This window comes from Aplidium turbinatum, chromosome 8, assembly GCF_918807975.1.
Source record: "Aplidium turbinatum chromosome 8, kaAplTurb1.1, whole genome shotgun sequence".
Lineage (NCBI taxonomy): Eukaryota > Metazoa > Chordata > Ascidiacea > Aplousobranchia > Polyclinidae > Aplidium > Aplidium turbinatum.
In genome coordinates, this window is record NC_137479.1 from 1,536,501 (window position 1) to 1,824,858 (window position 288,358).

At 37.4% G+C, this 288,358-nt stretch overlaps 1 protein-coding gene and 1 pseudogene across 6 annotated transcripts; one reads left to right on the forward strand and one right to left on the reverse strand.

Annotated features, from left to right (window-relative positions):
• Window positions 1-25,663: 25,663 nt before the first annotated feature.
• LOC145775695 (myoferlin-like) lies at window positions 25,664-239,381 on the reverse strand. Of its 6 annotated transcripts, none has more exons than XM_082587040.1 (47): window positions 238,891-239,381; window positions 231,511-231,685; window positions 229,265-229,409; window positions 225,342-225,457; window positions 225,227-225,264; window positions 225,013-225,095; window positions 218,822-218,918; window positions 208,460-208,588; window positions 202,754-202,842; window positions 202,464-202,564; window positions 195,557-195,679; window positions 194,410-194,587; window positions 186,220-186,344; window positions 185,047-185,153; window positions 183,939-184,131; window positions 173,782-173,849; window positions 160,676-160,763; window positions 155,368-155,508; window positions 155,235-155,303; window positions 155,019-155,135; window positions 154,386-154,554; window positions 154,064-154,200; window positions 153,822-153,995; window positions 123,065-123,185; window positions 121,918-122,049; window positions 111,660-111,838; window positions 107,285-107,434; window positions 107,009-107,185; window positions 106,741-106,827; window positions 102,408-102,573; window positions 93,476-93,594; window positions 91,101-91,130; window positions 87,974-88,078; window positions 87,782-87,907; window positions 87,456-87,545; window positions 75,178-75,335; window positions 61,083-61,253; window positions 52,163-52,319; window positions 51,279-51,407; window positions 46,886-46,974; window positions 43,794-43,940; window positions 43,529-43,719; window positions 43,203-43,387; window positions 42,559-42,668; window positions 42,333-42,480; window positions 28,647-28,718; window positions 25,664-26,283 (listed from the first exon to the last, which is right to left on the reverse strand). In XM_082587040.1, exons 3-47 carry the CDS (start codon window positions 229,404-229,406, stop codon window positions 26,266-26,268), a joined length of 5,541 nt encoding a protein of 1,846 aa, XP_082443166.1. In that variant the 5' UTR covers window positions 229,407-229,409; window positions 231,511-231,685; window positions 238,891-239,381; the 3' UTR covers window positions 25,664-26,265. The 6 variants fall into 6 exon arrangements, 5 of the variants coding, with proteins under 5 accessions (XP_082443166.1, XP_082443168.1, XP_082443165.1 ...); XM_082587042.1 differs by adding an exon at window positions 33,527-33,551 and having other exon boundaries at window positions 25,664-28,718; XM_082587039.1 differs by having other exon boundaries at window positions 25,664-28,718.
• On the forward strand, window positions 89,899-89,996 carry LOC145776465 (U6 spliceosomal RNA; annotated as a pseudogene).
• Window positions 239,382-288,358: the final 48,977 nt, after the last annotated feature.

Below are 288,358 nucleotides of genomic sequence, written 5' to 3' on the forward strand. Positions count from 1 at the left end.
GAAACTAACGTCATTAAAAATTGTCTAAGAAAGTTTTTTTAAGTACTAAAAGTGAAAATTATTGAAAAAAAATTGTCTTTTCAAAAAAATTTTTCTAAGACATTTCATACAGTGAAAAATAATTTTTTTTTGCGAAACTGTCTAATTCTTTTTGTTTGAAACTAACGTCATTAAAAATTGTCTAAGAAAGTTTTTTTACGTACTAAAAGTGAAAATTATTGAAAAAAAATTGTCTTTTCAAAAAAATTTTTCCAAGACATTTCATACAGTGAAAAATAATTTTTTTTTGGGAAACTGTCTAATTCTTTTTGTTTGAAACTAACGTCATTAAAAATTGTCTAAGAAAGTTTTTTTACGTACTAAAAGTGAAAATTATTGAAAAAAAATTGTCTTTTCAAAAAAATTTTTCTAAGACATTTCATACAGTGAAAAATAATTTTTTTTTGGGAAACTGTCTAATTCTTTTTGTTTGAAACTAACGTCATTAAAAATTGTCTAAGAAAGTTTTTTTACGTACTAAAAGTGAAAATTATTGAAAAAAAATTGTCTTTTCAAAAAAAATTTTCTAAGACAGTGAAAAATAATTTTTTTTTGCGAAACTGTCTAATTCGTTTTGTTTGAAACTAACGTCATTAAAAATTGTCTAAGAAAGTTTTTTTACGTACTAAAAGTGAAAATTATTGAAAAAAAATTTTCTTTTCAAAAAAATTTTTCCAAGACATTTCATACAGTGAAAAATAATTTTTTTTTGCGAAACTGTCTAATTCTTTTTGTTTGAAACTAACGTCATTAAAAATTGTCTAAGAAAGTTTTTTTACGTACTAAAAGTGAAAATTATTGAAAAAAAATTGTCTTTTCAAAAAAGTTTTTCTAAGACATTTCATACAGTGAAAAATAATTTTTTTTTCGAAACTGTCTAATTCTTTTTGTTTGAAACTAACGTCATTACAAATTGTCTAAGAAAGTTTTTTTACGTACTAAAAGTGAAAATTATTGAAAAAAAGTTGTCTTTTCAAAAAAATTTTTCTAAGACATTTCATACAGTGAAAAATAATTTTTATTTGCGAAACTGTCTAATTCTTTTTGTTTGAAACTAACGTCATTAAAAATTGTCTAAGAAAGTTTTTTTACGTACTAAAAGTGAAAATTATTGAAAAAAATTGTCTTTTCAAAAAAATTTTTCTAAGACATTTCATACAGTGAAAAATAATTTTTTTTTGCGAAACTGTCTAATTCTTTTTGTTTGAAACTAACGTCATTAAAAATTGTCTAAGAAAGTTTTTTTACGTACTAAAAGTGAAAATTATTGAAAAAAAATTGTCTTTTCAAAAAAATTTTTCCAAGACATTTCATACAGTGAAAAATAATTTTTTTTTGCAAAACTGTCTAATTCTTTTTGTTTGAAACTAACGTCATTAAAAATTGTCTAAGAAAGTTTTTTTAAGTACTAAAAGTGAAAATTATTGAAAAAAAATTGTCTTTTCAAAAAAATTTTTCTAAGACATTTCATACAGTGAAAAATAATTTTTTTTTGCGAAACTGTCTAATTCGTTTTGTTTGAAACTAACGTCATTAAAAATTGTCTAAGAAAGTTTTTTTAAGTACTAAAAGTGAAAATTATTGAAAAAAAATTGTCTTTTCAAAAAAATTTTTCTAAGACATTTCATACAGTGAAAAATAATTTTTTTTTGCGAAACTGTCTAATTCTTTTTGTTTAAAACTAACGTCACTAAAAATTGTCTAAGAAAGTTTTTTTACGTACTAAAAGTGAAAATTATTGAAAAAAAATTGTCTTTTCAAAAAAATTTTTCCAAGACATTTCATACAGTGAAAAATAATTTTTTTTTGCGAAACTGTCTAATTCTTTTTGTTTGAAACTAACGTCATTAAAAATTGTCTAAGAAAGTTTTTTTACGTACTAAAAGTGAAAATTATTGAAAAAAAATTGTCTTTTCAAAAAAATTTTTCTAAGACATTTCATACAGTGAAAAATAATTTTTTTTTGCGAAACTGTCTAATTCGTTTTGTTTGAAACTAACGTCATTAAAAATTGTCTAAGAAAGTTTTTTTACGTACTAAAAGTGAAAATTATTGAAAAAAAATTGTCTTTTCAAAAAAATTTTTCCAAGACATTTCATACAGTGAAAAATAATTTTTTTTTGCGAAACTGTCTAATTCTTTTTGTTTGAAACTAACGTCATTAAAAATTGTCTAAGAAAGTTTTTTTAAGTACTAAAAGTGAAAATTATTGACAAAAAATTGTCTTTTCAAAAAAATTTTTCTAAGACATTTCATACAGTGAAAAATAATTTTTTTTTGCGAAACTGTCTAATTCGTTTTGTTTGAAACTAACGTCATTAAAAATTGCCTAAGAAAGTTTTTTTACGTACTAAAAGTGAAAATTACTGAAAAAAATTTTCTTTTCAAGAAAAATTTTCAAAAATTTTTCCAAGACATTTCATACAGTGAAAAATAATTTTTTTTTGCGAAACTGTCTAATTCGTTTTGTTTGAAACTAACGTCATTAAAAATTGTCTAAGAAAGTTTTTTTACGTACTAAAAGTGAAAATTATTGAAAAAAAATTGTCTTTTCAAAAAAATTTTTCCAAGACATTTCATACAGTGAAAAATAATTTTTTTTTGCAAAACTGTCTAATTCTTTTTGTTTGAAACTAACGTCATTAAAAATTGTCTAAGAAAGTTTTTTTAAGTACTAAAAGTGAAAATTATTGAAAAAAAATTTTCTTTTCAAAAAAATTTTTCTAAGACATTTCATACAGTGAAAAATAATTTTTTTTTGCGAAATTGTCTAATTCTTTTTGTTTGAAACTAACGTCATTAAAAATTGTCTAAGAAAGTTTTTTTACGTACTAAAATTGAAAATTATTGAAAAAAAATTGTCTTTTCAAAAAAATTTTTCTAAGACATTTCATACAGTGAAAAATAATTTTTTTTTGCGAAACTATCCAATTCTTTTTGTTTGAAACTAACGTCATTAAAAATTGTCTAAGAAAGTTTTTTTACGTACTAAAAGTGAAAATTATTGAAAAAAATTTTTTTTTTAAGAAAAATTTTCAAAAATTTTTCTAAGACATTTCATACAGTGAAAAATAATTTTTTTTTGCGAAACTGTCCAATTCTTTTTGTTTGAAACTAACGTCATTACAAATTGTCTAAGAAAGTTTTTTTAAGTACTAAAAGTGAAAATTATTGAAAAAAAATTGTCTTTTCAAAAAAATTTTTCTAAGACATTTCATACAGTGAAAAATAATTTTTTTTTGCGAAACTGTCTAATTCGTTTTGTTTGAAACTAACGTCATTAAAAATTGTCTAAGAAAGTTTTTTTACGTACTAAAAGTGAAAATTATTGAAAAAAAATTGACTTTTCAAAAAAATTTTTCCAAGACATTTCATACAGTGAAAAATAATTTTTTTTTGCGAAACTGTCTAATTCTTTTTGTTTGAAACTAACGTCATTAAAAATTGTCTAAGAAAGTTTTTTTACGTACTAAAAGTGAAAATTATTGAAAAAAAATTATCTTTTCAAAAAAATTTTTCTAAGACATTTCATAGAGTGAAAAATAATTTTTTTTTGCGAAACTGTCTAATTCGTTTTGTTTGAAACTAACGTCATTAAAAATTGTCTAAGAAAGTTTTTTTACGTACTAAAAGTTAAAATTATTGAAAAAAAATTTTCTTTTCAAAAAAATTTTTCCAAGACATTTCATACAGTGAAAAATAATTTTTTTTTGCGAAACTGTCTAATTCTTTTTGTTTGAAACTAACGTCATTAAAAATTGTCTAAGAAAGTTTTTTTACGTACTAAAAGTTAAAATTATTAAAAAAAATTTTCTTTTCAAAAAAAATTTTCAAAAATTTTTCTAAGACATTTCATACAGTGAAAAATAATTTTTTTTTGCGAAACTGTCTAATTCTTTTTGTTTGAAACTAACGTCATTACAAATTGTCTAAGAAAGTTTTTTTACGTACTAAAAGTGAAAATTATTGAAAAAAATTGTCTTTTCAAAAAAAATTTTCAAAACTTTTTCTAAGACATTTCATACAGTGAAAAATAATTTTTTTTTGCGAAAGTGTCTAAATCTTTTTGTTTGAAACTAACGTCATTAAAAATTGTCTAAGAAAGTTTTTTACGTCCTAAAAGTGAAAATTATTGAAAAAAAAATGTCTTTTGAAAAAAATTTTTCTAAGACATTTCATACAGTGAAAAATAATTCTTTTTGCGAAACTCTCCAATTCTTTTTGTTTGAAACTAACGTCATTAAAAATTGTCTAAGAAAGTTTTTTTACGTACTAAAAGTGAAAATTATTGAAAAAAAATTTTCTTTTCAAAAAAATTTTTCTAAGACATTTCATACAGTGAAAAATAATTTTTTTTTGCGAAATTGTCTAATTCTTTTTGTTTGAAACTAACGTCATTAAAAATTGTCTAAGAAAGTTTTTTTACGTACTAAAAGTGAAAATTATTGAAAAAAAATTGTCTTTTCAAAAAAATTTTTCCAAGACATTTCATACAGTGAAAAATAATTTTTTTTTGCAAAACTGTCTAATTCTTTTTGTTTGAAACTAACGTCATTAAAAATTGTCTAAGAAAGTTTTTTTAAGTACTAAAAGTGAAAATTATTGAAAAAAAATTGTCTTTTCAAAAAAATTTTTCTAAGACATTTCATACAGTGAAAAATAATTTTTTTTTGCGAAACTGTCTAATTCTTTTTGTTTGAAACTAACGTCATTAAAAATTGTCTAAGAAAGTTTTTTTAAGTACTAAAAGTGAAAATTATTGAAAAAAAATTGTCTTTTCAAAACAATTTTTCTAAGACATTTCATACAGTGAAAAATAACTTTTTTTTGCGAAACTGTCTAATTCTTTTTGTTTAAAACTAACGTCACTAAAAATTGTCTAAGAAAGTTTTTTTACGTACTAAAAGTGAAAATTATTGAAAAAAAATTGTCTTTTCAAAAAAATTTTTCCAAGACATTTCATACAGTGAAAAATAATTTTTTTTTGCGAAACTGTCTAATTCTTTTTGTTTGAAACTAACGTCATTAAAAATTGTCTAAGAAAGTTTTTTTACGTACTAAAAGTGAAAATTATTGAAAAAAAATTGTCTTTTCAAAAAAATTTTTCTAAGACATTTCATACAGTGAAAAATAATTTTTTTTTGCGAAACTGTCTAATTCGTTTTGTTTGAAACTAACGTCATTAAAAATTGTCTAAGAAAGTTTTTTTACGTACTAAAAGTGAAAATTATTGAAAAAAAATTGTCTTTTCAAAAAAATTTTTCCAAGACATTTCATACAGTGAAAAATAATTTTTTTTTGCGAAACTGTCTAATTCTTTTTGTTTGAAACTAACGTCATTAAAAATTGTCTAAGAAAGTTTTTTTAAGTACTAAAAGTGAAAATTATTGACAAAAAATTGTCTTTTCAAAAAAATTTTTCTAAGACATTTCATACAGTGAAAAATAATTTTTTTTTGCGAAACTGTCTAATTCGTTTTGTTTGAAACTAACGTCATTAAAAATTGTCTAAGAAAGTTTTTTTACGTACTAAAAATGAAAATTATTGAAAAAAAATTTTCTTTTCAAAAAAATTTTTCCAAGACATTTCATACAGTGAAAAATAATTTTTTTTTGCGAAACTGTCTAATTCTTTTTGTTTGAAACTAACGTCATTAAAAATTGTCTAAGAAAGTTTTTTTACGTACTAAAAGTGAAAATTATTGAAAAAAAATTGTCTTTTCAAAAAAATTTTTCTAAGACATTTCATACAGTGAAAAATAATTTTTTTTTCGAAACTGTCTAATTCGTTTTGTTTGAAACTAACGTCATTAAAAATTGTCTAAGAAAGTTTTTTTACGTACTAAAAGTGAAAATTATTGAAAAAAAATTGTCTTTTCAAAAAACTTTTTCTAAGACATTTCATACAGTGAAAAATAATTTTTATTTGCGAAACTGTCTAATTCTTTTTGTTTGAAACTAACGTCATTAAAAATTGTCTAAGAAAGTTTTTTTACGTACTAAAAGTGAAAATTATTGAAAAAAATTGTCTTTTCAAAAAAATTTTTCTAAGACATTTCATACAGTGAAAAATAATTTTTTTTTGCAAAACTGTCTAATTCTTTTTGTTTGAAACTAACGTCATTAAAAATTGTCTAAGAAAGTTTTTTTAAGTACTAAAAGTGAAAATTATTGAAAAAAAATTTTCTTTTCAAAAAAATTTTTCTAAGACATTTCATACAGTGAAAAATAATTTTTTTTTGCGAAATTGTCTAATTCTTTTTGTTTGAAACTAACGTCATTACAAATTGTCTAAGAAAGTTTTTTTACGTACTAAAATTGAAAATTATTGAAAAAAAATTGTCTTTTCAAAAAAATTTTTCTAAGACATTTCATACAGTGAAAAATAATTTTTTTTTGCGAAACTATCCAATTCTTTTTGTTTGAAACTAACGTCATTAAAAATTGTCTAAGAAAGTTTTTTTACGTACTAAAAGTGAAAATCATTGAAAAAAATTTTTTTTTTAAGAAAAATTTTCAAAAATTTTTCTAAGACATTTCATACAGTGAAAAATAATTTTTTTTTGCGAAACTGTCCAATTCTTTTTGTTTGAAACTAACGTCATTACAAATTGTCTAAGAAAGTTTTTTTAAGTACTAAAAGTGAAAATTATTGAAAAAAAATTGTCTTTTCAAAAAAATTTTTCTAAGACATTTCATACAGTGAAAAATAATTTTTTTTTGCGAAACTGTCTAATTCGTTTTGTTTGAAACTAACGTCATTAAAAATTGTCTAAGAAAGTTTTTTTACGTACTAAAAGTGAAAATTATTGAAAAAAAATTTTCTTTTCAAAAAAATTTTTCCAAGACATTTCATACAGTGAAAAATAATTTTTTTTTGCGAAACTGTCTAATTCGTTTTTTTTGAAACTAACGTCATTAAAAATTGTCTAAGAAAGTTTTTTTACGTACTAAAAGTGAAAATTATTGAAAAAAAATTATCTTTTCAAAAAAATTTTTCTAAGACATTTCATAGAGTGAAAAATAATTTTTTTTTGCGAAACTGTCTAATTCGTTTTGTTTGAAACTAACGTCATTAAAAATTGTCTAAGAAAGTTTTTTTACGTACTAAAAGTTAAAATTATTGAAAAAAAATTTTCTTTTCAAAAAAATTTTTCCAAGACATTTCATACAGTGAAAAATAATTTTTTTTTGCGAAACTGTCTAATTCTTTTTGTTTGAAACTAACGTCATTAAAAATTGTCTAAGAAAGTTTTTTTACGTACTAAAAGTTAAAATTATTAAAAAAAATTTTCTTTTCAAAAAAAATTTTCAAAAATTTTTCTAAGACATTTCATACAGTGAAAAATAATTTTTTTTTGCGAAACTGTCTAATTCTTTTTGTTTGAAACTAACGTCATTACAAATTGTCTAAGAAAGTTTTCTTACGTACTAAAAGTGAAAATTATTGAAAAAAATTGTCTTTTCAAAAAAAATTTTCAAAACTTTTTCTAAGACATTTCATACAGTGAAAAATAATTTTTTTTTGCGAAAGTGTCTAAATCTTTTTGTTTGAAACTAACGTCATTAAAAATTGTCTAAGAAAGTTTTTTACGTCCTAAAAGTGAAAATTATTGAAAAAAAAATGTCTTTTGAAAAAAATTTTTCTAAGACATTTCATACAGTGAAAAATAATTCTTTTTGCGAAACTCTCCAATTCTTTTTGTTTGAAACTAACGTCATTAAAAATTGTCTAAGAAAGTTTTTTTACGTACTAAAAGTGAAAATTATTGAAAAAAAATTTTCTTTTCAAAAAAATTTTTCTAAGACATTTCATACAGTGAAAAATAATTTTTTTTTGCGAAATTGTCTAATTCTTTTTGTTTGAAACTAACGTCATTAAAAATTGTCTAAGAAAGTTTTTTTACGTACTAAAATTGAAAATTATTGAAAAAAAATTGTCTTTTCAAAAAACTTTTTCTAAGACATTTCATACAGTGAAAAATAATTTTTTTTTGCGAAACTATCCAATTCTTTTTGTTTGAAACTAACGTCATTAAAAATTGTCTAAGAAAGTTTTTTTACGTACTAAAAGTGAAAATTATTGAAAAAAATTTTTTTTTTAAGAAAAATTTTCAAAAATTTTTCTAAGACATTTCATACAGTGAAAAATAATTTTTTTTTGCGAAACTGTCCAATTCTTTTTGTTTGAAACTAACGTCATTACAAATTGTCTAAGAAAGTTTTTTTAAGTACTAAAAGTGAAAATTATTGAAAAAAAATTGTCTTTTCAAAAAAATTTTTCTAAGACATTTCATACCCTGAAAAATAATTTTTTTTTGCGAAACTGTCTAATTCGTTTTGTTTGAAACTAACGTCATTAAAAATTGTCTAAGAAAGTTTTTTTACGTACTAAAAGTGAAAATTATTGAAAAAAAATTTTCTTTTCAAAAAAATTTTTCCAAGACATTTCATACAGTGAAAAATAATTTTTTTTTGCGAAACTGTCTAATTCGTTTTTTTTGAAACTAACGTCATTAAAAATTGTCTAAGAAAGTTTTTTTACGTATTAAAAGTGAAAATTATTGAAAAAAAATTGTCTTTTCAAAAAAATTTTTCTAAGACATTTCATACAGTGAAAAATAATTTTTTTTTGCGAAACTGTCTAATTCGTTTTGTTTGAAACTAACGTCATTAGAAATTGTCTAAGAAAGTTTTTTTACGTACTAAAAGTGAAAATTATTGAAAAAAAAATTTCTTTTCAAAAAAATTTTTCCAAGACATTTCATACAGTGAAAAATAATTTTTTTTTGCGAAACTGTCTAATTCTTTTTGTTTGAAACTAACGTCATTAAAAATTGTCTAAAAAAGTTTTTTTAAGTACTAAAAGTGAAAATTATTGACAAAAAATTGTCTTTTCAAAAAAATTTTTCTAAGACATTTCATACAGTGAAAAATAATTTTTTTTTGCGAAACTGTCTAATTCGTTTTGTTTGAAACTAACGTCATTAAAAATTGCCTAAGAAAGTTTTTTTACGTACTAAAAGTGAAAATTACTGAAAAAAATTTTCTTTTCAAGAAAAATTTTCAAAAATTTTTCCAAGACATTTCATACAGTGAAAAATAATTTTTTTTTGAGAAACTGTCTAATTCTTTTTGTTTAAAACTAACGTCATTAAAAATTGTCTAAGAAAGTTTTTTTAAGTACTAAAAGTGAAAATTATTGAAAAAAAATTGTTTTTTCTAAAAAAATTTTTCTAAGACATTTCATACAGTGAAAAATAATTTTTTTTTGCGAAACTGTCTAATTCGTTTTGTTTGAAACTAACGTCATTAAAAATTGTCTAAGAAAGTTTTTTTACGTACTAAAAGTTAAAATTATTGAAAAAAAATTTTCTTTTCAAAAAAATTTTTCCAAGACATTTCATACAGTGAAAAATAATTTTTTTTTGCGAAACTGTCTAATTCTTTTTGTTTGAAACTAACGTCATTAAAAATTGTCTAAGAAAGTTTTTTTACGTACTAAAAGTGAAAATTATTGAAAAAAAATTGTCTTTTCAAAAAAATTTTTCTAAGACATTTCATACAGTGAAAAATAATTTTTTTTTCGAAACTGTCTAATTCGTTTTGTTTGAAACTAACGTCATTAAAAATTGTCTAAGAAAGTTTTTTTACGTACTAAAAGTGAAAATTATTGAAAAAAAATTGTCTTTTCAAAAAACTTTTTCTAAGACATTTCATACAGTGAAAAATAATTTTTATTTGCGAAACTGTCTAATTCTTTTTGTTTGAAACTAACGTCATTAAAAATTGTCTAAGAAAGTTTTTTTACGTACTAAAAGTGAAAATTATTGAAAAAAATTGTCTTTTCAAAAAAATTTTTCTAAGACATTTCATACAGTGAAAAATAATTTTTTTTTGCGAAACTGTCTAATTCGTTTTGTTTGAAACTAACGTCATTAAAAATTGTCTAAGAAAGTTTTTTTACGTACTAAATGAGAAAATTATTGAAAAAAAATTGTCTTTTCAAAAAAATTTTTCCAAGACATTTCATACAGTGAAAAATAATTTTTTTTTGCAAAACTGTCTAATTCTTTTTGTTTGAAACTAACGTCATTAAAAATTGTCTAAGAAAGTTTTTTTAAGTACTAAAAGTGAAAATTATTGAAAAAAAATTTTCTTTTCAAAAAAATTTTTCTAAGACATTTCATACAGTGAAAAATAATTTTTTTTTGCGAAATTGTCTAATTCTTTTTGTTTGAAACTAACGTCATTAAAAATTGTCTAAGAAAGTTTTTTTACGTACTAAAATTGAAAATTATTGAAAAAAAATTGTCTTTTCAAAAAAATTTTTCTAAGACATTTCATACAGTGAAAAATAATTTTTTTTTGCGAAACTATCCAATTCTTTTTGTTTGAAACTAACGTCATTAAAAATTGTCTAAGAAAGTTTTTTTACGTACTAAAAGTGAAAATTATTGAAAAAAATTTTTTTTTTAAGAAAAATTTTCAAAAATTTTTCTAAGACATTTCATACAGTGAAAAATAATTTTTTTTTGCGAAACTGTCCAATTCTTTTTGTTTGAAACTAACGTCATTACAAATTGTCTAAGAAAGTTTTTTTAAGTACTAAAAGTGAAAATTATTGAAAAAAAATTGTCTTTTCAAAAAAATTTTTCTAAGACATTTCATACAGTGAAAAATAATTTTTTTTTGCGAAACTGTCTAATTCGTTTTGTTTGAAACTAACGTCATTAAAAATTGTCTAAGAAAGTTTTTTTACGTACTAAAAGTGAAAATTATTGAAAAAAAATTTTCTTTTCAAAAAAATTTTTCCAAGACATTTCATACAGTGAAAAATAATTTTTTTTTGCGAAACTGTCTAATTCGTTTTTTTTGAAACTAACGTCATTAAAAATTGTCTAAGAAAGTTTTTTTACGTACTAAAAGTGAAAATTATTGAAAAAAAATTATCTTTTCAAAAAAATTTTTCTAAGACATTTCATAGAGTGAAAAATAATTTTTTTTTGCGAAACTGTCTAATTCGTTTTGTTTGAAACTAACGTCATTAAAAATTGTCTAAGAAAGTTTTTTTACGTACTAAAAGTGAAAATTATTGAAAAAAAATTGTCTTTTCAAAAAAATTTTTCCAAGACATTTCATACAGTGAAAAATAATTTTTTTTTGCGAAACTGTCTAATTCTTTTTGTTTGAAACTAACGTCATTAAAAATTGTCTAAGAAAGTTTTTTTACGTACTAAAAGTTAAAATTATTAAAAAAAATTTTCTTTTCAAAAAAAATTTTCAAAAATTTTTCTAAGACATTTCATACAGTGAAAAATAATTTTTTTTTGCGAAACTGTCTAATTCTTTTTGTTTGAAACTAACGTCATTACAAATTGTCTAAGAAAGTTTTTTTACGTACTAAAAGTGAAAATTATTGAAAAAAATTGTCTTTTCAAAAAAAATTTTCAAAACTTTTTCTAAGACATTTCATACAGTGAAAAATAATTTTTTTTTGCGAAAGTGTCTAAATCTTTTTGTTTGAAACTAACGTCATTAAAAATTGTCTAAGAAAGTTTTTTACGTCCTAAAAGTGAAAATTATTGAAAAAAAAATGTCTTTTGAAAAAAATTTTTCTAAGACAGTGAAAAATAATTCTTTTTGCGAAACTCTCCAATTCTTTTTGTTTGAAACTAACGTCATTAAAAATTGTCTAAGAAAGTTTTTTTACGTACTAAAAGTGAAAATTATTGAAAAAAAATTTTCTTTTCAAAAAAATTTTTCTAAGACATTTCATACAGTGAAAAATAATTTTTTTTTGCGAAATTGTCTAATTCTTTTTGTTTGAAACTAACGTCATTAAAAATTGTCTAAGAAAGTTTTTTTACGTACTAAAATTGAAAATTATTGAAAAAAAATTGTCTTTTCAAAAAACTTTTTCTAAGACATTTCATACAGTGAAAAATAATTTTTTTTTGCGAAACTATCCAATTCTTTTTGTTTGAAACTAACGTCATTAAAAATTGTCTAAGAAAGTTTTTTTACGTACTAAAAGTGAAAATTATTGAAAAAAATTTTTTTTTTAAGAAAAATTTTCAAAAATTTTTCTAAGACATTTCATACAGTGAAAAATAATTTTTTTTTGCGAAACTGTCCAATTCTTTTTGTTTGAAACTAACGTCATTACAAATTGTCTAAGAAAGTTTTTTTAAGTACTAAAAGTGAAAATTATTGAAAAAAAATTGTCTTTTCAAAAAAATTTTTCTAAGACATTTCATACACTGAAAAATAATTTTTTTTTGCGAAACTGTCTAATTCGTTTTGTTTGAAACTAACGTCATTAAAAATTGTCTAAGAAAGTTTTTTTACGTACTAAAAGTGAAAATTATTGAAAAAAAATTTTCTTTTCAAAAAAATTTTTCCAAGACATTTCATACAGTGAAAAATAATTTTTTTTTGCGAAACTGTCTAATTCGTTTTTTTTGAAACTAACGTCATTAAAAATTGTCTAAGAAAGTTTTTTTACGTACTAAAAGTGAAAATTATTGAAAAAAAATTGTCTTTTCAAAAAAATTTTTCTAAGACATTTCATACAGTGAAAAATAATTTTTTTTTGCGAAACTGTCTAATTCGTTTTGTTTGAAACTAACGTCATTAGAAATTGTCTAAGAAAGTTTTTTTACGTACTAAAAGTGAAAATTATTGAAAAAAAAATTTCTTTTCAAAAAAATTTTTCCAAGACATTTCATACAGTGAAAAATAATTTTTTTTTGCGAAACTGTCTAATTCTTTTTGTTTGAAACTAACGTCATTAAAAATTGCCTAAGAAAGTTTTTTTACGTATTAAAAGTGAAAATTATTGAAAAAAAATTGTCTTTTCAAAAAAATTTTTCTAAGACATTTCATACAGTCAAAAATAATTTTTTTTTGCGAAACTGTCTAATTCTTTTTGTTTGAAACTAACGTCATTGCAAATTGTCTAAGAAAGTTTTTTTACGTACTAAAAGTGAAAATTATTGAAAAAAATTGTCTTTTCAAAAAAAATTTTCAAAAATTTTTCCAAGACATTTCATACAGTGAAAAATAATTTTTTTTTGCGAAACTGTCTAATTCTTTTTGTTTGAAACTAACGTCATTACAAATTGTCTAAGAAAGTTTTTTTACGTACTAAAAGTGAAAATTATTGAAAAAAATTGTCTTTTCAAAAAAAATTTTCAAAAACTTTTCTAAGACATTTCATACAGTGAAAAATAATTTTTTTTTGCGAAACTGTCTAATTCTTTTTGTTTGAAACTAACGTCAATAAAAATTGTCTAAGAAAGTTTTTTTACGTACTAAAAGTGAAAATTATTGAAAAAAAATTGTCTTTTCAAAAATATTTTTCTAAGACATTTCATACAGTGAAAAATAATTTTTTTTTGCGAAACTGTCTAATTCGTTTTGTTTGTAACTAACGTCATTAAAAATTGTCTAAGAAAGTTTTTTTACGTACTAAAAGTGAAAATTATTGAAAAAAAATTGTCTTTTCAAAAAAATTTTTCTAAGACCTTTTATATAGTGAAAAATAATTTTTTTTTGCGAAACTATCCAATTCTTTTTGTTTGAAACTAACGTCATTAAAAATTGTCTAAGAAAGTTTTTTTACGTACTAAAAGTGAAAATTATTGAAAAAAATTTTCTTTTTAAAAAATATTTTCAAAAATTTTTGTAAGACATTTCATACAGTGAAAAATAATTTTTTTTTCGAAACTGTCTAATTCTTTTTATTTGAAACTAACGTCATTAAAAGTTGTCTAAGAAAGTTTTTTTACGTACTAAAAGTGAAAATTATTGAAAAAAAATTGTCTTTTCAAAAAAATTTTCAAAAATTTTTCTAAGACATTTCATACAGTGAAAAATAATTTTTTTTTGCGAAACTGTCTAATTCTTTTTGTTTGAAACTAACGTCATTAAAAATTGTCTAAGAAAGTTTTTTTACGTACTAAAAGTGAAAATTATTGAAAAAAAATTGTCTTTTCAAAAATATTTTTCTAAGACATTTCATACAGTGAAAAATAATTTTTTTTTGCGAAACTGTCTAATTCGTTTTGTTTGTAACTAACGTCATTAAAAATTGTCTAAGAAAGTTTTTTTACGTACTAAAAGTGAAAATTATTGAAAAAAAATTGTCTTTTCAAAAAAATTTTTCTAAGACCTTTTATATAGTGAAAAATAATTTTTTTTTGCGAAACTATCCAATTCTTTTTGTTTGAAACTAACGTCATTAAAAATTGTCTAAGAAAGTTTTTTTACGTACTAAAAGTGAAAATTATTGAAAAAAATTTTCTTTTTAAAAAATATTTTCAAAAATTTTTGTAAGACATTTCATACAGTGAAAAATAATTTTTTTTTCGAAACTGTCTAATTCTTTTTATTTGAAACTAACGTCATTAAAAGTTGTCTAAGAAAGTTTTTTTACGTACTAAAAGTGAAAATTATTGAAAAAAAATTGTCTTTTCAAAAAAATTTTCAAAAATTTTTCTAAGACATTTCATACAGTGAAAAATAATTTTTTTTTGCGAAACTGTCTAATTCTTTTTGTTTGAAACTAACGTCATTAAAAATTGTCTAAGAAAGTTTTTTTACGTACTAAAAGTGAAAATTATTGAAAAAAAATTGTCTTCAAAAAAATTTTTCTAAGACATTTCATACAGTGAAAAATAATTTTTTTTTGCGAAACTGTCTAATTCGTTTTTTTTGAAACTAACGTCATTAAAAATTGTCTAAGAAAGTTTTTTTACGTACTAAAAGTGAAAATTATTGAAAAAAAATTATCTTTTCAAAAAAATTTTTCTAAGACATTTCATACAATGAAAAATAATTTTTTTTTGCGAAACTGTCTAATTCTTTTTGTTTGAAACTAACGTCATTAAAAATTGTCTAAGAAAGTTTTTTTACGTACTAAAAGTGAAAATTATTGAAAAAAAATTGTCTTTTCAAAAAAATTTTTCTAAGACATTTCATACAGTGAAAAATAATTTTTTTTTGCGAAACTGTCTAATTCTTTTTGTTTGAAACTAACGTCATTAAAAATTGTCTAAGAAAGTTTTTTTACGTACTAAAAGTGAAAATTATTGAAAAAAGATTTCTTTATAAGAAAAATTTACAAAAATTTTTCTAAGACATTTCATACAGTGAAAAATAATTTTTTTTTGCGAAACTGTCTAATTCTTTTTGTTTGAAACTAACGTCATTAGAAATTGTCTAAGAAAGTTTTTTTACGTACTAAAAGTGAAAATTATTGAAAAAAGATTTCTTTATAAGAAAAATTTTCAAAAATTTTTCTAAGACATTTCATACAGTGAAAAATAATTTTTTTTCTGCGAAACTGTCTAATTCTTTTTGTTTGAAACTAACGTCATTAAAAATTGTCTAAGAAAGTTTTTTTATGTACTATAAGTGAAAATTATTGAAAAAAAATTTTCTTTTCAAAAAAAATTTTCAAAGACATTTCATACAGTGAAAAATAATTTTTTTTTGCAAAACTGTCTAATTCTTTTTGTTTGAAACTAACGTCATTAAAAATTGTCTAAGAAAGTTTTTTTACGTACTAAAAGTGAAAATTATTGAAAAAAAATTGTCTTTTCAAAAAAATTTTTCTAAGACATTTCATACAGTGAAAAATAACTTTTTTTTGCGAAACTGTCTAATTCTTTTTGTTTGAAACTAACGTCATTAAAAATTGTCTAAGAAAGTTTTTTTACGTACTAAAAGTGAAAATTATTGAAAAAAAATTGTCTTTTCAAAAAAATTTTTCTAAGACATTTCATACAGTGAAAAATAATTTTTTTTTGCGAAACTATCCAATTCTCTTTGTTTGAAACTAACGTCATTAAAAATTGTCTAAGAAAATTTTTTTACGTACTAAAAGCAAAAAATATTGAAAAAAATTTTCTTTTCAAAAAAAATTTTCAAAAATTTTTCTAAGACATTTCATACAGTGAAAAATAATTTTTTTTTGCGAAACTGTCTAATTCTTTTTGTTTGAAACTAACGTCATTAAAAATTGTCTAAGAAAGTTTTTTTACGTACTAAAAGTGAAAATTATTGAAAAAAAATTGTCTTTTCAAAAAAATTTTTCTAAGACATTTCATACAGTGAAAAATAATTTTTTATTGCGAAACTATCCAATTCTTTTTGTTTGAAACTAACGTCATTAAAAATTGTCTAAGAAAGTTTTTTTAAGTACTAAAAGTGAAAATTATTGAAAAAAAACTTCTTTTAAAAAAAATTTTTCAAAGACATTTCATACAGTGAAAAATAATTTTTTTTTGCGAAACTGTCTAATTCTTTTTGTTTGAAACTAACGTCAATAAAAATTGTCTAAGAAAGTTTTTTTACGTACTAAAAGTGAAAATTATTGAAAAAAAATTGTCTTTTCAAAAATATTTTTCTAAGACATTTCATACAGTGAAAAATAATTTTTTTTTGCGAAACTGTCTAATTCGTTTTGTTTGTAACTAACGTCATTAAAAATTGTCTAAGAAAGTTTTTTTACGTACTAAAAGTGAAAATTATTGAAAAAAAATTGTCTTTTCAAAAAAATTTTTCTAAGACCTTTTATATAGTGAAAAATAATTTTTTTTTGCGAAACTATCCAATTCTTTTTGTTTGAAACTAACGTCATTAAAAATTGTCTAAGAAAGTTTTTTTACGTACTAAAAGTGAAAATTATTGAAAAAAATTTTCTTTTTAAAAAATATTTTCAAAAATTTTTGTAAGACATTTCATACAGTGAAAAATAATTTTTTTTTCGAAACTGTCTAATTCTTTTTATTTGAAACTAACGTCATTAAAAGTTGTCTAAGAAAGTTTTTTTACGTACTAAAAGTGAAAATTATTGAAAAAAAATTGTCTTTTCAAAAAAATTTTCAAAAATTTTTCTAAGACATTTCATACAGTGAAAAATAATTTTTTTTTGCGAAACTGTCTAATTCTTTTTGTTTGAAACTAACGTCATTAAAAATTGTCTAAGAAAGTTTTTTTACGTACTAAAAGTGAAAATTATTGAAAAAAAATTGTCTTCAAAAAAATTTTTCTAAGACATTTCATACAGTGAAAAATAATTTTTTTTTGCGAAACTGTCTAATTCGTTTTTTTTGAAACTAACGTCATTAAAAATTGTCTAAGAAAGTTTTTTTACGTACTAAAAGTGAAAATTATTGAAAAAAAATTATCTTTTCAAAAAAATTTTTCTAAGACATTTCATACAATGAAAAATAATTTTTTTTTGCGAAACTGTCTAATTCTTTTTGTTTGAAACTAACGTCATTAAAAATTGTCTAAGAAAGTTTTTTTACGTACTAAAAGTGAAAATTATTGAAAAAAAATTGTCTTTTCAAAAAAATTTTTCTAAGACATTTCATACAGTGAAAAATAATTTTTTTTTGCGAAACTGTCTAATTCTTTTTGTTTGAAACTAACGTCATTAAAAATTGTCTAAGAAAGTTTTTTTACGTACTAAAAGTGAAAATTATTGAAAAAAGATTTCTTTATAAGAAAAATTTACAAAAATTTTTCTAAGACATTTCATACAGTGAAAAATAATTTTTTTTTGCGAAACTGTCTAATTCTTTTTGTTTGAAACTAACGTCATTAGAAATTGTCTAAGAAAGTTTTTTTACGTACTAAAAGTGAAAATTATTGAAAAAAGATTTCTTTATAAGAAAAATTTTCAAAAATTTTTCTAAGACATTTCATACAGTGAAAAATAATTTTTTTTCTGCGAAACTGTCTAATTCTTTTTGTTTGAAACTAACGTCATTAAAAATTGTCTAAGAAAGTTTTTTTATGTACTATAAGTGAAAATTATTGAAAAAAAATTTTCTTTTCAAAAAAAATTTTCAAAGACATTTCATACAGTGAAAAATAATTTTTTTTTGCAAAACTGTCTAATTCTTTTTGTTTGAAACTAACGTCATTAAAAATTGTCTAAGAAAGTTTTTTTACGTACTAAAAGTGAAAATTATTGAAAAAAAATTGTCTTTTCAAAAAAATTTTTCTAAGACATTTCATACAGTGAAAAATAACTTTTTTTTGCGAAACTGTCTAATTCTTTTTGTTTGAAACTAACGTCATTAAAAATTGTCTAAGAAAGTTTTTTTACGTACTAAAAGTGAAAATTATTGAAAAAAAATTGTCTTTTCAAAAAAATTTTTCTAAGACATTTCATACAGTGAAAAATAATTTTTTTTTGCGAAACTATCCAATTCTCTTTGTTTGAAACTAACGTCATTAAAAATTGTCTAAGAAAATTTTTTTACGTACTAAAAGCAAAAAATATTGAAAAAAATTTTCTTTTCAAAAAAAATTTTCAAAAATTTTTCTAAGACATTTCATACAGTGAAAAATAATTTTTTTTTGCGAAACTGTCTAATTCTTTTTGTTTGAAACTAACGTCATTAAAAATTGTCTAAGAAAGTTTTTTTACGTACTAAAAGTGAAAATTATTGAAAAAAAATTGTCTTTTCAAAAAAATTTTTCTAAGACATTTCATACAGTGAAAAATAATTTTTTATTGCGAAACTATCCAATTCTTTTTGTTTGAAACTAACGTCATTAAAAATTGTCTAAGAAAGTTTTTTTAAGTACTAAAAGTGAAAATTATTGAAAAAAAACTTCTTTTAAAAAAAATTTTTCAAAGACATTTCATACAGTGAAAAATAATTTTTTTTTGCGAAACTGTCTAATTCTTTTTGTTTGAAACTAACGTCATTAAAAATTGTCTAAGAAAGTTTTTTTACGTACTAAAAGTGAAAATTATTGAAAAAAAATTTTCTTTTCAAAAAAATTTTTCTAAGACATTTCATACAGTGAAAAATAATTTTTTATTGGGAAACTATCCAATTTATTTTGTTTGAAACTAACGTCATTAAAAATTGTCTAAGAAAGTTTTTTTACGTACTAAAAGTGAAAATTATTGAAAAAAAATTTCTTTTCAAAAAAATTTTTCGAAAATTTTTCTAAGACATTTCATACAGTGAAAAATAATTTTTTTTTGCGAAACTGTCTAATTCTTTTTGTTTGAAACTAACGTCATTAAAAATTGTCTAAGAAAGTTTTTTTACGTACTAAAAGTGAAAATTATTGAAAAAAAATTGTCTTTTCAAAAAATTTTTCTAAGACATTTCATACAGTGAAAAATAATTTTTTTTTGCGAAACTGTCTAATTCTTTTTGTTTGAAACTAACGTCATTAAAAATTGTCTAAGAAAGTTTTTTTACGTACTAAAAGTAAAAATTATTGAAAAAAATTTTCTTTTCAAAAGGAATTTTCAAAAATTTTTCTAAGACATTTCATTCAGTGAAAAATAATTTTTTATTGCGAAACTATCCAATTCTTTTTGTTGAAACTAACGTCATTAAAAATTGTCTAAGAAAGTTTTTTTACGTACTAAAAGTGAAAATTATTGAAAAAAAATTTCTTTTCAAAAAAATTTTTCGAAAATTTTTCTAAGACATTTCATACAGTGAAAAATAATTTTTTTTTGCGAAACTGTCTAATTCTTTTTGTTTGAAACTAACGCCATTAAATATTGTCTAAGAAAGTTTTTTTACGTACTAAAAGTGAAAATTATTGAAAAAAAATTGTCTTTTCAAAAAAAATTTTCAAAGACATTTCATACAGTGAAAAATAATTTTGTTTTGCGAAACTGTCTAATTCTTTTTGTTTGAAACTAACGTCATTAAAAATTGTCTAAGAAAGTTTTTTACGTACTAAAAGTGAACATTATTGAAAAAAATTGTGTTTTTTTTTAAAAATTCTTTTTTTTTGAAACTAACGTCATTAAAAGTTGTCTAAGAAAGTTTTTTTACGAAATAAAAGTGAACATTATTGAAAGAAAAAATGTTTTCAAAAATTTTTTGCTAATTTTTTCTTCAACATTTCATGTTATTTTATACAGTGAAAAATATTTTTTTAGAAACTTTCCAATTTATTTTGTTTCAAACTAACGTCATGAATATTATACGATGAAAAACAGATCACATGCGGTGTAAACTACAGGCATTTGACAAACAATTAGAACACACACAAAAGGAACGATGAGCCACAGGCGAATAACTACCGGTTGAGATACTGAAGATTATTACGTTTGATTTTTAAGGTTTCCATGATCTACTTGTAATCATTCCTGTGTCACTCGTTCAGTTTGTGCTTTTTAGTCTGGAGTGTCGTTAGTATACAGTTACAGTTATAGTGCAAAGTCAAATTTACCTTACAATTTTTATTTTATGTATATTGCAGATATGTAATTCCTGATGAGGACACACGTACGTGTCGAAAACCTTAGACTTTATTTTTAATTATGTTATATTTGTGTATGCAATACGTCATGTTAAACCCGCTGAAGTTACTTTGTTTTATTTCTCTATGGTTCAACAAAGCAAACTCTCTACCAAAGTTTTTTCTACAATAGTTTTGCAATGTCCTGATCAGTATTCAATAACATTAGTCCAAATTCTTGGTGGTCTGCCCCCTATTTCGTTTGGCGTTCATTTTTCTTTCTAGTCGTTGTCTTTGAATACATAGTATTGCAAATCATGTGGCCAAAATATTCCAATTTTCCTGATTTAATTGTTTGTAGAATTTCCATGTTGTATTCTAGATAGTACATCTTTGTTTGTGATTTTATTCTTGCATGAAATTTTAAGCATTCTTCTATAAATCCACATTTCAAATGCCTCAAGTCGACTAACCATTTGTGATGATAGTGTCCATGTTCCTGCATTGTAAAGTAGGCCATATATAGCATTTCATAATTGGTTTTCGAGTGTTGATGTTAATTTTGCGTGTTGTTAATGTCTTTTTCATTTTTTACGAAGTTGTTTCTTGCTATTTTCATTCGCCTCAATATTTCCATATTGCATCTGCCATTTTCAGTTATTGTTTGTCCCGGATAGGTAAAGCTTTAGACTTGTTCGACCAGCATTCCGTCAATAGTAATATTTAAATTTGGTACATTTTATTTTCTTGTAATAATCATCGTTTTCGTCTTGTTTGTGTAGAATTTCATGTTGTTCCTTTCCGGTTGTTCCTGTTCCTTTCCAGTATCCAGTAAGTGCTTCTGCTGATTCCTCCAACAAAATAATATCGTCTGCATACCATAGGTTGGGTATATTCATTTATTTCATGCAGTAAGAATTTTGCGTTATGTTTTGCGATTCCAAGACATGTTTACACCGCTAAAACTGGTTTGACGTAAAAAATTTATCAATTGACAAAAGTTTATTAAAATACTCATATAAGCATTGAAAGCTGCGAAGCAGTTTTTCTCACTGAGATAGCGTGAATGTTAAGCTAAAATCGCACTCGGAACTTTGTTTTCGATTAAAGTCATTGCAAATTGTCGAACGAACTTCAATCTATACTAAAAGCCAAAATATTAACCCTTTGAAGGTTGGGGGGGGAGAGGCTGTCAATTCAACTTTTTGTACCAACAGTTGCATTTCTCTAAATTTTTTTCAAGATATTTCACACGTCCTTTCATACTGTAAAAAGTGTGAAAACTGTGAAATTTTTTTTTCAAAAGTTCTCAAAATTTCTTTCATAAAGTAAAATTATTTTTTGTTGTCTAAAATAAGTTTTACAACCTTAAAGCAACACGAAAAGCAAACATAATTCAAAAAAACAATATTCCAACATCTTTTTCACAATATTTCACATGATTCATTTCATACAGTAAACAAAAATTTTTTTTCAAATCTTTTCTAAGTTTTTTTTCATACAGTATAAGCTTTTTTTTATGTTCAAAGATAATGTTTTACAATTCCACGACTTGTCAACACCCCAAAAGTTGGTTTGAAGTGGAAAAGTTATCAGTTAACAAAAGTTTATTAAAATGCTTGCATTCAGAGCTGCATAGTAGCTTTATTTACTGCGATAGTCTAAAATTTAAGCTAGTCGCACTCTGAACTTTGTTTTCCATTAAAGTCATAACAAATTGTCTAACAAACTTTATTTCATTATAAAAGTTAAGATTATTAAAAAAATCTTTTCTTTCTAAAATTATTTTCAATGTTTTCCAAGAAATTTTATACTGAGAACAATTTTTACAGTAAAATTATATTTTGTTGTCTATAAAAAAGCTTTACAACCATAAACCGATACTATAAGTAAACACAATTGAATGAAAAAATTTTTACAAGTCATTTCATAGAGTGAAAATTTTTTTTATACAGCGAAGTCATTTTTTGTTGTCTGAAATAACGTTTTACAACCTGAAACCAATACTAAAAGTAAACGTTGGTCAAAAAAATGTTTTTCCAAAATCTTTTTCAAGAATTTTTCTAAAATATTCCACAAGTCATTTCATAGAGTAAAATTTTTTCAAAATTTTCTAAGATTTTTTCATACAGTAAATTATTTTGCTCATGTTCATAAAGAATGTTTTACAATTCCAAAACATATTAACACCCCTAAAACTTAGAAAGTAAAAAAGTCATCAATTAACAGAAGTTTATTACCATGCTTATATAAGCACTGAGAGCTGCCAAGCAGCTTTAGCATGTATTTTAAGCTGAAGTTCACTTTGAACTTTGTTTTCGACTCAAGTTATTCCAAATTGTCTAAGTTTTTTTTACCATAAATAAAGTTAAGAATCTTTAAAAAAAAACTTGTCCAAAAATTGATTTCAAATTTTTTCTAAGACATTTCCTACGTCATTGGTACAGTGTGAAAAAAATTAATTTAAATTTTTTGATACAGTGAAATGATTTTTTGTTGTGGAAAATGAAGCTTTTCAACTTTAAAACAATATCAAAGTACAATATCAACTTTAAAACAATATCATTAAAACAACAATTTCAACTTTAAAACATTATATTATTGAAAAAAAGTTTGTTCAAAAATTTGTCTCCAAATATTTTCTAAGACACTTTATATGTCATTTCATACTGTGCACAAAATTGTTCTCAAAAAATCTTTTCAAAAAATTTTTTTCAAAATAATTTCGAAAACTATTTATACACTAAAATAAAGTTTTACAACCTTGAAACAACATTTAAAGTAAACATATTTGAAAAAAATGTTTCCAAAATTTTTTTTCGAACACAATTCATAAGTCATTTCATACAGTAAACAAAAGTTTATTTTACATGAATTTTCAAACATTTTTTTAAGAAAAACACTTTTTGTTGACTAAAATAAAGGTTTACAGCCTTATAACAATACTAAAAGTAAACAGATTTGAATAAAAAAAAATTTAAAACTGTTCATCAAAATTTCAAAAAAGTCACAATCGAAACAGCTTTATAAATACTGTATTCAGAAGTAATCACCTTGCTCACTAACTACCTAACAAGGTAGCCACTTTAACAAGTCGAAATTCTGCCACTGAAATTGACTAGAATGCAACCGCCAACCACTCATAAGCTACGGTTTAAGTGACGTAAAAAATGGCGAAAAGAAGATCATAGAAAGCAAATTAAGTGATGTATTTTTTATCAGCTGGTTGGCTTAGGGGTTAGGGCTAGAAAGTAGTCACTTCATTGACGCGTGTTCGATTCTCACCACTGCTATTGCTCTTTTTCTTCTGTAATTACCAAATAAAGTTCAAAACAAGCATTAACTCTCTGGATGAGTGCTAGAAGGGTCACAATTGGACGGTAGCCTCTTACAGTGCCGGTCTTAGGTTTTTTTGGGCCCTGTGCGGAATATGCTTTTGCGGGCCCCAATGACAATAATCCAATTCAGTGGCGTAGCCAGGTACTTTGAAAGGGGAGGGGCGGCGGGGGGTCTGGGGGGGCTCCCCCAGAAAATTTTGAAAAAATACTTTGAATTTGGGACATTCTGAGAGCATGTTCAACAAAAATTTAGGTATGAATATTACTGTGAAATGGTGCTGTCCGGTGGCATAGTAAAAGGATAAGATCATGCTTTCTTTGGCATTTTTCGGAAATAAAGCTATGTCTCTACAGTATGTTGAGTCTGGATGCAACCTATTTCGTCCCCTGAAATCGTGTAACAAAATTAAATTTTGACTTATTTCGTCCCCTGAAAAGATCGAGAAATTTTGAAATGTTTGCGGCAATTCCGATCAGCGATTTCGGCTATGTCGTTTTTTTTTTCTCGATCTTTTCATGGTACGAAATATTCAGGCGACGAAATAGGTTGAATTCGTTGAGTCTCTATGTTTTCTTGTTGCGAATTCCTTTGCTGAATTCACTTGTTGAATTTTTCCTTTGAAAATGACAAAATTACTGCATTTTCTGAGTAAATTGCGGGCCCCCTAATTTGCGGGCCCTGTGCGATCGCACGGTTTGCACATCCCAAAGACCGGCACTGCCTCTTATAACACGTTCTGATTGGTTGGCGGTTGCATTGTAGTCAATTTCAGTGGCAGAATTTCGACTTGTTAAAGTGGCTACCACCTAATAATCAGTTTGACTTATTTCATTAAAGGAGTTATGATGTGAAATGTGTATATGAAATGATACTGAAAGGGAATTTTCGAAATTTTACTGAAAGCCTACAAATAAATTGTTGAAATGTTTCTGTGGCCGAGAAAGAAAAAAATTTTAAAACGTAATATCATACACACTTTTCTGATCTCGATTTTTACATTGTCTATTTTACCAATATTTCTTAAAGTGTGTTCAAACCGCCATAAAAAATTAAACTAGATGTCAAACTTCGTTTTTCCTATTGCCGATCCGCAAAGCTATTTTTATTTTAAAACCGCTTTGTAATAGAAAAAAAGGTTGAGAACCGCTGGTTTAGGCAGAAAAGATAAAAAATATGCTAGCTTTGTTTTAACCTTACAATCTCGTTACAGCAGTTAGCCTACACCTAAATAAAATGCTTTTTCATTATATCGCGTAGTTTAGCGAAGCGATTTTTTGTTATAAAACATAATAGAGTACATTTTGTACTCTCACTCACATTACTGTGGTAATCAACTACAAAAGTGCACAATGCAACAGCAAGGTGTCAACAAAGTGCCTAATTGGTGTGAGCTAAGAGCATTACGGAATTACAGACAGTTCCACTGTTTCCACCGTAAAAGGTGGTCTCATACGTGATTCTAATACTGGCCAGGGCCAGGGACTAGCCAGGGAAAACGGAGTTAGATGGTAAAGATATGTACTAAGAATGGAAAATAGAAGTTTTTTTGAAAGGCATTGCCTTTGAAGGTAGATGAGAAGAGGAAACGGGGACGTTCAAAAAGAAGATGGATAAAACAGGTGAAGAATGAGTCGGACTGAAGGAAGTAGATGCGATGGACAAGAATAGAATGAAGACAATCTCTGCAAGGAAAGAATCAGCCACCCCCACTAGCGGGACAAAACCAAATTTGGATGATGATAACACTTTCATAGTGTACAATGTTGAAAGTGTACACGTATAATGTGTAGGCCTACACTTTCAACACTGCGTAGGCCTATCACGCAAGCGCACGGAGGACCGCGGGTTGCAGGCGTCTGAATGAAGCCGATAAAACGCTTTTAACTGACTCATCTATATTAAGTGCTTGATTAAACATTAACAAATCTTAAACTGAAATTTTAATCTACGGCTGGAAAAATGTGCGATCAAAATCTTATCTACAAGGAACTGTTCTACTTCTAAAAAAATCGAAAACAAAGGTGTTTTTATCTATAGCACAACAATTTATTAACATACTTGAAACTTATATAACAGTTTGATTAACACAATTATTTCATTTAAAAATCAAAATTAGAGAACAACTTTGCACAAGGTATGGAATAGTATATACTTTAGAGTTTTTACGTTTTTAGCGGCCTGGCTTAAAAACAGACCAACATTTCTAAAAACCAAAAAGTGAAACCTTTTCAATAAATCTAACTTTAACAAAATCTTACAAGTTTAGCCATCATGCTTGAATATACAGTAAAAACATTATGCTCGATGCTTGGATGCAACCATGATAATGCGTTCATGGATGAGTATGAATTTTCTTTGCAAACAAATCAAAAATTATTTCAACGTAATTGTTCGTGAAGATCTCTTTAAACCACAGCAGGAAGGTTGATGATGCTGATGTTAACCCAACAGGCCTTTCCGAAATGATTAAAATTTAAAAATTTTTGCAACATATAGACAAAAGTTGATGATGCTGATGTTAGGAGTCCATCGAGTAGTCTCATCAGGAGTCCATCCAGCGTCCATCAAGTAGTCTCATCAGGAATCCATCCAGCGTCCATCGAGTAGTCTCATCAGGAGTCCATCCAGCGTCCATCGAGTAGTGTTAAATTGTAATGATCTTCTTCAACGCATTAATCATGTTTGATAAGGTGCGATCTTCTTTGTGAACTCCCATAATTTTATATATCTTTAATTTTTAACATTACAAACATTGGTTTTAGCTGGCTCTCACACCGGCGTGACAAGCTATGAATAAATGTTAATAATTAATGTCGGCATATATTTCAGTCCTCAAATTGTCTTGATATTGTCAAAGTATTTAATTTCTTTGTCATCATTTTGTGCGTTTGAAATATCTAGGGTTTAATAAAAGTACGAGATGTCCAACTAGGCTGAGTTTCCTGAAAAGCAAAGTATGCGTAAACAAAAGTGTTGCCAGATATTTTTCAAACTTTTCAGAAGAGTTCATATGTTACAATAGCGATAACGCAAAACTTAGTGGTGAAAACTTTTCTTAAATTAATCTCACGCGATTTTGTTATTCAGTTATCAAACCATTACGTTGCTTGCAAAGTTAACTTGTCCTACAGATAAAACTTATAATCTAAAAAGAATTTACAGGTTTCGGCATGTGAAACATGAAGCTATATGCAGATGTGGGCGTGGGCAACTTCAACTAGCCCAATTTGGCAAGAAAACCGCAAAACTGGCACCCAGACTGCATCACTTCTGGCAATAATAGTTGATTTTGCAATTATGATACAACAATGGTTCTTACTTTTCTCGTCGAGCATTGTGAGAAAATACTGCTTTCATTGATAAAAAAAAATGCAAGTTGAATTTGTATGATTTGTGTGTCTGCGGGCCAAAAATACACGATCTTGATCTTCAATATCACATAATCTCGGTGATCTTGCCCATCTCTAGCGTTATATTCTTGATGAGTAGGCTACTTTAAGTTTAGTTTGGTTAATTTGTTTTCAAATGATTAGTAATATCATCATCATCATCGGCCATGCCTAAATAAGGCGTCGGCTACCATGAGTCTCCGCAACGATCGATTGTCCATAGTTCTAAATAAGTTTTCAAAATTTTGGTTGGTCCATGTTGAAAGATTTTTGAAGATTTCCAAACGTGAATGCCCCCGGTGCCTCTAACCAGGAAGTCGCCCCATCATTGCCAAGTGTTCAATTCCGCGTTTGCGGTAGACAATAGACATGCCCGATAAATGTCATTTGCTTTTTTTTGATAGTTGTGATGAGGACGCCAGGGGTGCACCTAGAGCATCTCTACACTTCCTCGTTAGTGATCTCATCCATCCAGTGCATTGTATAATTTGTTACTAATCATTACTATAATCTGTAGCAGCGGTCGGCAACCTGCGGCTCCGGAGCCGCATGCGGCTCTTTTATCTCTGCGCTCTAGCTCACGTGATACTTTTTTTGTACTAGTTCGTGTCACATTGTGGTGCAATTATAATCAAACTGCAATAATCAATTAACTGCGTGAAATAAATCATTAAAAGAATATGCGTAGCCTATGTTATATCTGATCATGAACCGATTAGTTGTGTTTCCTAGTCATGTTAAGAGTTGACAGCTGTTAGAATGGTAACTACAAATCAGTTCTACAGGGTGCGGCCGAATAACTCAAACAAAAGGCTTTCCTGTAAGCATTAGGTTTTTGCTGTAAGCAGTCAATTTGATGGTGCGGCTCAGAGCAGGTTTTAGTTTGATGGAGACGAGACCAAATCGCTCTTTCAATGCTAAAGGTTGCCGACCCGTGAATCTATAGTAATATAATATAATAAGTAATATAATATACAGTACAGTAATATTTATGATGATGATGATGATTCTATTTGAATAAGACCTTCTGATGATCAGTACAGTAATATATTTTCTTAACCTGTATTTTTTGTGTAAGGTTTGTACGTAAAATTAGAACCTTATGCAAGATGACATAATCATAAATTGCTTTAAATCAATTTTGTGCAACGTTAGACTTCAGGCTGGCTTAAGCGGACAAGCTTAAGGCGACCATTACTTCAAAAATATTTAAAAAAATTTATTTTTTTTCTAAACGTTTAACATATCTCTATCTGGCAACACAACGCTCTCTTTGCTTGTCAAGTAGGCCATCCCGTACTTTTATGAATTCCCTGGCAATATCCTAGAAAATATGAATCGTAATATCCAGGCACATGACAAAATTTCAAAAGATTGAAAATAACTTTCTTAGACAAATATCTTTTTCTTTTGCAAAAAAATGCAAATTAAAATTAAAAATAAAGACGAGATGTTTGTGAAGTCGGCAACAAATCAAAACTTAACTGCAGTGTAACTTTCTAAACTTTTTAAAATTCTGACTACGCCTGTTACGTTGCATAATAAATTCATCCCACCAAGTAACAGTATCATCAGTCAAAGAAATCGTTTGTTGTACAGTAGCTTACAAGCTTTCTCAAACATGTAAAAAAAATACATCATAAAAATGATTTGACTCTCTCGAAAATGCATCAGGAAGTAACCTTGTGGTATGTACAGTCATTCCCATCTGAAATAAGAAATCAAGCAGTTAGAAATCACATGTTAACAAAATCGTTTGATAACAGTTTTTTGTAAAATATGCTACACGTCATACGTTCTATATTTGTCACAAACAATTTGCATAGCCCAAGCAGCGCGCAACATTTTGTGTTTTCAAATGTATGATACTTTAGTTGCGCAAGTTTTACTTGCTGTTGTAGCCGATCATTTATCCTAGAATAATCTTTTTAAACAAGCATCGCGCAACTTCTATTAACAAAACCAGGGTTGCCAGATTAAAAAAAAAAACAATTGTACATAAAAAACAACTGCTAAATTAGGAAAAAAATACCAAATGTTGTTTCAAGAGTCAATCAGCAAAAAAAAAAAAAGTCTTTGTCAGATAATGTTTTTGGATGCTTCTTTTTTTTAATGCAAGCTTAACCTGGGGGTGATTGAGCAAAAGTCTTAGTTGTCATTATAGAACAGCGAGCATTACAGTTTGCTTACCATACCAAGTCTTTTACAATCAACAATTGTTTTTCGGCAGTCGAGTGTAGCAAGAATTAACAGCGATAGGCATGTTGTTTTTTGCCCACAAGGCTGGACTCATCAGTATCGCACCACTAATTCATGCCACAAAATTCTCGATCGCTGCTGCACCGGTGATGAGCATAGTCTTATGGGCAAAACTCATGTCTATCGCTATTAACTCTTACTGCACTCGACTGTGAAAAACAGTTTTTGGTTGGAAAAGTCTTGATGGCTAGCGTGGAAGTTATAGGCTATCGTTATAATACACAGCCACGTGCTCTACGAGATCGCTGTAGAAGTAATGTCCATTAGAGCACCGTGCAGATGTTCTCACCGTTCGGCCAAGCACCGACGACAATGCAGATGCCATCATCCAAATGGCACTACTGCCAGTTTTGCAGGCTACACTATGCTTTCAAAAACTATGCAAAAGCATCATCTCCGTTCTCACTTGAGCCACTTGCTTTTTATACACACAAGGTATAAGTTAAATCCAGGTATCCCTGGTTAAATCTTCGCAACATTTGCCTGTTTTGATGCATAAGCAGTAGATGAACGACAAGTGGCTCCTCGTTCCCCAACCTGTAAGTAACATCTGCTTTAAACCAAATGAGAAACGAAACTTGTCAACCAAGAGACTCAACCCGAACGTCAGCCACAGGGGGCAAAGAACAAGTTCAAACACCCTGCCATCCTGCAGCTCAAAATTGAAGGCCACACTACAAGCAAGATGAAAGTAGTGGAGCAGCTTCCGCATACCAACCAGGCACTTGTCATCCTCCTCTCATAGACCTACTGCACCTCTGTAGATCGGCTAGTTATTTCCAATTACACGCTAGCGAGTCTACCCTAAACAGGAAGCACGGCATTGCCACGTTTGTGTATGAGAGCCGGAAGTGTCGACCAATCTCCAGCTGATGCCAAGATTGAGTGAGTGTGCATATGTATACCAGACTTCAGCTCTGTGCTACCCTTCAAAATTCTCCATCGGCTGATCTATGCTCGCGTCAATCCAATCATCGACCCACTCCTCTCAAAGGAGCAAGCTGGGTTCTGGCGTGGGAAATCCACTGTAGACCAGGTCACACTCTTGACCGAATACATCGAGGAATACTTTGAGGCAAAAAGGAAGACCGGCGCTATCTTTCTAGATCTTACAGCTGCCCACGACCCCGTATGGCACGGCGGCCATGCAAGCTGCTTTGCCTGCTTCCAAACTGACACATGGTCCATATGACCATGGAACTTGTCAGAAATCAAAGCCTCACCCTCACCACCGGTAACTCACGGCAAAACAGACTGAGACGCCTGAAAAATGGTTTCCCAAAGGGATCAGCCTCAGCTCTACTTCTCTTTTACATCTACACCCTCGACCTGCCAAGCACGGTCTCCTCAAAATACGCATACGCGGACAACCTGGCAAGTCTCCATTATTAACTTATATTAACGTCTCTGCGTTGGCTACCTGTATTGTATCTTGTACGGTTCAAAATATGTCTTATCAGTTAATGAAGTTTTCTATGGTTTAGCTCCAAGTTATCATGACACTTTACTTGTACTTAATAAATCTGCTAGAACTTTAAGTCTCAATATCAATTGCTCTTGTGTAACCCTTTATGCAAGACGCAATATGGAAATCGCACCTTCCCAGTTATTACTGCCAACGGCTGGAATTGTTTATCTATTTGCGTAGAAGAAGCTGAAGATTTAAATGAATTCAAAACTTGTTTGAAAACACTCTATTTCACTGAACATTATGACTTAAAAAATACCGTATTAACTTACTTTATCACTATCGTCATGTGCAGCGCCCAGGAGCATAATTAGTACTGTGGAATGTACAAGCTTTATTGAGTTTTATTGTAACGTGAACTGGACTCAACAATAATGATAATGAAGTATAATTTTTGAATTATACTTCCACAATTTGTTTATATGTTTAAATTTGTTTATCTTTATGCAACATTGTTCAATACCATCAACTGGAGTTATGTACTTACGCTTGCTGTGAATCTGCATTTACAATCAACAACATAGAACATTGCAAAATATACTTTAAACCCTTTCTCTAATTTTTCTTATTTAATGATCAGCAACTAGCCTCACACAGTAATTAACAGACCAGGAATAGGCTTTTGGAATCACACATTTTGCAAGATTGCTAAAACAAACACTTCAGCACAAAAAGAGTTCTAAGTCTTCTGCAAATGCTAAAACCTCAATTGCTAAGGTAACAGGGATCAGTAGTCAGTAGATGTAACAGAAAATATATTTCGCACTTGCTAGTGCATCGTCAGTTCTGATCTTGCCAGTTCTGATCAGTTTTGTATTAGCTAGTATATTGTAATGTACAATGATGTCTTTATTTTGTCATTTGTCTACAAGCAAATGCAGGAATGGCCCGTTTCGGCGAGTCCGATTTGGCAAGTTCGCTATTCGGCGACAACCTTTTTCGGTGAGTTTTCCTATTCGGCGATTTTTTGAAAATCCAACGACGGCCAAGATCAAAACTGACGATGCACTAACAAGTGCGAAATATATTTTCTGTTACATCTACTGACTACTGATCCCTGTTACCTTAGCAATTGAAGTTTTAGCTTTCTAGATATGGAACAGGGATCGTTTCAGAACAAGACTAGGTCAGAAAGCGAGGCAGACTCCGACTCAGCTCAGAGCAGTTAGCTATCCTAGAGCAGTTAGAGCAGTTAGCTAGAGCAGTTAGCAGTTAGAGCGGCCTAGAGCAGTTAGCTATCTTCTGCAAATGAGTTGAAAAGAGGATTCATCATATGATGCACACACAATGTTAGTATAGTCTTTGCTACTCAAGGCAACAAACAATGTACCAGCCTCATTTTTTAATCCTAAATCGATTTCGCTATCGCAGCATCCTCAGTATGATCATGTCAAGAGCCATGTCAACACACAATGTTGGATGTAAATATTTGCAGCATTTCTTTGGAAGCATTTAAGTCCTTGTAACATGCTTTTAGAAATATCATTCCTGCTCAAATTATTACAAATAAATCAAGCATATTTTCCCTCATTCTGGTGTGGCCTTAGTTTTGGAAGCAGAGACAACAGTAAAAATTTCTTTGCGCTTCAGCATTACTCACAGGGGTTGAGAAGCAAGTAATAGCACAGGCTACAAAGCTAAATCCTTAAGTTTGTATACTGCAAACCGAAATGCTTTTGCATCATTCGAAATACCTCCCTTTTCAAACGCAAAATGCAAAAAAAAGCCAAAATTCAAACGCAATTTCTTAAGCCAAGGCATATAGAAGCCAATTTCATCAAATTGGGCTTAAAATAACCAATCTGGAAACCCTGGTAGCGCTGGTATTGGTACATACAAAGGTAAAATATCAAACATGATCATAAATTCAACAATAAAAAAGACAGGTGGTAAGGAAAAAAAGAGTATGGTGTACGAAAACAAGAGAATAAAAAGACAGCTTTTTTAAATGTTAGTCCCACTTTTTATTCTTTGTTTCCAAAAAAAACCCCCAAATGATAAAATAAATCTCTCAAACAAAAGATTTTGTGAGACTTTGAGCAAATTATAGTTAAGGTTTAAAATAACACAAATGGAAATTGATCTGCCACATTAAATAATAAGCATTTTCTCACGACAAACTAAAAAATATGACTAAACGTGGAATAATTTGTCTTTCAAGCCATGGTTTGAACAAACATTCGACTATAATATTTTCAGAGGAATATCCCATATGTGAAAATCCAATTGATTTATCTTGAGCAGTTTTATTTATCTCAATGTACTAGTTCAGTAGAACAAACCAACCCCCTTTGAGGTCAGCTAGCCAAAATAGACCCATAGAGAAAAAATTGGCGTTAAATTGCCACAAAACAAATTTCTGTAGGCTGACAAGTTCAAAGTTTTATGTTATCGCGTTCATACTTTTACATGATCAAAACCATCTAAAGTCTTAAATAAAAGAATTGAAAAAAACAGGGTTTCAATATTTAAAACAGAATAAATATTGTATTTTACGTAGTTTCTAAAGCATGCGTTTGCATGCGAAATATAGCTGTTTAAAATAATTAATACAGATCTTTTCGCAGAGCAGAACTTGCAAAGTACTAAATTCTTAAACATTATCTTTCTTAATAGTCAATGGGAACTCCCAAGAATCCTTTCTCAGAAACAGAAATGGATAGCACTGCAAACAAGTTCTATACATAATGTCTAATTTAGGTTTAAATAATAAAAGCATCATGCACAAGTTCCAGCTGATTATGACAGTAAATAATCCGTGCTACAAACTATCGATCATGCGGTTTTACCTTATATTTTTTCTGCAACGATTTTCTGTAAAGAAATACAATTATTGTGGAAAAGATTATAATATAATACTGTAACAATTATAATCTTTTTATTTAATTTGCTTTTAAATACAATTTTTTTTGTATTTTTATCACTTTGGTAACCTTTTTAGTGAAATAATTGCATTCGAATCCCCAAAAATTTATTCCAATTGTAGGCTAACTTTTGCGAAACCTTTGGAAAATAATACAGAAAATACATTTAATTTTGGAAAAAAAACTTATTTTCTGAATTCTACAGAAAAATATAACATTTTAACCCTATCTGTAGCGACACGGGCTTTATGAGGACGCCCCACTCTAGTACTGAAATATTTCACAGAAGGAAATATGCTAGAAATGTGAAATTTCTTGACTTTTTAGTTTTTATTCTTTGCAAATTTTCTAAACCTAAACTGGTCATTTTTCTACCTTCCTGCCCTTCACAACAAGCATTTCGTCTCAGGTGGCTAGACATTTTTGTGCAATGCTAGTTATATACATGTTAATGTTAGTGCAATATAAATGTTAGTGCAATTACTTTAAAATGTAAGATTTAATTTCTATACGCACAATACACATGGCTATTATCTTGCAAAATATGTTGGCTATGGGATTTTCATAGCTCCAGTTATTAGCGATTAATTAGCACGGGGCTAAAATAGCCCGTGACGTGCTTTCCGTGTACGAAAACAGCTCGTATTAAGATGGGTTAAAGAAGATATAAACACATTTATCCTGCAACTTTTAAGCCAAACATTTATAAGGTTTTTGATGAGTAGCGTAGCCAGAAATTTTGAAAGGGGGGGTGTGATGAGACATTTAATAACCAATTGAGGCTTTTATTCACTGAAATATAGAAATACAAAACAATAAGAACTAAAGACAAACTGATAGCATTAGGTAACGTAGTAGGCATACAACACAAACTTCTACTGTAACATATAGTTTCAAACACAAGACTGCGACGCTCTGGCAAAGCAGTTGAAAGGAAAGAATGCTTGTGGTGCCAGAGGCATCGCGCTTCTTAATCAAGCAGCAGATGGCATAACTACCAAACACAAATTGCAGATGTTGTCAAGACGTAAATACCACATTCTTCTCTCCTTCATCTTCGGAACACCATCTTCGAATAATACAATAACAAATTGACAAAACGATATAATAACAAACAGATACATTTCATACATGATAAATAAATGCATTACCTACAAGCACCTCAAACATCGTATATATTGTGACCATATCTTTCAGGTGGTCTAGTTACTCTAGAAGAACGTCTCGGGTGCGTAGAAATGGTTAAGGGAGATTTAGTCATTTCATGATTAGATTCCGAAGAAGTATGAGCATCTGCATCAATATCTGGTGTAAGATTTTGCTGTGTACCTGCGGTTTCTGGTGAAGGGTTTTGTTGTGTACATGGAGGTTCTGATGTACGATTTTGTTGTGTGAGTGAAGTTTGAGAGGGAGATTCAGAAGGAGTAGAAATCATGTTATCATTGTTTGATCCTTTTCTAGGTGTTGGGGCAAGATCGTTGGTTGAGACGGAAGATTCCCGACCATTGGGAAATCGCACATGGGCGAAACTCGGGTTTGCGTCCAATAGCTCGACCTCTTCCACAAGCGGATCGCTTTTATTTCGGACAAAACGTCGGAGTAGGACTGGTCCTGGCTGGATAAGCCAGCTAGGAAGAGATTGACCGAACATACTTCGACGACTAAACCCCAGAAATCGTTCGTGGGGAGTGGTGTTGGTTGCAGTGCATAGGAGAGATCGTACTGCGTGCAGAGCTTCGGGTAGAACTGCCTCCCAGCAGCTCTCAGGCTGGTCATACGTTCTTAACAAGAGTTTGACAGTTCTCCAAACAGTTTGGTTAATTCTTTCACATTGAGAGTTGCCGGTAGGGTGGTATGGTGTACTCCGACTACTCGCAATTCCTCTGTCTGAAAGATATTGCTTGAGATCTTGAGACATGAATGAAGAGCCTCGGTCGCTGTGGATATACAATGGATGACCAAATAAAGAAAAGAGTTGACCAAGGCATCGAATAACAGTGGGCGAAGTCATGTCTTTACATGCAAATGCGAAAGGATAGCGACTATATTCATCAACAACAATCAACATATACTTATTCCTGCCATCGAATGGTCCTTTAAAGTCAATGCTAAGTCTTTCCCATGGTCTCATCGATTTAATCAACAATTCGGCTGGTTTACGATAAAATCGAGGTTTTAATTCAGCGCAGACTTTGCAGTGCAAACAAACATATTTGACATCTTCCATAGAAAAAGGCAGATTTTTAGTGCGAATGAAATGGGACAAACGTGTAATGCCAGGGTGCCCAAGTTTTTCATGGATTTTGGTAAGATCGGGCGAGTTAGAAGATAGGGTACACGCTCTGGATAACGCATCTGGAACTAGATTGCTTTTACCGGGTCGATGCAAGATGTCGTAATCGAAATTTCCCAATTCGGCACGCCAGAGCTGGATTTTGTTGTTTTTAATTTTACCTAGTCGTTTTGGGTCAAACATGAAGGAAACGGCCCTTTGATCTGTCAGAAGTGTAAACTTGCGGCCATGTAATAAATGGCTCCACTTTCTAACCGCATCCATGATAGCCGAAGCTTCTTTTTCTACAGTTGAATAGTTTACTTCGCAACGAGAAAATGTTCTAGAGTGAAAGGCAACAGGTTGCCCTCCCTGATTTAAAGTGGCAGCTAAGGTATGCTCCGAAGCGTCGCACTCCACTACAAATGGAATTCCTTCTTTGACACTGGTGAGGCAAGCAGATGCAAGACCCTCACGTAAAGTTTCGAAGCTTTTAATAGCGTCAGAGGGTAGAGGAAAAGAAGATGATAGATTGGATTGTACTAAAGGTCTAACCTTTTCAGAGAAATCAGGTACCCATTTGGCATAGTAAGAAAACATTCCCAAAACCCGTTGTAATTCTGGTTTAGATTTCGGCAAGGTAAGTTCGAGCAAGGGTTTAAGGCGTTCGGGGTCCGGTTTGATTTTACGGCGTGAAAGTCTATAACCCAGTAAGTCAATCTCATTACGAGCAAAAACACATTTCGATTCATTAAAAGTTAAGCCCTCGGCTTTAGCTGCAGCAAACAAGGCGTTTAATTTCGCGTCATGATCTGCTCGATCATTGCCACACACAGTTATATTATCAAGATAGGCATAGGTGTCAGTCAAATTATGCTTTTCGATCAGTTTGTCAACAATTCGTTGAAAAAACGACACACCGTTAGTAACACCAAATGGTAAACGCGTGAATTGAAATAATTTTCCTTCGGCTTCAAAAGCCGTAAATGGGCGGTCAGCAGGACAAAGCGAAATTTGATAATAAGCGGATTTTAAATCTAAAGTGCTAAACACAGATCCTTCTGCGATTTTCGCAATTTGATCACTTATTTTAGGAAGCGGATAAGCATCAAGTAACGTAAATCTATTTATAGTTTGCGAATAGTCAACAACCATTCTTGGTTTATGTCGTCCATCTCTTGCAACCAGCACTTGCGCTCGCCAAGGTGAATAAGAAGGTTCGATAATTTCCTCGGACAAAAGTTTGCTTACCTCCTCCCGGATGAATTTACGATCTTCTTGATTGAAATTCCGAGACTTAGTAGCGATGGGCTTGGAGTTAGGTTCCAAACTTTGAAATAAACGAGGAGATTCCATGGTTGAGGCAGATACTCCGCAGTAAGAGTCTCCGATCACTAACTTTCTTTGTGATCCATCAAGCTTGAACACAACTTCTTCATGCTGGTTTAGAAAACCTTGGCCTAGTATGATGTCGGCACAAAGTTTTGGTACTACTCCAAAGACGACGTTGGCATACTTTCTCTCTTGAAGTTTGACGTCAGTACACACTTTCCCCAGTACTTGTGCAGTGAGTTGGTCCGAAGCCATTGAAACTTTAGATGGCTTGCCTTGAGGTTGCAGTTTAATAAATTTTGCAGCTTTGGCACTCATGAAGTTGTCGGATGCACCTGTGTCCAGCAAGCAATCGAAATCCACCCCTTTAATTTGTGTACGTAGTGTGGTTTTGTTTAAGCATTCTGGGACTGTACCAAGAACAGAATACAAGTGAGATTTTTCAGCATCATCATGGGCTGTGTTGTCATCGTCAAGTGGGGACTTCTGGCCTGCAAATGGTATTGCAGCTGCTTTCCGAAGGTTGTTTTGGCAAACACGTTGAAAATGACCGATCTTGCCACAAGCATTGCAAAGCTTGTCTTTCGCTGGACAGAAGTATCTGCCACCGGTATGGAGATTACCTCCACAAAAAAAACACTTGCGCTTTGTGCATCGGTTAGAAACTGTAGGTTTCATTGTTGCCGTTTTCACATCGCTGCTGGATTGCTTAGAAATGGATGAAGCACGCTGGGGTGAATTAGTTAAATAAGAATTTGAGTGTTTTTTGGCTTGGTCCAGCATTTGAGCTTTTCTAATGGCAGTTGGTAAATCCAATTTTTGCTCTTCAAGTAATCTCTGTCGAATTGTATTGGAGTTGATGCCATTAATAAAAGCGTCTCTTGTAATTTCGTCTTTTTAGGTCTCGGCGTCTACGTTTTCGAATTCGCATTCTCTTGCTAGTTGACGTAATGCGTGAATGTATTCATCGATGGTCTCTTCAGGATTTTGAACTCTGGTCATTAATAAATGTCTAGCAAACACAACATTTTTCTTTTTATGATAAGCATTGTCGAGTGCTGTCCTTGCTGCGGCGTAGGTCCCTGCATCTGCGATGAAGGCGTAGGTTCTGTGTGAGAGTGAGTTTGCTAGTAACCCCAGCTTGTCGATGTTTTCTTGATTTCCTTCGTTTCTTTCAACCGCAGTTAGAAAAGTTTCAAAAGTTTTTTTCCAGTGATCGTATATTTTCTTTGCTTCGGGCTCCTCTGGAAGGAGTTCCAGTCTGTTGGGTCGCAGCAACTTATCCATTAATACAAGTGAATAAAATTGTGATGAGACATTTAATAACCAATTGAGGCTTTTATTCACTGAAATATAGAAATACAAAACAATAAGACTAAAGACAAACTGATAGCATTAGGTAACGTAGTAGGCATACAACACAAACTTCTACTGTAACATATAGTTTCAAACACAAGACTGCGACGCTCTGGCAAAGCAGTTGAAAGGAAAGAATGCTTGTGGTGCCAGAGGCATCGCGCTTCTTAATCAAGCAGCAGATGGCATAACTACCAAACACAAATTGCAGATGTTGTCAAGACGTAAATACCACAGGGGGTTTTGACAGCCGGCAGGCTTGTCGGATTGGTAGTGTTCGTCTCGCTATCTTGCTTTCTGTTTCCCTCTTTTGCGTTTATTGTCAAGCTATTCAGTAGCTCTTCTTGTCCATCTTTTGTCAGTTGTTCGCATAATATGTCCTGCCCAATTCCATTTTAAACTTTTTATTGTTTGAATGATATCTTTGATTTGTGTTTGTTGTCGTATCCATTTGGCTGGTTTCCTGTCTTTCCATGTAATGCCTGAGAGTATTTTTTCATGTGATCTTTGCGCAGTGCGTAGTTTGAGTGTTAGTGCTTTCGTTAAGTTCCATGTTTCTGCTCCGTATGTCATTGTTGGGAGAATGCATTGATTATATACTTTTCTTTTCATTGAGATCGGTAATTTACTTTTAAATATTGAGCTTGCTCTTCCAAATGGCTGCCAACCAAGTGCAATTCTTCTTTTAATTTCTTCTTCTTTATCAGGTGATGTGGTTACTATTTGGCCAAGGTATGGGTGTTTGTTTACGTTTTGGAGATTGACTCCATCTAATGTAATATTTTAGTGAAGCAAGATCATGATAGCAGTATTCCAGGCTTCCGGAGTCTTTCCCTGCTGAAGGCTTTCAGTGAAGAGGTTTGCTAGCCTTTTCAATATGGTCTCTCCAGCATCTTTTAGAAGATCATTAGTGATGTTGTCTGGTCCTAGAGCTTTTTGTGTTTTTAGAGCATCTTATCCTGTCTAACTCTAACCAATTTAGTTTATTGCTACGGGTGCCAGAAAAGCGACATTCTCCTGTCGTGATATTTACCTTCTTGTTCGAGAGTCGTTCGGTCTGTTCTGTTTTAAAGACTGTTTTTGAAAGGCTACAAAATTGAACGAGTTAAATATGTATTTTTTTTAATCAGAGTTACAAGCTCTTACTCTGGAAATTGAGAATTACTTATCCTGTCTAACTATAACCAATTTAGTTTATTTGACGGTGCCAGAAAAGCGACATTCTCCTGTCGTGATTTTTACCTTCTTGTTCGAGAGTCGTTCGGTCTGTTTTGTTTTGAAAGGCTGTTTCGTCCTTTCCGTCTGTTTTTAAATGGAAATTATTTTGGTTTATTTACAGTACGTTGCGAGTATTTTTCAATTCCTCGCCTCATTTCATAATGTAGTGCCTTTTTATCAGTAATATGGTGGGAGGTATGCAAGAGGAACGGTCACACAGTCATGTCGCTTCAGAAATACGGATGTGGTAGACTAAGTTCCGTGAGAGTGGCATTTGTTAACAGGAAGCGTGGCTTAAATTCCGTGAGAGCAGAATTTAGGTTTTGAATTTGCACAGTTGCAAAGCATTTGCAAATTAAAATTCTCCGAGGTATCGGCCAATGTTCTAATAATTTGAATTTGATGGTTAAAAACATGGTAAATATTACACATTTACCACAGTATGTCTTGAAAATTCAGTACAAGAGTGAGTAATTTTACTGTTTTTTTAACATTGAATTACAGTATATTTATTACTATTGTACTGCGATTTGGCGAAACTAATTATTTTTATTTGACTTAATTCTTGTAGACTGGTAATTTATTAATGACGGCGAAGTAAACGGCCACCATCATCATATAATAGGTCATACTCTTCACCCGTGACATTAAGGATTGCTTTGAAGCAAAAAAGAAGGCCGGCGCTGCCTTTTTAGATCTCACAGCTGTTTACAACTTAGTACAGCACCGCACCTCGGTATAGCACCGCTGCTTCGCCTGTTTCCTGGCCGACATAGGGTCTATATGATCATGTAACTTGTCAGAAACCAAAGCTTCACCCTCACCACCAGTAGCAATTCACGGCGAAGCAAACTGAGACGCATGAAAAATATTTTCTCACAGGGATAGGTCCTGGCTCCACTTCTTTTCAACATCTACACCCACGACCTGCCCATGGTCTCAGCAAGATACACATATGCAGACGACCTGGCAATTCTCCACTTTACAGTGGTAAAATCTAGAAAACACCTTGAACCAGGACATAAAAACCCTCTCAGCTTATCTACAGAAATGGCGACTGAAACACAGCGAAACTGAACTGTGGCAGCAGATTTCCATCTTTTTATTAAAACTTTAAATGCCATACATTCAAAAAGCTGACAGTAAGCAGAATGTCTGGAACAATAGAAAATTTGTCCCTCAAATCAAAATACCTTGGAGTGACATTAGACAGATTGCTCAAGTATCGCAGTTCAGTTCAGTTGTTTTTATTTCTAACCATCATATCAAAACAATACACGTCAACATAGCAAAGGTCGAGAAAAAGGTAGAAGCGACAAAACGCGAACGTTAAAACGTGCTTGTGATCGAAGTAAGTTATTGAGTTGAAAAAAATTTGGCACGGTCGCAACACCTTCAGAAAAATTTAAGATATAAAGGGAAAATAAAAAAAAATGTTACGAAACAAATAAACATATATAGGCTATAACGTTATTAGCCTACATAACTTTAGCTGATATATTGAAGATTTGTATGGACAGTTGCTATGAAGATCGGCCAATGTGCAACAAACTGTCATCGCGCGTTGCGCCACTCAAGCACCTGGCAGATTCCAGCTGGGGAGCGTGGGCTGACACTTTGCAAACATCAACCTTAGTCCTTGTCCACTCCTCAGCAGAGCACTGTGCACCTGTTTGATACCGCAGTGTTCACTACCACAACATCGACACTGCTTTTAACAGCGCCCTGCGAACAGTGACCGGATGTCTGCGTTCCACGCTATTGGACAATCTTTCAATTCCTGCTGTCATCCAAGTTGCTGAGCTTTGTCGCGAAGAAGTCGCTCTGTTTCTCGATCGACGGGTATTGGAGATAAACCTTCTTCTTCACTCCAACCCAGACAGCCACTATATTTGATCCATATCCGGTCAGATCCGTATCCTATCAAGTAGAAATCTGAACAAGATGAAGTGGCTATCTGAGAAGGTCTTTGCTCTTGCAAACAAGCACCTCCGTCGATTGAAATCAAGACACCCATTTGTGCCGACTTTAATCAACTTTAATCAACGCCGCTCAACTTTAATCAACGGTGCGGTTAATTGGGCGGACTACAAATGGGAATCTGAATGAAAGTCAAAAACCACCAGAGTCTGTTCGTTAATCTCCGACACCCGTCCCATCGGCCTGACACTACTAAGACAGGCATGGGTGCGCCTCAACCGTCTTCGCTCTGAAGTCAGGGTTATCTGCTCAATCATGTACCTATATGGAATGGCCTCTTTCTCTTCTTGTGAATATGGTGCTGAGGAACAGACCGCAGACCACATCATGAATGACTGTACCATCTTCAATCCACCTAAAGGAGTGGAAAGTATGCGTGTCTTGGATGATGAAACTAAAGTCAGGCTGCTCTCTGGTAACTTTACCGTGTCGTCCGGGAACATCGTGAATCTGGGGTGATAAAAGGATATAGACCCTCGGTCCCGGATGCTCTCGCGATGATGAAGAAGATCATATGGTAAGCTACTACAACTTTAATAAAATAACTAAATTAAGAATCATAAAAACACTGACCGGAAAGGAATAAACGAAGAGAATGATGAAGATTACGACCAGGATGAAGAAAAGGATACCAAGGATAATCCATTTGTACTTTCTCCAAATAATATAACGGAGTGATTTGAGAGGTGAACTGAACCAGGCAAACGAAGTGGCCGGCCGCCTAAACCCAATGAACAAAAGTATTGTTTATCACTTTAATGCAATTCAACAACAACATTCTTAAGTGCTAATCACTGACTTTGGTTTATCTAGTTTCGGGTTCAGGTTCGGTTCATCTTGACCTTGACCGGCTGGGCGCTCTTCGTGTTCTTCTTCTGTGACGATTTCCAAAGACATTTCGAGTTTTCCCTGAAAATAAAATTGCAATTCACTTTTTGCCGTTGATACAAATTGAAGGTCAAGTTAATTCTCAATTCTCACAACCCACAACAACAAAAATCACATGCTAATGCACATGGAAACACATTACTACAGCAATGTCGGTGAGCACAACTAACAAGATGCTATTGTGTATTGAAATTTTGCATTAAAACAGAAAGACTTACCATTAGCAGCATTGCAAAATAAACAAAATGATTCAGCAAGTTGCAGCAGTTGGTGCTGAATTAACATGTAAGCTTATGAGACAGCAGCACAAAGCCCAAAATATTTGGTCAATACATTAATGAGATTATAAGCAAATACTGGCTCATAGTTTGCTTATGATTTAAAAAAGTAACATCTCTGCCCAAATCATATTGACGAGATTAGTTTATCAAGTTATTAGTGTCAATCAGATTGTGCTATCTACAGCACATGTTGAGTCTTGAGAAGTTGCACGGCTTTGCGGAGAAAGCATTCAAGCCATTTAGTAAACGCTGCATTCAAGGTTTGTGTGATTACTGCTAGTTTTCTTTTTCCGTCTTCTATCTTGTAAAGAGGCCACCATCCTTTCAGAAGTTTCTGGTCGAACATTGATATCATGTCCATATTGCAGTTGCCTTGCAGATCTGGAATGTTACCAAGTGTGCAGGTTCGTCGAAACTTTGAGCACTTTGGCATTCTGTTTAATGGAAGAGATATTTCACCTGTACAACAAGTAAAATTTACTTTAAACTTTCACCAAAAGTCAAGCAACTGTCAAGATTGAATGAATTTCGAATAATATGTAGTATCAGGTGAAACAATATAACTATTTGCTCAGAAATTTGTAGTGTAAGAAAGCTTACTAATGTACTCGTTAGGCTTGAACACGTCGTTGTCCCAGGCTTGCAAATTTAAGACAGGCGGAAACTTGGTCACTGTTTTGTCCAAACTCCACAAGTGTTCTTTCTTAGATACGTAGTGCAAACGTTCTTGAGGCAGGTAATCGAACGGGAAGACAAATCTCCAGTTGAACATTCCCGTTCCATCTAGCGATCTACAAGTTATCTCAAACAGCTTAGTAACTAGAGGTCTAGGTGGTAATTGAATGTGGCGGTGCACGCAAGAAACCTGTAATGAACGTCGGTCTTTTCCTGATCATGTTCCAATCCACTGATCCATCCTTTAAAGTAAATGTCGCTCATTTTATCGCCAAGTATTGAAGTGTCCATCATTGGGATGTCACTACAATTCCATATAATCACCCGAACAAAATGTCTAAAAAATAGAACAAAATAAATCTTTAGATACAAATACAATCATAGAATCATACAAATAGAACCATAGAATCCTTCATCAGACCACACAAAGACTCAGCCAAATTTCAACTTAAACGAGGTGTTAGGCAAGGAGACACCACCTCTCCTAAGCTTTTCACAGCATGCTTACAAGAAACTTTCAAAAATTTAAATTGGGAAGAAAAAGGTATCAAAGTAGATGGCGAATACCTATCCAACCTCAGGTTTGCTGATGACATCATTTTGATATCTTCAATACCCAATGAACTCCAAACAATGTTGACTGAACTCGACGAGACAAGCAAAGAGGTCGGTCTCAAAATGAATTTGACTAAAACACAAGTTATGTTCAATCACTATGTCAAAAGAAACCAAAACATCACATTAGATGGAGCCAATCTCCAAAACGTAAACAAATACACATACCTTGGCCAAATAGTAACCACATCACCTGATGAAGAAGAAGAAATTAAAAGAAGAATTGCACTTGGTTGGCAGCCATTTGGAAGAGCAAGCTCAATATTTAAAAGTAAATTACCGATCTCAATGAAAAGAAAAGTATATAATCAATGCATTCTCCCAACAATGACATACGGAGCAGAAACATGGAACTTAACACTAGAATTACCGGAATTTTTTACACCCTAGAATTACCACGGTGTCCTATAGGACACCTTCAGTAATGCAGCGTTTTTCTGTCTAACTGCTAGTGTTTTGACTATTATTATGCATTATAAATGAAAGAAGTTTCCCAAGAAATACATTTGCATGCAACTTGTATTGTTGAAAACCTATTTCGAATAAAAAAGCTTAAGAAATAAGCACTTTATGGGACGCGATTTAGCAATCTTAGACTAGCCTACAGATGTAAAAGAAACATAAATGAGTACACTTGTGACCAGCCATATATTTAATGCATCACAGCAGGCGCGGATCTAGGAGTTTTTTTTGGGGGGGCCAGAAAATTTGAAAATGAATTAAAAAGTAATAAAAAGATAAAACAGATATGAACAATCAATGGCGTAGCCAGGAATTTGGGGGGTTTTGACGGCGTGTTTGCCAAAGGCGACACCCAGCGGCGGGGGATCTGGGGGGCCACCCCCAGAAAATCTTGAAAAGTTACTTTAAATTTGGTGTATTCTGAGAGTATTTTCAACAAAAATATGGGTATAAATATTCCTGTAAAATGGTGCTATCCGGTGGCATAGCAAAAAGATAAGATCATGTTTTCTTCGGCATTTTTTCGGTAATAAAGCTAAGTCTCTATGTTTTCTTGTTGCTAATTCCTGGCTGAGATGTTTGAATGTTTGGTATTGGCAAAACTCGCTCTTTTAATGCAGTTTCGCTTAAAATTAGGCAAACTTTGTTTTAGAGACATAGAGACTGAAAGCATCATTCTCAATATCGTGACGTCACACGTGCCAAAGGAGGGGGGTTGTAAGTCCGCTGTGGGACTAATATCAGCTGTTTAGAAGCATATCAAGCTATTCAACAATTTCTCACAAAATTTCGGGGGGGGCCGGGCCCCTTGTCCCCCCCATAGATCCGCGCCTGCATCACAGTATCATTTGCAACACCCGCTGAATTTCACAAAAACAAGTTTTGAATCATTTTTCGAACACTTTCCACAGGTAGGATTCTGACACTTGGAACACGTAAATGTCGTTGCATTGTTACAGCCTCTTCTATAGCATTTCCTGCGTTTTCTTGATCCAGATGTCATGACAATAGTCGTGTTGTTTTGTAGTTGGTGGCACAAACATTCAATGAGCTCGAGTATAAAGTCTCTTCGTGATATATGGTGACCAGTCGACTTGATAAAAAGGGTACATGCGTTGATTGCCGCTATATCGAGAATGTTACCCCTTACAGCTAATGACCACTTCCTGGAAACTGATCGCTTACGGTACTGTACAAACGAGTCATTTGATCAAAAACGTCGACGCCGACTTTGTTCTCATTGTAGAAACCGATCACACATGGCTTTTTGGCATCCGCGGTGGTATCCACGTCTGGCGTAGAATGCATGGTGGATAACAGACAGACTGTTTTTTAGCTTTTGGTTGGTACTTTACATAGGTACTATCGTGTGTGAAATGTACAACAAAACCTTGCTGTTGCTGTGTTGCAAATCAAAGACTTGCTGTTGCGTCATAATGAGTGAGTTTCGAATGGTAACTATTGATAGCAAAAGAGATTTAAATTTAAAATAAGGTTATTAAGCCAATACAGTGTAAAATGCTTTCTGGTGTCCTATAGGACACCATGGTAATTCTAGGGTGTAAAATCAACAATGCGATATAATTTCTTGAACAAATATCCTTGGAATTCGGGAAACACGGTAACATTATGTCAACTAAATTTTGTTAAAAGTCAAGGAATTTCAGAACAAAAGCTCTTAAACCTAAGCGGCAATTGCAGATTAAAGAAGACCTGGTGTCCTATAGGACACCTTGGTAATTCTAGTGTTAACGAAAGCACTAACACTCTAACTACGCAATGCGCAAAGATCACATGAAAAAACTCATCAGAAAATACTCTCAGGCATTACATGGAAAGACAGGAAACTTGCCAAATGGATACGACAACAAGCACAAATCAAAGATATCATTCAAACAATAAAAAGTTTAAAGTGGAATTGGGCAGGACATATCATGCGAACAACTGACAACAGATGGACAAGAAGAGCTACTGAATGGATACCGCTTGACAATAAACGCAAAAGAGGGAAACAGAAAACAAGATAGCGAGACGAAATCTACCAATCCGACAAACACTGGACACAAACGTGCAAAGACAGACAAAATTATAAAGATATGGGGAAGGCCTTCATCTTGCAGTGGAACAACAATGGCTGACAGTGATGATGATGAATGAAATCTTTAAGATTGTATATTTTAAGCACATTGAACAGGAATAGCTTACCTGGAGGGTTGCCTTGGTGAAATATTGAAAGGATCTTTAGGGTCACCTTGATCCTTTGGAAACAGATCAATCCACATGTGAAGCCTTCCCTGAAAAGTAAATTAGTTGCTGATTACTTGTTGATTGTTGACTTATAAAGTGTCATTGGACAATTTTCTCTCTATAAACAAAATCTCTATTTTGGGATACGTTTTTCAAAATCGCAAGCGGAGTGTAGCTTATTTTGCTTGATTACTACCGAAAAATGAGACATAGAACACTTATGGGCTCAGCCATCGAATATTCCATCCACAAATTACACTAACCAACAAACAAATTTTGGAAAGAAGTATGAGAGCAATTTGAGATTATAACAAGAATCCTGATTCCGCAACTGCAATCAGTTTTTTGAGATATTTGACAATAAAAGTATTTTTAAAATCTTACCAAAATCTTATAAGTCACAGCGATTACGGAACTAGTCCACAACAGGAGTATTACCCTAACCACCCAAAGCGGAAAACTGAGTAGACTGTGGTGCCTCAAAAACGAAGGTCAGTCTTGACACCCCTCCTTTTCAACGTCTGTATGCACGACCTACTATCTACAACATCTGACAAATACGCATATGCTGATGACTAGGCCATCTTGCACTCTGCAAAAGACTGGAAAGCATTAGTAACGACATTGAGCTAAGACATGACGACTATATCAGGATAGCTCCATCAATGGAAACTGAAGCTCAGTGAAAGTAAAATGATGACAGCTGTAAGATATTTTCTCTTCACTTTCTAAGTTTTGAAGTTCACGTGTTTACGAGTGATAATATATTGATAAATGCCCTCTTTGACGGCATAGCAGCTTTCTCCTGGCGATTCATCAACCGCAAATGATGTACTGGAAAGTTGCTTAGCTTAAAACAATATAGAAAAAACACTTTATTTTGGAAAACATTTTGGTGATTTCATGTGCCCTTGCAAAACACGGTGCCTCCAAGTTTATTGTGACGTAACGATTTATTGAAATCATCGCCCCTTGGGATTGCCTACAGAAACAACATTCCATGATTTCATCGAAAATATTGTGTTCGATTTGTAGCTTCTTTATTATAATTTGGGAATTTCAAAACATGTAAAAATTTATCTTAAATAGGCGCACTTGTGCCTGAAATATTATCAGACAGTTTGTAGCCAACGTTGGGCAAAAGTTCTGTTCATCTGTGAACTTGGGTTGTTTTGTCAGCCAGTTCGGACTTATTTAGTAAGTCGAGATTTGTAGAATTCGGACAAGCAGCTTTAAAGAGATTGCTTCAATGTGAGTACAAATTGTTTGCTTATTTGTAAATTTGGCTGTTGCTTTGTGTTAAAACGTCTGACATTTCAATCATTCTTGTACGCTTGTTCACTTGTACGCTTGTTCACTTAAAGAAGGCTTGCTGACACAGTTTTATTGCGCATTATCTACGTATCGTAACGCGTTATTTTTAGTTGTTATAGCTGAATTGTAACCGCATTGGAATCCTGTGTAAAGAATTTCAGACTGTAGCTGTTGCCGAAATTCACCGGCTTACTTGGCAAAAATTGGTATGGACATTTTAATTATGTGAAATTTATTGCTGATTTAATGTATTGTTATTCACACTATCTGTCCGTAAAGCGCTAAAGGTCGACGCATATTCACGATGGATGTAGCAATGTAAAAACTCACATTAATCATTATTGCCTTCAATGCCTTGTAGTTTTAGGCAAATGCGTGATTTGTGCTTTTATGTTATTTCAGAAAACGACTTCTCTTGTCACTGTTCCTGTTCTGTTCACTCGGAATTGTGGTTTGAGAGATTGTTGACAAAAATATCAAGTATCATTGTAATTTCGCTCCAATTTAATAAACTATTTCCATTTATATTCGACAACAGTCGGATTGCCTTTGCGGTCGAGCCAAGTGATAGAGGATAATATCACATCAGCAGTTTTCCATCTCAACAACAGGGAGGCAAAGCGTGACATAAAAGTGACCATCAACGACATGACTTTGCCGTCTTGCCTAGACCCTACATACCTCGAAGTAAAAATAAAATAGGCTCTCTCCAATTTCATCGATTGGATAACAATATCCAAATCGTATCACTCAACATTGAAGGCTAAATGTGAATAGGAGAAGGGAAGGTAAATTGATGCATTTTTGCCTGTTAACTGAAAATTACGTGACACAAACTATTGATTTTAGGCTGAAATAAAAGTCTGATCTCTTACACACTTTTTAAAAACATTTTCACTTTTCTATTTTTTTACTTTGTTTTTAATTGAAATTTAAAAAAGATCACTCAAATGCGTCAATTTACCTTCCACGGAAGGTCACTTGATACAGTAAAACTAATATAAAAATCCCCTAAGACAGGAAAGCAATAAATGAAAATTTAGTATGTGGTTGGCATGTTTGGGTGCAAAGATGACTTTTAAATAAACAATGCAATAACAAACCTATCTAAAACAATGCAATAACAAACCTATCTAAAACAATGCAATAACAAACCTATCTAAAACAATGCAATAACAAACTTACCTAAAACAATGCAATGACAAAGCTATCTAAAACAATGCAATAACAAACCTATCTAAAACAATGCAATAACAAACCTATCTAAAACAATGCAATAACAAACCTATCTAAAACAATGCAAAATCAAACCTATCTAAAGCAATGCAATAACAAACCTATCTAAAACAATGCAATAAGATACTTATCTCAAACAATGCAATGACAAACCTATCTAAAACAATGCAATAGCAAACCTATCTAAAACAATGCAATAACAAACCTATCTAAAACAATGCAAAAACAAACCTATCTAAAACAATGCAATGACAAAGCTATTTAAAACAATGCAATAACAAAGCTATCTAAAACAATGCAATAACAAACCTATCTAAAACAATGCAATAGCAAACCTATCTAAAACAATGCAATAACAAACCTAACTAAAACAATGCAATAACACACCTATCTAAAACAATGCAATAACAAACCTATCTGAAACAATGCAATAGCAACCCTATTTCGCAAGAAAGTAACATCACGCGTTGCCCTTATTCGTCGACTGGCAGGTACGAGCTGGGGTGCGACAGCAACAACTCTGCGCACCACTACCCTGGCTCTTGTCCATTCCACCGCGGAGTACTGCGCCCCTGTATGGTGTCGTAGTGCTCATACTCACCTGCTCGACAAACCCATCAACGACGCCTTACGTATTGTATCGGGATGCTTGAAACCTACACCTACTGAATTTTTACCAGTTCTTTCAAGCATCGCCCCTGCTGAGCTTCGCCGCAAAGCTGCCACACTCTCCCTGGCTCGCCGGTCACTGGAGCCACACCACGCGCTCCACAGCTACATCACCAGATCGGTAATAAAGAAACGCCTCAAATCGAGAAGCCCTTTTGTCGCTCAAGCACAATCCCTGCTGGAGCACAACACCAGTGCCTCATCCTGGATCGCCAATACCTGGCAAGAGGAGTGGACAGACAACACCTCCAGACTCCACACCTTTGTTGCCGACGCTGGACCCATGCCACCAGGAAAGGAGCTCAGCCGACCTGCCTGGGTACGGTTGAATTGCCTCCGCACGGGTGTTGGATGCTTCGCTTCCTTGATGCACAAATGGGGCCTATCAACATCTGCGGCATGCAACTGTGGTGCAGAGGAACAGACAGCAGATCACATCCTCTACTACTGCCCGACGTTTACTCCCCCAAGGGCAGTTGGCTTGTCAACGCTGGAGGACTTTACAATCAAGTGGCTGCTCGAAGAATGCCCGGACATTTGACCCCAATGAAATTTAGTCCAAAAAACAACCTCTCATACGAAAGAAGAAGAAGCAACCCTATCTAAAACAATGCAATAACAAACCTATCTAAAACAATGCAATAACAAAGCTATCTAAAACAATGCAATAACAAAGCTATTTAAAACGATAAACCATTTAAAATGACAAAGCAGAAAATTGTATATTTTATAAGATCATTGTATATCGTATAAAAGGGAAACGTAGGTTACATAGTTAGGAAGCTGATGCCTCCTGGTTCATGAGTGAAAATTGAAAATCATCTCGAAAACCATGATTTTGGAATACCGTCTGAGCAACGGAGCCTACGTGAGTTCCGCTTCATGTTTTCATCACTAGACAACGAGTCATTTACTGTTGCATATTTTGCAGGAAGTGTCAAAACATATACTCGTGTCGTCATCTAAGATTCTAGTCATACTGATAGAAAAGAAGTCTTAAATGCTCAGCCAATTAAAAGATTAGCCTGTTTATTGCTATAAAATGCAACAAGAAGGTTTGCACAGGTTGATTTTACTTATTGTAAGAAACTTGATGTAAGGTGAATTAAATGTTACTGCTACTTCTGTTTACCTGCTCAATTCCAGGAAGCACGTCGGTAAATAGAGGTCTTGTTTCTACGTGTTCAGGGATGTGTAGAAATGTCCGAAGCACATGGAGAGATAGTCTCTGATCAGCTTCTCCCCAAAACATGGACGGTTTCTAAATGTGTAGCTGACATTGATGAGTTTGATATGTCTAGTCCCATGTAGGCTAATATTTAGACGTTTCCTTTTAGGGTTGTAGTCAAAAGGTGTATTTTTTTCTAAGATATGCCTTGAGGCATTGACATTTATTTGTAATATTACTAGAGTCTTCAAATAAACTTTTGGTATAAGAATGACATGCCCGTTCTATCATTATGCAGATTTTTATCATTAAATGACAAAAAAGCTAAGTAAGTGCAGCGCCTTTTTTGAAGAAACAACGCAGCGCTTCTTACACTTCGTTTGCAAATATCCTATAAACGAACATTGAAGGAAAGGCCACCTTAACGTGCAACAAAGCAACAAACTTTGATCATACTAAGGAATCTATGCTTTTACAGTCTCCAAACTGCAACACACATTTTATAACAGTATTCTCTTGCCTCGCGATATAACAAGGGGAGGTGTAATTATTGTACAGTAGTTAAATCGTTATTGTATTATTGACATTTACAAAACAGTTTTATTTTTTTTGTCAGTCAGTTACAAAACTACAATTAATTGAAATATTCTTCAGCACAAGATGGTTAACCTTATAATATTGCTCAGTTTAGTTACTCTATCAAACAATTGCACAACATCCCTAAAATTTAGTACAACACACTAGTGCATTGTATCGTTTGGAAACCATCAGACCAAGGCATTGTTAATAAAAACGATTTATTACGCTTTTTTTACGTCGGCATCTCAAAACATTAAACACTAATAAACCTTATCAGCCTCGAAATTGTTGAGACGATAAGTTTTCCTGTTGAGCAAAACGCAAGTGTTTCCGTTCCAAACCGGTTCATCCCATCCCTCTCGCCGTGCCTTGTCACAGAGCATGTCTTTTGGAGTCATTTGATCCCGCCATGGTGTTGGACCAGTTCTATGGATGAAAGCATTTAATTCATTAAGGGATTTGAATCCATTGAGCAATTTTTACACTAGATGGAAATTTTGTTAAAAAAGATAAGCTTTTGTGTAAACAGAAGATTAAATCATATCTAGACAAACGCGCGCTCTTTGCCATTTATCATTCTTTGATTAAAAGTCAAATATTGTAGGCTACTGCATCTCTACTTGGTGCCATGACAATAAAAGCAGTTTACAAAAGCTGCAGCAAACGTGCAATAATTTTTTTCGAATTGTATACAATGTTGATTGTAAAACAAGCTTAAAAAGCCACTGGAACAAAACAATCTCTCAACACTACACCACAGAAATATCTATTTTTATGTTCTTGTATGTCATAAAGTTGTTTCCATCAACTTTTCACAATGTCTTTATGTGTCAAAATTTAAACAGCCAAACAACGAGAAGAAACTCATCAATAATCCCAATCTACTGTAGGCATAATGTTTCCCAACAATCAATAAGGTAAATTGGTCCAGTCATCTGGAATAACATCTCATCCTGCATCAGAAGCCAATCACAGAACCAATGCGTGTCTCCAAAAAACTTTAGGAAAAAAATTGAAAACCTTAATCTATCTCCAAGCTAGCTTCCCATCCAATCATTCCAATACACTTACCAAAAAAATCTAATTCAAAAAGTATTCTTCCGCACAAGCATCTCTTGAAAAGAAATTCTTTATCTAAGCATCACAAAATACCACAACACGCTCGGAGCTGACGTCACTTATCCCATCAACCAGTGCTTTCACTCGGCGATTGGCAAATCATCATGTCATCGTTTAGTTAACATATCACTTGCGTACATAAAATAATTTTTCATGGCTTGAGTTTGAAAGCACTAACTGCTCATACAGTAAGCGTAGGCTCCGCCAACTCTGTACTGTTACGACTAAGGGAGACACAATTGACGGACTACCGGTGCTATCCACATTTAAAAAAAACTGGATACAGGCCTACAAACAATTGTTGATATTTTTTATGCTATTTTAAGTAATACTGTCCACTGTACCGTTTTTGTAAGTCGTGCAAGGCCTGATGCATTGCGTTTTGAAATGGCGTTGTCCGTGGTGGGATTTCTTTCTGGGGTTTTCTTTGCCTACCTTGCTCTTGCTCTCCATGATGAGCTAACGCATCAAAGTGTTCCTCTAAGAAAAATCAGCATTTTTGATAATGCACCAAGGCCGATCAACATAGCAACTGTCTATTAATTCTTTTCATTTTGTTTTATTTTTTTTACTCATATAAATTTTGAAAAGTTTACTTGCTCTTTTTTCTCGCTCTTCGTTTTTCTAAAATTTAAAATTCAACTAAAGTACGAGCGACCGTGCCATATTTTAAACTGATTTTCCTGTTGTGATATCAAGTTACAACGTTTGAATTTTGTCACTTCTACCTTTTTCTAGACCTCAGCTATGTTTGACATATATTGTTTTTTGTTGTGATGACCAGCAGTGGCATAAATTCTAGGTGTTCACTGAACATCCGTTAAAACCAAAGCAACATATTTTATTTTAAAAACGCAGACTTTTGTGATCGTTTGAATTACGTTTGTAAAATCAGGTTATTCGTCCTTTTAAAATCCTTATGAATTTGTTCTTTACGATTGACTAACTTCATATGTTCTTTTCAAAAATTTAGAGTGGAATTTCGTTCTCTCGTTTAACTCTTAATGTTCTCATATTTGTTTTTCTATTATAATGGGTAGCAGAAAACGTTTAAAAAATAATGAATAAACAAAAACCTTCAAAATAAAAAAGCAGTGCATGCTTCAACACATGCTTAGATGTTGTAGACAGAAGTTGAACAATCTTTAGTTTTACATCATTGTGTATTTCTGTAGTTCACAGATTATTTCAGTCATTTCGACGGCATGGGTTCGAATCCCACCGCTGCCAAAATTTTGGGACTCATATTGTCAACTTCCTCGTGGTGAGTCCCGGTAACTGTAAAACAGGCTAATGACAGCAAACAGAGACACGTCAGGGTATGTCTGGGGTGGTAAAAGGATAAACCCTCGGCCCCAGAGAACGAAGAAAGAAGCAAGAAGTCCCAACATCCTACAGATCAACGTCGAAGGCCTTAAGACAGCTAAAATCGATGTCGCACAAAAAATAGCTCAACAACGAAAGGTTCTCATCATTATCCTCCAGGAGATCCACTGCCACAGCGCAGACAGACTGACAATTTCAAATTATTCAATAGCGATCAATCCTAAGCAGGACACGCGTCCTAGTCACATTTGTCCACGAGAAGCTGAACCGGAGTCTTTGAATAATCCCCTCCAGACTCAGAGATTGAATGGTAGTGTGGCCGTCTATTGCTACAAAATTGTCAACATCTACTAGCCAGCTTGTTCGCCATTCACTGCAATGGCCCTTCCAGCGTACCCCCACCTCTGCCTCCATGCTGGTTATTTAAATTGCCAACACGTCGACTGGGGCTACATTACCACCAGCCAGACTGGTGCTTGTCTGGCTAATTGGGCATCAAACAACAACTATGTTCCATTGTACAACCCCAAACACGTAGCCAGCTTTACACCTGGGCGATGGGGCACTGGAACAAAACCAGACTTTGCAAGCACTGACAAAAATAGTCAGCTTCCTGACAGACGTGTGCTACAGAAGTTCCCTCGGGCCCAACACTGACCTTCCCTCATTACCGCAATACCGCTCAAGACACCAATTCAAATTGAACCAGTCAAGCGGTGGAACTTCCGTAAAGCCGACTGGATTTGCTTTAGCCTCTTTACCAACAAGTTCACGAACAAGTTACCTCTACCTAACTCTCACAATCAATAGAAAACCTCTGTCTTTCTTCCCAGAACCAAGGTATCTTGGAGTGACACTAGACAGATCGCTCGCGTACCGCCACTATTTGGTTTCACTGCGCAAGAAACTGACATCCACGCTGCGCTACTCAAGTGCCTGACAGGTCCTAGCTGGGGGGCGATGGTTGACACTCTGCGTATAACAGCCTTAGCCCTTGTCCTTTTCAACAGAGTACTGTGCACCTGTTTGGTACCGCAGTACTTACTAGCATAACATCGACACTGCCATCAACAGCGCCCTGCGCACAGTGACCGAATGCTTGCATCTTACACCATTAGACACTCTTCCCATTCTCACTGGCGTTCAACCCGCTGAACTTCGTCGCGAAGAAGCCGCTCTGTCTCTCGGCCGACGGCACTGGAGCCTAATCATCCTCTCCATCACAACATCTCTGCTCTCCTAAACGAGCACCCCGTCGATGTCTCATTAAGATGTCTCGTAAGATGTCTCATCACGAGGTGATCTAGACCAGTGTTTTTCAACCTTTTTTGAGCCACGGAACAGTTTATGCATTAAAATAATCTTGCGGAACACCAAACGAAATTTTATAATGATGCAATAATATAAACAGCACAACAACAATTTATTGGCTGTCAGCTTTCTCAGTGCGATATCTGGGCCTGTTTGGATGAGCACAAAGCTGATATTCGGGCAGGAATTGCAGAAAGACAAACGCGAAGCTCTTCCTCAACAGTTCTCAATTTTTCTCGTTTTTTAACTTTTATAGCAGTCATGCTTGCAAAACTCATCTCACACAGATAAGTTGTTGAAAATGGAAGCAAAGTCAAAATAGCATTGTTTGCCACAATAGGAAACTCCTTGGAAGTCATCACCCAAAAACGTTCCAAAGGTAGATCAGAAAATCTCAATCTTAACGTGCGATCTTGTCTAAGTTGAATAAATTCTTCTTGCTCCTGTACAGTCATGACTTTGTCAAAAGCTGTTGCTGAGCTGTAAGGATCCCTGACCCAGTCAAAGCGTTCGGTAGGAGCAGAAGGGAAATAAAAAGACAGTTTCTCCTCGAGAGTTTTCAAATGTTTTTCTATAGTCTCGCATAGAGCAGCAGTGTTCACATTTCTTTGACATTTTTGGGTGAGTGGAAACATATCAAGGACTGTATTTTTCACATGTCGTTGCCAAAGCTGCACTTTTGAACGAAATCCATGTATTTTATCTGTGCTTGTCAGAAGATTTTCATTTCGGCCTTGCATCCGTGTGTTCAATTCATTTAAATGATGGAATATGTCAGCCATGTATGCTAACTTTGCACACCAATCATCACATGCCAGCAGCTTTGCCCCATCAAAGCCTTCATCCGTTAAAAATATCTTTAGCTCATTTTTCAATTCATAAACACGAGCTAAGACTTTTCCTCTTGATAACCATCTGACTTCCGTGTGAAGCAGTAAAGTTGTATACTCTGCTCCCATTTCTTCGCATCAAGCTGCGAATATGCGACTTTTTAGTGGTCTTGTTTTGACAAAATTAACCATCCTCACCACAGCATCAAGCACAGAAGCTAAATCTGCTGGCAAAGTTTTTGCAACTAAGGCTTCTCGGTGCAAAAAGCAGTGTGTAAGTATGACAGCTGGGTGTTTCTCCTTAACTCTGCTAACAAAGCCTTTGTGACGTCCGACCATGGCTGCTGCTCCATCTGTACAGACACTATTACAGTTCTTCCATTCAAGTCCTCCTTGTTCAAAATAATCTGAGGTAACACGAAATATTTCTTCCCCGGTTGTCTTCTCAGGCAGTCTCTTGCAAAACAAAAAGTTTTCTGTGATAGAATCACCATCCACAAAACGTACGTTTGCCAAGAGTTGAGCATGTCCACTGATGTCTGTCGACTCATCAAGTTGTAATGAAAATTTTCCGCTGATACGTACCTTTTCCAAAACAACTTTTTCGATGTCCACAGACATGTCTTCGATCCGTCTAGCAATTGTGTTGTCCGAGAGCGGGATTTTAGCTACTTGTTTAACTGCATCAGGACCAAGCATCTCATTTACAATCATCTTACAAGCCGGTAGTATTATTTTTTCTGCTGCAGTATGTTGCTGCTTTGACTTAGCTACAAGCTCAGCTACAAGGTAGCTTGATTGTCTAGATTCTAGACAATCACCCCGAAAATGTCCCATTTCCTGCCAATACGATTGTATCGCAGACAATAAAAAGCGGGACATATTAGCCATGTCATCGTACCTCTGACCGTTTTGCGCCCAAAGAAGTAACAAAGCTTTGGAAAATCAACATACCCGACCAGGAGAGCATTCGTTCTCACGGAGCGAATTCCATGCTGCCCTCAAGCACCTAAAACCTGGGAAGGCTCCTGGTCCAGATAGAATATGTTCAGAGCTTATCACGCAAGGATAAGCTCTGGACAATATTACAGGGAATTAGAGAATAGGAAGAGCAGCTTTGAAAATACATTTAGGCAGAAATGTGGCCCCACATCGTATAAAATTCAATCGTTGAAGCATAAAAATCTATAGCAGCATTCAGACTGTTCATAGATGAACCTATGTACATACCATTCGAAGGTACACGGAAATTCTCGGTCAAGGGACATGTCAGTTTTATCACAACAATGGATGAGCTGGAACATTTTTTAGGACTTCAACTTGCAAGGGGAGTAATAGTTGCAAAAAACACTCCAATAAACATTTGTGGAACAAAAAAATGGGGCCTACCAATTTTTCATGATTCAATGGCCAGAATTCGAAAGTTAATACAACATTTGAGATTTGACCACATTGACAATCACCGAGAAAGCATTATACAAGTTTTGCTTGGTTTTGAAGGCTTGAAATTCATTCATAGGTAGTTGCCAAAGCTACACCCCTAATATTGATCCTATATTGATGAGCAATAAACGAGGCTGTCCTTTCATACAATAGAATATGGCTTCGAAACCGGATAAGTTTGGTATTCATTTTTCGGGGTGTTGGTTGATGCCAAATTTTAATATCTATGCAATGGTAAACCATATTTGGGAAAAGATCCCCAAAGCAATCCTGCATACGGCCTTTTTGCTGATGTGTGCCTGCGGCTTATAAAACATTGTTTCATAAAAGATTGTAATATAACCACTGACAAATATTTCACAAGTTTGCACTAGGCAGAGCAGCTGAAATCTGAAAAAATACCATTTTTTGTACCTCAAGAAAAAACGAGGCTCAGCTCGATATACAAGTCCGTTTGATTTGAGCCAAACATCGTAAAAAGTTACCAGAAACAGCAAAGTACTATAATGCCAGCAAAGTAGAAGTTTATATCCTAGTCAAGACCAAATGGCAATGTATCACACGTGTGAAAGTGGTACACAGCGATGGCCACAAGCCACTATGAATTGATCCTTGAAGACCAACTGCACTTCCTCGTAGTAAGGATCGGGAAACGCTGGGGCAAAGCCCTAGTAGGCCAACGGAGCTCTGGCACTAGCAATGGCCTGTGCTAGTCAAATCATGACTCAACATACCTCATGAATATTACAAAGATAAAGTATAACAAGAACAGCATAAATGAAATAATCTTTTTGGAAGGTTCCTCGCTCGGTAGGACTCCAGTTTGTGGGCAGGCTGGACCAGATCGTCACAATGCTGCTGCCCCACAAACAGCACAGCAACAAAAGAAAGAGAAACTAAGAAAAAAACAAAACATTAAAAATCGGAACATGGAACGTCAGAACACTTTACCAAAAACGAAAAAATTATAATATCATATAAGAAAAGGAGAGATTGAAGATTGGCATTCTTGGTTTGGCTGAAATGACTCTCAACTACTGCTGAGAGTCATCATGAACAGAGTTAGAAACAAATTACACCCAGAAATAAACGAAAGCCAATATGGGTTTATGCCTGATAAAGAACAAGGAATGCTTCTTCATTCTGAAAAACCTCGCTCAGAGATCAATCGAAATGCAAAAGATCTGTACTTGTGCTTCATCGACTATAAAAAAGCTTTTGATAAAGTCCAACACAATGAAATGTTATGCATGCTCGACCGAATTAAAATTGACGACAAAGATCTAAGAATTATTGAAAATTTATATTACGAACAATCAGCTGCTGTCAGGATTAATGATGTTGCAGTGACTACACGCCCATTCAGAAAGGAGTAAGACAAGGTTGTGTGCTATCACCCGACCTTTTCTCATTATACATTGAAATAATTTTAAGACATATTGAAGATGAAAGAGGTATTAGTATTGGAAGAAACAACATTAACTACATACGATATGCTGACGACACCGTTTTGATAGCTGACTCGGACGTAAAACTGCAGAACATCCTAGATATTGTGTGTACGAAAAGCAAGATATTTGGCATGGAACTAAATAAAAAGAAAACAAAAACAATGGTCATAACAATAAAAAAAGAAGCCGAAACTTCTATTTGCAATTTATCAGTTAATGGAACAATTCTTAAACAGGTCCAAAAATTCAAATACCTCGGTACTATGCTGAATTGGGATGCAAGAGACAAAGCAGAGCTCAACATAAGAACAACCCAAGCAAAAGCAAACTTCCAACAAATGAAACCCATTCTTTGCAATAAAAATATCTTCTTTAAGACAAGGTCTACAGTTTTAAACTGCTATATTTATGCTGTTTTTCATTACAATTCTGAAACCTGGAGGAATATCTCAACAAAAATGGCTGAAAAGATTAATGCTTTTGAAATGTGGTGCTTCCGTAGAATGCAACGTATTTCATGGCTGGCAAAGAAAACAAATAAAGAAATTCTACACCAAGTGAACCAAACCAGATCTCTGTTAAAAAATATGAAAACCAGACAATATAAATTTCTTGGCCGTGTAATAAGAAAGGAAAGACTGGAGCATCTCTCTTTAACTGGTAATTTTTTTGGAAAGCCGGCACTTGGCAGACAAAGACAAACTCATCTTCGAAACAGTTTAACGACAGAAAAGAAATAATCATCCATGCAATATATAATAGGAATAATTTATTTGGTCAAATTATTCATCCGAGGTCGTCGATGCCTGGTTCAGGCAAGGCAATTGAAGAAGAAAAAGCAATTGCCTGTGCCAGTTTTTTCAATCTCCTTGATTTAGCTTGCATCAACGCTGACATAATTTACCAAAAGCCCAGACAATCATCTTTAACAGATCGGGACCAGATAAAGTGGTTGTCTAGAAGGTGACTAAGTGCAAACTTTCTCGTAGGAAATTTATTCTAAAATCTACCACTAATTGATGCACAAAAAAAGACAAACGTTGGTGATAATGGGTGTCCAGACCACCATCAGATAAACGAAAAACCAGTAGGGAAGCGGCGTCAATCCTGAGTAGAGGCACGCAAAAACAAATCACCTTGTCATTGCGTTATGTGCACGAAAGTGTGTTGTGGAACACGTATCGTTTCTACTGTTACGAATGAGAAGTGCTTGAACCAATAAACCACCCTGCAATCAGACTGGTGATTGAAGATTGTAACATCAGAAATATTTCTTATCCATTTTTGTAGGTTGAAAATTGGTCAACAAGTTCTACAATATTGTCAACATAATAAATGCATAAAGTTGCACTACTGTAGGTTTGAATTAAAAGCCTAAAGCGCACGCAAAACGCTATAACTTATTGCAGCTTGAGCAGTAAATAAAAACAGTGATTTGAGATAGCGATCAAAAGTGACCGGTTGGTTCTGTTGTTCTGTTAGGTCGTGAAAAATCCCAATAGTGCTAGACTTAATGTAGTGAAATGCAACTACCACAGTTCTTCACAAAATCTTACATTAAGTATGTGGAATGTGATTGCTTTATTACAATAATCTACAAGTTATATTATCCAATTGTTTATGCCACATTTAACATATTATTAAGTGATGTTGAAGCATTTGAGTATAATATTTAAGCCGTTGCAGTAACAGCAAGGATATCTGCTCACGTGTAATACGCCTCAGGAAGGCCACACCAAGCCCGATACTTTGTCAAATATCTGTTCTCCAAGTCGATCACGGTTTCACCAATCTTGTCATCAGTACCAATCAAGTCCCAATCGTAAACTTGTACAAACAAATCCTTTTCCATGGGGATTTTGATGTCGATTTCAAACATCCTATAAAGGTTATTTATTTATCGACCAGTTATATACTATTGATATTATCTACAAATCATGGGCAAGAAACAGAATATATATTTTTGTTTTATATTTTATTACACATACAACCAAAACAACAGTATTTCCGAGTATGCCCTGTGCGCTGAGCGCGAAGACGAACTACATTCATCACCTCTCATTTTTTGTAATTTGGTTTTGACTTGAGCTCAACATTTGCAGAAATGTGCACACTCGCCTGTCAAAGACTTCAAATGAAAACGTATGAAGCACTACTTTCGTGTGTTTGCTTTTTATGTTTTGTTTGGTGTCCAAATGATTGGTACAGTTGAGGTCAAACTTCGTGACACTGTTTTTCGATCAATAATCTCCTTTTGTATGGATAACTATAAATGTATCCTTTCTGAATATGTACTACGTAGCCTCAATATGGTCCAATTCTTAGCATTATACTTACAGCACTGGAACTACATTTGAAACAATGGCTCCATTGCAGCAAGAACAATCTAAGGCTCTATCAAAGCGAGTTCTAGAACTGAAACAACATTTTTGGGCTGTTGGAAAACATTGCAAAAAACTACAATGCAGATAATAGGAGACTCTTTGTGAGCATAAGAAGAGCAAAGAAAAGTATAAAAGCTATGGATGGATGGTCATTTATTTTTGTTTTGGATGCAAAACGTACATAAAACAAAAACGTACAGTGCGCATCCAATGAGAGAGTGCGAAAGACTGTAGCCCTAAAAAGGCGTGGGAGTCTGCACTCTCTCATTCAAACAGTTATGCGAAAGCAAGTATTGCGTTTTTAAATAGCAAATTTACACAAAAAAGAAGAAGAAAGGAAGAACAGAAAAAAACAAACAAATACGGACACAAGAAATACAAAAAAATAAAAATATCATTGGACATACAGATAGTCAGGTTCGTTATGTAATTTCGTTCAAATTTTTTGGAGATTAGCAAACCTATACATTTTCGGAAAGCTTAGACCATGAGGAGTCCGAAAAACGTTGATTACATTTGCAGAGATGTTCCCATGGCCGCTATTTTGAATTTTCAAAATGGCCGCCACAGAATATATATTTTGATATATCTCGGCTCCTAATCAACTTAGAAACTTTATCAAACATGCTAATTCTATATCTTAAGGGTCAAGAAATCCATTAGAAGCATACCTAGATACCAAGCGTTAAGTGCTTTGCAATTATCCGCCATATTGGTTTTCAAAATGGCCGCAGAAATTATATTTCGTTACATTACTACTTATATACAGTGTTACGTCGTGTCTGTCCGTAATTAAGTATAAAAAATGAAAATAATGAAATGAAAAAGTATTTATTCATATTTGTTGTCCGCGTACTGGAAAGGCACCACACAATGGAACAATCACTGTAGTGTATCAGAAAGAAAATGTTCCAGGAGAACTAGTCGCACCAAAGCTCGAACTTACTGCAGGTAAGAACTTATCAATCCTTCCATATCATGTGCACATTAAGCCATGTGCCAAGCCAAAACCAGAACTTGACAACAGAGCACGGAGGTTTGAGGCCAACACAACAGGCATTGCTCAGTCAAATGAACTGACCCAATTAGGGTGGGTCACAGCATGTACTTTGTCCAGAGCAAGAGAAAATGATAAACAGAGCAAGATCCCCGGATGGGCAGGATACAAGTCACTCATCTCATCTTGCCAACCACTCACTCACGTTGGTGCACTGCCCCTGCTACCTGAAGTTGCCACGAGTGGCCTACTATGCTGACTGTGATTCTACAAGTAGGCTATCCCAGCAGAAGACGTTAGTCGTTGGTCAGGGGTACTCAACCGTGATAACCTTCGACATGGCCCTCTACGAAAAGGCAGTATAGTTGCTAGACGCAAGGGTCGACCTGAAAAGAGAAATTGTTTCCAGACTGGGTGAGCTGCATGCTGTGATGGCTGCACTAAGAGCTCTCGGAACTTCCATAGAGAACTCTGGGGTTGATGATGCCTGGATCGAAGCCGATGTGTATAGATTTGCGATCACAAGACAAATTCTCAAGTGTGCGCACTACAAGAGAACTCTTCGTGCACACATCCACACTTAAATAGCTTTGTAAAACTGGCCTTGGATCAGTTTTTCACAGAGAAGCCACATCTGAAGATTATCTGCTCAAAATCAGCAGATAACGTCTAGAAGGCATGTACATCGTTATCTGATAACAGAAACATTACTCTGAATCATTACTCTGAATCCATCTCGACTGCTCATGACCATCTGGAACGAATCCTCATAGATGAAGATGTGATGCAGTAATCGAAAGCATGGGAAACGGAAAAGTCCTCTAATGCGATGTTCTTGGAAGTCAATGATGAACTATGTTCACTGTGAGGAAACAATCTTATTATTTGTCGAGGCGTCCCGGAATGCAGATCTCAATCTCCATTTGTAAGTTGGTGAGGAACTGAATAAGCCCTAGATCGGATAAAGTACAAGCGCCTTTGGCCACGGTATATTGCAGATATGCATGACCTGAAAATCAACCACCCAGAGACTTGGTGTGAACTTCAAGAAGGCAATGTGTCTGTTACCCAGGGTGAGATTCCATTTGTGTCCATTGGTGCAGATCGTGCATGAGAGCAGTTCAACAAGATGATGAAAGTCCGCTCTGGACTAATTGGCATTCTAACAACACGAATTAGGGACAGTAGAATATCGGAAAGCGCAACTACATCCGCTTTTGGCTTATCCGCAACACTAGAAGGGTTACGATTTTTTCTGATTTACAGAATAATGTACATTTTATAGGTTATATAGGAAAAATGAAGTTGGTTTTAAAGTAATTTAAGGTTTTTAGTTGAAAACAAGCGAGCAACAAAGCGTGAAAAAAATGTCAAATTGGCAATTGACCCTTCTAATGTTGGCGGAACAACGGAGTTGCGCGTCCCGTAATCTACCGTCCCTAAACACGAATGCCCGGCAACGTTTTCCTGGCTGCACCAAAGATGTCGCGCCTCTGAGAAAAGTTCAAAGAGCAGTTTGGAGACACTTCTTCCAAAAAAAGTCACCCTGAAGTACAACCAGCCATTGTCAGGAAGGAGCATGAAGCTGTTGACAAGATAAAAGCTAGCATACTGAGTCACGGAAATCGATTCGCAGTTGAAGGTGATGAGTTGTATAACATCATCACACACGCATGTATTCCACAAGAAAATGTCAAACAGATCCTGACCGTCGTCGATGAGCAGGGACAACAGCTTTACAAAGAGTATGCTGCAGAACGCATTAATGGCGATGTCAGCTTATGGGCACCAGTTAAGAAGCAGAACAACCCCATGTACAATTGTACATGTCAAAAAACAAGTAGGAAACAGTCAAGGTTCGTGACCAGTCGGTCGATCTGAAAAAAACAAAAGATCCCTACGGGCGCTTCATGGTCCGATCCAGATCAAGCCAGGACATTGACCAGAAGAATGCTATCAGTAACTATGAGTTCACCCTCACACCGAGAGCACTATTCGCTCCAGATGGATCAGTTCTACCATGCACTGATAAATCAAAGCTCATCCATTGCCTGCAGCATCTGGTTGAAACTGATGGAACAGAGCATGATGCGCATAAACCAGCATGGGGTGGACAGAGAGTTGACACTGCTAATGCAGAACTGTTACCATCGGCATCGCACATGAGTCAGAAAATTGCCATTGTCAATGGCATGGTGGTCGTCCAGAAGATAACTAGAGCAAGACGACGAAAAGACAAAGATCCCGTCTAATACCAAATCATGGATGACACCAGAACCAAGCACATATACCACTGAGTAGGTTCCTGTCCCATGACCAAACGAAAGCAGATTTTACATAGTATCTTGCTGAAGAAGTAATCGGATACAACAAGCATTCTCCAAAGCTGGTGATACTTCAGCGTCAGGCCACACCAGAAGCAGTCTTCAAACATCACGTTTGAAGTGAACAATCACGAAGCTGACACCTTGATGATCTGCCTCGCAGCATTACAGCGGAGTCTTGGTGCGCAGTTAATCTTCTTCAGTCTGGACACAGACGTTCTTGTCCTTGCTGTTGCAAACTACGACCAACTCTGCAAACACTCGTCCATTTCCATGCTATCAGGTACACTGGTGATCGCACCAATATGGAGAGCTGTAGGACAAGAGAAGGCAAAAGCATTACCCGTATTCCATACTTTCAGTGGAGCTGATAATGTTGGCAGATTCTCAGGATTGAATAAAACCAAGTGGTTCCAACAGTAGGCTACTTGAAGGCAGGAATGGAAACAATCAGTGCACTAATACACTTACCTGAGGACAGCACACTATCTCCGAATGTTAAAGAAATGCTGGCAGCTTTGTCTGCACGATATGCTGCCTGAAGGGTGTCCACATAAACAACAATCCAGAACTGAGGTGGCACCTGTTTTGCAAGAACTTGGAGGCAAATCAAAACTTTCCTCCAACAATTGATGCATTAGAGGAGCACATTGAACGCGTGCGAGTTCAGAGTCGTGTCTGGTGCCACACTAACTGTCATGTGGCAACAGCTCCTTCATCCACTTCGGCATGGCTACCATCAGCATGGAAGTGGGATTTCACCTATCACCACAAAGATTCTACCTGCACCACAAGCCATTATTCAGCTAGACCGATGCCAATGCAAAACCAACTGCTCAACCCAGAGATGTTCGTGTCGAAGGAACAACTTGACCTGCACCGACTTGTGCCTGTGTGGGATAGACTGCGAAAATGACGTTGACTGTAATGCTGGAAATAAGACTCAGGACAGCAGCTGTTGGAAAATGTTTGTCCAAAATATGACAGTGGCGTGCAGGCTTGCTTCTAATGATTTTCTTAGTCAACATTACTTAGTACTAGCATGTTATTGTTGAATGTAGTTTATATCTCAACTAGTAATTAGTAATGTAACGAAATATAATTTCTGCGGCCATTTTGAAAACCAATATGGCAGATAATGGCAAAGTGGTTAACGCGTGGTATCTAGGTATGCTTCTAATGGATTTCTTGACCCTTGAAACATAGAATTAGCATGTTTGACAAAGTTTCTAAGTTTATTAGGAGCCGAGATATATCAAAATATATATTTTGAGGCGGCCATTTTGAAAGTTCAAAATGGCGGCCAAGCAGACATCTCTGCAAATGTAATCAACGTTTTTCGGATTCCTCATGATCTAAGCTTTCCGAAAATGTATAGGTTTGCTAATCTCCAAAAAATTTAAACGAAACTCTTTTTTTTGACATAGTGAACCTGACTAAGAGTCAGGTAGTGGATGTCGCTTCTAATCTATAGCTCTTGATTATTGAAGAAGTGTTTTTTGCAAGTTTTACTGAACAATAAGCGAATTGGAGCTTGAGCGTCAGGTGTTATACGAATGTATAGTTAGTTGATTCCCGTCAAAAGAAAGTTTTGAAGTTTTCCTGTAGTATGTTATTGTAAAATTTGAACATAAATTTCCTTATATCTAGATTATGTGGAATTTACAGTTAGTATTCCATCATTATGATAGACTGGCAGTAATTTCGTTTCGCAGTAATCTATAAAAAAGTTGACGATTTCTATACCAGACTTGATGACGCTGTCTCAATTCAATATTATTTTAGACACAAGTTTGGTCTACTTCTTGTGGATTTTAGAAAGTCGACTTACGCGAGTTACATTGTGCGTAAGAGCGGCATAAAATCTCGAAAAGAGCCTCATGCGGCTCGCAAACCACAGGTCGGCCAGGCCTAACCTAGTGGATAGAATAATTTACAGACAATAACACTTTGACAATAAAAAACTTTATTCTTCCAATCCTGGTAACTGGGCCTGTGTCAATAATTCAAAGATTTTATAAGTATGTGAAATCTCAGACGCTAACCTTGCAGAGGCTTTTTCAGTCAGATGATAAAGATTCAAACCAACCAAACATCGTCTTGGCAGAAGGAGTAGATCAATGTTGGCCAACCAGTCAGAGACCAAGAGCCTCATTTGTTACTGCGTCAACCTCAAAGAGCCAACCTCACATTATGCACATGGACAGTGTTCACACGGGAATATATCACCCCGCCTGTTCTTCACACATATACCTTTGCTCAGTTAGATTGATTGACTGTAAAAGCCAGACATTGACATTAAAATGACAGAAATTTACAAGCCATTTGTTGTGATGCACTTTGCACGGACTTTGACAATTCTTGTCTTCAAAAATGAAAAAAAATTAAGATTAGATTATAAAGCGCTCACGTCGCCTGGCATACGAAACAGAGTGGCTTGCCACTACGTCCAACACTAAGAAATTTAAACTTTTTCTACTCTATTAAAAGCGTTCTGTGTTCAACCTCTGATTTTCATTTTGAATCAATTAATTTAACTTTGCAACTGTAGTCAATCTTTAAAGCAATTGATTGAGTTTCGCTTTTAACAGCATGATTGTTGCTTACTTCACAATGTAGATACTAACAACCTGTGTTAGCCTGATGCTGCGAGTTCGCTGTGGTAATAGCAAATTGCACTGGCTTTCGGAACACAGTTCCCTAGTCTTGTGCTATGACGAACTTTATTTATTTGCGAGCTTGGAATAAGGTAGTGATAGGAAAAAATGAGAAAAGGAAGGCTAAAGAAAACGTGGGATGACACCGTGAAAGATGACATGAACAAAAGAAACCTGAAAACTGAAGATGCCAACAATAAAAAGAGATGGAGGAGTCGCTGCAGACAAATGGTGGTCGACCCTGATGTTTCGTAATGAAGACAAGGTTCCTTTGAAGTAAAATGGAGTGAGAGACGATAAAGAGAAGTACTTGAAGTATTTCAAACTAAATGCACAAAAGCATTTTAAAGTTCGGTAACAAATATTGAGTCGGCTGCATAAGCGCAAATTTTTGTTCATAATGGGGAATTTGTTGAAAAAAATTCTATGCAATCGCGTTGTTATAGCTTTTGATGCTTTGAATTTACAGAAAGTAATAGGATCTTAAATGAAACTTGCAAAAATCAGTGACGTAACCAACGTCGGCATCGCCAGTTTATACTGCGCGTAGGAGACGCATAAAACCTAACATTTTTAGAGCCGCACCGACTATATACTCAACAAGGAGGTCTAATCTAGGTGGTACTTTTGAATCTGGGCCAGGATGACGGTAGGGGCCAGTAATCGTTCTAAGGGGTCCTGGAACCACCGCGTCATCTTTGGATGTAGTGCGTTTCATCAGACTAGGAAAGCTTCTTTGAGAGCTTAATCCTGGCAGTTTCGTAGAGGCTTTGAACCACTGACGCAGGCCCGGTCGCCGAGTTTGACAAAGCAAAGTTTCCAATTGTTGTTGAAGTGTTGTCCGTAAACTATCCCATCCACTTGATGCTGCTGAATGGAGAGCAGTCCTTCATATGCGTTGCTCAAGTGCCCATGCCAGCTCTGCTTAATCTTAACTCGTGCGCTTAACCACTGAGCTAACGGGGCAGACATTGTTACCGAGTCCAAATTAACTTCTTAGCGGCCATGTCACTGGCATTCATTCTAACCGCGGAGCCCTTTGAGGTTGCAAGCAAAATCAATGTTGTTAATTCGTTTGTTGTTGCAAGTTTGTAGGTTTTTACCATCATCTAGCGAGTAATGAAAAGGAATTATGAATGAAAAGGAATAATAAATGATTAAACAGGTTGTGTGATATCGAACCGCAGTTTAAACAAAATTATAATCTCAATTAGTGTATAATATTTTGACTAATTTTTAAATATCAGCTGAATGTTTTTCGCAAATATTGTCCAATCCATTGGCATTGGACGAAAAGTAGCACCAAATTCAGCATTTCAAAAACCTATTGGCTTACAATCGTAAGACTAAAAAACAAGGATAAGTAAAAATTGTTTTTAAAATGACTTGCAATACATAAAGATTACACATGAATATGATTTTTCCTAAAAGTTGTAGAAAAGTCCGCAACTGTGTTGACACCATTGAAGGGTCTGCAACTGTGTTGACAGCATTGAAGGGTCTGCGACTATGTTGACAGCATTGAAGGGTCTATAACTGTGTTGACAGCATTAAAGAGTCTGCAACTGTTTTGACAACATTGAAGGGTCTGCGACTATGTTGACAGCATTGAAGGGTCTGCCACTGTGTTGATAGCATTGAAGGGTCTGTGACTATGTTGACAGCATTGAAGGGTCTATAACTGTGTTGACAGCATTGAAGGGTCTGCGACTATGTTGACAACATTGAAGGGTCTATGCAGTAGCGTAGCCAGGAATTTTGAAAGGGGGGGGGGGTTTTGACCACCCAGCGGCGGGGGGTCTGGGGGGCCTCCCCCAGAAAATTTTGAAAAATTACTTTGAATTTGGTGCATTCTGAGAGCATTTTCAACAAAAATGTGGGTACGAATATTCCTGTAAAATGGTGCTGTCCGGTAGCATAGCAAAAGGATAAGATCAAGTTTTCTTCGGCATTTTTCGGAAATAAAGCTTAGTCTCTATGTTTTCTTGTTGCTAATTCCTGGCTGAGATGTTTGGTATTGGCAAAACGCGCTCTTTTAATGCAATTTTGTTTAAAATTAGGCAATTTTTTTTTAGACTGAAAGCATTATTCTCTATATCGTGACGTCATACGCGTGCCAAAGGGGGGGGGGGGGTTGTAACCCCCAAAACCCCCCCCTTGGCTACGCCACTGGGTCTATGACTGTGCTGACAGCATTAAAGAGTCTGCAACTGTTTTGACAACATTGAAGGGTCTGCGACTATGTTGACAGCATTGAAGGGTCTGCCACTGTGTTGATAGCATTGAAGGGTCTGTGACTATGTTGACAGCATTGAAGGGTCTATAACTGTGTTGACAGCATTGAAGGGTCTGCGACTATGTTGACAACATTGAAGGGTCTATGCAGTAGCGTAGCCAGGAATTTTGAAAGGGGGGGGGTTTTGACCACCCAGCGGCGGGGGGTCTGGGGGGCCTCCCCCAGAAAATTTTGAAAAATTACTTTGAATTTGGTGCATTCTGAGAGCATTTTCAACAAAAATGTGGGTACGAATATTCCTGTAAAATGGTGCTGTCCGGTAGCATAGCAAAAGGATAAGATCAAGTTTTCTTCGGCATTTTTCGGAAATAAAGCTTAGTCTCTATGTTTTCTTGTTGCTAATTCCTGGCTGAGATGTTTGGTATTGGCAAAACGCGCTCTTTTAATGCAATTTTGTTTAAAATTAGGCAATTTTTTTTTAGACTGAAAGCATTATTCTCTATATCGTGACGTCATACGCGTGCCAAAGGGGGGGGGGGGGTTGTAACCCCCAAAACTCCCCCCTTGGCTACGCCACTGGGTCTATGACTGTGCTGACAGCATTGAAGGGTCTGCAACTGTGTTGATAGCATTGAAGGGTTTGCGACTGTGTTGATAGCATTGAAGAGTCTGCAACTGTGTTGATCGCATTGAAGGGTCTGTGACTGTGTTGATAGCATTGAAGGGTCTGCAACTGCGTTGACATCATTGAAGGGTCTACAACTGCGTTGATCGCATTGAAGGGTCTGTGACTGTGTTGATAGCATTGAAGGGTCTGTAACTGCGTTGACAACATTGAAGGGTCTGCAACTGTGTTGATAGCATTGAAGGGTGTGCGACTGTGTTGATAGCATTGAAGGGTCTGCAACTGTGTTGACAACATTAAAGGGTCTACAACTGTGTTGATAGCTTTGAAGGGTGTGCAACTGTGTTGATAGCATTGAAGGGTCTGCAACTGTGTTGACAACATTGAAAGGTCTACAATTATATCTGCTATATGGGCAAACATATCTGTGGATGGACCATGATATTTTGAGATCAACATCCTTTGTCATTATAGTTTAGGACCTTTGGGTCGTTATCAATGGTAGCTTTGTTAATAACGGCATTTTGCAAGCATTGTCTATTCAAAGGACAATCAGATTTCATCCTACAATTGTAGCCAAACTGGGATGGTTCATTGTTAACCTGCAATATTGATTTATTATGGGTGGATATGATGCTTGCAATATTCGGGCCGCAGCTATAGTTTAGCTTAATTGTTTTGCGGTTGAAAATTTTATTCAATCTGTGATGTGGCGGAACATGTGTGGAAAGAAGTCTAAAAAATTCTCTACCGATGTTACTATTAACCTGCAAGCTCGTCGTCGTCGCATGAGCCACTGGGGCCGAGGGTCTATCCTTTTATCACCCCAGATTCACGATGTTCTCGGACTACACTGGAAGGCTGCTAGACAGCAGCCAGTCTTTGGTTTAATCATCCAAGACACGCAGACCTTCCATTCCATTAGGCAAGCTGAAGATGTGGTCTGCGGTCTGTACCTCAGCACCACACTCACAAGAGGAGAAAGAAACCATTCCCCATTGGAGCATGGTTGAGCGGAAAAGTTCGACGCCGTACGAATACGGTTGAGGCGCACCCACGCCTGTCTTTGTAATGTCAGGTCGATGGGACAGGTGTCGGCGGCGGAGATGAACGAATGGAGTCTGGTGGTGCTTGACTTCCATTCAGAATTCCATTTATTGTCCGCCCAATTAGCCGCAGAGATATCTTGTTCGTCAGCTTCTTTAAGCAGAAGTTGAGCGGCTGGCACGAATGCGTATCTTAATTGCTGTCGGCGGGGCGCTCGTTTAAGAGAGCAAAGACCTTGAAGTGGAGAAGGTAGTTTGGCTCTAATTCTCATTGACCAGGAGACAGAGTGGCTTCTTGCGACGAAGCTCAGCAGGTTGGATGCCAGTAAAAATAGAGAGATTGTCCAATGGTGTGAGACGCAAGCATCCGGCACCATTGCCCAATGCGGCACCATACAGGTGCACAGTACTCTGCTGAGGAGTGGACAAGGGCCAAGGCTGTTATAAGCAAAGTGTCAATTCCCAGCTAGAACCTGTCAGGCACTTGAGTAGCGCAGCATGGGATGACAGTTTCTTGCGCAGTGAAACCAAATGGTGGCGGTACGTGAGTGATCTGTTGCTCCAAGATACTTTGGTTCTGGGAGGAAAGACAGAGGTTTTCCATTATTATGGATAGTCAGCCCACGACCAGCTTTTTAATTGTGTAGATAGAAAGCTGCTTCCACAGTTTTGGTTTCGCTGAGTTTCAGGAGATGTCTGGAGATGTTTTTGGAGATAAGCTGGGAGGGTTTTTGTGTCTTGGCTCAGGGCGTCTTTTAGGTTTTACCATGACTTGTAGAGTGGAGAATTGCCAGGTTATCCTCATATTCGTATTTTGCTGACACCGTGTTTGGCAGGTCGTAGGTGTAGATATTAAAAAGAAGAGGAGCCAGGACTGATCTCTGTCATCATCATCATCGATAATGCCTGAATAAGGCGTCGGCTACCGTGGCGCAACGATCGATTGCCCATAGTTTTTATTAAGTTTTTTAGGCGTCTCAGTTTGTTTTGCCGTGAGTTTCTGGTGGTGACGGTGAAGCCTCGATTCCTGACAAGTTCCATGATCATATGGACCATATGTGGGTCTGGAAGCAGGCAAAGCAGCTTGCAAGTAAGGAAGCGGTGCTATACGGTGTCGTAGACTACTGAAAGATTCAGAAAGATAACGCCGGCCTTCTTTTTTGCCTCAAAGCAACTCTCGATGTCTTGGGTCAAGAGTGTGACTTGGTCCACAGTAGATTTTCCCCGTCGGAATCAGCTTGCTCCTTTGGAAGGAGCAAGTCGATGATTGAGTTGACGCAGGCATAGATCAGCCTTTCGAGGATTTGGAAAGGAACACAAAGGGGGAATATCGGGTGATAACTCCTTGGGTCCTTTGGTGGATTTTAAGGCTTAGGGATCGCAACTACTAAAGCTCTTCTCTATATTTTGGGATTGTGAGGTGGTGCAAGCAGGAAGAAATGAATCTACGTAACCAGGACTTGAGGGCAGGGCAAGCATGGAGCACAAGCTTTGGGAAGATCTTATTCGTCCCTGGAGAATTGTGTTGTGTTGCTAGGCGGAGGGCGATGGTGAAATCTTCTGGAGTGAAGTCTTCAGAGATTGTTTCTTCTTGTGGTGTGTTCACTCGTCACAGGGCAAATACCTCCTTAGCGACAAGGCGGGATGCCTTGCGGTCCTTTGTCTTGTAGACTCGATTCTGCACTAGCTGGAAAACGATGGTATTTGCAGAAACAGAACACTGGCGAGGGGAGTTTGCTGAGTGCCCAGTAAGGTTGTTGATGATGCTCCATGCTTTGCGGCTTGAGTGTGAGAAGTCGATGTTTCGGGTGGCATCGTTCCATCGCTCAAGCTTCTTTACGTCTAGCCGCTTAAGTAATCTGGTGGCGGCGGTGCTAGAAGCAGTACCAGGTATAGCGTTTAGGTAGGAGAGGTAGAGAGTTTCACACTCAGAATCCCAGCATGGTGAGCCACTTGTTGTCCAGGGACCATCACAAGAAGCTTCCGTCTATCCCTGTAAGCTGAAAGGAGGATTAAGCTATTCAATTTTTCGACTCAGAATTTACCAGATAGCAAATTCAAAGTTACTTGAAGAAAATTAGTTTCAATTAAGCCACTTTCCACTGTAATACTCAAACCATATTGTTTGAATAATTAAATAACATTTTTTCGCAAACGGTCAAATTTTGGGCCAGATAAATTACGAAAAATTGCCAGACCATCATCACGGTACAATCCAAGCATCTGCATGTCAATATTACCAAAAAGTTCGTTCAAAATATGTAAACCAACCAACTTGCAAACCTCAGCACCATCAAATAAGCCAACGGTAACATCAAACAAACCATTTTTTTAGACCAAGTATCACTACCATCAGGAAACAATGATTTCTGAGCGTGGAAAATTGTTTGTATAATATAATCATCTATACTGTATTCATAAATGATTTGGCAAAATCGATTGCTTTGCACGAGAATTCCTCTGTAATGGATGAGTAAAAGTCGACTATATCAAATGTTCAATTAAAAAAAAACTCCATGTAAGCGTCAATATTCCTTTCTAAAATATGAAAAACTTTATGATTTAATTCTCCTTCAGCTTGCAGGGTGGTAGTAACATCGGTAGAGAATTTTTTAGATTTATTTTCAAACATTTTCCACCCCATCACACATTGCATAAGAATTTCAACCGCAATACTACAGTATTAAGGAAAGCTATAGCTGCGCTCCGAATATTGCAAGCATCATATCCACCCACAATAAATCAATATTGCAGGTTAGCAATGAACCATCCCAGTTTGGCTACAATTGTAGGATGAAATCTGATTGGCCTTTGAATGGACAATACTTGCAGAAAGCCGTCATTTACATTGATAACGACCCACTTAAACTATATTGGTTGTTGTGAAACCACAGACCCTTCAACGTCAATGTCATTCACTGTACGTGTACAGCATTTCCAAGAATGCCCTTGGCAATGTTCTTCACGCGCACGTTTTTACGTTCGCGTTTTGTTGCTTCTATCTTTTTCTAGACCTAAGCTATGTTAACATGTATTGTTTTTGCTGTGATGGTCAGGTATGAAAATAACTGAACCAAGAATTCTTTTCTAGCTCTAACATTGATCCAAGAAAACGTTTATCTTTAATAAGTTTCCAATTTATGGACCATCGAATAAGCCAGCCTTAATTTGTATTCAAATTGACAGGCCAGGAAATGCAAAAAAGAGGCATTTAAAAGAGTTGTTATCAGTTGACATTAATTTAACAAACTAAATCAAAATGTGAGAAAATAATTTTCATTATAGAAGAAAATGTGATGGAAGAAAACAGTTTTGGAATCAAGGTTTGAGTTGGCAGCAGTTTTAAAATCATCACCCCGGCATCAGCCTAAATGAAGAGAAGAATCGAAGTCAAGAAAACTGTTTTGGAAGTTGTTTCCCAGTGGTATGCAACTATGCATTGACTTATTCATTAAGCAAGCTACGAATTACAGGCAAAGTACAGTAGCACATTTAAATCACTGTTGAAAACGTTAATAACAGGAATTGTTCTAACCTGCCAAACGTTGGTTCCAAGGTGTTGGGAATATGATTTTGACGATCAATGATCCGTTTTTTTCCAACTTTAATTTTCAAATAGGGGTCAGCCAATCCGTTTGAATCTTGAGGTGCAAGTTCAAATGCTTGAACCACGTAAATTCGAACTTTTAGTTCCTGAAACATTATATGCAAATGACCCACTGACTCATCTTCAGTAGGGCAAGCTTTTTATTACCCCAAAAAAATCGAAAACTTTGTAACTTTTGAAAATATATGACATTATGACAATATATGATGCTATTTTTTTAAGAATCAAATTTATGTTAATCTCCGTAATTTAAAACTCACATGCAGGTTTTTACATGTATTTTGAACAATAACATATTCGAACAACGAACAAAAAACTTATTTCATTTCAAAATCAGAAGAATTCAAATGTTTAATGCATGTAATCAAATAAGTATTCAAGTGCAATTTCATGTAGCCTACTATACAATGTTAGCTCTTAAGATTTCAGCGTTGGCTAACCCATAGAAGGTATAACTCTGATATGACTGACTGTACGGTCTGACCTACTGCAAGTGACAAGTGTTTATAATATTCAGAGACCAGATTGTGTGTCACGACATAATGGTTCAAGATGTTGTCAAATTGATATCAAACAGCAAGAGCTATTAGGCAACAGAAAACCATGAAAATGCCACTTCCAATGCTTCATGAAATTCAACATGAGAACTATTACTGTCCCTTTATCCACAAATTATTAAATTTCAATGTCTGCAGGACCTGCTTGAACTACATCTACGAAGTTACTAGGGTTTAATCTTTGCATTTTAAAGTAAAAACTAAACTAAACGTCTTGTTTTATGTCCTAAAACAAAAAGTATGACTTTTTATGACTTTACAACTTCTTAAACAGAACTCATAACAACGTAGTTCTTTCACTGTTATCAGGTTCACAACTTTGTGTACCATCAAAAGGAATATGACTGTAAGCATAGCCGTAGGAGAGTAAAAAATTTTGGGGGGGCGAACAAAATTTGCCCAAATTTTCCAAACTTTGCCCAAATTTTGCCTTTGCAAACATATTGTGAAAAACACAATATTACTCACAACCTCTGAGATAGTGTAGTCTAAGAACTCCACAATCATCAACTTGGCAGTGTACAAAAACACAGGCAGCAAAACAAGACTGAATTAACTTTAAACTAAATAAACCATCAAATTGAAATAAGTCATCAAATTCAAAAAACGTTTTCATCAACTTGGCAGTGTACTATAAAAACACAGGCAGCAAAACAAGGCTGAATTAACTTTACACTTAATAAACCATCAAATTGAAATAATTTTCTTGTGGCACAAAAATATGTATATATATATACAGGCCTAACTGGATTCAACAACAAATTAAACTGAGAATTCAACAATAACTGGACAGCAGTGGCTAAATATCCATGCCCTCAGATCATTTCAAAATCTCAAGACTCAAGGTTCGTAAATTTGCATTGAAAAAATCTAAAATGACAACCTATTTACTCATCAAACTAAAGTAACATTACTTACTCCATGCTACTTAAAACCTTGCAACCTGAAAAGAATTCGACAATTTATCATACTATGAGCATCAAATTTGCACCTTTGAAGAAAGCTAAGTTGCTATTAATTAGTATGAATATTGATCTCATTACAGTGAAGTTGTAGCCAATGTTTTTTCATTAACATCATTACCAAGATATTTTAAGTTCATGATGAAGCAACTACTGAAATCGTAGGCACTGAACTAAAACAACTCATAGGCCTATCCTATAGGTAATAGTTTCAAACTCAATCCTTGCCAGAAAATACAGACAACATCATCAATATCATACTATCTACATTGCCCGATATATTAACTGCATGAATTGGATGCCAAAACAACATAACACTTGCCTGTATATTTGATCATTGATTGCTATAATACTGTGTCATTCATGGTAAATAGCTGAGCATATCAACCCTAGGACCAGTAAACACAAACAGCAGTTAATACAAAAAATTCTTTTTATAGAAAACAATTCAACTGTAGTCCACAAAAACATGAAATCAAACACTGGAAAATTCACAGGTACTAAAACGAAGCTTAACATTCTCCACAAATTGCAACATACCAAATACAATTAGTCTGGGAGCCTACGACAGAAGATTTCACCCCATAAGGTACAAAAGGTTTGACCCCTTGAAGTTACTGGGGTCAACCATGTCACTCACAAAAAGTATGGAAGATTGACCGCGCCGGGTGGATCTGGTCCCTAGAGCCCCCTAAAAAGCCCAAAAAGGGGGTTAATTTCACCCCATAAGGTACATGGACCAAACTTGGTGAAAACGAAGTTCTATGTCAGGACATCACAAAAATATCAAATCTAACAATCTTTTCGAGTGGAAAGGTGATGTAAGACCCCCCCGAAAGTGACCCCCCGGGGGGTTAATTTCACCCCATAAGGTACATGGACCAAACTTGGTCAAAACGAAGTCTTATGTCAGGACATCACAAAAATATCAAATCTAACAATATTTTTGGGTGGAAAGGTGATGTAAGATGCCTTCAAAGTGACTTCCCTTAATGTGACCCCCTCGGAACGTTTATTTCACCCCATAAGGTACATGGACCAAACTTGGTCAAAATGAAGTCTTATGTCAGGACATCACAAAAATATCAAATCTAACAATATTTTCGGGTGGAAAGGTGATGTAAGATGACTTCAAAGTGACTTCCCATAATGTGACCCCCTCGGAAGGTGTATTTCACCCCATAAAGTACATGGACCAAACTTGGTCAAAATGAAGTCTTATGTCAGGACATCACAAAAATATCAAATCTAACAATATTTTCGAGTGGAAAGGTGATGTAAGATGACTTCAAAGTGACTTCCCATAATGTGACCCCCTCGGAAGGTTTATTTCACCCCATAAAGTACATGGACCAAACTTGGTCAAAACAAAGTCTTGTCAGGACATCACAAAAATATGAAATCTAACAATAGTTTTGGGAGGAAAGATGATGTAAGACTCACCTAAAGTGACCCCCCAGGGGATTAATTGCACCCCATAAGGTAGGCTACATGGACTAAAGTAGGTTAAATCGAAGTCTTATTTCACGGCATAACAAAAATATCAAATCTAACAATATTTTCGGGTGAAAAGGTGATGTAAGATGTCATCAAAGTAACCCTAAGAGGGTTTATTTCATCATAGAGTACATGGACCAAACGTGGTCAAAACGAAGTCTTATAGGACACCACAAAATATCAAATCTAACAATACTCTCAGTTGGGAAGATGATAAAAGACCTACCCAAAAGTGAATCTCCTCCTATAATTTAATTTACTTCATCCCTTACTCGAACCAACCTTGGTGTAACGGAAGTGCTATGCCAGGACAGTACCAATGGATTAAATCTAAAAATATTTTTATTTAGGTTTTGGTGAAATACATTCACAAGCTGTCCCATGATGCATGAAGTGGAACTATAGCCTACTTTACAAAAAGTTTTTGTATAAATCATGTTCAGTCAATCGAAAAAAGGCAACAGGACATGACAATACATGGCTTTGTAACACCAAAAACAGAAAGTACATGAGAAGCATATAGGCTACAGTAGCCAGAAAATTGATCGAAGATCTTGATACGACCACTAAATGTTGAATTAATCGAACAACTGACTATCCAAATCAAAACGTTTCGAAGTGAATCATTTGGAACGTTAATTCAGGCAGTAATGAACATTTTCCAGCTGCTACAATAAATAACCCAATAAACCCAATGTAGTAAATTTTTGTTTAATGCCATTTGCTTCATGTCTCTAATCAGTTATTGTAACTGTTCATTCATAAACAGAGATTGTTTGTGTAAATGTAAACGGTCGTTTCTTTATTCTTCATTGTCACTGCTGTCGCTTTCACTTTTTTTGTCTTATTCTTCGTCTTATTTGGATAGTCAGTTGTTCTATTAAGTCAACATTTAGTGGTCGTATCAAGATCTTGGATCAATTTTCTGGCTACAGTATAGCCACGGCGCCGATCCCTATAGGACAGTGGGGACATGTCCCCACCATCTTTTTACATGTCCCCACCATCTTTTTACATGTCCCCATCATCTTTTTACATTATTTTTGTAACGTAAAAGGGAAAATATTACCCGAATGTCACAATTTTACCAGTTAAACGTTTAAAATATGTTGAAAGGAGGGGACAACATTTTTGTTTTATGCGAGGAAGCCCCAACCGTAGTAGAAATGTTTTATTAGGCAGAGAAACCCTAGTGTAACTCGCAAATTGTATTTAATTTGGTTACGCCAGGGCCACACAGTGCAGAGTTTTAGAATTACTTTGAAAGAGTCGTACCAGCATGTAGTGCAGTAAGTGTAGCTTGTGTTACTTTTGTATAAGAAAAAAGCTATTTTTTCAGTTATTATTACATTGAGGTTAAGAGCTGCTGAAATATCTTTACCGGTTTGGCAAAAAATTGTATATAGGAAAATCAGCAGTTGGAAGGCTGACAGGCAGCTTTTTTTCAATTGAAAAAACTCTTACCCTACTCAATTTTTAAAAGACTTGTCACGTTCCAAATCGTCTTCAGTGTGGACATGGCCATTGTCAACCTCCTAAACTTCAAGATCGATCGGTCAGAGTATTTTGCAGTCATTGACAGCTCGCAGCAAAATCTTACTGACTATTTCAAGTCGACCGATCTTGAGCACTACAAAATTCTACAAGAATCACTCTTTAGTGGAAAGCTACAATCACATTTGGTAGACGATTATCATCAGTTCTTTGACACAGAGTCCCTTGCACAAGATTTTCGAATGATATTCAAGAAGATACAATCCGCTGTTCGGCAAATGTTTCCGCAAGTGGAACTTTTGCTCATATCACCAGCCCGCTCGTGTTCAGCTGAACGCTCATTTTCAACTTTGCGACGTATCAAAACTTTGTTACGATCTACCATGACACAGAAACGGCCAAATCATGCAATGGTCTGCTATGTGCACAATAAAGTTTTGAATTCGATCAACCTTCATTACAAGCCAAGGATCAACCAAGGACTTCGTTTTTAGTTCGCCGGAGACTCGTTGCCGAGTTGCAGTGTTTGGACTTCTGCTGTCCAATGCTGACACAGACAATTAAAATACATCGCATTAGACTTGTAGCCTATCTACTGTAGGCCTATTTGTTTGTTTGTTGAACAGACCCCAATCTTTCAGCTCGCTTCGCTCGTCTGCCCTTTCTTTCCTAGTAAATGTCCCCACCAATCTTAGAGAGCGATCGGCGCCCATGACTGTAGCCTATATGCTTCTTATGTACTTTCTGTTTTTGGTGTTACAAAGCCATGTATTGTTACGTCCTGTTGCCTTTTTTAGATTGACTGAATATGATTTATACAAAAACTGTTTGTAAAGTAGGCTATAATTCCATTTCATGCATCATGGGACAGCTTGTGAATGTATTTCACCAAAACCTATATAAAAATATTTTTCGATTTAATCCATTGGTACTGTCCTGGCATAGCACTTCCGTTACACCAAGGTTGGTTCGAGTAAGGAATGAAGTAAATTAAACTATAGGAGGAGATTCACTTTTGGGTAGGTCTTTTATCATCTTCCCAACTGAGAGTACTGTTAGATTTGATATTTTGTGGTGTCCTATAAGACTTCGTTTTGACCACGTTTGGTCCATGTACTCTATGATGAAATCAACCCTCTGGGGGTTACTTTGATGACATCTTACATCACTTTTCCACCCGAAAATATTGTTAGATTTGATATTTTTGTTATGCCGTGAAATAAGACTTCGATTTAACCTACTTTAGTCCATGTAGCCTACCTTATGGGGTGCAATTAACCCCCTGGGGGGTCACTTTGGGGGAGTCTTACATCATCTTTCCTCCCAAAACTATTGTTAGATTTGATATTTTTGTGATGTCCTGACATAAGACTTCGTTTTGACCAAGTTTGGTCCATGTACTTTATGGGGTGAAATAAACCTTCCGAGGGGGTCACATTATGGGAAGTCACTTTGAAGTCATCTTACATCACCTTTCCACTCGAAAATATTGTTAGATTTGATATTTTTGTGATGTCCAAACATAAGACTTCATTTTGACCAAGTTTGGTCCATGTACTTTATGGGGTGAAATAAACGTTCCGAGGGGGTCACATTATGGGAAGTCACTTTGAAGGCATCTTACATCACCTTTCCACCCAAAAATATTGTTAGATTTGATATTTTTGTGATGTCCTGACATAAGACTTCGTTTTGACCAAGTTTGGTCCATGTACCTTATGGGGTGAAATTAACCCCCCGGGGGGTCACTTTCGGGGGGGTCTTACATCACCTTTCCACTCGAAAATATTGTTAGATTTGATATTTTTGTGATGTCCTGACATAGAACTTCGTTTTCACCAAGTTTGGTCCATGTACCTTATGGGGTGAAATTAACCCCCTTTTTGGGCTTTTTAGGGGGCTCTAGGGACCAGATCCACTCGGCGCGGTCAATCTTCCATACTTTTTGTGAGTGACATGGTTGACCCCAGTAACTTCAAGGGGTCAAACCTTTTGTACCTTATGGGGTGAAATCTTCTGTCGTAGGCTCTCGGTCTAAATATTTTCCAAAATTGAAGATGGCACTGTTTACATTCATGGGAAAATTTTAATGTATGTCATACAAAATATTACACTATAACAATATACAAAGTTTTTAAACTGGTAAGATGTTCAAAACTCATGGTAAGATTGATTCTCTCAATAACTGGACATTTTTACAAATAAATTTATTAGTAGAATATAGATAAAGAAGCAAAAAACCTCATAAGATTACCAGTACAAAGCAGGGTTTCAAAATTCCACCAATGAAGAAATGTAGTGTATATCCTAATGATTATTAGTAATAGCTTACCTCTGCCTTCTTATTGCATTATTTTACATTTTGCAGATATGATATATCATATATATACTAAATCGAAGCTTAATATTCTGCCCAAATTGCAATATACCAAATACAAAAGTTTTAAAATTGATGACACTACATTTAACATTTAAAAAAAATGTTAATGTATTTCATACAAAATGCAACACTATAAACAAATTCCTAAACTAGAAAGATTTTGAAAACTCATGGTAAGATTGATTTGCCCAATAACTGAACATTTTTGCCCAAATATTTTTACAAATAAATAGGCTATCATACATTAGTAGAATATAGAGAAAGAAGCAAAAAACCTCATAAGATTACCAGTACAAAGCAGGGTTTCAAAATTCCACCAGCAAAAAATGTACCGTAGTGTATATCCTAATTCCAAATGAACTTCAGTGATAAGCTTACCGGTACCTCTGCTTGCTAATTGCATTTTTTTACATTGACACTCTGCAGATATATACTGAATCGTGAATCGAAGCTTAACATTCTGCCCAAATTGCAATATAAAAAATACAAAAGTTCCAAAATTGATGACACTACATTTAACATTTAAAGAAAAATGTTAATGTATATATTACATACAAAATGCACATAAAGTAATAAGCAAAAACCTCATAAGGTTATTAGCAGGCTACCCAGCAAGCTTAGAAATCTCACCTGTGAAGAAATGCAGCCTATGTACATGCTGGTGAATATCGGTACTAATAAGCTTAACTTTGCTTGCCAATTACGTTCTTTTACACTTTACTTTTTGCAGGTGGTGTTGAATCGAAACTTATCATTGTGCCCAAATTGCAATACCACATGCAACAATTTTCAAAATCGATGAAAATGCATTTTACATTGATTAGAAAATATTAATGTATATATCTCATAAATTATAACAATTACGTAAAGTTTCTAAACTGGTAAAATGTCGAAATATCATGATAAGATTGATTTGCCCAAATAAGTGCAGATTTTTGCCCAAATTCGCGGCGTTTTTTTTTCAGCGGGGGAGCGACCGCCCCCCCTGCCCCCCCATCTCCTACGGCTATGACTGTAAGGACTTTTACTGGCCCTTACTCATCTTTTGCTTATTCTTAAGTCTTTTTTTTTAGTTAACTCGTGACAGTGATCTAAGTCAGCGCTCTTTAACCTTTTTGCCACGGCGGAACCTATGATTTACATTCGCGCGCGTCACGAAACCCTAACAAAAATTTATAAATCACAAATTACCTGGAAGAAAATGACGTATTTTATTAGGCCATATTATTACAGTATTAGGGAAATCAATTTTGTGACCTAAAAACTTGAAGTTTTAACCATAGGTGTTGAAAATTTTGACCGATAACTTCCTGCGCTTACAACTCAAATGTGAAATACGAAGCTTCTAGAAATTAAACGGTTAATTAAGAACATTTTCTTTTTCTGATGAAATAAAAATATGGAAGACTTAATGATACCAGAAGTAAAGAAAGTCACCGCAGTGTCTTTATATACCCTGAAATTACTGACAAGGTTTTTATAGCCCTGCTATACTTTAACATCAAGTAGCCTACTGCTTCAAGATATTGCCTTTGAAGTTCCTGTCTCTTGCCAAATATTATTTCGAATGGAGGTCCTCAGCACACTGTGCGAATGTGGTGAAATATCAAATAGAAAATATCAATATCAAAATACCAGCCTTCCACGCCTAAGCTATTTTTCAATCGTCCAGTAGTGGAAAAAAGTAATGTTATCACTAGGGCAAGTTTTTTATGACTTGAAAAATCGAAAAATATGACTATTTTTTTTAAGTATATGACAGCATGTGACTTTACTTTTTAAGCATTAAGTAATTATAATCTCCGTAGTTTACAACTAGCATGCAAGCTTTTACATGTATTTTAAACAATGACATATTCGAACAACGAACAAATACTTGAAAGTCACTACAAGAATTCAAATGTCTAACGTATTTTTGATCAATAAACATTTAAGTACAATTTTAAACAATAAATACTATTAATACTACAATAAGTACTCAATGCCTAGTAAAAAAGCCAAGCAGAGCAAATTACATCAAATATAGTTATTCCTTTTTAAATCCTCTACAGCCTGTTTCACGCTAAAAGAAGCATCATAAGGAATAAATTTTATTTAATTAATAAATTATAATTTAATAAATGAATGAATAATTATTAAATAGCTCTATTTGAATAAGGTAGTATACAAAATTTCCGTCTGTAAAATTTCTGTTTGGACAAAGTGTTGATTTCAAAAAGAGAAATGATTGCACCACAGATGCTGAAGTAAGCTGGCATTTCAACAAATTTGCATACAGTGCTCGAGAAATATCCAAGGTTGCAAACTATGCTCTTCGTACGAACACGAATATTCGTTATTCGTAAGCCGTTTGTGTTTAAAAAATTAAAAAATCGAAACTCAATCTATTTAAAAATTTTGTTCGGAAAGCTACGTGCAACTATTTTGAAATACAAACATTTTAAAGTTTAGTGAAATGTTGACAACCAGACAAAATTTCTCTAAAATACAGTAATTGCACAAATACAAAATAATTCAATTGTTTTTAACAGAAAAAGACCTTTGTGTTCGTAAATTTTGTTTGTGTAGTTGAAGTGAAAAAGTTTGTTTACGAACAAAAAACATCATCTACTTACAAGATATTATGAGTTATGATAATACGTTTGTGTAGTCGAATGGTGGAGCGTCTGCGCGACGCCAGTTCGACACCACTCCAGAGCACGCGACTGTGTCTCATAAATCTACAAATTATTAAATTTCAATGTCTACAGCAGCTGCTTGAACTACATCTACGAAGTTACTAGGGTTCGATCTTTGCATGTTAAGCTAAAAGTCATATTTTATGACCTAAAACAGAAAATATGATTTTTTATGACTTTATAACATCTTACACAGAGCTCACGACAACGTAGATCTTCACTGTTATCAGTTTCATCAGTTTATGTACCACAAAAAAATGACTTGAATCACTTTTCTGGCCGTAGTTATTACCTTAAAAACTGCACCAAACAGATTATTAAGTTAGAATTGCAACAAAAAATCAATATCTTTAATAAACTATTAAAGATGAAAATAAAAATCATGTAAAAAAAAGTTGATAAGCTTCTCGTCGTATCAGTCTGAAATTTAGTTTATGAACGTTTCAAAAACTTTAAACAAGGCAGAAATATTTTGATTTTATTAAATTTTGTTTGTCCTAGTTATTACATTTCAAAAAGTAATGAAATACTTCAACTAATAAACAGTTATTACAAAAGTGACAAAGTCAGGAATAACCTCTTGTTTAACTAACTGGTCTACTTGGAGTGTGAATGCGGCACGGTGATTAAAAATTCAGAATGACGCATCAATACAGTGAAAAAAGAAGTTGATGCCCCTATATCAGGGGTGGGGAACCTTTTTAGTATTGCGGGTCAAATAAAATGAGAAATAACACAGGCGGGCCACTAAAAATTTCGAAATTTTATTTACAGGTAAAAAATGCAGTGAAGTAGACAATGATTTATTTTACTTTTACAGCTAGTGGGATGGCTAAAAGTTTTTATTTTTGGTGAGTCGTGTGATGTCTGCTGACACGGAAGATGTTGCAACTCTTAACTGCATCTTCACGTTTTTATCAGTCAGTCTGGAGCAAAGCCGACTTTTTGTTAGATTCGATTTGGAAAAAAACTGCTCGCAACGGTAGGTGCTTCCAAGCAGAGACACATATTTCAAAGCATGTTTCCGTATGACTGGAAAATCATCAGCATTTATGTAGCGTTGATAAAAGTTGAGCAGTGGAATATATACATACAGAACATTTTCGTGCGAATTTTACGATTTGATTTTGTTCCATTAGAATAGCCCACGTTACACTTTAATTTAGTTACGTTGTTGTACATTTGCTGTAACCACACTTCGCTTATCTCATGTGAAAATTCCAGGTCACTCAAGCCAATGGGAATGCCATTTAACCTACTTATAGCAACCAACCCTGTCATAACGTCATTTAACCTAGTTGTTACATATCATCTGTTTCTTGTATAGTGTTTTGATTTGATGATCGTGTTTCCAGCAATGAGTACTTCCCAAACAGGGCACGTTGTTGGAGCCCAAATGGCTGTGCACAAGATATGACCATAACAAGATGAAATCTGTCATTATTTTCAAAAAGCCAAATCCCCAAACTCTATTTCTAGTAGTGAATAAAAAAATATCAGTAACCTCTCAAGTTTTGTAGCTCCACACAAAGAGAAAATTACATGACTTTTAACTCTTTGAAAGACTTAAAAGTTAAGTAATTTTCACTTTGTGTGGAGCTACAAGTACTTGAGAGGTTACTGATATTTCTATATTCACTTGTTGATTTATGCATATCAGTTGGTATTCTCTGTGGACTCTTTTCTTGTATCATGGGCCAGTCCAATAGATGTTTTCTGGCACACCTCTTCTTTTTCTTTGAATTTCTATTTCTACTATCTTTTTTCTTCGGACCTCAATAATGCAGTGTGAGTTTTCTCGCAGAATTTTTACTTTGTTAGACATAGCGCGCCCCCTCTCCAAATTTTGTCAAAATTACTATCTTGCCTCTTCCATGGTGTTCTGGAGCCGAGTTTCCTCTTGGTAGTATACCTATGACGTATGTATACTACAGTCCTTAGGTATTGTAGTCTGCAGATACCGTACAAACATCTTTAAAATAATGAATACGAGATGACGATCCGCTGCGAACCGAGTACTTTTCACAAAATAGAATATTTACACAGACATTATGCAGTTATAGTAAGGTCACAATGCAGGGTGGTGACTTTCTCATCTCTCGTGTTTATTCTAATAAAATCGGAAATATTAAAAGTCTGTTCGAATTAAATACAATAAAGTGAAGAATTGTCATTGAAACAGCAACAAGTCTAAGGTGGTAATGGGCGGGGCGGGACAAGTAGAAAGAATGACAGACAGCATATGGGTCAAAAAAAAAACACAGAATGGACATCAAGAAAGCGAAATGAACTAAACAGAGATCGAAAAAAAGGTGGTGTGGTGGAAATGAATGAAATGGTGTGGAAACATATGTGGAGGCCATCTGCCGGCAGTGGCATGACTTGTTGATGATGAAGTAAAGCATTGCTGCATGAACCAGATCTAAGAAACAGTGTCAATTGGAGTGTTGTCAAGGTTTCTATTGAATCCCATTGCTCTCGACGTCGTGCCTTTGAGGTCGAGGGTCTGAATTGTCATTCAAAACCGCTTAAAACCTTCCTGGCAATACTGTAATATCACCACATCATGTTTCTGATACTTTTTAACGCTGATGTTCATCAATGTTGTTTGTAACTTGTTTATGTTTCTGTGACTTACCACAGGGTCTGTAGACAAGGGTTGCGCAAAGAATTTCTTGGGCAACGGTTCGTTCACATCTTCTGGAAGTTCGTAAATTTTGAATGCACCCTGAAAATTATACGAAATTTAATAACAGATTGCGTTCAACTTATATTATCACGTGTTGTAATCCTAATTTCTTCTGGAATAAATGTAACCAAAGGAAGTAAACTTTCTCTAATTAATATAACAGATTTAATTTGATGAGAACCACGACGAATGCTCATGACATGTTTGGTGACTCAGCATTTTCCGTTACCCTTCTCGTAAGATCGAGATGAGAGAAGGATTATGTAGCAGTTTACCTTAAATTCTCCAGCAAACTCAGGTTCTTCACTTCTGTCATGTTTTCCTTTGTTCAGTTTGAATGTTTCAATGAAATCGTAAAAGTAATTGAAATTTTCTTCCTTTTCCAGCTCATTCTTGTAAATCTGCGACAGCTTCAAGGTTTACAACCAGTCAAACAAACAACCAAAACTTGTTTCAAGATAAACTACCTTGATAAGATCGAGCCCGAGCGACATGTAATCTCCACATTTTCCACTATCTCCGATCGAAGCGTAATACTTTGACCACCAGTCTATCTCATCATGTCGAACCATCTGCAATCACGTTGGGGTTCATGAAAAATATGACAAACAAAATACCCAAAGCCAACCATTCATACTTATTGTATCATCACTTTTGTGAATATGTCGTTTGGTTCAGTAAATTTAAACATATTATGTAAAATTGGTGGTGTGTGGGATTACAGTATTTTTCCTTTGGTCTGCAATAGAGAAAAAAAACAAGTCTACTAATTGTCTTTGTTTTACACTCTGAAAGTTTTCAAACGACTCAAAAGTATAGTCTTTATGCTCTGGCGTCAAATTTCCTAGAAACATGCTAAAGCAATCTGGTGATATCAATTTTTTTCCTGAGATGAACAACAAGTGGCTCCCGGCGCTCTATTCCGTGAATAACATCTGCAATATCTGATAGATGCAAAACGAAACTTGTTAACAAAGAGCCTTTACCCGGATACCCCAGCTGCAAGGGCCAACGGAGAATAAAACAAGCAAGATTAAAGTTGTTGGGCAGTTTTCCCCTTTGTTGTCTTTTTAAAACAGACTCACTGCGCTTCCATAGATAAACTAACTTTTCCCAACTACATGCTAGCCAGGTCTACTCTAAGCATGAAAAACGATATTGTCACGGTTGTGCGGAAAACCTGAAGTTGGCTTTTGTCGATCAATCTTCAACTGATGCCGCGATTGAGTGGGAGTGCATAGATATCTCAGATATCTACAAGCCACCACCCCCCCAGTATACCGACTTAGGCAACAAAAACTCAAGCAACGACGGAGAATTGGTGGATGATTCGACCGGTACCAATCACCCGGCCGCCCTATGGAACCCAAAGAAAGCAACCAGTTTCTAATTTGGTCTCTCTTTCAGCGTCGTCATAAACATCCTGGCACTTGTCCCAAATGCGCCGGTGAAGCGACAAAACTTCAAAAAAGATGACTAGATACAATTAAAACAGTCTGTTTATGGCACGGTTACCATCACCTGAAACGTGCAACTTAGACGAGGCATACCATGACTTTTGCAGCTACATAGTATCTGTGGCAAAGTCGTAAAACCACGGAGTCGTTGTACCAGCTATACACTGCGCGGTTCTGTGTAATTAAAAGAATTTATATCCTTTAGTTTAGATCAGGGGTCACCAACCTTTTTTGCATGCGGGCCACTTTGGCACTAAGGAGAGCTGTGGCGGGCCGCACTAATAAAATATTAGGTAAGTTGACTTTTATGCTAGAAAAGAACGCATTTCGTATCCAGCGTTACATGTTGTTCATATTTATGTTAGAATACCGCAGCAACAAACTTAACAACGCTATTGCCATTTTAACAATGCTAACAATTAATCGAACAATGCTGCTGCCAGGCTAAGCTCCTTTTACAACACTTTTGACTTTTTTAACAATGCCTAATAAACGAGGCCACTTGTTTTGCGCACTTATAACGAGGCGAGCGGTTTCATCAGAATATTCATCGCCAAGCAAGAGTGGTGTTGTCAGTTCGCTTCACAAATGATATCTTGCAATTAACAATTTCAGTACAAGGAAATGTTTGACACATCGCAATACAGGCAACAATAGTGACCTGCAAACATATCAGCGAAAAATAGGTTCCAATAACAGGGAAAAAAAAACAGGCACCATGAAACAAACGCTTGTGGAAATCATCGAAAAATCGTAATTCTATCGTAATTCATGAACAGTCTTCCCTCTAAAAAAGCAATGAGTTGGTTTTTTATCCTTTTTGTGAGAGTCTATAAAACCGTCTTTCTTTTATTATAGACAACTGTCACTTGCGGTGCTTATCAGCGTGGCAAGAATTTGTTGATTAACAACATTTTGTAGTACTTGCTTCGGCAGTAGGCCTACATATACTAAAATTGGAACGATACAGAGAAGATTAGCATGGCTCCTGCGCAAGGATGACACGCAAAATCGTGAAGCGTTCCATATTTCTTTAAAAAAAACAAAAAAACATTTTGCAGTAGCCTACTAAGCTAAATATTTTCATAATACAATCAGAAAAAGTCTTTAAATTTATATATAATATTTTGCCAATTTATTATAAATGGAGTTGGCACACCGACCTATTTTGCCAACAAAAACTTGCATAAAGAGAACACTGCTCGTGAAACACAATAACGGTGAAACGCACACTAGTGTTTACATGACATTTGCAAACTTAAATTAAGCCACCCCATGCTCACAGACAATTTCGAAATTCGAAAACAGACGTTTTAATCAACCACTGGGACAGTGTGGTTAGACATCGCATTGGAATAACTTTAAGCAACTTCCACCTAGAACTGTAATCTGATTGGTCGGTGGTGAAATCATATGCAAAGCGAAAATATGCTTCCCGGAAAGTATTTTTTGCTTTCGTGCTCTTTAACTCCTTAAGAAAAGTATTTTTGGTTATACTTGTACGCTGATACCTTCCGCGGGCCGCAGCGATACAGCGTGGCGGGCCGCATGCGGCCCGCGGGCCGCCAGTTGGTGACCCCTGGTTTAGATAAACGTGTTAGCTTTGTTTTAGGACTGGTGAAGTTTCTAGCATAATTTGATAAATTGCGTCAAAACATCAAAAACTTACCACAGGTCGTCTTGCATATAGGCCAACATTTTCAACAAGAGTTATTGGATTTTTTTTTACATTTCTTTAAGTACAAAGTTGGTTACTCAGGCATTTTATTAAAGTACTGTATAAGTAATGACGATAGTCGTCTTTATTTTACAAACCTTTTGAAATTGTGTTCTAATTGTTTGAAAGTTTGAAAGTTAAACTTTGAAAGACACTAAACTCATGTTCAACACTGGTTTCGAAAACTTAACTGTCTTCATCTTCAGTGCTGACAGTATAATTTTCGAAGCGCTTGCTGAACATGAGTTTAGCATCTACATTGTGGGCTCTTTATTTTTTGATTAGATTAACCAGGCGTTCCAACCAATTTGGTTCTAAGTTTGAAAGCCTAAGCAAAAAAGGCAAACATTTAGACATTAAAAAGTAATAAATTATTAAAACAATTAATAGAAATCAAATAAAGTCCAGAACTTATCTGACCTCTTCATCATTTGAGCTCCTCTTTAAAGCCTTGTAAAAAAGACAAAAAACGATATTGATTAAAAACGTCTTAACATATGAAAACGCTTTAAGATCTAGTTTAAAATCTAACCATCTTCTCCACCACAAGATCTCTGGCAAAACCAAGCAACCACACAGCATTTAACATATTACATTAAAGTGAATATAAACTATAAACTACGAACGTTTTCAGCCATACACATGTTAGCTCTTTTCAAGTAACGAAAAATAACTAATTTTACATCTACATTGAAAATAAATAACTGATTTATACTGATCTACACGGCAATTTTCGACTCTTCCGATTATTTCTTCAAACCATTGTGTATGAAACATGTAAAAAATGAGGAAACAAAGTCGGACTGAAGAAAAACCATGCGATGGAAAAAACGAGATGGAGAATAAGAGTAAAGGCAATCGCTGCAAGGAAAAACACCGGCCACCACTACTAGTGAAGACAAAACTGAATTCGGATGATGAAGATGAGGTAAGGAAAAAAGAGGAAACCTATAGAAAGGAAAACTGTAGTAGTCGGATCCAGCGCATAGGGCAAACGAAAGAAAGTACTCTCATAACTAAGCTACCTGGTTCGGCGTGCATGATGAGTGTCATGCAACCGTATCGCCGTCGCTCGGTATTCAAGCATGGTACAATCTCCTGTGCGCACTTAAGCATGGTGTAACATCCTGTGCGCACTCAAGCATGGTGAAACCTCTTGTGCGCACTTAAGCATGGTGCAATTTCTTGTGCGGACTTAAGCATGGTGCAACCTCCTGTGCGCACTTAAGCATGGTGCAATTTCTTGTGCACACTTAAGCATGGTGCAACCTCCTGTGCGCACTTAAGCATGGTGCAATCTCTTGTGCACACTTTAGCATGGTGCAACTTCCTGTGCGCACTTAAGTATGGTGCAATCTCTTGTGCACACTTAAGCATGGTGCAATCTCTTGTGCGGACTTAAGCATGGTGCAACCTCCTGCGCGGACTTAAGCATGGTGCAATCTCTTGTGCGGACTTAAGCATGGTGCAATCTCTTGTGCACACTTTAGTATGGTGCAACCTCTTATGCGCACTTAAGCATGGTGCGACCTCCTATGCGCACTTAAGCATGGTGCAATCTCTTGCGCACACTTAAGCATGGTGCAACCTCCTATGCGCACTTAAGCATTGCAAAATCTCTTGTGCGGACTTTAAAATGTCGCAACCTCCTGTGCGCACTTAAGCATGGTACAACTTCCTGTGCAGACTTAAGCATGGTGCAATCTCTTGTGCACACTTAAGCATGGTGCAACCTCCTGTGCGCACTTAAGCATGGTGCAATCTCTTGTGCACACTTAAGCATGGTGCAACCTCCTATGCGCACTTAAGCATGGCGCAATCTCTTGTGCGGACTTAAGAATGGTGCAATCTCCTGTGCGCACTTAAGCATGGTACAACTTCTTGTGGGCAGTTAAGCATGGTGCAACCTCTTGTGCGCACTCAATCAAGCAATAGTTTATTTGCCAGAAGCAGAAACAGTATATGGTCGAAATATGAAAGTTGTATAGCCTATACACTGCAAAAGTGGCACAAGTTCCAATACTGACAGACAACGAAACGACCATACGGTCTATTAGTCAATTGCCATCCTACAGAAATGATAATCAAGCATAATACAACCATCTGTGCGCACACAAGCGGTACAATGATAACAAAGTTTTCAGCAATAACTTTGATAGGAACTAGCGTAAAAGCGTTGCAGAGATTTCTAACATACTTTCAAACATATAAAGCATTCCAAAATACAGGAAGATCTCAGATGGACGTATGGACGTAATAGAATGAATTATTTCATGACAGTGTATGTCATTTTCCTGTACAATACAGTTTCCAAGGTATGGCTCATGGCCACCTGGAGATGCGGCCTGATTTGTCACATTTTGCAGAATTTGATTACAGCTACTGCTAGTGCTTGACTGACATTTTTTGAGATGTTTTTACTTTTTGCGGTTTACTAATGACAAAAAACTTTTTTGTTGCCTTGGGGAAGCAGTAGCAAATGAGAAAAAGTAAGTTGAAAAACGCAAAATCAGACTGTTATTGAAAATTAACAGTCTGACTAAAATTTACAAAATCAAATTTTCTTTGTTTTTCAACATGTGAGGATGTTAAAACCTATTGTGTCATCTGGGAAAAAGAATAAAGAAAGCGTAAAAATCTAATTTTTAGAAAAATTTATTTAAACGTTCGCCCAAAGTTAGAAAAACCTGGAAATTTCTGCAAAATGTGACAAATCAGGCCGTATCTTTAGATGGCCATGTATGGCTATATTATTATCAAAACAATTAAGGAAAAAATTTCTGAAAGCAACTCACTGTTTTCAACTTTCCAAAAAATCCACGTGATGTTTTAGGTTTCTCAGTAGGTGCATCTACCTCGATTTCTATTTCATCTCTTCCACATAATGACGGTGAAGACGAAACATCTTGATCCTCTATGCGCAGACAAAAAGTAGTGTTATGAAATTTTAAGAGCCGGTAAACTGTTATAGTAATAATGGTTGAGGAGTTTTGTTTACCGACACTGACGCCCTGGAAGCAACCATCACTCTCAAGAGTCATAATTGTATAATTTTTTATAATATAACAGTTCAGTTGTTTTTTATAACATTGCATCAATGCGTATCTTGTGGAAAACAAATTCCCACCACTGACGTTGCTGGTTGATTTGCAAAAGCAGTTACACAACGCAAGTGCCAAAGTGGTAAAAATTTAACAATAGCTCATTGGTATTGCTACTATAGTCTGCTAAGTGGCTTACAAGCAGTCTAGGACAACACAACAAAATTGCAGTGTCTAATGTATACAAAACTAGCAGTGATTACTAGGCTAACTGAGATAATTACTAAAACTGGCCATTAAAATATTATGGATGTCTAAAGGTGATTGCGTGAGCTTTTTAAAACTGTTAAGGTTGTATTGAAAAGTTAATGTTCTACATAAAGAAATAAAGAACAAGATGTCATTCAGATGGCATCACGAAATGCAGAGATATGATACTGAAAAGAGCAAGAGAGTTTATATCAAAACCTCTATTCTAGCAGTCAACAAAGGGCAAACAGCACTGATAATTACAAAAATGAAAGTTTCATAATCATTCAAAAAGTAAATATTCCAGAAATTAAACACGCATTTAATCAGATAAAGCGAGACAAGCACCCGTCGAAGACAACATTACCCTTGATTATTTTGTATTACGTATTACATTATTTTGTACCCTTTGTACAAGTATTTGTGCAATTCTTCAAGTACTTTGGAATGCCACCTATAAGTTGAGCGCATTTTTTCTACCGGCAGTTTAACATTTACGACACGTAGTTTTACGTCTTCTTAGCGTTGAAGCCAGGGATATCTAGAACAACGGGATTGCTGACTTTGCAAATTTCGATAAAGCGATGGACACTAGAAGGGTCAGCGCTGTTAACGCCCGAAAATGAAAAAGGTGAAAGCGCGTGTCAATTACGCTGTTGAGAAGTCGCCTTTTCTAGATATCCCTGCTGTGAAGCTAAAATAAGGTCTTGAAAGTGGGCACCCCTAGGCATCTTCCCTAACAACGCCCATAGCAACAACTAATGGCTGGCCTTGTCTATAACTTAAGATCATCATTTTAAAGCAAACTTTTGCTGTTAGTCATCCAAGACTACTGAGTATTGAACACAGCTTTAGTTTTCATATTTAATTGATTATTGCATCACTTTTGGGCAAGTTTTAGTCATCAAAAATAGGAAATGAAAAAAAATGAAAAAAAGTAAGAAAATTCAATTTCGTGGTATTTCTAAGCAAAGAAAGTTGGATAAGGTTGGTTGTAAGTCTAACAATGGTGGTAGACTTGATGAACTGTTACTGTAACACAAGTGTAACCTTTCCTGTAACACCAGAAATCCATCCAACAACAGACAAATCAAGAAAAAGAAGCTTTGACACATCCAAGGCCAGGAGAAAAACATTTAAAGCACTTAAGAAAAAATTACAAACCCAAGCAGAGGCAAAAAAGGGTCTACTTATGATAAAGGAGGCTTTAAGGTGTTGAAAATGTTATGTACCAAATTTTAAGTACCAAATTTTAATCCCAAATATCTCTTTCATTTATTTGCCAATCGCTTTCAAATTTTTAACACTATCAGATAGAGTAAACATGCAAAGCCTCTGGTCAAAGAATTTTGGAAATTTTGTCCATGATGTTGTCGGTACCCGTTTGTTTCATGTCTGAGGATCAAAATTTTTTGAAAAAATGCAACAATTCGAATAACTTTTTATTTTCTCAAAATATCTTCATTTCCTTCCATAGAGCTTCAGTCTTGATACTTATAAACACTCTGTTAAAATTTGATTCAAATCCAGTAAGTGGTATTAATAAAATATTTGTGTTTTAAATTTGTGTATTTTTCACCACTTGGTGGCGGTTTGGGGAAAAACGGCCACATTTTCAAACTTTTTTTTGCTTTTTTTAAATTATTTCATCTTCAAGCATCATTTTAAAAACAAGAAATGGATTGTATGTTGAGAAATCCACATTTTAGTTTGTGCAGTAATGATGCAGTAACCCTCCTATTGTCTACTTCAAAACAGAGTCAGCAATCCCGTTGTTCTAGATATCCCTGGTTGAAGCCTACATTATGTTGCATCCGCAGTGCTTTTGCATATCGTGATTGCAAGCGTCGCTCAGGGCATTTCTATCAACTTTGGAAACTCGACCTTAAACTAAGCGTCTAGCGTTGAAATCTCAGTAGTATGATTTGCTCAGTTATTCAGTACTATTCTTTTTCAGTTGTTGAGTGGTGACATCGTTGAATCAGCCCGCCATGTTCTATTCGTAGTCAAGCCATGATTCCAGTTCAGTTGCGGTGATGGTTTTACTTTGTGAGACATGAACTGATTTGAGTTCTTTTTGAGATCGAGACATGTTGCGGTTGCAACCCTTTAAGTTTGTGTGATGGTTTGAAGATTTGTTTCTACAATAAATACATGCATATAATCAAGAAGTCTAGATATTGTTCTCTGGTCATTCTCACCGCACTACCGCGCTCGGAATGTTGCTGTAGGCTAAATACTCACAGCTAGGTATAAGTGGATAGTCTGGACTATACGACGTCCGCTACAGTTTTCAACCATAGACCACCTGCATAGCTTCTTATCATTCAACTAATCGAAAAAAGAAAATGAATACAATATACCACTCAACCTTGGACGAAAATACCATTTGGTTTGCAAGTCTTCGGTAGAGAAAATTCAATGTTTAAAATTGCCTATTTGTCTCAAAAAACAAGTCTACCGCTATTGCATTCTTCCAACTGCTACATGTAGCGCAGATCAGTGCCGGTCTTTGAGGTGTGCAAACCGTGCGATCGCACAGGGCCCGCAAATTAGGGGGCTCGCAGTTTACTCAGAAAAGTCAGTAATTTTTGTTATTAGCAACAAGAAAACATACAGACTCAGCTTTATTTCCGAAAAATGCCAAAGAAAACATTATCTTATCATTTTGCTATGCCACCGGACAGCACCATTTTACAGTAATATTCGTACGCAAATTTTTGTTGAACATGCTCTCAGAATGCACCAAATTCAAAGTAATTTTTCCAAATCTTCTGGTGGAGGCCCCCCCAGACCCTCGCCGGCCGTCAAACCCCTCCTCCACTTTCAAAATACTTAGCTACGCTACTGAATTGGATCATTGTCATTAGGGCCTGCAAAGCATATTCGGAACAGGGTCCGAAATACCCTAAGACCGGCACTGCGCAGATACTTCTAACCTTATAACAAAGTTAACTTACTGAGATCAATGCAAAGAGTACATCAACAGATTATGATGGGTTTAACACGGTGAGATAAACAAAACTGCTGATTGGATTCGGAATGAAACAAAATTACGGGATGTTGTGATAACTCAATTTGGGTAGAGAGTTAACTTTTTTAAACCATAAACAGACATAACTCTGCATCAATGAAGTGAGAATAATGCATGTTCGCCAGACAAAAAAGGTGTAGGGGAACCACGATTACAGACTTGGGGATGAGAGACGGCCAACCTATACAATCACTGTTCTGATGATGCCTCCATCTGTGCTACTAAGGCCGTTAACACGACGACGAGAAAGGCGACAAAAACCCAAAATAAGTTCTCAACTATCTACAGTGTACTGACCAAATGCAGACTATTGATAACTCCGCCTAGGAAAAGCTTCGTAACTAAGATTCAACCAAGAGGACCCTCCATAATCGGCGTTCCTATCTTCTTTCAGCAGAATCAGCTTTCTTTCGTTAGCTACGTACCGAAGGTGATTAAGTGCGATCATCGGGAGACGACCATCTTTTCTCCTTTGACAACGGTCCTGACACCAACGTTCGCCTAATCATGTTTGGTACAAATGCAGAATTCGAACATATGGCTGCAGTTGAAACCTGGATGATTGATGGTACTTTGCAACGGCACAAACCGGTTTCTCCGTCTCGATGTCATCCGGGTTCTTCTGGCTCAGACATCTGTGTCAACCGTTTATGCTTTTCTCCAGACCAACACCCAGGACACCTGGCCTATCTTTGTGACCAGTGTCCATTTGAAGCCTTGCCATTGCTATAATGTTACTGTGATGCAACATATGTCAGTGGTAACTACCGCCCTGGCTGTCGTCGGTGTTATCTAGATCTAGATATCTAACTAGTGTCTACTTGCGTCGTATACTTTCTCGTTGTGCTCCTGAGATCTGGAATGTACATCAAGCAACTGTCAACGACTGCCCCAGCACCACCAACCAGTGTGAGGGATGAAACTGCCGTTTTTTTCAATCTCGTTGGCCACCATCCTTCAACCTGAAAGTGTATTAAGGCACTTAGGCAAGAAAAAGCTACAGTCACTGTCATGCTGGCGCAAGATGCTGTACTCCAACTCCTAAGAAAAAGCGGAAGAGGATCTACGTTGAACAACAATAACAACGCTTAAAGTACCTCTGTGAAGAGTACATTGCGAGGCGCAAGACAATGGCACAATTCTTGTCTGATTCTGGTCACAGTATGCGCTTTGGGGATTCCTAGTGTAAATTATGTGAACAATTGGCCATTGTAGATGAACATGTCAACAATTATATAAAACATAGTTGTCCAAGCACATGACTAGGGAACTGTGTTCCTAAAGTTTACCAACCGCATCTATCACAACGAACTCGCAGCATTAGGCTAAAGCAAGTCGTTAGCCTATATCTTCCTAGCGTCAGTTTAAACTCAGAAAGTCAGAAAAAATAACGTTACTCATACATAAAACATCATATAGGTCAAAATACCGTTTCCAGCGGCCCAAGAGAGAACTATCTACACCAAAAACGCTTTGAAATGTTTTTGACATTGCATAATATAATTTTATTAATAAAAATAACTAAAAAATCCTTTTTTTTTTGAAATGTATTTTCCACTAGTGGGCGCATTTTACAATCAAAAATTTCCAAAATTGTTTCCGCGGTAAATTGGTTCTTCAGCAGTCAAAATAAGGTGCAGTTGCAGTAAAAGGTTGTTTGACTGACTCCTGACATCCGATCTGCTTCCGTCAGTTTAAACTGGCGCTAGGAAGACATGAATGCTTTTTTCAACGTAAATAGCAGTTTTGTGCTGTTGAAGCAAGCCTGGAGTTCTTCAAACTGTCGGTTTTAAATTAGTTCAGTTGTGTTTTTAAATGACCCTACACCTATTCAGTATCAAATTTGAGTTAATTATGAGCATGAAGTAGCAAAGTACAGGGTGACCCAAAAAGATGCGTACCCATGAAAATTTCAATTGTGACTTTGATTGAAAAGCTTTTTATTTCAAATTACAACCACACATTATTCAGTTTATGGAAGACCATTGACCAGAGTTTCAGCTGTCAATTTTTAGTCAATTTATGGCTTTCCCAAGATGTGTTCCAAATGTGAAAAAATCGAATAAAACATGGGTACGCATCTTTTTGGGTCACCCTGTATAATGACTTCAGTAAGTAACTAGCAGGCTAGGTATGATCTAGTCATGCTGGTATTGAATGTGATACTGGTAGTAGCACCTGTGCCAAAACAAACTGATTAGCTGTCAGTTAGGCCTAATCATGACAGACATGCCCTGGTTTTTCTATGCGTAGGTTTCCAATACCACTATGCTATTTGTTCTTGCCAGTTTATAGGCCTGGCAAGCTAATATTATTATAACCAATGGAACAGTAGGCCTACCGGTACCTCTACTGGCAGTTCTGTAAACTGCTGGTTCGTCCTACAAGTGACTGGATATATCATTCTTATTACCAGTGTATTGCTTGCAGGTTTTTATTACATAAAATCATTGTTGTGCATACACATACACATGGAGTCAAGCAGTATATTCATGGAAAACCAATTAAAATTGGATACAAGCTATGGGTCCTTGCCAATCCTTTGGGCTAATGCATCCAATTTCGACCCTATTCAGGAAAAGATTCGCAGCTAAATGAATAGGCAGACATTGGCTTAGGTCTTGGTACTGCAGTGGTTGCCCACTTATCACAGTCTTTGCCTCCTCAGTCTGGGTCAAATTATCATATTGTAATGGATAATTTTTTCACATCTCCAGGACTACTACGTCACCTTAAAGAAAATTCAATTGCTGGAGCAGGAACTGCAAGAACCTGTCGAATTGAAAACCCTTCGTTAAAAACTGTTTAAGAAGTCAACAAGCTAGAAAGAGGTGCATCAGACGTTGCTGTTCAAACGTCATCCAATACTGCAGCAGTTCGGTGGAAAGACAACAAAGTTGTGAATGTTCTTTCAACGTTTGTAGGAAAAGAATCCCTGAATACAGCAAAACGCTACAGTCAGAAAGAGAAAAATAGTATAACTATTTCCCAGCCAAATGTTGTTGGGGTTTACAATTGATACATGGGTGGAACATTGTGAAGCAAGTAACGATTATGCTGCTAAAATCGAAATCCAATTTTCTTTATTTTATTAATCCTATCTGTAGCGAGACGGGTTTTATGAGGATGCCCCACTCTAGCAGGGAAATATTTCACAGAAGGAAATATGCTAGAAATGTGACATTTCTTGACTTTTAGGTTTTATTCTTTGCAAATTTTCTAAACCTACACTGGTCATTTTTCTACCTTCCTGCCCTTCACAATAAGCATTTCGTCTCAGGTGATTAGACATTTTCGCTGCTTGATATTTAATCAAACAAATTATATGGTAGTTTATAAATGTTAGTACAATTGCTTTGAAATATAAAAACGTCAAAAATGCCTTATATTTATGAGCAAAAGTATTTTTTGCGTAGTTTAGCATTACTCTATTCGAACGGTCAATTTTGAAGGTAGTTTAGGGAAATTAGAATAAAAACCGACTTTCTGACGTTTTTTCATCTGAAACACTTTATTTCAATAAATTTGTTGGGTAAAAAATTAATTTCTATGCGCACAATACACATGGCTTGTAAAATATTTTTGCTCTGTGATTTTCATAGCTCCCGTTATTAGCGATTAATTAGCACGGGGCTAAGATATCCACGAAAACAACTCGTACTAAGATAGGGTTAAAGTCACAAAACAATGAGGTGTCTCCTTGAACTTTAAATTCAGAAAGAAAATGCAATTGTGTCGTTTTTTCCTCTTTTGTATTTGTGCCATTTTTTCTGTGTTATTATTTTCGTGCCATTTTTTTTTGTTTACCCCTTCAGCAGGTGATGTGCAAGTCAACCGCCTCCCCATGACGCGCAGGCGTTCCAAGCAGAGTTTAGCCGAAAGAGTGTCTACCATTTCCAATAACATGCTTGGTGGTCGCCAGGAATGACATTCGGCCATAAAATACTTGCGCCCAAAACGTAAATACAGTGACTTGGTCGACCTTTGCAAGACGATCTGAGACTGCTGAGGTTGAACCAATCTGTCTGCACATCAACTAGCTAAAACAGCTCTGCCGTGATTTGGCTGACCTTAATATCCGCCATTTTCAAGTTTTCTAGATAAACGACTTTTTGTGTTTATAGCTGTAAATTACCAAGGTAAAACACTCGGAGTTGACTTTTGTAAGGCTGGAACGGATAACCAAACAAAATTTTTAAGAATAAAATTTGAGCCAGGTTTTTGTTTGTTTATTACAGTAAAACATGGCGTATATTTGGTTTTGCCAGATAGGCTAACTAGTTATAAAAAATGTATTAGGTTTGTATGATAAAACCTAATATATATTCTCAATGTTGGCTTTAACCGCCTTATTGGCTTATTTAATGTTATACTTTTGTATGGTAAAACCTAATATAAGCTAAATGTTGGCTTTAACCGCCTTATTGGCTTATTTAATGTTATGCTTTTGTATGGTACAGCCTAAAATAAGCTAGATGTTGGCTTTTACCACACTATGTTTGCTTTGTAAGCCTAAATCAAACCTAAACTAAGCCTCTGGATTTCTCCCAGTACCGTGTATCATTTCGTCACTGTAATCTGTAGATAACTTTGCTGATATCACAGAAGCCTGCTAAGTTAAAAGCTATCGTCGATTTAAAATCAGTTTCTGGTAGCCTACTTGATTACCATGCCTTCATTTAAGGCTATCGTACTACATTGGCTACACAACATCTGGTACGGTTGATTAGAAATGACCAAACACACTGGGTAACGTACTCCCGGGCCTCTACTTTAAAATCTTATTAATCGTATGCAAACTAAGTTATTTAGCGTACCGTAAAGTCAACTAAGCCATCAGTACACCAGTAGGCTTCGAAAAATCAAACTGATCGGCGAGACGTCAATGATACGGCATTTAATAAAAAGAAAATCTAATGTGTTCGGACGAACAATTTTAGGCTAGCCTACATAATTAAGCTTAATTAGTGCTTAACATTTTAGCCCAATCTACTTTATCAAACGCTTTTAAATCCGCTTCACACAATTCAAGAGATGTAAGATGTGGTGAAGTAGCCTGCTGCAATGCTGCTAAAATTTTGTCTGTCACGTGACGACATCCTGTTACGTGATTGGAGTAGACGAGTATGTTAGATTTCAGAAAATTATTTTTGCACAGATTAGAATATGTTAGGTTTTACACACCAATTATCTCGAAATCCATACTACATTGGGGCACCATTTTTTGTCAAGAGATGCATGAAGTCTTTAAACGTAGAAAAATGCAAAAAAGTCGTTTTTGGCAAAATGGCGGATATTAGGTTTATCAAAATCACGGCAGAGCTTACAGGGAACAGGGCTAAGCAAATAACAATGGCTCAACAAGGTTTCAAGTAGGCTGATTTATTTGGTTTCTCCACTCACCATAACCATCGTCCAAATCATCTGTTTTTATCTGAAGTGGCTCAATGCGATACTTTGTGACGTCAGAGATGATGTGCTGCCCAACCGTTGGTCTTCGTCCAAATTTCCGATGATCTTTTACACGAATTGCAATCGGTGGAAAGTACAGTTGGTCGACAGGAAGGTTCTAATGAAGACAACGTGTTAGTTTAGCGACTCCATTGTTAATCAACATCCTAGAAGTATGAGTTTTGAGTTAGTTTGAGTTAGTATGAGTTATTGAGTTAGTTTGAGTTAGTATGAGTTTTGAGTATGAGGTCACTCAAGGACAGTGTTTTGGAAAATAAACATCTCTCAAAACGGCTATTAATGAATAACTCATTATATTTTCGTCACTTAAAACTTAGAAAACGCCTTTCATTCAGAAATCGACGATGGAATGAATAAGAAAGCATGGGAAATGTCAAAACATAGCCTTTACTACTGAATATGTATGTATTTGCTAGCAACTAAGATTATTGCCAGAGAAGCATACGGTTTCCATTTTCAAACACTGTTGCAGTGAGGAGTTGATCAATTAAAACAAGCTCAGTGGCCGATAGGCTTTGCTTTTGGCTCTAGTGCTGTTAGCAGGGCCTCCAAGAGCCCTGCCCGGCCCCGGTGCAGATGTTGCTGCCGGGCCCCCCAGCGCGACATGTCGCGTGATATCTCACCAATCACAAGCAAAATTTGCGGTGCGCGTTTTTACAAAGGATAAATTAGGTTGAAGTATTAACACTCTATTACTTCACAAACAATGCACTATTGTAAATATAACTTTACATTTACAGATACACACTAGTTATACACAAAGATAAAATGCTGTCAAATGCTAAAACACTACATAGTGTAAATATAGCCTCAATAGCGTTGTCAGATATGGAATTCTTCCCTAATTTGAGGAAAAGTTTATAGCTGTTGAAAACAAAAACTTGTATTTTGGATATTTGTTTTAGTCCTGGGCAAACATCAAAACCCTAACTTTTCCTAACTTTAACCTTTCCTAGCTCTGGCAACACCTGATTGTAACCATGGCAACAAGTGGGTAAAATCAGCCATTTCGAAGATAAAAATTGCAATACTATCCGACATGGCTGACATAGCATTGCATATGTGTGCTTATAGCTTTACATTAACATACAATACCATTTCTGACCTTGAAATCTGCAGAGACTAGGGCAGCAAACTTAGGATGAATGCATTGCTATTGTTCATGACATTAAGAAATACCAACTTCAAAATATTAAAAAATTTTTATGCAAAATTGACCTTAACACACAAATTTAAACATTTTATTGGCCTCCTGAACGCAAAAAAATAAAAATATTGTTGTTCTAAAAAAGGGCATAGGCCTACCCATAAGGGGGCCCATTCAAAATACAAAACTAATATTTATATAAAAAACAATGTTTTATGCAAAATCGACCTGAGCACGCAAATTTAAACATTTTGTCGGCCCCCCCCTAAACTCAAAAAATTGAAAATTTTTTAATTTTAAAAAAGGGCATAGCCTAGGTTACCCATAAGGGGGACCCATTCGATATACGGGACTAATATAAAAACAATATTTTATGCAAAATCGTTGAAATCAATCTTTTTATCGCGTGAATTTAGACATTTTGTCCAGCCAATTTGAACTCACCGGGCCCCGGTGCAATGCACCGGTTGTCCCCCCCTCTTGTGGGCCCTGCTGTTAGATCTGAGACCGATTCCAGGTCTGGTTATACAAAAAACTTCTAAAACGGTTCCGATTGTGTTCTTTCTTGCCGCAGTGAAGATAAATCGGATAATAATGTGACAACATCATCATGTACAAAATTAAACATGAGCTTTGTCGCTAAAAGACCTTACCTTAGCTGAGAGGGAGAGAGAGATGGAGTGAGAGAGAGATGTTCTAATTTTCCTTTTTGCAGCACGTGTCCAAGAAATTGAATTTTTTTAAATATTTTTCAGTAAATATTTTGTTTGATTAACTTGATTAAAATCACTTTGGTTGTTTTTTTCTGGCAGTCCAGGAAATCCTCTGCATTTCTTGGGATAGATTTATCCAACAAGCAATGCTTTACGTCAGACAAAGCCAATAGTATTTTTGATGAAAAAACATCTGGTAACCCTTTCATTTGACGCACCTTACTCTGAGAAGGTAGTTTCGCATCCCGTACTTCTAGAAATCCCTGGGCGAAAGTTGTTAGAAAAGTTTAACAATATTCCACCAATTCAAACAGGAAAAGCTGTGATCTTATTAGCAACTTTCCTTAAATAAGTTCAAGAAAATATTTTGAATCAGAACTAATTGGCAAAACTGGAAATACTAAAAGAGGCTTTTCATGTAGGCTAGGGTTGTAGGCCATTGTGTATTTTTTTTTCTTGTCGGACAGGAACGAGTAGGCCGACTAATATCAGAGAGAATGAAGTGAGGCCACAGAGATTTAGGTACCAGGTCATTTGGTCGACAGACATTTGGTCGACAAGACATTTGGTCGACAAGACATTTGGTCGACAGGACGTTAGGTCGACAGAACGATTCATTTTAGGGTTAGTTAACTAACCTTAACCCTAACATAACCCTAACTCTAACCCTAACCTAACCCTAACCCAAATGTCCTGTCGACCAAATGTCTTGTCGACCAAATGTCCTGTCGACCAAATGTCTGTCGACCAAGCGACCGACTACGGAGATTTAATGGGACTTGGCAAAGCTAACATTACAAAACATCGCAAAACTTTATTTGTTTACTACTTCAAATTAGCATTTTTGATGGTTCATGAAATCGCTTGTTAACTCAGTGGTTAAGCGCTCGACTCAAGATCACGCGGCGCTGGTTCGGAATGTGCGCTTGAGCAACGCATTTCATAACAGCTCTCCATTCAGCGCCACCTAGTGATTGAAATAGTTCTTGGCAATAGCATTTCAACAATCAACAAACTTCACGCTGCCAATCTCGGTAACCGGCCCTGCGCCAAAAGCCTCTACAAGTATGCGAAACTACCAGGAATAACCAATCAAGGCTTTGTCAGTCCGAGAATAAAGATTCAAAAACCAAACCAAAGCATGCAAGTTTACAAAAAATGCATATTTTTGTACAGTTTATGACGGATAGGCTATGGACTCTGCTACTTAGCAATTGTTGTTTTATCCACATCCGCTTGCTAGAAATCCGAAAGCCTGAAAACTACCAAGAATTGGTGGAACATGCTTTCCTAATTCATTCTTTTATTTCTGGCAACTTTTAGAGCTCAAGGTCGATACTCCGAGGTTACATCTTGCAGGTTTATATTTTTTGTTCCATACAAGATGGAATTTATTACCTGACTCATCAGAGTGGGACCAAAACAAAACAAATCAGTTTTTTTAGTATGTGAACATTGTTAAAAATAGTTTTTGTGGTTTCTCTTAATTAGTTTTTGTATTGCAAAAGTTCTTGCTTCCTGCTGAGAATGTTTAATTTGTGGAGCTTTTGGTTGATTGTCACATAAAATTTATACTTAAGCATCAACAGCTTTCTAACAGTTGTCGTCTTTCACCAAACCGCAGCCAAAATAACAGAATATTCTAAGGATATGCTTGTAGTTTTGTAGTGACGGATACAGTCTGATGAGCGTTGTTGAAAAAATAGACACTAATGTTAAAATAGCAGCCTTCCAGTGTAGACACTAATAGTCTCTAGCAGCCTTCCAGTGTAGTTCGGGAACATCGTGAATCTGGGGTGGTAAAAGGATAGACCCTCGGCCCCAGAAGCTCAGACGACGACGACGACGACGATGTTAAAATTTGCGTATTTTTAGCAATTTTTGAAAACAAAAATAAGGAATATATCAAAAACTAGAAATAATTCGTAAAACTCAAACCAACGTCATTTTTGACTCAGCGAAACCAAAACGGTTGAAAAGCCCCTGGCACCAAAATGTGCAATGACTAGTGTCATAGTTAACGTCTAGGTAATGTGGAGCCATTGACAAAGTTAGGATAAGTCTGATACAGTTCAATAGCAAAGCTTGGTTTCGGAAGCAAAAGCCTGTTTTCTGTAAGGCAAAGCCTATTCCATTTTTTTAGGAAATAAGCGGTAAAATAGGGGAAGGTGGGTACAGTTCAAACAGAGTGAAACTCCGACCCCTGTCTGTCTTATTTGTGTATGTGGAACTTACTAAGAAAGTCGCAATAATTTTAAGTTAGTATTTTGCACAATGAGAGCAAGCGTTTTTTCTGGCTATCTACTTTTCATGATTCTGACACAGTGTGTGACCAAGAGCTTTCCCATGGATCAGCTAGATTCTCACTCTGTTTGACCAGGTTTGACTGTTGAAGTAAACTTACCGCCGTGACAAAGTAAAGAGGTTGAGGTACGTTAGGATTCTTTTTCAAGCTTCGTATGACCTCTGTCTTGATTTCCACATCACCGACCTAATCCATATGTGGTTTTATTTATCAGCAGGATGTGATTCCTATAGCTTATTGGTTCTGTTAACGTATAATGCTGTATAACTATTTTCAAGCATTTCAAATCAAAACGCTATGAATGAACGGTAATGCACGATCGAAACTGCAGGTACTTTATCACTAGCAGGTACAAAGCATCTTATACCTGAATAAGCACGCTGGGGCTGTCGACGGCAAGAAGTTGATATGGCTGCATGTTTCGTACTCCCCAGATGAGGAACTCCAGCGCTGTCCTTTGTAAGACGGGTCGGATCCCATAAGGAACCATCAGTAAATCTTTGCGCCGTGGTGGGGGAAGCGGCATCTCTTGTTTTTCGTGTTTCTTAAAGATCATACATTAAAAGTTAAACTGTGTAATGAAATTGCGTCATCTCTGTTGTAGAAAACTATAAGCAAACAGAGTAAATTATTAGAAAATTACCAAATAAACTTCAAATGCAGCAAGAATGCTTCCGCCGTGTTGATTTCCTATTGTGACGTCAAGCCATTTGAGCTGAGCTCTTTGATCGTCATCGGCATAAAACTTGAGTGTCGGCTTTCCAGAGGTTCGTCCCATGAACTCCATGTTGCCCTTAAAAATAAACCACATGCTGTTATACATTATTCCAACCGGAAACACATCTTAAAATAATTTCTAAAGTAAATTTCTATCTTAAGTAATCTAATCTTAAGTAAATTTCTATTTTATACACAGGGCTTCCATAAATTTGCCCTCAAAAAAAAAAGACGACAAGAAACAATATTTTTTTCGGTTAAAAGGTCAGCAGAAGTGTCAAGTCATTGACTACCATATGTTTGCCAGAAACAATACTTTCCAACAATTCCTCGTTCTTTAAGATTACTTTATTTATCTCTCGACAGCTGCAGTCTAAGTTTATTTTTAGTTGCAGCAGAGATTTAATGATCCTGTTCTAGAAGCTGATTAATAGAAGTAGCCTACACCGTATTTGACATCAGTGAAATCAAGAGCGTACGGGAAAGCACAGCTTACGCCATCTTAGTTCTGAGAGTAGGATGCATGACTGCGTAGTGCAAAACTGTCGCCTGATCATTTTCACATTTCCAGACAAAATGGTATTTTTGATCACGTTGCTCAAAAGCAAATCAATGATTTCCAGTCAAACCTAACACAAAATTTGCAAATTTATAAAAGTTAATCCAAAGTACGCTAAGACTAGATATGACAATCATATATTATTGATATAACGGTGTTTATGAACTGAGACTACTTAGCCCTTTGGAAATTATGACTTGAAAAGAAATTATAAATTGTATATACATTACACCAACAACTTATTTCGTACAGTAGCCTACTGCTATCCTCAAATGAATGGATGAGTTCAGGCAGCTGAAGCTTATTTGTTAAATTTTTATTTTTCAGACTAAATAGGCTAATCGTCTTGAACAGCTTTCATTCCAAGTGCTGTGGTAGTGAGGAGTTAATAAATTAAAGTTGTAAATTTTAGATAAATTTACCAAACAAGCATCGGTCTATATCTGAGAAAGGTATCAAAAGAAATTTTGCTGAAGAAACACCTGGCAGCACTTTTTCTTAACGCATCCTATTCTGAAAAGTTAGTTTTGCAAAACGTTCTTGTTGTAACCTCTGATTGACATCAACAAATAAGGTTACCGTCAACCACAGCTATTAAAACATCAAAATGAAATTTAACGTCATGAAATACTGACGTTATTGCTGAAAATAAGATAAAATCATGGCACAAGTCGACATTTCCTAGAAATAAGGACAGCAATATTTTCTAAGAAGTGGAAGCCTTTCAACTACAGATTACAGATATAATTTTACAAATTATTGTGAGCAATTATTGCTGAATTTCAACATGCAAATGTTGCATTTATTGCCTTAAAAGTAGCAAATCGTATTTGAAGAACATTTTTTTCGTTAAAAGTTTCTTGCTCGGCAATTTCTTTCGATGAAATGTGTAAAATGTATATGTGTTGCAGAAGCAGAAAATGAAAAATACTATAGGAGTAAGTGTTGACTGTAATCAGTCGAATTTCATTGTAAAAATACTTCAGACAGATAAAAGTTAAAACACCCTGTTTTAAAAACACGAGTTAGGAAATCGGTGCTATACCTTATCTACCGCCAGCGTAACCGTACGAATATTTGTAAACTGTAGGTCACTGCAGCAGATGAGTTGTTTTGACCGGTAGACACTCATGGGACAATTTGTCCTGTGAACTAGCCGACTGCAGTCATTGTGACGCTTCTAACACTCAGTCAGAATGTTTATTCTTGGTTTGAAATTCCTTTAGTAATAAAAAAAAAAAAGTTAAGGGCAGGAATGGAACCATCGTCATGAAAATGACCACTTCCTTAACCCTTAAAAGCTGGGCCATGCTGCCGATGGCGAAACGTTCACTTGATTTACTTTCTATTGAAAATGTTTCGAGAAGAACGCCCACCATATCACGTGCATGAGTCACGTGACTGCAATCAGCTGATTTAAATCTTGTCTTCTAATTATACAAGTTGGGTAGAGAGGTAACTCTTTTAAACCATAAACAGACATAGCTCAGCAACAACACTACATTTAACATTATAAAAACAATTAAAAGAAATGCTAAAGAATCATATAGTATCACAGCAAAAATATGGTTAAATCTAAACATTTGAAAAACTGTCTCGCTCACACAAAATGACAACTGAAAATTACACAGCACAACGGGTCAAGTATTTGAGAAGTAAAAATTAATTAATTGTTCTGAAAAGGAATCAGGCAGAATTACGCAAGATTGACAGAAGCACAACACGAGATAGTGGCACAAACAAAGCAAATGCGAGAAGCACAAGACGTGATAATTCAATCAAAAACTGTTAAAAGATAAGAAGCTCCGCCAGCAAATAATTGCCTGTTGAGCCCTGGGTTTAAAGATTTGATGATCAATGCCTCGTGAATCTTGGTGTCGAACTCGGACAAACACTTACGAACAATTTTGAAGGACTGCAAATACTCAATACGCAACATCAAAACAATAAATTTACTGTAGAAAAAGCCACGGAGACTATACCTTTTTTGGATGTAGAAATTAAGATAAATGGTAATGAGTTTGATACTTGGGTCTGGCGTAAACCGACAAACACTAATCTTTTTCTTAATTTCAGCCCTGTTTTCCCGTCAAATTACAAATCTGCTTTGATCAAGTGTCTTATCTCGCGAGCTCGAGACATTTGCTCGAACAATGACCGTTTCAATAATGAAATTAATAAATTACGCTCATACTTTGGTGCTAATCATTATCCGACTTGGTTTTTCAATAAGGTTCTTAGGGGGTTTTAGAATTAGGTCTCCACTACGTCTCTAGTTGAGGAGCCTGATTTCAAAAACTTTCTAACAATCCCGTTTGTTGGTAAGGAATCCAAACGTTTTGCCACAAGTTTGTCCAGATTTATTGCCTTGAAGTTTAACGTTAAGATTTTTCCCGTTTATAAAACATTTAAAGCTGGTTATTATTTTCAGTTGAAGTCTAAAACTCTTTTCCGCTTATGTTCAAACGTCGTTTATAAGTTCACTTGCTCGCACGATGCGAGATCGTCATACAGTACATTGGTATGACCACACGACATTTGGTGACGAGAGTGGGAGAGCATTTGAATTTAGCTAATTTTAATAAAAACAGTGCAATTAAAGACTATATTAGAAACTGCCGACCGTGCTCAAACAATAAACCCTCATTGCAGTCTTTCAAAATTGTTCGTAAGTGTTTGTCCGAGTTTGACACCAAGATTCACGAGGCATTGATCATCAAATCTTTAAACCCTTTTAACAGTTTTTGATTGAATTATCACGTCTTGTGCTTCTCGCATTTGCTTTGTTTGTGCCGCTATTTCGTGTTGTGCTTCTGTCAATCTTGCGTAATTCTGCCTGATTCCTTTTCTGAACAATTAATTAATTTTTACTTCTCAAATACTTGACCCGTTGTGCTGTGTAATTTTCAGCTGTCATTTTGTGTGAGCGAGGTAAAGGTAAAGGTAAGTCCCATACTTGATCCAAGCATCGGGGAACGAGAAGATAAGGTTCTCATAGACTAAGCCTTCGACACTAACGAGAGTAGGGTGGCCAGTTCCTTTCTCTCGGCCGCCTTTACTTCAGCAACTACGCCCACCCAATTTATTACACCCTTGGTAGAGGTGAGCGGTGTTTTTCAACAACCAGCTTAAGCCGGGAGTCGAACTAGGATTGCATGATTGGAAAGCGAGCGCCTTATCCGCTGCGCCATCCCACCGCGTGTGAGCGAGACAGTTTCTCAAATGTTTAGATTTGACCATATTTTTGCTGTGATACTATATGATTCTTTAGCATTTCTTTTAATATGTATTTTGCTTATAGGCTTAAAAAGGGCTGTATGACTAGCCGAAAACGTTCGCTTTTTGTTTTTTGTGTTTATAATGTTAAATGTAGTGTTGTTGCTGAGTTATGTCTGTTTATGTCTTCTAATTGGTTAACAAACCGCATATGCTGCAGCGACCTCCAACGTACAAATACGCTTACCGTACGTCACTTGATGCGGGTGGTTAACTGGTTATGTTTCTTATAATGCTGCGTCGGATCGATTGCATTTTTTTTGCTGGTTGATTTGTTAAGCAGTGTAATTTAACAAGGGACTTTAGTAACGTTACTGGTTTCGTTATTGATTAAATAATGTTGTGTATCAAAATAAAATAAAAATAATTCGGTGATTTTTAAATGCTATCCCGGCGGGCCTCAGTTCGTTGTTGTCAGTGCCCGCAAGACATGCAAAGTTTGAAAACCATTTGATTAATAGATTACCACGTCATCTTTGTCGAATACATCCAGCACTACGTCACTGTGGTAATTTTGCAACCAATTCAGGTCCCCATGGAAAGTTATGTCCAACATGAGCGTTTGGTCCCACACGGGGTTTAGCGTATGATGAACAATGGCTGATTGTCGGCAGTGGTTGAGGAAGGAAACAAAAACTACAGGATCTAAAATGAAGAGGAGTGATAGTAAAAACGCAATTTTATAGCAAGAGTATCTGAAATACAAATATTCGTAAAATTATGCTTCAATTAACATAAATTTTTGTCTCAGTTTAGAATAATTAGTTACTTTGTACACTTGTTTGGTGTCACCGATGTAATAATAACTTCTTATTTTGTTCTGGCCTAGTGTTTTAAACATGAAGACAACATAGTTTAAAACTCGTTAATTAAGGCACAGACAGACAGTCAGACAGCCTCCAAGTGCATATTTCGTAGTTCTTCACAGTAAGCAGGCCCGGATTTAGAGGGGAGGCAGAGGGTGCAGTTGCCCCGGCCCCCGTTTTAAAGGGCCCCCACGACGTGGAAAAATGTGATTTTGTGTTATTATTATTATTATTTTCTTTCAGCCTTTGAAGTTTCTGCAAATGCCTTCTCTTTCTTTCAAGGTTACTTTTTAGTCACAAGGTGGTGACTGAGCTCAGTTTAAAGGCATTAGCAACCGTGTGGATGACTTCCAAGAAAAAGAAGAAGTTCTTTTATTTTGCATCATCAGCACATGTGAAAAAAAACAAAAACAATACAAACAAGATTACTATGTGAGTTAGGTTGTTTGCTGATGATGATGGGAGTGGCAGAAGGACCGAACTGGTCATCAAGTCTGCCACACCCATGTGTTGTCATAGCTTATTTGACATGGAATGGTGTCGGAGTTGAACGCAACATAAAAAGCAATATACATACGAAATTTAACAGTACAGTATGAAAACAGGAATACAGAAATGATGCAGAAATACAAAATGGCATATACATACAACACAGCATAGGCTACTGGTAAGACAAAAGCGAACATACAGTAATTAGTGAGATACGGTGAGAATAAGTAGAAACAGTTTGATGGTACTATATTAGTTACAGTACTTATACCCAGACATTAAGTGCAGTTTTATTTTTTTAGAAAACATACTAATTGTTTGAACTTTTCTTAGCTGTTCCGGTAATTTGTTCCAAGTGTTTGTTCTAAGAAATTTAATTGAACGTTGGCCAAGCTTTGTATGCATTCTTGGTTTAAAAAGTAAATCTTTCTTAGCACCTCTGGTATTATAGTTATGAATTTCAATACTAGGACCTTATAAAACTTTTTTGCATGTGAGCCCCCCGATCTAAAAGTGCCCCGGGCCCCCATCAGTTAAACTTGCCCTGACAATAAGCCTATAGCTATTGGGTTAAAAAAAATACTGTAAAATTGACATCTGTAAAAACAGAAATATTATATTTGTGGAAACGCTAGGTTTTCTATGAGCAGCAAGTATAAGATAGTGGAGAGCCGCATGAGGTTCAAAGAGCCACGATTGAGATCGGAACAATCGGAAAACTACACTCTCTAATCTCAGTAACTGGCCCTGCGTCAGTGGTTCAAAGCCTCTACAAGTACGCGAAACTACCAAGAATAACCTATTAAAGGTTTTGTCAGTACGAGGATAAAGATTCAAAACCAAACCTACCCAACCACTGCTTTGGATAGATAATTATAATTAGGTTATTCATTGCTCTAGTTTTAGTACAAACGTAAAAGCACGCTCGGTTCCGAAAGATCGAAAGGCACAAGTTTTTTGATCAGTAAGCTACCATTTACACAATGTTTTCCAATAGCCGCTGAAGAGATACAAATTAGGATATCAGTTAACCAACTGCGGATAAAATCGCAACGCTTATAAAGGGTTAATGGGCTTCGTTAACCCTGAGCTTCTTCATCTGCTAACGTTTTCAAGTTTTGAAGATGAAGCAGAAACTGGTGAGATTATACCAGGAGCAGATGATGATGTGGTGTTTTTATATATTTTTAATTGCTCTTTAGGTGATGCTTGCATAGGCTACTCGTTTTATGGTACATTGCAGGCAATGAAGCAGTAGGCTACTCTAAAATTAAACCCAATAAACATCTTTCAACATTTGCTTTCGAAGTAGCCATGGTGACTGAAGATACTGCAACAATAGATACAAAATCTATACTTAGTGCTAACCGAATAGTTGTCTATGAAGTTAGTTTGGATTCTCAAAGTTGTTCGAGCAATGTACGAATGCTCCAAACCTAGCGTCCGCGTGAATAGAAAGGACTGTCCAGTGTCCAGATCTTGAGGCAACCGTCGGGTTCATCAAAGGGCAGTACTTGGTACGTTCTTGTTTGTCATTGTGAGAAAGGCGGTCTCTCTTGATATTTGTTGTAGTTACCCTTGAAAGATGTTGTCTGGGGATGAGATTGTCATTGCTGCTAAGAATCTTGCTAAGTTGGTGCAAAAGTCTGTTCTGCCATGTTGGTGACACGATTAGGTAATCTGGAGGCTGAGAATATTACTGTAGTGACGTTGGTGTGGCTTGGAAGAATCTTCATGAGTTCATCTCTATTCTTATGGACAAGGGCATTTCTGTTGGTAGTCGAAGCCACATGTACAATGTGTGTGCGAGGAGTGTTTTATGTGTATGCGAGTAAGACCTGGCCAATCACTGCCAAAGAGTAAAAACCGTAATATTCCTTCAAGGCTAATAATATACTGCAAATAATGAAAATAATGTTTTTAATTCTTGTTGTGATGTTTCTGAACTAAACATTCAATTTTTGTCAAATTTGTTTTTACTGTTCTAACCGTTTATCCTGTGCGGTGGGGGGTGTTGGAACTTTCAAAGCAATATCACTAAAGAACTACGCGATCAACACCTTTGAAATTTTTTGACTTTTTGTAGAAGTTATTCAAGTATTTATTCCGCTTTAAATGATGTTGCTATTGTCTATAGTTTTAGAGATATGAAATGATTTTCATGACATACTCTGATGTTTTAGCTTGCTATTAGCTAGTTCTTTGTTTTCAAATTATACAGATTACGGTACTAGGATTACTGAGCGCTGCTGTGCGTGGAACTGCGACCCAAATATCTCATGAGTTGGCTTTGTTGTAAAGCATTCAACTGTAATGATTCCGCCTTTGCTCGAGTTTTGAATTGCATTGATTAATCTTTTAATTACATCTAGGTTTCTTTGAAATTATCAGAGAGCGTACGATAAGCCGTGCTGAAAAAGATGCCATTTTACATTGTTTCTATGGCATTTTGTTTCTTATAACAAGGAGCAGTGGAAAAAGTCATTGAATGGAGAGATTGAATGATACTGAAAAGAACTTGATATCGGATACTTAAACTGCTCTGCTTTTGTGTAAAAAATACGTGCAGCTAAATTATTGTGCTTTGACAAACATTGTGCATATTGTATCAGCAATAAATCTTTACCTAAATGGTAATTTTACAGGTGCTAAAAAGATTAAAAAATTATTTTTTCTCTGCGAGAATACAAAGCTTTGATATATCTCAGCAGAAACATTATTAGGACCAACTTAATAAATTCAAACTTTTCATTCAAATGTTGCTCTTCAAAGGTTTATTTTTACAAACGCTTACCTTAAAATGGTGTAGGCCTATATATTTTTCTCAAAAAATTTAGACGTTTATATTATTTGGAACAGAGTTGTGTGTTGACTTGAATGAATCTAAAATCAATGCCTCTTTTCTGTAACGTATCGAAACGTAATCCATCACTCAACAGCTTTTGGGCCTTTTTGTTTTCGAACACACTTCTGTGACAAAAGTTTGGCTTTTGTGATAACGCCATCAACCGCGAAGTTGCATTCACAGACTGCATCTCAAACGTTATATCATACTCTAGGTAGGGCAATTTATGACATATTTATACCCTTACCTCAAAAAATTGCAACAAAAGTTTTTTTTAACTGATTTGATTAGTATTGGGTGTCAGTATTAACATATTCAAAATCTTAAGGGATCCAAATTCCGGAAAGTGGTTATTTTCAAAATGGCTTCCAAGATGGCCGCCAACCATTAAAATAAGAGTAAATTGACTATAACTCGGTCATCATATGACCAAAACATGTAGTTTTAGTGTCTATATCTAGGTTTTTATACCCTTTGAAGTCAATGAGACCATTCTCAGAATTGTTGAATTATCTGATAGCCTATAAATTCAATATGGCAATCCAAGATGGCCGTCAAAAAAATAAAATAACAGTAAATTGACCATAACTCGCTCATCATATGACCAAAACATGTAGTTTTGGTGTCTATATCTAGGTTTTTATACCTTGTAAAGTCAATGAGACCATTTTCAGCATTGTTGAATTATCTGATAGCCTATAAATTCAACATGACAATCCAAGATGGCTGCCAAAACAATTAAAAATGAACAATAGCAATGTATTGGTTATTAAAAAAGCCGTTTTCTATATATATTTGGGTAAACTAAGCAGGCTTATCTCTTGTCTCGAGCTTCCAACAAGGAAGGATTAATTTCTCCAATTTCTGCTCAACTGAGGAATAGAAGCTGCAATGTGATCAACTCATCAGGTCGTCGTCGTGTGAGCCTCTGGGGCCGAGGGTCTATCCTTCTACCACCCCAGATTCAAGATGTTCCAGGACTACACTGGAAGGCCACTAGAGAGCAGCCAGTCGTTGGTTTCATCATCCATGACACGCAGACCTTCCGCTCCATTAGGTGGCTTGAAGATGGAGCAGTCATTGATGATGTGGTCTGCAGTCTGTTCCTCGGCACCACACATTCACAGGAGGAGAAAGAGGCCATTCCCCATTGGTGCATGGTTGAGCGGAAAAGCCCGACGCCGGTACGGAAACGGTTGAGGCGCACCCACGCCTGTCTTGGTAGTGTTAGACCGATGGGGCGTGTGTCAGCGTCGGGGATGAACGAATAGAGTCTGATGGCGGTTGACTTCCATTCAGAACTCCATTTATGGTCCGCCCAAGCAGCCGCAGAGATGTCCTGTACATCAGCTTCGTTGATAAGAAGTTGTGCGGCTGGCACGAATCGGTGTCTTGATTTCAGTCGACGGGGGTGCTCGTTTGAAAGAGCAGAGATCTTGTGGTGGAGAAGGTGGTTAGGCTCCAGTGCCCGTCGACCGAGGGACAGAGTGGCTTCTTCGCGACGAAGCTCAGCGGGTTGGATGCCAGCGAGAATGGGGAGATTGTCCAATGGTGTGGGATGCAGGCATCCGGTCACTGTGCGCAGGGCGTTGTTTATTGCAGTGTCGATGTTATGGCAGTGAGCACTGCGGCACCAAACAGGTGCACAGTACTCTGCTGAAGAGTAGACAAAGGCTAAGGCTGCTATACGCAAAGTGTCAGCTCTCACCCCCCAGCTAGAGCCTGCTAGGCGCTTGAGTAGCGCGCGCGGACGGGAGTTTCTTGCGCAGTGACGCCAAATGGTGGCGGTATGTGAGCAATCTGTCCAGTGTTACCTCAAGATATCTTGGTTCGGGGCAGAAGGACATAGATTTTCCGTTGTTCTGGACGTGTAGCTCACGATCAGCTTCCTGATTATGGAGGTGGAAAGCTGCTGCCACAGTTTTGGTTTCGTGGAGTTTCAGAACTCACTAGGTGATGCAGATGTTGACATCGTCAAGACGGCAGATAGACAGCCCTCATCGACATAGTACGACTTTAATGGCTGAAGACACGGACCTTTTAATAGTGTTACTACACTATGCTGACACTGACCCAGACATTAAAGACCTTTACTTCCGCTCCGACAAAGCTTACTCAACCAAGATACACGACATCAACAAACTGACTCTACAAGTATGCGAAACTGCCAGGATAAAGCTCTGCAAGAAGCTTTCCCAGTCCGAGGATTTCTCGACCTTTGCTATGTTGACATGTATTGTTTTTGATATGATGGTAAAAAAAAAAAAACTGAACTGAAGATTCAATCAATCAGTCAATCAACTGAAGGCAATCATCAGACCAGACATATGCTTACAGCTCCTCTTCATTCATACATTCATCGGTTGTGATTCAACGTCGATATTTGGTATCGGGAAGTAGACGGCTTTCAGGAAACTAGTGAAAGGTCAACCAATAATCAAAGAATATGAAAATTGTTTCATCCTCCCAAATCAGACAAACCACGTCATTAAGCATCTTGGAAACAAAGCTACGACCGTTATGTTTGGCAACGACGGCAGTAGTAACCTAGAAACACAGCGCTTTAATACATTGGTCAAGAAAATTACAACATCCAAGTCCTTTGTTCAGCCGGAACGTTTGCCACATACAGCATCCTCTACCACATTCCACTGCCTCAGGGTTTACTACCAGATTATGGTTTGGATGGGTAGGCTACTGACGATGGTATGGATGCTCTAGACTGGGGATGGAAAGTAGACAATAACCAGATAGTTCCAATCATGATGCACATGAAAGCTGCCCCGGAAAACCTACTGAAAATGATACACTGCAATTGCGAATCTTGTCCACCTCACTGTAGTTGCCGGAGATATGGGCTACCATGCCATGCGGGATGCGGACCATGCCAAACTGGTTCATGTGTCAACCCAACTACCATGCCATGCGAGATGCGGACCATGCCAAACTGGTTCATGTGTCAACCCATACAGCAATCACATAATTACAGACGATGACATCGAGAGTGACAGCGATGAGGATCAAGTAATACTTGATCCATGCGCTTTCTTTACGCTGATTATGTCAAGAGTGTACTAGACATGACCACATCGTATGGACTCTTTATGCCTGCTTTTGTCATTGGTGCAACGTCTGCAGATGTCTGAACCAATGTAAAACAAAACTGGTTTTCTGGGTTTTTGGTTTGAAAAAACATCTTTATGATGTATTGTGACTTAGTCTATCAGTCAGGACCCAGTCAGCAAGGGTTCGTGGGGCCCACGTGGGATTTCCATGGGCATTCGTGGGCTTGTGGGCTTAAGGTGAGTTTATCTGATGTTTCCGATTAGGCCCCAAGTGCGCGGCCTACTTCATATTTTTTTTCTTTACAACCGATTCCCGACATCTTTTATTGAATTTATCTTAATAATGTGATCATATCATGAAAATGTATCTGGAAATTTATTTTCATTTCTTGAAATAAACTTTCTGGGCTTTCTGTGGGCATGAAGCGGGCTACCAACCATGATGAAAAATTATAAAATATACGTTCGTACCGGTCCATTATGCTATATTAAAGTACAATAATCATAAAAATTGAATATATACAACGATACAATGCGACGGCGGTTTACATTTTAATAATGGTTTCATGGTGGCTGCCCACCCATTAGACGTAAGTGGGCTGCCCACTTGGGACATTTCTGCAAACCGTGGACACATAGGTACTGGGGCCCACGCAATACAATGTGGGTAACCCATATGCAGCCCAAGTGGGCCCCACGAACCTTTGCTGACTGGGGACTAGTTAGAGCGCCTTTTGTTTTTGGGTGTGCATCAATTACAAAAGATTTGCTTTTGCAGTAACTCCGTCAACCGCGAACTGCATCTAAACTTCTATTTCAAAGTTTGTAGTGAAAGAAATCTTCTAACGCAAAAGAAATAGCTTGACACAAAATGCATGTCCAACAAATTAGAACAAAATGTAGAAAAATGTACTAAATGTTATCTTGCAAATCTAATTGACAACATGAAAAAAGCCATTTCAATCGTTTAGACACAAACGTGCATTTTTAAAATATCAACAACCTTCAATTTTGCAGAAGGAGAAAGTCAAAACTTTAGTGATTTTGTTTTATGCGACAATAGCAATCAGCCTAAAAATTATTATTTTGCAAGATTTGATATCTTGCTAAATGTATTTATTTTTCGTATCGTTATGCCACGACTTTGAGTTTGTCACACAGAACGGGACTTCCATTTGGCAATGTACAAACGACTTCTTCTATAGCCTACCAATACGATTTGACTAAACGATTATGATCACTACACTTTATCAAAACTGTTTGCAAAATTATTTCATTCAAAGTGATCATTGTTGGTAAGTACTGTATGGAAACAAATCACTTTTGATTGCATCGTGACATAATTTACCACTCAGGAGTTTTTAACGCATTTTGTTTTTGGAGTGCATGAAGCTCTCCTATAGAAGCAAGTAACTACCTTGGATAGGTTGTTGTTCTAATACCATGTGACACCATTACTTTACTTTTCTGTATTCAACCGATACCCAGACAGCAAATCAGACACTTTTTACATCGATTCAGCGTCTCTAGACGTTGCAACAATGTTAAAAACGAATGAATAGCTCTCTGGCATGTGCTGCAAAATACAAAGCGTTTTTGATCATGTATAACCAAATTAGACAGTGTGAGTTTAAAAAGAAAACTGAACTAAACACAATTGTCACAAATAAAATGTCTACTAAAGCTCATTGCTTGATTTAGTTCTGATATCAAGTGATGACACCACGTTTGAAAAAGTGTGGACTAATAGCCTAACATGTGGCTCAAAAATAACTTTTTTTGCTCACCACAAAAAAAACAGTGTTTTTGCAGTGGTTTGATCTCATTCTCTGCAAATGTTGAGACCAAGCAAAAGATCTTTACAATGCCTCCGGAAAAACAACAAGCAAAGGCAATTCGGACGCCAATTACGATTTCATTGCGTGAAGCGTAGACGACGTCCACGCGTAAAAGATTAAAAATGAACACAACAGAATTGGCCAGTCACACTCAATGATAAAGTAATTAAGAAGCGATGCCTCAAGTTAAATAAAAAAATATGACCCAACCATCAAATTATTTGATGTTTAAAGTTGTGCTGTTAAACAAATTGCAAAATATGTTTGATGCTGTGTTGTCAGATATATTATTATTTACACCATGTGGAAATTTGATTGATCTATCTTGCGTAATTTTGGAGTCACACGAGCTCAAAGTGCTAGTGTCGAACCGAACCAACGTCCGCAGGTCAACTGGCTAAAAAACGTCACAAGAAATAGGATTAATGGAAGTTGATACAGCAACAGGGTAAATTTCATCTCTTCTAAAGTTTAGGCGCATCTTCCTAAACCTAACTTTCAGACGGTACGGCTAGTCGCTTTCACCCTAGAATCAAGCTGCAATAGTTCTTAAACAATATCAAAGATTTGATTATCTTGTTGTGTATCGCGATTTTGAATATTACAATTTAGTTGTTTCTTAGCAACAGAAATACACTATTGTTGGTTTCTTTCTAAACTTAACTGCTGCATCTTTGAACTGACCTACTGAAGATTTTATTGTGACTGTTATAAAGTTGTGCTGAAAAGAATTGAATATTCGAAATTGCGATACACAACAATATAACTTGATATAATTTGGACCAGTTTGTACGTTTTTCTTGAACAATAATGCATCCTATGGATCCGTAATTTGGCTTCTCTCTAGCACCAGCTTACTGGGCGTGTAGATGTTCTCTTGCGTTATATTGCCTCTCATTATTTTTGCACTAAGATTTAAATCCTGGTAACTGTAGCTCTCAATCTTAATTGTTATTGCATAAAACTTCTTAAACGTGTTTGGTGAGGGATGGCTTCATCTGCGATTTGTGAGTGTAGAACAGAGGAACAAACCACAGATTACACCATCCGCAACTGCTCCATTTATTTTGCACCAAATGCTGTGCGTGATAGGGAGTGCAGTTCACAAATATCTTGTGTCTGAATTTATTGCTGCACAAGGTATTCGTTGTATCTCTGACGAAACTGGTAACAATTTGGGTAAAGCTTTCTTCATTTTATGTAATAAGTTAACGGACCTTTCTAAGCTTGAGCATGACTGCTGAGATGTTTATTTTTTATGCTTTGCAGATACATTTAAACCTTCAAGTAACGTCAGTCTTTCTCAAGTTAAGACTTAGCTCTAGCAGATAAATTTGAAAGGAGGATTTGTGACGTTTAATTTTTGGAAATATTGCACATTTGCTGGGATTTTTACCATGTGACGTATATGATGCACGTCACCAGAAGAGTGACATAAACCACCAAAAAAGATGCACGTTACCAGAAGAGAGCCACAAACCAAAAAAGATGCATGTCAACAGAAGAGTGCCACAAACCAAAAAAGATGTATGTCACCAGAAGAGTGCCACAAACCAAAAAAAATGCATGTCACAAGAAGAGTGCCATAAGCCACCAGACTGATAAGTGGTACAATATCGATTCAATTCAATATCTACAATACTGTATCGCATTAATTTACACAGTAGTATGTTTGCCTTACCTGAAAAGTTGTCTTGATCCATAGCAATTAAATCTCTACCTTGATAAACATATGCTCTCAGCTGGAGTTTTGATGAGGTACCGTACATCAAGTATATCTTAGGTGCTGGTATCATTCTCCCTTTTTTGTCTCCTTAAAATCAAGGTTTTATTTAAAAGTTTGGCTTGATTTTTGTCGATAGGTGTTTGGCTTTGGTGGATTATGTTTTGTAATGGTGAGTCACTCCAAGTGTTACCATCTTCTTGAAGTCTTTGGATTTAGTTTGGCTGTGATTTCTCCTCTTATTAGATGTTGTGGGAAAATTCTGCTCATTGTGGACATTGTATTGGGGTCGATGTGGGCGCTCCGGTGATTGTGCACATTGACTCTCGTAACGGAACGTCAACTTTGTCTGTGAGTGCACATCGTTCCCACACAGGAGCACAGTATTCCGCCACTGAATTGCACAGTGCTACAGAGGATATGCGCAAGACGTTTTTAGATGTATCCCAGCTTCTTCCAGCTAGGTTTTAATTAACAAGTTCTTTAAAATGACTGGGAGGGGCGTGCTCCTGGTTTCTCTTAAACGCTACGCCACTGCTTTAACGCTAGAACTATTGACATTTTTCACACCAATAATTACCAAGCAGATCACATGTTACTGTTGTTTCAAATTATATGTACACTATTCATCGTGTGGATAAAAAATTATCAAAATGACCGCTCCGTACTTCTAGTAATACCGAGTAAAGACTATAGCATAAAACAAAAAAATATTATTATTATTTTTTTTTAAAGTTTGACCTTATTCTCATGCAAAAGTAGAATACTTTTATTCTTTGTAGAAATCTTGCAACAATAACAGGAAAACAGAAGCAAATGGCATTACAAGAGCGGTACACAAATGAAATAGCAGTCAGAAATGACCGCTTGTTATTTACAGGTCTTGACCTAAATATTGCAAAAACTATAAATGTTACAGAATTTTTTTTCCATCAATTTGAACTTCAAGTTCAAATTGATGGAAAAGATTTTAAAATGAACGAAATGCCATACACTCGAAAATGAAAAAGCTGTCAAAAATGACCGCCTGGTATTTCTAATGTTAAAAATTAATTTTTAATAATAAAATTTTTTCTAATACGTAGTTTTTAAATATGTTTCTCACCATTCTCTGATTCACCGCCCATCGCCCCATCGCTGATTACCGGCAAGATGGAACGACTTCTAGAAAGAGCATCTTTAATTGGACTTGTTGGCGTCGCTGGAGATATCTCCTCTTCAATTTGCTACAAGATTGTACAGATTTACAGCAAAGCTGATTGGGTATGTTTGAATGAAGTTTATGCTTTAATTTGTCAAAAACCTAGTTTTTTTAAATTTTTTTTGATGATGTAAAAGTGTATTGTGTACTGAGAGGGGTGTGCACTGCTTCACTAAATACACAGCTTGAATGAATATAATAAACCGCATAGTTTGGATACATATGGTGCAAAGCACATCGGTTAATCGCATATAGCGTTTTACGAAGTGTTGGTTTGTATCTTTATCCTCGGACTGACAAAGCCTCCGGAAAATGTTATTCTCGCCAGTTTCACATACTTGAAGACTTGTAGAGGCTTCTGACGCAGGCCCGGTTACCGAGATTGGCAGAGTGAAGTTTCCGATGTAGTCCAGTCACTGAACTTAAAAATATAGTCAAACCCGGAAAAAAATAATATTAAGCTGAAACTTTGCCAAATGGTTCTATTGATGATGTGTAGTGACCAGAAAAAGCCCCATGATTCCTCTTTGGGAATAGTGAGTTTTGGCCATTTCTCCATAATGGCAGCAGCTCCAGGCCAAAAATTCGAAATCGTCTAAAATTGATCTTTTATATCTCATTACAAAGATAATTTAATGCTGAATCGCTTTCACATAAGAACTATGGTCAAAAAATACACACATTTGAAGTTATAAGACTTGTTACTTAATGCAACAAACAGTGTAGGTCTACCAGCCTCATTTTTTAATCATAGATCGATTTCATCGCTATAGCGAAAACGATTTATGATTAAAGAATGTTTTTTTGTTTGTCGTATCCAGGCTTACACCTGGTGGTTGAAGATTTTGATTAAGTGGACGGGAAGGTAAGGAAGCTAATTTTCGTGTCCACCTTCAGGCATGCCTTTAACCTGTTAAGTGCGTATGACGACAATTGTCGTCCGAGACAGTCACTCTTGCTGTGCGTAAGACGACAATTGTCGTTTTCGTGATCGCAGCTATTCATGGCACTTTTAATTTCGCTTTCCTCTATTCGCTTTGTCTGGAAGGCGCAATTATGACATGTGAAGAAACATAGATGCATTGTTTACACTACAATAACGATTGCAGCCTAACAGAAATCATTAATCCCTAAATCACTCTATTACAATATTTTATTGTTATCTTATTATAATATGTGGTAGCTTCTGCACTCACCTACAATATAACCATAATTGCAAGAATGAAAAGATTTCATCCTAAATGTTTGTTTTTTTTTCTGAAATGGCTTCCTTCCAGTGTATAAAATTGAACCACATCATGCACGTTCAGTCAGTGTGAAGTCATTTTTATGTAATGTTACAAGCAGTTTCAGAAATTTTTGTTGTGTGTGAAAACATATTTTGTAACATATAGTCAACAAAACAATAGGATTTTGTGTTGCTTCTAATGTTAGAACAAGCGTCAGAAAATGATACAGTTTGAATATTTCCAAACTAAACTTACATGTACTTTGTTTAGTCTCTTATAAATGGTTAGAAATTATTCTGTTCTGTGAACTGATGTATTTTTTTCTTCATAATAAAAAAATAGTTGAATAATTTCGCAATGGTGAAAGGTATAATCACTTGAGAGTAATGCAATTACACCAAAAAACAATAATCCAGCCGGAGCAATAGTCGATGAAAAGTTAAAGCAATAGACACAAAAGGAAATTGAACAAAAGCGTATTGTGCTGCGTCATGGGGGTTCCCCAATACCCTAGCAAGCAATAATGCGACGAAAAATACTGCGAGTGATCAAATTAAATACGCACAGTAAGGAGAGCTTCGAAAATTTAATTACGCACTTAACGGGTTAAGTGTCCTGCCAAAGACACAGCTGCATGCTCTTGAGCGGTGTCGAACCGGCGCCCTTTCGAACGTCGTTCCAGGGCTCTCACCACTTGGCTATGCAGCCGACGTTAAAGAATGAGACTGGAACACTGTTTGTTGCATTGAGTACCAAGTCTTATAGTAATGATACCAGACAGTCAACCGATGATTCCTCTTTGTGAATAGTGAGTTTTGGCCATTTTTTCATAATGGCAGCAGCTTCCATAGACCAAAATTTGAAATCGCCTAAAATTGATGTTTTATACTTCAGTCATTAGAAAGATAATATTATGCTGAATCACTTTCACAAAATAACTGTGGTCCAAAAGTGCCCACTTTTGATGTTATGATTCATTGAACTGTCATAAGTGCTGTGGGGTCTATCAATTCTGTACCAGCTACACAGGATCGTTTTCTTTCGAATGAACACAACAAAGTTCAATTTATTGATCTGATTTCTGAGAGTTCTGCTATTTTGCATTCATCAAATGCTGGCATTTGCACAACAATCTAACCTCTTAGTGTAATTTTTTCGCTACAGTAATAGCATCTTCATTCTTCAGCTAGCACATGTAAAAAAGAAAATTTGAAAAATACGTAAAATGAACAAATAAAGCAAACTCCGATATTATCAACATGCATAAAAATTCTATTTTAGTTTGAAGAAAGATGGACAGCAAGTAGCCTAACTAACTGTGATGGTGATGCTGACACTGAAATTGTGGAAACAGCGATCAACCTTTCTGCAAGCAGACGAAATCCTATTGTTGTAGCCGACGACACAGACATCATTGTTAATAATATAATTAACATAATATGTTACTCTATCATTGGAGTGTACCTCGGTGTCAAACTAGATAGGTCCCTCACATAAAAATCCCACATTGAAAAAGTAAGAGCTAAGGTGCCTTCTAGAAATAATATTTTACAGAAACTCAGAAACTCTGATTGGGGTGCCCTCCCTGACACAATACGGTCAACTGCTTTAGCTTTATGCTATTCGGTTGCAGAATATGCTTGCCCAGTGTGGGAACGCTCAGCACATGCCAAGAAAATTGACCCCATATTTAACCAAAGCTGTCTTCAGATTACAGGTTGTGTCAAACCAACCAACATCACGTCGCTGCACATTCTGTCTAGAATTGCTCCCCTCAACATCAGAAGAAGAGTGAGCAGCAGAAAGGAAAGATCTTGCCAGGACATGGATTTGAGACAACCACTGTATGGCCAAACTCCAGCACACAGGCGTCTGAAGTCAAGAAAAAGTTTCCTTACCTCAGTTGTCCCATTAGGCCAAGACGATCTCGCCGCCAATGTGCGGGTTCAACTATGGCAGGAGGGACTGGCAGCCGGACCGACATTGGCCAATATGGAGCTCACACCCATGGAGGGCCTTCCTCCCGGAAAGCGTGAACCGTGGAAGTATTGGCGATGCCTCAACCGCTTAAGAACTGGTATTGGCAGGTGTAAAACTTTGATGAGATACTGGGGGTATTCCATGAGGAGCACAAGTTGCAAATGCGGACAGGAGCAAACGATGCAACATATACTCGAATGCCCTGAGTTAAAAGCAAGGTGCTCTGCACAGGATTTGGCCGAGTTCAACGATAGAGAAAGAGCTTGCGTGATGCTCTGGGCTACGGCCGTGTGACACACGATGAAGAAGATTGGAGGGAAGATTTTCAAGATGTTGTGTTTTTCCAAGAAAGGACCCAGAGCATGAAAACTGTTTCACCACCACTGGAGACAATCAGAGAGTATCTTCTATTTATTCATGCATGGTCCGACTGTGATACTGTTTCGGCTCCATTTGTAAAAGCAAGCTTTCTCAACCTTGTGAAAAAATCTGATGACCTGAAAGATTTATCCACAGAAATAAGCGACGTTTGGGCAAACCAAGCTAAAATTGCAATGTTAGCAGAACCAATCTTTGTAGCAATGTATGGTGAAAAGAAATCTGACACCTTAGCGAAACTCAGGTTAGTTTTAAAAGTATTGGCTAAGTCAGTTGTTGTATACATGTATATTTCTCACTGAAGATCACTCTATATTACCCTAGCACAGAAAATTAACGAACCACATGTATTAACAATTATTAACATGTATTTATCTAAATTAACGTAGAAGAGAGGCAACTCAAGATAGTTTCTTTGGTCTTTTAAACCGTGCGCGAACATTTTGCCGAAAGGACAGTATGCCGAAAGACATTTTGCCGAATGGACAAATTGCCGAATAGACTAATTGCTACCAAGTCTCGTTACCATGCAAGCAGTGCCTTTGAACTGGTAATTATATTGAAGTGACACCAAATCTTAGGGTTGCCAGATTAGGGTTTCACTTCGGCCAATGCCTCTAGACTAGAGGAAGGTACAGGAACTTGGTCTTCAGCAGTAGTACAGAGAAACCCAGACAACGCGCTTCTAATCAAAACGCTCCAATCGCTAGCATTCATTCCAACTGACCGTGTAACGGAGGCGTTCGACGAACTACTGACATCGCTTGACGACGACATTGATGACATACTTCATGACTTTGTTGTGTATTTTGAAACTATCTGGATTGGTATCTTGCAGCGTGGTCTTCGACGTCGTCCTGCCTTCGCTCCATCGCTTTGGAATATACACGATCGGGTTGTTGATGATCTTCCTCGTACTAACAATTCCATCGAAGGATGGCACCATGCTTTCGACCAACGAGTCTCCATCACACACCCCACGATACGTCGACTGACAGTAAAGTTGATAAAGGAACAATCGCACAACGAACTAATCCTGGAGCAGATCAGCTGGCGTTCAATTGACGCCACCAAATAAAAAATATAAGGTTGTGAACGATAGACTAAAACACATTGTGGAGAATATCGATACATACAACACTTCTGTCGGATACTTACGCGCTGTCGCACATAATTTGTGAGTGAAATCTGTTTGTGAATGAAATTTATGTGTTATTAGGTTATGATAATACATATAACACATTTGTATAATTTCGGCAATTTGTCCAATCGGCATTTAGTCCTTTCGGCAAAATGGGTTTTGGAAAAGTGTCTTTCGGCAAAATGTTCGGGTACCGTGAAAATAGAGGTAAACAGTTCTACAGTTCAATGTTTTCCAACGATGTATTTCTTGGACAATCAAGCTTATCAATAAAGATGAATCTAAGTATAAAACGTCATAATTCACTACAACGGAAACAAGTGACCACCATGTTAGTTGTATAGAGTGACTTTAACCATTTATATGTCAGGTGACATGCAGTCAAATCAGATATTTCATGTCTTAAGATCAATGTTATTAATTTTAGATACTCGAACTTTACGAATCAAGTGATGATGATAATGACGATGGAGGGAATATTTTTGATTTATTCTAATATAAAATAGGGGGCAATCAATTTGGCTTCATGAAAGACAGAGGAACAACCAACGCAATCTTCACCATGAGAATGCTTGGTGAAAGAGCAATTGAAGTCCAACAAGACCTATATCTTGCATTTGTAGATTACAAAAAAGCCTTCGAGAAAGTTTCTCACGAACAGCTTTTTGAGATGCTGAACAACATTAATGTTGATGACAAGGACCTGCGCATAATTAAGAATGTGTACTACCAACAACAAGCTGCAGTTCGCCTACCTGAAGGTCTGTCTAAATATTTTGAAATTCAACGTGGGGTCAGACAAGGCTGTGTGATGTCACCAGATCTGTTTAACTTGTATAGTGAAGTGATTCTCAGAGAAATAGAAGGCATTGATGAAAGAGTTTTAGTAAACGGCATCTCCTTAAACAATATTCGCTATGCTGATGACACTGTGCTCATAGCGACATCCCCGGACGGTCTACAAACACTGATTAACAAAACTTCAGACATCAGCACAAAATATGGAATCCAAATTAATGAAAAAAAAACAAAATGCATGACTATCTCAAAACAAAGTCCTGAACCCCACCTTGCACTTCACCAGGGAGGCAGCACAATTGAACAAGTGACGTCTTTTAATTATCTTGGTTCTCTCTTAACAGCGGACGCACGATGTAAGAAAGAGATACGAAGAAGAATAGGCCTAGCCAAAGACGCATTTAATAGACTACGACCTATTCTATTGGATCGCAAGCTTTCTATTCCATGGAAGGTGCGACTTCTCAAAGTGTTGGTGTGGTCTGTTCTCCAGTATGGTTGTGAAACATGGACCTTCAACACAGAAACTAGGCGTAACATTGAAGCAGCTGAAATGTGGTTTTACAGAAGAATGCTCAGGATTTCATTTAATCAGTGTTGTACGTTGACGGCGTCAACTTTTTGTTGACGCTGAGGCTAGCGCCGTCAGTTTATTTTTTAGTTGACGGAAGTGATAGCGCCGTCAACTATTTTGCCGATTTTAAGCGTCAAGCGCTATGCGTCATTTTTTGTTTTCATGGAAAATCTCGTTTCACAATGAGAGTTTCACAATGTATTCTGGCCAGCGCGACTCATCCGAATTACCCGCTTTCGCGTTGGTTGGAATGGCTACCTGGAATACAAGCGGAAGAAGTTCGCCAAATGGTCATCACTCATATCGTGAGCAGTATCGAGAACGAGGGATCAGAAAGAGAAAGCGAAAAATCAATGAATGTCATCGCAGAGGTTGAAGATACTTTATTTCAAGAGCTCCATGCCCCTGAAAAGAGCGATGTTGGTGCAGTGAACCTCATTAAAAGATTTATATATGCTAAGCCATCACAGCACGATTGGAACAGTGATCCTTTTCCGAGTAAACATTTTCAAGACTTGTTTTTGAAATACAACACACTAGTAGCCTACCATTCACCGCTGCTGTGGAATGCACTTTTTCACTTGGAAAGGACATTATGCGTCCCAAACGCAGCAGATTGTCAGACAAACGTTTTGAAATGCTTGTGTTTCTACAAGGAAATAACTAAGAAGCTAAGCAGCTAATTACAATACAGTCTCAAAACAAAACCTGCTCTTTATTTATAGCCTAAACGTGGTTGCAATACTTCCGTTTTTTGAGACCCTGGCTAAAATAGCGTTAGACATTAGCGCTGACGCCGTCAATTTCTTTAAGAGCTGACGCAGTACTTTACGCCGTAAAGTTTTCAGGCAATTCGCGCTGCCGCTGACGCCGTCAATTTATTTCATTGACGCGTACAACACTGCATTTAATATACTGATCACATCACAAATGCAAAAGTTTAAACCAGGTACATCAAGATAAGGAACTATTGAACAACATAATTCAAAGGCAACTCAAATTTCTCGGTCACATCATCAGAAAAGAAGAATTCGAAAAGCTTTGTTTAAACGGTCACCTTCTCGGGAGACGTGCTCGTGTGGCAGGCAACGAACAACATTTGTATCTAGTTTTCAACGAAATACATCAATCAGCCAACCAAGAACACTTTGGGACACTGCACGAAAAAGGGAACATTGGAAGAATTTACGAACTGAGCATTTAGTTCATCAAAGGCCGCATCGGTTATGATACTGTAGTAGTAGTAATATAAAATATGGAAATGCTAGTGCATGGACATTGATTACGAGATTTAAAAAAAAATTTATGAACTTAAATTTGTTATCTAAGTGAAAAGTGATCCTTTACTATTTAGATTAGTGTTTTTTTTGGAATGTACCAAAATGTAAAATCTTGAATTTCACATTTTTTGACAAAATTTCTACAATCTTGCTATTTACGGATCAAATTTGTTCAGTGTGGTGTGTTTCAATATCAAAATTGTGTCAATATTGGTTTGGGAGTAATTCAGCATAAAATATTCCAAATATATTATAGATTCAGCACCTTTTGAATTTCTATACTCTGCAATTGGTTTTAATTTTCCATTTTTATGGAGACTTGTTGTTTATATTTTTGGGATTATTTATATAGAAGCTATATGGGAGCTAATGGGACGGAGCCTCCACGTGTGTGATCGATTTTCAATCACCGGCGCTCCTGGATAGAGAGGAGATCTTGCTAACGGCATCTCCTCTTGAACCAATATCGTCCCCTGGGGAAGGATACATAGGCCACCCACCCCAGTATTCGGCCTAGTTAACTATGATGCATCAAATTGAAAGAAAGACAAACGACGTAAACAAGACCAATCGCCGCTCAATGCGTGCAGGTGTCGCGTGCCGTAACGCAGGATCTTTACAAGTGCCACAGGCAGAGCACTGACCACGGGGTTCGCGGGATCGTCATTCAGCAACCGTGGTACATTATGCCAACTCAAACAATGCAAAAAACTTTCGAACAAAGGTATCTAGAATTGGAACATGGAATGTTATAACACTCCATCAAGCAGGAAACTTAGATAACGTATTGGCAGAGCTAGACCGAATGAAAGTTGATTGCTACAGTCACTTGGTGACTTTGATGTTTGTGCAAACTTCAAACACGATATCCTGAAAAACTTGCAAGAAACATTGCCGCAAGACCCTGAAGCTTACTGGAATGTATATTCAACTGTCATCAAGGAAGCCGCACACACTAATATTCCTATGATGGACACAAACAAGAAAACTTCAACATATTGGTTCAATTCTAAAATGAAAAATTTAATGGACAAACGTCGTAAATTGAAACAAAATCCAATACAATATCGTTTAGTAAACCTCGAAATTAAAAAAAAACAGTGTCATAAAGCTAAAGAGAAATGGCTTGAAGAAAAATGTCTAGAAATTGAGAAACTTTGTCTTGATGGGAAAAACGTGTTTAAAAAGATAAACGAGCTTGTAGGCAAAAAATCAGCACCGACATCGAAGTGTATCAGAGCCGCAAATGGAGACATCCTTCATGACCCAAAAGATGTAATTCAAAGATGGGAAGAATATATACAGGACCTCTTTCGTGATGCGAGCAGAAGCAAGCCTACTGAAGATGCATCTCGTGATGTAACAGGTCCACCGATCTTGAAAGCCGAAGTTAAGTGGGCTAATGCATCAACTGAAAACAGGAAAAGCAGCTGGCCCAGCTGAAATCTGTGTGGAAATGCTTAAAGTCCTGGACGAAGAAGGAATAGACATCATTTGGAAGAACTTAGACAGAATATAGGAAAGTGGTGTGATTCCTGAGGACATGTTAAAATCAGTATTCATTGCACTACTCAAAGTCCCAGGAACATTTGATTGTGGTGACGAGTTTAGCTGACTGGGATCTAAAATTATCGCTTTATCAACGCAACTTTTATCAAAGCACGCTTGATATCTTCAAGACATAACTTCCCTGGGTATAATTGAATTTCCGCAAGATGATGATGTTGTTTTTGCTAGTTTGTTTTATTTGTTTTTGTCATTGTTTTTATGTTGTCAAGTTATAGCCTATCTATTTTGTGAGTCGTGCAAGGCCTATGGTGCCTTGCGCTTGAAATGGCTTTGCCCGTGGTAGGATTTCTTTGTAGGGTTTTCTTTGCCTGCCTTGCTCTTCTTTGCTATGAGCTAAACGCATCAAGACGTGTTCCCCTTACGACCATCAGCACTCTTGATAACGCATCATGGCCGATCTTCATAGCAACTGTCCATACAAATCTTAAATATGTCAGCTAAAGCTATGTGGGCTAATAAAGCTATAGCCTAAATATATGTTGTTTTTGTAACATTTTCTTTTTTTATTTTCCCTTTATATCTTAAATTTTTCTGAAGGTGTTGCAACCGTGCCAAATTTCTTTTAACTCAATAACTTACTTCGGTCTCAAGCACATTTTAACGTTCGCGTTTTGTCGCTTCTACCCTTTTCTCGACCTTTGCTATGTAGACGTGTATTGTTTTGATATGATGGTCAGAAATAAAAAGCAACTGAACTGAACTGACAAACATCGTATTATTAGTCTGATCTCACACATTATGAAATTGCTGCTAAAGATCATTGTCACGATTTCTTTCTATCTCTTACCAGGAAAGAGGCTTGGAAAGGATTAATGACGTAGTTTAATGGGATATCACCGAAAAGCAGTCAATAAAATGGTCGGATAGTTTTAGTAGCGAAATGATAATGAAAATTCTTGAAGGACTTTAACAAACGGCTCAACACAACTTCTCATGTAACTCATAATGAATCATAATAATTACTCAAATGACTCCACTATTTATAGCAGGTTGTTTGGTCTAGTAACTTCGAGAAGATGACGTAATGTTACAGAACTCATTGCTCTGTCAAGTTGCATTACACGTGAACATCTTTGTGACGTCCTAAAACCTTACACCTGGCAAAACATGAGAAACAAGCAAAAGAAGCTTCCAGATTTGCACGTAGCAGTAGAATGTTCTGGAAATACGCCACATAATAAAGATTTCGCAATTAGAGGTTACTACAGGACAGTAACCTATAATAACATATAGCATAAGAATTCCACAATCAAAACAGCACGTTCGGTCAAGATACAAAGCAGCTCGTCGCGAGGCCTTGCACATTGATTGTGACAATCATTCTCCAACGCTTAAGAAGGCAATTGCTTCCAAAAATAGGGGCAACCAATTTGGCTTCATGAAAGACAGAGGAACTACCAACGCAATCTTCACCATGAGAATGCTTGGTCGTCGTCGTCGTCGTATGAGCTATATGTTTGGGCATGAGGTCATCAAGCCACTCGACAGTCTCGTCATCCAGGGCATTCAGTCCACGTTCCATGTGGTGGTTGATGTATTGGGCAGTCATGGACGACATGGTCTACCGTCTGGTCTGTGGTACCACACTCGCATCCCGGTGAGGGAGCCAGGTCCCATCTGCACATGTCTGAACAAAAGCGACCGACGCCGGTTCGTAGGCGTTAAGCCGGACTACACGCAAGTCTTGCGAGGGACATTCCCGGAAGGTGGGGATCGACATCGGGTAGGAAATCACGGAGTCGGGAGGTGTTGTTTTTCCACTCCGTGTTTTATGTGTAGTTCGTCCAGTGTGCCGCACTTATTCCAAGATCTTCAACGATAACTATTTGTTGGGGAAAACACCAAAGGCGATTGTCGCCTGCTTGGAGACTAAATAGATACATTGTGGCCGTGTATTTTTGTGGGTGTTCCAGACAAACTGAGGCTTCTAGGCAATACGAATATATAAAAAATATAGAAAGAAAACGAAGTGATTGAAGCTGAACCATTGCAACTAACAGAGCTGCAACTAACACAGATTATAAAACAGTGTCATGCAGTACAACTTTAGTGCTTCGGAACGAAGGTAATGGTTTGAAAGCACGTCATTTGCAAGCCTTCTTATGGCTAAAAAGTCCAATGCGTGACTGACAGGCGCCAACGCAAAGAAAACATGTAAAGCGTGCCACCGGTGATGATGGAGAATTCTGACCGGTTTGTCTATTGCGACGCTTTTCCTCTTGCTTGGTGAAAGAGCAATTGAAGTCCAACAAGACCTATATCGTTGCATTTGTAGATTTCAAAGAAGCCTTCGATAAAGTTCGTCACGAACACCTTTTTGAGATGCTGAACAACATTAATGTTGATGACAAGGACCTGCGCATAATTAAGAATGTGTATTACCAACAACAAGCTGCAGTTCGCCTACCTGAAGGTCTGTCTAGATATTTTGAAATTCAACGTGAGGTAAGACAAGGCTGTGATGAAAGAGTTTTAGTAAACGGCATCTCCTTAAACAATATTCGCTATGCTGATGACACTGTGCTCATAGCGACATCCCCGGACGGTCTACAAACACTGATTAACAAAACTTCAGACATCAGCACAAAATATGGAATCCAAATTAATGAAAAAAAAACAAAATGCATGACTATCTCAAAACAAAGTCCTGAACCCCACCTTGCACTTCACCAGGGAGGCAGCACAATTGAACAAGTGACGTCTTTTAATTATCTTGGTTCTCTCTTAACAGCGGACGCACGATGTAAGAAAGAGATTCGAAGAAGAATAAGCCTAGCCAAAGACGCATTTAATAGACTACGACCTATTCTATTGGATCGCAAGCTTTCTATTCCATGGAAGGTGCGACTTCTCAAAGTGTTGGTGTGGTCTGTTCTCCAGTATGGTTGTGAAACATGGACCTTCAACACAGAAACTAGGCGTAACATTGAAGCAGCTGAAATGTGGTTTTACAGAAGAATGCTCAGGATTTCATTTAATATACTGATCACATCACAAATGCAGAAGTTTAAACCGGATGCATCAAGATAAGGAACTATTGAACAACATAACTCAAAGGCAACTCAAATTTCTCGGTCACATCATGAGAAAAGAAGAATTCAAACATCTTTGTCTAAGCCAGTGGTTCCAAACTGGGGGGGAATTCCCCACTATGGGGGAATTTTGCAATTTTCAGGGGGGAATTTGGTTTTAGGATTGTAAAGCTTTTTAAGCCTATTAAGTTGGCCTAGACCAGAGCTTTAAAGTGTTAAGGAGGAGCCTTTAACTCCCGATTATTTAAGCCACTGTGCACTGACATGGATGCAAACCATCACGTAGGCTTACTTCTTTTTTCATGCAAATACTCGATGACTTTCAAGAGGAAACGTAACCAAGCGAATGTTTGAGCTCAGAGAGGAGCTTTATTTATTTTTTGACTTTGAATTTAAATTGGAATTTGTTTCATTGCTGAATGATTACAGATGGATTAGATTCCTTGCTTATTTGGTTGATATGTTTGGTCCATTGTATAAACTGAATCTGAAAATGCAAGGGAAAAGCACTAATATAGGCTACGCCGCTACGGTATATATTCAATCGCCATCTCCGTTTGAATCAGATTGCGCATCAACAAGAGTTATCTGTATCCATGCGCCACTGACATATTGATACCATGTGAATTTACAAACTGTATTGCTTTCATGCTGGCTCAGGACAGGTTGGAAGAGAGTGATTGATTTATGTCACTGTCATTAGGAGATTGTCTTAAGGTAGCCTACTAGAAGGCTCTGCTTTTCTGATCGCGGTGGGACTACGTTTTGTCTGGCCTTTACCTTTCGAACAGTCTGGCTTGGGTGGCCCTTCCAGGAGCAGATGCCAGTACCGCCCAGCATTTAAAGATGCTTTGAAAGCTTTCACTAGCAAGCTTGATGATTGAAAGAAAAAAGTTAGAATGAACAATTAAACATGTCACGATAATTAAAGAATCATCATCGGTGCTGGTTATTGACGGCAAAGAACAAGTTCTTCCAGAGTTGGGAAAAGAATTGATTTTGCAACATCTCACAGCATTAGAACTAGAATTCATTCGATCTTTATGACGAAGCTTGATTTAATACGAAATTCATTCATATTGTTGAAGGAAAAAACTTCCCGATAAATTGCAGAATGAATTTTTAGAACTCAAAACGGATGCTTGCACAAGAGACTTATTCAGAGAAAAAAATCAATCACTGGATTTTGGCCATTAACGTGTTATTCCTATCCCAAAGTGGCAGAGAAAGCTATTTAAAGTAGCCTATCCTTCCGTTTGCTTCCACTTATCTATGAAAATCAGATTTTTCAACTCTTGCAGATGAAAAGAAAACAGAGAAACAGATTGGACGTGGCGAATGATATTTGTTATGCTCTTCCACCGCATTTATGAGTTGTCGAAACAGAAAAATCACAAGCTTCACACAGACTGAATGTCGTTGGTTCCACCTCGTGTCCGACCGAATTTGGCTTTGGATGGTGATGTCCATAGCCGTAGGAGATGGGGGGGCAGGGGGGGCGGTCGCTCCCCCGCTGAAAAAAAAACGCCGCGAATTTGGGCAAAAATCTGCACTTATTTGGGCAAGTCAATCTTATCATGATATTTCGACATTTTACCAGTTTAGAAACTTTACGTAATTGTTATAATTTATGAGATATATACATTAATATTTTCTAATCAATGTAAAATGCATTTTCATCGATTTTGAAAATTGTTGCATGTGGTATTGCAATTTGGGCACAATGATAAGTTTCGATTCAACACCACCTGCAAAAAGTAAAGTGTAAAAGAACGTAATTGGCAAGCAAAGTTAAGCTTATTAGTACCGATATTCACCAGCATGTACATAGGCTGCATTTCTTCACAGGTGAGATTTCTAAGCTTGCTGGGTAGCCTGCTAATAACCTTATGAGGTTTTTGCTTATTACTTTATGTGCATTTTGTATGTAATATATACATTAACATTTTTCTTTAAATGTTAAATGTAGTGTCATCAATTTTGGAACTTTTGTATTTTTTATATTGCAATTTGGGCAGAATGTTAAGCTTCGATTCACGATTCAGTATATATCTGCAGAGTGTCAATGTAAAAAAATGCAATTAGCAAGCAGAGGTACCGGTAAGCTTATCACTGAAGTTCATTTGGAATTAGGATATACACTACGGTACATTTTTTGCTGGTGGAATTTTGAAACCCTGCTTTGTACTGGTAATCTTATGAGGTTTTTTGCTTCTTTCTCTATATTCTACTAATGTATGATAGCCTATTTATTTGTAAAAATATTTGGGCAAAAATGTTCAGTTATTGGGCAAATCAATCTTACCATGAGTTTTCAAAATCTTTCTAGTTTAGGAATTTGTTTATAGTGTTGCATTTTGTATGAAATACATTAACATTTTTTTTAAATGTTAAATGTAGTGTCATCAATTTTAAAACTTTTGTATTTGGTATATTGCAATTTGGGCAGAATATTAAGCTTCGATTTAGTATATATATGATATATCATATCTGCAAAATGTAAAATAATGCAATAAGAAGGCAGAGGTAAGCTATTACTAATAATCATTAGGATATACACTACATTTCTTCATTGGTGGAATTTTGAAACCCTGCTTTGTACTGGTAATCTTATGAGGTTTTTTGCTTCTTTATCTATATTCTACTAATAAATTTATTTGTAAAAATGTCCAGTTATTGAGAGAATCAATCTTACCATGAGTTTTGAACATCTTACCAGTTTAAAAACTTTGTATATTGTTATAGTGTAATATTTTGTATGACATACATTAAAATTTTCCCATGAATGTAAACAGTGCCATCTTCAATTTTGGAAAATATTTAGACCGAGAGCCTACGACAGAAGATTTCACCCCATAAGGTACAAAAGGTTTGACCCCTTGAAGTTACTGGGGTCAACCATGTCACTCACAAAAAGTATGGAAGATTGACCGCGCCGAGTGGATCTGGTCCCTAGAGCCCCCTAAAAAGCCCAAAAAGGGGGTTAATTTCACCCCATAAGGTACATGGACCAAACTTGGTGAAAACGAAGTTCTATGTCAGGACATCACAAAAATATCAAATCTAACAATATTTTCGAGTGGAAAGGTGATGTAAGACCCCCCCCGAAAGTGACCCCCCGGGGGGTTAATTTCACCCCATAAGGTACATGGACCAAACTTGGTCAAAACGAAGTCTTATGTCAGGACATCACAAAAATATCAAATCTAACAATATTTTTGGGTGGAAAGGTGATGTAAGATGCCTTCAAAGTGACTTCCCATAATGTGACCCCCTCGGAAGGTTTATTTCACCCCATAAAGTGCATGGACCAAACTTGGTCAAAATGAAGTCTTATGTTTGGACATCACAAAAATATCAAATCTAACAATATTTTCGAGTGGAAAGGTGATGTAAGATGACTTCAAAGTGACTTCCCATAATGTGACCCCCTCGGAAGGTTTATTTCACCCCATAAAGTACATGGACCAAACTTGGTCAAAACGAAGTCTTATGTCAGGACATCACAAAAATATCAAATCTAACAATAGTTTTGGGAGGAAAGATGATGTAAGACTCCCCCAAAGTGACCCCCCAGGGGGTTAATTGCACCCCATAAGGTAGGCTACATGGACTAAAGTAGGTTAAATCGAAGTCTTATTTCACGGCATAACAAAAATATCAAATCTAACAATATTTTCGGGTGGAAAGGTGATGTAAGATGTCATCAAAGTAACCCCCAGAGGGTTTATTTCATCATAGAGTACATGGACCAAACGTGGTCAAAACGAAGTCTTATAGGACACCACAAAATATCAAATCTAACAGTACTCTCAGTTGGGAAGATGATAAAAGACCTACCCCATGACCTACTAGAACACGGCCAAATATGTTGCTATTTGAAGAAACTTCTAAGAGTCTGAATTGTTACAATCATAACTATGACAATCCTGTCATGTTCCCATTTCCAGAAGTAAGTAAAATAAGCAATATTTTCACCTAGACATATGTTTGGCTTATTTGGTATGTACGTTGAGCACAGTTTACACAATAGCAATGTAATATGTAGGACTTTCCAACTGCACCCTGGAGGTAGTATCGTTTGGTGCAATTGCATCTTCCATTAAAATATCAAGGATTTTTTCTGAATTCTATGTTGTAAGCTGTTCATTTGATGTGCCAATTTAAATTTTAGTTTGTTTTGTTTTTCGCCAGGTTTAATTTTGCAAGAAAAATAAGTCTTTTGGTGAATGACCCTGCTATACAAAAAACCTAACGACTGTATTATGAGACTACCTCCAGAATGCAGTTGAAAAGTCTTACATAGGCTATTTTACATTATTATTGCATAAATTGTGCTTAACGTACATATCTAATCTCCGCCAAAACAAGTCAAAAATATGTCTAGATGCAAATATTGCTTATTTTACATACTTCTGTAAGTGAGAAAATGATAGGTTTGTCATGGCTATGATTGTAACAATTAAGACTCTTAGAAATTTTCTCAAATAGCAACATATTTGGCCGTGTTCTAGTAGGCCGTGCCTACCCAAAAGTGAATCTCCTCCTATAGTTTAATTTACTTCATTCCTTACTCGAACCAACCTTGGTGTAACGGAAGTGCTATGCCAGGACAGTACCAATGGATTAAATCGAAAAATATTTTTATATAGGTTTTGGTGAAATACATTCACAAGCTGTCCCATGATGCATGAAATGGAATTATAGCCTACTTTACAAACAGTTTTTGTATAAATCATATTCAGTCAATCTAAAAAAGGCAACAGGACGTAACAATACATGGCTTTGTAACACCAAAAACAGAAAGTACATAAGAAGCATATAGGCTACAGTCATGGGCGCCGATCGCTCTCTAAGATTGGTGGGGACATTTACTAGGAAAGAAAGGGCAGACGAGCGAAGCGAGCTGAAAGATTGGGGTCTGTTCAACAAACAAACAAATAGGCCTACAGTAGATAGGCTACAAGTCTAATGCGATGTATTTTAATTGTCTGTGTCAGCATTGGACAGCAGAAGTCCAAACACTGCAACTCGGCAACGAGTCTCCGGCGAACTAAAAACGAAGTCCTTGGTTGATCCTTGGCTTGTAATGAAGGTTGATCGAATTCAAAACTTTATTGTGCACATAGCAGACCATTGCATGATTTGGCCGTTTCTGTGTCATGGTAGATCGTAACAAAGTTTTGATACGTCGCAAAGTTGAAAATGAGCGTTCAGCTGAACACGAGCGGGCTGGTGATATGAGCAAAAGTTCCACTTGCGGAAACATTTGCCGAACAGCGGATTGTATCTTCTTGAATATCATTCGAAAATCTTGTGCAAGGGACTCTGTGTCAAAGAACTGATGATAATCGTCTACCAAATGTGATTGTAGCTTTCCACTAAAGAGTGATTCTTGTAGAATATTGTAGTGCTCAAGATCGGTCGACTTGAAATAGTCAGTAAGATTTTGCTGCGAGCTGTCAATGACTGCAAAATACTCTGACCGATCGATCTTGAAGTTTAGGAGGTTGACAATGGCCATGTCCACACTGAAGACGATTTGGAACGTGACAAGTCTTTTAAAAATTGAGTAGGGTAAGAGTTTTTTCAATTGAAAAAAAGCTGCCTGTCAGCCTTCCAACTGCTGATTTTCCTATATACAATTTTTTGCCAAACCGGTAAAGATATTTCAGCAGCTCTTAACCTCAATGTAATAATAACTGAAAAAATAGCTTTTTTCTTATACAAAAGTAACACAAGCTACACTTACTGCACTACATGCTGGTACGACTCTTTCAAAGTAATTCTAAAACTCTGCACTGTGTGGCCCTGGCGTAACCAAATTAAATACAATTTGCGAGTTACACTAGGGTTTCTCTGCCTAATAAAACATTTCTACTACGGTTGGGGCTTCCTCGCATAAAACAAAAATGTTGTCCCCTCCTTTCAACATATTTTAAACGTTTAACTGGTAAAATTGTGACATTCGGGTAATATTTTCCCTTTTACGTTACAAAAATAATGTAAAAAGATGATGGGGACATGTAAAAAGATGGTGGGGACATGTCCCCACTGTCCTATAGGGATCGGCGCCGTGGCTATACTGTAGCCAGAAAATTGATCCAAGATCTTGATACGACCACTAAATGTTGACTTAATAGAACAACTGACTATCCAAATAAGACGAAGAATAAGACAAAAAAAGTGAAAGCGACAGCAGTGACAATGAAGAATAAAGAAACGACCGTTTACATTTACACAAACAATCTCTGTTTATGAATGAACAGTTACAATAACTGATTAGAGACATGAAGCAAATGGCATTAAACAAAAATTTACTACATTGGGTTTATTGGGTTATTTATTGTAGCAGCTGGAAAATGTTCATTACTGCCTGAATTAACGTTCCAAATGATTCACTTCGAAACGTTTTGATTTGGATAGTCAGTTGTTCGATTAATTCAACATTTAGTGGTCGTATCAAGATCTTCGATCAATTTTCTGGCTACTGTAGCCTATATGCTTCTCATGTACTTTCTGTTTTTGGTGTTACAAAGCCATGTATTGTCATGTCCTGTTGCCTTTTTTCGATTGACTGAACATGATTTATACAAAAACTTTTTGTAAAGTAGGCTATAGTTCCACTTCATGCATCATGGGACAGCTTGTGAATGTATTTCACCAAAACCTAAATAAAAATATTTTTAGATTTAATCCATTGGTACTGTCCTGGCATAGCACTTCCGTTACACCAAGGTTGGTTCGAGTAAGGGATGAAGTAAATTAAATTATAGGAGGAGATTCACTTTTGGGTAGGTCTTTTATCATCTTCCCAACTGAGAGTATTGTTAGATTTGATATTTTGTGGTGTCCTATAAGACTTCGTTTTGACCACGTTTGGTCCATGTACTCTATGATGAAATAAACCCTCTTAGGGTTACTTTGATGACATCTTACATCACCTTTTCACCCGAAAATATTGTTAGATTTGATATTTTTGTTATGCCGTGAAATAAGACTTCGATTTAACCTACTTTAGTCCATGTAGCCTACCTTATGGGGTGCAATTAATTCCCTGGGGGGTCACTTTAGGTGAGTCTTACATCATCTTTCCTCCCAAAACTATTGTTAGATTTCATATTTTTGTGATGTCCTGACAAGACTTTGTTTTGACCAAGTTTGGTCCATGTACTTTATGGGGTGAAATAAACCTTCCGAGGGGGTCACATTATGGGAAGTCACTTTGAAGTCATCTTACATCACCTTTCCACTCGAAAATATTGTTAGATTTGATATTTTTGTGATGTCCTGACATAAGACTTCATTTTGACCAAGTTTGGTCCATGTACTTTATGGGGTGAAATACACCTTCCGAGGGGGTCACATTATGGGAAGTCACTTTGAAGTCATCTTACATCACCTTTCCACCCGAAAATATTGTTAGATTTGATATTTTTGTGATGTCCTGACATAAGACTTCGTTTTGACCAAGTTTGGTCCATGTACCTTATGGGGTGAAATAAACGTTCCGAGGGGGTCACATTAAGGGAAGTCACTTTGAAGGCATCTTACATCACCTTTCCACCCAAAAATATTGTTAGATTTGATATTTTTGTGATGTCCTGACATAAGACTTCGTTTTGACCAAGTTTGGTCCATGTACCTTATGGGGTGAAATTAACCCCCCGGGGGGTCACTTTCGGGGGGGTCTTACATCACCTTTCCACTCGAAAAGATTGTTAGATTTGATATTTTTGTGATGTCCTGACATAGAACTTCGTTTTCACCAAGTTTGGTCCATGTACCTTATGGGGTGAAATTAACCCCCTTTTTGGGCTTTTTAGGGGGCTCTAGGGACCAGATCCACCCGGCGCGGTCAATCTTCCATACTTTTTGTGAGTGACATGGTTGACCCCAGTAACTTCAAGGGGTCAAACCTTTTGTACCTTATGGGGTGAAATCTTCTGTCGTAGGCTCCCAGACTAATTGTATTTGGTATGTTGCAATTTGTGGAGAATGTTAAGCTTCGTTTTAGTACCTGTGAATTTTCCAGTGTTTGATTTCATGTTTTTGTGGACTACAGTTGAATTGTTTTCTATAAAAAGAATTTTTTGTATTAACTGCTGTTTGTGTTTACTGGTCCTAGGGTTGATATGCTCAGCTATTTACCATGAATGACACAGTATTATAGCAATCAATGATCAAATATACAGGCAAGTGTTATGTTGTTTTGGCATCCAATTCATGCAGTTAATATATCGGGCAATGTAGATAGTATGATATTGATGATGTTGTCTGTATTTTCTGGCAAGGATTGAGTTTGAAACTATTACCTATAGGATAGGCCTATGAGTTGTTTTAGTTCAGTGCCTACGATTTCAGTAGTTGCTTCATCATGAACTTAAAATATCTTGGTAATGATGTTAATGAAAAAACATTGGCTACAACTTCACTGTAATGAGATCAATATTCATACTAATTAATAGCAACTTAGCTTTCTTCAAAGGTGCAAATTTGATGCTCATAGTATGATAAATTGTCGAATTCTTTTCAGGTTGCAAGGTTTTAAGTAGCATGGAGTAAGTAATGTTACTTTAGTTTGATGAGTAAATAGGTTGTCATTTTAGATTTTTTCAATGCAAATTTACGAACCTTGAGTCTTGAGATTTTGAAATGATCTGAGGGCATGGATATTTAGCCACTGCTGTCCAGTTATTGTTGAATTCTCAGTTTAATTTGTTGTTGAATCCAGTTAGGCCTGTATATATATATACATATTTTTGTGCCACAAGAAAATTATTTCAATTTGATGGTTTATTAAGTGTAAAGTTAATTCAGCCTTGTTTTGCTGCCTGTGTTTTTATAGTACACTGCCAAGTTGATGAAAACGTTTTTTGAATTTGATGACTTATTTCAATTTGATGGTTTATTTAGTTTAAAGTTAATTCAGTCTTGTTTTGCTGCCTGTGTTTTTGTACACTGCCAAGTTGATGATTGTGGAGTTCTTAGACTACACTATCTCAGAGGTTGTGAGTAATATTGTGTTTTTCACAATATGTTTGCAAAGGCAAAATTTGGGCAAAGTTTGGAAAATTTGGGCAAATTTTGTTCGCCCCCCCAAAATTTTTTACTCTCCTACGGCTATGGTGATGTCACATGTTGCTTTGGAGGCCCAGTTTATGATGGCAAGGACGTGGGAAAAAAATCACATTGTAGCCTACGGATGGTGGGGGATGTGGTAGTTTTAGATTTTCTTTTCTAGTGTTTCGTTTTTCATGGGCTTTTTGCATCCTGTTTTGTTTCGAAAATGTTCGTGCCTTCGCTAGTTCTTTTTCTCCAGAGTGATCTGTCACTAGCAAGTTGTTTCCATGAATCCAAATCAATGTTTGCATGGTTGAGGGAGACTTTCAGCTGGTCTTTGTATCTCTTTTTTTTTTGATAAAATGCTTTTCAGCAATGTTCTTCATTAATTAAATTATTTTAGTATAAAAAGGAATATTACAGGCTAAAAAGCTTATTACAAGCGAAATTTTAGTTTATTTTACAAGACTTAGATTAAAATATTAATGTAAACGAGTTTTTAACAAAATAAATTTATAGGGGGGAAATTTAGATTTGAATATTGACTAAAAGGGTCCATCGGATAAAAAAGGTTGGGAACCACTGGTCTAAGTGGTCGCCTTCTCAGGAGACGTGCTCGTGGCAGGCAACGAACAACATTTGTAACTAATTTTCAACGAAATACATCAATCAGCCAACCAAGAACACTTTGGGACACTTCACGACAAAGGGAACATTGGAAAAATTTACGAACTGAGCATCTAGTTCATCAAAGGCCGCATCGGCTATGATACTGTAGTAGTAGTTGTTTATATAGTGAGTTTTCCAAAATCAGTTTGAAGAGTAACTTCGGAAGGAAAATTATGTGCTTTTTCGTAAGCTCTGGTTCAACCATGGAATAATTCATTGCATGTCACTCCTCACAAAAATCCACCCCGCTAAAGTCTAATGGTAGATTCCGCCTTGTAGTGCGTAACTGCGTATTTGATGGCTAAGAACTTCAAATGTGACTAATAAAACTTTTCTGTTTTTGTGAACCAACCCAGCAAACTATCCACTTGAAGCGGTTGACTGTCTCATATCATTACTATAAGACTGGTTACTCAATGCACCAAACAGTGTAGCCTACGAGCCTCATTTTTTAATCATAGCGAAATCGATCTATGATTAAAAAATGAGGCTGGTACGCAGGTAGCCTACACTGATTGTTGCATTGAGTAGCAAGTCTTATAATAACTTCAAATGTGTGTATTTTTTTAGCATAGTTCTTGCCGAAAGCGATTCAGCATTAAATTATCTTTGTAATGAGATATAAAAGATCAATTTTAGATGATTTCGAATTTTTGACCTATGGGAGCTGTTGCCATTATACAAAAATTGCCAAAACTCACTATTCCCAAAGAGGAATCATGGGGCTTTTTCTGGTCACTACACATCACTAATCGAACCTCCTGACAAAATTTCAGCTTAATATTATTTTTTTCCGGGTCAAATCATTCAACGACTGGACTAATAGTGTAAGCTACATGTTTTGACTGATGATTCCATCCGCTGAGTACCGCTGAATGGAAAGCAGTCTTTACAATTCGTTATTCAAGCGCATACCCTGAGAGTAAAACCCACGCCGCTTGACATTTCTTCGAGCACAAAGTCGAGTGCTTAAAGGCATACTAAATGAAATTTTCAAACGGGAATTAAGCATTAAAATGCGTAAACTGAACATTCAAAAATACATTTCAAAAAGAATTACCGAAAAAAATTTGTTTTCAATGGCACTGGCAAGGCCCAAAGTCCAATGTTTCATTTATTTTTTATTTTTTTTAAAATGACCAAAAAGTGCAAACACTGCTCGAGAATACGTCACTGTAGACAGCATTAACAAAAGCCACGTTAACACTAACATCAGATCTGATGTTTTGAGCAAACTGTCTGATGTTTTGATGTTGAAATCTGATGCTTTGATGTACATACATACATACATAGCCTACAATTAAATCGCCCGCAGTAACAACAGATTGCTTGCCTATAGTGACGTAGACTGTACAGTCGCACGCTTCGCTGCTCACGCCCATTCTAGTTTTGAAAGCTCTAACAAAAGCGGGCGCGGAATGCTGATCAGATCGCAATGGGGCAAAATTTTATTGAAAATCGTTTTATGGTAGCATGTTAAACACAAAGAACGTGTACAATCGCCAAGTCAGGTTTTTCCTTTACTATCCCTTTAAGCATCTGAGCTAAGCTAAGTAATCAACCGCATGGTTAGGTTTGAGAATAAATGTGAGTAAATTTTGCGTATCAATACTTTTGTGCATACAATTGGTATGCATGTAGCCTACGGTAAGGTGGTTCTGGAGTGTATTGGAGAATTTTTTTTACCAAAAGACTCCGAACACCCTACGATTTTTTGCATTGGCTAAAAGAAGGTAACAAGCTTAGAGGTGCCACACGAAGCTGCACGAAACTGCAAAACTATTATAATTAGTTGGTGTGTACAAAGCTTGTTTAAGGTGTTGTTTTTAAGGACTACAACGGCCTCAAATTTTTCCAACTGTCAATACAAGAAATAGGAAGACAGCACTTCACCTTCTTGGTGTAATTAGAAAAGGAATTTTTAAACTTGGCGTGTTGGCACCATATACTTGAACTAGTGATTCATGCAATATTCAAGAACTCAATAGAATCATCATCTTCGCCAGATAGTGAGATTTTCAAGTAGTTTCAAGTACGATGGCCACATCTCAAGAAAGATAACTACGAACTTGCACAAGTTAGCCTTCAGTGGAGGATTACTTTGTACCAGTACGCGATTTTTTGCTGATGTCTGCAAAGAAGCATTTGCGCACATAACAACAAAGAGAAAATTATCGAGCATTTGTAGAACTAATCATCTTCTTCCTTGATAGATTGCCTGAACAGGGTGCTTTGACTGTCTGGAAACCCAGAGCTTTTCACAGACCACGAAGGATGAGCATTGAGCAAGGTCCTTTAGTCTCTCAAGATTTGGCTTTTCCGAGCACAAGTAAAGCTGACAGCAAACTAAAAAAAGGCTGACAGAGGCTATTTTGTTCACAGTGTTGGTATGTTTCAGAGCTTGGTTTGATACACCAATACCAGTTTTAACACCAGCCAACCACCTGACCTTTTTGAAAAATTTTAAAGCTTATGCCTCCAGAGTTGCCTAGCCTACACAACATTCTTCAACTATCTTTGGTATTCGTGTAAAGAAGTTGTGGCATTTGCATTCTATGGCATTTGCATAGAGGAAGAAAAAAATGGTTAGAAATTTTGAAACGCCTGGAAAGAGTAGTCAAGCCGTGAAAGCCCACATGAAGGCTGAAGCAAGTGTCACAGAAGACTTTGTGTTAGTAAAATCCTTGCAGTTCTTGAAGGCCCTCAATTTGTCAACGGATTTCTTTGTCATCCTCAGTGGCTGTCAGATAATGACTACAGTGCAGGAAAAAAGAAAATGACACTTAAAGACTCAGCTGAGAGAGAAGCAGCTCTAATTCAGTAGTAGGGAAAGGTGGGGTAATTTGAGCAGGTTTTTGTAAAAACGCGTTTCTTGAAAATGTGTCAGGCTTCAGAGAATATTTTTGTCATGGATGTTAAAGGTATGCTCATTGGCTCTGCTTCAAAGCAAAAATATTTTTCTTGTCTCTTATATTTCATCTGATCTGAGTATTTTTGTAAAAGTTGCTCAACTTACCCCACCCTTTTTTTGTGGGGTAAGTTGAGCAACAGCATGGGGTAAGTTGAGCAACAATGAATTAAAGCGTTGACTGCTTACATTAATAAGAAAGCAAGACAACTTCAATTTCCTAAGTTGCAGAGTTAGTATTAATACATGTTTTTATTGCAACTGAGCCATTGATTTACCACTCAAAATATGTTTTTGGTTTTCGCATCTAGGGAGGGTTTTCGCATCTTGCCCCAGTTTTCAATATATCACCATATAACATTATCGGCAGCGACGGCATTCTTCACTCGATTCATGTAACGAGTCAGCATCATCCGTTTAATACCATGATCAATAGACGCAGCATTTACGGATTTAAATTTGTAACATCATCTGCTGCACTCCTCAGCACAGCATCTTGAATGTTTACAATGTTTGTTTTTTTGATATATACATGGCATTGTATTTAACTGACCAAGCAATATATTTGAAAAGACAACCTGTACATCAATTGTAGCTTTAACATGAAAAGGAAAGAAAAAAACAAGATAATTAGCTGGCTTGACCTGATCAGCTGTCTTAAGTTATTTACTGGGGTAAGTTGAGCAACTGCTCAAGTTGAGCAAACTGCTCAAGTTACCTCAAGAGCAATTGCTCAACTTACCCCATCTCCACCATTTTTTTTAAAAAGTTAATTTTTTTAAAAACTGCTAGAAAATTATATTGCATTATTGGCCACAAGCCGAGGCAGATGTAACGTCTACCTCAATTGCAAAACGAATTTCATCTATCTCTACTAATAATTCAATAAACAGAAATTTCCGCCGCTGCCAAATATTTACTCCTAAGCACCTAAACTCAAAAAAGTGCAACCATTCCTAAACAGAGCTTCCAGTTGTTTAGATCGATGCAGTGGCTTAAAAGGCATTATGGGTAAAATAATTTGGTGATGGAAAAATTTGTTTCAGCTTTTCCGTTTTCCGGGAACTAGGGGTTGCTCAACTTACCCCATTGCTCAACTCACCCCACCTTCCCCTACACCCAATTTCTGACAAACGATATAGAACAAGCAATGCCTCCTTCAAGAGTGTCTGATCACCGCAAAAACTTTCAAGATGCAAAAAAAGAACTGTTCTTGCTGGGCTAAAAATGTTAAAGATGACTCATAAAGTAGATGACATTATAACAGGGGTGTGCAACCTGTAGCCCGCGGTGCAAAATGCGGCTCACAAAGCAAAAGTATGTGACCCGATTGATTGATTGATTGATTGATTTTATTTCGTTGTAGGTAAATATAATACAATAAATACAGCAATAAAAAGGAATTTTCCAGCAACGGGAATCTGCGAAGAGACCATGGGTCCTCGAGTCAAGCAGATACCCCAGATTCAAAAGAAGTTCTAAAATTGCGATAAGAATAATTCAAAAACGAAAATTGGAACAAGGGTTAGAAGATGGTCACAGAGAAGTATATTTAGTAGTCTATCGGTAGCATAAAGGTAATACAAAATTAAACGTGCTAGTATTTGGCGATGAGTGAATTTTTGTGTTGTTTTTTAAAAGAATAAAATGACAGTTTACGCAAGCTCGTTGGTAAGGAGTTCCAGACTTTCACTCCGGCATATTTAATGCTGCGCTGGAGTCGGGATGAGGCGTAACGTGGGACAAAGTAACAATCGTTGGAAGAGTGTCTAGTAAGACGTGCATTATACATGAGTTTGGTTTTTTCAAAGTAGTGTGCGAAAGGCAGAGGCAATACATCCGTATCAAATTTAAACATGAATTTAGCAATTTCGTGTTCGTACAAATCTTTAAGCTTGAGTATGTTAAGTTTCTTATAGAAAGGTGTGACATGATCAGACCACCTGCCACCTGCTACTATTCTGACAGCCTTATTTTGTAAGGTGCTAAGCTTGTTCATTTGTGTCTTGCAGCATGAACCCCAAATCGTTATCCCATATACGATATGAGAATGTACCAGTGCGTAGTATAATTGTAATAATGTTTTGTTTGGAAGAATGTATTTGAGTTTCGACAATATCCCTACAGATATAGAAAGTTTCTTGTGGAGCATATTAATGTGAGGTTCAAAATTTAGACCATTGTCAAAAATAATGCCAAGGTATTTGGCAAACTTAACTTGTTCGATCTGAGCACAATTATAAAGTACATTGATATCTTCTGGGTAGCTGCATTTTTTAGGAGGGATCACAATGACATTTGATTTGGAAGGATTGATAACTAATTTATTGGCATTAATCCAGTTCTTGATGTTAAGTAATTCAGACGATATTTCTTTTTCTAAGTAGGTTGGATTCGGAGCATTAATTACCAGGCAGGTATCGTCTGCGAAAAGTCTTGGAACAGAAGACGTGCAGTTTGGTAAGTCGTTTACGTACAATAAAAACAGCAATGGACCCAGCGTTGAACCCTGAGGTACACCGTGTGTTATGCATCTCTGTTCAGATTCCTGTTCATTAATCGCGACATACTGCATTCTGTCTTTTAGGTAGGAGGAGAATAATTCGTTTGCTGTACCTCGGATTCCATAGTGGTTGAGTTTGTATAGTAGAATGGGATGGTATACCGTGTCAAAGGCTTTTTTAAGATCCAAGAGAACCAAACCTGTGTACAGGTTGCTTTTTACGTGTTCATAGGTGGCACTAATAATATCAATAGCGGCATATGAAGTAGAGGAGCCAGACCGAAATCCAAATTGCGTAGGAGCAAGGACAGAATGTTTGTCTAGAAAGGAAGAGACCCTTTTATATAAGAGCTTTTCCAAGATTTTTTCGAAAGACGATAAAAGGGAGATAGGTCTATAATTATTTACCTCAAGTTTGTCTCCAGATTTGAAGACGGGTACAACTTTGGCAAGTTTAAATGTATCTGGGAAAATACCGAACTGAAAGGAATAGTTAATAAGATTTGAGAAGGGCAGGGCAATAATCACGGAGGCGATCTGTATGAAATATGCTGAAATGTCATCGTAGCCAGTTGCTTTGTTGGGTTTTAGGGCTCGGATTTCTTTGAGTACCTCATCGCCAGTCGTTGGTTCAAGAAAAATAGAAGAAGGAACGTGGTTTGTAAGGTAGGATGTGAAGTTGTTATCTTTGGCAAGCGGAACGCTGTCAGAGATCTCTTTTCCAACGTTGCAGAAGAATTTATTGAATTGGTTCGCCATTTCGATGGGTTTGTTTGATGACACTCCATCAATATTAATGGAATTGATTGTTTGCTTTGATTTTTGTTTATTTGGCAGCAGTGAGTTAATGACTTCCCAAACTTTACGTGGAGAAGATTTGTTCAGTTCAATTTCCGAATGTATATAATTTTGCTTGGAAATGTATTTCAATTTGGTGAGCTTATTTGCGTATTTTTTGTACTCTAGCCTGTCTGTTTGATTCCCTTTCAGGTAGTGCGATTGGTACATTTTTTGCTTATTTTTAATTGAAGTAAACAAGCCAGAAACCAAAGCTGAAGTAAACCCGAGGCAGGCTTTGGTTTCTGGCTTGCGCCACAAATACTCCAAATAGTAGTTTTATGGCTTATTCAAATAAAACATATTAATTCAGTCAATAGTCAATTTGTTAAGCTTTATATCGCAATAACGTAATTTAGTTTTTTGATTTTCGGATGATCTTACCTCTGCACCTCGATACCTGTTGTAGTTTACCGAAGTGCGATAGCTAAGCAAGGGCCGCATGCTCAGACAATTTTGTGATGCGAGGGTTGGTTGGTTGAGTTTTGGTTGCATTACTGGTACTCATATTGTGTTTTTGATGCCATCAAAAAGGAATAACAATAGATGAATTGTAAATAGAACGATTTAAGGTAACTTTTTGCTGCAAGGCGCTTTACAAGCAGAGAAATTTTGGAAAAGCACTTCACAAAATATGTAAATTGTAAACGTTCAACTTCTCGATACATAGATAACCACTTGTTAAAATAAGTTGAAGGTAGTTTATATGACGAAGAGGAAGACTGAAATAATTGCTCTATTGCCCATAAATGTTTTATACGAATCTCATGTGCTCAATATATTATCTTGGAAAAGCAATGTCTATGTTGCAGGAGGAGTCTGACAACGATGGGTTGTAGGAATAAAGTGATGAAGAAGAAGGTTGATTGGTTTTGAATCTTTATCCTTGGACTGATAAAGCCTTGATTGGTTATTCCTTGTAGTTTCGCATACTCTTGACGCAGGACCGGTTACCGAGATTGGTAGAGTGAAGTTTCCGATTGTTGTGATAAAATTGTTTCCGATTGTTGTTGAAGTGTTGTTGCTGAGGAATCATTCCATTCACTAGGTGCCGCTGAATGAAGAGCAGTCTTGAAATGCGTTGCTCAAGCGCATACCCCGAGAGTTGAACCAGCGCCGCTAACATCCTAATGATTCACGCAGCTCATCTGACGAAGAAACGACTGAAGGTTCAGTGGAATTTTCTAGAAAAGGAGAAAGTTTCCAGACAGCCACTTTATCTCGTTTAGATTTGGTAAAGATCTGGTCAGATCCGTACCCGGTCTGGTAAAGATTTAAACCAGATAAAGTGGTTGTCTGGGTTGGATTCCTCTATTGTCTACCAGAGCTGTCCGCACTAATCCACCTAACAATGTGCGTGTAAAACCTGGAGTCAATCAACTCTACTCTTCAAGCTAGGATTGATAGAAGTCCCTAAAAATGTTGGAAATTGTTCAATGATAATGCTATGCTAAAAAATGTATCAGAACACTCCACAAGAGAAGCCCAAAGTGTAAACTAGACTGTTATTGTTTCTGGAAAAACTGAAGCATTCATAGCTTTGCTATATGCCTACAAATATAAGACAAGAACCGTCCGGTTGAGTTCTTGTAGAGCAAGAAATATGGTCCATAAATATTTTCTGACACAATGCCAAGGGATAGTTTTGTGGAAATAAAATAAATTACTAAAGTTTGACAACAAAGTGAGAGACAAGTCACAAACTTGGCAACAGACAAGTTTGTGAATATTCAAGAGACTTATCAAGTCTTCACTATCAACATCCTCCACAACCGCACACAAGGATGAAGCCTAACCATTGATGAGCAGTTGGTTATTAGGTTGGGAGAACGAAACGAACGAACGAAACGAACCAACGAAAAACAAATGCCTATTTATTCTTTTTATGCTAAATGAGCCAGACAAATTTGGCATGCAGCTTTGAATTTTAGCAAAAGTCAGATCCAAGTAGATATGCAATTGCTTGCTTTAGGCAGCAAAATTTGCCGTTAAGAGCTTATCTTGGAACTGGCTGATGAGTTGAGTAGCGCCTCTGTAGACAACAATGCAAAATATACATAACAAACAGAAAAACTCTCCAGTTCTCCAGAAAGCGACAAATATATGCTGGGCAACAATAACACTGTAACAAATTGCCAGCATTGCTGAAAGCCAACATGCGGAAAATGTGGCACTGGTAATGGGAAACTTATTGAATGCAAGGAATGCGTCGCGCAGCAAAAACAACTGGCAAGACACTATCAACAAAACTACACTTTTAGTTTTAAGAATTAATAAATTGTAATCCTGACTTAGTTGGAAACTCAACAAACCACACATGTCTTACTACTGTCAATTTGCACAAACTACACACAATTCCTGCTTCTCAAAGAGGCCTACTTCTGTCTAGGGACCCATGTAGGGGCCCAACAAGAAAAAAAGATCTCTGTTTAGGCAGTTGGTTATTCTTCCTAGTCGCGTGACCGTGAATGATATTTTTGGCAAAATTTCATAAAAATAAATCACAAAATTTATTCATTTAGCATCTCGTTTATGACATATCGCATCGGGTATGATGCTCACACACACATACAGCAAACTTGGCCTTGCTTGCTTCATCGTCATCGAGCACTCTATTTGCAACTGCTACACTTTATCTCTGAAACACACACACACATCTACGTACATAAAGAAAATCGCAATAAAATAGATAAAACTCACAGAAGCGGTACTTTTGAGGTTAAAGATTGCACTGGCTTTTTCTCCTTCTGACGTTGCCATTCGTCGAAACCATTTTCTTCGTCGGGTCATATCCAAGCGTCTGGGTGTTAGATGAAATTGGTTGGATAATGGCATGGCGTACTCCCATCCTTCCCCAACCATCTGCTCTAATTTCTGTGAGGTATAAGAAAACATGATCAAATTTTCAATTGTCGTAAATCGACAACGTCAAGACTACCTACGTCTGCCTTTTTCATTAGCTTTGGATCGACATTTTTTCGATTCCGGACAATTCTTCTTCGTCTATTGACATGGAAGCTCTTTTCCTGGGATGACCATGCGGCTTCCTCCTTTCCATGTGGAGAGCTGTACTCCCAACCTAATTAGGAATCAGTTATTTTTCTGACGTTTAGATATATCGGTAATCAGTTAACGGAACATTTGGTAACGTCGATAACGAAATTATGTGCTGTTATGGTCTGCATTTTAGACGATTCTTTATGTTTATTGTATGATATTTTACACAACATGTAGGCTAATAAGATTAACAGAAATCATAGCTACCTTCTTCATCACACGCACGCCGTGTATCTACGCTCCAATCATCTTCCCACGCCCAACCTTTTGGACATGAAACACTTTCAGCTCCTTCAATTGTATCTCCAACACTATTTTCTGCTTTTTCTTTTTCCCAGTTGCCTCCAGCTTGGCGCTTCTCAAACTCGAAGAACTCCTTCGATTTGAATATCATTTATATATTGTGCTTGATATTACGCCTTTTGTGTGATATATTCTTTTTCTTACAGCTTGACTGGCATGAAACTCAATATTAACGCACTTTCTGCTTTGGTTTTACTGTCAATGCTTTTAACCCAAACACGTCAAAGTGACTAATGCATTCATGGCCTTCGTTTTCCTCAAAGAGTTAACATAAAATTTCAATACAAAATGAGTATACCGTGGTATTACCTTCAAGAATGATATGTGCTGGAGCTTACCAACAAAGACTTATTAAATTTGTTTAATCACGACTACAAATTAAATTTAATGATACCTAATGTTACACTTAAATTTATGGAAATTATAACTAAACTTTGGTCACAAAAAGTTAGGCTATGCTTTCGACATTTTGTGTTACGAAGGAGGCTTATCAAAAATAAGACGATTTGAAAAAATACGTCAGAATAAACAATAAACCTCCAAGAACGTCATAAAACCAGCATCAGGAAGAAGACTGAGCTCTGAATTGATTTCCCAATCTCCATCCCACTCCCATCCTTTAGGACAAGTGAAAGAGTCTTTCGGAAGAGGTATCTATGAATGGTAATACAAAATTTTATGCCAAAGTTCCTAATAGGTTGACAATTGTGTCGATAAAAATACAAAACTATTGCAATAAATTAACATACGAACCTTTCCAGTTACATCTTTGAATCCATCCGCAACCCAGCCACGTATGGGTATCTTGCTTTCCATTTCATACTGGAAAGGCAGTGGTAGAGTTAAAATCCAAATCCTCGCATGTTGTAAACATTTTCTTACTTACCGTGTCTGCATAGACAAAGATTTGTCCTCGGCTGTGAAAGTTAAAATCATTTTGCTCCTTGGCAAGACCCAACCAGGCCACTATACCAATCTGACACGGAGCTTGGTCGTGTTTCTTACTTGATGCTTTTGGATGAGGGATCTGATGATAGTAAAGACCAAATTAGAAGTCTTTTCAGGACAATACATGCGAAAATATGCCAAAATTAATTCAATACGCGAATAGCGGCGTGTGCTTGGAAAGAATTTAAATTAGAATCCCTCTCTAGATTAGAATCTTATTTTTTATTGTTTTTATAATCTCATTATGTGGTGAGATTTGCATCAGCTATTTTTTATTTATTTTTATCGGCGTATGTATCTATTCATAATTTTTGTCCGAGTTAAGTTCAGAGAAATTGCATTGTTTCGATACAGGCTGCAGTACTCCCAATCATCCAATATGATATCACAATAATAAAACAAGGTTGGTTCAATTTCGCAATTCATATTGCTTACGTCGGTTGTTGTACGCCGCTGTTGTTTAGCAACACCAATCATAAGCAAATGTATGTTGAAACAATGTAGCCTAATGTTCACAACGAAAGGTGAAAACGTTTACAACTTAGTACAAAAATATAGCAAACATTTTTATAATGTCAGATAAACTCTATTAGCAGTTTGATGGCAATTGAATAAGGTGTGGGAGTGATCATAGCCAGCCATCACAAAGTGGCATGACATGGCAAAAAATTGATTAGCAGGAGTGGGAGTTTGAAATAGGAATTTCAAGAATTAAGGGATTCCGACAAAGAAAAGTGTGTGTTAAATTAGGTATTACTACATGAACATTTCTTACCGTAGCGAGTAGTAGCCAAAGTCTTACTCATTCAAAAATATTCAAAGTATTTTTATCAGCTCATCAAAGCATTATAACGTTTTCAACTGTAATGTATATACACGAATTAAGCTATAGCCAGAGAGAAGCTATATAATTTATCATGTGACACGTAATACTGTATATGGCTTTGGTATGCATTAATTAGGGTGTGCCACTTTATAACTTTTTTTTTCTTAACCAAGGTCTCAACCCATTTTGGGGTTCCTTTTAGGACCAAAAACTATCCCAAAAATTTTTTAGGAAAAATATTTGAATTTAGTGGTGCCACAGAGCACTTCGGGCAAATTCGGAGCAAATTTGGCCAAAATCACTATATCTGACTGACCAGTAAAGATAGAGAGTTGATTTTAGGCTCTATTGAAAGGTAATCATCATGTTTCTATATGCTGTAACAGAAGATTTTTCTCTAAAACAAACAGAAATTAAGTTATTGCCAAAAAACTGATTTCGCTATATTTTTGGGCATTTTTACTCTATTACGTAGTATTGCCTTATACTTTGTATAGGTTTTAGTAGATTATTTTATTAGTAGTTTGGTGTTATACATTACATATTAATAAGTGAGTTTATTCTTATCAATGTATAGTAATTTCGTTCTCTTCTCATGATCATGTTGCCCTTGCTAAGCTAAGGCTTGTCAACGAATGGTACTATGTAAATAAAAAATAATATGCATGTTTTTTACTAATTAAAACAAAACAAGAAAGGCTCATACAGCACAGACGATAAAGAAATTTACAGCAGAGTCACAATATCTTAAATTACAGTCCAGATGAAGTGGAAGCAAGATCAGCAAATACATAACAAATACATACCAAATACAGAGCTTATATCATAACAAATACAGAGCAAGCTTTAACTCACACAGTAATTTGGCCATCCATCGTGCATGGCTCACTGCACCAATGCTTTTGATCACAGGGGCTATCATGTCATGGGGATATGATGTATTCTCTTCAGTTTGTTCAACTTAATATAATTATCGAGGAAGAAGCAAACGAACATAGATCTCTTTCCTTGTTTTTGATATTATTTTATGTTCCTGCATGGATAACAGCACCTGTTCCATTTGATGCTCCATATAACGATCTCCATCTGCTTAAAACTCTTCTTCAACTTAAAAAAAAGAATGATCTTCCAGAATCTTTTTCAAAGTTCATTGCAGCAATGATAAACCGTCTTATGCAACATCTGTGAACCATTTGTATTTTTGGTATTGTTTTCTGCATTATCGTCTGTGCAAGAAAAGGAAAAATGTCGTAAAGCATTGCTAAAATATAAACCGGCTTCTGAATCATCGTTGAAAAACTTGGGAAAATTAGTCACACCTGCAGAAATAACAATGTCAACCAACATGAATAACTTGTTTGGACCATATTCTTGGCTCATTCCTCATAGGAGCAAGTTAGATTGTGCTTTCATTGAAAAACATGCTAGAACATGGAGCAAAAATGATTCCTATATAGCTGCTAAACATTCACTTGAGCATATGCATGTAGTCAATGACGCTGCAGAAAGGGCAATTTTATTAGCAAAGACATATCATAACAAATTAACCCAGAACAAGGCGCAGAAATCTGCACTTTTTCAAACAGTCCCAGAAGTAAGAAGATTGGTTCCGAACCTAAAGAAAGAAACTTTGATAACTGCTGATCTTGCTTCCACTTCATCTGGACTGTAATTTAAGATATTGTGACTCTGATGTAAATTTCTTTATCGTCTGTGCTGTATGATCCTTTCTTGTTAACATGTAATGTATAACAGCAAACTACTAATAAAAAAATCTACTAAAACCTATACAAAGTATAAGGCAATACTACGTAATAGAGTAAAAATGCCCAAAAATATAGCGAAATCAGTTTTTTGGCAATAACTTAATTTCTGTTTGTTTTAGAGAAAAATCTTCTGTTACAGCATATAGAAATATGATGATTACCTTTCAATAGAGCCTAAAATCAACTCTCTATCCTTACCGGTCAGTCAGATATAGTGATTTTGGCCAAATTTGCTCCGAATTTGCCCAAAGTGCTCTGTGGCACCACTAAATTCGAATATTTTTCCCAAAAAATTTTTAGGATAGTTTTTGGTCCTAAAAAGAACCCCAAAATGGGTTGAGACCTTGGTTAAGAAAAAAAAGTTACAAAGTGGCACACCCTAGTATGCATAGAGTTTTCTTGAATTGTTGCTGTCATATCCAGGCTTACGTTTGGTGGTTAAAAATTTAGATGAAGCGGATGGGAAGGAAAAAAGCCAATCTTCATGTCCTCCTTCAAGCACTGCTATTTTGCATTCATCAAATGCTGGCATTTGCATAACGATCTAACCTCTTAGTGTAATTTATTAAGAATCGATTTCGCTATAGTGATAGCATCTTCAGCTAGCACATGTAAAAAAGAAAATTTGAAAAATATGTGAAACGAACAAATAAAGCAAACTCCGATATTATCAACACGCATAAAAATTCTATTTTAAATAGATGGTTACATAATATTAAATCAAAAGCTGCAAGCCTAAATCTTAAACTGGTGTTCTGCCACGATTTCCAACAATATACTGGTACAAATTCAAGAATACATTAACATTATCATCCATCAAGTAAATTACAACCGTTCAACAAGACGAATACAAAGAAAAACGCAATTTAGTTTACAGTTTACAGTCTTTCAAGCACTTTAGTTTCTAATAATTAGCTAAATATTTTTGCAAAAGTGTAGTTTCATTTTAGAGTAACTTTAGCTAATAAATTTACAAATAGCAGTGCAAGACAAGTTGATTGCAAATTTGTTTTAATCGATTTTAAATAATCTTAAATTTTGAGCTAGTTTTGAACAGACATGATTTGGGAGGCCTCTACTTTAGATAGTGTTTTTTTCTGAGAAATTGAAAGAAGTTTTCTTCGTCATGTGAGCGTATGGGGCTGAGAGTCTATCCTTTTACCATCCCAGATTCACGATGTTCCCAGACTACACTGGATGGGCTAGCAGTGATCAGCCAGTCCTTTCTTTCATCATCCAGCGCAGACCTCCCACTCCGTTAGGTGGCTTGAAAAAAGTACAATTGCGAATGGTGTGGTCTGCGGTCTGTTCCTCAGCGCCATTTTCACAAGAAGAGGCCATTCCCCATCGGTGCATGATTGAGCAGAAAAGCACGACGCTCGCACGGAAACGGTTGAGGCGTACCCACGCCTGTCTCCGTAGTGTCACGCCGACGAGTGTAAGCGTCGGAGATGAACGAATGGAGTGTGGTGATACTTGACTCTCGTTCAGATTCCCATTTATGGTCCGCCCAATTTGCCGGAGAAGTGTTTGTCCATCAGCTTCGTTGATCAGAAGTTGAGCAGCTGGTACAAATAGGTGTTTTGATTGTAGTCCACGGAGTTGTCGTTTGAAAGAGTTGAGATCTTGGAGTGAAAAGGATGGTTAGGCTAAAATGTTTGTCGACCGAGAAGCAGAGCCGCTTCTTCGTGACGAAGCCCAGCAGGTTGGATGTCAGCAGGATTAAGGAGATTGTCTAATGGTGTGGGACGCTGACATCCGGTCACTGTTCGCAGAGCGCTATTGATAGCAGTGTCGATGTTATGGCAGTGAACACTGCGGCACCAAACAGGTGCACAGTACTCTGCTGAGGAGTAGACAAGGTAAGAAATGCTGCACGCAAAGGTTTAGCCTTCCCTTCCCAGCTGGAGTCTGCCAGGCGCTTGAGTAGCGCAACGCGCGATGACAGTTTCTTCCTCAGTAACATCAAGTGAAGCCAGGACCAATCTCTATGGGACGCCATTGTTCAGGCGTCTCACTCTGCTTTGCCGTGAGTTGCCCGTGGTGAGGGTGAAGCTTCGATTTCTGACAAGTTCTATAATCATATGGACCATATGTCGGTCTGGAAGCAGGCGAATCAGCTTGCAAATAAAGCTGCAACGCTATACCGAGTCGTAAACAGCTGTAGTGTCATACCGTGTCGCAGGCATTTGTAAAATCTAGAAAGACAGGACCGTCTTCGTTTTTGCCTCAAGGAAATCCTCGATGTTTCATGTTAAGAGTGTGACCTGATCCATAAAGGATTTTCCGCGTTGAAACCCAGCTTGCTTTTTTGGAAGGAGCAGGTCGATGATTGGGTTGACGCCTGCATAAATCAGCCTTTCGAGGATTTTGAAAGGAACACAAAGAAAACTGACATCACAGCACGTTTTCATTACGCGCCATTTTCTGGGCACATTCCCAACGAGGCTTGATTGGAAATCCCGTTCTTTCGAATCCCTGGTTGGAAAGTTGAAAACGCACGAGATTATGAATGAAAATACTAGATTGGAATGGCGAGTTGATTGTAAACCTGCGATAACTAGATGCAATAGTTTTAAAGCAGAGCAAAATAATTATGGATCGCCAAGTCATATTATGGGTTATTCAAATATGGAACAAATTTATTGAAATACCTTCAAAGAAATGTTTTGAGGTTTTGAACAAAACCTTCCGCTGTACTCTGGCTTCCCACGACAATGCAATACTTCGTTAGCAGGAATTCTGCACAATACAAGTTCTTTAATCACTCATACACTTTATTCAGTACAGTATATTTGAAAATAAATAAGGTAGCAGTCAATAAAAGCATTTGACAAGGCAAGTGAAAGTGCCACCAAGATATTGAGAGTCAATACAGAAATTATATGATTTAAATTCGGTAGCATCTATCCATTCGTCAACCTAATAAAATAACTGCCCAAGTCATTTTTTTGCTCATTCGATTTTTGACTTGGCGAAATGACTTAGGCAGTTTTTTTATTAGGCTGTCGCATTGATATATTCTCATCTTCAAACAATTCAAGACTAGAATTGTGGCAAATTGTGACTACTAACAAGCCTTCGCGTCTTCATATGCGCATTCATCCAGTTCAGTGCTCTTCAACGTTTTTTCGATTTACACTTATAGTTATGTTTTATCATGCTGAAAAAAAAAAAATAAATAATAAGCAGCACTGGGTGGCTGGCTATCATAGAAAGAGCTCAACTCCAAACTCTCCTGGGCCACATCAAAACGGGCTTTTGCCTGAGGATGGGTTTCTTTTAAGTCCGGTTTTCTTTCGCCATCCCATTATTATGATTACTGCTCATCCACATCAATACTGAACCGTAAATTCAATCCCAACGCTTCCCATGAAGCTGTTATTTAATACTACATATGTGCTCTCTTTGTTTGTTTGGTTTATTAGTTACTATTTTGGGGAAGTTTGTGGCCCTGCTAGCTGCAGATGTACTCGTACTACATGAGCAACTAATCAGGCACGTTTTATTACCTTTTAAGGTTTTGCCACCTTCCCCCATTCATTGAAAAACTGGTATATCAATTATTGCAGCTACTACTATATTTTCCGTTCTGGACATGTTAGTGACGAAAAATAAATGATGATGGGAAGCTATGATAAGAGAAAAATTGGTTTATTGGTAATTTGTTGTTCTTGCATAATTTGGATCATGGTCGTTTGATGAACTTTTGAGGTCAAAGTGCTTTCCTTTTACCACCAGACAATTTGGATAAAACGTGGTGTAAGCTTTTCATAAATTGTAACCTGACCTATATGATTTTTAAATTGATTACTCAAAAGCTTTTGATGTCAGCCAACATAATATTCTTCGAAAGTATCTGAAGGCTGTTGGAACACCAATGCACCTGCTGGAGCTCATCAGATCATTGTATGGTATTCAAGAAGCTACAATTCGAACAGAATACGGAGATACAGCTTGGTATAAACTTGAAAAAAAGCACGCCAGAAATACATTCTATCTCCTATTCAATATACAGTAGGGTGGTTCAAAAAAAGTGAAATTTTGAAATTGTAAAGTCTCACCCTTTCAAAAGTTTCCATTTACTACAAAAACACCTTGTGTAAAATATTTTTGAAAAATATTAATGTTTAGGGGTAGCTCAAGGCTTTCGAAATTTGATGGTATTTGACGAAATGGGTCAAACTTTAAATACTTGTATTTCGTAAATCCTTAAAGCAAACATACATCTGTTTGGGTTCATTTTCATCAGGTTGGAGAGTACTATAACTTGGTAAAGTCAAACAATGGTAAATATGTACTTTTGGAAAATTGCGATTTTAAAATTTTACAAATGGACTACAAAAACATTTAATACATTTTTTAAGCATTTAGTGGTAGCTGAAACATGTTGAAATTTCAGTAAAATCTGAAAATTGTTGCAATTGATGTATGTGATGCACAGCACATTTTCACATACAAAGTCAAGTGCCAGACAATCGATAGCCGGGGCATTCCATTTATAATCAAACACCCCTTGTAACCACTAGTCACAGATTTTGCTTACTTTGACATATTTTATACATACTAAAAAATGATGAAAATAGCAAAAAAAATTGAAATATTTTCATTGGGGGCCGAGATAGAGCACTTTGAATTTTCGGCCACTAGTAGGATTTTGGGAGCTGAGCACAACCATTTTTTCATTTTGCGCCTTCATTTTTTGGCAATAGCTTTTTACCTTGAACGATTTTCATAATGAAAACATGCATTTTACCAATTTAAGACCCAAGGAATTCATTTTAAGCTTACTACCAAAGAACAGAAGGATTATGAGATATAACCTTCTTTACCATTCGGGTTTATCTCAAAGCCTGGATGACAGCTCCTCTCTCAGCCTGTGCTGCCAACAATGAACTCCTGCTCTTGCAGTCCCTGGTACAGTACAAACACATTAACCTAGCCATTTCTAAGGTAGCAGCAGTGAAGCTCGTTGGCCACATGTAGTATCTATCAGAAAAGTTGATTGGACTGGCCTTGTTTGACAAGAATGTGCCTGCAGCACTGAAACGAAAAATGGCTCTCGCATTGGCTAACGATGGACATACAGATCCTCCGAAGCGAATTTATGCGAATCAAAAAAAATTCAAGGAAGTTGTTTGCTGTTTGGTCGACTTTGTCACACAAAGATCCCAAATGCTTTTTGAGAGAAAAAAACTTCCTGATGGTTTTCTCAAAGCAGATCCACAGACATGGAAAGGGCGAGAAGATTTTCAAGCAGCGTGTGACATTGTGCAGGCCATAAAAGTTGTCAACGACCACGCAGAACAAGGAGTAGCTCTAATTCAGGAGTTGAGTGGCCTACTGACATGTGATGAGGAACAACTTCAGTATCTGTCACAGGTTGTGCAGTGTGCACGAACACAGAAAATCTTAGCCTGACAGCAACAAAAAGACACTCCCTGAGAAAGTCTGAATGATTCATGGCTATCAATTGCCTGGCACTTGACTTTGTATGTGCATTGTGCTGTGCATCACATACATCAATTGCAACAATTTTCAGATTTTACTGAAATTTCAACATGTTTCAGCTACTACTAAATGCTTAAAAAAATGTATTAAGTGTTTTTGCTGTCATTTTGTAAAACTTTTAAAATCGCAATTTTTCAAAAGTACATATTTACCATTGTTTGACTTTACCAAGTTATAGTACTCTCCAACCTGATGAAAATGAACCAAAACAGATGTATGTTTGCTTTAAGGGATTACGAAATACAGGTATTTAAACTTTGACTCATTTCGTCAAATACCCCCAAATATCGAAAGCCTTGAGCTACCCCTAAACATTAATATTTTTCAAAAACATTTTACACAAGGTGTTTTCGTAGTAAATGGAAAGTTTTGAAAGGGTGAGACTTTACAATTTCAAAATTTCACTTTTTTTGAACCACCCTAATATACAGTATACATAGCAATGGTCATAAAAAGGCAGGATTAATTAAGTCCAATATTGGCGTGAAAGAAAGTGGTAAAATTATCAATATACTGGCCAGCAGTTTTCAACTTAAATTTTTTTCTCACTAAAACATGCAAATATAGCTGTTGTTGCTGATTCCTAATCTGTGGTCCTTTTCCTTCCAACATGTTAGGTTTCTGAGATAAATGCTACACGCATGATATACTGTATTTGATAATTTTTTTGAATCCAAAGTGTCGCAAAGTATACAGTAATCTAAGCTCGATAAAGCTCAAAATTTGCACAATAATCGTTATGTAGTCTATCTTTGTCTTCTGCAGCCGCTACTCTAACAAAAATGTAGAGCACTAGTAGCGTCGCTACAAACGTAGCCTGCTACTGCCCACTTCTGTGCAACAGGTAGGGCTACCGATGACACAGATGGTCTATTGTAGGCAGCAACACAGTTTGAAGAATCTGTAAACAGTCTCCTATCTTTTGCTGAATATGATATCTTAAATGTTTCAATCAAACTCTGAATATCCTTACAACAAACCAGAGTATTTTCTACACTGAAATATTTAATAAATTCTGTCTCTCTGTAGCGGTACCATTCGAAAGTTGTATCATTTTTAAGAAGATTTTTTCCTTTAATTGTGTTACCAACAGTTGTGAAGCTTCTTGAGAGATTTAGCTCTCTTGTGACATCACTAATCTGAGAAACAACACTTCCATTACCCGCAATTGCTTCAGATTCTGATGAACTTTATATCTGTGTTGAAGGATTTGGCACAGAAATTTCATCACGCGGTACAAGCCTCATTGTTAACTTGAAATTAGGATATCGTGCTTGATTTAGGATTTGTTTCTTTTGGTGTTATCAGTTGTTGAAGAGTTGAAGGAGGTTGTGAGGAATCGAGAGCTCTGGAGTGAAAAGTTTGATAGAGTGATCGAAAGTTGAAATCGACTGAACGGATGATGATGAAACTACTGTATACGAAAGAATAAAGATTTATATTGCGTTTCTCTTTATTTAAATTGATGTTAGCAAGATTAGATAACAGTGTGTATACAAATAAATTACGAGTCGATAGGGTACTAGAACAACAATGTTTTTTTTTGATGAAAAGGTTAATCGAAAATTTAAGAAGATAAACGAAATCAAATTTTCCTCTTGTAACAGCATTACTTATGCGATATTACTTATGTATTCGGGGGATATTGTTAGTAGCAACGTTCATGGTGCGATCCCTGTCAGCACACTACACAATAGTCGCTGCGAATTCTAATAAACCGTCTAAAAATGCTTTCACAAAGCTTCCTAACACGCGTTCAGCCAGTAACTTCAACAAAAGAAAAAAGAAGGTTTATGCAATGGAAGCAACAATTCGAAAATGACCCATCTTCCGCGAAAATAAAAGATCCACCATCAAAGCCGCTTCTCCCCAGGAGAAAGCACCGCCTAGGTAAAGTGGAAAACATTGAATCGACTTCAAACGGGTGTTGGCTGTATTAAATCTGCAATGGTAAAATAGGGCTACAACAAGGGCCCAGTTAATGTATCTGTGGCAACAAGTCTCAAACAGCGAACCAACTTCTTGCGTGCCCTCAGCTTTCCACCCAGTGCAGTAAGTGGGATCTTTCAATATTATACAAGTCTGTCGCAAAAGAATGTGTCAATCTGTGGTGTATCAACCAAGTTTAGCAGACTCTCGATGGAAGAAGACTTACTTATGGCTGCAGAAACCATACGTTTGCTTCCAAAAGGTACGTTTGCAGCCAAATTATATTATAACTTTTTATGACCAAAGTAGAGTTCCTTTCCAAAGCATTATTTACCTAAATTTCGACGAAGCTGAACTGGTTTATTGTCTGCAAGGACAGGGAGATTGTCGATGGTGTAGGTCGCAGACATCCAGTCACAACATGCAAGGCATCATTTATGGCAGTGGACACTGCGACTCCAAGCAAGTGCACAGTATTCTGCTGGTGTGTAAACTAGCGCGATGGTGGCATGCGCAGGGTGTTAACTTCAGCTCCCCAGCCAGAACCGACCAGTCGCCTAAGCAAAGCTGTGCATGTTGAGATTTTTTTACGCAGTTTCTCCAAATGTTAACAGTAAGTTAACAACCTGTCCAAGACTATACCTCCAGGCATTTACGGGAGTTTTTTTCCTATCGGCGGTAATCTTAAACTCACTCTGCGCTTCCCGGTTGTTTAACCCTATCTGTAGCGACACTGGGCTTTATAAGGACACCCCATTCTAGTAGTGAAATATTTCACAGAAGGAAATATACTAGAAATGTGAAATTTCTTGACTTTTAGTTTTTATTCTTTGCGAATCTTCTAAACCTACACTGGTCATTTTTCTGCTTTCCTGCCCTTCACAGTAAGCATTTCGTCTCAGGTGGCTAGACATTTTCGTGTAATGCTAGATATATATAATTTAATGTAAAAACAATAAAAACCAGTAATACTTCAAAAAGTGCTCAATGCTAAGCAAAAAAGCAAAGCAGAGCGAATTAAATCAAATATAGTTATAACTATCTGAATCCTTAACAGCCTGTTTCACCTTTAAAAAGATCATCAGAAGTTCGTATTCAAATAGACTAAGGTGAAACAGGCTGTTAAGGATTCAGATAGTTTTGTTTGTTTTATTACCTTTATCCTGCATTGCGGGAAAGCGGACTTGAGCGCTATGCATCGGTGTACACCTTCCGAAGTACACCTGACCCACGCTGCAGCCGACTGCAATGTCTATTTCCGGTTGTCTACTCTACTTATGACTTAAATTTGGTACTACCCATTACTCGAAATCGATCACTGGGTAGAGGCAATTATCGTAAAGTTTCTTGCCTAGAGAAACAACAGCAAGTGCGGGTGGCTGGAGTCGAACATGCAGGCTCTCGACTGCGAGCCCAACGCGCTAACCACTCGGCCACTGCTATATTTGATATAATTTAATGTAAGTGCAACATAAATGTTAGTGCAATTACTTTGAAATGTAAAAACGCCCAAAAATGCCTTAAATTTATGAGCAAAAGTAATTTTTTGTTTAGTTCAGTTCAGTTTATTTTTTGTTTTGTTGGCGAAAAAGAAAGACACAAAAAGCAAAAACACAATAAACACAAATAATTCGCACAACAAGGATGGTAGCGAAAGACCAAAAGGTCACCAAAGTCAGCTACCACCCAAACATTTAAACAAAAGACACAAAATTAAGAACATTAACACATATATAATATATAGCACCACTGGCGCCGACTTACGGGGTTACGGGGTGGCCACGCCACCCCGTAACCGCTGTGAAGGGGTGGCAGCCACCCCGTTTAGGTTACATTACTTGCTGCAAATAAATGTAATTTGAACGGACGTTTTAATCTTTTTTTGATCATTGGTTTTCGCTTCAAGTCAACGTAAAGCAAGAGGTGAACCAATACAGTATTGCGAAGAAAATGATAGTTTTTGTCACAAGCATGATACTCGCGTAACATCAAGCAAGCTACGTGAAGATTACACAGCACGTGTGGCTACGAGTTTTTTCCTTGTTGTTGTTGCGATCGTTTTATTTGTTACTTGTCATAAGTCATTGTTACATTTGTTAGGTTTACAATGGGATTTATTAATCAATAAAATACGATCTTTCCATTGCCTCCCTCAAAAATCTTTTTTGAAATTTTTTAAGCTGCTCATGATATGGCTATAAATTATGCCAGCTATAAAATACTTGGAAATAAAATTATCTCGATGATTGATAGCTCCACCCCCTAAATAAATAAATGAATATCTATTTTCAAATTTCATTAAAAAATGCAATTTTCGAAACTTTTTGAGTTTTATTTAAAAAGTGCACTTAGTAAAGTAGCAGTTTTAACGTTCTGCAAATGTACACGTTTACATGATTCTATTCGAGGAAAGCTACACCCCAATTCCCAATAATAAAAGCAACCTTTTTCAATTGCTCAAGATTTTGCATTTTGAATTATTTTCCGATTTTAATTGGAGTGTACTGTTATCTACTTCTACTTCATGCTTTAATTTCTACTTTGTTATCTACTTCATGCAGTAATATTGCGTGTCAATGCATGACAAACTGTGAGGCGGGAATTTATTGGTCTAACATAGGAGTTGCTTGTTACATCATAGAAAAAATCACGAAAAGTCGTCCTGTAAAAGTCTGAGGCGGGAATTTATTGGTCTGACATAGGAGTTGCTTGTTACATCATAGAAAAATTACGAAAAGTCGTCCAGTAAAAGTTTTCGCCGACATTCCAGTTTTATTCAGCTTAAAGATGCCACCGAAAAAGCGTTCAAAATTGCAGGTCATTTTTGTTGCGTCTAGTCAGGATTTCAGCCAGCATGAAAGTGACCAAACGCCTGAACGAAAGTGTGCCACTGCCTAAAGGCGTTAGCACGATCAGGGAGGTGGAAGAACCGAGCACGAGCAGGATAATCGCTGTTGAAGGGAGAAGCTTTCAAAAATCGTGGGAGAGCGAATTCCCGTGGCTAGAATACGATAGATGCAAAGATAGAGCATTCTGTCCGATTTGCAACTATGTCGCAACTGCTTGATCTATTTGCAAGCAATGAAACAATTTCATTAATGCTTCCAACGTGGTCTGCAGTGTGAAAATATACTTATCGTTGCCTTCCACCACCTGCGAGGCGAAGCGATCGTTTAGTGCACTCAGGCGCATAAAAACCTACTTGCGATCTACCATGACGCAACAGCGATTGAACCACGTCCTAATTTTAAATGTTTATCAAGCAGAAACTGCAAGGTTACAACTTGACCAGTTGATTAACAGTTGGATTGACAGAGCTGCTGTTCGCAAAAATACTTTTGCCAAATGTTAAGTGTCAGAGCAGCAATGTAACAATAAAATTCACGACATACTTCCTGTGCTTTGTTTTAAAGTTGCTTTGTAAATTATCGAGCTACAAATCAGGTGTGATAAGACAATTGCCATCTACGAAACACGCTTAGTAAAAATCAAACAAAAACATGCAGTTTGAAAGTTTTTAGGTTGCCATATTGTGCTATCCGCCACCCCGTGCAAAAATAAAAGTAGGCGCCTATGTATAGCACAATACCAGCACTTTACATAATACATTAACAATGGAATAACACAGGGCAACAGAAAAAAATTGTCTAGAGAAATAAGCGGATGATACGTTTCAGGAGTGATCATTGTACAAATTCTTTAATGAACATTTATATTTAAATTTAAAAACATTATAAGACACTTTTCTTTTATTTCTTTTGGTACTTGATTCCATAGTTTCACTCCATTAAAAGATAGCATCTTCTTACCAGAGTTTGACGTTGTAGAAGGCAAATATAAATCATTCTTTTGGTTCTGACGGGTTTTATGATGGTGAATTTCGTTTACAAAAATAAAACAGCCAGTAAAGGCCCGGGGCAGCATTTTGTGCACATATTTGTACATAAATGTTGCAGTCTCTAATTTAATAATATCGGCAATTCTGAGCACATTAAATTGGTGATAAAGAACAGTTGTATTTGTTGACCTCGGCAAAAATAAGCAGGATCGAAAGAACTTGTTTTGTAACACTTGTAGTGGAGCAAGCAATGTAGAGTTTGCTCTTTCCCAATTTATAATCGAGTATTGGATCTTGGATTGAAACAAAGCATAATATAAAGTTTGTAATATTGTTAAAGGGGCAATGTATCTCAGCTTAAATGCTATGCAGCAGACCTTTGCAAGCTGCTTTCTAAGATTAATAATATGACTATCCCATGTCAATCGCTCTTCCAAAGTTACACCTAGATAGTTTATACATTTCTTCCTTTCGATGGATCGGCCACTGATGGACAGACTAAAATTTTCTGCTGCACTTTTTTTGTTGCAGAGGATCATATAAGTAGTTTTACTATAATTTAATGAAAGTTTATTGGATTTCATCCACACATCAATTTTTCCTATTTCTCTATTGACATTATTTTGGAGAGATGTCAGGCATTTATCTGACATATGAAAGTTTGAGTCATCAGCAAAAAGTGTAGTTGAAAAAGAAGATGCATTTGGAAGATCATTCACATAAAGAAAAAAAAGCAAGGGACCAAGAATTGACCCCTGTGGGACACCACATTTAACAACATTGAAATTAGAATTCTTACCGTTAATTTTTGTACTTTGCATTCTATTTGTTAGATAAGATGTTAAAACGTTTAAAAATTTTCCACGAAAGCCATAATGGTGAAGTTTTTTTAAAAGTATGCCATGATCAACTGTATCGAAAGCTTTACTTAAATCAACAAAAACCGAGCATGTGTATTTGTGATCATTCAAGTTAGAAAGTAAATCATCATAAATTTTTGTCAATGCTAAGCTTGTTGAATCATTTTCACGAAAACCATGAAAACCAGTTTAGCATTACTTTATGTTGTAATTCAAAAATTCCAATTTTGAAGGTATTTTTGGAAAAGTAGAATAAAAACTGACTTTCTGATGTCTTTTCATCTCAAACACTTTATTTCAATCAATTTGTTGGGTAAAAATTTAATTTCTATACGCACAATATACATGACTATTATCTTGTAAGTTGTAAAATATTTTTGCTTTGTGATTTTTATAGCTCCCGTTATTAACGATCAATTAGCTGGGGGCTAAGATAGCCCGTGACGTGCTTTCTGCGTACGAAAACACTCGTACTAAGATAAGGTTAAATGAAAAGCTGTTGTCACTGTTTTGGTTTCGCTGAGCTTTAATCTCCATGTCTGGTGGTATTCCAAAGTATCGACCTATCCTGATTTAGAGTTCCTTCTAATGTAACATTTCCCAATGATTGGACGGGTGTAGAATGGTCAAATCATCGGCATAGTTGTACTTTGCGGATACCATGTTTGGCAGGTCGTAGGCGTACATGTTAAACGGAAGAGGACTATGACAGATCCCAGAGGGACTCCATTTTTAAGGCATCGTTACTGGCTTAATTTACCACTTCCGGTGGTGAAGGTAAAAATTCTGTAGTAAACAAGTTCGCGGACCATGTGCCTATCCACGAGCAGACGGAGCAGTTTGCAAGTGATACCAAGTAAGATTTTACTGCTCTAAGTGAAAGATAAAAGCTATGAACTTTTCCGATTTCTGTAACTCAAATTGTTAATTACAATCATAAACAGCAAAGTGGATATTCACCCTAATTTTGTGCGATAGGTCCTCTTGCAGCATAATTTCATTTCGCTTCTCCAGACTGGTTCTTGTTTAAATGATGAAAGAATTTCTAGTTTCTTGACAACTTTAGAAGCATACTTCACAATGTAGATTCAAACGATCTGTTATAGCCTGATGCTGCGGGTTCTTTTTGGCAATATCAAATTACACTAGCTTTCGGAACACAGTTCCCTAGTCATGTGCTATGACGAATGGTGGTGAAGTCAGTGAGTGATTCTTTAACCCTCTGTCTACCGAAAAAAAAATGTACAAGTTTTACCGTTGGGGTCCATTGGACCCCAAATTTTCCTGTACTTGTTTTGGACAAAAAAATCAGCTCCGATGATAAAATTAAAGCTCAATAGGAAAGGACGTACCAGACTTAAAAAATCAGAACTTATAAACACTGTAGAAAAACCAAAAATACTCGAAATTTAACAAACAAGACATACAGTAGGCTAGCCCATGCACAAACCAAACTGATAAGGAATTGGTCTATTCTTGAGCAATGGTCAAAGCATTGAGAGATTTGGCTTTTGGATTTGGCTAAAAATCGCATATTAGGCCTACATATTAGGTCAGAAAAAATATTTTAAGTTTATATGTTATCGCATTCATTTCAAATGAATTGCGAATGTTCTTGGCAAACGTTGAGTTTGCAAGTTGTACAGAATTGTCTGCATTTTTGGCTTTGTATCTTTCCCAAAAATAGCATCTAGCCTTCTTTGATTTTGGCGCCTGATCTTCAACAGCTGTTCCTTTTATTTTGTTGCGGATTTAGATGTCTTGTTGACATTGAAGTCGAAGCTGGTAATCCAGCAAACTCTTTTCCTAGTTGGATCTAAAATTTTCTTCTCATTCATGCATGCATGCTTCAATGTTGTGCTGCTATTGTCGCCTTGCAATTGATGCATATCACAAAAGCATTGACAGCAGTGACATCGATTATATTGTAAAATAGAGCTATCGGCCATCTTCTCGTCATTTTTTGGAATTGTATTTCCTAAAAATTCTGTCAATAGTGTCGACTACTCTTTTAGTGCTGTTGTGATACAAGATTACTTCGAATGCAGCAGGCTTGGGGTCCGTGGACCCCACGGTACAAGATGTTATTATTTTTTTCTATCCTACCAAATTTTGTTTGGGATCAATAATTATTATATCGTCCTAAAGATCAAGCAAAGCTGTGAAAAGTCAAGGTCTTTTCACAGCTTTTCACAGCGATATTGATAGCAATATCGCATCTGCTATATGTCCTGAGAAATCGCAGAGCGAAATTTGTTTTGGGGTCCATTGGACCCCACGGTAGACAGAGGGTTAAAGTGGCTCTTTGGTTTAGCTTGAGGCTGCCGGCTGTTGAGTTTCTGTGCTGTTAGGCGTTATTGCTGTGAGGTTTTGTTGGATCAGTTGATTAGTAGATTAGGTGACGTAGTTCTTCCCTTTCGGCGCGGTTGTTGATTTTAGGATTTTGTCTGCTTATGAATATGGCCTCTTTGAAACGTAATTGTACCGCGTCATTTTTTCTTGCAATAATTTTAAATTCAAAGTCTGCGTGGCATTGTTGTTGGTGATCAAATACCGAACTTTTATCCGAGCTGAGATGTTCTTTGAGGCGGGAACGGAGTGGGCGGATCGTGCTGCCTATGTAGCTTTCCCTGCATTTTTTGCATATAATCTTATAGACACAGTTCTTGGTGTTGCACATGTCGTCGTTTCGTAGTTGGCAGTTTTGCATCCGGCAGGGTTCGGGTTTTTGTGGTTTTTTAAGTGCGTTTCGGAGGGTTTGGGAGCGCCGGAAGAGGCGGACTGATAAGTCCAGGTCTTTGAAGATTTTCTTTATTTTGCGGTCCGCGCCGTCGCTCATATAAGGAAATTCGAAATGTATTGGGTTGTATGGTGTCTGAGGGGAGGGTTGTTTGCTTTGTCGGTGTCGTCGTCGTCTGGGTGGTTGTTTAAGGAAGTTTTTGGGGTATCCGTTTTCCCTGATTGTCTTTTCGAATTCAGTCAGGTGTGGTGCTGCTTTATTGGGTGAAGAACATCTATCCCTTCTTCTCTGTATTTCGTTTAAGAGTATGGTCTTCTTAGTGCTTGTGGGTAGGGCCGAGTCGAAGTGTTTAGAAGCATAAATTAACATTTGTTGAACGTCCTCATCAGATCTGTATTTCTCAGTGATATTCTTCATATAACCTGTAACTCCATTGCAGGCTATATGCCTTTAAATCAATGTCACTTTTCTGGAGCATTTTGCTTGTGAAGTTCACTTTAAAACGAACATCATAGACCCACTAGTAAGTAAGCACACCACAAATTTGGATTTGATGATTGCAAGCACATATTCCCAGATGAGCCCACCAAGTTTTGAAGCTATTCATCCGAGAGTCGTACAGGCAATTGTACAGTTTCTTAACGGTTTTAAGACGACTGCATAGTTCGCTTAAAGGACGCACCGGCCCTGATTTCTACCGGTACTTAATAAATATTTCATAAATATGAAGAAATGGTAGCGTACTAGAAGGTACTACAAAACTACAGTATGCATGTGCATATCTTTGATATATCATTCGTGCTTGCTTACCTTATCTTTGATCTAGTATACACTTGGGTATACAATATACCCGGTTAAAACTAGAATAGCAGTTTAACTTACCTGTAATAAGCGATTCGTTTGTTACTTGAAATCATCCAAATAATTACGTCGGGGATGCTGTTTTGTGGCTGCAATAAATAACACATAAATTATCGTTAAAACCACAGTATCAAAAGCTATAAATGCTGTTTCGTTTTCGGTATTTATATCTGATTGTATCATTTCAATTCACTGTTTGTGAAGATAGTAAAGAGTCTTGGGATGATGCCACAAGATCAGATAGACACTTTAAGATACAAGTCCGCCCGATAGCTCAGTTGGTTAGCGCCTGACTTCGTGAATGAAGAAGCTTCAAGATCAAGATCGATGATACTGCGTCTACAGGAATGAGATTGCGTCAGGTGGATCGTTCTATGGCAATTTCTTTCAAACGAATTAGTCAACATGTACATAAAAAAATCCTTGATAGAAGCTTTGAAGGTATAGGCCATCTTCAAAGCATTTGATCAGAATAGTTAGCTCAGTTCGCGCAGCTCAGTGGTTACGCGCTCGACTCAAAATCAAGCGGCGCTGGTTCGACTCTCGGAGTGTGCGTTTGAAAACGCATTCTAAGGACTGCTCTCCATTCAGTGGCACATAATGGATAGAATCCTTCAATCGTCATTCAACAACTGTAATTAATGCAAAAACATCCCGACAACGAACTCAAAGAATTGCCATATGGAATGTATGAACACTTTACCAACAAGGAAAACTGGACAATATTATGCTAGAAATGGACAGAATGAGAATGAACTGCTTGCGTCTTTGCGAGGTAAGATGGACAAAAACTGGTAAATTTATGAAAGATGATAAAACAATTATATATTCTGGAGGTAATGAACATCAAAGAGGAGTTGCTGTGATTATTGACAAACTACTTTCGAAATCAATATTGGGTAGTTGGCCTGAATCTGATCGTTTGCTTCTCGTAAAACTGAAAGCTAGTCCTTTCAATGTCAATCTGATTGTTGCTTATGCACCAACAACGGACGCAGATGACTCGGAAATTGGTGGTTTCTACGACTCATTGGATGAATAGTACAAAGAATGTAAATCACAGGAAGTGAATATTGTGATGGGTGATTTTAATGCTAAAGTTGGCTGCAACAAACATGGAAAAAGTGTTGGACCTCACGGCCTTGGATCACAAAACGATCGCGGTGAGATGCTCATTGACTGGCGTAAAGGAAAAAAGCTTGCTGTTATGAACACATGGTTTACGGCACACCCTCGGCGTCGATATACTTGGACAAGTCCTGGTGACCGATCAAGAAATCAAATTGACTACATTATGATAAATGAAAGATATACGTCTTCCATTTTTAATGCAACAGCCTATCCAGGTGCTGATGCAAACAGTGATCATAACCTTGTAATTGCAACAATTAAACAACAACACTCTAAAACAACCGAAATGCAAACCGAAATATCTGTTAACTGCTTTGAAAGACCCTGTAATAAGAACAGATTTCTGTCATGCTGGCCTGAATAATCTCTCAGCTAAGCAAAAGAAAGAAACAGTAGATGATCAGTGGGACAATCTCAAAACAAGTATTCTAACAGCAGCAGATAAAGTTATACCAAAGGAAACCAGACGAACTGAACAGCCTCACTGGATGACAGAAGAAGCAAAAAATCTTATATCAGAAAGAAGACAGTCAAAAACAAACCGAGAAAAATATCAGAGAATTCATCAATTTATTCAAGAAAAGTGCAAATCTGCAAAAGAACGATGGTTAGAAGAAAAGTGCGAAAAAATTGAAAGGCTCAAAGACATCAGCCCGAAGAAACTGTTCAAGGAAATATGCTTAATATCCAAAACCGGTTCTATATTAACCTCGAAGTGCATTCGATTTTCTGATGGCAAAATTCTCTATCAACCGAAAGATGTGAAGAAACGTTGGGAAGAGTACATTGCTACCCTTTTTCAAGATGACAGAGAAGATATTAATAATAATATGGTTAATTGTGAAACTGGATCACCAATATTAAAGGAAGAAGTACAGTGGGCTTTAGATACTTCGAAAACCGGCAAGGCAGCAGGCCCAGATGAAATTGTGGTGGAAATGTTGATTGCCTTAAAAGAAGATGGAATAAACTTGTTGTGGAATCTCATTAATACCATTTATGAAAGTGGTGAATTACCTAAGTCCTAAGAATATGCTGAAATCTTTTTTTATTGCCATTCCGAAAAAAAACAAACACACTTGAGTGTGGAAATCACAGAACGATAAGTCTAATGTCACATACATTAAAACTGCTCTTGAAAATTGTCCTCCAAAGAATACGAAGACAGATTTTATAGGAAATATTTGCTTGCCGATACGGATTCATGCCTGACAGAAGAACCAGAAATGCAATTTTTGTAATTCGCATGTTGTGTGAACGTTCAATTCAACACCAACAAGATGTATTTCTGTGTTTCATAGATTATGAGAAAGCTTTCGTTAAAGTACGCCATTTCCAGCTTCTTTCATCACTAAAACGAATTGGGATTGATGATAAAGATTTCCGCATGATATACAATCTATACTACAAGCAGCAAGCCGCTGTCATGCTTCCCGATGGAATCACTGAATGGATGGAAATATCAAGAGGTGTTCGACAGGTGTCATGAGCCCAGATGTGTCATGAGCCCAGATGTTAAAAGAGGTAGATAGGAAACAGCTAACCTCTTTATCTCTTTTAACATCTCTGAGTTGGACGCAGCCATCAAACACCTAAAAACTGGCAAATCACAAGGCCCAGACAAAATCCCACCAGAGCTAATTAAACATATTGGACCACTCGCAAGAGAGTGGCTGCGACAGTTCATGTCATTCTGCCTTACGAAGTTGCTCCTTCCAAAGATCTGGAGAAAAGCTAACATCATAGCCATTAGAAAGCCCAACAAGCCAGCTGATAACCCTAAAAGTTACAGGCCCATTTCCTTGCTCTGTGTACCATACAAGTTACTTGAGCGTCTCTTACTGAGCAGACTCGAACCAATCGTTGATCCAAAACTGCCAAAAGAACAAGCTGGATTCCGACGCGGCCGATGTACAACTGACCACTGACCAGGTTGTCAAGCTTACTGATGACATCGAAAGTGGTTTGAAGCCCGTGAGAAGGTGGGTGTTGTCCTAGTGGATCTTACAGCGGCCTATGACTGTGTGGCACCGTGGTCTTACTATGAAACTATTACAACTCATTCCTGACCGACACATGGTTAAGTTTCTGGTAGAGACCATCTCGAACCGTACCTTCATAATGCATACCAACGAGGGAAAACCCAGCAAACCACGCCGCCTGAAAAATGGCGTCCCCCAAGGGTCAACATTATCGCCACTCCTATTTAATATCTATATAAGTGACCTACCATGCACTACATCGCAACAGTATGGCTATGCGGATGATCTAGCTCTTCTATACTCCCACAGGAACTGGCATGAGGTGGAAAGAAAACTTGAAACTGACCTGAAACTGGTAGCTGACTATCTGGACAAGTGGAGGCTGAAACTGAATACGTCGAAAACAACAATCTCCGCTTTCCATTTAAATAATCGGGAATCCCAGCGTCAAATGTCTGTCTCGCTAAAAGGAAATCCTTTACAATATACTGCAAACCCAACTTACCTTGGAGTAAAACTTGACCGGCAGTTGACCTACAGACCCCACATCGAGTCACTCCGTGCCAAGGTTGCCTCGAGAAATAACCTCTTGAGAAGCCTTGCAGGAACAGGATGGGGAGCCCGAGCATCAACCTTGCGTACAAGTGCACTAGCCTTAGTCTACAGCTCAGCCGAATATGCCACAGCTGTGTGGAACCGCAGCAGACACACAAAAAAGATATATGTATGCATTAACGACACATTGCGCATCATCACTGGCTGTCTCCGCTCCACACCTACTGCTTACCTACCAACTTTGGCCGTCCTGCTCATGTCCGTAGGGAAGAAGCCTCTCACAAACTGGCTTTGCATGCAAGACTCGATCCTCAACACCTTCTCCACAGTCACTCCCAAAGATATGGACCAGTCAGACCTCAACGCCTGTCATCAAGGCGCCTATTCCATCGATATGCTACACAACTTGTGGATAAGAACTTCAGCTGCATGGAAACATGGGCCCAGGAATGGAACGAGCTGCCACATATCCCTCCCCAGTTTTCAGTTATACCAGCACTCTCCATCCCTCCTGGAGCAGACCTCTCAAGAAAGGCATGGGTCACATTGAACAGGATCAGATGTGACGTTGGCTGCACTGGAGCTAATCTGTTTAGGTGGGGGTTGCATAATTCGCCGATATGTGTCTGCGGAGCGGCAGAACAAACAATGCAACACGTAATCCACGAATGTCCCATCTTACGGCCCCCAAGTGGAATCACTGGTATTCGACAACTGGACCCAAATACCGTATCTTGGCTGCACGATGAGGCATTGCCAATCTAAGCTACTACAAGTCAAACGAGAGAAGAAGAAGATGAGCCCAGATCTCTTCAATTTGTGCAGTGAACTCATCCTTAGAGAACTGGAAGAAATTGATGAAGGAATTAATATAAACGGAAAACTTATAAATAACATTCGATATGCTGATGACACAGTCTTGCTTGCAACGTCACAATGTGGTTTGTAGATTTTACTAGATGCAGTTCAAACATCTAGTGAAGAATATGGACTAAAAATAAACAGTAACAAAACTAAAACTCTGGCAGTCTCGAAACGTCTTCCTGAACCAACAACTTGCGTGTACTGCAATGATAACAAAATTAAACAGGTTCAAAAATTCAATTATTTGAGCTCAATACTGAATCCAAGCACCCGATGTGAAGAAGAAATTAGACGACGCATTGCATTATCAAAATCAAGTTTCAACACCATGGAAAAAATCTTTAAAGATCGAAAGCTCTCCAAAACCTTAAAAATCCGTTTGTTAAAATGCTTTGTTTGGTCAATTATTGTGATGTACGGATGTGAAATCTGGACGCTAACGGCAAAAACCCGAAAAAAGATTGAAGCTGCAGAAATGTGGTTTTGCCGAAGAATTCTTAAAGGGGTATTAAAGGAAAAACCTGACTTGGCGATTTTCCACGTTCTTTGTGTTTAACATGCTACCATAAAACGATTTTCAATAAAATTTTGCCCCATTGCGGTCTGACCACCATTGTGCGCGTGCTTTTGTCAGAGCTTTCAAAACGAGATTGGCCTGAGCAACGAAGCGTGCGACTGTAAAGAACGTCATAAAGTCTACGTCATAAAGTCTAGCAATCAACCGATCACGCAATAATTGTTACTGCGGGCGATTTGACTGTAAGCTATGTATGTATTTACATCAAAACAGCACATTTTAACATCAAAACAGCAGACAGTTTGCTCAAAACATCAGATTGGTAACGTGGCTTTTGTTATTGCTGGACTTTATGACGTATTCTTGAGCTGTGTTTGCATGTTTTGGTCATTTTGAAAAAAATGAAAATAAATGAAACACTGGACTTTGGGCCTTGCCAGCGCCATTGAAAACAAATTTTTTTGGGTAATTGTTTTTGAAATGTATTCTTGAATGTTCAGTTTACTCATTTTAATGCTTAATTCCGGTTTGAAATTTTCCTTTAGTATGCCTTTAAGATTCCACGGACAGCTTTTCGAAGCAACAGAGCAGTTCTCCAACAGAAGTGCCGGGAGCAGCAGATAATGAGATCTATAGAAATGCGGCAGCTGAAGTTCTTGGGTCACATCATAAGGAATGGCGAACTTGAAGATTTATCTTTAAGTGGAAAAATACTAGGAAAACGGCCAAGAGGAGCTCAAAGATTCACATGTTTGCACAATTTTTAACGACATGTCAAAAACCCTACTAAAATTTGGCAAGACGCACGAAATCGATCAAACTGGAACATCATTGTACATCGAGGACTGTATCAGCTATGATACCTACAGAGAGAATGGATGGAATAATTTCCCGGCAACAATACTTCAACAATCGAAAACTTCACTTTGTCCGACCCTGCGTCAAAAGCCTCTACAAGTATACAAAACTACCAGGAATAAGCCATCAAGGCTTTGTCAGTCCGAATATGAAGATTCAAAACGAACCACCCAGCTTTAACGTAGGACGGTTTTCGCGCAAATCAGCTGCGGTGCAATTGGTTAAGAAAGGTGGGACAATTTTCTTCATGAACTCAACTGATTGCAATCATTAAGGTTCTTCTTGTACTCAATTCAGATGCAGAAGAAAAAAGAGTATTGGCAGAGGGTGGAAACGCCAATAAAGTATTCTAAGCTTTAAACCAATTGCCATAGCGTGTTTTTATAGTCACGAAACCTCAGCTAAATTTGAAAATCAAAATTTGCCTTTGATCGCTAATCTTGATTCTTCTTGGTTTGAGCTTCTGGGATCGAGAGTCTATCCTTATATCACCCCAGGTTGACAATGTTCCCAAACTACACTGGAAGGATACTACTCAGACAGCCGCTTTATCTAGTCCAGATCTTTATCAGACCGGGTACGAATCTGACCAAATCTTTACCATATCTGGACCAGATAAAGTGGTTGTCTGCATAGAGAGCGACCAGTCTATAGTGTCATAATCTAAAACGCGCAGACCTTTCACTCCGTTAGATGTGTTGAAGATGACACAATCATTGTGATGTGGTCTGCGGTTATTTCTCAGCACCACATTTACAAGAAAAGAAAAATGCCATTCCCAACTGGTGCATGGTTGAGCGGAAAAGCCCGACGGGCTTGCAAAAACGATTGGACCGCACCTACGCCTGTTTCTGTAGGGACAGGCCAATGAACGAGTGTCGACGTCAGAGATGAACAAATAGAGTCTGGTGGTATTTAGTGCATGCAGCCTAGTCCAAGGAACAGGAAGGCACCACTTAGTATCACAGTTGCAGAACGTGCTCAGGAACGTGACGTGACGCGATAAAAAAAGAGCCCAGCCACATGGGAGAAACACGTGTCTATCGCTGAATTCATGCTACACTCGACTGCCGAGAAACAGTATCAAAACATTTTAATTGATTCTCATGAATAGCTCTCTCGTTTCCAAATGGAAGAAAATGTGTATGTAGTTCATATGCACTGCAGATTGTGAACCTTTATATGTGCTACACATAGTGATTATACTTTTTAATAAATTGATAATATTGCTGTTACTTGATGACAGGCTGCACCTCGACCAACGAAACTGCAAGGTTATTCGGTGCTGCCAGTCCTTTTTGCATTATGTACAGTATGTGTTCAATTGTGCAAATATTTGATTTTTTTGTGCTAGAAGGGCAAATGCAACACATCTCTCTCTCTCTCTCTTCGCCTTCGTAGTCTTAGGACAGGGCTAGAAAGATACCCTATAAATAACCTGCCCTATCACACTCTGGCCTATCTGTCGCAACTGGCGAGGATTTCTACACGCGATCAACAAAACAAAGATTCTAATCCTAAAATAGTTTCGTGGAATGTTTGAACCTTGCTCAACAACTTTGTCCACTACAACATTGACATTACCGCGCTAAAGTGAGACAAGCCTTTCAAGAATCTGGACAGCTGTCTGAAATCAGTGTATTAGATGTTCTGTTAGAAAGGAAATGGGGACGCTCTCGAAAGGGGCAACTACAGAGGCCTGAAGTTACAAGACCAAGTCATAAACGTCGTCGAATGTGTAGTTTAACCAATTATTATCTGACAATAGGTGACTATTGACGTCACGCAGTTTGACTTTATGCCAGGACGTGGGACTACAAATGCTATTGATAATTCTGGGGGAAACTTCAGGAAAAGTACGTCATATAGCGAAAAGACCTATACTTCACTTTTGTTGACCTGGAGAAAACGTTTGATCGTGTGCCGATAGAGGTGTTGTGGTGGGCAATGAAGCTGGTTGGTGTTGAGAAATGGGTTATTCAGATGTTCAGGCCATGTATCGCTCAGCAAAATCTAGTGTCTGAATTGAGGGGTCAGTTTTGAGCTCTTTGTTATTTGTGATTGTCATGGAAACTCTATCTCATGAGTTTCGCAAAGGATGTCCCAAGAATTGCTTTATTCTGATGGTCTAGTCGTAGTTGCTGCCTCACTTCCGGAATTAGAGCAAAAGTTTGCTGCTTGGAAGATCGATCTGGAGTCATATGGACTTCGTGTTAACATGAAAAAGACCAAAGCCCTACATAGTAAATCGTTATTGTAATGTTAACTGTCAGAAGAAGAATATCGTAAAATTCCCATGCAGTGTGTGTGGACGAGACGTTGGGAGTAATTCGACATTCTGCACCGTCTGCAAAAGTTAGGTTTATCATAAGTGCTTTAGTGTAGGCAGCAAGTTCAAAGAGGATCCCAACTATATGTGCAAGTGATGTTGTGGTGAAACCCTTCCTTTACGAAATGCCATAACGCACTTGAAATTGAGTGAAGACCAGGAAGTATGATGTGTGTAGATTTATTAGCAAAATAGTAAGGTTGTAAGTACTCCTACTGGCCTTCTGGTTCTTGTGTTTTTTTGTCCACAGAAGTTCGACAGAGTCTGCAGAAGTTTTTCCATCCTCTTCGACCAATCGCCATCTTTCGGTGAAGCGGTGGCAATGTCCTCCAACCAATTGTTTTATATCAATATCTTGGACTGGATCGTCATGCTATTGTCTGATTGTTTATCTATTTTTCTAACATGCCGAATTGGATTTTTTTTTCACTTTTGTTATGGTTTAACGTGTAAAACATACGGTAACCCAAATTTATCATATTACTGTGACATGCCACTACTACATCCCAGCTGGCGATGCCTGTCGTTTTTGCATTAATTCAACGTTTGCTAACGTTGGATCAGTGTGGAGGTGACAAGTTTAGCTGACTGGGTTCTAAAATTATCGCTTTATCAACGCAACTTTTATCAAAGCACGCTTGATATCTTCAAGACATAACTTCCCTGGGTATAATTGAATTTCCGCATAATGATGATGTTGTTTTTGCTAGTTTGTTTTATTTGTTTTTGTCATTGTTTTCATGTCGTCAAGTTATAGCCTATCTATTTTGTGAGTCGTGCAAGGCCTATGATGCGTTGCGCTTGAAATGGCTTTGCCCGTGGTAGGATTTCTTTGTGGGGTTTTCTTTGCCTGCCTGGCTCTTCTTTGCTATGAGCTAAACGCATCAAGACGTGTTCCCCTTACGACCATCAGCACTCTTGATAACGCACCATGGCCGATCTTCATAGCAACTGTCCATACAAATCTTAAATATATCAGTTAAAGCTATGTGGGCTAATAAAGCTATAGCCTAAATATATGTTGTTTTTGTAACATTTTCTTTTTTTATTTTCCTTTTATATCTTAAATTTTTCTGAAGGTGTTGCGACCGTGCCAAATTTCTTTCAACTCAATAACTTACTTCGGTCTCAAGCACGTTTTAACGTTCGCGTTTTGTCGCTTCTACCCTTTTCTCGACCTTTGCTATGCTGACGTGTATTGTTTTGATATGATGGTCAGAAATAAAAACAACTGAACTGAACTGCATTAAGGCCTTGTGCTATCTTAACGATATGATTAGTCAATCAGATGGATGTAAGGACGCTGTCACAGCTAGAATCAGGTCTGCATGGAAGAATTTCCGAGAACTCCTTCCCATTTTAGCAAGCAGTAGTGTCTCTTTCCCAATTAGAGGACATGTGTACAGCATGTGTATCAGAAGCGTAATGTTTTATGCCAGAGAGACGTGGCCAGTCATTGCGGAGGACATCAAGCGTTTGAGCCATAATGACAACGCTATGGTGAGGTGGATATGCTCAAAACGACTGGCGGATGGACTATACAGTGAAGAACTGAGAAGAAGGCTTGACATCCACCAAGTAGAAGAGGCCGTACGGTAGAGGAGACTCCGTTGTTATGGCCACGTAAAACGAATAGAAGAGGACTCCTGGCCTAAGAAGGTTCAATCGATAGAAGTAGACTGGTGTAATTCACATGGACGACCGAAGAAAGGTGGTGCGATAACGTGAGGGGTGACCTCCGAAATGGGAACTTTGTGGCGGTCAATGGTCAAAATAGGAGTACGTGGTAAGCCGCTAATAAGCGGGTCAAAATTTACTGACGTCTAGCCCTCGCAATACCGGGAGCAAAGGACATAAAACCGTCCACTAACCAACCAACTCATGCAATATGTTTACATAACAGCATAACGCTATGCTGAAAACGGAACGCAAAGGTCACTACCTCAAAAGCAATGTCTTCTAAGCGGTCTATAAGCTTCTGTATAGTTGTCATGGCTTCGTCAACGTCAGTGCAATTGTGTCTGATGTTCTTCGCTTCATCAGAAATACTTCGGAAGGTTTCTATCCGCAGATGATGAACCCTCTTGTCGAGTTGGTTTGCTCCAGGGTGCCCGCGTGGTCCCGGAATATCTTTCCTGGAAGAAAAGATCACTTCAAGATTACAAAATGAATGGTACAGACCACAATACGGTTGAATGTATTGTCATCATTATTGACCTTCCTGAATAAGGCGTCGGCTCCCGTGATTCCCCGCAACAATCGATCGTCCATTGTTTTTAGTAAATTTGCAAAATTCCGGTTTGTTTGCATTAAAATTGTTCAGGTTTTTATAAATTTGCCGACGTGGATGCCCTCGATGCCTTTGACTAGGAAGTCGCCCCATTATTACTGCATGTTCAATTCCACGCCTGCGGTAGATATGCCCGATGCACATTTTTATTTAATTTCTACAGTTTAATGAACTGCAGAAATTGAATAAAAAAGCAATACGAGAAATAAAAAATAGCAGGCTTAAAAACTATAAAAATGTACATGCAAACGTTCTTGCTCATTGTATTGCAAAATTATTGTGAAAACTAGCAAGTAATAATAATTGCATATTCCCAAACAAATTTAAAATGCATCAATATTCCGGTATGTTCCTCATTTGTTGGTTACTAACTTTCTCTTAATTAGCACAAGGCAGCTTGAAACCTCAAAAAGTATTTTGTTGAAACACTAACGCCGCCAAAAGAATAATTTGAAGCTTAAGTTCAATTTTAAGCCATTACTTGAACTCCGATGTCTACAAAAATCTAGCTTTGATTCAATAATTATGGTCGAGCACAATGTGTGAGCATGAGGTATTTGTGAGCCACAAATTGACAAATACATGGCGCAACATGCCAAACATGTTTGAAGGGCAAGCTCGCCTAGCTTATTGGAACTTTACTTATCGGTTTCAACTTTTATATAGTTTATTTGATGAGAATTTTTGCTTTGTCGAAATAATGGCGACCCAATGCATTTTCTTCTAGGTCTGTTACGGTGTTAAAATGATAATAACTCACAAAGTTTCCAGAATTAAATCGTCCAGTAGACCAACAACTTCTGATGCAACCTCAACTTCATCGGCGTTGTTCCTGATAATTTCTTTGACTCTTTCAACTTCATTGTTCTAGAATTTTTTTTTCAGCAAACAGGTATTTGATTAAATTGCCGTTATGTTCTGTTTTAATATTTTTTTGCCTTCTTAAACAGCATAGGCCTACGTGGATTTTAAACGCAGGTTTTTGTCGTCCACGAATTGAGAGTTATTGACGCTTTCTATTTAAAATGAAATTGATGATTGCATCAATGGATAACGTAAGTTTAGCCTTTTACATTCACTAAACTTACGGCACATTAATGAATCCAATATTTGTTAAGTTTATCCCTCAACCGAGAGTGGCAATGTTAATTTAACACTAAGAAAAAAACGTTAACAAATAATTTGAAATTGGAAAATTTGTCCTAGAAACCTTGGTCGGATCACAACGTTACGAACTTGATTTGGTAAATCATTTTGGCCGAGTAGGCTACACGAACGGTTTTCATCATTAGCATAACCGACCGATGATGTGTGAAGAAAACCCGCGCTATCCAATAAATTAATTGTGAAGGGTGTCTCTACTTTTTGTTTAGGTCAAAAACGTGGTAATTGCAACAAACGTATGGTCAGCCGGCGTACGTTGACTGTTGTTGTATCGTATGATGCTAAACCAACATTTGGTTCATAGACAGATAATTGATAGCAACTCGATAGGATTGAATTGCATAATTCAAAAACAACACATAAAATAAAAGATAACTACATAAATTCAAAACTTTTCTGCAAAACTTTCTTCCCTCGCTAGGAAATAAACTATGCGGGAGTGTGGTCATAAGACAAGATAGCGAGCAGTAACAACATTAGGAAAATTAAGGAAAACCACTAAACAGCATAAAACAAACGTAATTTAGTACAAATTTAACAAGAAAGATGCCTCTCTAGCCAATAATTGCTTGTTGAGGTTAGGGTTGTGCTGCTTTATTTGGAGTGCTTCAAGAATTTTAGTTTCAAACTCTGATTTACAGAGTTTGTTTAGTTTGTTAGTTCTGATTTACAGTTTCGAATTATTTTAAATGAATCTATTCAAATTTTGCTTTGACTGGTGAACCAATCTAATTAGAAAAAAGCTGCATTTTTAGTAATAACATCTCACCAATCTGTCACACAATCTCAAAATAAAGTTTACTCCATGAAGACGAAAGTTAACATCCTCCCATTGTGATGTCACCATCAGCACAGGTTTTTTGGAAGCCCACGGCAGAAAGTAATACCTGCATCCTGAAAATGACAATGCAAACGTCAGTTGATCAAATAAATATCAGAAATGTTGTGATGGATGGATGGTCATTTTATTTTTGTTTGTACGCGAAACGTACATAAAACAAAAACGTACAGTGTGCAACCAATGAGAGAGTGTGAAAGACTGCAGCCCTGAAGGCGTAGGAGGTCGTCGAGTCTGCACTCTCTCATTCAAACAGTTATACGAAAGAAAGTATTGCGCTTATAAATAGCAAATTGACACAAAAAAGAAGAAGGAAGGAAGAACAGAAAAAAAAATAATGACGCAGGATCATGGCCTTTCCTGTTAATTCCGAGGGTTAGTTTGAACAGCCCATATTTCTAAAATAATTGATTTTCTTGGAACACTTGAAAATACGTTCACTTTTGAATATGCCAATGTGATCTTCCACAATTTTTTTCAAAGCGAGACAAAGGTAGGTACCTCTTGGCAACAAACCCAGCCAGCAAGCCCATATGGGCCCCATATACTATTTTAATGGGCTTGTGAGCATGTGGGTTCTATGTGGGTTTTTGTGTTTTTGCCATATGTGCCCAATATGGGCTTTCTTGCAGAATGTGTTGCTAAATGACAAGGTGGAATATAAAACTTCCAATCTTCAAATGCGTGATCATATAAATGCATTTTAATAAATTTAGCCACATAAAATTATTGATCATGGGCTAAGTATGAAATATTGATGGGTTTCCCACTTTGTTTACGGGCAGACCATGGGCTTCCTACTGTGTTTATGGGCAGACCATGGGATGCCCACATTTTTTATGGGCAGAACATGGGCTGCCCACATTTTTTTATGGGCAGACCATGGGCTGCCCACATTTTTTATGGGCAGACCATGGGCTGCCCACATTTTTATGGGCAGTCCATGGGCTACCCACATTTTTTATGGGCAGGCCATGAGCTGCCCACATTTTTTATGGGCAGACCATGGACTGCCCACATTTTTTATGGGCAGACCATGGGCTGCCCACATTTTTTATGGGCTACCCTAAAACTTTTTTACGAGGTCCTTTTATGGGCTACCCACACAGTGATTCAAAGGTTTGTGGGCAACCCATACTAATATGATATACACCTCGATCAGCATTTGTCTAGACTTTGAGATTTTTTAGTTGTCTCAAACGACTTTTATTGATCTTTTAAACAAACACAAAATGAAATTGAACAAGCAAAATTACTGGGGGCACCTTGCTATGCATTGCGCAAAGCTCACTGCTTGTAGTTGGAGCATTTTGGCAAGGTTGGCAGTAGTACTATTTTTGGTGCTTACGTACCACAAATAGGACAATGTCACATGAAAGTATATACCTTCATGGCCATTCCATCTGTCCTACGCAGCGTCAAAGATCGACGCTGCCTGCCGAGGCCCTCCAGTTCAAATCTTCCAACCCTTCTACTTCTACCTCAACACTGACTCGCTCCCAAAATGACGCCATGGCATGCAACCAAGCCACCAATGATTTTTTACTCCCACAGACTACCTCAGAAATGTCAACGTACCTGAATTCTCAACGATCCATCCAATGCTCTGCTGAACCGGTTAGGGAAAGTAAGACGAAGAGATCCAGGCGGGCCCTTTGCAGTTTAGTGAACCTTTCCTTAGCGGGTGGGATAAATTTGATCGGTTCTGCATTGAATTGGAAGAGTGGACCGCCGGCGCTTCGCCACCCAAGAGGACTCGTCCTCGCAAACCACGCTTCAATCGTGGCGCCCGGGCTCGTGCGGCTCGCCGTCGTTCGAACGGGGGTTCTGCTCGATCTAGTGGCGGGGGTTCACGCGGGAACGGAGCCCGATATCGTAGGGGAGTGGAGTTGCGAGCCGCCCTCTCGCGGGACGCGAAGAGAACGGTCGTCGGATCGTTAAAGGAAAGAACTGCGACCTTCACTGCGAAATTCTGCCTCAAGAAATTGAGGAGAGATTTCGACGTGACATGACAGCCCCTAAGGCTGGGAGTTGCTCGCAGATACCTGAGTAGATGAACGCTCACCGTTACGAGTATGGCAATGTAAACCTCTCCCTCGTCGATGACGGTGAAGGTCCCATTACGGCCCGGGAGGTGGAGGCGGTCCTCCAGTCGCTTGATGTCGGTTCCGCCCCTGGTTCTGACGGATTGTCCTACGGTTTCTGGAAGACCCTGGACCTAAGAGGGGGACTCTTGGCCAGCCTTTTCGAGACCTGCCGGATCAACCGTCGTGTACCGGACCAGTGGAGAACCAGCAAGATCACACTCATATGCAAAGACCCTGAGTGTGATCTGAACGACGTCAGCAACTGGCGGCCCATCTCCATCTGCCGAAACATATATAAGATTTACGCTGCCGTATTGGCCCGACGCCTGCAGCGATGGGCGGTGGAGGGGAATGTTATCAGCCGAGAGAAAATGGGATTCATGCCCACGGAGGGCGTATACGAGCATGTGTTCATGCTCGACACCATCCTCTCGGATGCACAGTCACGCAAAAGGCCTGTGTCGGTTGCGTTTCTGGACATTCGAAGCGCCTTTGGCAGTGACCGGCACGAATGCATAGCCGAGGTCCTGCGTCATTTCGACGGCCCCACAGACCTTATTGAGTGCATCTCCGACATATACGTCGCCAACACCTGCACCGTCCGTTGCGGCAATGGTGAAACCGACCGTAGCCCTGTGGGGCGGGGAGTCCGTCAAGGCTGCCCGTTGTCTGGGCTGCTATTTAATTTGGTCATCGAGGTGCTCCTCAGGGCTTCCGTGACAAAACGGATTGCGGCTACAACCTTCCTGCTAAAGAAGACATCAAAGTACGTTGTATGGCCTATGCGGACGACATCTGTCTCGTTTCTTCCGATCGCGAGCAGATGATTTCTCTCCTATCTACTACTGATCCTTTCTCTTCCTGGTCCGGGCTACGGTTTAACCCACGCAAGTGTGGCACCTTATCCTATAGGAAAGCGTCGGCGTCCCGTCTGCTGGTCGACCCGGAACTTTTCTCCCTAGCCGGGGAGGAAATCCGAGTCATCCCCAAAGGCGAAACGTACAAATATCGTGGCGCTCGGACCGGTTACGCCTCGGGTGCGTACCTTACCCCAGGGCTTCTCAAACTTTTTGCTCGCGACCCCTTTTAATCTCCTAAAATTTTCCGCGACCCTTTAGGGTTAAAAGGACAAACAATGCGAAATATACGTTTGTGATACGTATTGAAAGGCTTAATTTAAACGAAAACTGAAAACAAGCTATCCGTAATCAAAGCCTACTACTTTACTACTTGTAGCCTGCTGGAAACAAAACCAAAAAGTCAACACATTTAATCAGTGTGAATGTGTGATGGGTGCGTCTTCTCTCTGCTACAAAGCAAGTCTAGCCGTCGCACGATGTTTGTCAATGCTGGTCTCAAGGCGGTTTAATGTTACTTCCGCTGGAACGCTTTTTATCAACATTGAAAACACTGACACGCACATATAGGCTACGTGGAGACAAACGGCAGGAGTGCGGTTATTGCTAAGCCATATAGCCTAATGGTGAATACTCCCCTCTAACGTTGGGCTAAGCCAAAAAGTGTGACTTTTTTCTAAAAAATTCAAGCCACAAGGCTATTTAGAGTCAAAAAACAGATCTGCAAATTTTTCCAGAGATTTGAAAGAGAGGTAGTCGGTACTTTGTTTTTGCATTAAGTGGGTTTTGGATTAAATCTAAATTGGTAGGCTATTGTCCAATTCTAGATAAAAATACTTTTTAACCTCATTCAACAGTCTTGACAAGTGTCGGTAACCAGAAGCTTAATAACGTATGATTCCACGCCATTGTTAGCCAAAACTTTTCAGTAAATGAGAATATTTCAAATAGATCATTTTCAATCTTTTGTTTTTAGATGTTTAATTTTTTGAAGAACACTCCACCTTTAGATTTCAATGTAAAAACATGGACGTTTTCTCCTTGAAAGAACAAATTAAATGCGTTCCCCTTTTTTAAGCAAACCTGACAAATAGCATAATTTGAAAAGCCTTTACAAAAACGGCGGACAAAGTCTAAACTTTTTTCCGTTGGAAAAATCACGACTTAACTTTTTAACACTAATAACTTTTTAAAGCATTGACTTTAGTTTTGAAATCCACGTTTACAATGCAGCAAAGATGGTTTTAAGCTCCTATTCCATATTTCACTACATAAATTTACAAAATACCGGTAGCCTATTGAGTGCACGACTCTTATCAAAGTTAATAAGTTTCACAGCATCTTGCACATAAGTGTTAATATGCAGTGTTTTGTGTAAAATTTGTATACTTTCTGCGACCCCCGAAGTTCGTTACGCGACCTTTCCTCTCCACACTGAAGAAACACATTTCCTCTTTAATGAAATCTTTCCTCACTCCAAGCCAGAAACTTCTGGCACTTACTTTTATTATTCTTTCGTCTGCGTCATGCCATCTGCGAGTGCGGCGCTTCAGACAGTATGAGCTTCTGAAGCTCAATCGACTGGTATTGCAGTGTTTGAAGGTGGCGTGGCGTCTTCCCAGGTGGGCGTGCAGCGCTTTCTTTTACTGTAAGCCTGCATTGGGGAGCTTTGGTGTGTTGAATCTGTGTCGCGAAAATGACACGCTTTCGATAGCCCAGGCCTTCAAGATGCTGACATCTCCTGACGACTGTGTCTCTGCCATCGCTTTCGGGCAGCTTAGGCGTTGTGCCAGTCTGAGGTTCGGCACTCTAGATCCTACCCCGTGCCAGCTAGCCAGTTACTTGAATAAGGACAACCCCCCTGAAGGTGCCCGTTCTCGACCGTGCCCAACATGCGAAAGCTTGTGGGGCCGCGTCCCGGCGGCTACCCGTCGTTTAAATGTACGTTGGTCCGCACGCCCGGATGGCGGTCTCGAGTTGACCGCGGGGAGCTCCAAAATCACCCCTCCCTTAAGAAAAAAAGTGGTGCCGACCTTCCACCAACACAATGACTTGTGGCGGAGGAGACAGTGGGAATCCAAACCTGACCAAGGCAAGACGGTCAGTGCCCACTGTCTGTTTGGATTTTCGAATTCTTGGACTCGGCGCCGGGAGCTCCTGGATCACGCGAACCGTGCATTTGCCTACAAGGCCCGCCTGAATTTACTTCCTTTGCAATCCAAACCAAGCCATGGCCGCCCTTATAAACCTGCCATATGTCGCGCGTGTGGGAAAGCAGAAGAGACTCTCCCTCATATATTGAACCACTGCCCTATCGTGATGCCTGTTGTCACGGAACGGCACAATTCAGTATTGTGGGAGATCGTGAAGCATGTACCTGCCGAATGGCAACCCTTGCTTTCCATAGATAGTACGGTTCCACAACACGTGGAAGCGGGCGGTGCTTATCTGCGCCCTGACATTGTCCTGCAACGCCCTGACGGTGTCACGGTTGTATGTGACGTCACTTGCCCGTTCGACTACGGCGCGGATTCCCTTCGAAAAGCCGCCGACAGGAAACACGACAAGTACACCGAGTTATGTGTAAATATAAAGGAAGACAGGAAGCGCCCTTGCAGGGACGTCCTGTCACTTCCGTTCGTCGTAGGCTCCCTCGGGAGCTATGCTCCGTTGAGCTCTCGGGCTCTGACGGCCTTGGGTGTTCCTGCTCGTGGGGTAGCAGAGGTGGCTAGAAAAGTGGCCTCCCTCTCAATCGAAGGTTTTCTCCGTGTCTGGAAGGCTTGGAACGCCGGGCTCACTCGTGGAGGGGCTACGTCATAGAAAAGACGATTCCAGCGATCAGAAGCTCAATTCCCCAAGCTCTGCAGTAAGCATCCGAGCGCGCGAGAAAGCAAACCTCAAAACCTGCCAGCAATTGTGTGACGTCATAGTATGTTAAATTCATTGTTTCATTTATCAATTTATCTATAAACAATTGTCGTTTCATCAGCAAGCTGCAGCTCAATGAAGAATACAATCATCATCAATAAAAAAATATATATATATATAGTAATATATGAATTAAGTATATATTGCATATCGTGAGTGGACTCATATCATCTATCAATTACGCAATATCATTAACAATACTGGATCTGTATTTTTATCTTTCAATATTTTAGATTATCACACACTAACTTCTGATATGCTGCTCTTGCCCGCTCGGATCAACCTCGCGTTGCTTTTAATACATCGATAAACATGATTTCCCGATCAACTCGATGCAAGCTCTAAAGTTTCATCTCACCATTCTATATTTTTCCTGGTAACGTAGCCTAGTCATATCTACGCTTCGATCGCTAGTCCCCACGACCCAGCTGGGCGAACCTGCCCCAACGTCTGGCCAGTGCACATCCGTGCTCGTTGGTTCAACGTCAACACTTTTCCGGTACCGTAGGTAAAGCATACAATATATTCCCACTTACCATCTTTTTTTTACACCAATTAATTGAGCCTTTGCTCTAGATTTTTATATAATTTTTCGTCTCCCACGAGTATTTAAATTCTCCTTTTAGCTAAGCTTCTCTTCCTCGTGGAAGACCCCAAAGTTTATCCGCTCTGCCTAAGGGCAGACCGGGTATAGGAGTCAAACGTACCTGTGTTGCGGTCACGTGATGGAGACGTGGGCGCTGCCCGGCTTTAAAACTTCTGCCGGTACCAGTCGCTCCACACGACGGGCCGCCCGGCCCGTCGTGAGCTGACCTTTTTGCGTTTGCGGAAAGCTAAGCCCGTCTCCCTGGCCCGTTCCGCCATTTTAAATTTTGAGGACGAGTCGCACAAAATTTTCGATCCACACTTTCCTTCCACAGGTACCTAGACTCCCCAGCCTGGCCCCCGCGGCCTAAGCTGGTGGACTTCCCTTCCGGGTGCATCGCCACCCCATAATCACGCCGCTCCCCGCCTCCGCGGGACGTGGCAGGCCGGTTCTTTAAAGTCTCTGACCTGGCTATGTTTATTGTGTTCTTCTCGCCGTGTCAATTATTTTATACTCGTGCGTCGTTGATCAAAATAAAACAGTTTATCATCTAAACGGTGTGCACTGTCTGCAGTTATTGACGCTCTTGGCTAACGCCGATTGAGCACTTTACTGGGGGCACCTTGCTATGCATTGCGCAAAGTTCACTGCTTGCAGTTTGAGCACTTTGGCATCTGTCTGCAGTTACATATATACCTGATATACATATGGGCAGCCTGTATTAGATTTATGGGTTACATATGGGCAGCCCATATTAGATTTATGGGTTGCATATGGCAGCCCATATTAGATTTATGGGTTACATATGGGCAGCCTGTATTAGACTTATGGGTTACATATAGGCAGCCTACATTAATATGTGGGTTGAATGTGAGCAACCCACATGAAACCCATAAATGAATATGGGCAGCCCATACGGGCTCAATGTGATGCCCGCGGACACAATGTGTATGGGCCCCATATAGGCAGTTCACATGGGGCCTGTACATCAGCCCATATGGGTCCCCATGTGGGGCCCATACGTGCTTGCTGGCTGGGAAGTTATAACGTACTTTTCGGTTTGATCCAACGATCTAAAATTAGGAATTGAAAGTATTGAAATGCTTTCCTTGATAACGACGAGTTGTCAGAGGCCGTTGTTGTTTAAAAACCTTATCACTTTTTAATAATATTCCGTAATAGTTGAACGTTGAAGATACAATATCAACATTTTCATGAGGACGTTAGAATTGCTGTAGTGAAATATCATTTCTTTGACATCATAACTTTTAAGAGATGACGCCAGCACACGCCAAGGCAAGAAATAATAATGTACGTTTTTCAATTAGCATTGTATTCATTATTGTTTTTGCAGATATGTGTTGTTTTCAGCGCTTTACAAAGCAGGCCATGTCAGAAAAGCGGTATAGCCTATATACACTAGAAGCGCAGTAGTAGCCTACTAAAACACAAAGTAGTAATACAAATGAACTATCAATAAAATTGAAAGCAGATGCTTGCCTAGGACAGGACTAGGTTTTATTTTAGGCCATGCTTAACTCCAAGACTTACAGCCATTACAAATTGCATATGACAAAGATCAATGCTAATGATATAGAAAATTTGTTAATAAAAAAGGTAATCAAGAGCTTACAGGAACAACAATTTATTCTAGAAAACTTACCATCAAAAATTGGATTAGCAACTTCTGTGGTGGAGGGAAAATTTGCTTCGTCAGCATCAAACTTGTTGCCGTAGTTTCCAATCGAAACTTCAAATTGAACATTTTCGTATTTTTTATCCATAAGATTTGCACTGAGAAATCCTACGACGAGGCGATAGCAACGACGGCCAAGACGTTTCTAAATAAAATCACCAATTTTGAAAATTGCATCCTAAGTTGTACCTAAAATATTCACCTAAAAAGCTTGATTATTCACAAATGGAGGTGGTAACTTTCGTGATCTCTGAATGCGCGTGAAAGGACAGACAATATCATCAATAGCGCAATCCATTGAATTCCAAACGGTTTACATGGAAAACAAAACACCGCAATGACTGCTCGATGTTTGCCTGATATTTAGTGTGGCCGTTACCAATATCTTGAAGTTAGATTCCTTACAATTTTGAAAAGAAAGAATAAAAACAATGTGGCATTTGTAAGAAATTTTTATTTGTCAGCGATTTCAAAGAAAAGATTATACCTGGGAGCTCACAGATAAAAATGAACCATTCATGAAAAATGCCTCCAAGAAGAAGACTTTATTTATATAAGCTATTGGTTAAATTGTGTACCTTGACAAACAAGGCCAAGATGCACTAATAGTAGAGACAGATCACCTGGGCTGTGTGCTCCGATAACAAAAATATCACACGTAGGCAAGTTTGTTGTCAAGTAACAACTAAATCACATCACATTGCTGAGAATAAACCGCTAGAAGAATGGAGGTGTAAAAAGGCTGATGCCATCCCAAACCAGGATCAATTGCAAAAAATATAAAGTGGCAAAAGTATTTTATTGGGAAAACTGCTACGTTTTCATGGTAAACTACTTTTAACAGAATGGTAATTTTTATACAAGAACAGTTTACAATTGCTTTCTTACAGCTAATAAACACTGTCCGTGTTTATGTTAAGTGTGTAAGAATTACTATCAGTGTGTTTAGAATTTGGCATAAACTGATGGGTTTCCATTTTGTATATCCAAATGTGACAACTGCTGTCGTCTGTCTTGTGTTTTAGAACTTGCAGAAACAGAATTAAAGATCTTTACTCAGCCGAAGCCAAAATTTATGAATGCTGATACGTCTGATACTTAGAATGTGAAGTACTTGGAGGGAGAGTATATGTTCTTCATCGATCAACTGCTTTTCAGGAATCGGTTCACTTCCCTCTTCCTCCAACGTTGCTGTGAGCTCAATCATCGCTCTGCCCCGGTACGCGCAGCCCTCATCCTGGATACACAAAATAAAACCACAATAATGACGCGTTGACAATAATGACGCGTTGATAATAATGACGCGTTGATAATGATGCAAACAACAAAGTAATATGCTTGAAGCAAAACTTGTTTGATTGACTTTCCATCAATCTAGAAATTTAGTGATGTGCTCAACACTGACTTATCCTTGCATCCAAGGCCTATGAGAGGGAGGTACAGAGGGTACGGCGTACCCTTGAGGGCCCAGGCCTGTGTTTGTTGGGGGGCCCAAAATTGTGATTTTATAATTTACGCGCAAAAATGTTTGGTTAAAACCATCCTATACGACAAAATTCAAGCATAAAAGTTGTTATTCTTTAGTCCTGGGAGGGGCCCGTAATGTAGCAAAAGGGCCAGGAAAAGTAATTGAGTGGATTGCAAGCGAATTAGGGGCCCAAAGTGGTGATTTAATGCTTTACGAGCAAAAATGTTCTGCTAAAAGCACCCTAAATTAAATCATAAAAGTTAGTTATTCTCCTGTCCAGGGGGAAGGGGGCATAGTGTAGCAAAACCAGGTTTGAGAAAAAGCCGTATTATAGTTATTTTATTATTTTATTGTTTTTGGAGTTTTTGTGTTTTTCAAAAACTATTGGAAAAAGGTAGCTTCACGCTTATTTCACTTCAAAACGAATTTCGGAGTTGGAGCAGGAGCTGGAGAATATTTTCATAGCAGGAGCGGAGGCGGAGTCAAAAAAGTGACTTCGTTTACCTCTGCTAGGCATGTGGTGAATGCAAAACTTAATGAAGAAAGGTTATTGGTCAGATGATTAATTTGACTCTGTTTTAACAAGATGTTATATGTTTGAGCCTTGGTAGAGAGCTTGACTTGCACACACAATTACACACACAAAAAAAAGGCTGATGAACCAAAAGACACGCCTGAAGAAGTAGATTTTAGTTATTTTATTAGTATACCCCTTTTTAGGAAAAGATACAAGTTTTGCAAAAAACCTAGCTAAACTTATAAAAAGTAAATTTTCATGTGACATTCATTCTGTGTATAAAACATTTAAAGTACACCAGTATTTTCAACTGAAGTAGCCTAACCCCACCCCCCCTTTGCTCTTCTTCAAATGTTAAAGTGCAATTAAAGAGCACATCGCCTTTTGTGAAGCGCGCACTGAAAATGTCTCGATCGACCAATTTAAAATCATCTCTCGAGGCAGATCTGATTTTCAGACTAAGATCACGGAAGCCTTAAGAATCAAACGTAACAATCCATCTCTCAACCGCAGTCGTTCCTTTTGTGTGTGTTCTAATTGTTTGTCCAATGCCTGTAGTTTACACCTCATGTGTTCTGTTTCCAACAGTATAATTTACTCGTAATCATTCTTGTATCATTTGTTCAGTTTGTGCTTTTCAGTCAAGACTGTCGTTACAGTTACAGTGCAAAGTCAAATTTATCTTAAGATTTTTTATTTTTTATGTATATTGCAGATTTAATTCCTGATGAGGATACGTGTCGAAAATGTTTGAGTTATTATGTTATATATTTTGTTTTTAACCGTATGTAATACATTATGTTAAACCCGCTAAGGTTACTTTGTTTTGCTTGTCTGTACACAAAAAAAACAAGAAAAAAAAACTATTAAATCCAACGTTTTCGTCACCACATAGTGTCCTCATCAGGAATAATTAAAGGCTACATCTAAGAGAAATAATTAAATGAATTTGAAAATTTTACAATAAAGCTGTAGACTACAAGCGACACCTCTCAACAGCACCATCAACAACTGACACACGAATTCAATGCAGGATACACAAAATGGCAAGGGATAGATCACATGATATGCACAACACAAATCACTTAATACTAGTTTTATTGCAGCCTGATACTATTATTGTGCACAGAAGTCCAATTCTGCAGTAAAATGTTGTATGGTGTGCAATATACCTAAGAAAACATCACGCGCTTTGCCCAAGACATAGGGGGCCGGAGTGAGAGGGGCCCCCGGAATGACTCTTCTTACCCCTAGTGAAAATTTCTCTCAGAGGCCCTGCTTGCATCTCAATCGCCGTGTGTGCAAGATTATATTTGAGGCACTGCTTTCATTCGACTGAGACTTTGGGAATTGGATTGTCCAAAATGAACCATTTGGTTGGAATTAAATTTTTCACAAAGCAATAAGCAGTGTATATCAAAACATATTTTTAGAATATGATGTCTGAACGTGTGGAAGCTTGACTTATGGTTGAGCTGAAAAAGTCGCATGAAGAAAGCTCATACTCACATATGGTTTTGAATTCTGTTCTGATGAAGAACATGTCTTAAACAAAATCTTCAATATTTTCAGGTTGCACAATGCACAGTTTGGTGCGACAATGCAACTTGCGGTCGACTATGGACACCCACTTGTGGTGGAAGTTGCTTTCACACTCAAGTGGTAAGTTAGCAGGCTAAAATATTTTGAGGGTAAAAAGAAATAAGATAAACTGCAATCGATATGGATGAAAAGCTCTCAAGCTAAGCTTATCATATACAAAGGATGGAACAAAATCATCGAACTGTTACGGCTAGTGCGTCATTACATTAAACCTTTTCGTGATAGCAATAGAAAGTCAAGATTGTCATATCCTTTTACTTGTTTTCAATAACGTCTCCGGAACAAAAAACATAGTCCTAGCAACAATAATCTACAGCACGCTAATGAACGGAGAGATGGCTGAACCTTGAAAGAAAAAGTATCAATAGCCTAATACAAAAAAACTCAATGCCTCGCAAAACATCCAAGCAGAGAAAATCATTGGTAAAGCAGTAGAAACAGTAGTTAGGCTGCTATTCACCTAAAAACCTTAGCAGGTTGTTTCACTCTTAAAGAGATCATCAGAAGGTTCTTATTCAAGTAGAATATATTTGAATAACCTGTCTAAAGTCATCGCCAATATTTGAATAATAACTATTTGAATCGGTGGCGTATATTCCAGGTGTTCAAGGTCTTCATGAAATACTGGTTAAAATCAAAGCCACATCTTTTATCTTGATTATTCAGTTTTTTTGTGACTGTTCATACTACTTTTTTAAATCTATTCTTTACAGTTGACTAACTTCAAGTGTTCTCGTCAAGAAGTTAAAGTGGAAAGTCTTTGTTTCCTTTACCTCTTAATATTCCTCCACGACGAACCAACAAGTTGATACTCCAGACAAAATCAAGTTCAAAACCAGTGCCGGAATCGTGCAACGCCGTCCCAGGCACACATCTCTATATGAAAACGCCAATTAGCCAACCACATACTAGAACGGACAAGGCCCAGCATAAAAACGCCTGGTTTCCTTTTGTCAAGAATCGGAGCCCGAAAGGTTTGAAAAATGAGCAAGGCTCCAATACAGACTCTATGCCTATTGGCATACAGATAAAAATGCTATCTCTAAACATTGAAGGCATATCACTGCCAAACTACGAATATCTGTCCAGAATATTGCGAGAACACAAAGTCGACATCGTATTATTACAACAAACTCACCTAACAGAGAAAGATGTTCCATCACGGAGCAGAATACCAGGATACACACTTATATCCACAGTCCACTAAAACAATACGTCATCTTACCCTATGCAAACGGTCCTACAAACGTGACCAAGCGAGACGCTACTACATCTCCAAGCCACATTGAGATGACAACGATCCAAATAAACAACGTTTCCATCGCCAACATTTACAATCCATCAAACATAAACTGGCTGACAACCCTTGAACCACCCAGCGATAGATACCGGGAATTTCAACAGCCACCATCAGGACTGGGGTTATGAAGTTAACGACACGGCAGGAAACATGCTCAGCAAACGGTTAATATGTTTAAATCTTTATTTAAACTAACAGTACAGAAAACGACAACTTCGAACCCCTCTCACTATCCAAAGAAATAAGAATTTTCTTACTGACAACATAGACCAGTCTTGATAAACATCTGACTACAAGTATCAATTATTAATTCCATTCTCAAAAACAGATGGAAGTTTCGTCGGGCAAACTAGAATGATTTAAAACTGCAGTAGACCAATGTCACAATCAAGGTGCAATGCCTCGCGATGGCTTGCTTTGTATCTTCAACGAGCGTGTTGTTTTGGTTGTAGAATTCTGGTGCGATGTGTTATTATCGGTTATGACCTGAAGTAACCTCTGATTACGAAATCTGTATTATGTAAAATGTGTTTTCTGGAATCATTTTCCCTACGTGACCTTCTAGAGACTTCTGTTGTTTACATTTAAATGCTGCTTGATAGAACAATGGTTTTTATGATGTAACCTTACGTAACCTTCTCGAAGTTACTGGACTGAACAACCAACTATAAATAGTGGTGTAGTTTGTGTCATGTTTATTATTATTATTATGAGTTGATTATGAGAGTTGTGCTATGAGTTGTGGATTGGTAGTTGATGCAGAAATTATTGGTGATTGAGACTTGAAGTAATTGAATACAAGTAGATGAGAATTGGTGCTGATATAAATTGTGTTCGAAATTAGAGTTATTTGAGAAGCCGTTCGTTAAAGTTCTTCAAGAAGTCAGATTATCATTTCACTAGTAGAATTATTCGACATTTAATTGACTGCTTTTCGGTTTGACCCATTAAACTACGTCATTGAACCTTTCCAAGTCTTTTTCCTGGTAAGAGATAGAAAGAAATCGTGACAACCAAAACTGTAATCATTCCGCCCACCAGCGAAAATATCCCGAGATGTCACAAGTTAATTCTAAAGAACACTGGCAACCACATCCCAAGAGGAGTACAGAAGCAATATACCAGAATGAACAAACGATAGCGAAACTCTTCTAAAAAACTAGCCTACCAACAAAGTAGCAACATCCACACTGCTACAGAATTAATGAATTCTCTCAGTAAGGATAGAAAAGACCGGTGCATTAAAACGATGCAAAAAATGTAATTCAAGCGCTCTAGCCAGGAAACGTGGAACTACTGAAGAAACTTCATCCGTCCTCTAATAAAACATCAACTACATCACCACCCATTACTGCAAACAAAATTGTTAAACACATCACACAGTACTCACACCCTCAACAATAAATTCAAAAGCAAGATAAGGAAACAATACCAGGAGCTGTATAATTACTATTCGTAATACGATGATGACCTCACATCACCAATTCCCCTATTTGAAATCAAAATAGCCATTTAAAAGCATAAAATCAAGACGAGCAGTAAGAGTCGACGGAATTTACCTCGAAATGCTTAAAAACCTGGGAGACAAGAGCTTACACTGGATCGCCACAGCTTTCACCAACATTTTAAACAAAGGAAAATTCCCATCAACATGGAAGACAGCCAAAGTTATTTCAATACTAAAACATGGCAAAGACCCAAACAACCCTATAAGTTACAGACCAATATCTATTCTATGCTGCACCTTTAAACTACTTGAAAGAATCATTTTCAACAGAATCAACCCGATAATTGAACTTTTTGTCCCTCAGAACAAGCAAGTTTTAGAGCACAACACAGCACCAAAAAATAAAAATTCTAACAACGGTCCAATCCAAGGGGATCTGGTTTTTACCTCCCTTGAACAGTAGCGATGACTCAGTTGAACCGAACCCAGGCCTTTTCTAAATTAAGGTAAACTATATGTGGTTGAACTTTGCTGAAAAAGTGAACACTCAACAAAATGGACACGCTGCGCCACTAGTTTGAATATAATCTAATCAAAATTATATTCAAATATTATTCTATTTGTATGAGAACCTTCTGATGATATCACTAGGGATGAACCAGCCTGTAAGGTATTCAGGTGAATAATAACAACATTTGTTATTAGTAGGGCGATTTTTTGTCACTAAAGTTACTTTTTTTTAGTTGTACCAATTAACAAAAGAAATGTAGAACCAAAGTTTCATGGTTGTGGGGTCAATATTTAAAAGTTATAAAGTTACCAAAAGTCACTTTTTGTGTTTTTAGGTTACTTTTCATTTGTTAAGTCACTTTATTTTGAATACTTCTTTGCCTAATTCCTTTATTCATTTATTTTTCATTGCTACTGGACATATGAATTTACATTCTATGTAATGCCAAGACTTTTAATATATCTTCTACTATGGTACGGATTTTAGGTTCGCACGAGCCCATGCTTGTTCGCATCGCGTGTATTCCCAAAATGTGGTAAACGTGAAGTAATTTTTTTGGATGAAACAAATTAACAAATTGTGTTAACTATATTTAACCACTTGTTTTACCTGCAACAGCTAAAGTGTTTGATTGACAGAAACTTCCTGCCAGAGAATGTAAAACATTACATTTATGTATAATTTGAATGTGTAATTATGATTTGAGTACAAATTTAAACTAATTTAGATGCTTTTTTATGTTGAATTGCTGCCATTTCTTTCGCTTTCTTGTTTTTGTTAAATAAAGTTACTTTTTTGCAAAAATAAGTCACTGTTTTGAGTTTTTTAGGTTACAAAAAAATTGCCCTAGTTATTAGGTTAGTGATATATATTTTTGATTTTTTTTAAATAATTATTTATATGAAGAACTTCTTCGTTTGAATTTCTGGAGCAAAGGGTAAACGTATCATGTTACTATGAGTATACTAATACATAGTATACTAATATATATATGTAATATATATGTATATATATATATATATGTATATATGTATATATATGTAATATAATATATATGAGTATACTAATACATATATTTTGTTTGCAAGGGAAAAATCCAAAAGAGCGAAATACTTGTGGATATTACTAAGCACGCTACATAACAGCCGCTTGGTTGACGTACACACAAGTGCTTACTTTTCCGAGGTTGAGTGCTGCTAGACTGTCACTAATCTCAGAGAACTCTCTGGGAGATCCATAAAAGTTCACGAACGTCGGTCCGAAGGTTGGAAGGAAACCTAAACATGTTTGTGTTCGAGTAGCCATGGCAACTAGTTTTTGACGGACATCTTTCGATAAAAACTAATGTCGTAACAATGCAAGGCAAAATCGTTAGTCTAAAACTCTAAAAGATATAACCAATGACCTAGGGTGATTTAAAAAGTATTAGAGTTAAAAATCAACTATGAGAAGGCATGAGGTTATACCAGCTCCGGCAGAATTCTCTCCAGTTGCAGATATTCTGGACATTGGTATGATAGCCGTTCCTATCGGGTCATCTGAACTAAAGCGGTCCCTGCAATAGATACCTTGTGCAATATGATGAAACGTCATATATGATAGTTGTCAGGGGCGTTGACAGGGGGGTGTAGAACTTGTAGGTGGTACTTTTGGACCCGGCCCGCAATATTTTAGGGGCCCGGATTTAAAAAATTTCCAGCGACTTCAAACATTATCAAGATCTTAATATAATTAGATCTAAATGAATTGCCATCAGAGGTTAAAACAGCCCTTTCAGCTGTCAGATGGTAAAGTACCGGGCCCCCTTATGGGTACCGGGCCCACTTCAGCTTTCTGGTGGTAAAATAGCCACTTCTGCCACTAAACAGTAAAATAAGAATTTAGTCTAGTAGTGATTTCCTTAACCACAAATATTATCCCAAACACGAATTTCAAAATAAACCGGCTAATATTAGTTCAAACTCAAAAACTGAAATGGCACAGGTAGGAAGATTACTATCCCTATTTCTGCACTAAAAATTAGACCAAAACTCCTTTTCCGATTGTATCTAGGCCCAAACACTTTTCCGAAATCAAATTGAAAACTGTCTGCAGTGCTGTAAATTCTCTTCTGGTGAGCCCAAAATGACCAGTGAAACATCAATGGAATCGGAAAGTAATACTCTAACGCCATGAAGTTCAAGAAAGCAACCGCTAGATAGAGATAGTAAGTTTTGCGGTTCAGGAAATTTTAAGATTGCGCAAGATTTGTTAAATGACATCAATAAAAGTTTGTGCACAAGCTTTATATTCATAACTTTGTCAATGAAGGGGGCCCGAAAATAAATTTGTACCGGGCCCAAGAAATCCTGTCAACGGCCCTGATAGTTGTCATAATCAATATGCGAAGCCTCACGACAGGCTACATTATGTCTTGACCGACCGTACTGTTTGAATTGTAAAATTCTTGTACGATATGTTATTATCGGTTACTGTCCTATAGTGACCTTTGATTGCGAAATCTTTACATGTAACGTATTTCTAGAAGTTTCGTTGCACGTGCAAGTCTGGAAGCTTCTTCAGCTTGCTTCTCAGGATTTGCCAAGTGTAGGGTTTTATGAACTCACAAAGATGTTTACGTGTAGTAAAACTTGACAGAACAATGAGTTCTTATGATGTAACATTATTGTACCTTCTCGAAGTTATTGGACCAAACAAATCTGCTATAAATAGTGGAGTAATTTGCGTAAAGTTATTGTAGTAGATGGTAATATGGAGGTAACGATTATAGTGAGATTATTGTTGATAGAGAGTTGAAGTTATTAAATACGTGTAGATGAGATTTGGTGCTGTTATAAACTGTGATCGAAATTAGAGTTATATGAGAAGCTGTGAGTGAATTACGTTAAAGTCGATTAAGAGTTACAAGCGTTGGAATCTATTGCTGTTCACTGTTACTTTGATATTTGTTGGAAGTGTTGAGCCGTTCATTAAAGTCCTTCAATGATTTTTAATTATCCTCTCATTGGTAGAACTATTCGACCATCTAATTGACTGCTTTTCGGTGATATCCCATTAATTACGTCATTAATCCTTTACAAGTCTCTTTCCTGGTAAGAATCGTGACAAAAGCGTTGAAAATAACTGCATTTCTCAATCGATAATGTTTCAAACTAGAGTTTGAGAGCTGGTGAGTCATGTGCATCCTCAACATGAGCACGACAGTTTCTTTTGATTATTGTCATTGATAAAAGTTGGATGAGGTATTGCCAGGCATTTAGTTAAATTACATGATATAAGTTCTTCTGGTACAAACTAAGCTGAACTATCACAAGATGTGTAAGGTGATATTCCGCATTCATTTTGACGTTTCGTCAATCAGACACGACTGACTTCTTCAAGGGGCTATATTAGGTAGTGACTACCTGTCTAGCATGGTAAACACAGGACCACGTTGCTGTAAACCAACCAAACATGCAAATGAAATTCAACTTCCGAACAAAAATCATCGCGCACAAATGTTGAAACTAGAAAAAAAGGGTTTAAATGTTATCAACCAACAAGAAACTTAAATAACAGCAGAGCGAAGAGAAAATAAACTGTATGAGTCATGAAAAATCAAATTGTATAACGTACCATTGCAGGGGTCACCAACCTTTTTTGCATGCCGGCCACTTTGGCACTAAGGAAAGCTGTGGCGGGCTGCACTAATAAAATTTTTAGTATGTTCACTCTTATGCTAGAAAAGAACGCATTTCTTAACCAGTATCCAGCGTTACATGTTGTCATTATTTATCTTATAATACCGCAGCAACAAAATTAGTCGAACAACGCTACTGCCAGGCCAAGCTCCTTTAACAACACTTTTGACTTCTTTGACAATGCCGAATAAACGAGGCCACTTGTTTTGCGCACTTGTAACAAGGCGAGCGGTTTCATCAGAATATTCATCGCCAAGCAAGAGTGGTGTTGTCACTTCGCTTCGCAAAAGATATCTTGCAATTAACAGTTTCAGTAAACAAGGAAATGTTTGACGCATCGCAATACAGGCACAATAGTGACCTGCAAACATATCAGCGAAAAATAGGCTCCAATAAAAAGGAAAAAAACAGGCACCATGAAACAAACGCTTGTGGAAACCACCGAAAAAACGTATCTATCGTAACTCATGAACAGTGTTCCCTCTAAAAAACCAATGAGTTGGTTTTTCATCCTTTTTGTCAGAGTCTATAAAACCGTTTTTTTTTTATTATTAGACATTACTGTCACTTGCGGTGCTTATCAGCATGGCAAGAATTGTTGATTAACAATTACATTTTGCAGTACTAAGCTGAATATTTTTATAATACAAGGTAAAGGGGGTCCCATACTTAATTCAAGTGTCGGGTATGAGAAGATAAGGTTCTCATTGTACTAAGCCTTCGGCACTAAGGAGAGTAGGGTGGCCAGTTCCTTTCTCTCGGCCGCCTTTACTTCAGCAACTACGCCACCCAATTTATTACACCCTGGGTAGAGGTGAGCGGTGTTTTCAACAACCAGCTGAAGCCGGCATTCGAACCAGCTTTGCATAATTGGAAAGCCAACGCCTTATCCGTTGCGCTACCCCACTTTTCATAATACAGCCAGAAAAAGTTTTTAAATTGATATATAATATTTTGCAAATTTGTTATAAATTGAGTTGGCACACCGACCTATTTTACCAACAAAAACTTGCATAAAAGGAACATTGCTCGTGAAACACAATAACGGTGGAACGCACACTAGTGTTTACATGACATTTACAAACTTAAAATAAGTAACCCTATAGCCTACTCACAGACAATTTTGAAATTCGAAAACAGATGTTTTAATCAACCACTGGGACAGTGGGGCAGCGATGAACAAACGGGATTGAAATTCGAAAGCAGAAGTTTTAATCAACCACTGGGACAAATGTGGAGCATTTGTCCTGGACATCGCATTGGAATAACTTTAAGCGACCCTCACCTAGAACTACAATCTGATTGGTCGGTCGGTGGAATCGTATGCAAAGCGAAAATATGCTTCACGGAAAGTATTGCTCTTTAACACTTTCATGCTCTTTAACTCCCCAAGAAAAGTATTTTTGATTGTACTTGTATGCTGATGCCTTTCGCGGGCCGCACATAACAGCGTGGCGGGTCGCATGCGGCCCGCGGGCCGCCAGTTGGTGACCCCTGTACCATTGCATAGTTGTCAATCAGCATGTAACCAATTTAAATACATAAGACAAGCACTTACAATAGTTTTTTATAAATAGTAGGAATTTAATCAACATAATTAATAATAATTAATGATGATTTTGTTTGAGAATTATTAAAATAAAGTTCAACCAGCTTCATGTTTAAAAAGAATATATATTTCGCTACATAATGAGCATCTTCAGTATATATTCTTTTTAAACATGAGGCTGGTTGAACTTTATTTTAATAATTCTCAAACAAAATTTTCGATGTGATCAAGTCAACCGCTTCTTGCTGACGGCGTGCCAGGGTTAGGTCTCGGTGTCTCAGAAGACATTCACTTTATTAATTAATGATGATTAATTGATTAATAATAACACTGGTCAACAAAAAATTTGTTGCATTTCCAAATTCACTTGGTCTTGGGTAATTTTGGGGAGCTGAGTCCAAATATGACGTTATTTTTGGTCTAGAAGCTCTAGATTTTTTGCAAATTTTGATTTTTCCTTTTTTTGAGTAAAAACTAAATATTTTCAAAAAAAATAATATTTTGATAAATAGGAAAAAAAACATCTTTTACGACTGAAATAACTGCTTAACTGTTTTGTCTATAGCTTAGATCTATACTTACTGATAGGAATGCACCGAAATATTTAAAAAAACATTACAAAATCATTCGAAAAGCGTCGTAAACAAAATTTCAAAAACTATATAGGCTATATACATAACAAACGAATCATTTTCACAACTACAGTGGTAACCATGCCACTGCATGCAGACCTATTGCAATTACAAGCATAAATAAGCTCCTTTATAAGTTCCTCTGAAAAAAAAAGACATAAACATTTCATCTCGTTTCCTGAAAAACGAAACCTTGGTGGAACAGTCCAATACGTGCTTTTCACTAAGCCTTGATGCTAAAAGCTCAGCAGCTTGCTTGGATAAGTCCAAGTCTCGTACCAAGTCATTTAGTTCGACTGATTAAATTTCTGAATGGTTTCAGAATTAGAGCCTTCTGAGTCTGCATCTGCTTCCTTAGTATACTCGCATTCCATACTACCGTGGTACATCTCAGAGTCTGTTTCTTCATCATCGGAGGATGCAAAACCATTAAATACTGGAGGTGGAAACGTTTCAGAGTGAAGGACCAGTCGAATGGCGGAAGGAATATTTGGATAAGAAATGTTTTGTCTGTTTTTCCTGGTGTTTGTCTGTTTTCTCTGGTTTTCCTTGGTGTTAATCAAACAAAAGTAACAATCAGTGCAGTGGTCCTTCGGTTCACGCCACACCATAGGGACACCAAAAGGAAGTCCGTTACATGTTTTCTTTGTCCAGTCTTTAAGCATTTCTTCGCAATTATGGCAGACAATATGTGGAGCCCATTTCTTCTCTTGATCTACCAGAGGAACTTGAAAATAAGCTTTGTAGGCCCGCTTCACGAATGGCGTTATATTTCGTCTCTGACGAGGGAATGAGTATATGCCACAAATATAACAAAAAGAATCAACTTCTTTTTGGCATTTGTAAAACCAATCATCGTATCGCTGTAAATCGAGGTTAACTGCCGTGGTAACTAGAACTAAATAGTTGGAATTTTGTTTTAAATTTCAGACCAAATGCTGCAAGCCTCAAAATATCCACTGGTGCATTGCATAAAAACTAGAGCTTGCAGAAAAAATCTGATTGCAGATTTGGAATCAATGGCTAAAACTCATTTGGAATCGATCAAAAAATCTCCTGCAACAAGAATTTTCTTTTTGTTGACCAGTGTAATTGATCATCATAATTAATCTTCATTTATAGTTTCATATATTCAATGTACCGAAGATTTAACATTATAAAATCACAAAAGTTCTGAGCCTACTGTAATAATCAAGTTATCTACAAATGCAACAAGCTCTTTTGTGTCAAACGTGCCGCATTCTAAACTTTTGAAGCCAGCCTGCTCATTAAAGAAGTGTTTTGCGTGCAAGCATCACAACAATAACCTACCAATCACTGATGGTAAACTTTATTGCGTCACACATAGATGGAAACTTAATCGGGAGATTCAGTTGTTCGTCCCATTGAGGATCGTTCCGTCCTTCGATTACGCTTGTTCTGATTTTCTTTCCGGCAAATCTAATATAACATAAAAGATTGAAAATATTTTTTTATCGAACAAAATAGCCAAAACATCATGAGGTAGCCGTTTCTTCTTCATGCGAAAAGAACAAACAAAATTGGTCTATATAACCTCCGGTCGTCGTTAGCTTGTCCAACATCATATTTTTCCTCTTTTGGGATTCTCGAAGTTGGTTCATGAGGTTTGCTAAAAAAAGGTTTTAATCTTCCTCAACGCTGTATCTCGTATCTTAGATATACAGTATGTTGCTCTCAATCTTTGCATAACAGCTAGTTTCAACACCACCCTACTGAGGCGCAGTCGAGTAGGCCTACATTTATTATCATATCATCATTGAAATTCGGTTTTGGAGATGGCCGATTCTTTCCTTGCAGCGATTGTCGCCACAATTTTCTCCATTGCATGTTCCTCCAGTCTGACCATGTCTGCCTCTTTCTTCATGTTCTTTCCATATTGCAATATTTTTGGTTGTCTCCGCTTCCTCTTCGCATCTACATAATTTCAAAGCCATTTGAGCACTTTCTTTCTCCCTCTTTAGCACATGGCCATACCATCTTACTCCTTTTGCCCTTGCAAGTTGTTCAATAGTCTCCTTTATCTCGAGCATATCCACCATTTCTTGTTTTCCTTCTTGTTATTATCCCACACATTGCTTTCACTGTGTTATTGTAGTATTCTAATATTTGAGATCACAAAGACATCAACTCTAAATTGTTAAAAAAGTAGGAGCTACCGCATTGTATATTGCTTGACGCTGGAGTAGCCTAAATATTTGTAAATATTAGATGAAGGACAGGTAGGCTACTGCTTTCTCGATTGGTTGCACTTCCATTTAAACGTCGTAAAAACGAATCACTGAATTCACGACTTTTTACAGACCTGTACAAAGAGAGAAATACTGCATTTAGTGAGGTAGATAACCCTGAAAATACTTCATTTGGTGACACAAGCATGAAAATTGGCACACATGTACTTTGGACTATGTAGATTTCAAAAGTTTAATTAACCAAACGAAAATTCAAAATGGCGGCCCGTGACGTCAAAATTCAAAATGGCCGCCATTCAGGTCCTAGACTGACGTAGGAAAGTTGCTTTATGAAAGCAATGTAGATGTGTCTCATTTCTTACTACCTTGAAAATGTTACTTTTAAGACAGTATGAATGATTTAAGATGGTATTCAACAAAAACAAGTGTGTAACGTACTATGGACAGAGAAAGGGTTTCACAAATTTGACAGTCAGGTGTGCAGAATAGTCTAAACTTTGATACTTCCACCCAAACAGACTTAAAATACTTTCTTAAAAAGACAATTCATGTACAGTCAACATTTCTGTTATCAGTTATTACTACTGAGTACGTAAATCATGTTTATGACAATGATTCACATGCAAATAATATCTATTCATGGTCACAAGGACAGGAACATATAGTGAAGTGCATGGTAAATTTGCATTTTTACATTTACAGCTTTTGCATTCTTTTTTACAATTGCATCGTCTTAGTTCTTTACATGCTTCGGCTGCGGGGTCTTTTCTTGTCCACATAATGTCCCATGTTCCCCCATCTCCAGATTTCCACCCCCAGTTACTTGGAGATGGCAATTCTCGACTCCTTTCAAGAGCTCGTCCCCAAATGTGTCCGGCCTGATATGCTGCCCGAAGTGCATGCAATTTCAGCGCATCTTCTGTTGGTGGAATATTATTATATTGTTTATTTTTAAGTGTAAACAAAGTCATTCTTGCAATGTCTATCTTATCATCAGTGCTACTTTTATCAAAAAGATATACCGTGAATTTTTGAAGGATCTCAAAATCTTCTGCATTTATTTCCTCTGGACACTGACTGAGCTTCTGAAATGTTGGCGTCACATCTGGATACACTGACCACGTTGCAAAGAACGACTTCTTCCCCTTTCCTTTCATGCCTGAACAAGAGTCACAGCCACTATAAAGGCATGAAAGAACAACAGCCCTTTGCATTTCTGTGGACCCAGGACAGAAAATATCTGATGAATAGGAATCCATCTTCTTTTGTTTCCTCTCCCGAAAGATATCCATAGTTCGTGAAGTCCGTCCTTGCTCAAGTTTTCAAACAAGCCAATTCCAATAACGAACACATCAATGTCATTAGCCAGGATGGCTGCTTTTTGTATAGTTTCATACTTGAGACAATGATGAAGATGAACAAACATTTTGGTATCGGCTTCTTCTTGGTTTGAGCTCAAATTGACGAAAGCGGGATTGACATTATTAGTAACAGCTTTTTCATTCTTGGAAGCGTAAACGATATCATCCGGTGGCATGAATTCTTGGATGGAATCAGCTAAGAATGGATAAAGTTCTTTTTTATTATCTGTATTTTGCAAAAGGTTTGGCCAGTTCTTTGGGACTCTCCCATCTCAAGTAACTCTCCGCCTGCTACCTTTACCCCTCTTTATACGAGCATGAGATTTGATGCTTCCGTCCTTGTAAGTGTCAAACACAACATCCGTTCGTTTGTGCTTTCTGGCATATGGCTTAATTTTCTCCACGAAGTCCTTCTGGGCATGTTCACCAAACGTATGATGTTTTGGTGTACCGTAGTAGAGTGTACTAAACATGCTCCATCTATCACCATCACCCATGATGATGACCAAGTTGCCGTATTCATCAGGCCAATACCATTGCACTTGTTTAGATAGTGCAAAAAGAGGTTGGTCAGCTGTAATGACTGGTGTTTGAGACGGATTAAGATACGACATAGTTTGCTGGACTTGATCCATAACATGCTTTATTGCAGACACACTGTCTGCTTTATCTTTCAAAAGTGGTGAAATGCACGAAAAGCTGACATCGAATTTGTGATTTTGCATCTGTGAGGCATTGAATGCGGACCACGTTGCTTGCACCTTGTCATCATATTCTTCAATGAGACGTACGTGGTCTAGCCAGTTGAACTGTCTGTCAATCAGAAATAAAGATGGGCTAGGTATTTTCTGTATGTCATACGCAGGTGGAAGTGGTTGTTTAGCGAAAAATGCAGGTTTGACAACCGTGTACGAGTCAGGCAAATCTGGTATCTTCTTTATACCTCGGATAACTTCTAGTTTGTTCTGTGGTATTCCACCAATCTGGCTTTGAAAATGTGAAATACTTGTTCCGTGGAATGAGCTTGTTGCTGTTGTCGCCGAAGGATTATGGTCAATGTTGTCAACTGCCGACACAGTAAAAGTATCAAACTTGAGCTTTGGAGGGCAAACAACACCTATCTTTACAAATCTGTTGACTGTTGCTTCTCCGAGTTGGGTTAAGATCTCTAAAACTCTGTCATAGCTGATACTGAGTCTTGCTATTGGTCAAGGTTAACATTGTCGTTTCAGTAGCGTCAAAAAGGAAATTTTGTGTGTTACTCTTGGCAGCTAACCAATAGTTACGCACAAAACTTCATTTCTGACGCCTCGAAACATAATTATTTGTAATAATTGACAAACCAACAATCAGATTTTACTACAAATACCACCTCTGTTTGCTCAAAAAATTTACTCTGGTGACTTTCGAGTTGGACCCCTACTTCTGTCTCTTTTTAAATACACTGAATTTGAGGGTGAACAGTAACGAGGGATTTTGCTGAGACTGTCATTTTTTAAGTAACATATGACCACCCTTTTTTCGCTAAAAACACAAAAAAACGTTTTTTCCCCGTTTTTGAGAAGATTTTTAATGAGAGGTACAATCTGAAATCATAAACACTGGCTAAAAATGTCACAAAAAACATTTTCAAGATAGTAAGAGATGAAAAACACCTAAATTGCTCTCATAAAACAACTTTCCTACGTCAGTCCAGGACCGGAATGGCGGCCATTTTGAATTTTGAAGTCACGGGCCGCCGCTTTGAATTTTCGTTTGGTTAATTAAACTTTTGAAATCTACATGGTCTAAGGTACATATGTACCAATTTTCATGCTTGTGTCACCAAATGAAGTATTTTACGAGAAATCTAAAGTTATCTGCTTAACTAATTGGAAAAGCTCTTGCTACCTCCGCTTGCTGCTGCATTCAAAACAAAAAGTGCTAAAGAGGGCTTTTATAAAGCGTTTGTAAAGTAAATAATCAATTGCTTTGTGAAGCAAATGTTCTTGGCCCCCGTTATGCTGATGCAGCTTACACGCTGTTCTTGGTTTACTAATATATTTTTAATAATTGATACATCAACTTGACTTAACCTATTTCACTTGTCATTGCATGCACCTGAAAAAGAAATAAAAGCCTCCGTTTTTACGTAATCTCATTTATTTTACATTAAGGTACCTCAAGCAAAAAAGGCCCGGCTGGTAATAAAGCCCATTTGACGCATCTGCTAAATTTGAATAGCACAAGTTTAGTTTTTTTGACTACGTTTCATTGAGGTCAAATGTCCGGGCATTCTTCGAGCAGCCACTTGATTGTAGAGTCCTCCAGCGTTGACAGGTCAACTGCCCTTGGTGGAGTAAACGTGGGGCAGTGGTGGATGATGTGATCTGCTGTCTGTTCCTCAGCACCACAGTTGCATGCCGCAGATGTTGATAGGCTTCATTTGTGCATCAAGGATGCGTAGCGTCCAACACCTTTGCGGAAGCAGTTCAGCCGTACCCAGGCAGGTCAGCTGAGCTCCTTTCCTGGTGGCATGGGTCCAGCGTCGGGGACAAAGGTGTGGAGTCTGGAGGTGTTGTGTGTCCACTCCTCTTGCCAGGTATTGGTGATCCAAGATAAGGCAATAGTGTTGTGCTCCAGCAAGGATTGCGCTTGAGCAACAAAGGGGCTTCTCGGTGTGAGGTGTTTGTTTCTTTATTGCCTGAGTAATGGCAACACCTTATAGTTGTACAGTTTTAAGCAATCAAGAATCTTCCAGATCAGCACTTTTCAACCCGTAGAATGGTACGCACTTGTGCGGATGACAAACTTGGTCCATGTGAGGAGGATGAAAAATATGCGTAATTTTGATTTTAGTTCTATGCAATAGTTCAAACAAGTTTAATAAATATTTTAAGCAATAGCCGCGTGTGTTTGATGCCCTCGTGCCAATTCAGTCTTATCATGTTGTTGATTCCGTTAGTTGGATATTACGACTTTGTTTGTCTGCTTTATAAGTGAGCACGATTTTTGTTTTGTTGTTGACCTCACATCAGAGGAGTACGCATCCAAGATTTTCTGGATCTTGACCCGATCCAACCTTTGCATTTTGAAATCTGGCAATTGCTGAATGTCACTAGATGATAAGTTAAAATAGTCATACTTTTGTTAAAAGATATTTGCTAAACATTTAAAGCATTGCAGTACGCTTTAGGCAGCAACGCACACAAACGCTATGGTTTAAATTAAAACATTCTCTGGGTTTAGAAATGTTGCCAGGAGCTTACCAAGAAAATAAGAAATCTGGTAGCAGCGAAAAAAACATGGAAAGAATAATATATAAGACAAGATAATGAAACGAGCTACTCCCCATTGCAGAAACGATAAAGTCAAAAGTTCTAAAACTGTTCAGCCATTCTAAAAGATCCAAATACGGAGTCAGCAAACATAGAAGGTAAAGTTAACCAAAAGAAAAAAAGAGGCAGACCACAAAGACGATGGCATGACCACATCCAAGCATAGACGGAACTAAATTTGACGACACTTGGCAAGCTAGCTAAAAACCGCGACTCATGGAAACAGATAATTCATGTTGATGCCCGCGAAGATGACGATTGAATAAAATAAAAAAGACAAGATTATAAGTGCAGTTATCAGAAACAAAACACATATCAAATATGTTATTAAAACAGAAACAAATAGCCAATAAGTGCCAATAAGCAGGACATGCAAGAAGGACAGACAACCATGACGTAGTACAGAAGTCGAGATAAACGCACAATGAAATTGTTAAAACTGGAGGTAGATTATGACGTCATAGTGGCGGCTGGTGAGTTCTAGAAATGGGGGTGCTGCGTGTTCGCCGAAAGCGAATACAACAACGGGGGAGTCTGGGGGGCTGCCCCCAGAAAATTATTAATTACATTTTATTTTGTGCATTTTGAGCCTATTTTCTGCTTTAGATAAAAGTTTAAGATAAAACTTGGTTTAATTAAGAATTTTGCAAATGTGTAGGCTAATATTTTGAAGGAGGCGATCAACAAACAAATGTAAGTAACAAAAATTATCAAACTTAGCCGTTATTAAATAGTATTTATGTCACAACAAACAATTTAGAGTATAGGCTAGCTATTGTGACGTTACAGCAACTGAACATGCCAGGGTGATGTAACCCACATGGTAAAACGAAGTTAATAAAATGTTATTAACACTAAAACGGCCGAAAAAAAAGTATACCTCCAACGGCCGATGGTGTCGAAATCGACACTTTTCAAAAAATTATTATTTTTCCGCAAAATTAACAGTAATAGTTCGTTTTATTTTGCACTGTCAAATTATCTGAAGCTCTTATTACTTTTGTCACCCATTTGCGCTGTTTATATTTTTGGTTTCAGACGAAAGTTATGACGTAGGCTACCAGGTCCTGATCAGTTCGAATCTTGACTATATCTGTATCTTGACTACAGTATTTCTTGACTCTCTAAGCTACGATAACCTAAAAATACAAAAGAGCGACGACATAATTATCATAAACATAACACAAAGTTTTCTTATTCAGGAGAAAAAAAATCAAACAAACCAACAAACACTTTACGCAGTGCAGCCTTGGCACTCTGTAACTTTCCAGTCACTATTACCACACTTCCCACTAGTTGATTTTCGACAGTAACGGCAAATGATAACTGTATTGTTTTTGCAATAATGTCCGGCACATTTTCTGCGCTTTCCAGATGGTCGTCCCTGCTCTTCTTTCTCTCTGCACTGTCGGCTTTCGTTTCAGCACATGAGGCGTTCTCACGCCCTCAATGAGCTGGAGGATGAAATCAAGTCGGCTGATGTTGCTGTCGGAACTTTTTCTAAAAATAATCCAAGAGTTCAACGCTGCAATATCTAGCATATTTGTCCAAACTGCAAGAGGCCATCTTTTGCTTGCTGCATGTGTGGTGCATTTTCTTCTCATTTGGTCAAACACATCAACTGCTACTTTGTTCTCGTTATAAAAATGAATAACAGAGGGTTTCTTTTTCTCTGTTGTATCGACACTGGGGCTATCATGCATAGTGGAAAGGACATTTACATTTTTCTTTTGTTTGCACTGATAGTTTACAAGCATGCAGTTGTTCGTTGAACTGTAGAAGAATTTACTGGAAAATCCTTCTCCTCCACCCTTGGTCATCTCCTTTGTCAGTCCTTTACTGTTAGCTCGAACAGTTCCAACAATGGTTATATTTCTTTCCTGTAGCAAACCAGCAAGATTCACCCTAGTAAAAAAGTTATCTGTTGTGACGTTGTACCCGCCTCGTTTGTGTAAATTGGTGGTGATCCTCATCACTACATCCTCGGCGAGAAGCCTTCCATTTCGCTGCTCTCTTTCAATAGCTCCGAGATACGGTAATAAATTGCATACGTATTAGGAATGAACCTCGGCTAACACCCAGAATTTCATGCCAAATTTGTCTAGTTTGTTTGGCATGAACACGATAAAGGGACATCTGTTTTTCATTGGAAACAGCTGCTCATCAATTGTCAGGCTCCAATCCGGCGTGTAATTGTAGATGCAATTAGCAACAAGTCCTTCCAGTGGCTCTCGAATATGAATAAACTTATCTGTTGCTAATCGCTGGCTTCGACGATGTTTGTTGTCAAACCTAATAAATTTTTTCACTTCAACAAAATTAGATCGAGACATAGTTTCTCTGAAGATAGCAGGTCCGTATATTGTACTCCACAAAAAGTCAACAGAGTGGCTCTTGCCGTAAATACTCCTTGCGTATTGCAAGGCGATGAACGCTTCCAACTTATCCATCGGCAAAAGCAAACTAGGGTTAGTTTTTATAGCTTCCTGCATGATATTTGTTTGTATGGATGTCAAAATAGAATTGTCAATGAACAATTTCCAACAATCATAAGGGCTTTTTCTAACTTAATTGTTGGCGAACGTTTGGATTGACAACAGATCTCACCCGTACAATGTTTGATGCATTGGTACGGACTGCTCTTGCAGCTAATAATGGAGTCCACGTCTCCCCGTTACTAGCTGTGTACTGCGCCAAAGATGGACTTCCACCAAGATTATCTTCTTCATCTGAAGAACTACATGCATCTTCAGGAAGGTATAATTCTTCGTCATTTGAAATATTACTAGCATGTGCCTGCAAATCTTCTTCTGGCATGTCTCCTTCATCACAGGAATCATCTTTGTCAGAGTCTTCATAAAGCATGCTGGCGTCTACAGCAGCCGTGTATCTACATGTAAAAGTCGTGTGCCGACATCTCCACCTAATTTTTTGAAGACACTGTAAATTCTATAAATGATTATCTGCAATGTATGAACAAAATTTATTATCCTTGTAAAATAATCCGAGTTTTCTCGTTACTCTCGATCTTCCACTTACATAGCCGACAGCAAAGCAGAAGTCTCAACTATCAATAAATCTTATCACTGATTTCTCGTCTTTTCACAAGTATAGAATGAGGTAGACATTTCAAAAGTCACAGTTTTATATTGACAAAAAATTAGGTCATGCAAACAGATTGGTGAAGGACGAAGGTGTCTATGAACTCAGTAGGATGACCTAAAATCAAGCCGAGCGTGACACTCATCAAGCCGAGTGTTGGATAATTACCATAAGCAACGCTACATGTGTGTGTGAAAACTATTGAATTAGTTTTTTTCACACAGGAAATCTTTGATACTTGAAAAATCCTTGTATACAATTAAATTTGTATGAGGTGTCGATTTCGACACCTCGGCCGTTGGAGGTATATCCGCACATTAGAGATAACATAAAAAATTTTTTTAGAAAAATACTACTGAACTATAAATTGTAAGCATTGGGAAGCTATTAAAAGTTTGAAAACGTTGCGACAACAATTAAGGCCAAAATAGTGAACTAATTTTCTAAAAGTGTCGATTTCGACACCTCGGCCGTTCTAGTGTTAAATAAGATAATCAAGAAAATGAAATATCTTTTGCATTAAATAAGATAATAATTATTCATTTCAGTAACAAGTAACCGGCCTGACTTGTCAGTCATAAACAACAGCTGCAAAGTTTAAAACCAAACAGGTGGTTTCTAAAGTGACCAACATACATTTCTACGTAAATTAAAAGTTGTATAGCCAGCCTACCATTGCTCCTGCCGAATCTTGAGGACCCCACCTGACGGAAATATCGTACTATCTGCAGTTTCAAAACTTTTTGACTGTTTAATAATAAGAATTTCAGCTTTATTTTTTCTTAAAGCTATTCCAAGATATCATTAAAACGTCAAATTTCCCTAACAACTGTTCCACTTGGGATAGCATTCTGCTCAAATGTGCTGTCTGAACACAACACAACCTTTTGCTATTCGTTTGTATTGGCAATTCAAGAAATCTGGCGGCTGTTTGACGTCACAATTGAGTGCTTCTTTTTTGTAACCTGATGCAATATATTTCCTTGAATACACAAGGTTTCCAAATATAATTTACACTTATAACGGTCAACAATTCTGTGAACAGAGAACATAAAATACATTTTGAGCAAAAGAAGCGCTAAGACATTTAAGAAACTCTTTCGTGAAAACTGTTGTGGGTATGATGCAACCTGCAACACCGCAGCACACACTAGCGAGCCGCCCCTGACGTCATAGTACCATTGTCTTCTATGAAATTGCTCTGCAGATGCTGCCATTTTGCAGTGCGTTTAGTTCAGAACTGTCAGGAACTATGTTACTTCAACGAATTCAGGTACCTGAGTTAGATCTCTAAACTTGGTAGGAAAGTGATTTATCGGTGTCCTGTGTCGGTATAAAGATGAGATATACCGACATTTGATTGATTGAATCTTTATCCTCGGACTGGAAAGCTTCTTTGAGAAATATTTCTTTTGATAGGCGCTACAGCAGCATTCCTCTTGCAAACTGGTTGCTATCCCACAACATCACGTGCGAGGGAACTTTGCAAGCAAACAGGAGGTGGTTACCTGTTGAACTGAAAACCTGTGGAAATCGGGAAGTTTACTAATGAAATTATGAGTTTCGGAAAGCATTGGCTTATGAAAAACAAATGCAATTTTGTTTCAATTTGATGTTCGTCGTCGTCGTCGTTCGTATGAAGAATTTGATGTTGAAAACACTAGAATTCCTGGCCTGACTTACGAGAATTCCAAATAAGAATCCACTAGCTTCTTTTCAATGTTTTCGTCTTCGTCCAACCCCATTTTATTTTTTAGAGACTTGAACGTCGAAGTATCCACTGCGTTGAAAAACAGGCGTTATTTAATAATAGCATTCACGCAACACCAACCTGTGGACTATCAATAACATGGAAAAGAAAAGCGACAAATCCGCTTTAAAGATTATATCAAGTAACTTAGTGACCAGAGGTGGGCGGTATAGCGGGAGCGCTGCTGCATTTTTGTTAGAGTAGCGCCTGCAAGAGCAGCGCTACTTTTCCAAATGTAGCTGAAGCGGATAGTCGCTACACTTGCTTCAGTCATACTTCCCCTACCCTCTACTTTCCAGCTTAAAAAGAAAAAAAATCAAAATTAAGCAGTACTTTTGTTTGTTTTTACAAAACTAGACAAGTAATGCAACAGTCATTAGCAACAGTTGAGGAGCTTTGTGTTTCAGTCGTTTTTTGTATAAAATAGATTTGAATATTGTGGAATCTAATTTGTTGTGATGCTATTTAGTAACATAAGTTTTGCAAAATCCAAGCAACGTCGATCTATCCGAAAGACAGATGACCTAACAAACTATTCAGGTTATAAGGATGAAAAGAAGCTGTTGAGAAAATCGAGTTTACCCTTTCCGGTCGGTAGGTGTGAGAGACCTTCCCACCTTTTAGGATGCGCTTCCTGTCTAAAGCCGTATCTAATTTTGAAATATCATCTCAAAGATCATCTGTAAATATCGTCTGTAAGATCTGGATAGACAGCGCCGGCCTTTTGTTGCTTAAACCAATCCTCAATGTCTTGTGTCAAGTGTGTGACCTGATCCACAGAAGATTTTTTCCACCAAAACCCAGCCTGCTTCTTTGGAAGAAGCAGGTCGATGATTGGGTTGATGCGCGATAGATCATCCTTTCAAGAATTTTGAAAAGAACACAGAGGAGAGATATCGGACGATAGCTTCTTGGGTTTTCTGGTGGTGAGGTGTAGAGATTTCAACCACTAAAGCTCTTTCAAAGATTTTAGAAATCTTGAGTTGGTGCAGACAGAAAGAAAGGAATGTACGTATCCAGAACTTGAGGGCAGGGCAAGCATAGAGTAGGGGAAGGGTGGGGCAAAACGGTCCATTTAAAAAAAAAACAATAATTTTTCTAAAAAAAAATCGCTCAAAAATTTTCTTAGTTTCGATGCTGGTTCATTACTTGGGTATTTATTGGGTATTATTCATTGCTGCACTGATGCAAAAACTTTTTAAACATAGTGTTCCGTTATTGTCCGTTATGTACCGTTATTTTACTCCACAAAGGAACCTTTCAAAAAACCTTTGATGATCAGTGTAAACTCGGTCATATCAGCAAAGGTTTTTCATCGGCATAGCAACAATGCATTGCTAATCGATCACTAAAAACAAGTAACAAAAACTTAATATTATATTTGCAAATACCTGTCACATATTATTTTGGTTTGCTCATAACAAACTGAGGAAAAACAAACTAAACCCCATAACATCAACAACGTTGAAAATTCACCCCAACTGGAGCAAAAAACAATGTTGTGACGATGATGTTCTGGTAGAAAAAGAGACTGGGGAGGTAAGCACTTTTTTTAAACTGAAAAGGACCTTTTTTGCTTCATGGACCGTTTTACCCCACCTCACTCTTACATGTTCAGGGCAGATTTTATCCGGCCATGGAGACTTGTGTGGCTGCATTAGGCAGAGGACGGTGGTGAAATCTTCAGAGTAAAATCTTTAGTGATTTTTAGGTCTTATTATGTTCGCCAGACACTTCCTTTACTACCAGGCGAGATGCCTTGCGATACTTTTGAATTTTTCTTGTAGACCCAATTCTTCACTAGATTTAAATCGATGGCATTTGTTGAAACTGGCACTGACGAGGAGGGCTTGTTGAACGCCTAGTGAGGGTGTTGATGGTGCTTCATGCTTTGCGGCTTCTCACACTCAGTCCCAGAATGGTGTATATAGCAGGTTCGACAGCCATATAGTATTGTATTCTATGCCGTAGATATTATGTCGCTGCAGAAATCCTGATACCGTATGCCTTGTCTGTGTTACACGTTTCAAGCTACGGTAACTTTGCAGTAGAATCGTTGGTCAGGGGAAGCTGTATCGGTTCAATTCTGAATTTTTGAAGTTCCATCGCTTCGCCTGTGCACCCGGGACAGGCTCCCCGAGCCTCGAGGCGATAATGAGAAACGGCCGATGTTGGAACCGTGAGAACTTATCAAGCACACATCTGTCTGAAAGAGAGCTGCGACACTCAAATGCTGCGAAAGAAGGCAGAAAGTAGCTTATCTGCAGATGCGTAGTGGGTCTCCTGGACGAAAATAACAAGTGCCGGGGTGATATAGGCAAGCTGACCTACAACGTTTATCTTGCTTATTCGTTGACTCTGCTTTCCCGTGCTTCCTGAAGCCGTGCAGGTCTAGTCTCTTTGTTGACAAGTTTCGTTTCGCATCTGCTTAAGTGATGATGTTATTTACCGGATGGAGTGGAAGAAGCCATTTGTCATTTTAATGGATTTATCATCAAGCAATCCCATATGTTTTTTTGTTATAATTACAACTATGTATTTCTAAGACAATCAAATTCTGTTTTTACTTTAAAATAAAAATTAAGTAAATTGGTAACCATCTGAAATGTTTAAAAATCGATATTGCTTTTAAAAACAACAGAGGACCAACCGGATACGTCACACAGTCTTAGGAAAACTGAAGCTTGCTAGACATGAAACTTTTTTACTCCACATGAAACCTCACCCCTTCACAAATTTCTAGATACGCTACTTAGGCCTTTACACCGAACAGTGTGCCTCTGTCTTCACTACAGGTATGTAACACTCTTGGTTTTTGCTTATTTGAGAAGTTTGCTGGAGAAACCTTGCTGTTGCATTGCGCAAAGCTCATTGCATGCACTTTGAGCACTTTGGACAGGTTGGCAAAAATAGCATTTTTTGGTTCTTTTCGGACAACGGATGGAAAATCGTCACACGGGGGTACAGTAACTGAAATTCCCAGGGACTACACTGACGAGATTTAAAAAAAGACCAAAAAAACAAATAAGAAACTTCACTGTCTGCAGTAAACTTTACATTCATATATACCTTACATACAGGATCGTGTCAACGCCCCCGTACCCCCGGCTGGGAGAGGCTCACAGCTGATCAGGGGCCCATTCATTTTAGTCTGTTTAATGTTTTCTGACTGTTTAAAAAATAAAATACTGCAAAAACTCTAAAATCAATAGCTAATCAAATCATGCAAGGCCGTGCTTACTGCTTTCTAAACCCAGCACTCGGGGCCTACCTCTAACTAGGGCAGTGGTTCTCAACCTTTTAGTCTTGGTGGACCCCTTTTGGTACCTTCGAAGCGGTCGCGGACCCCCAAAAATTTATATTTGAAATTTTGGTAGGCTAATATATCGCGCCTCCTTATGGAATCATATGTTACATAAGTTTCAAAGCAACACACTTGGAAGGATTTGCTGGATTCGCAACGCACTTGATGATTGATGAGATTGACGAAATTATGTTATAAGTATGAACTATCTGTTGGCACACAGGATCAAACATCAGTAATTCATATGCTCATTTGATGTTTTTCAATAAATTTTATCAAAAGTTAATATAATACTTGCGACCATTAAAGAGAATTTTTCCCTTTTTTCATTTGTAAATCGACATTAGATCAACATTAATTCGTTATAATCATAGCCATACTGCAAAACTGTGAGTGGTGATGGAAATGCAAACGTTCGTCCAGTGTTCTCAAACTTTTTTAGTGCATTGCCCCCTTTTCGTTATTGAAATAAAATTTCGCCCCCATAATTCTGTCAAGTAAAATAAACATTGATAATAGAGTGATAGACAAATTTAGTTTTAGGAATTTAATCATCGAAATTGACAGTAACATGAATACATGATAATGTTCAATGGGATGGATGAGCTTGGCGACTTTTACAAAGTTTTGAAATGTTTGGCGACATCTTCGTAAGATAGAGTCGAAGATCATGCCGTTTATGAACTAGCAAGCGTGTCTTTGCTTTGAAAGCATCAATGCCACAGCCGAAAACCCCTTTTTAACCATATACGAAGTAGGAAACAACAAAATCCACATTTTAGCTTCTTTTCAGAGAAGCTCATATTTGCCAGCAACCTGGCACCAAAACAAATCGTATCGGTCATTTCTGAATTTCACTTGACTCATCTGTTTGCATATCAATGAACTGCTCTTGAAGTTCCACTTCTACAGTATGTATGTCGGTTCGGTAGAAAATGGTTGTACCACCCAGTTTGGAACATGGAGGTCCACGAGATCTGGAAAGCGGAGTTTCATATCTTTATGAAGCATGTCTAAATGTGAGCAGTATTTTTGCCGTTGTTCTTCTGTAATAACATTCTCGCTCAAATTGAGAAACTGAGTTAAGACATTTTGACCTGCACTTATCATGTTGTTGACGCATTTTATCACAATATTCAGTGATTCATGCAGTTCAGGACTGAGCTTACGGGCAATCAAATGCTGACGGTGAATTACACAATGTATTGCAATAAGTCCAGGAATTGCTCTTTTCATCAGTGCAATGAACCCTCGATGCTTTCCAACCATTGCCGGAGCACCATCAGTTGTGCATTGTAGAATATTCTTCAGTGGAATCCCCTTCTCTTCGTAGAAGTTTTTCACTGCATTAAAGATGCTTGATGCCCGAATATATGTAGGAAGACTGAGCGCAAAAATCATTTCTTCTTGTTCTCATATTATGAACAAAACGCACATATCCAACCAGCAGCGATACATTGTCGCTCAAGGTGGAATCATCTATTTGCAGTAAATGGTTAGCGCGTTGGACTGTTATTGGTGGTTTGATAAGTTCGCCCCCTTCGAGTGTTTTCGCCCCCCAATCGCCCCCTTTGATTTTTTCGCCCCCTGGCTCTCAAAATCGCCCCCAGGGGGGCGATTTCGCCCACTTTGAGAAACGCTGCGTTAGTCAGCAGTCTAAGTTAATCATTGATCAACAATCTGTTGTCTCAAAAGAATCAATTTAAACATAGCCAACAGAGTCTTTTTTTTAAAGGGTTTAAGTCATTTAGTGTAGGTATATGATATGTTTTAGTTAAGAAACCAAACCTTTGTGCTACCGGTATTTCCTTTGTAATTTCAAACGACGCACCAATGCGTTGCGACTTACAGTTTGAGAATAACTGTAGGCTAATACATAAACAAAACACAAACAAATTTTCAATTTCGTAATTTATTAATCATGCTAAAAACTCAGAAACTTTCACGGACCCCCTGAAATCGCTTCACGGACCCCTTGGGGTCCGCGGACTCCCGGTTGAGAACCACTGAATTAGGGGCTTACTTTAATGCGAACAGCGTTATTTGACTAGTAATTTTACAACTTAAAAAAATTTACTTGCTTGGTAGGCTAACTTTTTGAAATTGTAGGCTAACTTAAATTTAAAACAACACTTTTTCCCCAATCCAATTTTAATTTGATGAACTTGGTTACACACAAAGTGTGCGTCTTGATGAAAAAAAGATTGCTTCTAAAAATGCCTAAAAAGTGACCAAAACAAGATTGTATTTGTCAAAATTTTCTGGGGGGCATGCTCCTCACACCCCCTTTATTTTTCATTTATTTGGCCATTAAGTTTTGCATTGTGCATTTTACTTTGTTAAAACTCTGGTTCTTTCCCAACTTTTTTTCTAGATCCTCTTCCGCATTGTCGGCATAGCCTATTAACTATTTTTTCCTACAAAATTTTAAAAATTGTTTACTTTTATGCTAAAATGATGAATGTAAAGTTTTTCCCATATTGAAAAAGTTTGTTTTACGCCCTAAACGTTTTCTGGTCTTATTTTTAAGAGCAATTACTAAACTTAGGGGCCCAGGAGTGAATTTCGGAGGAGAGGGGGGAGGGGCGAGATGGTGCTCACACGGTCCTGCTTCATCCGAGGTGTGATTAATAATTGTAAGAAAAAATGCATATTGAAGTCACAACAATTGCTACATTTGCAAAAAACATTATGCATAGATTTGGCTACAACGTTTATCCATGAACGGTCGCAGAGAAACAATCAGTTACAAATATAACTAAAGTAGCCTTCGGAGCGCATAGTAGCTATTGGAAAAATTGGAACCATATTCTAACTTACTCTGGGGGAGGTCCTCTGCTTTATAAACTCTTAAAGTGAAATTGGAAGAGCGGAGTGAAGCTCCAACAGAAGTCAACAAGTTCCTGAAACAAACAAGGAACAAGATTCTAAAATCTATTGAGTTGTAGCAAGCTATGTAGGCTACAAATAGAAAGTCAAACGACGGTTAGCCTAAAACATGATACAAACAAAAATGGTTTGATCTGTTGCTCACCCTTCGACGTCGTCATCTTCTTCGTCACCCCGGTCATCCTAAATTCATTCAGAGCAATTAAAATAATCGCTTTTTTAACAACAATCAACAAGTAACATTTGGTCAAATCACTCACTGGCGGTTGATCGCCTGTCCCAAGCACGCAAATTGTTATCTTCAAGTATCCCTTAGGAGTGTTGGATGCATCGTTGGGTTGAGTAAGAAGAAGCCATTTCCGTACAAACGCGTGCTCTTAACATAAGGAAGATAAAATTGGAGAATTGTGGCAAACATTGAACACCAATGATCACTGCCAATAAACTACACGGGCATACAAGAGTTTTGGGATTTAAAAGTTGGTACGGATTTGGGGATTTTGGTAAATATAATCCCAAACATCGCATTAAATTTTGACCCTTTGGTCAGAATTAGCCACCACACTGTATTTGCTACACTTAGCATATTACATATTGTACTTTTATTTACAGCTGTCAGTTGGGAAAGTTAAGCAAAAATATAGTTTCGGTCTGGAGAGAGTTCGCTTTTTCGTACCACAGACAGCAAGGTACAACAACACAACAGGGTTGAGCATTATAACAATATGTTTTACAAATTTACAAATAGTTTTAACGGTCGAGCACTTTTGGCTGAACTTAAAGCTTAACCCTATCTGCATTCTGCAGTGACACGGGGTTTTATGAGGACGCCCCACTCTAGTAGTGAAATATTTCACAGAAGGAAATATGCTAGAAATGTGAAACTTCTTGACTTTTAGTTTTTATTCTTTGCAAATTTTCTAAACCTACACTGGTCATTTTTCTACCTTCCTGCCCTTCGCAATAAGCATTTCGTCTCAGGAGGCTAGACATTTTCGTGCAATGCTAGTTATATATATGTTAATGTTAGTGCAATATAAATGTTAGTGCAATTACTTTAAAATGTAAAAACGCCCAAAAATAGCTTATATTTATGAGAAAAAGCATTTTTTTTTTTAGTTTAGCATTACTCTATGTTATAATTCAAAAATTTCAATTTTGAAGCTATTTTCGGAAAATTCGAATAAAAACCGACTTTCTGACGTTTTTTCCTCAAACAATTTATTTCAATAAATTTGTTGGGTAAAAATTTAATTTCTATACGCACAATACACATGGCTATTATCTTGTACAATATTTTGGCTCAATAATTTTCATAGCTCCCGTTATTAGCGATTAATCAGCACGGGGCTAAGTTAGCCCGTGACGAGTACGAAAACAGCTCGTACTAAGATAGGGTTAAGCCCTCATCAGGAGTCTGAAAATACTTGAAAAAAATGCAATAAATTTCAACTTTTTAAACGTCACTAGCTTACTAATTAAACAAGGAGAAAAACACAGCGATCGTAAACAAGCAATGTGGAAAACAAACAGACAGACAGACAGCCAGCCAGACAAGCCCAAACTTGAGCTGAATTAAAATTATTCCAAAACAATCCGTAATCAATAGGTAGAGAGGTAACGTTTTTAAACCATGAACAGACATAACTTAGCAACAACACTACATTTAAACCCGCTACAATTAAACCCGCAACGCCCCGCCCCGATAGCTCAGTTGATTAGGGCGTGACTTCTGAAACGAAGAAGCTTCAAGATCAAGCGGCGCTGGTTCGACTCTCGGGGTGTGCGCATGAGCAACGCACGTTAAGAACTGCTCTCCATTCAGTGGCATCTAATGGATGGAATAATTCCCTGGCAACAAGACTTCAACAATCGGAAACTTCACTCTGTCAATCTCAGTGGCCGGGCCTTCGTCAGTGATTCAAAGCCTCTACAAGTATACGAAACTGCCAGGATTAAGCTCAGCAAGAAGCTTTTCCAGTCCGAGGATAAAGTTTCAATCAATCAATCAATAACATAAAAAAATATAAAGCGAACGTTTTCGGCTAGTTATACAAGAGAAATATTTTCAAAGAAATACTAAAGTATCATATAGTATCACAGCAAAAATATGGTTAAATCTAAATGTTTGAGAAACTGCTTAACTTGCTCACACAAAATGAAACCGAAAAATTACGCAGCACAACGGGTCAAGTATTAGAGAGGTAAAATTAATTGTTCAGAGAAGAAAGTACTCAAGCAGATTACGCAAGATGGACAGAAGCACAACATGAGATAGTGGCAGAAACCAAACAAAAATACGAGAAGCACAACACGTGACAATTCAATCAAAAACAGTTAAAAGAAAGGAGGCTCCGCCAGCAAATAATTGCCTTTTGAGCCTCGATGAATTTGATTGAGACGATAAAAAATTGCTTTAAATTACTTTTGGAATGATAATTAATGGGTAAGACTTGGGATAGCCCACCACAATTGTAAAATAACATTGTTGTTGGCTCTTTCTTTCCACAAAGATAAGAGTTAAACTGACTGGTAAAGCGGCGGTCGATTACTCAAGTGGCAAGAATACGGTGCGATACTGATGAGCCCAGCCTCATGGGCGAAACACGTGTCTATCGCTGTCTATTCGATGCTACAATTGGCTGCCAAAATAACTTAAATGTAAAATAACACTTAGCTTAAAACGTTTCAACAATATCTTGCCACACTCAAATTTAACACACGCTCATTTTGTCACGTAGTTGGACATCTCGTCCTTCTCGAAATCCTTGGATGAAACATAAACTGGGACTCTAACAATTCACAAGAGATAAAGAGAAGAATAACATTGGGAAGAAATGCATTGGTTGAAATGGATAGGATTTATAAGAGCCAAGATATCAAACTGGAAACAAAACAGAAGCTGATCAAAAGTATAATATTTCCAATTACAACTAACGGATGTGAAACATGGACAATTAGCAAAGCAGACAAAAAAATATCGACGCTTTTGATTTGTGGTGTTAGAGAAAGATGCTGCGTATTCCTTGGACAGCAAAAAAAACAAATATACAGATTTTGGACCAAATTTAACCAAACATGTCTCTAAAAGTAAGAATAGTCACGCAGAATGTTTCAGTTTTTAGCCACATTATGAGAAGTAATCTTTGGTAGAGAGTTCGCTTTGTTGAACCACAGACATACAAAACAAAGTAACTTCAACGAGTTCAACATTTTTCATTGCACAAAGAAATACAACATAATTAAAAAAAACTTAAACGTTAAAGGAAGGTTTTTATTTGCTGCGTATTTCTTGATGCTTAGTCGGATAGCTAGTTACCTTTAAGAAGTTGAAATTAATTGTATTTTTAAAATATTTTCAGATTCTTCATGAGGAGGGCTTAAGTCAAACAGAAAACGTTCGATTATTTAAAATTATTTGTAAATATGTAAAATATACTGTTAAAAGCAAAACCTCTCTCTAAACTATAAAATCTGACTATGTACTATAACTGTAACTGCACATCTACTTCTCATTTTATGTGTATTACAGATTTAAAGTTATTCCAGATGAGGACACAAGTATGTGTCGAAAACGTTTGCGTTTATTTTAATTACTTTGTATTTCTTTGTGTAATTAAACCCGTTGAAGTTACTTTGTTTTGTATATATACCGTGTAATGCGAAGTAAATCACTATAACAAGACATCATGCTTAGTTTGGTCAATGGCGGAAGAGTAAAGTGCCAAAACAAAATGGCTCGATACAGTGACCATTGACAGCTGGATGGGCATGGAAGAGCTTAAGGAGGTTGCGAGGAATTGAGAGCTGTAAACGGAAAAGATTTACAAAATGACTGAGAGTCGAATCGACTGAACGCAGATGTTGATGATGATGGCAATTATGTACCAATGAAACGATTTTAAAACTTTTGCCTTGTTGGTGCAACTTTTTAAACCGTTTCGACCTGTATTAGCACAAATGATAATTGCGTTCACACCGGCCATGCTTTAGTAAGAATTTATTTCATATAAATGTGTAGTTATACAATTCTACTCATGGTGTTTGAACTTTGCTAATTTTTCGAGAATTCAGAGCATCGCAGCCATTCTTATTCAAGAATCATCGGCGTATCTGGGAAGAGAATTGTATATTGAAAGTGACAAATGCCCACATGGGGATCAGATATTTAAAAACCGCTTACCTGGTTGGTCGTACACGCTTCCAAGGTCCAATTTAAACAAACCAATCAGGGAATCTGATCTTAACATCTTAGAATTGTTTACAGAAAATTCAAAAACGAGGTCGTATAGATCCCGGAGCGACTCATGGAAGCTGAACATCATCAGCTAACACAAAAAATAGCATTACATACAGTAAGTAATGCAATATTTAGTACTGTACACTGGAATTATTTCTATTTTATGTTTATAATATTTAATTATGTATTACAATACTCCCACAATATTATTTAACACAACACTCCAACACTATTATTTTACACAACAAATTGCACAAAGAGTTCCATAAATTAAATGAAAGCAGTGCTTTGATGCATTGTCTAACAGCACCACAGTTGATATCAACTACTCAGAATTCTTATGAACCAGTTTTACTGGTTTCACTAAAGTGAAAACTTTGTCCAATGAAAATTTACTTACAAAACACCAAATTTTCGTTTTGGCAACAAATTAAACGGAGTGAAATTCATATTACTCAAACAAATAACTTAATAGCCGCTGAAAAGCGGTATTCCAAAATTGAAATGTCTTTTTAAACCATATAGGCATACGAAGCAGAGTAACGTGATCAAGTTTAACATCTTCAAGTTTATTACATAAAAAACACAAAACTACGCAACAAATTAAGTATCGAACGTTTTCGACATTACAAGATGTCCTCTTCAGGAACAATATACATTCAACTTAACTACATCTGAATAGAATACAATGGTTAACTAAATCTATAAACAGGAAAAGACAAAAACTGCACAGTAGGCTACTTCTAACTAGCTCAAACTCAACGATATAGGCTCCACGAAAATCAAAGGTAACTGCATCAAAAGGTGTTAAACAGATCACATGATATAGTAGAAAGGCAAGGTGCGAAAGAACTAATTTTAAAATACATAGAGCAAGAAAGACGAGCCGCAAGCAAACAATTGTCTGTTCAAAAGTGGATTGTGACGTGTACAAGGCTTCCAAGATCTTAGTTTGATACTCAGACCTGCCTCTGGACATGATCTCAAATTGCTTGAAAGAAACGCTATTTTGGCATTCTGTACATGAGAAAATGTGATCTTTAATTGCGCTTTTCTGTATAGAATTCAAATTCAGGTGTTCCCCAGCTCTAGTCGATAAATGTCTTGTTGACATACCGATGTATGTCAGGCTTGCATCACGCAAACAACTGAATTTATAAACGACATTAGAACATAGAGCAAAGGGCGTAGGCGACTTCAGCTGGAAATGTCTGCCTACTTTGAACGTTCTATATACAGGGTAAATGTCACAATCAAATTTCTTTTTGACAATTTTAGCTAGATTTTTTGAAAATCTTAGCAATCTGAGATCATGTCCAGAGGCAGGTCTGAGTATCAAACTAAGATCTTGGAAGCCTTGTACATAAAACGTCACAATCCACTTTTGAACAGACAATTGTTTGCTTGCGGCTCGTCTTTCTTGCTCTCTGTATTTTAAAATTAGTTTTTTCGCACCTTGCCTTTCTACCACATCATGTGATCTGTTTAACACCTTTTGATGTAGTTACCTTTGATTCTCTTGGAGCCTATATCGTTGAGTTTGAGCTAGTTAGAAGTACTGTGCAGTTTTTGTCTTTTCGTGTTTATAGATTTAGTTAACCATTGTATTCTATTCAGATGTAGTCAAGTTGAATGTATATTATTCCTGAAGAGGACATCTTGTAATGTCGAAAACGTTCGATACTTAATTTGTTGCGTAGTTTTGTGTTTCTATATGTAACAAACTTGAAGATGTTAAACTTGATCACGTTACTCTGCTTCGTATGCCTATGGTTCAACAAGACAAACTCTCTACCGAAGCTCTGAAATGTCTTTCAAACAAATTTCACTTGTTTTTTTTGTTGGAAACTGTTTGTCTAGCAAACGGTTTATGACCTCCTTGGCTTAATCTTCCATGGCTAAGTTTGACAACGATTCCATCCACGATCTGCGTCTCATACTTGCTGTTACGTATTACTGAATGGACTCAATGATCATGACTGCACTGTTCACAGCACAACGGCGTCAGGTTTGGCAGCAACACATACGAACGCTAAGTGGCTTACAAAGCAAACAAACAGGTAATTTAAATGTCTAAAAGTTTCAAATTTTGATCACAAGTTCGAAAAAATTAATAGGTGAAAATTATTTTACTTGGCTTGCAAAATTTTTTCAAAAGCAGTAGTTTGATTGCTCGTAGTAGCTCACACCTCATCCCATATCGGGGAAGATCCTTTGCGTACTCTAGTTGACTTGATTTGTGTTTTTCCTGCTTTGACTTTTACCACTGGTTTGATGTTGGTCCCAGAAAGTTGTCGCCCGCTCTGCACTTTGACGCGAACTTGAAAGTCCTCCGGTTTGTTCGAAAGCGTCGATCGGTCCGTTCTACAATGTGAAAATCAAAGCTATACATGTATTGTTGGTATTAATCTCAGTAAGAAAACAGCAGCAACAGTGAAGATAAGGATGAATTCACAGTTTTGTGATAATTAATGTTTTGATGATTATATCTTGCAAAGATAGTTTTCTATAGATCTGGATATACTTTTTATTGTGTATTGCAAGATATCTTTTGTGTTTCTGGCTTGGTTTCAAAACGTTGTGCACAGCAAGAAGAATTATGTGTTAAAGAAGGAAAACGTAAAAATGAATGGGTTAATGATATGATGAAAATAATATGAATAACACCACATTTGACTGAACAGCATTATAAGTCAAAAGTAGTGCCCATATTTTCTAGGAGTGGCTGTTGTAAGAAACGTCTACGCGATAGTTTCATCACTGAGGAAAGCAGAAAACATACAGTTGAGACAAAACCTTTTGACGGAAAAACATCCGACGACTAAAATTTTAGTCGCATGGAGTACGTATAAGTCGCTGCGATATCTCTTGCCGAGGACCTTTGCACTGAATCGATGCCAAAAATAACTGCTTGATTTTTCTGCAGCGCAATCCCCAGGAAGTTACTTAGCTTCGCCAACACCCATGTTCACTTTTTACATTCTATGTTTTACTTTCCTACATGTTTACTTCCATGTTTTTGCCATGTTCACTTGCGGAAAGTACATGTTACCGCTGAAATTGACCTTCAAAGTTTTAATTCATAAATTAAATGCCTCTTTGAAACGACATTTTGATAAAAAAAGGTAAAAAGAAAACAAAATAAAGTTTACTTATTTCGAAGCTAGTGAAACTTAATAAACCTGTAGCATATAGGCTACTGCTCTTCCCATAGCAGACAAAATGGGCAAAAACCTTTCGACAATCAGCACAACTTTTACAGGCATTGACACCACAAACCCACAATATCAATCAATCAATAGTTTATTTACCAGAAACAGGAACAGTACATGGTCGAAATATGCAAGTTGTATAGCTTATACATTGCAAAAGTTACACAAGTTCCCATACCGACAGGGAGACAACAAAACGACCATACGGTTTACTAGTCAGTTGCCACCCTACAATTTGATTCAAGGCAGACTTGTTTGCGTTTGATGGCAGACTAAATAGCAAAAGTAAGCTGCTTTTCTGAGTTGCAGTTGATAAACACAAACTGACTATATTGAATACTGAAAAGTTTGAGTGTTCATCAGGACAATTATCGTTTCTAGCACTAGTTGCAACGTTCATCTGATGAAATTGAAAGTAAATAAACATCAAACAGGATGATTTATTGCTTCACTGACGTTTCGCGCACCATGACAATGCGCATCCTCAAAGCGAATAACATACAAAATAAAATTTCACAAGGTTATATACTGCAGTGCGATTGAAGGCAAAAAATTAAAAAACTCACAATATTTAAAAAAAATGGCCAATGATGTGTGAGCGGTTATTTTCCACGTTAAATTACGTAAAAACTTCCAACAATAAACATAAAATTCGAAGCAGTGGAGACCAACAGAAAAAATGCGATAGAAGGCAAGAAAAATAGAACACAATATTTTAAAGATAAGCTAATGATGTGTGGGCGGTTACTGACTATATCTTACGTAGTTTTTTACTACTTTTGCCACTGGAAACATGCAAAATTTAAACTAGATTGTGGTAGTTGTGCTGAAACTCATAAGATAATCTGGCAACACTGGTAGACAGTATGTAAAAAATTACTGTTTAAATGTTATTTTATTTTTCATTGCTGGCGCGAACATGTAGAGAACGATAAAGTAAACTCACAAATTTGGCACCAACAAAAAAAAAGTTACACCTCTTCACCAACATTATATTAAAAAAAATTATTACAAAATCAAAAGGTTATAGGCTATATTCGATCAAATTTGCCTAACTTTGTGTGCGAAGACAATGTGCTTATCGACAATCAATCAATGGTTTATTTGTCAGAAACAAGAACATAGAACATGTTTGAAATATGTAAGTAATATTCACATCACACAATGCAAAAGTTGCACATGTTCCCATAATGACAGGGAGACAACGAGACAACCATACGGTCTACTATAGTCAATTGCCACCCTACGTAAATGACGATTTTGTCACTAAAAAAAAATTTACAGAAAGGCACAACGCTCCCGCGTTTCAAAATACACACCAAGGAACATGTTTAATAAAAGAAGATAACGTAAAATTCCAAAAAACAAGCAGATATTTCTCAGGTTTCTGACTAAATCATTTCAATTGCATATGAAACTGATAAGTTGATTTCCATAACATAGGTTATCATTTACAATGCGGCGTAGCTTTGTAAAATTAACATTTTGTTCTCTTTTTTAAAACTGTAAAATGATAGTTTTTTCAAACTGCTTGGAACCTCTGACCGGATCGTTGGTCGTGGTACCAGCATGGACTTTTTTGCCAAATTCTGTGTTTGATCTATTTATAAAATAATTGCTGCTTGTTTGATGTTGTGTGTCATGCTGATGAGTGGATGAAGCATTTTTGAATAAATCACAATACATGGACGGATACTGATTCATATCAACTTTGTACATATGTTTTTTTTATTTCAAAATGTTTGTTTTGAAAAATAAACAATTAGTGTGAGCATAGTAATTTTGTTACGTAATTATTCTTATAACCTTTTTTTGTAATTTTAATAATGGATCCAGTACACTGTCACAGGTCTTTCTCCAACTTGATATACAATATTGCAAATGACAGTAAGTCAAAGTGTGATACAGATCTTTTAAAGTGTCTGTGTTGACATAATTTCTATGTTTAGTAACGCCCATAAACCTTTTGCAACTTTTCCACAAATTTTATCTATGTGATGTTTCCATGTTAAGTAATCGTCGTCGCGTATGAGCAGGTCTTCCTAGGCTAGATCGGAGGGCAGGAAGTCATCAGCCACTCAGCAGTCTCGTCGTTGAGGACCCTCAGTCCATGCGCACCGTGTGGAGGCCGGTGGATTAGACAGTGATGAATGACATGGTCTGCGGTCTGTTCTGTGGCGCCACACTCGCATTCTGGTGGAGGAGCCAGGCTCAACTTGTGCATGTCCGAGAGAAAGCTGCCGACGCCAGTTCGCAGGTGGTTAAGCCTGACTCACGCAAGTCTTGCGAGGGACATCTCTTGGGGACCGGCATCGGCGTCGGGTATGAAGTCACGGAGCATGGAGGTGTAGTTTTGCCACTCCGTGTTCCACATGTGGTTCGTCCAGTGTTCCGCACTTAAACCAAATTCTTCTGCGTTCTTAAGTAGTTGTTGTGCTGCAGGCACAAAGGGATGTCTTGATTTCATCCGCTGCTTTATAGTTGGTGGTCGTTTGAATGTTGCATGGAGGGGATGGTCGGGGTCCAAAGCGCGGCGAGCGAGAGAAACCGTGGCTCCTTTACAAAGGTTGGATGCCTGCCAGGATGGGCAGGCAGTTCGTTGAAGTGGGACGCAGGCATCCAATCACAGTGCGCAGCGCATCGTTGATGGCGGTATCAATATGATGGGTGTGAGAACTATGACACCAGACTGGTGCTCAGAGGTGGAATGAACAAGGGCTAGGATAGCTGTACGAAAAGTTTTGGCACCAGCTCCCCAGCCAGAACCCTCCAATCGCCTCAAAAGTGCGACGCGTGTAGATAGGTTTTTGAGCAGTGACTCAAGGTGTCGGCGATACGTGAGGGATCTGTCCAGGGATGCCGAGATTCTGTTCAAGGAAGAGGTTCGGCACAGTAGGGCAAGCGTTCCCAACAATGTTGATGTTATCTCACGCTGTGTCTCCCGGTTGTTGAAGTGGAAGGCCATCGACACTGTTTTTGCCTTGCTGAGCTGTAGCTTCCATTTCTGGAGGTATGCTGATAGTGTTTGCATGTTTTGGCTAAGGTTCCTTTCCACAGACTGCCAATTTCCCTCTGAGTGCAGGAGTGCCAGGTCGTCTGCGTAAAAATATTTCCTGGAGATGGTGGGGGGAAGATTGTAGGTGTATATGTCGAACAGGAGAAGAGCCAGGACTGAGCCCTGGGACGCCGTTTTTAAGTCGGCGTAGTCTGCTTCAACGTCTGCTACCGGTTGTGAAGGTGAAGCTGCGGTTTTGCAGAAGTTTCATCATCATATAGAGATAGACCATGTGTCTGTCAGGGAGCAGGCAGAGTAACTTTCAGATAAGGCCGCTATGCCATACGGTGTCATGGGTAGTCGTGAGATCAACAAACACGGCACCAGCCTTCTTCTTAGCCGAAAAGCTATCCTCGATGTCTTGGGTCAGAACTAAGTGTGATGTGGTCTACGGTTGCTCGTCCGTGTCGGAAGCCAGCTTGCTCACGGGGGAGCTGCGGATCTATTATTCGTTTGACACGGGCATAAATGAGTCTCTCGGGGATCTTGAAAGGGGTGCAGAGCAGGGAGATTGGGTGGTAGCTCTTCGGGTCTCTGGGGGCTTCGGCTTGGGACCTGCAACCACAAGGGCTCTTTTTTAGATTCTGGGAGTTCCCAGGAGGCGCAAACATCAGGAAAGGAAGTCTTTTAACCAGGAATTTAAGGAGGCAGCAGCATGGAGTATCAACTCCCCGCATAGATGGTCAGAGCCCGGGGCTTTACCTGGCTTTATGTGCTGGAGGGCGGCGGAAAGTTCCTCCGGGTTGAGCTCACCCGAGATGTTGTCCCGTCGGGGGTTGTTACCCTACAGAGGTCCGTCATTTCTTGTAAGACGGATCTGTCTGATGCACCGTCTCTCGGTTTGTATTTCCCGTTCTCCACAAGTTGTGAGGCGATGGAAGTTTCTGAAACGGGACATTGTTGACGAAAGGCACGTGATCTGCCAGTTAGGTTGTTCAATGTACACTACACCATGCTATGCGGCTGCAGTGCGTAAAGTCGATTAATTTAATGGCTTCTGTCCAGCGCTCCTTCCTCTTTGAGTCCAGCCTTGCCAACATGGCTGTGGCTGGACTGTTGGTGTCATTGCCCTGAGGAGCGTGAAGTAGAGGGTTTCTCACTCCTTATCCCAGCACGGCTTGCAGTTCTTTCGTCGGCTGCGGGGGAAGAAGTATTTTTCCGCTGATGTTATTGCATCATAAAAGTCCTGGTAGGCTTCTTCGTCCACAATTAGTAATAACATTATTAGAATTAGTAATGTTAATGACTGTTCAATCCATAATCATCGTGTTCTTTCACCAGGATGGTCCTATCATAATATATCGCTTCTTCTCAACTGTGCATATCCTTGGCGACAGTTAGTTTAGTTGTTTTTTTTTCCACAAAGGTAAGGATTCAATTGACTGACAAAAGCAGTGGTTGAGAACCGGGTGGCATAAATAAGTGGTGCGATACTGATGAGCCCAGCTTCGTGGGCGAAACACGTGTCTATCGCTGTCAATTACTGCTACACTGGACTACCGAGAAACAAGAAGATCCTTTCAGATTACATTTGTGCACCAAATTCATATTCAAATCCGGTCGTTAAAATAACAATTCCAAATCCACGGACTGACATCAAACCTGGCCGGATTTAAATCCAAGTCGATGTTCATCTCTGCTACCAAAGTTTCTAATGTACTTTCAGACCTTCCTCTTCAAATGTCCTGTTTTTATCTCATAAGTATTCCAGCCACTTTTAATTCATCCCACCTTTTTTGCACTCGTTTCCGAATTTTTAATGACGGAATAGTTGAAAAAAATGTTAAAAGTTCAAATATATCGATCATTATTATTAAAGAAATGTCAATCATTGAGTACTTAAGTATAACGGAATATTTATATTTATTTGTTTTCACTAAAACATAAATAATTTTAAAAATGCAAGATTTTGGTTTGGCTTGGTTGGTTGGTTTTGAATCTTTGTCCTCGGACTGACAAAATTCTTGATAGGTTATGCCTGCCAGTTTCGAACACTTGCAAAGGCTTTGAATCACTGACGCAAGTTCGGTTACCGAGATTGAAAAATTAAAGTTTCCTCTTGTTGCTGAAGTGTTGTTCCATCAACGAGGTGACGCTAAATTGAGAGCAGACCTGAAATGCTTTACTCAAACCCACACCCCGAGAGCCAAACTAGCGCCGCTTGATCTTGAGTCAGACGCTTAACCACTGAACTAACGGGGCGGACTTATAAGTTTGTTATTTTTGTTTCAGCTTCACCGATTGTTTTGGCAGTTAGAACTGATACAAAGTTTATAATACGTTTAATACAAACTAAACAAGCTTCGGCACCAATAAGAATGCTAACATTCTTTTAAGAATAAGAATGCTAAGTTTAGTTTTTTTTATCTAGAAATTAGTAATAGAACGAAAAAAGGAATAGCCTACACTTTTAATATCAAGCAAAGACGAAATTTGCTTTTCTGAACAACGCAAGTAGCTGTTAGTTTATGGATGTATGTGAAAAGCTAAATAAAAATTATGTAAACATAGGTTAATTTTCCTTGAAGCAAGCTTACGCTATATCAAATGAAAACAATACAGCGATTGAATAGTTGCTGTGCATTTTAAAACGTCAAATTGTAGGTTCAAGGGCAGTTTTTACATTTTAATAACCATCTCGGAGAGATGGAAACAATTTCATGCGCGTTCCCATCGGTGGCCGGTCGATTGGTCGAAAGACATTTGGTCGACAGTCATTTGGTCGACAGACATTTGGTCGACAGGACGTTTGGTCGACAGACAATTGGTCGACAGGACATTTGGTCGACAAGACATTTGGTCGACAAGACATTTGGTCGACAAGACATTTGGTCGACAGCCATTTGGTCGACAAACATTTGGTCGACAAGACATTTGGTCGACAGGACATTTGGGTTACAGTTAGGGTTAGGGTAGGGTTAGGTTAAGTTAGGTTAGAGTTAGGGCTAGGGTTAGGTTAGGATTAGGTTAGGGTTAGGGTTAGGGTTAGTTAACTCTAACCCTAAAATGAATCGTTCTGTCGACCAAATGTCCTGTCGACGAAATATCTTGTCGACCAAATGTCTGTCGACCAATTGTCTGTCGACCAAACGTCCTGTCGACCAAATGTCTGTCGACCAAATGTCTGTCGACCAAACGTCCTGTCGACCAAATGTCTTGTCGACCAAATGTCTGTCGACCAAACGTCCTGTCGACCAAATGTCTGTCGACCAAATGACTGTCGACCAATTGTCTTTCGACCAATTGACCGGGTACCTTCCCATCAATCATACAATGATGACGTCAGGCCTGACTTTACCCACCTTTTCGTAATGTTGCGCCTTTCAAAGCTACCATTTCCTCCTTCTCCGATATCTCCGAATCCTTCATCAGTATTTTCTGATTCTTGTTTTTCATCCTTTGTTGTGGTTTCTGCAATAAATAAGAGAGTGAAGATCAAAAGAAATGAAAACTAGAAAATTTGTGTTGATGATGGCGTATGAGCGATCTTTCCAGGCTAGATTGGAGGGCAGGAAATCTTCAGCCACTCAGCAGTCTCGTCGTCCAGGACCCTCAGACCATGCGCACCGTGTGGAGGCCGGTGGATTAGGCAGTGATGGATGACATGGTCTGCAGTCTGTTCAGTGGCACCACACTCGCATTCTGATGAAGGAGCCAGGCCCCACTTGTGCATTTCCGAACGAAAGCGGCCAACGCCAGTTCGCAGGCGGTTAAGCCTGACCCACGCAAGCCTTGCGAGGGACATCCCTGGTGGACGGGGATCGGCGTCGGGTATGAAGTCACGGAGCGTGGAGGTGTGATTTTGCCACTCCGTGTTCCACATATGGTTCGTCCAGTGTGCCGCACTTAACCCTTTGAGGACCATAAACTTTTGAGACCTGTTTTATTGAAATATTGATGATTTTTACTACAAGTTTATCACTTTAAAGAGGTATTTGAAAAAAAATTATTTTTTTTTTATTTCAAATAGAAGTTACGCTGTGGTACATATGTGTACCATTGGTCCTTAAGGGTAATGTGTTTAGTATCATTGCTAATATGGATTTACACAGTGGCGGCTGGTGCTGTTTGTGAGCAGTGGGGCTGCAATGAATAGTTGGGGGGGGGGGGGCGAAGCCTGCCGCTGAGTTCGCCGAAGGCGAACTACATCGCGGAGGGTCTGGGGGGTCTCTTTCCAGAAAAATTTGAAAAATCACATTAAATTTGGTGCGTTCTGAGCATGTTTTTACCCCAAATTTTGAAAAAATGCATTCAAACTTTGTTGAAAAGTTGATATTCCTAAGCTGTATTTTGAAAAACCTAATAGTATTGCTTTGGTGACAAACTTTACTATAGTATTGAGCTTAGTCTTGACTAGCCTAGCCGTTGCATGCAAGGTTCAAGTGATTTTGAGATGCCCCAAGCTGGACTAGCACTTCCTATAACCTGTTGAATACCCTAACTCTACAGCTAACACTTCTACATTCATGGCTCATCGCTACTTTGCAAAATAAAAACTAGCTTCAAAAACTCTGTAAAGTTATTTGGTTAGGTGGGCTGTTTTCAGAGGCTCACACGGCGACGACGACGCAAATCATAATTGCTTGTACAGTAGGCCTATTGACATAATTTGCGCCAAATTATAGAAATTTTTCAACTGGAAGTAATGCTATCAGTTAAATTTACCTTTGCATGTAGATTTAAAATACATTTCTAAAACATTAAAACAATGAAAACTATTAATACTACAAAAAGTGCTCAATGCCAAGCAAAAAGGCAAAGCAGAGCGAATTAAATCAAATATAGTTATTACTATTTGAAGCCTTTACAAATTGTTTCACCTAACGGATCATCAGAAGGTCTGAAAAAAACATGCAAACAGCAAAGAATCGATAATTATGAAAAGATATTAAATATTACAACTGTAATTTAATCTGGCAAAAAAAATCTCTAAACCTGTACTTCCTGATAAGATATTAAAACTGTAATTTAATCTGCAAAAAAAAACAAAAAAAAACCTCTAAACCTGAATTCCTGAAAAGATATTAAATATTATAACCGTAATTCAAACTGCAGAAAAAAAACTCCAGAATTACTAAGGAAAGCCTCCATCTGCAACGAAAAAGTTTCAATCAATTTGTCCCAATGGAAACCAAGTAACATGATGGCAACATCTATGACATCACAAAGAAGCAAAATGCTCTTGTAATGATCGGCGCAACCTGTAGTAATCTGATCAGAATGAATAAAAAAATTGTTTTTAAACCTGTAAAAATTAAATGCGATTTATAACCTGTAAAAATCAAATGGAATTTAATTTTTTCAAAATTATACCCTGTAAAAATCGGAATTGTGATGATGTGACCTGTAGTGTCCTGAACAAATAAAATAAAATCTGTTTATAAACCTGTAAAAATTAAATGAGATTTATAGCCTGTAAAAATCAAATAAAATTTTAAAAACCTGTGAAAATCAAAAGGAATTTATTTTATTTTGAAGTACTTGAGTTTAAATTTGTTTCTATGACGACATTTGCCGACCAGTTCCGAACGCTTGTTCAAAAGGTGGCCACTGTCAGCCTTCAGAATGGCCAGCTTTTCAGCCAAACACAGGCCACAATTGTTACGACCACCTCCACTATAAGGCCGAGCACAGCTGTGGATGGACCAAGTTATTTTAGGGTCAACACCCTTGTCCTTGAGGTCCCAAACTGCCTTAGATAACTCGGTGCTGTTTCGTTTAGACCTATCCATGAAGGTACATTTATGGTTGGAAAAACGTTTTTTAAAAGTAGTTTCACAACAACCAATGTAATTAAGAACCTTCGGGCTGTTATCAATAGTAGCTTTGTAAACAACGGCCTTCTGCAAGCATTGCCCATTCAAAGGACAATCTGGCCTCACCCTACAATTGCAACCTGGCTGCGATGGTACATTATCAGCCTGCAATATTGCTTTATTGTGAGAGGATATGACACTTGCAACATTCGGAGTACAACTGTAGCTCAGCTTAATAGTATTACGGTTGAATATTTTGTGCAATCTGTGATGGGGTGGAAAGTGTATGGAAACAAGATTGAAAAATTCCTTACCAATATTGCTATCAACCTGCAAGCTGAAAGGAGGGTTAAACCATAAAATTTTCCGGCTCCTTTTCCTAGATGTTCGTAAGTTATTAGCAGGGTTGTAGCAAACTCTCTCCGCAAAACCACTTTTCAAAAGAGCATCATTATAAACAGATGCGGTCTTATCAAATTCATTTTGGTCAAATGATGTGGCGGACAATCGCTTTGAAATCATGGTCGGGATTTGTCTCTTAATATTGGGTGGGTGATTTGAATGGGCATGAATGTAAATTGGGTCATTATTGGGTTTTCTATAAGGCCAGAATTTACCAGATAGCAAATTCAAAGTGACGTCAAGAAAATCAGTTTCAATTAGACCAGTATCCACAGTAATATTTAAGCCATGTTGTTTAAACAATTGAATGACATTTTTTCTCAAACGATCAATTTTAGGGCCAGATAAATTACGCAAAATAGCCAGACCATCATCACGATATAAACCAAGCATGTCTCTGTCAACAATAGCAGAAAGTTCGTTCAAAAGAAACAAGCCGACCAACTCGCAAATCTCAGCACCATCAAATGAGCCCATTGTAACATCAAACAAACCATCTTTCTTAGCCCAAGTTTCACCACCATCAAAAAGCAACGATTTCCTAGCATGGAAAATTGTTTGTATGATAAAATCATCCAAATCCATAAATGGTTTGGCAAACTCAATTGCTTTACACAAAAGTTCCTCCGTAATGGATGGGTAAAAATCAACAATGTCAAATTTCATAAAGGTGCATTGACGTTTAGATGGAATAGCCTTAAACCAGGATAACACAGAGTCTGTGTTTTTCCATTGATTCAGTCGTGATGTATCACGGATGGTTACGTTAATAGAGTCCAAGTATTGTTTACTTATACGGCCAATCTGGGACTTGGAAGGGTTAATCAACCTGCATTTAGGGTTCGATGTAAAGTTTGGTTTATGATCTTTTAGCGTAATAAACGCTGGGTTGCCTGATACTTTTCTTTTTGATACTTTTTGATACTGATACTTTTAAAAAGTATCAGGCAACCCAGCGTTTATTACGCTAAAAGATCATAAACCAAACTTTACATCGAACCCTAAATGCAGGTTGATTAACCCTTCCAAGTCCCAGATTGGCCGTATAAGTAAACAATACTTGGACTCTATTAACGTAACCATCCGTGATGCATCACGACTGAATCAATGGAAAAACACAGACTCTGTGTTATCCTGGTTTAAGGCTATTCCATCTAAACGTCAATGCACCTTTATGAAATTTGACATTGTTGATTTTTACCCATCCATTACGGAGGAACTTTTGTGTAAAGCAATTGAGTTTGCCAAACCATTTATGGATTTGGATGATTTTATCATACAAACAATTTTCCATGCTAGGAAATCGTTGCTTTTTGATGGTGGTGAAACTTGGGCTAAGAAAGATGGTTTGTTTGATGTTACAATGGGCTCATTTGATGGTGCTGAGATTTGCGAGTTGGTCAGCTTGTTTCTTTTGAACGAACTTTCTGCTATTGTTGACAGAGACATGCTTGGTTTATATCGTGATGATGGTCTGGCTATTTTGCGTAATTTATCTGGCCCTAAAATTGATCGTTTGAGAAAAAATGTCATTCAATTGTTTAAACAACATGGCTTAAATATTACTGTGGATACTGGTCTAATTGAAACTGATTTTCTTGACGTCACTTTGAATTTGCTATCTGGTAAATTCTGGCCTTATAGAAAACCCAATAATGACCCAATTTACATTCATGCCCATTCAAATCACCCACCTAATATTAAGAGACAAATCCCGACCATGATTTCAAAGCGATTGTCCGCCACATCATTTGACCAAAATGAATTTGATAAGACCGCATCTGTTTATAATGATGCTCTTTTGAAAAGTGGTTTTGCGGAGAGAGTTTGCTACAACCCTGCTAATAACTTACGAACATCTAGGAAAAGGAGCCGGAAAATTTTATGGTTTAACCCTCCTTTCAGCTTGCAGGTTGATAGCAATATTGGTAAGGAATTTTTCAATCTTGTTTCCATACACTTTCCACCCCATCACAGATTGCACAAAATATTCAACCGTAATACTATTAAGCTGAGCTACAGTTGTACTCCGAATGTTGCAAGTGTCATATCCTCTCACAATAAAGCAATATTGCAGGCTGATAATGTACCATCGCAGCCAGGTTGCAATTGTAGGGTGAGGCCAGATTGTCCTTTGAATGGGCAATGCTTGCAGAAGGCCGTTGTTTACAAAGCTACTATTGATAACAGCCCGAAGGTTCTTAATTACATTGGTTGTTGTGAAACTACTTTTAAAAAACGTTTTTCCAACCATAAATGTACCTTCATGGATAGGTCTAAACGAAACAGCACCGAGTTATCTAAGGCAGTTTGGGACCTCAAGGACAAGGGTGTTGACCCTAAAATAACTTGGTCCATCCACAGCTGTGCTCGGCCTTATAGTGGAGGTGGTCGTAACAATTGTGGCCTGTGTTTGGCTGAAAAGCTGGCCATTCTGAAGGCTGATAGTGGCCACCTTTTGAACAAGCGTTCGGAACTGGTCGGCAAATGTCGTCATAGAAACAAATTTAAACTCAAGTACTTCAAAATAAAATAAATTCCTTTTGATTTTCACAGGTTTTTAAAATTTTATTTGATTTTTACAGGCTATAAATCTCATTTAATTTTTACAGGTTTATAAACAGATTTTATTTTATTTGTTCAGGACACTACAGGTCACATCATCACAATTCCTTAAGATTTTTACAGGGTATAATTTTGAAAAAATTAAATTCCATTTGATTTTTACAGGTTATAAATCGCATTTAATTTTTACAGGTTTAAAAACAATTTTTTTATTCATTCTGATCAGATTACTACAGGTTGCGCCGATCATTACAAGAGCATTTTGCTTCTTTGTGATGTCATAGATGTTGCCAATCATGTTACTTGGTTTCCATTGGGACAAATTGATTGAAACTTTTTCGTGGCAGATGGAGGCTTTCCTTAGTAATTCTGGAGTTTTTTTTCTGCAGTTTGAATTACGGTTATAATATTTAATATCTTTTCAGGAATTCAGGTTTAGAGGTTTTTTTTTGTTTTTTTTTGCAGATTAAATTACAGTTTTAATATCTTATCAGGAAGTACAGGTTTAGAGATTTTTTTTGCCAGATTAAATTACAGTTGTAATATTTAATATCTTTTCATAATTATCGATTCTTTGCTGTTTGCATGTTTTTTTCAGACCTTCTGATGATCCGTTAGGTGAAACAATTTGTAAAGGCTTCAAATAGTAATAACTATATTTGATTTAAGTTTCTAAAACATTACGTGTTATTTATATTAAAATTTCACAAGACCAGTCTTAATCTTTAAGTTTTTCCCACATCACTATATCCCTCCATTAGACTAATAGAATTTACCCTTCAGGACCTTTGGTACATATGTGTACCACAAACGTTTAGCATTGTCTAGCAACATGTTTTTTAATTTTTTTATGGTTTTACCGATGGGATAAGTCAGATTAATCACTAAACATTGATGTAGAATAAAAATTATATTTTATTTTTATTTTTTACTTGTCTTGTTGATCTTTCAAAGTTTACCGCTTCAAACCCTGACCAATTCACCAAACAAAACCAGTTAAAGCAAAGCTAAAACAAAATACAATTTCCAATTATTTTTTATTTATAAATAGATTATCTATTTAAGAAACGTTTAGAGACAAATACTTTTTGATAAATACAAGAAAATGATTAGAAATCGTGGAAAAAGTTCATGGTACACATATGTACCAACGGTCCTCAAAGAGTTAAACCAAGTTCTTCTGCGTTCTTAAGTAGTTGTTGTGCGGCAGGCACAAAGGAGCGTCTTGATTTCAGCCGCTGCTTTATAGGTGGTGGTCTCTTGAGTGCTGCATGGAGGAGATGGTCGGGGTCCAAAGCGCGGCGGGCGAGAGAAATCGTGGCTCCTTTACGGCGTAGCTCAGCGGGTTGGATGCCTGCTAGGATGGGTAGGCAGTCCGTTGGAGTGGGACGCAGGCATCCAGTCACAGTACGCAGTGCGTCGTTGATGGCGGTATCAATCTGGTGGGTGTGAGAACTACGACACCAGACCGGCGCGCAGTACTCAGCGGTGGAATGAACAAGGGCTAGGGTAACTGTACGAAGAGTTTTAGCACCAGCTCCCCAGCCGGAACCCGCCAATCGCCTCAAAAGTGCGACGCGTGTAGATAGTTTTTTGCGCAGTGACTTCAAGTGCCGGCGGTACGTGAGTGACCTGTCCAGGGTTATGCCGAGGTATGTAGGTTCGGCACAGTAGGGCAGGCGTTCCCCATCAATGTTGATGTTTATCTCACGCTGTGCCTCCCGATTGTTAGGGTGGAAGGCCGCCGACACTGTCTTTGACTTGCTGAGCTGTAGCTTCCATTTCTGGAGGTTTTCTTTCGAAAATTGTTTAAGTTGCTTTTGTTTCGAACAAATAATTTTAAAAGTAAATGCTTTGGAAAGTAATTTTCGGGATGGAAAGGGAAGGTTTTGTGGTGAACGTTTTCAAAAAAGTTATACCAGAAGTCGTAGAATGTCTGTTTGTATCCTCGAGGCAAGGCTAAAGCAAAAATTGAAATTAAGACTCTTAGAAATTAAACTCTTAGCACAATAGAAAATGATATTGGTCTTTGATTCTACTACTCTGGTGTTGCTTTCATGATTAGACACACCAATCTATCCAAAGAGTGACTGTATCATGTCCTTGTGACTCCCACCAAGAGACATCTCATATGCAGTGTCTTTGGCGTTTCAACCATCGTTTAAAAATGTCACCACATGCGAGCACTGCTCCATATCCGCCACTCACTTTGGTGGCTGGGCAATCCTTGACGAGGTGACTGATCTTCATCCTGAATGCTGGATTTGCAATGTAGGCATACAGAGCTGCTGACAGTGCCCTATCTATGTCGTGTTTGGGAAGTACGGGCTTGTTTGCTGATGATCCTATTTGCTGTTACCCATTCTTGTCTGTTTGTTGTATGGAGTCCTGGAAGAGCCGTTTTTATGTCGGTGATGACGTCTCTTCCCATTGGCAAGTTTGCGTGCCAGTATTGGTTCCATTCATGATGCAGATTGAAATTGTTGTCGTTGGTAATTTTAGTGTAGATGGTTTTTCTTGATTTTAGTCGATTGGTTTTTGGCGCTTGTTTAATTATTTTTTGGATGGGTGCGTTTTATTGTTAGACAATGAACTCTGTTGATTGTCTTTGCTGTAGCTACGTGAGGTGGGATTATGTTGCTGATGGTGGGAAGACATCCCATTGGTGTAGATTTGAGTGTTTCAGATATAATCAGCATTGTGATATTGAGCTGGGTATATTTTTTTGAAGTGTGTATGCTTAGTTCCCACGATGATGTGCAGTATGCAACAGTGCTATAGCACAAAGCAAGAGCAGATGTACTCAGTACGGTTTGGTTTGCACCCCATTGTGTTGCTGCAAGTTTTCTGATTATTAAGTTTCTTGATTTAATTTTGTTTCCTGATTTTGCGTCGTCCTCTTCGAGTGAGCCTCTGGGGCTGAGGGTCTATCCTTTTACAATCCCACATTCTCTATTTTCCCGAACTACACTGGAAGGCTAATAGAGTGCAGTCAGTCTTTGATTTCATCACCCATGACACGCAGACCTTCCACTCCGTTAGGTGGCTTGAAGGTGGTACAGTTATTGATGATGTGTCTGCGGTCTGTTTCTCGGCACAACATTCACAGGAGGTGGAAGAGGCCATTCCCCATTGGTCCACGGTTGAGCGGAAAAGCCCGACGCCCGTACGAAGACGGTTGAGGCGCACCCATGCCTGTCTTTGTAGTGTCAGGCCGATGGGGCAATTGGGGCATGTCGGCGTCGAAGACGAACGAGTGGAGTCAGGTGGTACCTGACTTCTATTCAGAATTCCATGGTTCTCCAAGTAGCCGCACAGATGTCTTGTTCATCAGCTTTGTTGCTCAGAAGTTGAGCGCTGGCACGAATCGGTGTCTTGATTTCAGTCGACGAGGTGCTCGTTTGGGGGAGCAAAGATCTTAGAGTGGAGAAGATGGTTAGGCTCCAGTGCCCGTCGACCAAAAGACAGAGTGGCTTCTTCGCGACGAAGCTCAGCAAGTTGGATGCTAACAAGAGTGGGAAGATTGTCTAGTGGTGTGAGACGCAAGCATCCGGTCACTGTGCGCAGAGCGCTGTTAATGGCAGTGTCGATGTTATGGCAGTGAGCACTGCGGCACCAAACAGGTGAACACTGCACAGTACTCTGTTGAAAAGTAGACAAGGGCTAAGGCTGCTATACGCAAAGTGTCAGCTCTTTCCCTCAAGCTGGAGCCTGCCAGGTGCTTGAATAGCGCAGCGCGGAATGTCAGTTTCTTGTGCAAAGACATCAAATGGTGGCAGTACGTAAGCGATCTGTCTAGTATCACCCCAAGGTACTTTGGTTCGGGGCAGAAGGACAGAGATTTTCGGTTGTTCTGGACATGTAGCTCACGATCAGCATCTCGATTGTGTAGGTGGGAAGCTGCTGCCACAGTTTTAGTTTTGCTGAGTTTCAGTCGCCAGTTCTGGAGGTAAGCTGAGAGGATTTGCGTGTCCTCGCTCAAGGTGTCTTCTAAATTTTCCCACGACTTTGTGGAGTGGAGAATTGCCAGGTCGTCCGCATAAGCGTATTTGCGGAGACCGTAGTTGGCAGGTCGTGGGTGTAGATGTTGAAAAGAAGTAGAGCCAGGACCGATCCCTGTGGGACGCCGTTTTTCAGCCGTCTCAGTCTACTTCGCAGTGAGTTGCCGATGGTAAAGATGAAGCTTCGATTCCTAACAAGTTCCATAATGATACGGACTATATGTTGGTCAGGAAGCAGGCGAAGCAGCTTGCAAGTAAGGCCGCGATGCCATACGGTGTCATAGGCAGCTGTGAGATCTAGAAAGATAGCGCCGGCCTTCTTTTTTGCCTCAAAGCAGTCCTCGATGTCTTGGGTCAAGAGTGTGACCTGATCTACGGTAGATTTTCAGCGTCAAAACCCAGCTTGCTCTTTTGGAAGGAGCGGGTCGATGATTGGATTGATGCGGGCATAGATCAGCCTTTCGATGATTTTTAAAGAAACACAGAGAAGATATATCGGACGATAACTCCTTGGGTCCTTTGGTGGCTTGTGAGGCTTAGAAATCGCAACTACTAAAGCTCTTCATTTCATTTTTGGGATTGTGAGGTGGTGCAGGCAGGAAGAGAGGAATCTGCGTAACCAGGACTTGAGGGTAGGGCCAGCATGGAGTACAAGCTCAGGGCAGATTTTATCCTGCCCTGGGGACTTGTGTGGTTTTACTAGGCGGACGGCGGTGGCGAATTTTTCTGGAGTGAAACTTCCAGAGATTGTTTCTTCTTGTGGTGTTTCCACTCGCCACAGGGCATATACCTCCTTGGCGACAAGGCGGATGCTTTTCGGTCCTTTGTCTTATAGACCCCGTTCTACACTAGCTGGGAATCGATGGAATTTTCAGAAACGGACACTGGCGAAGGGAGTTTGCTGAGCGCCAAGAGAGGTTATTGATGATGCTCCATGCTTTGCGGCTTGAGTGTGAGAAGTCGATGGTTTGAACGGCTTCGTTCCATCGCTCAAGGTTCTTTACATTCAACCGCTCAAGTAATATGGTGGCGGCAGTGTTACAAGCAGTACCAAGTATAGCGTTTAGGCAGGAGTAATAGAGAGCCTCCCACTCAGCGTCCCAGCATGGTGTATAGCTGGTTCGATGGCCACGTGGTATTGTGGCCTTTGCCGCAGTTATTATGGCATTGCAAAAGTCCTGGTATGCCTCGTCTGCGTTGCATGCTTCAGGTGATGGTAACTGTATCAGCTTCGCGCACAGCGCCGTGGAGCGTGACGCTCGCGTTCTGATAAGATTCTCTTTTTGTGAGTAAACGCGACCTGGCAACACTGGACACACTCAGTAGATTTTTGCAGGACGGTTTACTGTGGAATAATAATACAACGAACATAAATACATAAAACAACGAATTAAGCGGTTACTACCAAACATGCCAGTACACTTACCAAACTTTTATGTGCTCCACACGTACGGTACTGATCACATTGAATCACATCACAATTCACAGCCTAATTGTCTTGAGAAAACATGAATACAAAAATAATTAGGCTAACTGTACAGTGCACTGAAACCGAACACACACGGATTTCACTAACAAAAACTACTGTACAATATGTTCACTATAAACTTAAGAATTCCCTGACTACCTCAAATCGGCTGCTGATATTTACAGATAAAAAACTGCACATAAAAATATTAGCTGACTTGCTTACAAAACAATTCTGTCACGGTAAACTTCGGAAGGTTTCGCAGCAGCACACGACAACTAAAATGTGGTAACCGCAACTACGGAACAATAATAAAAAATAAAGGGCGTAAAATCTCATACAGTAACTTTGCAGTAGACTCATAGGTCAAAAGGCTGTATTGATTCCAATCGGCTTTTTTGAAGTTCTATCGCATCACCGGTGAACTCGGGACAGAAGCCACAAATTTTGGGGCGATGGTGACACACGTCTGTCTGGAAGAGAGCTGTCAACACACGCGAAGGCCAAGTCAGGGTTTGTCCCTGTTCTCCAATGACCGGAGTGGAAACCGGCTGGTTCCTTTGGATTGAATAAGAGGGCAAGATGGTTTGTAGAGGCCTAGTCAGCCAGCAATTCTTCGTCGCTGCTTGTGTTCTTGTAGCCCCAGTCGGTGTGATGGCAGTTGAAATCGCCAGCTAAGAGACTGGGAGAGGGGAACATTGGAAGGGAGGGTGGCAACATTCAGGGCATGAGCAAGTCTTTCTAGGCTAGATCGGAGGGCAGGAAGTCATCAGCCACTCAGCAGTCTGGTCGTTGAGGACCCTCAGTCCATACGCAATGTGTGGAGGCCTGTGGATTAGGCAGTGGTGGATAACATGGTCTGCGGTCTGTTCTGTGGCGCCACACTCGCATTCTGATGTAGAAGCCAAGCCAGCGTCTCCCTTCATGGCTATCGGCGTCGGGTATGATGTCACGGAGCATGGAGGTGTGGTTTTGCCACTCCGTGTTCCACATGTGGTTCGTCCAGTGTTCCGCACTTAACCCAAGTTCTTCTGCGTTCTTAAGTAGTTGTTGTGCTGCAGGCACAAAGGGATGTCTTGATTTCATCCGCTGCTTTATAGTTGGTGGTCGTTTGAATGTTGCATGGAGGGGATGGTCGGGATACAGGGCGCGGCGAGCGAGAGAAATCGTGGCTCTTTTACGATGGTTGGATGCAGGGCCGGATTTAGCTGATGGGGGGCCCAGGGCACTTTTAGATCGGGAGGCCCCCGTGCAAAAAAATTTTTTGCGCCTACGGCGCGAAAAACCATCTCTACGTCTTCAGTAGCATCAGTCCAGTACTGCACAGCATTTTGCAGAAACTTTAAAGGCCAAAAGAAAAAAAATAAACACAAAATCACATTTTTTTCACTTAGGGGGGCCCTTCAAAAGTCGGGGGGCCCGGGGCAACTGCCCCCTCTGCCCCCCCCCTAAATCCGGGCCGGGTTGGATGCTTGCTAGGATGGGCAGGCAGTTCGTCGAAGTGGGATGCAGGCATCCAGTCACAGTGCGCAGCGCGTCATTGATGGCGGTATCACTATGGTGGGTATGAGAACTACGACACCAGACTAGTGAGCAGTACTCAGCGGTGGTATGAACAAGGGCTAGGATAGCTGTACGAAGAGTTTTGGCACCAGCTCCCCAGCCAGAACCCTCCAATCGCCTCAAAGGTAATACGCGTGTAGATAGGTTTTTGAGCAATGATTCCAGGTGTCGGCGATACGTGAGTTATCTGTCCAGGGTTATGCCGAGGTAAGTAGGTTCGGCACAGTAGGGCAGGCGTAAGGCGTTCCCAACAATGTTGATGTTTCTCTCACGCTGTGCCTCCTGGTTGTTAAAGTGGAAGGCCACCGATACTGTTTTTGCCTTGCTGAGCTGTAGCTTCTATTTCTGACACAAGGTAAGGTATGTTACCAACATTTCTCTTTCCGATATGTGCATTTCTGCAATACAGTAGCATACTAATGCAATAACCTACCACCTTAGCATCCCCTTTGGAGAATCTTCACGTTCCCCAGTTTAAAATCCACTAGACTAGTGGATCCTTTACAATTCGTCGTTGACTCCAACTGCTGTCCGAATATTAGTTTTGTTTTCCTTTCAGGGTGATGTGTTAAGATGGGTGTTGATTTTCAATATGAGTTTGGAGGCCCAGTCGATGGTGGAATAAACAGAAACAAAAATCAAAGTTTATTGAAGGAAGTGCGGAACGTAGATTGTTTTTTCGCTTCTGCTCTCTACCTTTTTTGTTTTTTAATACAACGTCGTGCCATCCATAATAGGCTGGCATAGAATAAAAGCCAGCACAGGAAATTTTCTTGCCAATGCGCTATCACGATGTCAATACAAAAGGAAGTGAATTTCAATCATGTGATGTTGGTATGCTACATAATTTTACTAACAAAGACCCGATGTAATCGTTTTTTTTTTAATCAACAAAATACGGGAGATGACCCTGCCTTATTGTCTGTTAGTGTATACATTGAAACCAGGTGGGAAACAATATTAGTAAAAGTAAGGAACCAGACTTGGTTTGCAAAGCAAAGGTACGTTTGGTGAACGCAGACGTGGCCGCAGTAGGCACCGAAATAGCTTCTGCCTGATTCATTCTTTCCTCAGTTGAACAGATACTGGAGCTTCCATACTGTAACTGCAGACAAGGCGGGTCACCATCATGTTCGAGGATATCCAGCTAGCCCGTCGCATCCGTGGAGAACGCGCTGAAGCGTCGTCCGTGAATGCAAATTATACGTTTTTTTGCACTAAAGTAATCAGTCCTAAAGTAAAAAGTCATGTAATTACTGATAGCTTAGATAAAACTTAATTCATTTAATTAAAAAATAAAAAACCTAAAATGTAGATACTAAACTCATGTTCAGCAAACAAACGTTTCGAAAACTATACTGTCTTCATCTTCAGTTTGTCAACGTCCGCATCTTCAGTCATCAACGTCCGCCCAAGTCCGGCTCAAGATCACGCGGCGCTGGTTCGACTATCGGAGTGTGAGCTTGAGCAACGCATTTCAGGACTGCTCTTCATTCCCCGGCAAGAACACTTCAACAATCGAAAAACTTCACTCTGAAATCTCGATAACCGGCCCTGCGTCAAGAGCCACTACAAGTAGGCCTATGCGAAACTACCAGGAATAACCTATCAAGGCTTTGTCAGTCCGAGGATAAACATTCAAAACCAACCAACCAAACCAGCAAAAATTGGTTTCGATCAACTATCATCTTCAGTTAAGCTTATTCAAATAAACACCAATAATCATTTAAAATAGATTTCTATTTGAATAAGTTTAGCTGAAGATGATCTAGCTGTTTATGATAGAACTGACTTGTGTGAAAATACAGTAGCTTCGTTTGTATAACTGAGTTCTATTACAATTTTTCACTCATAATAGCTTGTTGATTAGTCCTTGTGACGTCAGCCGGAATTCAATTTAAACCTTTACCTCATCAGAGATTGCTTATATTTATACCACGGAAGTTGAAGACAGTATAGTTTTTGAATGTTTTTTTTTCTGAACATGAGTTTAGTATCTAAATTTTGGGTTTTCTATATTTTGATTTGATGATTCATCTTTGTTTTACAAACAATTAATATCCTTTAAACGAAAATTACCATCGGCTTCTAATTTCCTTTTTCCGGTTTTTCTTTCTGTTTCAAGCTTGCTTGCTCGATCGCTTGAGCTTACTACAATCCGAGCACCCTGAAGGATATGGATAAAGTTAAACTTGTTGTGAGATAGAGCAACATGGCTGATGAAATATGATGTGTATTTTTCAAATGTTACTTTTTCGGTCTTGTTGAGATGAATAACTTTGGGATTTTCACAAAGAAACATTCAAGTCCATCCCTTACGGATGGTAATTAGAATGGAGTAAATTATAAGCGATCAGTAAACACATTAATACTAAAAAAATGGGAGGATTCATAATAATCACCCTAGAACAATCTGAAGGGATTTGCTGTAAATCGCAAATTATGGGTTATTGTATAATGTATAGGTTGTTATTGCAGGTATTGAAAACGCCCTATGGACGACACAAACACAAGAAGCCTACCGAAAGTGGGAAATGCAACTCTGCTTTTTAATGTGACCTAGTATTGATAACACAGCCTGCTCATTGGTTAATAAGCGCAGGTACATGTTAGCCTTATAAAATTCACTGGGCTGCACAGTTAACGAGCAATTACGTTTTTCAACTTGCTTGACTTGTCCATCATCGGGGAAGTACTGAGATCTAACGTAGCCTTTTAAGGTCAAACGATATGATGATCCCGATCGGGCAAGGCGGTTGACTGCCCAGCCAAAACAATTGATTACTTCACGAGTTCTGTTAGAACCTGGAGTTAGACCTGGTGCTGCACCGCTGCAGGAAGATGCTGAAACTGCTCCGGTCAGGTTGAACACTTTCAGTCTCGCTTGCAATTTTTAGCCTATATGTTGTTAAGTTATAAAAAATAATTGTCTTAGAAACTTTTTAAAATCGCCTGTATGTTAAAAGCTACAGGTCGACTTGCGTGCCCAATGCTCATAATCATGGATGGACAGTCGATGTTGAGAAAGGGGTATTTTATTGAAAGGGGTATTTTATTGATTTCATTGAAAAGTGGGTTGGAAATCACAAATTTTTAGAGTTTATTTCTTTGTGCAGAGGTTTCTTTGTGTTCGGGTTGCTTTGTGTAAGGGTATGTCAATATGCTTTTAGGCAAACAATAAAGTGAGAAATGGTCACAGAGATTTTGACTAACTATTGCAAATAAAAACGATTCATACCAATGAGTAATTCAACCAAAAATAATTGCTAAACGTAAGAAACAAGCCTTTATTACAGTATTGAAACTTCATTACTACAACTTCACTTTTCTTGCATTACATTGGAGTACTTAAAAATTACATTACAGATTCCCTAATAAACTTTCTAAATTTCTTACCGGAATTAAAGTTCCCTTTTTCATTTTGAGATCTAATGACTTTTCTTTGCTCAATTTTAATCCATTGTAAGAGACGCTTGCTTTTCCAAATCTCCTGCAAGATAAATATCAAGCTTTGGTGACTGATCAGAAAACAAGGAAATATTTTCAAAATTTAGACTAGCTACGTTTCCTAACCAAATGGCTATACAGGATTGTCATCCCACGTTTGTTGTTAAGATTTGTGCATATTTTATTGTAGGCTACAATGTCTCAGAAAATACTAATGTGCTTATTTTTGAGCTGTGAGCTCGGTTTATTTCTAAGAACATTTTTCATCAATTTGGTTACTTTGACTATGGTAACCAAATTGTAACCAAATGTAAACCAAATTGTAAACCAAATTGTAACCAAATGGTAACCAAACTTTTGACTTTTGACTATTTAAAAACTTCATTCATCATTAGACATATTGTTGATTTGGTGTAAATGTTCACTCAATAAATCTAACAATTAGCCTATTTGTTTCTTATAAGTTAACTTTTTTTGAAAGCAACAATATATCTCTTATTATTAGCTTTTATTTAAAACTGTGACAGTTCAGAATTTTTTTAAATCCAGGAATTCGCTAGAAGCATCACATAAAAACTTGCATTAAAATTTTTCTTACGAGGGGTGAACTGCATATACAACGGTACCGCAGAGCAGCGTGCTTATTTTTTAGTATAGGCAAATGGTAACCGGGAATGTTATCCTCATATTGTAAAAACTACTTTGCTTGCTTAATCCTGGTAGTTTCACACAGCCTGCAACAGAGGTGTCCAAACTTTCCCCAAGCGGCCAAATTTGATAACGCGGAAGATCCCGCAGGCCAACGATTTCTGATAATCTTATTTTACTCAAAGAAAGGTGCATTATAATGTATAGAAACATTGTATAAATTACTTGCATTTTCCTACAACAAAGCAATATGCAGGTTTAAGTATTTTGTTGTGTAGGTTACATATCATGGGATATGATAAGTTAGGATATAAGTTATTTTTGCTTTTTCATTATATATTAAAACATCTAAAAAAATTGTAAAACTCAACTATGTTAATGTGAAGGATGAAACTGACGTCTTGATTTCAATACCCAGGTCAACTTTGGTTTGAGATTATTGATGGGCGTTGGACAAGCATAAATATGTTGAACCGAACAAGCTCAACGTTTTCTTTGCAAACTTTTACATTTGTGGAAACTTGTTTCACGAAGTAAATGTGTTGCTGTCGACTTCTGCACTCGGCGTCGCAGTGAAGCTCAGTTAGCTGGTGGTGAGCTGGAGCCTGATCGGTAAGCACTTTAACGTATTCCACTCTTCGAAAACAATAACGTAATCATGCGTAACATATATGCGAATCAGCTGATTTCAGTGATATGACTCAGCACGTCATATTCTGATCGTTCTTCTCGAAAAATTTTTGATACAAAGAAATTTAAGTGAATATATCGCCGCAACCAGCGTGGCATAATGGGTTAGGGGCAAGGCAATGGAATAATCATTTCGATTGCTTGAGTTCGGTTCCCACCCTCTGCTAATACTATTTTTTCTTCTGCAACTGAAGGGAGTGCAAGAATGATCTTAATGACTGTAATCAATTGAGTTTATAAGGAAAATTGCGACTAAAACACCAGTGATGTCATATACGTCACGCAATATAACCTTGTGTCCTTCGGACTGTAGGGTACGTTAAACACCCACAATGAGATATGACATCTTTATTATGGCATCGTCACCACTGGCGTACGTACTGAAATAGTTATTGGGTCACAACACATCTAATTGTTACATTGTTCCATAATTGTTACGTAATGATAATGCAATAATTTTCCGATCTTATAGAAAACAGGGTGCACAATTCATGAAAATGGATAGTCAACAAATGAAGTGAAGATAAGAGTAGCGATGGCAAAGGCACAGTACTGTTCAAGACCAAACTGCGGCTTGTTAGATCCATAGTAATGTCGGTATTTTTTTTTGGAAATTTTAACATTCAGTAACATTTAGAAATGCTTCGCGACCCACCCGAAATAGCTTCGCCACCCACCAATGGGTCGCGACCCACCGGCTGGGAAGCACTGCGTTAAAGTGTCTACCAACCTGAACCCTGATCAAGGTTCAAGCAGAAAGAAGTGAATAGCAATGTCCTTTACAATTGCGGCAAAATCTCAAAAGAGGACGTTGGATTTGCTAGCAAGGAATGAATGCTCACCTGTCATTCATTCTTATACTCTTTTGGACAACAACAGTTGATTTCGCAATTATGACGTAATAATGATTTTAACTCTTCTAGACCGCTAGAGTTTCTTCCGCTAGAGTTTCTTCTTTACGAAGGACCCCAGGTAAAGGACCGCCTAATGCAGCTGATTCTTATGATATGGGAAACAAAAACACTCCCAAGCGACTTTAGAGATGCGAACATAGTTACAGCGTTAAAGAAAGGAGATAGAGAAGATTGTAACAACTACCGTGGTATCTCACTCCTCAGCATCACTAGCAAGATCTTTGCCCACATTCTCCTTGATCGTCTTATCATTCTAGTTGAGGACGTACTCCCAGAGTCCCAATGTGGCTTTAGACCTTCTCGCGCACTGTAGATATGATCTTTTGTGTTCGACAACTCCAAGAAAAGTGTCAAGAACAACAACAACCTCTTTCATTTATCTTTTGGGACCTGAAGAAGGCATTTGATAAAGTTCCTCGACCTGCTATGTGGTCTGTTCTTGCTCGATTTGGATGCCCTGACGGCTTTATTACCCTGATCCGTGCTCTTCATGATGGCATGCTTGGCAGAGTCTGTTACCAAAACACCCTCTCCGACCCATTCCCCGTTACAGGTGGACTCAAACAAGGATGCGTTCTTGCACCTACATGTTTTTCACTGTATGTGGCTGCAATGCTTAACGAGGTCCCACAAACCTCTCCTGGTATCAACATGCGCTGTCGCATGGACGGAGGGCTCTTCAATCTTGCTCGCTTCCGTGCTAAGTCGAACACCTCTGCTCATAAAATTCATGAGTTAGTTTGCCGATGACAATGCCACACCTGTTCGGACTCCTGATGACCTTCAAACGATAGCCACCATCTACAACAACTCATGAGCATTTTGTAATGGAAGTTAACACTGATAAAACTAGGATACTCAACAAAACGCCACCAGACCACACCTCCCCAGAGACCAATATCAACGAAAGACCTTTTGGTGAAGTAGACTACTTCTCTTACCTTGGTAGCATACTTTCAACAGCACCAACATGTGCAAAGGATATTGAACAACGCATAAAAGCAGCTCACTGTGCCTATGGAAGACTTAACCATCGTGTTTTCGACAACCATGCTATATCTATCCGCACAAAAATTATCGTCTTCCGGGCAGTCGTTCTATCTACCCTTCTCTATGCTTGTGAAACTTGGACATTATACCGCCGTGACATCAAACGTCTTGAAAATTTCCAGCAGAGAAAACTGAGGCAAATGCTAAGTACTCGTTGGGAAGATTATCTTACCAACGATTCAATCCTTGATCGCGCTAGGCTGCCCAGTTTAGAAGCCACCATATTGCAACACCGCCTTCGCTGGACAGGGCATGTCATACGAATGGACTCAAGGAGGCTTCCACGAATAATGCTTTATGGTGAACTAGAGACAGGAAAGAGACCCCCGGAAGACCAAAAATGAGATACAAAGATCAGCTGAAAGTCTTCCTCAACCATGCCAACATTGATCTGGATTCATGGGAACTACTTGCTAGTGACAGACCACTTTGGAGAGAAAGAATTAGGGAAGGCACGGAAGTTTTTGAAAAAAAACAGGATACAAAAAGCCCAAGAAAAACGAAACACTAGAAACGAAAAGCTAAAACTACCACGTCCCCCACTCTCCATACAATGTGACTTTTGCCCACGTCTATTCCATCATAGACTGGGGCTCCAAAGCCACATACGACATCACCATCCAAAACCAAATTCAATTTGAAGACAAACCAATGCTCGGACACGAGCTGGAGCCGACGACGAGACGCTTTTTTTTGTCTGTTAGAAAAGGCTGCCTTAATTATTTTTTTTAATAATTCCATTTGAATTGGTATGATTTCTGTGAGTCTGCGGGCCAAAAATAATAAAAATAATACATTGTGAAGCAACAGGCAGGGGCCATGCAAAAACGTATCATGAGCAGGATTTGGCCCACGGGTCGGACTTTGGACACCCGATGCCTACAAGTAGAGGTTTGAACTATTTACGCAGGCCTGTCACCCCAATCGAAAGAGTAAAGTTTCTTTCTGTTGTTATTGCTTGTGAACTATTCCATCCAACACTAAATGCAGAGCCCTCTTTGAAGTGACTTGATCAAGCGCACAATCGGAGGGTTGAATCGGAGTTGCTTGGTCTTACAGTTTTTATGTTTGCAAATTTGATCTCTGAATACTGGAGTGAGATTTCTCAACATTCAAGTCAGTGAAACTTCAAACCAACTTATTGAATTCTATCAAAAACTCCAAACCAATCTTTAAAAGAGCAAAAGTTTACACAAGCATTTATTAGACAGGTTCACCAGCAGGCAGGGAAGGGCGGATAAAGCATTCACGTTTAATGGGTGTAGTGAAGCAAAAGCTATAGAAGCGAACCAGAAACGCGCGACGAAGTCTCCACCCCTGAAAACTTTTCATTGGTGAGCACATGCGGTTTTTTTTGGCAAAGAGCTCATTTCCAAAAAAATTAACTGAAACAGTGTGACGATCGGCCGTAAACTAATAGTAAAAAAAACTAACCCGGTATAATTGTAATTTTACGATCATAATTTTTGAAGGTATGAAAGAGGTTTTCCAACTACAAATGATGTTGTCTTAAACTTTTAGCTGAGTGTATTTTAAACAACTTTAAAGTTTGTGAGTTCGTGTCGTATGGTAGGAAAATGTTACAAAAAGGAAATAGAGCTTCGGTAGAGAGTTTGTCTTGTTGAACCTTGGGTCAAAGAATTCAAAAAGGAATTACATTACAATTACTCCATTTTTATAAAGAACGAGATGTCATTGTTATATATACAATAGCGTTTAATGCGACCAGACGGAGTATCAAACCAACCTCTACTCAGGGCCATTGAGAGGATTATTTGAGCCCGGTATTATATAAGATCCTCGGGGCACAAGTTCAGATATTTCTAAGAAAAAACGCGCTATATCCAAAGAATATAAGGTGGTTTCTTTAAGCCTTTGGACCCCTTGGAAAGTTTCTTGGGCCCCTAAAATCATCCCGGGTCCAAAAATACCCTCTGGACACCCCTGCCACCGCTACTGGCACTACTGCTTAAGAAGCGGGTGCTCTGTCCATAAAACTATAGAGCCACAATGATATTACAGACTGATTTATTTAAAGATTACTATCAACATAATAGTTTTGAAACATACTCAAGCCCATACAAGGAAACAATGCCGTTAAGTGAAAAAGGCAAGCATATGCTTGCAATGCATAACAAACACAAGCTATTGTGCGGGAAGTATTTCAACATATAAGCCACGAGACAGTTTAAAAATTGCTGCAGCTGCAATGACTCAGCGTCAGACGATATTTGAAAAACATGCAAGCTGGTTTCAAACTGCACACTAATGTCACATATATTGGCCGACTGCAACCACGTTTGAATTCGCAAACTGATCCAACACTAAAGATCTCATTATTCGTTGACTAACTTTCCATTACATACTAATATTGTTCTATGTTATCACAATGCTTGAGTAAACAAACCTATAGGACTGGTTAAAGTTTAACCGTTACAATAATAATTAGTTGAAAATTAGTAACTTTCCTTTTTAACCAACTTATACATAGGCATATCAGCCAAGGGGGCAGGAAGCACTTACTTTTCTCTTAGACAAAAACTACAGCGAATTCAGGCAAAACCCAAGAATAGACAGAAAAAAACGGAAAGTTGCATTAATTAGAAAATCTTCGAGTTGTTCAAAATATGTAATGTAGAGTTTTAGTTGGCACTCTCAATCTCTCATATTGATTTGTTAATTGTTTTAATGACAGAATTACGAAACCCATTAAACTGCATTATTTTTCACCAAATTTGTGTCTGATTCAAACGGGAAGCTTTTATCCGTGCTACTCAGTATTTTCAACTTTCATTGGATTATATCAATGTTTATTGCACCATTTACGCATCTGGCAACTTTGATACTGTTGTTTGCACCATTGAAACGTTCAGAGGTCTGCGGTCAGATAAACCGATCGAATAAAACAAAGGCTATATACAAGAAAGATGCAGCATATGTTTTCACATTTAATATATTTGCAATAGATTGAGTTTCGCTTTTAGCAGGTTTTAATATATTTGCTTTTACTCAGATCCTAAACAATTATTGATCTGGTTAATTTACTGCAAAAAACCTCTTTACATGACTACAGTCGTCTGTAGAGTCGTTTTTTAACACCGCCATTCTAAACTTTTACACATCTAAGATTGGGTCAAAGAAAGCAAACATTTTTTTTAGAATTTACAAAACAAAATTGTGAACACAGTTAAGTAATTTTTTATCATACGTCAACATAAAATATATACGGAAGTTGACTTATTTATTATGTTAAACACAAAATTTTTTTTAAATTTTGAAATGGCAACGCTGACCAAGTTAGATTGAAACTTTAAATCGACTTTTCTTGGACGCATATCATATTAACAGTGGCTTAATGTTGGTAAATGCTTTCAATTACTTTGTATAGTACAAGTTCTAAAAAACTGCCTCTATCCAGTAAGTAAACTTCAATTTTGAAATGATTTTGATCTTATTGTTCTTCAAGATCAAGATCATTTCAAAATTAAAGTGATCTTGAATATCAAAATCATGCCCACCTCTGCTTATAGTATAATTGCTGTGGCCGGAAAAATACTAATATTATCATTTATAATAATTTGAGTAACCACCTGCCTACATTTTTTTTGTTCTGAGCACAATTGTGTACAAAGTTATTGAAACTTTGTAAAAGGTGTACCACGAAAAAAGGTTGAAGAACATTGGTCTAACCTAGTCAGAAAAACACAAGAAGTTTAAATAAGTTTTCGTCACTACAAATCCAGACTATCTTCTTGTTGCAAGGCAGGTACGTTTTTAGATTGAGTAGGACCAAAAATGTTTAACTTACTTATCGATTCCAAGAAACCCATCGTCGTCAAAGACTTCAAACTTGATTTCATCCGATGCTGCGGGGGCTTGCGGTAGATCGAAAGTGATTGTCTGAAACAAAGGTGATCAGTTGAAATATCTGAATGTTATCGTGATGGTGTGCAATACAGTAATGTAGATGAACATACAACAGATATACAAAACAATGCAGAGATAGGTATAAGCTACTAAGTAGCGCGCTACCGCTACTCGGGCTAAAGTAGCGCGCTACCGCTACTTGGGCTAAAGTAGCGCGCACTAAGTCTACTTCTCCTGTGTTTCTCAGCAGACGAGTGTAGCAAGAACTCAGCAATAGACACGTGTTTTACCCACGAGGCTGGGCTCATTAGTATCACACCATTAATTCATGCCACATGGTTCTCAACCGCTACTTTTGTCAGTCAATTGAATTCTTACCTTTGTTGAAAGAAAACAACTAAACTAACTGTCGCCAAGGATATGTTGAGAAGGAGCGATCTTCCTGGCGTCAGCGCTACCTGACTACTCACTATAGAACAGCGAACATTGTGTTTCGCTAACCATACCGGTGTAGCCTCCACACTAGCTATCAAGACTTTTCCCAAAAACATGTGTTTCTCGGCAGTCGAGTGTAGCAACAACTCAGCGATAGACACGTGTTTCGCCCATGAGGCTCATCACTACCGCACCACTAGTTCCTGCCACATAGTTCTCAGCCGCTGCTTTTGCCAGTAAGAATTCAATTGACACATTAGAACCGATTTTCAATGTTAACTTTTCTTGCAATTTTAAGAACATAATAATAATAATAATGTTATGGTTTTATTTATTGTCGCTCTACAACAGCTAAGGTCTTTTAGCGACAGGGCTCATTTTTAATTTGTATCAGGTTTACGATGTTATCACATTATTACCCGACTCATTCTCACTGCGCTATGCAGGATAGAACACAATCGGTACCGTTTTTAAAGTCTTCGGTTTGACCCGACCTGGCATCGATCTCAGATCTACCAGCACCAGAGCCGAAGGCGAAACCACTCGGCCACTGAGCTGGTGATTTTAAGAACATGGTAATGTTATGAACGGCTTACCTCATTCCAAACAGGATTGTTCCCACTCTTTGCTTGAGTCTTTTTGGTCTGACCTAAAAATAATAATAACGCTCTAACTTTGTTATGGTCCTTTGTGCACAGTAATTGCTGCCAAGTCACTGGTAATAGAGAAAGAATTGTCCTTTCACTCAACGAGATTTCACTCACAAGAAATACATCAATTGTCAAAAACAGTGATGATTTTTGTACGTTTTTGCTTGATTGGATCAGCGGCAAAAAACGTGCATGTTTTTAATCGATGAAGTTTATGTAGATTGTACTGTAGAGGCAATGCTGCAATACCTTTAGCGGTGGAATGGCGCAGCGGATAAGGCGCTCGCTTTCCAAACATGCAATCTTGGTTCGACTCTCGGCTTAAGCTGGTTGTTGAAAAACAGCGCTCACCTCTATGTAGGGTTTAATAAATTGGGTTGGCGTAGTTGCTGAAGTAAAGGCGGCCGTGAGAAAGAAACTGGCCACCCTACTCTCGTTAGTGCCGATGGCTTAGTATAATGAGAACCTGATCTTCTCATCCCCCCGATGCTTGGATCAAGTATGGGACTCACCTTTACCTTGCATTTAACATTTTGGTCCCCTACAAACTGTGATATCGATTGTTGTGTCACAACCATGACGCACTACACGAGGGCGAGACAACGCACAAGCACAATGGGATTGTTAAAACTGGGGGCAGATAGTGAAGCCATAGTACAGTACTATGCCATTACCGGCGTTTTAAAGGGTTCTATTCTGTTCTCTCGTTTGACGTGTAGTAGCTTAGATTGGCAATGCCTCCTCGTGCAGCCAAGATACGGTATTTGAGTCCAGTTGTCGAATACCAGTGATTCCACTTGGGGGCCGTAAGATGGAACATTCGTGGAGTATGTGTTGCATTGTTTGTTCTACAGCTCCGCAGACACATATCGGCGAATTATGCAACCCCCACCTAAACAGATTAGACCAGTGCAGCCAACGTCACATCTGATCCTGTTCAATGTGACCCATGCCTTTCTTGAGAGGTCTGCTCCAGGAGGGATGGAGAGTGCTGGTGTAACTGAAAACTGGGGAGGGATATGTGGCAGCTCGTTCCATTCTTGGGCCCATGTTTCCATGCAGCTGAAGTTCTTATCCACAAGTTGTATAGCATATCGATGGAATGGGCGCATTGATGATAGGCGTTGAGGTCTGGCTGGTCCATTTGTTTTGGAGTGACTGTGAAGAAGGTGTTGAGGATCGAGTCTCGCATGCAAAGCCAGTTTGTGAGAGGGTTCTTCCCTACGGACGTGAGCAGGAGCAATGCCAGCCAAAGTTGGCAGATAAGCAGTAGGTGTGGGGCGGAGACAGCCAGTGATGATGCGCAAGGTGTCGTTAATGCATACATCCATCTTTTTTGTGTGTCTGCTGCGGTTCCACACAGCTGTGGCATATTCGGCTGAGCTGTAGACCAAGGCTAGTGCACTTGTACGCAAGGTTGATGCTCGGGCTCCCCATCCTGTTCCTGCTAGGCTTCTCAAGAGGTTATTTCGTGAGGTAACCTTGGCACGGAGTGACTCGATGTGGGGTCTGTAGGTCAACTGCCGGTCAAGTTTTACTCCAAGGTAAGTTGGGTTTGCAGTATATGGTAAAGGATTTTCTTTTAGCGAGACAGACAGTTGACGCTGAGATTCCCGATTATTTAGATGGAAAGCAGAGATTGTTGTTTTCGACGCATTCAGTTTGAGCCTCCACTTGTCCAGATAGTCAGCCACCAGTTTCAGGTCAGTTTCAAGTTTTCTTTCCACCTCATGCCAGTTCCTGTGAGCATATAGAAGATCTGGATCATCTGCATAGCCATACTGTTGCGATGTAGTGCATGATAGGTCACTTATATAGATATTAAATAGGAGTGGTGATAGTGTTGACCCTTGGGGGACGCCATTTTTCAGGCGGCGTAGTCTGCTGGGTTTTTCCTTGTTGGTATGCAGTATAAAGGTACGGTTCGAGATGGTCTCTACCAGAAACTTAACCATGTGTCGGTCAGGAATGAGTTGTAATAGTTTCATAGTAAGACCACGGTACCACACAGTGTCATAGGCCGCTGTAAGATCCACTAGGACAACACCCACCTTCTCACGGGCTTCAAAACCACTTTCGATGTCATCAGTAAGCTTGACAACCTGGTCAGTTGTGCATCGACCGCGTCGGAATCCAGCTTGTTCTTCTGGCAGTTTTGGGTCAACGATTGGTTCGAGTCTGCTCAGTAAGAGACGCTCAAGTACCTTGTATGGCACACAGAGCAAGGAAATGGGCCTGTAACTTTTAGGGTTATCAGCTGGCTTGTTGGGCTTTCTAATAGCTATGATGTTAGCTTTCCTCCAGATCTTTGGGAGGAGCAACTTCTTTAGGCAGAATGACATGAACTGTCGCGGCCACTCTCTTGCGAGTGGTCCAATATGTTTAATTAGCTCTGGTGGGATTTTGTCTGGGCCTTGTGATTTGCCAGTTTTTAGGTGTTTGATGGCTGCGTCCAACTCAGAGATGTTAAAAGAGGTAGATAGGAAACAGCTTGAACTGGGTACCTTCCATAGTTCGTTGATTTCATTTTTCACTGCTCTGGCATGCGCTTTATCAGCTCCTTGATATTGGCCATTTGCGAGAAGTTGTTTCGCTATGGAGTTGGCCGTTATAGGGCATGGCTTTGGTTTCGTGGTCCTGCCTTTGAGGCGGTTGAGTGTTGACCAGGCTTTTCGACTTGAGTGGGTAAAATCTATTCCAGCGACGGATTCCTCCCATCTATCTCTTTTTTTCCTGTTGATGCAGTCTGTTAAGTCAGTAGCGGCTGCCGCAGATATCAAGCCATGTTTGGATGACATAAAAATATCATATTTTTGCTGACATTCGTTATCCCAGGTTGGGATAAATTTTCTCCTGCAGCTCCTTGGGATGAATAGCTTGGCTGCCTTGATGAGGTGTTGACAAAATTGTTTGTATGCTGCGGTGTTTGGTTCAGGAATCTGGTTACATTGCTGCTCTACAAGGTCGGTGTACTTTTTCCAGTTCGCTTTTTGGAAGTTCCATCTTGGGATGTATTTGGTTGGTACTGGTCGAATTGGGTTAGAAGGGACAATCAGTGAGGATCGGTGTTGGGACCGAGGGAATTTCTCCAGTACAGCGCGATGCGGGAGGATTCCGCCAAGCTTTACAAAGACCAAATCGGGATTAGATGTGGTACCCCATTTGGCAGAGCGGAAACTATCAGGTTGTTTTGGGTCGTGCAGAAGCTGAGCCTCTACGAGGGATGCCCAATCTTCCAAAGCTGTCCCATCAGAGTTAGTGATGTTATAACCCCATTGAATGCTGTGGCAGTTGAAGTCGCCAGCGTACATGCATGGGGAACTGAAGTTCGGGATCGAATCGTTCAGAAATCTTATCTGTGGTGACTTGTAGACGTTAACAACGCATACGCTCTCGATAGTAGTAGCGACCCACTCTATGTCTGAGTCACTATCATCAAAAGAGGACACATGTGACCAAGTTGCAGCACTGTGCACAAACGTCGCAACTCCATGGATTTTACTAAGAGTGTAGGAAGCAAGTTGGAAGCCCGTTATCTTCAGGCGCGAAACATCCACACAGTGGGTTTCTTGGAGCAGGATGGCAGTCGGTTGCAAGGGTTCAATCAGGTGTTCTAAAACTGTAGACTTGGCTCTTGAAAAGCCTTCCACATTGAGCTGCAGCAAGGTTATTCCTTCCCTTACGACATTCATTGATGTCCGCCCTAATAAGAGCGCTTGATCGGGGTCGGAATTAATCGGAGACTGCAACTCCATTTGCATGTTGTTTGCTTCAGATAAGCTTTGCTTTCTCTTTGCTACTTGTCGGTTTGTTGTCATCAGTCGAATCCAGGGCTCACCACGTGGAGGTTGAAAACTTGACAACTTGAGCCCTCGTCGGCTGCATAGCCGAGTAGGTGAGAACACTGGAACGGCAATCGAAAGGGCGCCGGTTCGACACCACTCAAGAGCATGCGGCTGTGTCTGTGGCAGGACACTTGAAGGCACGCCTGAAGGTAGACACGAAGATTGGCTTCCTTGCCTTCCCGTCTACTTAATCTAAATCTTCAACCACCGGGTGTAAGCCTGGATACGACAAACGTTTTAAAGGGTGAAAACCTTTTTTCAATTGATATGCCATTGTGGAATTTGCAAAACTGCTCTACGGAAATTCGTTCGGTGGTGTCTAGCAACACTGAGTGTAAATGCAATCCATTTTTCACTGCCCTTAAAATAAGGTCGGTTTGACAACCCTGCTTATGATGCATCAGTCAAAACCTAAAAATATCCATGGAAAAAAAGCTTTCCATGCAACCTTATGCATAAACAGACATACTTTGATTCTTGTTGCAGTTGCATAACTAATTTCGTCCGAGTTTAGCCCTGTCTGTGTCTGTGTGCTAGGCTCCTGTGTGTTAGGCTCAGGCTACAGAACAAGGCTTGTCGAGTTAAATGCTGCAAAGCCTCTTTACGACATCATCCAGCAGAGCTATGGCCTCTCAATACATTTGCCACTTTGAAACAAACATACAATAAATCAAACGATCAGTAGAAATATCTCAAAACATGATAAAGAAACGAAAAAACAAAACAGTTTGGGAAGCGTAAGAATCATTCAGTTTCATCATTTTATTTTACTCAACAATAACACTATTTGTGATTTCTAATGGCAAACAAAGCAAAGTACTCCAAAGCAAAGAACTGCAGTGACTTTAGAACATTAAGTTTGATCAGTCATGTACTGAAAATTTTGTTGAGAATAATTTTATTAAGAAATCGAAAATCTATTGAGAATGAGGTTAGCATGACTCAAAGTGGATTTATAACTGGTAAAGGAACACGAGAGGGTATACTTAACTTCAGAACAATTTGTGAGAGTTACAATGCAGTAAATAAAGATGTATATGCATGTTTTATTGATTATGAGAAAGCATTTGATAGAGTTAACCATGAGAAACTGATTCATTGTTTGTCCAATATTGGTATGAATGGCAAAGACTTACGTTTTATTATCAATTTGCACTGGAATCAAAAAGCATTTATTCGCATGGAAAAAGATTTGTCTAAAGGAATTGATATCAAGCGTGGAGTACGCCAAGGATGTGTACTTTCTCCATGTCTTTTTAATTGATATACAGAAATGATTTTTCGATCCATTGATGATATGAGAGGAGTAAAAGTTGGTGGCTTGAATATAACAAATTTACGCTATGCTGATGATACTGTTCTGTTGGCTGAATCACAAGAAGATCTTCAAGAAATATTGGACAATGTTAACTCAATTGGTAAAGAATTTAATATGAAAATTAACGCTAAAAAGACCAAATCAATGATAATCTCAAAATCACCAGACACTTCAGTACTCCAAATTATAATTGACAACGAAATTATACAAAAAGTAAAATCTTTTTCATATCTTGGTCATTTAATAACTGAAGATGGGAGGTGTGACCATGAAATTCTTAGACGGATAGAAATTGCAAGAACTACATTTGGAAAAATGAAAAATATTTTAACCAATCAACGTTTAAATTTATCAACTCGTCTCAGGATATTAAAATGCTATATCTGGTCGACCCTATTATACAATTCAGAAACTTGGACAATGTCACAAAAAATGGAGAAACGGATCGATGCCTTCGAGCTCTGGACATACAGGCAAATGTTAAAAATTTCATGGAAACAAAAGATCACTAACGATGAAGTACTCTCCAAATTCAATTCAAGCAAAATGCGCTTACAAACAGTCAAAAGAAGAAAATTGAAGTATTTCGGACACACGATAAGGCAAAATTCATTACAAAGATCCTTAATAGAAGGGAAGATAAACGGTAAAAGAAGTAAAGGCAGACTAAGAATGATTTGGACAACAAACATCACAAAATGGACAAAATTAACTTATGAATGTGCAGTACGCACAGCTCATGGTCGAGAACAATGACTCATTGTATCCAACCCTCCATACGAGGAAGGAACAAAATGATGATGATGAATGGCAAACATACTTTGTTAATTACCTTTTAAAGTGACAGAGACGAAAGGAGATTTCACTTTTGCTCCCTGCCCGAGGTCTGCACGCACGACTTTCAATTTAACTTGCGGCATCACAATCAGTAGGCTAGCTAAACCAGCTGTAACTATCCTGCCAAATAAACATTGGTTATGGAAAGGTATTTAAAATATAGTACAATGAATGTCTTGCGATGATCCTTCTCATGAATCCATTTACTGACCACGTAGGTTCGCTAATTCGTGATCTCTCGCCACAAGTTTGCCGAATGAGAAAAATAGCCAATAACTCAAGAAGCTCGGAAAACTATGAAAGCTTGTTGTTTGATGTCGCATCTGTTTGCGATGGTGTTGTACAAAGACGGGATTGGCTGCTTCAATTTGTGACATCATACATCAGCAAGGTTTTTAAGATACTAAGATCACAGAAGGATAAATAAAATGTTGACTGTATTAATTAAATAAGATTCCAAATACCATTTTGGCAGGATAAAGCTTCCCTCGTGTCATAAACAAATAGTTTTACCAAAGAACAACCAAGTGAAATTAGATGGGATGGTGGAGTGACCAGAACACCACTGCCCCTGCTTAAAGATGAGCATGATCTCAAATATCACTTTTATTTCAATGATCTTGACTAAAGAAAACTGTTTTTGTCTGATCTTGATCTTTAAAATCAATAAGATCAAGATCGCTCTGAAATTTAAATTGACTTACTAGATCAAGACATTTTAATAGAACTCGGAGGTGTGCAAAGTAATTAGTGGCATCTACTAACATTAAGCCACTATTGATATGATGCGTGTCTTGCAAAGTGTCTGGCAAAAGCCGATTTAAAAGTCTTGGTTTAGTTTGATTCGTGTTGCCATTTCATAATTGAAAAAGGCTTCTGTGGTAGTCATAAAGAAGTAAATTTTTGTATGTAGTTTGTGTTGACGTGTGATACAAGTTGAAAGTACTGAAAAGTTAACACTAGTGAAGGTTGAAATAAGTCTTAAGTTGAATTAGTCTTACTACTTTGCAATAAGACTAAAAGTTTAGAATTTAAACCAGACAAAATCTGGTGAGAAACGGTGCAGTTCGAAAGTGTTCTTTTCAAAAAAATAATAAGCATAAAAGTATTTAAAAATTTTCAGTATTTTCTGCAATAAGCATGCTTAGACGAAACACATTTGCATACGACGTCTTGCAGCCTTTTTTTGCTTTATTATTAACCCTATCTGTAGCGATACGGGGTTTTATGAGAACCTCCCACTCTAGTAGTGAAATATTTCACAGTGAGAAATATGCTAGAAATGGAAACTTCTTGACTTTTAGTTTTTATTCTTTGCGAATTTTCTAAACCTAAACTGGTCATTTTTTTAGTTTCCTGCCCTTCACAATAAGCATTTCGTCTCAGATGGCTATAGACATTTTCCTGCAATGCTAGTTATATATTATGTTGATGTTAGTGCAATATACAGTAAATGTTCGTGCAATTACTTTATTTAAATGCAATGCCTTACATTTATGAGCAAAAGTAATTTTTTGTTTTGTTTAAAATTACTCTATGTTATAATTCAAAAATTTCAATTTTCAAGTTGTTTTCGGGAAATTAAATTAAAACCGACTTTTTGACGTTTTTTCATCTCAAACACTTTATTTCAATAAATTTGTTGGGTAAAAATTTAATTTCTATACACATAATACACATAGCTGTTATCTTGTAAAATATCTCGGCTCTGCGATTTTCATAGCTTCCGTTATCAGCGATTAATTAGCACGGGGCTAAGATCAGGGGCGCCGGAAGCGGGGGGGGGGGGGCATGGGGGGCGGATGCCTCCCTGCCCTCAATTTTTCTACAGATGGAGATGCAGTGGGGGCAATGGTGCCCTTTTAAGGTCATGTAAGCTACTGCACATTTTGCAATATAACAATTTCTGCTATTCGCTTTTAGCCTAATTATATAATCTTTTATTTTTGCCTCAAAATAATATTTACGGCACAAAATTTTGCAACACAGTACAGGCCTTAAAACTCGTTTTTTTTTTCGACAGCCATCGTGGCCTACCGGGAGCTCCTTCTCGGCGGCCAAATCTGCGTGCTTGGAGGCCAAAATACAAAATAAAAATAACGATAGCTCAAGTAAATAGAATTAAACTTGCAACAATGCTAAAATGATCACTTAGCGTTGTTGAAGTCTGGGCCTGGGCGACGTCCTGCAATAGAATCAATGACTGCTTTATCGGGATTGTAATCCAGTACTGCGGGACCATCTAACGCAGGGGTTCCCAACCTTTTTACGATCTCGTACCACTTGGACGCTTTGTAGCCTACTGCCAAGCGTACCACTTCTTGCAGAACAACTAATTTAGTCGAATTATATTTTATTCAGAAGAATAATATTGGCGTACTAAAATAACACTAAAGCACCACAACTAAATTTAATGAGATTTTTATTTACTGTCCACCAATTGAACGATTCGTGGTGTAAATTTGCTAACAGCGCATCGAAAGTCATTTCTGAGCGCATCTAGTCGGTTTCGACTTTTTGTTCATCATGACTGAAAATCCCTGCTGGCATTCCCACGTGGAAGGGAAAATGAGTACCGGTAGCTGTGGAACAGAATGGGAAGCTAGCGGTGAATATGAAGAGGCCATACTGAGCAAGAAGTTTATTGGAGAACATTCCTTGGAACTGTTATTGAACATTTTATTCCGGTCTAATTTTAGCTTACAACTAGCATTATTCAACGCTATTTGTAGCTTAAGCGATAAAACAGTAGATGATATTTCTCGAGAACAATCATTTGACATAATTGCTGCCCACTGTCCCACAGCGTTGTACGGTTTTCCAATGCAACTGTGCTCTGTGTTGACAATTGACATAACCTGTATTTTGCAACAAAAATAGTTACGTACGTACGTACAAACAACGTACGTACAAACAACGTAGACGACGTAGAAAACACATATGACGATGCACTGAATAAGTGCGAAATATATTTTCTGTAACATCTACTGACAACTGATCCCTGTTACCTTAGCAATTGAGGTTTTAGCTTTACAAACAACGTACGTACAAACAACGTACGTACAAACAACAAGAATAGTTACGTACGTACGTACAAACAACGTACGTACAAACAACGTACGTACAAACAACAAGAATAGTTACGTAACAATAAGTATAGGCTTCGTGGAAAAAAATGTAAACAAAACCAGATAAACAAAATATAAAGTTGTGCATCCAGGTTTTAGTGAAAAAAATGAAAGCTTCCCGCGTACCACCTGAAAAACCTTCGCGTACCACAGGTTGGGAACCCCTGATCTAACGACATTCGCACGAGTGTCTCCAATGTGGCTGGTTTTAAAGAAGTTCGCCACTCCCCTAGAATTCTTTTTAGCAACGAAAAACAACGTTCGACATGTGTTGACGATGACGGCAAGGTAATAAAATAAGTATTTCAATGATGTGAAGGACATTATTACTAAAAGAAGCATAATTTTTGCAAAATATGATCAAAAAATGTTTTCCCCTCGGATGTCAAGTAATCTAGTTCTCCTTTTTAACAACGATTCAATGTCCGACAACATCGAATCGACATAAAAACGACAATATTGCCAGCCGACGTAAATTAGCACTTCGGATTAAAATAAACGTCGAGAATTACAAACAAGACTTACAGCTCTGGTGATCGCAGATGGATATATTCCATCAATAACAAATATTCCCGCACAATGCAACAGTGGCGATTATGACGCGCTGACCTAATTTTGCGTCACTCTTTGATACTACATATCTTCGACAGTTAATCCACGATCATGCTATTGCGAAATTAAATAATTGGCTAGAAGAGACCGGCGGCCAAACTTGGCCGATTGAGGAGGTAGCACCCGCGGTCATTCACGCACTACTTAGCGGCCATGGCCGCAGGCTGCTTTGAAGCTTAACAGTTGGTTACATCATTATAACATAGCATGATGCCCTTCTTTTTATACCGGACACTTGTAGGCTATCATTACTCAATACATAGTGATGAGCTGATGGATTAGCATAATCGCTATATCTTATCTTAAAACTTGAAAAAAATTGGCCTTTTAGTAAACAAAAGTGCCCTTTTTCGTAATCTTGCCTCCCCAGTCAAAAATCGTTCTGGCGCCCCTGGCTAAGATAGCCCGTGACGTACTTTCCGCGAACGAAAACACTCGTATTAAGATATGGTTACATTGGCAACAAAGAATTGATGATTTGCTTTGTCATTAGTTTCAGGTCTCATCACAGTTTCATAGAGTGGTTAGCACAAACAGGTTACAGTGGTGCCCACCTTTCCAGTTTTGAGAACGGTTGTTTTACTTATCAGACCAGAATCTAGGCCTGCTCCATCCGAGCTGGATGGTCTGATAACCCTTGATGAAGATTTAACTGCATGGCAGCTCAAATTATGTCCAGACATCTAGCCCGGTACCAAAGTGTTCCAAAATAATCTTCGGCCTTAAGCGTTACGTTGCGATAGTCCTCAAACTACGACAGGCTAATAGCAACATTTACAGACTCAACACATTTGAATACCTGAAAATAAGAATGACCCAAGTCCAAGTGATACTATTTCGAGAAAATCAAAAAAAACTTCACAATTTTTTTTTTGTTAAATATATCAAAGCCTGGTTAATGTGGGTAGTTACTCATGGGAATAGACAACAAAAAAGCTGTATTGTGTGTTGCTGTGCGTTATAGTTTATGCGGTGCGGATCGTCAAACTCACTGGATTTGGACCCTTCTTATATTCAGGACCTCACAAATTTGTAATGCACTGCGCTTTGCTTGGATATATTGATAGATAGCACCTTGCCCACTGGCGTAGTAACCCCGTGCAATACTTGCAGTCGCAGGGGGGCCACACTTAAAGAGCCCCACGTTTAAGGGCCCCTCTCAAAGTTGAAAACCTTTTTTGTTTTGAAAAACAGCTTTTTTGGGACAAAAAACGGAGCGTTTCTTAGCTGAAGATGCAGTGACAAAAGCCACGCAGGGGGGGGGAGGCGCTCTCGCTAAGTACGCCACTGACCTTGCTCCATTGTCATATCAAAATACATTCATCATGAAAAAAATCTGAGACTTTTGTTATGTACAGTAAAAGCAGTTTTTCAGTTCATTACGTAAGATAAAAGCAGTTTGTGTGAAAAGTAGCCTAACTCTTTAGTTTTCATAGTCTGAGTTTTGTGCATCAAAGAAGTAACAAGTTTGATTGATTGATTGAATCTTTATCCTCGGACTGGGAAAGCTTCTTGCAGAGCTTAATCCTGGCAGTTTCGCATACTTGTAGAGGCTTTGAATCACTGACGCAGGCCCGGTCACCGAGATTGACAGAGTGAAGTTTCCGATTGTTGAAGTCTTGTTGCCGGGGAACTATTCCATCCATTAGATGCCGCTGAATGGAGAGCAGTCCTTAACTTGCGTTGCTCAAGCGCACACCCCAAGTTGGTCTATCATGTCTTTTGTTTCTTGGCGCAAGTATTTTTTCAGTTTGATAACATCTTGCTTCTTTGCAGCCTCATTCTTTCACTGCATTTACAGCAAGCAGACGTGTTTTGCTTTGAGCTTTAAGCTTACCTGGAAATTTAGCTTGAAGCTTACTTTGAAATGACTGGCGGAAGGAAAGGTTCTGCACTGAAAGACTCTAACTCTGGTGGAAATTTCAGTGAAGCTGACAGAAAACAACTTTGTGAAATTAACAATGCAGTGACTAAACTGGTTAAAGAAATTAAAGATTTGAAGAAAAAATTGAAAGGCAGCCAAAACAAGGTAAATAGACTAACAAAGGAAAACTTTAAGATTAAACAAGCAACTAACATGAATATGATTAAAATTGATGAGTTAGAACAATATGGGCGACGGGAAAATATTCGATTACATGGGATTCACGAAGACAACAACCAATGTGATGATGGTGAGGAAAAGGCCTTAAAGATCGCAAAGTTGTTGGATGTCAACCTCACAAATACAGACATTCAACGTGCGCATCGGTTAGGTAAACCACGGATTGGTGGAAAATGCCGACCGATCATTGTTCGTTTCTCGAACTACAAAAAACGCAATGAAGTGATCAGGGCTAAGTCTAAGCTAAAAGGATATCAAATCTATAGAGATGCATTCATTACTGAAGATCTAACCAGAATGAAATCGAAACTCCTGAACTACGCCAAGAAAGAATGTGGTGATGAATTTGTGTTGGCTCATACAATGAATGGAAAAATTAGGATGAAGAAATCGGCAAAAAAAGCAGGACTTATCAAAGAAGAAGAAAAAGATGAAGGCACAGGTAATTGGATTCACATTAACTCTCATGAAGACTTATTTAAACATAGACATGATGTAGATTTTGATAAACTTGACTATGTACCACTCTTGTTTAACAGATTTGATCTTAAATCAGATGAGGATGACACTGATACTGAGTTTGATTAATTTATGTGGCTTGTTATTTATTGCTTGTTGACACATTTACATGTAACTTATTGAAGAAACAATGGCAGCCGCATCCAAACGGACGGACTAACAACTTCTGTGTTAACTCGCCTACAACAGATTATTGGGCCAACTGCCGCAATCAACCACAAAACAGTAATCTGATAGGCATACAGCAGTCTGCGTCTGATGCAACTCAGGCGATGGCTTTCTCACATTTTAAGCGAACGAGTCAAGAGGTCACACTTAATCCTGAATATACAGTAGAATCGATTTAAATGCATCGCTTGCTTTCTCTGGCAATACGTCAAATGAAGTCGGGCAATTCGACGCTTTTTTCAATGACAGCAAGTACTGGGACGCCAGCTTATTAAACAATCACCTTGTTCTAAAAAATTCGATGCTTTATTTGTACTGCACATTAACATTAGAAGTCTACAAAAAAATATTGATAAACTTGTAAACTATTTATCTGAATTCAAACAACAACCTGATAGCATTGCAATCACTGAAACGAAACTAACTAAAGAACAAATTTGCACCAATATTGGAATCAGCGGTTACGCATTCATCTATTCGATAGTTCAACCAAAGCTGGTGGAGTGGGTTTGTACATTAAGGACACTCTTGAATTTTCAATTTGCAAACAAATTGATCCAAACTTACCAAACTCTGCAAGTTTGTTAATAAACGTAGAAATGGTAAATAACCACGTAACGATTGGTGTAACTTATCGTCACCCTGTGTACACTGTGAAAGATGTAGACAACTTTTGTGAAGCTCTATCAGATATTTTTCAAACTTTAACTTGTAAGAAAACCCCATTTTATGTATTAGACTAGGGCCGCTAGGCGATCTTAATATTGATTTGTGTCAAATATTATCAAACGATTCGTATCGCAGGTATGCAAATATGCTTTTAAGTTTCTCTTGCAAGTGCCTTATTAATCAACCTACTAGAGTAACGCCGAACTCTAAAACATTGCTTGATCATATTTATGCGTCGGACATAAACAACCAGATATTAAGTGGCATCCTTGTGAGTGATCTCTCTGATCATTTTCCTGTATTTGCCCTGATACATACTCCAATAAAAACAATGAATAATGACCATGTATTTTACGTTCGTGACATGCATAACTTTAATCTTGAACTATACATCGAGGAATTAGACCAAAAACTCAATTAAAGCAATAATCTCAACGATCTGTCAGTGTATGAATGTTTTGATAAATTTGAAAGCATTTTCTCTGAAGTAGTAAACAATCATGCCCCTTACAGGAAAGTTACCCGTAAAGAAAAGCGCCTCAAGCTTAAACCGTGGATCAGTCGGGGACTGTTAAAATCAATTAAAACGAAAAATTCCATGTTTAAATGTCTACATAAAAAATTTAAGCATGCAATGCATGAACGATATAAAACTTACCGTAATCTACTAAACCGTACTATCGAGGCTGCTAAACGTAAATATTATCACAACACCCTAACAGAAAACAAAAACGATTCCAACAAAATATGGAACAGTATTTATGAATTATCCAGCATAAAAAAGAAAAAAACAACAATGCTTTCTAAAGTAATTGCTACAAATGGCAAACCTCTGACGTCTCCAAAAGACATAGCAGAAACAATTTTTTTGTTAACATCGGCCTAATATAGCAAAAACAATTAAACAATCAAAAGACCAGCATAATATAACTTCGTCTCCAGCCAGTGTCAAAAACTCTCTTTTTCTTGATTCCGCAAGTCCAGATGAAATACATAACTTAATCTCTAATTTGAAAGACAAAAAGTCAACAAGGAAATCTGACTGTGAAACTAAATTTATAAAATATGCCAGTCCTGTAATTTCATTCTTCCTAAGTAAACTATTTAATTTGTGTATCTTTACTGGAGTGTTCCCTGATGCCTTAAAAATTGCTGAGGTTATTCTGGTTTATAAAAAAGGTGATCCTCACAATTCCACGAACTATCGACCAATATCACTGCTATCTCCTTTTAGTAAAATATTTGAAAAACTTCTGCACACTAGAATTTACACATATCTAGAAAAATTCCACCTTTTAAGTGCTCAACAATTTGGATTTCGTCAAAATTCATCCACTGCAATGGCAATAAGCACGCTGTATGACGATCTGTTAAACAATGTGAACCAAAATTTCTATACCTGTTGCATATTTTTTGACTTATCAAAGGCATTTGATACAGTTGACCACAACATATTGATAACTAAACTTCAAAACTGTTTCGGAATACGTGGCACTGCTCTTGAACTAATGAAAAGTTATCTTATCAATCGATACCAATATACCAAATTGTCCAATTTTGCTTCAAGTATGCAAAAAATTCTTTATGGAGTTCCTCAAGGTTCAACATTGGGACCTCTTCTCTTCCTAATGTATATCAACGATCTTCCTTTAATGTCTAAATTCTCCACCGTGCTTTTTGCGGACGACACATATCTAGCTTTACGTGGTGAAGACTTGGGTTCTTTACAAACAGAAACCAATTCTGAACTACATAAAATTGATGCTTGGCTACGAAGAAACAAACTTTCCCTAAACTACTCTAAAACAAACTACATTTTAATAAACAAAGTACCAAAGCGTACTGTTGAAACTAGTTTCATGTTGTGTATAAACCAAACAGTGATGTCGATGAAAATCTATGAATGTCGATGAAAATCTAACCTGGTCGTCACACATTAAACATTTGTCGCTGCAGATGGCTCGATATTCCGGAATTTTTTATCGCCTTCGTAACTATGTATTAGAGGAAACATTGCTCATGTTATATTATAGTTTAGTATATAGTCGTGTTCAATATGGTATTACTATATGGGGTACTGCAAGTAAAACGCTAATCAAGGAAGTAGACGTCAGCATAGGCGTAGAGTTTTAGAAATTACCGGGGGTGCAGTTATATCAGAATACTGTATCACACGCATAAACATCAAATACCGTATATACCCGAGTATAGGTCGAGATTTTTCGCAAGTGATTTTCACCTTAAAAAGCAGGTTCGACTTATAGACTACACGAGACAAGCTGTTGTCTCCAGCTCGACAGCCTTCAAAATTAATGCATTTTTGCTACAAAAAAATCATTGCCGACGTAGATTACGGGTTGTGAAATGGCGTCGGCCGAAGTAAAAGTTTTAAATACATTTATTTGCAGTGATTCAAATTTAATGATTTCTTGTCAATTCTAAACTTTATACACTTGTTAACCGATCAATTTTGTATTTTTGCGTGTAGGATATAATCGTTCTTATTACGTAACATTCCATGATCGTTGAAGTCGATGTCAAACCTTAGCGGCCGCATAAAACAACGATGTCAGGTTGGCTAGGACTAGGTGATAATAGCGGTAAGAGATCTCGTTACTGCAGGCAATATCTGCGACCAAGACTATTAAACACCTTTTCTATTATCGGTTTTCGATTTAATTCTCACACATTGCAAACTATCTTTGCTTCAAGAACATCGTGGAGAGTCATAATAGCACATTTGGCTGGCCTAGTTTTGTTTGAGTTCATCCACTCAGGTCAGAAGTTACAGTTTTTCCTTTGAATAAGCTTTTTCACTCGAGATAAACAATTGCTGGCGGACATTAGCCCATTTTTTTACATTAAATTCAATGTCTGCCAGTGTTGAATGTCCATGTGTTAATGAGCAGATTTCGAATCTCGTGCTCTGATTCAAAACAATGCGTTCTGTTGAATCATAATTGATCTCACTGCGGGAAGACCTTGTTGAAAATAGTGCGTCTAATTTAGCGGGTTTACTTATTATTGCCGTCAATAGTGTCATGTGACTATTCCAGCAGCGTAAGGTACTGTACGCTCTGCTTTGGAATTTCCTCACCCTACGTCAATACCGACAAGAGCAGGGGGTGCGCCGCACCCCTGCACCCCCTTACTCTACGCCAGTGGACGTCAGACACAATAATATTATTCGCGCAATCACTAGAAGTACAAAATTCAGTCACGTCACTAACTTATACAAATCTTTAAATATATTACAACGAGAAGATATTTACAAACTCGAAATTGCCAAATTTATGCATAAAGTTTCCAATAATAATCTACCACCTGTATTGCAAGATCGTTTTATAAAGCTTGACAATATTCACTCGCACAACACTCGACAACTAAATAAAATGAAGTATTTTCTTCCACAAATAAACAAATCTGTGGCACACAATCTTTTGGCACATCGGGGTACTAAATTGTGGAGTGAATTGGATGAATGTATAAAAAGTAAACACCTTGCTTTGTTTAAAAAACTTTATAAAATTACCTTGTTAAATTCTCATTAAATATACTTGTTTAGTTAAATTATTTTATCTACCTGTGCATGTAACCTCGTATTTGTGTAATTTGTGTTCTTACCCGATATGATTTGTTATATGCTCATGTTTTCCTAGCTGGTCTTGATTCAATTTCCTACAAAACCTCATATGCACTGTTCAATCATGCTGTTCATTAATTCAGCTAATGTAAAATTTGTAATATCTGACGCTGCAATGTACGATGCCTGATGTCAGGCAGCACCTTGACTGGTTAACCGCAAGGTTTTTCGGTGCTGCCAGACCTTTCTATTGCTATATTTTGATTTTTATGTAATTGTGTTTCTTTTTCTCGAAAGGAAAATAAACAAATCTCTCTCTCGCTCTCTCTCTCTCTCTTAATCGGTACTTAGCTAGTATAGCACTGACTAGCTTCTAAGGTAGAAAGAGCGTTAGGCTTAAGGATCCGAAATTTAGTTCGAACGAGTCTCATCATATTCTTTGAAACGTCAATTTATGAAAAAATGGCCTAAGAATAAGAATGTATATGGCCTAAGAATGTAAGATATAAAAAAATTTATGATGAAAGAATGACCGAAGTCCTGGACTCGGGCCATTCTGCTAATCATACAAATTTATTTGCTTTCGATAACACGTTTCAAAGCGTGGATTTGGATCTTTTATTTGCTCATAAGGTAGCGCTAGGCGTTAGTATTACGATGGTGGGTATAACTCATTTTGCCAAAAATGTGGACTTGGGCCCTTCTGATTTTCAGGTATTCAATTCTTAGGCCAGTACCCGAGTAGTTGAAAGCCAAAGTTAGCAATAACAATTACCTTTAACCAGTAGCGTAGCGTGACTCATTTGATGGGGGGAGGGCACTCTAGAAGCACAAATATTTAACTTGACATGAAAATTTAGCCACAGGCAGTTTTTGGTCTATGACATTTAAAATTTATCCATTATTCAATAAACCCTGGTCATTTTCCCTTTTCTAATTTATCTTTTTTTGCAATAATAGCCTAGCCTACTAGGCTATATGCAATTTTGCAACAACTGAAAACAAGATACGCACAAGGCACAACACGAAAAAATAACAGGCATAAATGAAGACATAGGCAGAATTTGGCCAGAGATTCTTGATTTTCTTGAATTCGGCAAACGGGTTTTGAAAGATGCATTATGTTGGAGGTATAGGCTACAGTACATGCAGTGCAATATAGTCACGACGATGGAGTACTGAGCGTTCCACTTGCTAGTAAGCTTATACGTAGCCTGTGTCATAAACCTTAGAAAAAAACGCATTTTTTAAATCAGTGGCTCAGGCTACGCAGAAATTTTCAATAGTGGTTGGAGGTTAACAATAAATTGCATTGGGATGATTTGTTAAACAGAACCATGGTAACCACCTTTTATTTCAGGACAGAAACAAATCTGGGCTTGTGAAAGGATACAAAATGTAGGCTTGCAATTATTATATTCATGATCAGAGCTGCAAGATTGGTTTAGTAAGCAATGTATGAGATGAGAAAGAAATTCACTGTATAAATAATTTATCGCAGGCGATGTTTGGTCGGTCTTTTCTACAGAGTAGCCTCCAAAAAGAATTTTTCTAAGAGAGGATTAGGAGTTAGGAGTCAGGATAAGATCACATCATAATACTTGTCGGGAAAATTTACTTTTGCTCCAGAACAAAGTAGCTGAATGGTGGTATTAACTTTTGCAACTATCTTACAGTCTTACACTTTTGTTGATACAGCGTTTTGTCAGTTCATGTCATATTGTTAACCTGCATTTATAAAATAATTTTTTCAACAACTACAAATTTAGCGTCAGTAGTTTGAGTCAGCATCGTCATTGGCTCCCAAACAAATTAACAAATAACCACGTGACAAAATTAATTCGGACCGCACTGATCTACAATTTTACGATAAGTATAGTTTGTTGAAATCAAAATTTAATTGAAACGCTTGATTAATCCAATCAAAAAATAAATGGTTACATTTATAGCACTGAAGATGAAGATAGTATAGTTTTCAAAACTTCTGTTTGCTGAACATGAGTGTAATACATTTTGGGCTCTTTATTATTTTTTTTATTAAAACTTGATTGCGTTTGCTGAAACGTGATAAAATCGTCAGAAACTAAAAGTGTATGACTGTTTGATGAAGCAAATTTGGCAAAGGACTTTATTTCGTTTGAGAAACTTGACTCGAAAAGAAAATCAATGCAAAGGAATAAAGTCAAATACAAATATGAAGCAAAACTTTGAAATACGTCGCATTTTCCTTAAAACACTCCCACGCGAAATCTTTTTTCAAGCTCATAACGAAACCAAATTGCTACGATCTCAAAATAGAAGACAAAGATTTTCCTGTCAAAATGCAAAAAAAATTTGTGTTGAAAACGTTTTAAAATAAAAGCAATAGCTAACTTACCCAAATCAGGTCTTATTAAAAAGCCAAGTTGGTTGTGTTAAAGCGTGTAGTTTCAACTTACGTGCTTGCAAAAATAGCGAGCTACCAGCTAGACATTTTTTTTTACTTGAATTTCGTCACAAAAAGTTTATTGGCTGTAGGAATGTAGGTAATAGCTGTTAATGTTATCAACACAAAAAATTAGGTCTTTGTTTATCTGATGCAGACAAAGAAATTAGATTTATAAATTGTGCTGATGAGTGATAAAGAAAATACATCATGTAAGAAAGCCATCATATAGCAATAAAACGATACAAAAGTTCAGATTTCCACCTCTACGGAAGTGGTTGACCCATTATCACCGAAGATAATGATTTTAGCAGGGCGAAAACGCATAACTTTTTAAAAGTTAGTTAAAAGTCTGCAAGTAGAAAAACAGAAGGCTCTTAAGAGTCTGACTCCACTGATAATTTTGAATTTATTGACTTCAGATGACAACTAAAAGACGAAAAACGACCAAAAATCTGATGCTACCGAAAGACGATGATGATGTCATAAATGCGTTTGTAGATACTTGGTTGGTCACAATGTTTAAAAAAAAATATCAACTTCATTGATGACGTATTCTTGGACTTTTACTGCTATTTCTTGTCTTGCATTCCAGTTTTCAAAACAGAAAACTTTCAAGTGCATCAATTGCGCAATTTAAATGACTGGTGACTTCCATTCCCCTACTTCCCACACCCCCTACTTCCCACACCTCTGACACTTCATAACTCTGCCAATTACCTAACCAACCTTATGATTTTTGACACTACTACGCAGCAGTGGCCGAGTGGTTAGCGCGTTGGGCTCGCAGTCGAGAGCCTGCATGTTCGACTCCAGCCACCCGCACTTGCTGTTGTTTCTCTGGGCAAGAAACTTTACGATAATTGCCTCTACCCAGTGATCGATTTCGAGTAATGGGTAGTACCAAATTTAAGTCATAAGTAGAGTAAACAACCGGAAACAGACAGTGCCGTCGGCTGCAGCGTGAGTCAGGTGTACGTCGGAAGGCGTACACCGATGCATAGCGCTCAGGTCCGCTTTCCCGCAATGCAAGATAAAGATATGAAAAACAAAACAGCAAAGAACGCCATTGCCTTTAACCAAACTGCTTACGAGAAATATAATCGTTTTCTTTTCCAACCACATTGATCAAAAACTGCATTCTTTCAAGTACCATGCACAAAAAGTTATCTTGAAAATGATTTTGATCTTCAAGATCACATTGCTTTGGTCATCTGATCTTGATCTTCAAGATCACCAAAGCTGGTAATTTTGCCCATCTCTGCCCGCTGCTTTATGATAACTTTAACTACAGAGACACTAAAAGCAGATGGTACCTTTTAAAATGCTAAATAATAAATTTGAAATACACATTTTCGCAATAGTGTTGACAGAGAGGTCCAGGATGAGGAGATCTACTGTTGGACCGGGGCTCGGAATCGTGTTAGGGGCCCGTAACCATTCCAAGGGTCCCACGAATTTGAAGACACATCATATTTGTTGAATATACAGTACCGGGTAGTGCGTTTTTCTTAGAAGAATCTTGAATTTGGGACCAGAGTCTCATTGGCACCCGGCCGATTGATCCTCTAAACGGCCCTACATTTTTGTGATGCATTGTTTCAAAGTATATATTTTCAAGAGCTTCGGTAGAGAGTTTGTCTTGTTGAACCATAGGCATACGAAGCCGAGTAACGTGATCAAGTTTAACATCTTCAAGTTTATTACATATAGAAACACAAAACTACGCAACAAATTAAGTATCTAACGTTTTCGACATCACAAGATGTCCTCTTCAGGAACAATATACATACAACTTAACTACATCTGAATAAAATACAACGGTTAACTAAATCTATAAACAGGAAAAGACAAAAACTGCACAGTACTTCTGACTAGCAGTACACAGAAAAAAAAATTTTTTTTTCAACCTCAATAAAATGTAAGGGAAAGTGAAATACAGTAGAAAATGTTGTAGCAGCCTACGTGCGATGTAATTTTCATTATTTTTCACAAGAGAGATTGTTACGGTTTGTCTGCACCACTTTTAACTCAAAGCTTTACATTATAGCTGAGTAACATTTTCCACCATTACCTCATTTTATTCAAATTGCAATGGGTTGACAGTTTAGACTTTTCTGTCTTTGACATCTCCATAAATTAGTAAGTTTAATATTTTTCAAGGAAACGTCAAAGACGGAAAAAGTTAAAACTTTATCAGTCAAAGTAGCAAAATTTTGTTTATTCAAAGTGTACTTGTAAGTATAGTTATTCCAAGCAACTAAAACATAAATTGAAAACGCTAATTTAAATTTATCGCATAGCTTATTTTGAAAAAATTGAGTGTGCAGTAGCGGATCTGGGAGGAGGCACTTGGTTACGTGTCCCCAAATAGATTGAGAAAATAAATGTGAACTGTTCTTCAATTTTGAAAAAATTACTTGCTTGTTTTGCTAGCATGACCATTGTATTAACTTAACCTGCGATATTGGACCGCTCAGGGGTTCTTCAGTGGACTTAAATGGTAGAAATGCCATGTGTGTTTCACTTAAAACACTAAGCAATTGTTGCAATACTCTTAGGTAAACCTATTGTGCTCACTAAACTAGATTAGTTAATTCGGGCACAACACGATACAAACCTTCAAATAATTATTAAAATGCTTGTGTGGTCGTAAAAAAAAACTACTTGAAGCATAACTTCAATTTCGAACCGAAACTTGTAACTTAACCCTATTCGGACTAACGGGTGGATATCTAAAAGTTTCATCGATTACGTAAAAGTTACTGGCTCAAATTAGCTGAAGTTTTATGACTTTTCCTAAAAATTATTCATCTTTGTTTTAGGAATAAAATGACATTTTTATGTGGTATAGTTTTTTAGTTATCAGCAGTATTTGACACCCTACTCCTAAAATTGCCAGGTCATCTGAAAAACTTTATCATCTTGTACAAGCAAGTTAGCAAACGTTTGTATCGTTTTGTGCTTTCCAAGATTTACTGCGTGACCTACATGACTGCTGACCATTTCGGATTACATGCATGACTGGACCATGTGCCTTTAACGAAGATATTAGCGATTTCAGGAGATTATGACGGAGACATCAGAAAAATTAAAAAAAAATGACTACTTTTAGCAAAAAAGCAATAGCAAAAAAATGGTAGAGTAGGTTATGTGTGTCCAATTAAAATTTTAACCAGTTTGTCAATAATTTTGCTTTAACTTTGCGAAAAAAGCAACCTCGTAACGTTTTTATATCAAAAGTTATTAGCAAATGAAAGTGTGGATGGAATAAGTCCACACGTCAGGCCATTACCTCACAAAAATAGCTTAGTCCGAATAGGGTTAAACTCTTACTGAAGTTCAGTTTTATTTGACGAATTGGGGCAAATACGAAGTGTGCATTTTGAAGAAAATCCGTTATGGGGCTTAAAGATGCATCAAAAGCCATTAAAACAAAGTTTAAGTAGTCAATTTTTATCGGGAGGCAAGTTCTCCATATCTGCTACCATAATATTTTTTTCGATTCTTAACTTTTACATTGATCATTTTATCTTGCAAATTATGCTTCGTTGAAACTTTTGAGACAACCAAAATAATTTTTTTAAATCCAGTACTGAGAAGATGCAACAGTTAAAGTCTGAACGATTACGCTGTACCTGCTAGGTCTTCGTTGTGCAATCTGTTGCAAAGTTATAACACAACACAGAAGATAAACACAGTAAACTGTTGCATTTTTGAATATTCCATTGGGCCACCGATAGGCTACTTTGGTTTGAGTCATGGCTACCTGGAGATATCTCCAAGTAGCCGTGGTTGGCTTCAACAAGTTTACAATGTCCTCCTTCTACAAGCTTTCTGTGAGCTAGGCTACTGATACAGAAATCTATCCCTCTTTCAAAAATCAATTGTGTAAATGTCCTAGCACGTTTTATCAAAAAGCACAAAAGAAGGACATCGAATCACATTTAATCTGACGCAAAGCCTGTTCCACCTTGTGTTGTTTTTACTTCTTTCTCGCTTTATTGACCTTGCAAAGTCCGCAGCAACAAACTTTACAAGGAGCGACTACACCCTCGAAGGAAGCCAATACGAGCAAATAGACGTTCCACACCGGATTTCGTGAGTTTGCTAACAAAGCGACACCAACCAAAGCCTGTTTTAGTAACAATTCCGTGTCATGCGAAGTTTGCCTTATTTAGCGTAGGGCGTTGGCTAAATATGATTTTAGAATAACATAAAAATAAAATAATAGAGCTTTGGTAGAGAGTTTGTCTTGTACCAAAAGCTCACAAAGCCGAGTAGCTTGATCAGGTTTAACATATTTATGTTTATTTTTATTTACAGAAAACAGTAGCCTACATTAAAACAAACTTTAAATCGAACATTTTCGACATCACATAATACTTCAGGAATAATAATTATGCAGTAGTTTATCTACATCTGATAAACAAAATACAGCAGTCGGTTATATTTATCCAGAAGATAAACTCGTCGTCGGTTCCAGCTTGTGTCCGAGCATTGGTTTGTCTTCAAATCGAATTTGGTTTTGGATGGTGATGTCGTATGTGGCTTTGGAGGCCCAGTCTATGATGGAATAGACGTGGGCAAAAGTCACATTATATGGAGGGTGAGGGGCGTGATAGTTTTAGCTTTTCTTTTCTAGTGTTTCGTTTTTCTTAGGCTTTTTGTATCCTTTTTTTTCGAAAATTTCCGTGCCTTCCGTGCCTTCCCTTTCCTAAACTAGCACAGTGATAAGTACTTCTGACTACCAGTGATTCTTAACCTGTGGATAGTTACCACCAAAGGGGCAATTTGACATTTTTAGGAGTAGTTTAGATTATCGGTGGGACGGCGCAACGGATAAAGCGTTGGCTTTCCAATTATGCAAACCAGGATCGACTCATGGCTTCAGATGGTTGTTAAAAATACCGGTCACCTCTACCCAGGGTGTAATAAATTGGGTGGGCTTAGTTGCTGCAGGAAAGGCGGCCGAGAGAAGGGAACTTGCCACCCTACTCTCCTTAGTGCCGATTGCCGAAGGCTTAGTACAATGAGAACCTGATCTTCTCATACCCGACACTTGAATCAACTATGGGACCATCTTTACTTTTTTCTTAGATTATCGTTCTTTGGTTACATTCCAATAAAATACAGCATTTTCAATCCTATAGATTAGAATCAGACTAGATAGATTTCCGCGTGCATTGATATTTCGTTTCATTTAAGACCATGCTTTTGTGAAATCATAGCATCCTGGTGTCTTATGTATATAGTCGGAGTTGCCATCGACATGTACCCCAAAGTAAAGACATCCAAAAATTCATATTTTCATAAGAAGCTAAACAAACTTTTTTTAAACAAATGTTTACATTTATATGAGCCTATGACGTATTACATGTCATATATCACATTGCACACGACTCACGACAACGTAGCAGCTTTCAAAAGCAAGATGCAACTGCATGAAGAAATGGTACCAAGCAGGTTTTCAAATTTAACAATGCCTTTGCAATTTGCTCCAAATGTAAAATGCAGCTTTGCTCAAGGTATTGTCAATTACTTGAATTCGATAGTTACCGCTATCGAAAAATAATTTCCCAGAACTGAACGACAATTGAATTGACGACACAAGGACTTGTGGACTTAGCAAGTCATTTTCGATTGAAGAAAGTTGTATCAGTGATGTCGATATGGCAGCAAAAATAGAATTTCTTGGGCTGCATGAAGATATCATACAAATCTAAAAACTAAATTTGCAAGGAAAGGTATTAAGATATTGGAAATTTTTGATTTGATCTTCAAAAGGAATATCCAATCCTTTCCAAAAAAGCATTAACTTTTTGATCCGATTTTTTTCAGCATATTGAAATCGATTCTCAGCAATAGAATCTATGAAAACGAAATATCGAAACAAGCTTGCCATTGGCAATGATATGAGATGCTGTCTAAGTGTCTATCCTGGTGTCCGACGTTTTCTTCGTAAACAGTTTTTCGTAAAACAATTGTTTGTAAGCAATTCTTCGTAAAAGCAATTCTTCGTAAAGCAATTATTCGTAAAGCAATTCTTCGGGCATGCAATTGACCGTAATACTAATTGTTCGTAAACAAATGTTCATAAAAGTTA

What these genes read in the sequence shown, in the direction of transcription:
- LOC145775695 (XM_082587039.1), bottom strand. Translation starts at nt 229,406, where the DNA reads ATGATGTTCAGCTTCCATGAGTCGCTCCGGGATCTATACGACCTCGTT. An exon ending in GGACAGGCGATCAACCGCCA is followed by an intron (nt 225,265 to 225,341) that starts GTGAGTGATTTG and finishes GAATGAATTTAG; the next exon opens with GATGACCGGGGTGACGAAGA. An exon ending in CTGCATTTGAAGTTTATTTG is followed by an intron (nt 107,186 to 107,284) that starts GTAATTTTCTAA and finishes ATGATCTTTAAG; the next exon opens with AAACACGAAAAACAAGAGAT.